The 268,621-nt window shown below is 57.0% G+C and overlaps 15 protein-coding genes across 20 annotated transcripts; 9 read left to right on the forward strand and 6 right to left on the reverse strand.

The window, feature by feature from the left end:
• Positions 1-448: 448 nt before the first annotated feature.
• RPS10 (ribosomal protein S10) lies at positions 449-4,885 on the reverse strand. Its single transcript, XM_088534517.1, has 6 exons — positions 4,875-4,885; positions 4,295-4,444; positions 3,855-4,026; positions 1,119-1,196; positions 697-752; positions 449-536 (listed from the first exon to the last, which is right to left on the reverse strand). Exons 2-6 carry the CDS (start codon positions 4,442-4,444, stop codon positions 495-497), a joined length of 498 nt encoding a protein of 165 aa, XP_088390643.1. The 5' UTR covers positions 4,875-4,885; the 3' UTR covers positions 449-494.
• A 5,902-nt stretch (positions 4,886-10,787) lies between these two features.
• PACSIN1 (protein kinase C and casein kinase substrate in neurons 1) lies at positions 10,788-13,975 on the forward strand. The gene is made up of 9 exons (XM_088534519.1): positions 10,788-10,921; positions 11,071-11,227; positions 11,349-11,584; positions 11,752-11,907; positions 12,017-12,192; positions 12,479-12,599; positions 12,701-12,825; positions 12,989-13,182; positions 13,377-13,975. The coding sequence occupies exons 1-9, from the start codon at positions 10,859-10,861 to the stop codon at positions 13,484-13,486; spliced, it is 1,338 nt and encodes a 445-aa protein (XP_088390645.1). The 5' UTR covers positions 10,788-10,858; the 3' UTR covers positions 13,487-13,975.
• A 2,523-nt stretch (positions 13,976-16,498) lies between these two features.
• On the reverse strand, positions 16,499-17,908 carry SPDEF (SAM pointed domain containing ETS transcription factor). Its single transcript, XM_088534445.1, has 5 exons — positions 17,497-17,908; positions 17,213-17,410; positions 17,096-17,143; positions 16,755-16,895; positions 16,499-16,677 (listed from the first exon to the last, which is right to left on the reverse strand). The coding sequence occupies exons 1-5, from the start codon at positions 17,906-17,908 to the stop codon at positions 16,499-16,501; spliced, it is 978 nt and encodes a 325-aa protein (XP_088390571.1).
• Positions 17,909-31,087: 13,179 nt separating this feature from the next.
• On the reverse strand, positions 31,088-58,914 carry ILRUN (inflammation and lipid regulator with UBA-like and NBR1-like domains). The gene is made up of 5 exons (XM_088534514.1): positions 58,694-58,914; positions 45,940-46,094; positions 42,939-43,136; positions 39,913-40,241; positions 31,088-31,392 (listed from the first exon to the last, which is right to left on the reverse strand). The coding sequence occupies exons 1-5, from the start codon at positions 58,849-58,851 to the stop codon at positions 31,357-31,359; spliced, it is 876 nt and encodes a 291-aa protein (XP_088390640.1). The 5' UTR covers positions 58,852-58,914; the 3' UTR covers positions 31,088-31,356.
• Positions 58,915-60,668: 1,754 nt separating this feature from the next.
• Positions 60,669-64,615, forward strand: SNRPC (small nuclear ribonucleoprotein polypeptide C). The gene is made up of 6 exons (XM_088534539.1): positions 60,669-60,704; positions 60,927-60,969; positions 61,214-61,322; positions 62,339-62,428; positions 62,994-63,098; positions 64,349-64,615. Exons 1-6 carry the CDS (start codon positions 60,697-60,699, stop codon positions 64,471-64,473), a joined length of 480 nt encoding a protein of 159 aa, XP_088390665.1. The 5' UTR covers positions 60,669-60,696; the 3' UTR covers positions 64,474-64,615.
• Positions 64,616-65,514: 899 nt separating this feature from the next.
• Positions 65,515-90,863, forward strand: BLTP3A (bridge-like lipid transfer protein family member 3A). The gene is made up of 21 exons (XM_088534518.1): positions 65,515-65,564; positions 75,190-75,352; positions 76,337-76,375; positions 76,838-76,929; positions 77,072-77,261; positions 77,695-77,835; positions 78,401-78,571; positions 79,293-79,470; positions 80,459-80,545; positions 81,113-81,277; positions 81,607-81,746; positions 82,525-82,666; positions 83,170-83,363; positions 84,099-85,645; positions 86,355-86,551; positions 87,029-87,183; positions 87,273-87,420; positions 88,034-88,299; positions 89,105-89,213; positions 89,459-89,565; positions 90,703-90,863. Exons 1-21 carry the CDS (start codon positions 65,521-65,523, stop codon positions 90,826-90,828), a joined length of 4,401 nt encoding a protein of 1,466 aa, XP_088390644.1. The 5' UTR covers positions 65,515-65,520; the 3' UTR covers positions 90,829-90,863.
• Positions 90,864-94,600: 3,737 nt separating this feature from the next.
• TAF11 (TATA-box binding protein associated factor 11) lies at positions 94,601-96,498 on the reverse strand. Its single transcript, XM_088534441.1, has 5 exons — positions 96,301-96,498; positions 96,079-96,215; positions 95,849-95,936; positions 95,473-95,569; positions 94,601-94,750 (listed from the first exon to the last, which is right to left on the reverse strand). The coding sequence occupies exons 1-5, from the start codon at positions 96,496-96,498 to the stop codon at positions 94,620-94,622; spliced, it is 651 nt and encodes a 216-aa protein (XP_088390567.1). The 3' UTR covers positions 94,601-94,619.
• A 996-nt stretch (positions 96,499-97,494) lies between these two features.
• On the forward strand, positions 97,495-167,047 carry ANKS1A (ankyrin repeat and sterile alpha motif domain containing 1A). Of its 5 annotated transcripts, XM_088534459.1 has the most exons (26): positions 97,495-97,694; positions 115,687-115,767; positions 116,556-116,712; positions 118,498-118,560; positions 123,481-123,777; positions 124,674-124,749; positions 124,940-125,041; positions 126,323-126,418; positions 126,530-126,726; positions 128,213-128,305; positions 132,279-132,396; positions 137,639-138,195; positions 147,867-147,933; positions 152,024-152,130; positions 160,439-160,537; positions 160,840-160,992; positions 161,156-161,263; positions 163,119-163,283; positions 163,621-163,746; positions 163,872-163,943; positions 164,051-164,137; positions 164,457-164,594; positions 165,560-165,730; positions 165,851-165,856; positions 166,001-166,090; positions 166,683-167,047. In XM_088534459.1, exons 1-26 carry the CDS (start codon positions 97,495-97,497, stop codon positions 166,800-166,802), a joined length of 3,546 nt encoding a protein of 1,181 aa, XP_088390585.1. In that variant the 3' UTR covers positions 166,803-167,047. The 5 variants fall into 5 exon arrangements, with proteins under 5 accessions (XP_088390585.1, XP_088390586.1, XP_088390582.1 ...); XM_088534460.1 differs by lacking the exon at positions 118,498-118,560; XM_088534456.1 differs by lacking the exons at positions 165,851-165,856; positions 166,001-166,090.
• Positions 167,048-173,352: 6,305 nt separating this feature from the next.
• On the reverse strand, positions 173,353-179,076 carry TCP11 (t-complex 11). Its single transcript, XM_088534532.1, has 9 exons — positions 178,964-179,076; positions 178,375-178,507; positions 178,117-178,237; positions 177,194-177,414; positions 176,784-176,920; positions 175,925-176,091; positions 175,611-175,795; positions 175,041-175,204; positions 173,353-173,579 (listed from the first exon to the last, which is right to left on the reverse strand). Exons 1-9 carry the CDS (start codon positions 179,061-179,063, stop codon positions 173,353-173,355), a joined length of 1,455 nt encoding a protein of 484 aa, XP_088390658.1. The 5' UTR covers positions 179,064-179,076.
• Positions 179,077-189,299: 10,223 nt separating this feature from the next.
• SCUBE3 (signal peptide, CUB domain and EGF like domain containing 3) lies at positions 189,300-206,728 on the forward strand. The gene is made up of 23 exons (XM_088534496.1): positions 189,300-189,393; positions 193,490-193,612; positions 193,822-193,947; positions 195,075-195,209; positions 195,404-195,529; positions 195,895-196,011; positions 198,069-198,116; positions 200,264-200,380; positions 201,298-201,420; positions 202,077-202,193; positions 202,704-202,822; positions 203,094-203,226; positions 203,306-203,401; positions 203,483-203,608; positions 203,678-203,836; positions 203,921-204,124; positions 204,202-204,363; positions 204,611-204,778; positions 204,863-205,024; positions 205,143-205,340; positions 205,792-205,944; positions 206,157-206,236; positions 206,507-206,728. Exons 1-23 carry the CDS (start codon positions 189,300-189,302, stop codon positions 206,654-206,656), a joined length of 3,036 nt encoding a protein of 1,011 aa, XP_088390622.1. The 3' UTR covers positions 206,657-206,728.
• Positions 206,729-210,689: 3,961 nt separating this feature from the next.
• RPL10A (ribosomal protein L10a) lies at positions 210,690-214,247 on the reverse strand. The gene is made up of 6 exons (XM_088534437.1): positions 214,184-214,247; positions 213,916-213,990; positions 213,730-213,810; positions 213,283-213,431; positions 212,249-212,421; positions 210,690-210,892 (listed from the first exon to the last, which is right to left on the reverse strand). The coding sequence occupies exons 1-6, from the start codon at positions 214,186-214,188 to the stop codon at positions 210,722-210,724; spliced, it is 654 nt and encodes a 217-aa protein (XP_088390563.1). The 5' UTR covers positions 214,189-214,247; the 3' UTR covers positions 210,690-210,721.
• Positions 214,248-217,251: 3,004 nt separating this feature from the next.
• On the forward strand, positions 217,252-225,655 carry DEF6 (DEF6 guanine nucleotide exchange factor). The gene is made up of 11 exons (XM_088534497.1): positions 217,252-217,485; positions 219,651-219,791; positions 220,940-221,125; positions 222,254-222,481; positions 222,685-222,831; positions 222,988-223,096; positions 223,172-223,470; positions 223,644-223,810; positions 223,997-224,195; positions 224,985-225,105; positions 225,489-225,655. Exons 1-11 carry the CDS (start codon positions 217,390-217,392, stop codon positions 225,653-225,655), a joined length of 1,860 nt encoding a protein of 619 aa, XP_088390623.1. The 5' UTR covers positions 217,252-217,389.
• Positions 225,656-231,850: 6,195 nt separating this feature from the next.
• On the forward strand, positions 231,851-245,087 carry PPARD (peroxisome proliferator activated receptor delta). 2 transcript variants are annotated; one of them, XM_088534529.1, is made up of 7 exons: positions 231,851-232,058; positions 241,356-241,590; positions 242,114-242,262; positions 242,795-242,933; positions 243,529-243,731; positions 244,074-244,527; positions 244,758-245,087. In XM_088534529.1, the coding sequence occupies exons 2-7, from the start codon at positions 241,455-241,457 to the stop codon at positions 245,003-245,005; spliced, it is 1,329 nt and encodes a 442-aa protein (XP_088390655.1). In that variant the 5' UTR covers positions 231,851-232,058; positions 241,356-241,454; the 3' UTR covers positions 245,006-245,087. The 2 variants fall into 2 exon arrangements, with proteins under 2 accessions (XP_088390655.1, XP_088390656.1); XM_088534530.1 differs by having other exon boundaries at positions 244,077-244,527.
• A 2,309-nt stretch (positions 245,088-247,396) lies between these two features.
• On the forward strand, positions 247,397-249,364 carry LOC104579055 (uncharacterized). The gene is made up of 8 exons (XM_088534498.1): positions 247,397-247,528; positions 247,667-247,786; positions 247,865-248,118; positions 248,266-248,351; positions 248,424-248,611; positions 248,785-248,895; positions 248,979-249,114; positions 249,184-249,364. The coding sequence occupies exons 1-8, from the start codon at positions 247,494-247,496 to the stop codon at positions 249,334-249,336; spliced, it is 1,083 nt and encodes a 360-aa protein (XP_088390624.1). The 5' UTR covers positions 247,397-247,493; the 3' UTR covers positions 249,337-249,364.
• Positions 249,365-250,098: 734 nt separating this feature from the next.
• On the forward strand, positions 250,099-258,192 carry FANCE (FA complementation group E). Its single transcript, XM_088534499.1, has 11 exons — positions 250,099-250,307; positions 250,805-251,402; positions 251,733-251,777; positions 252,022-252,081; positions 252,150-252,293; positions 252,372-252,495; positions 253,065-253,140; positions 253,233-253,299; positions 253,375-253,500; positions 253,666-253,763; positions 257,952-258,192. The coding sequence occupies exons 1-11, from the start codon at positions 250,099-250,101 to the stop codon at positions 258,190-258,192; spliced, it is 1,788 nt and encodes a 595-aa protein (XP_088390625.1).
• Positions 258,193-268,621: the final 10,429 nt, after the last annotated feature.

Here is a 268,621-nt window from a genome sequence, read left to right on the forward strand (position 1 = left end):
AATTATCACAGTGACTTCAGATGGGGATAAAAGAAATGCTGCCCTGTACACATTGTTTGTGTCTGAATCACTGAGGGCCTCAGGCCAACACAGCTGCTTTTGTTGAATTTTCTGTCTCCAGTATGGAACAGTCTCAGCTCAGGGTTACTGTATTACTAGAAATCACTAGAAATCAGGGTGTTCCTAGAAAGACTTGGAAAAACTGCCTTGCAGCACCTGAATGCTGCCATGAACCCAGGCCCCTCATTCCCCCATAAATCACATCTACTCACCAGCAAAACCCTGCATCAAACATCAGCAAACCTAGGGAACTGTTAACCTGTTTTCTAATCAGAAGTTATTACACAACTGTTGTTACACAGGCCAATCACTTAGTAATCTGAGTCACCTCTGTAGCTACATGAGCATTAGATCTGTGTTTAAATAACACACACTGATGCAGCTCAGGTGACATTTTCACCTATTTTATTATACACAAAACATAAGCAGAAGTTCTACTGAGGAGGCTGACCACGTCCACGACCAAATCCGCCTCTCTGCAACAGAAGAGAAAGAGCATTAGAAGTCATTGCACGCAGCCTGTGCTCCATGGAATAACCGGTCAGCACCCAGCGAAGAGCATGCACGGATCACCCACACACTGCCCCTTATCCAGGGCCGTAGCACAAGTAGTAAATCCAGAATGCAAATACTTACGAACTGGAATTCAGTAGCTGCTCCAGCACCAGCTTCAGCCTTCTTGTCAGCACCAGCTGGAGAGAAAGAGATGAACGAGTTACAAAGAATCCGCTCCTCAAGCACAGACCTCTTGCTTCCAATCAATGGAGACTTCAAAAATTCTTTTCTAATATAAAGAATTAAAATAGCCCTTGAGACAAGGACAACTACTAAACGAACCCAAGAAGAAATCCACAGTTCAGCTTTACAAACAAAAAGCCACATGCATGAGCAGATATGGATCGATCCTGTTGTGCAAACACCTAATCTATGCCAGAAGCTCAACTTCTCTCATTTCCTTCTTGAAAGGGGGCCAATACTGAAGACACAACCCCTTCAGGTAAGCTGCAAAACAGCAAGCTCAGCCTGATATTCATACAGCAGCATGGTAAGACACTCACGTGGGACGGCGCTGCGTCTGTAAGTGTCCCTGTCAGCTTCTCCCCGAGTCAGACGAGCAGGACGTTCACCTTCCAGACCTGTAAGTAAAACCAGCAACATCAAATGCACTGTTTTATACAAAGCAACTCATTTTGTGCGCAACCCCGCATCTGAAATAAACCTGCACTGAAGCATCACCTTAGAGAGCTGCACCTCAGACAGCTTTGTATATACAAGGGTAAATACAGAAGTGATATTGTAAGGAAAACTTCAGGAGTGACATCTGTTAAACTGTGTAAGCTTGTACTTGGGTTGAGTTATAAATAATGCAAAAATTAGATTTACAGTGTCATCTAAGTGACAGCCTACTGACAAACACAGCTACAGCACTTGATTCAATAAGAACCAAAAATGAAGAAAAACAAAATCCCAGAAGTAGGGCCATTTGTCATGTCTGACAGCTCCTTTTTCTCTAAGCCACAAAACATGTGACATTCTCATCCCAATTTAAAAACACAGCTATATTATCGGTATCACAAATCCTCCAAAATGGAATAGATCCATACAACTAGGAGCACAGATGTGTCAAGATATTTAACTAACTCGGATCTGCTTCTACATCCTTCTTTTCTGCTAGGGTTAAACTGGCTTTTTGTTTTTTCTTTTTTTTACTTCAGATCTGCACATCCTTTATTTCTCACAGCAAAGTTACATGTGTAGCAGACAGCTTGCACATACCAAATGCAGAGGTCTGAAATCTGCTTTATGCTAAATGTTTCAACCTTTGCACCAAGCCTCACTCGAGAAAGTTGGTAGTACTGCATGGAAGTACCAGAAAAGGACAAAAAACCCCACAAAAGTTCAAGCAAAACTTGCACGTTTGGATTCTGCAGCACCTCCCATACACACATCCCTTTGATCCCCGCTCTATCGTCATCTAAAGCAGCTGGTGCCCAGGGAAACCACGGTGACACCAAAATTCCTGCAGCAGGACCAGCTAATCCTGGTGAGATGTAGGCTGAACGGGGTCACTGGCCATGACCAACATGGCCTGCGATGCTGTAAATGAAGCTCCTCACAAGAAACTCTGGGTATTTTAGCAGGGAACCAAGCGCCACCCTCACATTATATATGCAGTTTCTCCAGCTCACTGATGGAGATAAACACAGCTTCCAACGACTGCACGGGATGACTTCCAGCGCTCCTCAGAGATCAAATGAACTATTTCAACGCAGTTCTGGCTTTTGAAGCACATGATGCTACAGTTTTGTTTGGCTGACAAAGCACTTGAAGGATTTGCAGGCAAAACTCCCCCACTGAACTCAGACTGACACAGATTTTGAGGGGAATACGAGCAAATGCAAAGTTGCCCAGAGGTGTGAAGAACAGAGGCCTTGAGCTTTGTCATGAAGGGTGCCCCTTCACAGAATGTGAAAAAGTTCAGGTCACAAGGACCTTCTGGACAACTCAATGTTTTACAGTTTGTGCTCTACACAGTTGCGTTTCTTTCCTGCTACTGGACAAAAAAAGCCCCACCAAACAAAAGGAAAAACAGGAAAACCAAACATAAGGGATCTCACATGTCATTTCCAAATGCACACAAGCCAAGTGACCATCTCTCCCACTCTAATTACTACCTTAGAACGGCACGATGTTTTCAGAACTGAACAACATGGTAGTTTGATGGCATTCATCTAAAAATTATTTACACTGTACTACTATGTAATGCTGCCCCTCATGAAGGAATCTAAGTGATTCCTAAACCATTCCTAGGCCATCAAATGAGTACTCCAAAAGGGGACATTCTACTTAGGCTGCCAAACATGGAGATCTGCAACTCCTACTGGATTTTTTGATGTTGCTATTTGCAACCCCAAAACCTTCCTCTCAGCAAGGCACTGCAGGTGCTTGCAGGAAACACTGCAGCATTTTGCAAGGAGACACCTGGGAGAGAGCAATTGCTGAGAGATCCACACTAGCAGATGCGTTTACAGGACCAGCATCTCCATTTCTCTGGGGAATTGAAAACCCCATGAAAAAAAACAGAACTACAACCAAAAATTGCTACCTGCATTTACTGAAAGCTTTTAAAACTGAAGGCAGCTTTAAGGACTTGACTTGCCTGACAGCACGTTAAAATCCACGGCAAGGCCAACACCGTGGGCACCTAAGCAGTCCTAAATGCCACAGACACAGCCCCACTTGAAGCACGTGCAGCACGTGTGTTTTTCTGCCATTAAATCTTTTACCACCCTATGCTATATTAAGAAGAAAGTTTGTTCCTTGTATGAGCAATGCCAGGAAAGGCTTCCCAACGCGGAACTCGAGCAAAGTTCCCTGTATCCACTGGCCTCCCGCTGGAGAACTGCAGCAATGTGGAGCAGGGTTCTTCCCAAAACACCCTAAAAGCCCTTCTGGGTGCCAAGGGACAGGCTCAGCCAGGGACCTCCACAGGGTCTGGGCACCCGCTACCATCTAGTTCCACAGTGGCAGGTTTCAGCAGGCCTGCTCTGACACTCAGGCCACAGAAACATTGTGTCCTGCTCTCTTCCCAGGCTTTTACTCCACTCCACGTCTTTCTCCAGCGCTCTCCAGCTCCTCAGTAGCCCAACAGCCATCTCACTAGCCCCACATACAAAGCAGCAGCTCTATTTGCTCTACTCACATTAACGTCCCCAAGAATCACTCGCACCGGCGTGGCCGACTACCCAAAAGGGCACAGTCCGACAGGACACGCGTCGCCCGGCGCCGTTTACCTTTGGGCCGCGGCCGGCCGGTCTCGGGGCGGCTGCGGCGCAGGGTGGCGGGCACGATCTCGGGCGGCAGGTGCAGGTAGTCGCGCAGGTACTGGATGCCCTCGTTGGTCAGGTACCAGTAGAAATGCCTCCACGCGAACTGCTCCTTCACGTAACCGCGGGACTTGAGCGACTGGGGAGAGAAGCCGCGGTTGTTCTTTAGTGCATGATCTTTATCACCATCCAGCACCTCCAAGCAACACCGTTAACAAGGGTTTTTACTCTGCTAGCAGAGGATCTTATCAGCAACAAGAAGCGAATAACAGAGCAGGAACAAGCACAACAGGAAACAAACAAACAGAACACACACCAATAAGTAGGAAAATGGCAAAAAAAAGTTGGAAAAAAGACAAAAAAGAACAAACGCAGCGCCTGGCTTGCGAAGCCAGGCCCGGCCCTACCTGCATGGCCTTCATGACGTGCAGGTTGGGCACGTTCTTGTCGAGCAGCTCGGGGTGCTTGGGCATGTGCACGTCCTTCTTGGCCACCATGACGCCCTCCTTGAAGAGCAGCTCATAGATGGCGATGCGGTTCTTCTTGGGCATCAACATCTGCGCGAGAGACGGGCGGGGACGGTGGGTTGTGAGTGACGGGACCCGGGAATTTGGGGGTCACCGGGAAGGCGGCGCCACGGGGGGAACGGAGAGCTACAGAGGCCCGAACTGAACAAGCCCGCGAATTCGGGGTCCCGGGGAAGGGGGGAAACGGCGCCACCGGTAATTGGTGCGAGAAGCCGAATACCAAAAGGAGGCAACGCGCGGAACCGCCGCCCGGGGGGTGTCCGGGCGGGATTCATCCCGGGGAAGCGGCGCGGGCGCCCCCGCCGCCCCGGGCGCTCCCCGTGCCGAAATGCGGGCGCGGGGGTGCCCCCCCGGCGGCGGCGGCGCGGATGGCGGCGGATAGGACCGAACGGAGGCGGATGGGGGCGGATGGGAGCGAACGGGGGCGGATGGCGGCGGAGGGCGCCGGGCGCGGCCTCACCGTGGCGGCGGCGGCGGGAAAGGGAGGCGCGTGCGCGGCGCCGCCGCTTCCGGCCTCCGCGAGGACCCCTCCGCCGGCTCTGAGGGCGGCCGCGGCGCTGCCTGAGCGAGGCGCCTTAAGGCCCCCCACCCCCGCCACCGCTGGGTGTTCGCGGCGCTGCCTGATTGAAACCCGTGTAGCCGGCGCGGGGGGTCGGGAACGCGGTGAATCCCTTCCCGAACAGCCCCGATCCCCGTTCCCTGCCGAGACCGGGATTGGGGCTGTCGGAGCCGCCCGGCCCTCTTGCTGGGGTGCAGGGAAAGGGTCCCCCCACCCCCAGGCCAAGCCAGGCCACGTTTGGCAGAACAATAAACATTCCAATAAATATTTCAGTAAAAAATCAATAATTTTTTCAATAAATGTTTAATTAAATATTACAATTCATATTTCAATAAATATTTCAATATCTGTTTCATCAGGCAGGAAAGGAAGCACAGCCTGGGACGTTGTGGCAGGCTTCAGATTCCAGCCCCTTGGAGCACCCTGTTCCCGGGATTTCGCCAGCCTGGGTGTTTGAGGGGAAACACCCCCATGTGCCTCTGGCTTGTGGGATCGTGGCCCTGTCCCCACGGTGTGTCGGGATCATCCCGCGCATCCCGGCCCGGCCAGGGGATTAGTGGCCCAGGGTGGGGGACGTTGCCCTGTCCCTGTCCCCGCGGCTCCCGGCTCTTCCCGGGTGGTGGGACAGGCAGCCGGCACCATCCCAGGAAGCATCACGGCTGCGGGAAGGCCGGGAACCTTGTGCTTTTCCATGGAAAAAGAGCCAGGGAGGTGGCGATGCCCTTTGGAACGGGCTGTAAAGCGCCGGCTGCCCTCATGGGGAAAACCTCCCGTCTCCTCCCTGGATGGGTCTGCAGGGACGCGGTGCTGTGACACCGGCCGTGGCGCCACGATCCAACATCCCGGGCCTGCTGCCAGCAGCGGGAGAGCCCGGCCCTGCCACCCCACCTGGACATGAGGGGCTTTTCCAGGCCCCGAATGAGCCCCGCGGGCAAACGCGGAAGGAGGCTGCAAAAAAACGTCAGGAAGGGTCCGGAGCCGGGGGGCTGCGTGCGGGGTCCGCACTGGGAGCCCCCCTTATTCCCTGCCTTTCCTGCGGCGCCGCCGTCACCTTGCGCGGCGCCGGAGCGGCCGCGCGGGAACGTGCCGGCGATTGGCTGGCTAAAAATGCCTCCCTAATCCCCGCGCTGATCTTTACCCCCCTCCTCCCCATCTGCTCCGACCTTCCTGCCGATGCCGGCGGAGCCGCCGCGCCAGCTCGCCGGGCGCCCGGGCCGCCGCTCGCCCCGCCGCCCGCCCGCGGCGCCCGCAGCGTCGCCACGCAGGTACCGGCCGCGCCGGCGCGGGGACGGGCCGGCGGCGGCGGCGCCGGGAGCGCTCCGGAGGCCGGGAAGGGCTTCCCGGGCCCGCACCGGGGCAGAGCGGGATGCGCGGGCGGGATGTCCTTCCGCGGCGGCGGCTCCCGGCCCCCGCGCCTGCCCCTTGCTCCGAGCAAATTCCAAGCGCGGCCGGCTGCGTGGCCGCGCTCGGCACGGGTACAACGCCATGACGGCGGCGGCACCCGGATCTAGCGCCGCGCACCCCGGCGCCCATCCAGGGTGGGAGCTTCCCGCAGGTGTACGGGATGCGCAGGCGGGAGGAGCGCTCCGGCAGGGCGCAGCTGTTGGGATGCGGGATTCCCCCCGGGAAGCACCCGGCTCCGCACTCGCTGCACACGGATCTGGATACTCGGCACTGTCCGACCCCCCGGCTTGTATCCGCCGGAGCATCCTGCCCGCCCCGTTCCCATCCATCCCTCCAGGCCGATTAAGCGCCCGCGCCCTGACGGAGCTGCCGGGGGAGGCGGGATGGATTTAGCCGTAACAGGATTGCGGAGCGCGAGCCTGGGGGCGGCCGGGCGCTGCTTAGCACCGTGTTCGCCACTGGGAAAAAGGAGAGGGAAAAGGAGAGGGAAAATAACGCGTGTCCCCCAGTATCCCATGACGGCTCCGCGGGCGGGAGCAGCGGGAGGCCGGGGGGCCGCGCGGCGGCGCTCGGCCGTGCCGCAGTCCCCTCGCCGTCGAGGCCGCCGCGCTCACGTGCCGCAGCGCCCGCGGCCGAGACCGGCCACCGCGGCCGTGCCGGGAGCGCGGCGCTCTACCCCCCATTCCCCGCTCCTGCTTCTCGCCAGAGCATCTGGCACGAAGGGTCTGGAGCGCGCCGGGATCGCCCGCGCCGCTCGCTTCCCTGCCGCCTGCGGCCGCGATCCGCTCCAGGTCTGTCCTCCCCATGGGCCTTTCCATGGGAGCTGGGGAAGGGCCTGGAGAAAACCCCCTCCTGCCAATTCTCTGGGAGGTTTTGCTGCTTTTGCAAATATTAAATGAAAACAGGGCAGGTTGCAGAGACCGTGCGGGCGCAGAGGAGCCGGGCGCAGCGTCACCCGAGCTCCCCGGGGCAACCCGATCCGGGCGCCGCGGCAGCTGCCCGCGAGCGGCTTCGGTTACGCGGCTCCGCGCTCCGGCTTCCCCCGGTGCCGCCCGGATCCGGGGGGACGCGGGGAGGGCGCGAGGAGGGGGCTGCCGCCCGCAGCCCCGTGCGGAGCCGGGGTCCCGGTGCCGGGCAGGGCCCGGGGACGCGCGGACGAGTCCCCCCCGCCGCGGCGCGGGGCCGGCGCGGGCAGCGGCTCCGTCGCCGTTGCCACGACAACGCGCGGTGCGCGCGGATGCTGCCGGGCGGCACCGGCCCTCCCGTTGCCCCGGGCCCAGGTAAGCGCCCCGGGCCGTGCCGGGATGGGGACGCAGCGGGGTCTGGCCCTGGTGCACGCCGGAGCCGCTTCCCTGCTCCGCGCGCGGACGCGGACGGGCTGCGGGCTGCCCTGCGCCACCAAGACCCCCGCAGCAACCGCCTCCCGCTGCGGTTTCAGCCCCAGATCCACCCCCCCCCCGGCGCCCTCGGAGCCTTTCCGCACATCCCGGCGCTTCCCCCCGCGCGGAGCCGACCTCCTTCACCCAACCCATGGAAACGCAGCCGCCCCGCTCCGTCCCGCCGCCGCAGCGCCCCTCGGCTCCCGCCCGCGCCCACGTCCGTGATGTCCCAGCGCGGGGACAGGACCCCCGGGCACAAGCACAGGACACCCCAGGCCCCCCAGGCCCAACGTGGAGATGGGGGGGAGGGCAGCACCGCCGCATCCTCCAGCACCGGCTCTCGCTGTAATTGCGGCCTCGTGTTTGGAATTATTCCCAAATCCGCTGCCGGCACAGCAGCCCCCTGCACTCAGGGCTGTCTCCCTCGCCCCCGCGGCAGCCCCCGCGGCCGCCTGCATCCCGCCTCCCTGCGGAGCCTCTCCGGCAAATCCTGCGGAGAAGCCCCTGGCGCTCGGGTGTGTTTGGCATCTGCAGGAGCCTCCTCTGTCCGGGAAGTCAGGACCAAGGGGAAGGGCTGCTCCCTCCGACGGCTCCCAGCTCCCTCCAGTTCTGCCTGGAATCCCTGGATCCCCCTCCCTGCTCCTGCCTGCTGTGGAGCCATCGGTGCCTCCGAGCTGTGTCCCAGCCCTCCATCCTTCCCTGTATCCCACTCTCCCTCCCAGCAGCTCAGCCCCGGGACCACTGCCTGTTTCGGGGGGATGAACCTCCCCGTAGGGCAGGTGCTGACAGGCGCTTTGTCCCAAGGAGGCTTCTCCGGTCGCACCAGGTTGCGCACGGGAAGTGCGGGGCAGTCACGTTGCTGCGGGCCGAGCGAGGCGCCGGCGAGGCCGGGCCTCCTGCCCGGGGGCTTTGTGGCCTCCGTGCTGCCGCTTCCCGGGAGCGGCTGGGCCGTGCGGCCCCTGCGGAGCAAGGAGCAGCGACGGGAACATCTCCGTGCGTGGGCAGGCAAGTGGAGGAGCCGGGAGGGAGGACGGCAGCAGCCAGCGCCGCTGCCCGCTCCTTCCCGAATCCCTGCAAGGCCCCCGGCTGCTTCCCGCAGCCCATCCCGGCGCGTGGCGGCATGAGCTGTGTCAGTGCTCAGCCCGGAGCGGGGAGGATGCAGAGGGCCCCGGCGGGGCTGCGGTGCCTCAGGGAGGGCCCCGGGGACAGCGGTGGCGGCGCAGGGCCCGGCGGGCGCCACGGCCGCTCGCTGCGCGTCACGGGCACCGGGCATCGCTGCCAGCCGCCCCGACGCGGAGCGACGGGCTGCGCAGGGCGCACGGTGCGCACGCGTGTCCTCCCACGCACACATGCGTGCACATGCGGGTGCATCTGTGCGTGGAGGGAGAGAGGCAGCCACCGTAAAATCACGCAGAGCCAAAATCAGCCCCCGGGGCCACAGCTCGCGCTGCGGGGAGCAGAGTGGCCAGTGCAGCCGTGCCCAGCGCAGCCCTCTTGGTTCGCGATGTCCATGAGGCCACGGGCACAGGGATGCCACAGGCACACGGATGCTGTGGGCACATGGATGCTTTGGACACCCAGATGCCGTGGGCACACGGATGCCGCGGGCACATGGACATGTTTCTTCGCAGCTTCCCGCATCCCTGCACCACCACAGTCGGCTCCCTCCGTTCCGCCCCAAAACGAAGCCCCGCGGCGCCGCGCACGCACGCGTGGGCTCCGCGCGCCGCGAGCAGCGCGGGGCCGTCTGGCGTCGCCTCGCCGCGGTCCCACATCCATCTGCGCCTCGGAGGGCCGGAGTCACGCGGTTATTTTTAACCAGGCGGCCGCCGATTGGAGCGTTTCGCGGTTATATCACTAAATCCCCGCCGGGCTCGCTTACTTCCAGCCCAGCGAGCCTGGAGCCGCCGCGCGCCCGTAACCGTTTCGGCGCCCCGTCCCCCCCTGCGCCCCGGCGCCAGCAGCTCCCCCTTCCCTCACTCAGCCCCAGCTGCTGTTTGGGGCCAGCCCCCAAATCCACACTTTTCCCTATGGCTTCCAAGCTTTTTTTTTGGCCCCAAAGAAGAAACCAAGTCCCCATGAGCCCAGTAAATGAGGAGGGAATCAATAAGGACAAAGCGTGCAGAGATGCAGCGCAGCTCGCGGCTACGGCCGCTTTGGCCGCATCCCTCCGGGAGATGCTGGGAGCCGCGCGGTTCCGCAGGGAGCGCAGCCGGAGCAGGATGCTCGCGGGATGCTCGCGGCCACGGCGGGATGCTCGCGGCCATCCCCATCCTCACGCCGCTTCCCTCGGCTCCGATGCAGCCGGAGCGGCAAAGGGTTAAGGCGCGCGGAGGTCCCACGTGACGCTCCGGGGATGCCGTTTTGCCGAAGATCGGCGCGGATTAGGGCGCAGTAGCGGGAGGAGAATCTCCGCGCGCCCCCGCGGCCGCCCCCGGCCCCTCGCGGCTGCCCCGGGGGCTGCGCCGGTGCCAGGACCCCCCCCGGGTAAGGGCCCCGCGGAGCCGCCGGGGCTCTCGCTGCGGCGCATCGGGCTCCACGCAGTTACATAAGGAGCCCACGGGCGCCGCGGATGCCGCAGCGGAGCCGGGGTCAGCGCCGGGATGCAGCGGGATGCGGGGGGGGGCTGCAGGCTGCTCAGCCGCGCTGGATGCTCTGCCGATCCCGCATCGCTCCGGCAGCCGGACGCGGTGCCAGCGGCGGCAGGTGGGAGGCACCGGCCAGGCTGGGTGCGGATCCAGGTGGCCGCGCGCCCAGCAGGGCGACAGCTCCCATTTTCTGTTCCGCCTGTGCGGATAACGCCGCGGAGCGGCTCACGTGACGGCAGCCGCATGGAGCCGCCGGCCCAGGCTGCTCCCCGCCGGGCTCTGCGCCGCGTCCCGCTGCCCCAGCGCGGGGATGCGGCTGCAGGGGCATCCCGGCTAAGCGCCCTGCTCCTGCTCCTGCGGATCCCGGCTGCTCCCGGCCCGCGGCCGCTCCGCGCGGCGGCTGCGCGACCTTGACGGCCGGCGGCGCCCGCGCTCACCCGGCCCCTCTGCCCGCAGTGCATGAGGCTGCGGCGTCGCCGAGAGCCCCCGAGCGCCCCAGGCAGCAGCCGGAGCCATGTCGGGTTCCTACGAGGAGCCGGCGGCGGCCGCGGAGGAGACGACCGACAGCTTCTGGGAGGTGAGCGCGGCCGCCCCGCGCGCGCCGGGCGCCGGAGGGGGTGCAGGAGCTGGGCCAACCTGCAGCAGAAGCTCCTCCATCCCGTCCCGATCCCCCACCCAAATCTCCGTCGCCGACACCCCGGCCACGCTTGTCTGTCCCCGTCCCAGGTGGGCAACTACAAGCGCACGGTGAAGCGCATCGACGACGGGCACCGGCTCTGCAATGACCTCATGAACTGCGTGCACGAGAGGGCCAAGATCGAGAAGTCCTACGCGCAGCAGCTCACCGACTGGTCCAAGAGGTGGAGGCAGCTCATCGAGAAAGGTACCGCGGCCCCTCTGCGTGCCAGGGGTCACCTGGGTCCCAATCCCTGTCTTGATGTCCCCAGGGGAGGGCACCGCAGAGCCCATGGCTTGGGTCGGGCTCATCCCCTCCATCCTTGCAGGCCCCCAGTACGGCAGCATGGAGAAGGCGTGGGTGGCCATCATGACGGAGGCGGACAAGGTGAGCGAGCTGCACCAGGAGGTGAAGAACAGCCTGCTGAACGACGACTTCGAGAAGGTCAAGAACTGGCAGAAGGACGCCTACCACAAGCAGATCATGGGAGGCTTCAAGGAGGCCAAGGAGGCAGAGGACGGCTTCCGGAAAGCGCAGAAACCCTGGGCCAAGAAGCTCAAGGAGGTGAGGAGGGGATGCAGAGCATGGCCATACCCAAGCAGAGGCCACCTCCTTGCCCCAGGCTCTGGGAAGGTCCAAGCCACGGGGTGCCCTGGGGAGGGAGGGCGCAGGTACGGGATGTGTGGCTGTGCCCTCTGCTCCGACGCCCACGCTCTGCCCTCCTTCACCAGCTGGAGACGGCCAAGAAGGCCTACCACCTGGCCTGCAAGGAGGAGAAGCTGGCCGTGACCCGGGAGGCCAACAGCAAGGCAGAGCAGTCCAACACCCCCGAGCAGCAGAAGAAACTCCAGGACAAGGTGGAGAAGTGCAAGCAGGACGTGCAGAAGGTGCGAGTCAGCGTCCAGGCGCAGCGGGGAGTCGCAGCAGCGACGCAGCTCAGGGACAGGGGCTCTGAGCAGCTCGAGCTGCAGCTGAGACACCCCGTTGTGCTTGCAGGCTCAGGAGAAGTACGAGAAGGTTCTGGATGAGCTGAACAAGTGCACCCCGCAGTACATCGAGAGCATGGAGCAGGTCTTCGAGCAGTGCCAGCAGTTTGAGGAGAAGAGGCTCAACTTCCTCAAGGAGGTGCTGCTGGACATCAAGAGGCACCTGAACCTGGCAGAGAGCAGCAGGTAGGTGCCCGTGGTGTGGTGACACGGTGCTGCCGTGCTCAGGAGCACGAAGGAGCACAGCCAGGACCAGCTGAAGGGCCCACAGCCACCAGCAAACCAACCTCTGGAGATCCCCATGCTCCCAGGGCCTGGTGCCCTCCAATGGCTCCTAGGATAAAACACAAGCTTGGCCTCTTGCCACCGCCCCATGGTGGCCTCTTGTCACCGCCCTATCCCTGGCCAAGGGCCCTGCGCTCCCGCAGGGTCCATCCCTGCTCCCAGCACCCCATCCCGCCCCTCTCCGCAGCTACGCCAGCGTGTACCGGGAGCTGGAGCAGACCGTGCGCCTCGCGGACGCGCAGGACGATCTCCGGTGGTTCCGCAGCACCAGCGGCCCAGGGATGCCCATGAACTGGCCCCAGTTTGAGGTGAGGCTCTGCCCCGCGGCCGTGGGGCAGTGCGGGGGCTCGGGGCCTGCCCGCGTGGCCCGTGGGCCCGTGCTCAGGGGCCGCGTGGTTTGTGCTTCCAGGAGTGGAACCCGGACCTGACGCACACGATAATGCGGAAAGAGAAGCAGAAGAAGGGCGAGGGGGTGACCCTGACCAATGCCAGCGGCGGGGGCGAGACAGGGGCGCAGGGAGGGGAGCGCGGGAGGTGAGTGCACCGGGTGGCTTCCCACGGCCACGAGGGGTGGCCGGGCACCGCGGGGAGATGCAGCCCAAGTGGGCACCTGCCATGGGGAGATGCAGCCCAAGTGGGCGCCCACAATGTGGGTATGAGCCGTGTTTGCCCATCCCTCCTTCTTTCCCTCTGGCAGTGTGAGCAGCCATGACCGTGGCCAGACCTACAGCGCGGAGTGGTCCGATGACGAAGGCAGCAACTCCTTCAATGCCAGCGAGGCCAACGGGGGCACCAACCCCTTCGACGAGGAGTCGTCGGCGAAGGGCGTGCGGGTGCGGGCCCTGTATGACTACGACGGGCAGGAGCAGGACGAGCTCAGCTTCAAAGCAGGTAGGTCCCTTGGGGTGCTGGGTCCCCAGAACATCTCTGCCAGAGCAGGTCTCCTGGGGGGCCACCCTTGCTTTTCTGCCCTACGATCCCGAGTGCCAAGGGTCAATCCTACAAGTCCTCAGGGCAGAATAGGAGGCATCAGGAGAGGCTTCATGTGCTCCACAACAATCTTCCCTTTCTACCTTTGGCTTCAGGTGATGAACTAACCAAACTAGGTGAAGAAGATGAGCAGGGATGGTGCAAAGGGCGCTTGGACAACGGGCAGCTAGGTCTCTACCCAGCCAACTACGTGGAGGCTATCTAAGTCTTGTGGTGTTCTCCTCGTTGCCGTCAGCAGATAAATCCACCCTCCGTTGTCTCCATCTTTCCACCAGCCAACCAGCCATTTCGCCGTCTGGTCGTTCACTCCTCACAGTTAGAGAGTCAGACATATTTTCCGATCAAGCTTTTATTTTTTTAAGAGTTGTCTCTGAAGAGTATTTTGCATAGTTGCTTTTTTTCTTCTTCTAAGATAATGTGAAGCAAAAGATGACGTCATCCGTCTTCTACTTTAGTTGGTTTTCCAAGGGAAATCCACCACCTCAAGATCTTAAAGCCCAACCAGTGAGAGCTTCTGACTGGTTGGTTTTTAAAGATACTGAAATCAAGAGCCACCTTCTGATTGACTTGAACTGATCTGAAACACACAGCGCTCCTGGGACCAATCAAATTCGCACCCCAAAAACGAGAGGAAATGGAGTTTTACTCCATTTATTTATTGACGTTCTCAAATTCTTCTCCCCAGTTCATCCCTCCTCAACAGAAGGGATGAACATCCTCCTCCTTCTGCAGCGTCATCCATCCCCGTGCGGGAGCTCCTCCCTTCCCGCCTCGCAGTGATCCCCGAGCAGGGCCAGGAGTCGATGTCCAGACAGGGTTGGGGCTTCCCAGCTGTGTAGTTTGGTGACATCTCTTCAACCTCCCCTTCTGGGCCAGGCCAGGCCCCTTCTCTGCCCGGAGATGCCAACCTCTTGCTGGAAATGTGGTCCCTGGAAGGGGCAGCCGGTGCCCTGGGGCAGGAGCCGCAGGGGAGTTGATCCGGAGAGCCGGAGCGAGGCTCAGTTGGCCGCTCTCGGAGAGGCCTCACCTTGGCCTGATGCTGCTGGAAGCCCCTTCGTGAGCAACGCGGTGAAGTGAGTCCGGCCTGGAGGCTCCCAGGGACGGTCCCTGTGGGACTCCCTTTCGCACAAGTGACAGAAGGAGACTTGGTGTCCCCAGGCCTTGTGTTGGCAGGAGGGGACGGGGGACGGGCCCCTCCTTGGGGCTGTCTGCTCCCCACCCGGGGCAAGGAGCCGCATCCAGCCAGGAGCCCGGGCGGGAAGAGCTCGGAAGGATCCATGAGAACAAAGAAGCACGAAGCAGATCCCAACCCAGCGGTGGGAATAGCAGAGAAGCTGCCAGGCAAAGACAACCCCGATCATCCCTGGTCTCTGTCACCTGCTAACGGAGCCGCTCTGCCTTGGGCAGCCTGAGCACAGAGCCGGGTGCCCATCGCACGGCCCAGCCCCGAGAGCATCCGCCCGGCTGCATCCCCTGCTCCATCCCGCATCCCGTGCCCGGGGGCGAATCCCTTGGAGCGGGTGCTCCCCCAGGCAAGGCGAGTCACACTGATGGAGAAGGGGGGGACAGAAAAAAAGAAGTCAAAAAAAACCCACCCAACCAACCACCTGTCTCAGCAATGCACCCCGTTTTTTTTGTACATTGATTGTGTAATTTAAGAAGTATATATATAATATATATATATATTGTGATTGTATTACCGTGGATACAACAAGAAAAAAAAACAGCAAGTGAAAATGAGTGAGTTCTGTGAGTGTCCTGCTGCCTCGGGGGCTCGTCTGCCCCACGCGCACCCGTCTCATTGCATCCCAAAAACCTGCTGCCGGGCAAAACCTCGGGATCAAGCCCTGAGCTGCAGGATGCTCTGGGATCCCTCCCATTCACCCCAGCGGGGGCATCTCTGGGGCTGTTGGGGCAGGACGGAGGGACCTGGGGCACTTTTGGCACCAGGTCGAGGTCTGCAAACCTGCAGCAGGGAATTGGCGGCGGGAGCGACGATCCGCTCGCTGGGATCACAGGGCAGCGGTGCCAGGGCATCCCGGGATGTGGGAACGCCAGGGACCCCCTCAGGACACCTGGGCGAGGGGCAATGTTGGGGGCTGGTGAGTCCCGCATCGTCGGAGACCCCTGGGCACCCTGACCCTCCTTGGGAGGGATCAGGGAGAAACCGGCCGGCTCGGCACCAAACAAAGGGGAATTTCACCCAAGCAGCGCGCGGGTGACTGGGGACACAGGGATCCCGCTCCAGGCTCCACTCGGCTCCAAACCACAAGTGCCCACGAGGAAATCACCAGAGACACCTTCCACGTTTATTTTTCCTGTGTTATTTTTTTCCTCCCCTTTTTGCTGGATCAAGGGCCGCTTTCCTCCCCCCGGCTCCTCCCCGTGCTCCGGAGGCGCCAGCCCGGCCGTGGCGCTCGGCCGAAGCGGAGCGGCTCCTCTGCCACCTGCACGGGACAGACCGGGCAGCAAGATGGGAAAGAGGCAGCGGCCGCCACAGGCAGCGCTTTTAAGTTAAAAAAAAAAAATCCACCCAGGTCTATTATTTTCCCCCCGCCTTAGACTCTCACTAAGCGTTTCACGGGCATCCGGGGCTCCCTTCTTTACTGCTCCTGTGAACCTAAACCACATCTCAGCGGCAGCCAAAACCAAAAGGAAAACAAATAATAAAAAAAAAAAACCCTATAATATTAAAGATCAACAAGGCAGGGTAACTTAGACTCTTGTGAAATGCGCAGGATAAACAGCCCCAGGTCTCTGTCCAGGTTTTGCTGCGGCTCTTTGGGTTTCAGATTTATCTTCCAGAGGGAAATGGCAGAAAGTACATTTCTGTTTCGTGTTTTTTTCCTCTCCCGCTTCCCTGGGAGCAGGGATTGGGCAGTGGAAGCCAAAGCTCGGCCAGGGGATGTGAGTGGCCGCAGGGAGGGACCGGGGCCACTGTTTGCTGTCACCCCTGGGGCAAAAATCCCTCCTTGGAGGGGCCGCGTCCCTGCAGCGGGGACGCCCCGGTGGCTTCGTCCCGGTGTGAGGACGGGCTCGGGGGGACATGGGTGGCTCGGTGCTCCGTTGCCGGCAGCTTGGAGCAGCTCTGTGCCCCAGCCGTGGTCCGTGGCATCCGCGTCACCCGCGGTCCATGGCACCCGTGACACGTGGCCCCCGTGACAGCACGTGGCACCCGTGACACACGGCCCCCCTCGGCCTGTCCCTCCTCGGCCGCTCACAGCGGGTGCACGAACTGGTAGACGAGGCGCTGGGAGATGTCGGGCTTCCGGATGATGCCCTTCTTGTAATACTGCCGGATGGAGCGGCTCAGCTTGTCGTAGTTCATGGCCGGGCGGTTCTTGCGGATGCCCCAGAGCCGGGCCACCTGCGCCGAGTCCTCGATCTTGAAGATGCCTGCGGGGAGCCCGGGGCTGTGGGCCACGGCACGCGGCGGCGGGGCCACGCGCAGAGCGCGCGGCCGCGGGACCCACCTTTCTCCTTGTTGAGCCAGCGGATGAAGCGCCCGTAGTTGTGGGGTTTCAGCAGCAGCTCCTTGAGGAACTGCCAGAGGTGGATGGGCTGCCCGGTGCAGGACGAGTCCACCTCGCTGTCCGCCCAGGCGCCGTCACCCGCTGCGCCGGGAACGCGGAGGGGCTGAGCGCGGCGCCGCGGGCACCCGCGCGCTCCTCAGCCCGAGGATCCCCCGCGGTGAAGGGGATGGGGATGAGGGTGCCCCAGCGCTTTCCCCTCCAAAGCGTTTGCATTTGGGACGGAGGGAGTGCAAACGAACTGCCACGGAGGGAGCAGGAGGCCGAGCCCACACCAAACTCACCGCAGTATCGCCCGGCGCCCGGCGCAGCTTTCTCCTTCATCCAGGCGGCTGCAAGGGCAAAGCCGCGGGTGAGGGGCGGCCGCTGCAGCGGGGGCCGCCACCGGTGCCGGCACCTACCGGATTTCCAGATGTCGAGATGCGCGTGCAGGACGTCGCCGCAGGCCGGCGAGCGCTCGCAGAACTGCTGCTCCGACATGGCGCACAGCTCCCTGCCCGACAGCTCCTGGAAGGACTTGCCGAGCTGCGGCAGCCGGTACTGGTGCTCCGTCCACAGGATCCACTTCTGCACGTTGCCGGGGCTCCAGTCGGCCGGGTCTGCGCGGGGGCAGCGGCGGGGGCGCTCAGCCGACGCGCGGAGCGCGCGGGGCGCCGTGCGCGCGGGCGCTCGCGCGGGCACCCACCTGCGGCGATGTTGAGCAGCTTGCAGGCCGTCTCGATGTCCTTGAGCACCTCGCCCAGCACGAGGCTCTGCACCTGCTCCAGCGAGCGCTCCTCCACGGGCAGCCCGCCCGCCAGGTCCAGCGCGCCGGCGCCCTGGCTGTCGATGACGGGGCACTGCTCGGGCTCCTTGGGCGCCTCGGCGCGGCCGCCCGCCGCGGGGCCCTTGGGCGCCCAGCCGGCGTGCTCGGTGTGCGGCGCGTCGCAGTAGTGCAGGCAGAAGGCGGGCAGGCTGCTCGGCGCCGCGGGGCCGGCGCTGCCGGCGGCTCCCCACGCGCGCGCGCCGGGATGCCGGCCCGGCGGCAGCAGAGCGGGTTCCAGCAGGGCGCCGCGGGCGGCCGGCGCCGCGGGCATCCCGGGGCCCGCGCTGCCCATGCTGCTGCTCAGCGCTGCCTGCTCCGAGCCTGCGGGACGGGAGAGAGAGCGGGAAGCTGGCGGCAGGCTCAAAGGCGGCGGCTAAGCCTGTTAGAGGGGGAACGGCCCTGCAAAGGGAGCCGGGCACCGCGCGGGGCGGCTTCTGGGTCAGCGGGCAGCGCGCGGGGACGGCCGGCGCGCTGCAAATGCACTTGTGGTGCCAGCTGGCACGGGGGACATCGCGAGGTCCCCACAGAGCCCGGGCCAGGCTGGCACATGGGTGGGAAGCGGCGCGGGGCATCCGAGCCATAGGGACACAGTTCTGCCCGTGGAAAGCGGCACCCGCTGGCTTGAGTCCCGCTCCATGGACCAGGGTTCGGGCTGGGCACCGGGCACCTTGCAGCACCCACCACGGGCCCCACGCAGGGCAGCTCCACCTTGGGCACACAGGGAATGAGGCTGCGGGAAGAGGATGATCCTGCTGGATTGCCATGGCAACCCCGGGAAACGGCTCCGTCACTGCAGGAAGCTCCCCAAGAGCACAGTGGCATCCCGAGGACCAGGGAGAAGAGGAGCCCACAGGCAGGGAGACACCTGAGGGCCAACATTTATTTATTTATCTACATTAAAATTACGTGTAAGAGCCCAGGAAAATCACTTGCGCTGGAGAAGCCAGTGAGGATCTCGCCTCCACCTGAGCTTCACAGATGGGGGTCCAGGAGAGGGATCCCTCATTTTGGAGCTGGAAATCGTGATCCCAGGTGCCAACCACCAAGCTAACGGGGTGTTTTTGGTGGCCTCGTGAAGGCCAGAGTGAGGAGGAGGAGGGAGGATGGGATCACCTCCTGGCCCCGCACCTGCCCTCCAGCCCGTTTCCCCTAGAGATGCCGCCCGCTCCCAAACCTCTGCTTCATTTGCTCCGGATTAAGTGCAGAGCTTTAGCTGATCAGCCCTAAATCCAACCTCATGCTGCTCCTGGTACAAAAGGGAAGTGGCAACAGCTTGTGCAGAGCCGCCCCTCGCAACCTGCCTGGGAAGCGCTGAGCCCCCGGGATGCTCCGGAGCTGCGGGTACCGCTCTGGGCTCTCTGGGACGCTCTGGGAATGCGGTACCACCCTGGAGCCCCTGGGATGCCCTGGGGATGCGGGTACCACACCTGAGCCTCTGGGATGCTCCAGGCCTGCGGGCACCTTTCCTGAGGCTCCGGGATGCGGCAGGGGCCGCTCTCCCCTCCGGCAGCGGCCGTATGGAGCCAGCAGGGCTCACCGGGCCATTCCCGGGGGAACAGGGTCCGGCAGCCGCGGGAGCTGTGGGAGAGCGCGGCCGGAGCGGCCGCGGGCAAACCCGGCTGTACTCCCAGGGCGGGGGCCCTGTTTGCCTTTCCGCGGCGCTGGCACGGAGCGGCCCCGGCCCCGCGCTGGGTGGGGACGTGTTTGCTCGCCCAGGGCGCTGCGGGACACGGGTCGGAGCCGCCGGGGCGGCGCGGGAGCCCCCGGCGCCCGTCCCGCCGCCGCCGCCGCTCCGAGCGGGGCGACGCCGAGTCCTCCGCTCGCTCCGGCCGACCCTTGCGCACGTGGGGAATCGCGACGGCGGAGCCGGGAGCTCGGCCACGGCAAAATGGCACCGGGCAGGAAAGGAAGCGATTAGGGAATTAGCTCTTGCAACACTTTAAACAAACAACTGCCACCGAATTGGACGAGCCGCCGGGCCCCGGGCGGTTTTCCGAGGTTTTCCCTTTCCTCCAGAGCCGCGCGAATGCCAAGGGCGCAGCGAGGCCCCGGCGCCGCTCTCCCTGCTCCAGCGGGTCCGGCCACGGTGCCGCGGAGCCCGGCCGGGTCAGCGCCCGGCACGGCCTGTCCCAGCGCCCAGCACAGCCCGCACCAGCGGCTCCGGAGAAAGCGAAGCCAGGGGGAGAAAGGGGAGCTGCAGCCCAGCCCTGCGAACAATGGGCCCGTTAATTAAAATTAAATCTGCCGTTAAACAGGTTGTGCCGCAGCGCAGCTCAGGGAGACAGCCCGGGACAGCTCCCAAATCCCAGGGTGCTTCCAGGAGCCCTTTCCCAGCCCCACATCCCATTTTAGGCGCAAGGTGGGATGGTTTCCCCTTTTTCCTGGGGTTTGGCAGCAGGTACTCCAGGATTCCAGCACTTGGCCGTTGGGAAGGCAATGTCCCCTCTGTGACTGTCTCCCGTCGGGATCCTGAAACTACGAGTGGCTTTAGTGGCACCTGGATGGAGCCATCGGAGGCAGCTGGAGCTTCCCGCCGCAGGGGAGCAGGAGCCACGGGGATGCTCCGAGATGAGGGAATTGCGTGGGCAGAGGTGTCCCTATGGCCGGAGCAGGGAGCTGGGGCTCTGAGATGCAGCATGGACAGAGAGGGGGGTCTCGCTATAGGGCCCAGAGCCCCCCGGCAGGGCAGATTCCTGGGATACCTGCACTGGGGGATCCCAGTGAGAATGTGGCTCCAAATGAAGCTCTGGCTCCTGCTGCAAACCCCTCTCCTTGTAGCCTCTGAGGGCTGTGGCCACCTGGGCACCTCGGTGGCCGCTGCCACCTGCCCGGGGCCGGGTGTCCCCCGGGCAGCGGTCGGGCCGCCCCGGGCAGGGCGCAGCAGAGCTTGCAGCCCCGCGCCGGCCCGGCCGCCCGCGCCGGCAGGGCCCAACGGAGCGGCCTTGGCAGCGCCGCCGCGTTTGTGTTTCGCTAGCCGAGCAGAACCACCAAAACCCGACCTGCAGCCAACCCGCTTTGGCACCGGCGCGGCGGGAAGCGAAGCCGGCGGCTCGGGGAGGCCGCGGGGACGCGGAGAGGGTGGAAGCAGGTGGCAGAGATGCCCCCCACCCGGTGCCTCCAAAGCTGGATAGACCCGCTGCGCCCACCGGCACCGGCTCCATTGGGCTCCCATTGCCGCGGGGCTGGGGGCAGCGGGACGGTGCCAGCGGCGGCGGCAGCACCGGGATATCCCGGCGGCCGCCCTGGTGCAAGGGGGGGACGCGCGAAGCTGCGAGCGCAGCAGGGGCTGCAGGTCCCGCAGCCGCCCGGGCATCCCCGCGGCTCCTACCTGGCGCTCAGGGCCGGGCCGGGGGCGCGCGGGCGGGCAGGGGGGTGCGCGGGGCGCGCGGCACCGAGCACATGGCCCCGGTGTCCCCGGTGCTGCTCCGGCCCGCGCGGACGCCACGGGGCAGCGGGGAGCCGAGCGCTCCGCAGCCGCCGCCTCGGCCCATTATATCCCGCTCCTTCCTTATTTACCTGAACAAACAAGCGGGCGCTTACCTCAGCTGGAGGTGTTTGAATATCCCCGAGCGGGGTTAACCCTTGAGGGGGGCGTCGAGCGCCACGGCCCTGCGGCGCCGCGGCGGAGTCGGGCGCCGTTAACCCCTTCCCACTCCCTGTCCGTCCCGGAGGCTCCTCCGCTCTTGCCCTGCCCCGGAGCCTGCGGAACAGGGACCGGCTCCGGCACTGCCGGCGGCTCGGCCGGCCCCACGTGCGCCAAGCAACGCGCGGCAGCCGGGACAGGAGCAAATCAGCGGCACGAGGGCGGTGGGGCAGGACCGCGGCGGAGGCGGCGAGCGCCAAGGCGGGAGCGCTCCGACCTGCCAAGGTTGCTCCAACCTGCCGAGGATGCTCCAGCCCACTGAGGATAATCCAACTCCTGAGGAGGATCCAACCTGCCAAGGATGCTCCAACCTGCCAAGGATACTCCAGCCCACCAAGGAGGCTCCAACCCAGCTAAGGATACTCCATCCTACTGAGGATGCTCCATCCTGCCAAGGATGCTCCAACCTGGCTGAGGATGCTCCAGCCCAGCTAAGGATGCTCCAACCTACTGAGGATGCTCCAACATTGGGGTTGCTCCAGTTCCCCAAGGACGCTCCAACCCCTGAGGATGCTTGAACCCCCCAAGGATGCCCCAAGCTGCCTGCTCTGTGCCAGGAGCCCCTGGCGCCCCTCTCCAGCCGTGCCGTGCCGGGGGCACGAGGCACCCTGCTCGCCGGCATTGCGGGAATCGCTGCCGTGCTCGGGAACGCGGCGGCGCAGGGCACCCAGGGCCTTGTGTGCCTGCACTAGCACGAGCTGGAAAAAGCTGCTTCAAGTGAGACAGACACCGAGCTGGAATTTACTGTCTTTCAGCCCGGAAAGGCGGTGTTGCAGGTCACCGGGTTCTGCCATGGGGAAAAACGAGCTCTCCCACGGCCTCAAAACCTGCATTTTTGCAAAGGCGTCAGCACAGCCCAGCCCAGCCCGGCCGTGAACCGCAGGTCTCACCCGGAGCGGCTCTGGCGGAAACCCAGTGCCCGGAGGAGAGGGAAAAGACAGGGGAGGTTCCCCCAGAAAGCGCCCTGGGTATCGGGGTGTCCCCAGCAAAGGGCACCGTGGGCTTCGCCGCGATCGCCAGCGCCGCGCGCTCCCGCCTCCCTTCCAAGCACCTCCGCGTTATCTTATCGGAGGGGGAAAACGCTCCCCCCAGATTACGGCTCTCGCTGTTTAAGAGCAGCTTCGCTCCGTCTGGTTTGGGAAATGCAGCTGGGTCCGGGACACGTGGCAGGGCCGGCGGCTTGGCAGGACGCGAGGGCTGCCCTTATCCCGATCGGAGTGCACGGAGCTCCCAGGGTGCCAAATCCCCGGGATCACGCGCAGGCGAGGGGTCTGTGCGGCTCGAGCACGCTGAGTGTGCGGGAAAGCAGCAAAGGGCAGCGGGGAGGAGAGCTGGGATCAGCTGGCGAACGGATCGGATGGATCCGCTGGAGCACCTGGTCCCGCATCCCGGTCCAAGAGCATCCCGTGGCCCAGCCAGCCCAGCCCGCCTGCGCCCAGGGACCACGGCTGGCTCCGAAAGTGTTTTCCCCGCTCCGTTATCAGCAGGATTTCGATAAGGGATACCTGGATGGCGGGAGCATTCACTCGGCTTCCCAGGGTGTTTGCTGTGCCGATCTGGGGCAGAGCAGGGCGGCTGGGCAGCATGGAGCGAGGAAAACACGGAAAATCCTCCACGTCAGCCACGGGGATGCCCATTTGCCAGGGGGTTGGCGCACGGCCTGGGCTGGGGTGCACACTGGGGCTTCCACGGAGCCCTCGGGATGCAACCAAGGTGCCAAGGGCATCGCAGGATCCGTGTGCCCCAGGCAAAGGCCTGGGCAGAGCATCACGGCAGCCGGCACCTGGGTAAGGCAAATCCCGGAGCTTGCCAAGGGAAGCCCAAATTCCGGCACCGCGATTCCCGCCCCGGCGGCGGCTCCGGCTGCCTCCCGCCTTTCGCAATCCCGCCGGGGTCAGCGCGCTGCTCCGGGCGGCTCCGGTTACGTATGCAAAGCAGCGAGGGACAACGTTGCGACACCCGAGGGACGAGCGTGGGGGGGACCCCGAGGCCGGCGCGGGCGCCGCGTGCGGCTCGTGGGCCGGGAGCCTCTCCTGGCCCCCGGTCCCCAGCACTCGCCCGCGATGCCGCTGCCTTTGGGCCGGAGCGGAAAGCTGGGAAAGGGGCTGGGAATGAGGCTGGAGGCCTCTCCCCTCCTGCCCCCTGCGGCAAATCGCTGGCTCTGGCACAAGAATAACAGAGAAGGAGCCCAGGGACATGGGGACATAATGAAGCCATTGAAGGGGCTTGATGTCACTGCAGGAAGCGCAGGGCCCGGGCGTTTGTCACCGTGGCCGCGTGCGTTTCCTGGTGTCCCGCAGGGGCGGGGGTTTGGAGCGGGTGCCGCAGGGTGTCCCCGCGCGTGGCCGCGGCGCAAGGCCGGGACGGTGACCCCGTTCGTGGGCTGCAGGTGGGATTTATCCCGTAGGAGCCGCAGAAAAGGGAGAAGGGCTTGAAATCCACCAGGAAGCAAAGCGGGAGAGTGGTCTGGGAAGAGGCAGAGCCCGAGGATCCCAGGAATCCCGAAGGGCAGCAGCAGCCCCGCCGGGAGCCGCCTGCCGCTCGCTCCCCTCCTGCCACCCGTAATCTTAATTGCTCCAGGCTGGATGTTTGCTCAGGCCGGCGCTTCCTCCCTCCCTCCCTTCCGAGGAGCCGCGAGGGCAAACGCGGCCGGCGGGTGCAGGGACCCGGTGCAGGACGGAGCTGCGGGGGGATCCCGCTCCCGCTCCCCGTCGGTCGGCACACGTGTTTAACAGCCCCCACGTGTGTTATTCCCACGACACGGATCGGGGGGGAGCATTAGTGTAAATGCAAATCTCAAACCAGCCCCATTTGTCCGGAGTCTCAAATCCCAAATTGGCTCATCCAGAAAGAGTCGCTCCCAGGGGAGCAGTGGAGCGAGGGGACCCCAATGGCAGCCCCTCCGTTTGGGAACAGCCCCGGAGCGGAGCCACCTCGGCCGCGGAGCCACCGCCGTGTTTGCTGTTCCCTCGCTAATGCTCTGCTCTTGGCTTCCTCCACTGCCGTCAGCCCCGCTTTTGTCCCGGGATTAAGCTGGAAAGTCACCGCGGGCCGGTGCCAGGATGCAGCGGCTCAGGGATGCAGGGAGCTCCCGGCTCCGCTCCGACGCTCGGCCCCACGCGGGGATGATCCCAGCTCCGGGAGCGGCTCCCTGTGGGAGCCCGGCCGCGCTCGGCCGCGTTCCCGGTGCCTCTCGCAGCGCCCGGCTCCGAGCCCAGCGGCGCTCGTTTCCCACAGCGGCTGCCACGAGAAATGCAAATCCAGGCGCATTCCCCCGCACGGAAACGACTCCGGAGCATGGGAGCCGTACACAGCCCGGCCGGGATCCCTGACACCCAACCCTTTCTGAGCCCAAAGGCGGGATGGGGGGCAGGAGGGGCCCCGGCCTGGCCAGGGAAGGGGAAAAGCCCTGGGGAGAAGGTGCCCAAGGAGCTCTGGCTCCCGGCTCTGACTCAGCCGTGAGTCACCGGCTCCCTGGGACACGTGGCCTCCCGGGACGCAGCGCTCGGCTCTGGGGGCTCATCCCGGCCCTGGGGGCTCATCCTGGTCCTGGGGGCTCATCCTGGCCCTGGGGCCTCATCCCGGCCCGGCTGCAGCCCCTCGGCCGGCCGGGGAGCAGGAGGGGCTGGGAAAGGGCAGAGACTGGGAAAGCCAGCGGTGGATTCCGCATCTTCATCCTCCCTGGAGCCTTTTTCTGGGAGGATGAGGGGAAACCTCGAGCCCTCCGGCAGCCGCTTCCCCACGGGGCTGCCCCCTCGCACATGGGCTCTGCTGGGATCCACTCCCACCGGCAGCACCGCCGCCCTGCACCAAAAGAAAAGGGAAAGACCCGAGTGTGTTTAGCAGTTCCCAGTTGTTTGCTCTTTAAATAATTGCTTTATCGCTATTTATCCAGATCGCTGGAGAACTCGGACAAACCGGCTGCTCCGGCAGCGGCACCCGCAGCCCTGGCCCCGAGCGGAGCCGCCGGGGGGTCCAGCGCATCCCGGCGCATCCCGAGGAGGGTCCGCGGGGATCCCGGCGTCCCGGGGGCCACGGCCACGGGCGGTTTCTGGGTGACGTCAGGGCGCAGCCGGCAGCCGGCGGCCGTAATTGAGGAAACGCGGCCGGGCAAACAGGGCCATGAGATAAGGAGCTGGCGGGGGGGCTGCCTCGGGCGGCCTCCCCCTCATCCCGGCGCTCCGCAGCGCTTCCCGGGATGCGCAGCCCGCTCGGCTCCCTCAGCCCGCGCCGGCTCCGGCCCTTCCCTGGCCCAGACCGGCATCAATAACTCCCTTGGGAGCAGCTTCCCGCAGCGAGCGCCGCTCCCGCGGGATACGAGGATGCGCTGGCGTTCCCGGAATAGCAGCTGGGAAGCGGCCCCTGACTTTTAAAGACACAGGCAGGGCAGGAACACCCTGTTCTCCTGTTTTCCCCCAAAATACAGGCTGCTTCCCGGCAGCGGGAGCTTGGGAAGAGCAGGGATCGCTCTGCTCTTAGAGCGGAGCTGAGGGAGCTTCTTCCGTGGAAGCACCTCAGGCTACTGCAGCACCGGAGCAGGCCAAGGTGCGGACAAAAACAAGGGAGCAGGGACAAAGCATCGGAGCCAGCGCGGCTCCGCACCGGGAACGGGGCAGCACCAAGGGCTGCGCCCTGCGCCTGCCAGCTGCTCCCGCGCCGCTTCCAGCGGGAAGCACGGGCGGGAGATGAGGTTTCCTTGGACTAATTCTGTGTAACTGGGTATTTTCCAATGAATTCACTGGCTGAACACAGGAGGGAGAGACGGGTTGGAAAAGTCAAGCCCTCAGCACCAGCAGTTATTCCTGACTCCGTGCGTGGAAGCAGATGCACGGATGCTTTTCCCCACGGACTCCCTTTCGGAGCACAAAATTCTCCTTACTCAGCACAGTCCATTTTCCCATTGGGCTTCTCGCCTGCTTTATAGCAGATCCCGAGGGATTTGGTGAAGCGGATTCAGCTGCCGCCCTCAGCATCTTGCAGCCCTTTGTGGGATGGGGAAACCACCACAACTGGCCCCCCTCGGCCCGCGCCGTGCCCGGCTCTATTCCGGGCAAGTCATTCCCGTTCCGAGGGGACTGTGGGCTCGAGCACCACCAAAGAGGTGACAGGAGCAGCTCCAGGAGGCTTCAACGTAGTGACAACCCCCCAAGCGCAGCAGCCACCGCGTCCTGAACCCAAAGCAGCAGGCTCAAAACGAGGTTTTTATAACCTTCAATGGACAAAGAGCCGCCCTCCTTAAGGAAAAAAGATTGGGAAAGAGGAAAGGCAGCCCCAAACGGCGCAGCCTGCAGCCGCTGTTTGCCTTGGCCGCCTGCCTCGCCGCCCTGCACCGCACCCCGCGCTGCGAACGGCCGCGCGGCACCGGGGACGTAAGACGACCTCCACTATAGCAATAGCTCCTGGTATTTGCCTGCTCCTCGGATAGTGTTTGGAGGAAGGTGTGATCATATTGTCCCGCTTTGATGAGCTCCTGACAGGTTGCAACCCTAAAGGCAAACAGATCCTTTCAAGCAAATACCGAGTAAATGAAAAGGGAGGAAGAGGGTGGGAGGGAGGAAGGGGGGCGATGGGAACCTACCCAAACAGTGAACGGTCTCAGCGACACCTGCGAGCGCCGCGCTCAAGGGCCGCATTCATTGCGAGGCCGAGAACAAACAGCAGCCGGCGCGGGCGGCAGGACGGCTGTTCCCAGCGAGCGTCCGCACAGGCTCAAACGGCGCACGAAGAGCCGCGGGCGCTCGTTCAAACGGCGAGACGCGGCCCTGGCGCTCGCACGGGAGGAGCGCGGCCCGCGGGCAGCGCGGACACCCGCGGCCGCCCCGCGCGGGCGCACGGGGATGCGTGGGGGACGCCTCGGCGCGGAGCACGATGACCCCACGGAGCCGCTGGGGGCTTGGGGCGCTCCCGAGACGGGTGCCGTGGCGGGGACCGCGCTGGCCCATGGCCTCACGGGGACCGCGCTGGCCCATGGCCCCATGGGCACCGCGTTGCCTCCTCACCCCACAGGGACCACGTTGGCTCCTCGCCCCACAGGGACCGCGCTGGCCCGTGGCCCCACAGGGACCGCGTTGGCTCCTCACCCCACAGGGACCGCGCTGGTCCGTGGCCCCACGGGCACCGCGTTGGCTCCTCGCCCCCCGGGCACCGCGGTGTCCCGTGGCCGCTCGCTGGCTCCTCGCAGGTCCCCTCGGCCGCCCAGCGCGAGGCCGCAGCGTCACGCGTGTCCCCGACAGCCTCTCCTCGCCCCAACCCTCGCGGCGCAGACGGAAGGAGCCGGTGCCGGCTGCTTCCCGTTCTTCCTGCTCGGGAAGCGGCTGGCCTGGCTCTAACCTCTCACCTTGCAGCAGCTCCCAGGCCCAGGGCTCCCTTCCCAGACGGATCCGCACGGTCTCTCTGCCACTCTTGGGATGCGACTGCCTGGACCGGACCATTGGTTTGACAAACTCAAGACACACTGAGGTTCTTTTTAAACCTTTAAACCTTTTAAACATGCTGGGTAATTGCACGCATTGCCCATAGAGGCATCTTAGCATCCACAAACACCTTGGAAATGCAAGCAGAAAGGGTATGTTTAGTTAAGATTGGAGGTTTGGAAGCTTTTGGTGCATCAATAAAACTCTCCACAGCTACAGAACATTTTTTTTTCTGTGTTAATTTAATCATACAAATATTCATTTATACATTAAGGAAGAAGCTTCCTTTTCATTCTTTACCCCCCGTGCGCTACCCGCAGGGCTTCCCCGGCCGCGGCAGCAGAGCGCCCTGCTCCGCGCAGGCCGGGCCGCACAACCACCCACTCACTCACACAAGGAAGGAGAACGGAACCGCGGAGCCCAGGGCAGCAGCGGGACCGCGCGCCCCTCGCATCCCGCATCCCGGCCCTCCGGGGGCTCCCGTCCCGCCAGGCTGCTCCGTCCCGGCACGCGGTGCTCCGACCCGTCCGGCCCGGACAGGGCGGCCGGGCGCCACGGGGGACATCGGCTCCACCAGGCTCCGAGGCCCAAAGGGCTCCTGCTTGACGCGCGGATCCGCTTTGGAGACGACGGCGAGCGGAGGATGTGGCTTTTCTGCCCCTTCTGCAGAGCTCTGGGCATACACGTGTCCTCTGCCGCTGCTTCACCAGCCCCAAGGCAGTTGTTTCCCTCCGCTTCCAGCAGGCCGAGGACTCCAACGCGCTCAGCCGAGCTCCCCGATCCGCTCCCCGCACACGGAGCCATTCAGTGCCCTGAAGAACCAGCTCCTGTCCCCGAGCCCGCGGGCATCGAGCGGCCCGTGCAACCGCAGTGCCCTGAAGTCACCCGCAAAAAGCTTTTCTGAGGGCAGCTCGATGCCTCTTCTGGAAAGGTGGGAACCTGACAGCGACAGCAACCTGGGGCCGGCTGCACCACAAGAAACTAGAGGAGACGAAACTACCTTTGGCCTCTGCGAAACGGCTCTGCCTAGAGGAAGGGCCCAGACAGCGAGCGGAGCCACCGGTTGGAGCCTTCTCCCCGCGGGATGCACAACCCTCAGCTCCACGGGTCACCTGCAGCGACGGCTCCCATGGCCACGCAGCCACCCGGGAGCACCACGCGAGCAGCAAGCGGCTGCGGACGACCCGCGCGGCCCCGACACGAGGACATCCCGGGCTGCCAACACGGGGGAGCGACTTCACGCCCCGCGGCAGGAGCCGGCCCGCCGAGCGGGAACGCGCGCGTGGACGGGGGGCACACGCGGCTTCTTCCGAGGACAGGATTGGGTTTGAGCAGGAGGCGGGAGCGCAAGCGCAGAGCCATTCCCGAGGGAGGAGCGCGTGCGGGGAGCACAAAGCTGGCACGGGGGGATCCCAGGGTCTCCGGGTCGCTGACCGGCGCAGCGCACCCAGACTGCCTCTTCCCCCTTTTTTCCCTTAGCAGCTGCTGAAAGGAGCCAAGGAGGACAAGGAAGGGCCCTGTCGCTCGGATGAACAGCAGCCTCCGCGGGTGTGAGCGCTTCCAGCCGGGAAGCAGCCGTGTTCGAGGAGGTCGGCTGTGTTTTCACGCTGTAGAGCTGGTCACCGCAGCCGGCTGCCCACGGAGGGAGCAGAGAAAGAATCCGCTTGCCCGTGCAAGGAGAGTGCAAACCATTCCTGGACTCGGTTACTGAGAGAAAACAGCTTTTCTGGGGCAAAAGGACGTTCCCAGGACAGGAGCCAAGCAGTACAGCTGCACTAGCCAGTGCAGCACCACCTTCCACACTTACATTTCGGAGCAGCTCCCTCGGCTCCAGCAAACTGCCCTGCTTGCCAAACCACGTGCGGAGCGGGCCAGGCCGCCCTCCTGGAGGTAACGTCTTGCATTGAACCTGGTGCTCCCTGCAGAAAAATCCGCAGGGAGACTGCCGATAACACGGTGACCTTCAGCGACCAAACCTCCAAATGCAAACAGCGTCTATCAGCTCTTTCCATGAACTACCAGCAAGCAGCTCCCCTGCCCGGAGCTACAAACTCTAAGTGTTTTCCCCAAGGTCCAGTCTCTCCCTCTGCTCGATATGAAGGAACTCCCCCTGCCTGCTTCAAGATCCACCTGTGTGCACTAGTAGGAAACACAGTCCTCAAAAATGAATCCCTGCTTCAAATCATCCAAGAAAAAACAATCCATTGGGAATGAGCAGCCTGAGGCCATGCAGCATGGCCGCGCTCTGCTCCCAGGAAGGAGACCGCGCTGGAAGCCTTTGGAAGAAGGTGTCTTCGGGGGGCTTTGCATATTGCTGATCTTTGGCAGTTGGCTGTTCTGGCCTTGTTCAAGCGTCCAAAAGAGCCAGGGCCCCGTCCCCTCCTCACGCAGGGGTCACTTGCTGCAGGAGCAGCCCGTGGCCGAGCACCGACTCCTCCGAACGCAGCCCTGGGGAGCCCGCGGGGAAGGCGGGAGCCTCGCGAAAGCTGCGAGCCGCGGCGATAAAGGCAAATGAAGACAAGGCGACGCAGAATCCAGCGGCTGACACTAACTCCTGCTCTACATTCAAAAATGCAATGAATTAGCCTCCGTTTGCTAAGCTAATACTTTATCACCGGAGAAATGAATTGAAACTTATTCCGCGTGAGAGAGGCAGGGATGGCAGATCCAAAACTAAAGGGACGGGACTTAGGGAAAGCTGCACAACTACTGTCAAGTGAATTATGCCTACAGAAAGAGAGTTTCCTCTTGGCACGAGACTGATACGCTTGCTTGGTTGTTCTAGGCACAGCTACTGTACAGCGTTAACAAAAAAGTTCTTGTAAAATGCTAACCACAGAGGACAGCTCGGGAGCTTTAATAAATCTCTCCTGCTAATACAGGTGCCTATTTATGAGCACTTCATGTACACGGGGAGGGAAAGGAGCTCTCCATGTTACCTCCAGGCAGCCCAGAGTTCTCTAGCTGTGACACGGAGCCCCTGCTTCAGCACCGTTCCCAGGGACGAGCGGGACAACCAACAGCAACACCCAAACCAAAAGGAAAAAAAAGAATTAACACAAGATTAAAAAGGTGGAACTAAAACCAGCAGGTGCCATTAAAAGGAGGAGCTGGGCGAAGACCCACTCTCACTAAAAATGTCCAACAGAAACAAGTCACTGCACAAACCCCAGAAGAGGCTGAACAAACTCCCACTCGGTAGCAAGCAAAACATGACAGTTCCATAAAAATGCACGCTGTCCCTTATTTAAAAAAAATACGAACAGGAAACAAACAAAAATGAAACATTTGCTCAAACTACAACCGCTCTGTAGGCAAAATACTCTTTTTCTCAAAGATGGCTTTTTCATTTTAATTTTTAAAAATTTAAGCTACCTAATTATGTGAGAATGACTTCTAAAATAAAAAAACAAAACAAGGTGTTGGTGTATTTTCTTTCTCATAGCATTAAACAACACTCCTGAAACTCAGCATTCACACATGCATACTTAGATTTTGCATTTTCCTCTGGAAAGAGCTAGTCTTAAGTTACTGGGTTTTGTTTTGTTTTCTTCTTTATCCAGGATGCGGAGGCAGAGGAGGGGGCTCCACGTTGTCTGTGTGCCACGTGAATCCCCCTCCCTTCCCCATTAGTCAGTTCTTTGTTAAATTCTCCTCTTGTCGATACCCGTTTTTTTGTGTGTTTTAAGACTGTCCGAAGGGATAAGGACCGTGGAAACCCTGAAAGAAAGTTGGAGACATAATCAATGTCAATAGGCAGGCAATAAAACCAATCAGTGTATGCCCCACAACAGTGTCTGCCCACAAATCCTGACCACCCTCCCAGTGCTTCCAAATGAAACCCTCTCCCCACCACGGGGGTCACCTCTGCGGTCCAGCCATAGGAAACACCCTTGAGACACAGGGCCCAGAGCCCACGGCTGGTCTCCTTGGAGAACCACTTACCTCTTATGGCTGTTCTTTAGGCCAGACAACAGCCAGAAAAAAACTGTTTATTGGGACTGTTACACAGGGCTGTTTGGGAGGTCTTCCACAGCAGAGGAGCAACCCCCTATAGATGCTACGGGACTTGTGAGGCCGAGCAGGGAGTTTCCCCAGTCTATACCATGCAGGAAGCATGAGTGAAAGGATGGAAACACTGCGGGAGTCTATTTTAAAAAGAGTGGTTTGAAATCCTTGTTCCCACTTGCCACTTCATCAAGGCAAGGATATGCTTTTTCTTCTAGCAAAAACCAACCACACTCAATCAGAAACATTAAAATACTTAACTACGACTACACAATCCTTCCCCTCTACCTTGTCAGGTGAAGGACCTCAATGTCAGATGTAGTGACAGGTCCCAGATCAACAGGAACACCCTTCTGTAAGTCCTTACGTTCGATTGACCCATCGAGTATTTCATCAAGGAGCAAAAGAAAGAGCGAAAGGAAGGCGAGAGATGCAAGTCACAGAGATACAAAGTTTGACACAACAGATGAAGACACCACACAAAACGCTCCAAGATCCAGCTCAAAGCAAGAGGAGGGAAGAGCTCATTAGCTTTCTTTAGCAAAGCTGCAAGAAAACCTGCCAACTGCTTTTCTGAGCAGCCCCAACCCTGTGCAAAACCCACATTCAAGTGTTCTATGAACGTTGTAGGATCAGTAAGTGCTAGAGGAGCTGACGGTGCTGCTGCAGCTCGTGAGAAAAGGCTGCACGCCCGGGGATTTGTTGTACAACAGCACGGGGCAACAGGGAGACTGAGCACCTCCAGAATCACTCAAAACCCAGCACGGGGCAAGGACTAACAGACTATTAAGCAAGACATCTGCAAACGGAGTGCAAAATATAGAAAAAAAAAAAGTGTTTCTACTTTAGGAAGCAGATCCAGCAGATCCCAGCAGGAGAGTTTGGCTCCGAAAGCAGCCAGTTCCCCCTAAAAGGGAGAACATTTCTGAAAAAGCCATTGGAACGGCAAGAGCAGCAGAGACAGCGCACTTAAACAATGCACACGGGCAAGCGGGATCACCAACGAAAACCACGGGACACACATGGAGAACAGCGTTCAAAAACGTCGGAAACAAGATCCCAAGCGGCTTCGTCTCCCCGCGCTGGGGCTGCTGCAGCTCCGCACGGGAGAACCGGGATTTGTTGCCGATGCTGCAGGGCCGGTGGCCAGGATTCGCTCCATGTTTGAGCCGCGGCGAGGGCAGCGCCATCAGCTTCCTCGCGCCCGGTGTCACCGCACGTCACCGTGGCCCAGGGCTGCCCATGGGGGTCCTCGCCCCGTCGCACGCACCGGGACACCCTCCGAGGGCCGCGTTGCCAGTGAGAAAACCTTCCCCCAGGTCTTCCCGGATCATTTGCTGCCGAATCGAATCCAAAGCTTCCCCGCTACTGCTACGTTAATTAAAGGCAGCTTTGAGCTCCCCTTTGGTGTCGGCTTAGGTTTGTAGCACGTGGCACCTGCAGCTGAGCTGCTCCCACCGCAGCAACCCAGGACAACCGGGATGTGGCTCAAGGGAGCTTCTCTTGACACGGTGAATTCCCCCAAAAAGCAGCTGGGGATTATCATATGCAACGCAGGACACCCAGGAACTCTGCTTTGCATCTCGTTTACCCATGAGATTTATTACTGTACATAGGAACTTACGGAATTTTTAGAAATTCATTTCCTTTAAGATCAAGAGCAGATTTGGTTTTACATAATATTCAACCTGTCTAAAAAGGCACCGATCTGCATAGGGGGGAAATAAAATGTTTAAACTAACATTTCATTTCAGGTGTTTGTATTGACCTGCCCTTCCTGCAACAGCCCTGAGTAAGAAACCCTCAACCACCTCTGTAAACTGAGAACACTTTTTCGTGCTCTTCTGCACCTGACCCAGCTCAGACTGCAGCTCCTGCAGCAGGAATTGTTCCCGACACGTTTGCACAGTGTAACAGTGTCTTGATACCCGACAGCTTTTGCTATTTGTGCTGCAGCAGTAGATCTCCACCATGGGGCATTGCCAAGAATCATCATCCCAGTATGCAGCTCTTTACACCATAAATGTGAGAAAAACCTACATACAAGTGTAGTTTTTCTGAACTATTTCAGCTGAAGAATCTCACTACTTTTGGCAATTTCCCTTCTATTCTCCAAGCAAGATCACTGTTTTCAAGACAAGCTCAGCTGCAGCTTTGCAAATTTACTTTTAGTTCTTCCATTACCTTCCACAGCAGTGATTGCTACCTTGCTACTGAAAACACACTGGATATTCAGACACATAAATGCATGAGAAGAGAGGATCACGTTCTTCAAGAGCAGACTCCACATGAGAATTATTGATATCATCATTTGACTGCAGTGTCCAAAAGGAACTGGAGAGCTTCTGGAAAGTTCAAGGCCTTTGCAAATGCCGGGCTCTTTCCACACCTTCAGAGCAGGCACCGGGGTCAGGAGGAAGGAGCAACCCGCAGAGCAAAACCACTCTGTGCTCACCACACACGGAATATATATATATATATATATATATATATGTGTGTGTGTGTGTGTGTATATATATATATATTCCATTTCTGCAGACGAGGGCCTGCAGATCAAACCAGCATCCCCCCTTGCTGTCCCAACAGCGTGGTTGTCACACAGACCCTTTTGAGCCGCCACTGGAATAGAAGCAAGCTGAGGTGACCCTGTACAAAGCAGCACAACGCAGGCTTTCCACGAGCTCCTTTATTTCACGCGGCGCCGAGGCGAGCTCGGCGCGAGGTACAGGGCAGGGGCAGGAGGCCGGCGCGCGGCGGCAGCCCCGGAGCGCGCGGAGCAGCTTCCCGGCCGGGCTTCTCCCGGCCACACAGCGGCCCCTCCGCTAACTCTCATCTCAGCTGAACACAGACAGAACCACAGATCCAGCGGGTTATTTTTTTGGTTAATTCCACGCATGCCGGGCAAACATGGGGTGGCAACGAAGGGCACCGCCTCAGCAAGCAGCCGCTCTGGCAGCTGGTTGAGACGCAAGAACCGATGAGATACGGGAGGGTTCACGGTTACGTTACCATGCAGCAACCTGGCTCTTGTAACTTAATCAACCATTTAGTGTGCGGGGATACAGGAGGAGGGAAACTGTCGGGCTACGGTGGAGCAAAGTTAAGCTAAAAATCACATTATCGCACATTTCCCGCAGTCCAGGAGCACGTGGACTACTGGTTTTCAAGGCTGAGCTAACATGCAGCATCCAAGCACATTAGTCTTTTGCCAAAAAAGCAGAGCAGCTCATGCAGCACCAGCTCAGGCTGCAGCACCCATGCGGCAGGGCGGCTGTCAAAGAGCAGCTACGGCAGCTTTGAGTCCTGACTTGCTCCCACTTTGCTCGAAACGAGTTTAACCACGTGGTAACTAGCCCAGCTTAAAGCCCAGATACTGGGATAGGAGGGCCTCTTCTACAGGGAAGCTATGGGAAAAGAAAAAAGAGTGATTAAAAACATATTTCTGAGGCATCATCCTTACTCCGAATGTGTTTTGGTACCTAAACAGTCACTGGTGGAGAAACAACCTGTCTCAGCTCTGCAGAGGTACTCCCAAAATCCACAAATCCAGTGCCCTCATTTGGAAGAAGCATCTCAGAGCAGCAGCAACTTTTAAAGTCAGCTGAGAGGCCAGTTAAAGGCTTAAAAGACAGAGGGATTTTCCCTTAAAGAAAACTGTCAAGTAGTAGGAAACAGAATTCAGCTGCACACAGCATGAAATAAGGTAGGGAGCATAAATGCAGCAGGCAAGGATGCTAAGAACTTTGCGAACTCCATACAGGTTTATTTTTCAAGGGGCTTTTAAGAATATTATGAGCAATGAATATTAATAGGTTAATATCTACCAAACCCTGGCATGTCCTTTATGGCAGTGACTATTTTGTATAGGTAAATCCTTGCAAAATCAGAGCTTCCACAAACAGCTTTCTATAGGCACCAGAAAGCAGCATTTCCTCAGTGCAGATGGGAGGACAACTACATTCCCCAATAGATTTAAATCGTTTCTTTTAATGCAGGTGACGAGTACACGCTGGATGTCCACGCACGGCAATCTGCTTCAGCCCTTCTTAGAGGCACCAAAACCTGAAGATTTCGTTTCTTAGTTGAGAAATGTAACTCCCCAGACACCAGGCGACTGCATCTTGTGCTTTTAATGTAAGAGACAGTCACAGGAGAGCAGCAGGGACCTCGCCAATGTCACTATGAGACAGCAGCAAGTCAATAGAAGGAAGCTGTATTAGCCACGTGTCTCTTGAGAATACAGAGAGAAGGCGGTTGCCAAACAGGAGAATAAAACACCCATGCGTGGCTGTGTGTGAGCTCTAATGCAGCTCGTCCCTGTCCCGAGACAAGCACTATGCCGCACTTAAGTGTACGTTCAATTCTAAGAACATGCAAAAAACTGTCCTGGGAATGAACATGCTTAAACGATGCCTTGAACACAGACCCTGATCTGTGGTTCTCCAGAACGTTACTGATAAGGGGTGGGCCCAGGGAACCACACGCTGGAGCAGGAATAAAAGTCCCTTCCAACTTGCTTTGACTAGGTCACAGGTTTAATCTTATCTCTTTGCAGGGAATGCAGTGCTGTTTTCTCATTCTTTTTAAGAATGCTTATTTCACTGAGCACAGCATCCACATCACATTCTCTACTTCTGTAGAAAAGCCTTCTGAATGTTTCACACGCAAAACACTAATATCCCTGTCTAATTCAGCAGCAGATGGCACGTCGGTGTCAGAAATGCAGATGCCACTGGGGAATTTCAGAGGACAAGTCACACCTGCTCAGCTGAACCAGAGGGAGAACTAACACACACGGTTTGGCAGCTTCTGCCCTGTTTTACAGCTGCAATTTACCACTGGCTCCTATGGTGCCAGAAACCACTAGTTTTGTCTCAAAAATGCTATGGTCTCGTGCAACTGCATGACTGGGTTTCTCTGAGATCTCTTGGCAGAAAGGAAACCCCAGCAATGATGTGAGGAACATTTAAGGGCTCGTTTTACTTCTAAATATGACATGTTGGCTCCTCTGAACATCTTAACTAAACCTTACTGCTTTGCTGTGAAACACGGCTGGGTATTCACTCCATTCCCTGGGGACACGAGGACAGACATGAGTCCTATGGCCTCTGCCTGCAGGAAATGAAAATCCCGGTATCCTGGTATCCTCAGCGCCCACGGCTCTGCTCCTGGACTGAGGGAAAACCTCCCGTGCCAGCGCCGGAGGCAGCAGCTAAGGAAGGGGCTTCCCCTCAGCCCCAAGCAGCGGAGCCGCTTCCAGCCCCCGGGAAGAGGGGCGGACGGAGCAGCCCGAGCGGATGGGGAGAGGCAGCTGCTACAAGGGGGAGCCGAACGGCAGCTGCTGCCCTGGTGGGTTAGGACTCCTAAGGCCACCCCAGGAAGCCCTTCTCTGGTTAACCCGAGACATCCATCTGGGGATATTGGTTACACACCTTCCCTTTGCAGCAGAAAAAAAAAGGAAAACTTCTTTCCCAGCAAGACTTCCAGCTTGCAGGAAGAAGGCATGCAGCAGGGCTAGATCTGAGCAACCGGAGGTGAGCGTGTTCAGCCGGCCACATGGGAGAGCAAGTGTGCAGGAGATCAAGGCCACCCCAACCTTTCACTCCCAAGAAACCAGCCACGAGTGTCAACGTGGGCAGCAGGGGCACGGCCGGACTCATCCTGCCCTGGATGGGCCGGGCAAGGCAGACCGGCCGGGCAAAGCACCTTGACCTCCAGAACTACCTTAGTCACGGCCCCTACAGCAAAAACTGCTCCTCTTTTGTCACCAATAGGAACCCTGCGGTAGAGACAGAAATCTCAACAAATGGAGCAGCCTCTACCACCTCCACCTCCTCTCCAAAAACGACTGAATTACCCCTTCTGAAGAAAGAGAACAACATTTCAGCTTGTCTCAGAAAATCTACTCAAAACCATCCTCAAATGCTCGGCAAATACAAAAAGGAACAAGGAGCAAGAGAAAGGAGGTCACCTACCCTACACCTCAGGCTAGTTTACAGTGACTCACAGCATAACAGCACTGAGTGAGAACTTGGAGTTATTACAGCCTGCATAAACATCGTGAAATTATCTTCTCTTGGTGCTTCACTCTCCTCTGGGCTTTCCTTCTCTATGGCACAGCTGACATTTGCTCTGCACCTCCAGCAGGTACAGGTTGCTTACACCTGTGTTCCCTGAAAAAAAATTTCTTAAGTTCCTGTGGAACTTTTGGTGCTTCAGTGTGTGGCCATCTCCTCTAGTTCTGTCAGTGGCCACCAGTGAAAAGAGACCAGCCCCATCCTCCTCACTGCCTCCCTTGAGGTACTTCTAGACACTGCTCAGGTCCCCTCTCAGCCTTCTCTTCTCCAGGCTGAACAGGCCCAGCTCCCTCAGCCTCTCCTCATAGGGCAGATGTTCCAGGCCCCTGATCATCCTTGTGGCCCTGCGCTGGACTCTCTCCAGCAGCTCCACATCCCTCTTGTCCTGTGGAGCCCAGAACTGGACACAATACACAATACTCCAGAAATACAGTGCCCTAATCCCCCTTGGCAGCTCTGCCGACGCGCCTGACCCTCGAGCACACGCAGCGCTCAGTGCACTAGGAAGGGCACTGGAATCCACTGCAAGGGGAGAGCCAGTGGAAACCGAAGGCCCTGCTGTGCCCAAACCCACCCCCAGCATTTCTGGACAAGCCCCTCTGCGGGCAGCGCGTGTGTCCATCCACCTGCAAACACAAACGCGCTACGGAGCAACTGCTGGGAGCGGCGCCCACGGCAAACGGGAGAGTGGGGAAAAAAGGCAAATTCAGCCCAGAGCTTTACATCCACACCGGCCTGAATACTCCTACCTAAATCACACCCAGCACTTGAGCTGTGAGAGGCTGTATTTCAGCAGTGAAAGGCTACTTAATCCACTAGCTCATCAAAACGACTCGATTTTGTCCCGCAGGTTTCTCACGGCCTGCCGCACCAAGAGGGCTGTTCCCAGCCTCGCTGGGCTGCCCGGCACGCGGGAGCACAGCAGCTCTCCCCACACGAAGCACCTGAGATCCTTTTTACCGGAGAGGAGCCGCATCAACAAACACCCTGCTGCCCACAGGCGCCGGCTGAACGGCAGCGCTCCCGGGCGCTGCGGATTCAGCGGGCCGGGCGGGCAGGGGGGCTCTGTTTCCACCCATTTCCCAAGCCGTTCAGCTGATCTTCAGGAACTGAGAACCTCGGAGCGGGAGCCTTACAGGAGTTGATGTCTGAAGTGCAAAACATGAACGGGGTGATTGGTAGTCTGCCAAACAAGTCATTCCCACGCATGCCATCAGGAAAAACCTTAAAATGCAGAGCCCTGGTGCAAAGTAGGACACTAAAATATGATCCACTGGTACAGGACAGGCAGGTTATCCAGTTAGGAACTATAGTGCTGTAGGTGAACTAATATTAGGGCTTTATTAAGTCATTCAGCAACCAAGTGTTATTGTCCTACACAGCCTGCTTAAAGTACAGTAAAGCGTTTTTAAAGGATTTAAAATCAAACTAGTTTGACATATGACAGTACACACCTACACATACCGGTTGCATTAACAGGTGGATTCTGAATTGTAAATAATCCTGCAATTCAATTTTCACACACAAGCAAATAAAAACAGTCAAAATATCACTCAGACTCATATAGCATCCATCAAGCAAGCTTTTTGAGAGAGATTTAAAGTAAGGATAATTTAAAAGCCACCTACAATTATAAACAAGACAAGGACACAGACAGGAACAATCCTTTGATTGACTGTTCCTGACGGATAGATTTTGGGAGCAAAATGTCAAGCTCTGTAGTCTCCCCAGACCACTTAAAAAGAAGTTATCTGATTCATCTTCAGTTTTGGGAGGGGTGGTCTTTTTTTTTAAAGCCTTTTTAAATGTTAAATTTGGAGCACAGCTAGAGAGATATTTTGACTTATTTGCAGATGTAACTGGAGTAGGCTCCAGCCACTAAGAGTTACAGCACCCAGACAAGATTATATAAACTTTAAGGATTTGAAGCAAAAACAAAAAAAAAAAAAGGTGAATCTGGTAGAGTCTATCAGAGGCAAAGGTATTTTAATGTAACATGAGGAGTTGGCAGAGTCAGACAGTCAAATTCGAAACCTTCCTTAGCAGGTCTGGCAGAAGCAGAAGGGAAGGGCTTTGCAGTTTGTAACGAAGAACTATTACACACAGAGCACAGTCTCATCACCTACCCATTCTCCTGTTCTCCCAGGGCACCTACCTTACTGTACGTCACTACCGACAAGTTGTTCGAGTGACTGCTGGGGGAGAGATTTACAGAGTTTTGTGACAGTCCATTCTGATCTTGTTCAATTTGGTCAGGAGCAGGCCCCCATGTGTTTTTGCTGATTGTGCCTAGCTCGGAACCCCCAGGGTCTTTTAGGTTGTTTTCATCTGGTTGCCTGTTCTTCTGTGGAGAGGCGAATGGGTTAAAGTTTCCTTCTACCTTGCGATGCGGTTGTGTGTTGAACTCTGTCTCAAAGGATGACAGCTGCTGTGTTACTCCTAGAAGTCCTCCAACCTCCACGCTGAGGATCACCCAGATGACATCTAGGGAAAGGGAAGGACATTCAGGTCATCACTGGATGGAGCTTATGGAGAAGGGGAGAGAAGGGGAAAAACCGAACAGGGATTCCATCCTTTACAATGGCAGGACAAAGAGGAAAATGAGAGAAAAAAACGTTTAGAGAAACTAATTAAAAACATGAAAAAAAAAAAACAACAACAAATTGCCATGATAATGTGCAACTCCGTACTTCAGATTGTCAATGTTTTCTTGTAAAAGAAAACTTTAAGCAACTTTATGCAAGGAAGCACTGTAAAACTGAGAGCCCAATAAATACCACTCACAAATGTCTGCTCTAGGGGTAAAAGCCAGAGTTTTTTGTTCAGCTTTGTTGTTTTTCAGTAGCCAAACCTTTTAAAAGAGTCACTTAAAAGGCAGTTAGTCTATGACAATTCACTCTGAAAGAACATTTTGATTCCAGTTCCATAAAAAACATTTTAGGTGGACTAAACTACCTTTGGGATATTACTGTATGAACTTTCAACCTACTGGATAGAATAACAACTATACGAACAGAGAAAATATTTACAGCTCTTACCTATGCTTATCTGTTCCCTGTACATAAATACAATTATTTTAGTTACCGTTTCATTTACACCACATGCAAAAAGTGTGGCTTATTTACATAAATGCTTGACTTGTATCCAAATTCAGTTTTACTGCCCTTTTTCCCCCTCCATTAAATGCACTTATGTTTTGTTTTGCTGCATGGAGAGGAAGAATTCCGAACTGCAATACCTCTTCTCATCTCAGCAGATGTAGTAACGGCGCCTTGCGTCACACGGAATTGAGTTTCCAGTTTTTCTGCAGGTAATGTTCTCCAACAAGGAGCTGCTTTGTGCTGCTGATGCCGCTGGCCCAAGGAAAGGAGATGGCCGGGTGTTTGGCCATTTTTTTTTTTGATTTATCTTTTTTATCTCTATTACTTTTATTGCTGGGGGAGCAGACTTAATTCCCAAAGCCCCCCTTCCCTTGTCAGGTTAACAAGGCTGCCCTCATCCGTTTTCACTTTGCCAGGCAATTCAAGACAGGAGGATACAGCCTTGAAAAAACAATCGCAGTGGCTGAGGACCCCCCAAACGCTGGCGAGGTTGGAATCCCTCGGGAAAGGCCCGCGGCTCCCAAATGCGCAGGGAGGCAGCGGCGCGGCCAGGCAGCGCTGCGGCGCCCCCTGCCGCCCGCCCGCGGCGCCGCCGGGAGCGCGCGAGACCCCGAAACGGAACCCGGCAGCGCCGAGCCCACCGGGAACGGGCGAAACCCCCAAACCGGAGCACGGCGGCCCCGGGCCCACCGGGAACGCGTGAAACCCCCGAACGGGAGCCCGGCAGCCCCGAGCCTGCGGGCAACACGTGAAACCCCCAAACTGGAGCCTGGCAGCCCCGAGCCCCCCGGGAACGCGCAAAACCCCTGAACCGGAGCCCAGCAGCCCTGAGCCCCCTGGAAGCGCGTGAAACCCCCGAACCGGAGCCCGGCAGCCCCAAACCTGTGGGGAACACGCGAAACCCCCGAACCGGAGCCCGGCGGCCCCGAGCCCCCCGGGAGTGCTCGAAACCCCCGAACCGGAGCCCAGCCGCGGCCCCGAGCCCCCCGGGAACGCGCTCGAAACCCCCGACCCGGAGCTCGGCGGCCCCGAGCCCACAGAGAACACACGAAACCCCCGAACCGGAGCCTGGCAGCCCCGAGGCCGCTGGGAACGCGCGAAACCCCCGAACCGGAGCCCGGCAGCCCTGAGCCCACGGGGAACACACGAAACCCCTGAAACAGGGCCCAGCGGCCCTGAGCCCCCCAGGAGCACGCGAAACCCCTGAACCGGAGTCCAGCGGCCTAGAGCCCACGGGGAAGGCGCCGGTTCGGATGCGCGGTTGTTTTCTCTCAAAATGTGCAATGTGGGGTTACTGATTTTAAACAGTTTTCTTACAGCTCTGTCAAAGAAAGAGGCACTTTGAGCAAAGAGCTGCTTCCGACTTGGGGCGTTACTATTTCCCATTTAAGCCCATGCTCCCAACTGCCAAAACCGACACAAAGATGCTCTTGCTAGAAAATAAACCTGGCTAAAAATGCCTGCAAAACTCCAAATGAATTAATATTTAAGGTGGGTTCAGGCTGAGGAACTACACAAAATATCATGCACTGATTTCCTTTAAAACGTTATAGATTAAAAAAAAAAAAAAAAAAAAAACCTCTTTCTATGGTAAACGCAGCAGGTTACCCAGCTGACTGGGTAAGAGTCTCAAGGAGACCCACACAAGTCCATTCCTCCTCCAGCACTCTGTGTAATCTGCAGTTTGTCCCAGAGTTTAGAAGACAAACCTGTGCTGACCAATGAAACGGAGCTCACTTAGTGTCTTCTCTATTTTCTATATTTAAATTCGAGCTGGCAGACTTCTGCCTTCTGCACGTGGTCAGAGGTTACTAACACCCAGCTCGTGTCCTTCAGTATTAAACACAGTGGGCACTGGCCATTAGATTTCTAGAGCACTTCCAGACTGGAAACCGAGGACCTCCCCGGAGAGCTGCAAAGTCACAGAGGGCAACAACGTGCCAAGAGCCATGACACTAAGTCACACGAGGAAGGAGTACAGCTAAAATACTGCGGAGACAGCAGGAGAGCGCCCGCAAGGGGCCAGCAGGAACAGCTCTTCTGCCTGGAACGGGAGTGCTGCGAAGAGGGAAGCTCTCACCTCCGTAGTAGAGTCCGGTGGCAGTGCACATGCGCCACTGTCCCTGGTACATCCCTGCCGTGCTGGGGCTGCACATCTGCACGCTGACGTCCGCCATCTCCTGCGGCTCCAGGGACCTGACCATCACCATGTTGACGTGGCCAAACTGGTCGCCCCCAACGTACTTGAGGCAAACCCCTGGGGGCCAGGCCTCCGTCCCTAGGGGTAAGCAGAAGGAAGGATTAATGACAGCACACCAGGAAAAGCTTTCGGGATGCACAAAAAGGGATAAAACATGCTTACTAGGGCAGTTGTGCAACTGCCAAACAGGTGAAGGGCTCACAAGATGCGCGCAGCCCGCGAGGGACGTGGAAGAGCGCGTTGCTCAGACAAGACCGGGCCACCGTGCAACCAGCACAGGAATTCCCATTTCCTCTTTAAATAACCTCTAGCTCTTCTTTACACAGGAGAAACCTCAAAGTCCTGGCAGTTACTCTGTGTAGCAACTGCAAAAAAATCTGTGTAACTGATATTGGCATTAACTTGGGAATATTGCTGCTTGCTTAAGGTTGGTGGAAACAGTTAAGGAAAGCCTGACCCATCAGGAAGCTTGGAACAACCCTAGGTCTTTTCCGAGGCAAGGACAGTGGATACTGATCTGACCTAAGGCTGCCTTGAAGAGCAGCCTTTGCAAAAGCTTCCTTGATAATTTAATCCCAGTAGATAGTTCAGGGAAGACATGGCAGGGATTGGTTTTCTTGTCGAGTCCTGCTGTGTGAAATTTACAGTCCAGCAGCGACAGCGTGATACGAATAAACAACGCAGGATATTTGGCACCGGGGGTATCGCTACAGTTGGGAACAGCGCTGAGATAGGGAGGTTTCTGAAAGAGGAGCCGAGTGATTAACTGACCTCACGCTATAGTGTGTGGGAGTTGAATATGAAGTCTCCTCTGAAAGGGTTGGCAGCCCAGCAACACGGTTTAGCTTAAATTATTTATGTGATTTTTATCGGTTTTAATGGCTTTAGGCTTGCAAGGTGCCTAGAGTGCTGCAACTGATAAGGCCCGTAAAATGAAATGATGATTATGTCATTCTATTTCAGTACATGCATCTCTCAGGAGATGATAAACTGTAGTAACTGTCCTGCAAAGCCAGCAGCAGCTGAGGGTAGAGAGGGAAGAGGAAATAAGTCTGTTAAATCCTGCTGTTCTTTCAGCAATGGTTCTACTGTACAAACTGGTCTTTTGGCAGACAAACCAAGCAGAGTCCTGGAAGGTATTAGAGCAGGGTATTAGTTTTTAATAACACATACAAAAACCTGCCTGAAACTAGCGTATTGCTTGCATGCTTAAAAGCAACAATCTCTGCAAAGCTCTGCTCGCCGCACTCGTCACACGCTCAGTGCTCTGGTGACACAAGCCTCAGGTACTGCGTGTTGTGGAACTGAAGCCCTGTCATCAAGAGTGTCTGCAGAGCTGTTCAAAACCTTGGCTTTACTTCAGTTACCTACCTAACAAGCAGATATTATCTGGAAACACTGTAGCCCTTTGATATTATATCTCAATTAAACCTTAAGATGGTTGTAAAATAGTGTGGTCCTACCTAAACTGCACAGTCATGACACCATACAGCAATTTGGATTTAACTAAAACATGCCTCAACAGCAGACCTGGCCTCCAGCAGCAACGTTAGACTACCGATGCACCTCTTAAGAGGTTTAGATTTAACTCACATCAAAGCCAAAACAAATTCTGGCCTTGCCAGGAACTTTTAAGTCAAGATTAACTCCTTTTCCTCAATTTAGAAGATCCGTGGCTTGCAGGAGGTCAAAAGTTCCAGGAACACTGAAACGTTGCTAAGACTAGGATATAAAATTCAGGCTGGATGTCCATGCAGGAAAAAAAAAAAAAAAACAAAAAAAACACACAGGAGGACACAGGATAGGTCAGATTTGCTACATTTGTAAGACTTGTATTTGAGGGACGATTCTAAAATATTTGCTGGCCAATTTTGCACACGATAGGAGCTTGAGTAAGCGATACCTATCAGCTTTGCATTTCACCGAGTCAACTAAATGAAAAAGCGAAAAGAAATAATTATGCCTCCCATCTTGAATATAGTCTTTATAAATTAAGGCTCATACTGGGTGGAAGCAGGAAACAGGAAGTCATCTCTCCTCACCTGTGATGTCCTCATGAAATATCCTTAGCTTTTTAGCGTGGTTTTAGTGTCGCTACACTATAATATTTAGCATAGCCCTGTACAGTACTCAAGCACTGCAATTATTTACAAGCAACGATATTAACACACCTGCAGTTTGCTCAGGATGATTCATGATATTAGACCTCGTTGGGCTATCATTCTTCTTTATAAAAGTGCCAGCAGGTCAATTAAATTCAGACACATGGGTTAAACACTCAGGCTACATCCTGTCATTGCAACACTTGAGGACAAGGTATTTTGCTTTACATCCATGGATTTTTTTTCCCCTCTGAGTACATCCCAACAGACTAAATACTGAGAATGTCTTTAGCCTCGTCTCACTTCCTGGATTCCAGCTGCTGTTTTGGCTTATCACATACTGGAATGTGGTCTCTCCAGCCTCGCATCCTCCCAAAACATGAACAAGCACTTCTGTTTTAAGTGTACTTAAAAGTAAAGGGTACTTGCCACGTTACCCTGCACAGTCATCCCTCCTCAGCTGGATCACTGCATCGCTGCCTCTGCCAAAGAACGCAGCTCTAGAGAGAGCACAGCTATCAAATGACGGGGACACTCGGAAAAACCGCGTGACTAAGAGCGGCTGTAACACACAGGCTGCTCATGAGTTAAAACATGTTGAGATTAAAAGGGATCTCTCCACCGACTTCCATTATCTCATTTGTGGCAAGTGATCAGAAACATGGCTAGTTTAATCTGCTCTCCAACTGACCCGTTTCCACAGAAGCTCTTCCCCTGCATGTGCCACCCTCACCACGGAACGCACCGGCCCGGGCACAGCTCCAGCCTGCAGGATTTACCTGTGTTTTGTATCCTCCATGTTTTTGTAAACTGGGTGTCGGGAGGGATGGACTCTCCTTCTCCTATGGTGACATCTTCAACAAAGGACATGGAGGGTACATTGATATTTGGGCTCTCAAAATCATAGTAGGCTCCAATGGCGGCTTGTAGATTCCTATAAAAAAAAAGGCAAATAAATAAATAATGCAACCTTAAGGACAACTGGGTCAAGGTCCTTTGCACGGCTTTATGTATTTTGCCCAAAACAGGTAAGAAAAAAATGTTATTCATACTACATTAGACCTGCTGCTCACATTTTCCTGAAATCTTTGTCTCTATCACATGTGACTCCTCCAAAATTACTGAGCTCAGACCTGTCGTTTGCTTCATAGGAACAGTATTTTGGACCACTTTCCTACTCAGCTTATTTTCACTGAAAATCTTGTAATTCCGTTTTTGGAGGTTCTAACCCACCAGCTCTTTTTGAAGTTTGCCAAGAAGTCGAAGAGCCGCCGCGGGCCCGGCCACGCAGCAGCACGTAAACAGCAGCGCTGGGTCTTCAGACAGGCCTTGTTCCTTAGAGATAACTTCAGCAACCTGAATCTTTTTGTTTTATTTTGGCACAAAGGGCCCGAAGGAACATAGGCTGGACACAACACAGAGAATACACTTACGATAACTCTCGAGGCCAAAGGTGCATCAGGCGCTATGGATAAGAACTCCAGCACTGCTGCTTCGGAACCGTATGGCCACGTATGAGCTACGGGCTCTCTAGGACTGTTTATTAACCAGCAAGAGTCTGCTCAGCTCTTGGAAAAAAGTCACAGCTTGAAACCATCTCAGCCAAAATTTCCTATTGACCAAAGACAAACGATGCTGGAAACCTGTAATATACTAAGTTATTCAGAGAGCTACAAGTGCTATTGATTCCTGAGACGTTGGGCAGCTGAAACTCGGGAGAATTAATTTGAAGTGCAGTCAAATAGGCAGCAGGTTCCTGACTCCGAGCTGCTCCGCCACGATATACTATTAAGTGATTATATAAGTGCTTGGCAAGTCCTGCACTTCCTCTGTTCACGCCTGGCTGCGAGTTGTGGCCCTAAATTTACATGTGAGTAGGTGCTGTGAGGAGACACAATCAAATCATCCTCACCAGAAGCAATAGGTTTAACTGCCGGGGCTTACTCTTGACTGCAAATAGTTATGCTCCCCTTTGGGGCAAAACGGGGAAGAAAAAAAGGACAAGAAAACCCACAGGACAAAGGAAGCCATGTAAAAGATCAGTCAGAAGCTGCAGATGGGGTAAGAGGATTCATTGAGGGTTGCTATTGTTTGGTGAAGTGTCCTGTATCTAAACTGAAGCCAAAAAAGCCAAGGTGAAGCAAGAGAAACATTTGCAGCATGACCCTGAGAAAGAACAAACATAGGGCTTTCTGGATAGCTTGCCAGCTGGAAAGGGGCTTGGAACAGAGAGCAAACCAACTGCCTCCTGCTCAATTCCTACAGTGTTTGGGGAAAACAAACAAATCAGATGCATCCTGCATAAAAACAGAACTCCCTCGGAGAAATACCATGGATTTCTCCTCGTAGGAAACACAGGAGATGCAAGGAGTAAGGAGCAGGCTGGGTGCTCGGGTTGGGGGGTGATGGCACCCCGGGCAGACCCGGGGGCAGGACGAGCCCTGCACAGCGGGATCGGCTGGGCCGTCCGGCAGGAGGTAACGGTGCTGCGGTACCGGCGGGAGGTAACGGTGCTGCGGTACCGGCAGGAGGTAACGGTGCTGCGGTACCGGCAGGAGATAACGGTGCTGCGGTACCGGCAGGAGATAACGGTGCTGCGGTACCGGCGGGAGGCCCCGACGTCCTGGTGAGGGTCCCCACAGCGACCGCGCACGAGGAGGCACCGGCGGAGCGTGCGGCTCGCGCGGCGGCTGGGCCAGCAGGCCGGCACGCACACGAGCCCTTCCGCCACGGAACGGACTTTGAGCCTAGGGTGAAACCCCAGAGCCACCACGTGAGATTTTTACCTTTAGAACAATAAATTCCAGCTGAGAAGGCATTATTCACCTCTGGGCATTTTCGAGGAGTGTCAGGGCTATATTTAATACAGCCAGCTCAGGCAAACGCTCCGGGAAGGGTGCGTGTCACATTAGCCAATAAATAGAGACAAATGCTCAGCTTTACGTCACCGGCCGCCTGTTGCTTATACACGGCACAAGATTTACATAACTCACGGAGGGGCCGTGCCAGGAGGCTCCCGGCCACTCAACCAGTTTCACTACGCTCCGCACGTCAAGTTTGCACTAAAATTTCGTGCCTCCATTGCAGCAATCCAGCAACAAAAGCCCGCAGCCCTGCGCTCTCCTCATTCCCCGCCTCACAAATCCGCACGTTGTCCCGTGTGCCATGATTCCAGGATCAGCTGCAACAATATTTTGTGTACACCATGCAGAAAGGAAACATTAAATTGCAAGGGGAAGATTTGCGCGGTGATTCCTTGCAAGGCTGCCCGGCTGTTTTTTTGTTTGCTTGCCTGCAAAGATGCTTCCAAAGGTAGTGGGCTATTTGTGCACACAGGCCTGCTGCCAACTGCCTTCCCCTCCCTGGGTCATGTTTCACTGCTTGCTTCGCCATTGGGAAACAGCTCCAGGCTGTGGCAGCATTTAGTTAAAAACTAACTACAGGAGAGGACCTGCTGCCAGGCACATTTGCACCTTTATGGGACCAGGCATGGGGAACCCTCCTGCTCGCACCCTTTGGGTGAACATCAGGTTTTGCTGGGGCGGGGGGAGCCCCTGTTGTTTGTTTGGGCCCATCTCAGCCTCCCTGCTAGCGATCAAGGAAGCTTCCAGAAACTAAAAGGAAATTGAAAGCAGCGAGGCCGGAGTCAGGATGACAAAGCAGATCCGAAGTTCAGGTTCCGCGGAGATAGCGGCGGGCGGCCCCGCGCGCGGCAGAGCAGCCCATCCCCGCGGCGCCAGGCGCTCTGCCCGACAGACGCTGCTCTTATCCCCCCAAACCCCAGGCAGTAGCTCGAAGGCAGCACCTCCCTTTGGAAAAGGGAGCAGCGTTTTCCGAGGGTTCCTCGAGCAAGTCCTCTGCACCCCGAGTATTTGCAGCTGCTGGCGGCAGGTGGCCTTAAACGCATCCACAGTCTCAGTAATTCAGGAGTTTACAAGTGAACGCAAGCCTTGGTAACAAGGAAGGTCTTTTCAGGGTCAAAAACACTCAAGTCATTAAAATTTGCTTTTATTTTAAGGTCTTTCTGTCATGCCCCACTTACAACTGCCTGGCACCAGCTGCCTGTGCTTTGGGGACAGGTATGAGAAGTTTAACCTCACGAGAAGGGCTTATCATCCAAAAGCTTCTGCTGCCCCATCCGTGCCCCGCAGGCAGGACTCGTGCAGTAACGCAGCCCCATCGGATCCGCTCGGCTCCACCGGGACGGCCGTGACCCGCTCTGGGGCCACGTGTGCTCCGCCGCATACGGCAAGTCGCTCTTCGGAGCGCGCGGCCGAGGATGCGCGCGCCAAACGCAGCCGCGCTCCTCTGCGTGACTGATCCATCCTAATTACAGGGACGGCCACGGCTCTGTCCCAACGGAGCCCTTCGGGTGGCAGGCCCTGCTTAGCCTTCCCAAATGAAGCAACGCGGTTCCGTTTGCGCGGCAGAGCCGGCCCGCGATGCTCCGCGGCTCAGCCCTGCTCACGGAGCCGGTCTGACGGGGTTCGCCCTCGGCTGCTGCAGTCGCCGTGCGACCAGGTAGGCCTGCTGAAATCAAAACAGCAGCCAGCACAGCCACGAGCAGCGCTTCAGGAACGGGGCTGGGGAGACGGCAGATAAACACTGCGGCTCCACAGTATCGACCACATCCCTCCTATCCAACAGCTATCACCTTTCCAAGGGCTGCACAACTTATCACCAAGTGATTCTCCAACAAACTGATACCCACAGACCCAGCAATTTTTTTTTCAATCTATTCTTTTTGCACTGCTGCTCGGTTCCAATTCCCAGGAGCTAAATTACAACAGTGAAGTTCAACTTCTCTGCTAATAGCTCTGGAGATGTCCCTTAACAACTCTTAAGTGTTTGCAAAGAGGTGGTTTATCTTGAGCCATTCTTTCCCTCCCAGTTTATTTTCCAGACAGCCTCTTGTTATGTTAAACTAATATATTTAGACGGTAATTACTCCCAATTAAGTAGGTCACCATGCAGTATTGAGAAGTGAAAGAAACTCTCCCAAATTGATTCCGAACCTAGAACCCACTTTCTTCAACCTAACAGTTGCACAAGAAAAGTCATCCTACCAGTGGGATCTGCAAGCCCGGGGTGATTGCAAACATTTTTGGTATTAACTGAATCTGATTCCTTGTTATGAGAGTGAGGAAACTGAGGCAGAGCTCGGGCTTGCTGCGCCCTTACGCAAAGCAGGGCGCACACACAGCGCCTCATCCTGCCGGAGCCGACAAAACACGCGGCTCTTCCAGCCTCTCCACCGCTGCTCCGTGCGCGCCGCGAAGGAGCGCGGCGGAAACGGCGCGCAGGGGATACCAGGGTCCCGTCAAACAAACATCTTCCAGCCAGAAGTTAACCAGGAGAACCGCGCGCTGTCCGGCACCGCAGCCTTCCCACGGCCGCTCCCACGCGCCGCGCAGCCCCGTGCTTGGCTTTGCTCCGCACTCCGGCCGCTTCAGGATCTGAGCCGCGGAAAGGAAAAAAAAAATCCCTTATGTCAAGGCCAATTTGAAAAGATAGTTCTCTAGCGCATTTTTGTGGAATGTAAGAATTCTCAAAAACAACAACATTTACTGTGTAAAATAATGATTGCAAATTTCATTATAAATGTTGTCGGAAGCTTGTAATTTTTCATTTGTTGACAAATTCTTTGCTAATCTCTGATGAAGAGAACCTCTAAAAATCCAAACCGAAAGGGCTGTTTGTCTCATTAGCTCCTCCCTGTCCCTACAGGCACTATCACCCATCGCTGGCTCAAGTGGGTGAGAGTTTGTACTGATCTTCTCTTCCTATCAGGAAAGGAAAACAGGCTCCACTTCCCCCTGAAATACCCATCTAGCCACAGTTCATCAGCATTTTACACAGGGTTTAGCCTTTAAGCCGTACGCAGCAGTAAGCTGGGGATGTTTAAGTCAAGTAGAAAACACTGACAAATTAATAAAGCAAACGCTGAGTTCCATTCTCTCCTTCTGTGGCTTTCCACAGCTCTCACTTTAAAGACAGGGAAGGGTCCAACGCGCAACGAGTATTGTGTGTTCTTGATCCTCGCACATGGCAGAATATTTGTCATGAAAATAACCACTCAGGTGTTACCTGCAACGATGCAACACACGAAACAAGCAGTAACAGCAGAGAACAGCAACGTCTCACTAATATTTTATGTTGAATGGTCTATTTATATAGAATGTAAGAATATAAATTACGTGCAACATTCACATTTTCTGTCACTCAATCCTCAGTCCCCACAATTTGCTGCCTGGCCCCATTCTCCAAATCCAGAATGTAACCAGGCTCCTTAATATTCCATAAAGTGGCCTCTGCTAAGAACAGAGAAAAATACATAAGAGGAGGAAGTGCAGCAGATGGATGAATTCTCACTCCTAAAAAGAAAAAATGGAACATCACTACATGATACAGGTGGGAATGGCTAAAACTGTATATGGAGCATCTCCAAATGAGTCAGTCCTCAGCACACTCCTCCACTCTGCCCCGACACGCTCAGTGTCCAGTGTCACCTGCAGGTTTGATTTGCCTCAGCTTTAGGGACCTCGAATGACAATAGTTTGAGCCAGGAGATCCTGAACAGGCATCGTGTTGTTTCTCAAGCAGGAGACACCTCTGCCTTGGAGAATCATAGAATCATAAAGGTTGGAAGGAAGGCTGAAGATTAGCAACAGGGGAAGGAAGAGCATGTAGGAAATGTGCTCCTTGCTCCACAGGGAAGCACTCTCACCTGGAGTTTTCAATGCAAACATTTTCAGTAGTGACAATTAAATGGGAAGTCTCGAGATGATTTGAAGGACTGGAAATTTTAATCAGCTAATAGCTTTCATCAGACACCCTTTCTGAAAGGCAAAGTCACACATCAGGTATCTTCATTCTTGACCTCTCTTACATAAAACCATGAGTTTCAGTAACTACCTTTACCAAAGGGCCACTGAGGGAAGTCGGGGGCTGTAAGCTAAACGACACCGCTGAAGGCGAAAAGGGAAACACCTGGCTAATTTGAAGCCCACACATTCTCTTACACTAAGCCACAAAAAAATATTTCAACGGCCGTGTTGCAAACAGCCGGGTCCAAAATCCAAAGGGGGTGCTCCAGGACAAACAGAAAAGCCCGCAGTGACGAGCAGCAGCATCACACTCTGCACAGTGGCACCACCGGGGACGAGTCAGAAATTGCACAGGAGGGGTGCCCCGTTATCACAGAGCTGCAGCCCGGACACCACAGAGCCTCCCTGTCCTCGGAGGGGGACAGTGGCAACGTAAGTGGGCACCACGTCGGGTCTGGGGGGCAGCATCAGCGCCAGGAGCCGCCCGCGCAGCCGAGTGTCCCCAAAGCAGGGGCCGAGCAGGGTGCAGCGTCCCAAGAAGGTCCCCGGGAGCCACACGGGGCTGTCCCGACGGGCAGCGAGCTCTTCACCACGCGCTGCCCGGCCGCAAAGGCTTCCAGCAACTACCCCTTCTTCAGCACAAACTAGGGCACCAACCTGTGCCTGCACTGAAGGGGCATCACACCGCGGAAACCGTCTGAGAACAAGTTCAGGCATGTGAGGCTGTCCTGCCGGACTAAAATTATATTGTACCCAATTCCTCCCGTTACAGTTGTCTGCCTACACTTCCATGTCACGTGCCCCCAACTTTTAGAAGTTCTGCGACTCAGGAGTATGGCACAACTTAATTATAGCATAATTTGTAGTTAAAAATACAATTAACGCAAGTCTGCTTTTTCTTTGGAATGATCAGGCCAAATATTTGCCATGTTGCTTATTCTGGAGACAGGATTTATGCTTTTCTTTTAATACACCGAATAAAAGCTGCCCAAGAAAATAGCTTTCGATTGGTTAACCAATACTGTGGTTTCATCATTTTAGTAGCATTGAGGGACAGTTGTGGCCACCACAGATGTAATTTTATAATAGTTAACATGTACTAAAAAGATATCCCCTATGCTTTCAGTTAGCCACAACGGGTTACAGATTTCAAACCTATTTTCTGCTCCCCAGACACACAGTATGAATGACCCTACTCCGAGAGGCTGCTGCTCCCCTGACATTTTGGCAACTCTGGGAGCCATCAGGCCCTTCTCTATAGGTAGAGACGTTACTTTTTTGTGTCCCTTAGCATGGCAGCTCATCACTAGGTTAAGAATATCTTCTTATTTAAATCATTGCCTTCCTCATTCCCTACTGCCTGCTTAACTTTTCCAAAACCCTGAAGGATTTCTTAAAGCCAGTGTTCAACTGGGCAGCATCTGCAAATATTAATCTGCCTAGGGGCAGATTAAGAGATATGCTACTTAAAACACTTGTTATTTACTGAGGTGCATAAACAGCACCAGACTTTCATATATAGGAGGAGAAGAAAATAATATGACCTCCCTCTCACCACTATCATCTCCTTCCTGGATGAGCACTTAATTAACCCAAAAAAGTTTGCAAGAGAGAAGAAGGATTTACTTAAAAGCTCTTTGTTTCCACTCAGGTTTCCTGCCTCCTCCATGATAAGAGGAGATCTCCCCACAAGCCCCTTCGAAGGAAAACGGTCACGAGATTAAGCTCGAGAGTTATACAGGGCACGGGGGAAGTTTCCCTCAGATTAATCAGAACATGGATTAGTCAAAGGGAAGTGACGGGAATCCCACGGAGCGTGACAGAGAGCAGACAAAGCACGGACAACAGGGATCCTCGAGCTCTGCTCAGGTAAAGCACACTGCACAACCCCCTGCTTGCGAGGGCAGAAACCCTCGGAGCAAATCCAACCACGCTCACACACACTTAACAGCTTTATATTTATTATGGATGTTGTAATCAATAAACCTGGCCTCTGATAAAACCACATGATAAAAGGTTTGATGGTGCAGAGGCAGATGCAGCTAAGACAACACATTCGCACCTCAGTATTTATGTCCTGTCGGGAAACGCCTAAAACTTCATGGCTGCAGCGTCTGTCCTTACGGCTGCCTTCTGCATGCGCTGTGATCCACGGCTAGCTGGAGGAAAGGAAAAAACTTACTGGAGGATGGTTTGGTGTGCGGAGGAGTCAACTAACTGCAGTAAACGGCAGTTTATGTTGAGAGAAAAAGCTCGTTATGTTGAGGAAGACGACGGAGCTGCCTGCGCACGAGCAGTAGTGTCCTAAAGACCCCACACAGTCACCAGTTTGCGCTTGAGCTCTGCATTTCAAATCCCCTAAATAAAGATGCATTCCTCCCCAGAGCAGAGAATTACTGACACTATCATCATGTCTTCTATGCCAAAACCCGAAATTAAGTATTTAGCAAAAGCAATAAAGAAAAGCTATTAGCTAAAACACTTCTCAGACTCCCGATCAAGTGCATCCACTTCTAGGCAATAGAGGGGGTTCATCCCACCCGAAGAACTAAGCAGCACACCTATGGGGATCAAAATGTATTTTCAAGGCAGGAGCTTTTCTCCAGGACTAATAAGCAATTGCACAAATAATAATTTGTCATTACAGAAATGCTCTATACCTTAGCCAATTTGGTGAGGGAAGAGGTTTTATAGCAGTTTTCTGCAGTATTTTCAGAGATAAAATATAAAGGTAATTCATAAATATTTGTATGCAGATCCTCCTCCTTTGAGTACTAGTTAAACCATGTTGCAGCTACAAATTCTTTTAAGTAAAAATAATGGTTCTTCCCGAACAAATCAATCTCATGAAAAGACTGCCGCACGAGATAGGCTCTGTAGTCTGATTTCTCATTCAAAAAACCTTATTTGCTGGAATATTTTTAAATGCACAATGGAAATCATTATTTGATAAAATTCAATCATATTTCACACCTACAAAAAAAAGCTCTCTGAACAGAAACAAAAAAGAATGTAAACAAACATTATATAATGTATGTATAATTGCTGAATTATACATACATTAAAGTGAGTCTCCCAAGTCAGGAACACCTTCACAGCCAACTGTGTTGAAATATGAATTTCAAATCCAGCATTATTAGCTACTTCAACATGAATTAATCCACTTTTTCCTAGAATTAAAGCAGCTCCAAGTCTTCTTTTGTAGCCTCTTACCCTCACCACGGCTGGTATACTCTCCAATTAAGAAAAAAATCCTCTTCCTTGCTGCAGCACAGTTTCCATATCAACTTAGTAAGAATTCAGTGAGTTTTAGAATACAGGCTATAACTAGATATTTAAAAAAAAAAAACTGAATCAAGTTTCCTCTGCTCTTACCCTTACTCTAGCCCACACTGCTGACGACCAGGCAGTCACTGAAAAACTTGTGCTTTGCTGCTGCCTTCCGAAGCTGCGGATGCTCTGGCTCCATCTGCCCGCGGATCCGAAGGGCTCCTGCGCTGCAGTCTGCTCGCAGGGCTCCCCGCATCGACCGCCTGCCCTAAACGCTCCGAGATTTTAAAACCTCGACTCAAAACGCTTTTCAAGAAGAATTTCTTGGGCAGATCGGATGAGCCATCCCTGGCTCCGGACGTGTTCAGACACGTTTCTCGCCCCGCCACTGCTAACGCTGCGGAGCTGGTGCCGACACCTGGAACTCGGCTTCACCACAAAAATCCCCGCTAAGAGCCCCCGGAGCCCCCTCCCTGGACCAAGGGGGCTGGATGCGCTTCCGAGCGTGCCGGGATTACGTAACATGTGGAGGGGGAAGGGAGCAGAGGGACAGCTAAGCGGGCCATTGAGCCAGGGGGATCGGAGCCTGGAAGCAACGGCAGCGAAACGTCCTCCGAACACCCTGCCCGGGGCTGCTCCTCCAGGAGAGGCTCCGCGGCGCCCAGGCCTCCCCTCCAGCAGTTTCACCTTCGGCGCTGGGAGAAAGTCCAAAGGGCAAAAGCGAAAGCTCAAGATCTCACTTTAATATCCCAGAAGGCCTAACAAAAAAACAAACAAAAAAAAAAAGGAAAAAGGAACAACAGGACAATGTCTGCTGCCTTTAAAGAATATATAGCCCAGACACCGAGAGGACAAAGTTGGATTCATGCTCCACAGCAGAGCCCTAAGAAATTTAAGCTGCCCGAACACAGAATTCAATGTGTTATTAAAAAGAGGCCTAGGAAACTGTTTAATAAATAACAGAAAAAGACAACATGCTGAAGGGTTTAACCTGTATTTCTTGAATATCAAGGAACAGTCTCAGAAACTTAGGATGTGTATGTTCTACCTAAAGCAGTTTTTCAATATTGCTAATAAAACCAGCTGGCAGGTTCTTAATATTGCCCTAAGTCTGCCAAATACTTAGAAAGTGCATTGAGCAATTGTAGGTGAAGTGCAGAAGGGGACAGACTTTTAAAGGGTACTACGATTAAGTCTCTTTTTTTGCACAGATGAGCACTAGTTCTTTTCCCCAAACTATCCCCCCAAAAAAGCTATTTTAAAACAATCCACCTCTCCCAGTAGATCTGCAAATTCATCTTAAGTATGTTAAATACAATTACTAACAACACTATTGGAAATACTCTTTCAAAACACATTACAGCTCAGATTACTTACCTCACAATATTTCAAAGATGCACAAGGAAGTAGCACGAGGTCTGGTTACTATATAATTATCCTCAAAGAGCAGCTTGCCACTCTTGTGAGAAGAGCTATAGTGAAATCATCACGTGTGTATACGTACATATGTATTTAATCAACACATAGACCGAGTATGGCATAGATGAAGTTGAAATGAGGAATCTGGTCTACCAAATAAGCACATTTCTCTTGCCCCTGCTGTGAAGTCCCTCTCTGTTTCCTGCAGATGAACATAAGTCCTGATACACACAGAGCAAAAGGATCACTGCTGAACATAAGTGTCTTCAGCAAAAGAAAAAGCAAGTTGATGGTCTCCTCAAGACAAACTATTTGCAGGCAGCTTGGCCCAGGAGCAAAGGTGCAAAATGTGCAGTAAGAGGCCCAAGAGAGAGCCCCGCAGGCCGGGGAGGAAGCAGAGGGCAGCGGAGGGAAACGCTCAGCACCTGCCCGCGCCGCAACGCGGGGCCGCGTCGCGAACGGCCCCTCAAGCCGCTCGCTGGGCCACCGCGCTACAGCCCGAGAGGGGTTTTCATATACGCTTGTATATGTGACACCAACGTAACAGATTTCCTATTTACACTCTCCCATCCATCTGCAAGGCCTATCAGCTAACACTTAAAAAGAGCTGAAACCTTTCATTATGTTTTTCGAAACAGAGCTCAGCCACTGAAGTTTGGAAATTAATTTTAGGCTGTTACGAGCAATTTTTTGAGGTTTTCTTCATCTGTAGGTAAAAGATACAATGTTTAAGAACTCTCCGTGAGTTATCAGATTGTACTTAATACAAAAAAAATACTACTGAAATAGTGTTTAGTTAAACACAAAGGAATACTAGGGTTACACATACTATCTTTGCTAGTAACATTCATATTGTCCCTGTTAGGCTTTCAGGTCTCTCAAGGAACATCGCATAAAAGCTGGATTTATGTTACAAGGCAATGTAGTTCAGACAGGTTTATTAGTATTAATCATACAACATAAATAAAGTATAAAAGCACCTTCTGCTGTAAAACACTTATCCAAAGCAAACTCCTCTAGCCAGACCTACCTTCGTATTACACCAATTTGCAAATTACCCAGTATGTGATAGTCCTTTGCTCCCTCTGCAGAAGCAAATTTGCCAATATAATGTAATATAGGAGTGCCAAAGGAGGAGGGAAACAGCGGAAAAAGATAACAAAGTTGCCTTGTAACTCTTTCATTAGCTCAGTGATTCCACCAAAGCTTCTCCAACTGTTGATATCAAGACCTTCACTTGGAAACCCCAAACTCAAACCAGGGATTTTTGGAGTCGATTTTACGGCATTAAGGAAAAACCAGCAACTAAAGTTAGCTACGTAATCCCTGTAGGTGACATGTGTAACAGAAACAAGCGCCTCGCTCCCTGCGTCCTGCACAGAGCGGGACACGAGCGTGTCGGGGCGATGCCCCTGCTCGGACAGCGGCGGCTCCAGCGCGGGGCCCCAACCCGCCCGGATCCTCCTTCCCGCCGTCCAAGGGCCCCTTTTCCACACCTTCCCCTCGAGTTTTTTTTTTTTTTTTTCTTCCAGCGCAGCAGTAAACAGCCTCGGAGGGGGGTGAAAGGAAGCCCCAATCCCCCCGAGCGCCGGGAAGTTTCACCAAACAGCCGGGAGCTCCGGCAGGGAGACGCGGCAGCTCCCGGGCCGCCCGCCCGCCTCTCCCCGCGGCTCTTCCCGCCCTCCCCGGGCTGCTTTGGGGGGAGCAGCCCCCGGGCTCCCCCCTCCCCCCGGACCTCACCGGCCATTAGCGACTTTTTAACCGCCCGCGGCCCTTGGCCCCGGGAGGGTCAAACCGCCGCCTGCCGCTGCCCTCCCCGGCTCGGCCATGTTAGAGACCCCCCCGGCCCGCGCCCTCCGCCGTTTCGCTCGGTACAACCGCCCCCCCCACCCGGCCCGGGCCTGCGGCCTCCGTGAGGGGAGCGCGGCGGGCGGGCCCGGCCTCCCCGCGGGGCCTCCCCCCGGGCCTGCGGCGGCGCCGGGGCCCCCCGCCGCGGCGGCCCCGCGGCCGCGCTCACCAGTTGGTCATGTCGAGGAAGAAGGCGCAGCCCGCGGGGCTGAGCTGGAAGCCGAGGAGCCGCTGGAACTCGCCGATGAGCACGTCCTTGTCGGTGGTGCCCAGGCAGCTGAACTTCTGCATCAGCTCCGCGTCCAGGTCCACGTCCATGCCCTCCATGGCGGCGCCGCCGCCGCCGCCGCCCCGGGGCCGCCGCCGCCGCCTCAGCGCCGCATGGGGGCGAGGGGGGAGCGCGGGCCGCGCGCGGGGGGGGGCCGGGGGGGAGGGCGCGCGGGCGACGCGAGCCGCGGGCCGCGCTGCGCACGCGCCGCCCCGCCCATGCGCGCGCGCGCGGGGGGCCGCGGCGCCGCCTGTGACGTCAGCGCGGACGCCCCGGCGCGGCAGGAGAGGCGCAAGGGCGAGGGCCCGCCGTATGCAAACGAGAGATTCGCATATGCAAAATAACACCGGAGGCGGCCCCCTCCGATTGGCCGCGGCGCGGCAGGCGGCTGCGTCACGCGAGGCGGGTCCACGCCCCGCCGCGGCCGTGCGCAGCCGCGCGCGTCCTCGCTTCCAAATATGGCATCGGGCGCGGGCGGCGAGGGCGCGTGTTTATGTATGCAAATGAGCCGCGTGCGGCGTCACAAGCGGCTATGCTAATGAGGGCGCGCGGGGGCTGCCGGGAGGAGGCGGCGGGGGATGGCGGAGCCTCGCTCGGAGCCTCCCGCCGCCTCCAGCCGCCGCGTCAGCACGGCGCCGTGTCCCACACCTCCGTCCCTCTGAGAAATAAACACGGGAAATTCAGCCCCTTCTCCTCCCCCGGCAGCGTGCGCCGAGGCTGGGCCCGAGCCGGCCACCGTGCGCCTGCGCTGTCGGCCAAACAAAGTCCCTGCGTTATCCTGTCACATACTGCCCAGGGAGGAGGCTCCCCGCTGCCGTGTTTGCTCGGTAAACATTACGACACAGCTGCGAGGGAAACGGGAGCCATTCGGAAGGAAAACAAGCCCCTGGCAGAACAAACAGTGGGGGGGAAAGGGCCTTGGGGGCAGCCCTGCGGAGCCGGCGGTCCCGATGAGGCTGAGATTTCTTGAGGCTTGCAAGTGGAAAACGTGTTTGTGACGTAATGGAAAAAGAGGTGACCTAGAACCCAACTTAAAGAAAAAAAAAAAGTTTCAAAGCCAAAACAGGGAACGCACAGCAAAATACAGAATAGAACGTCTGGAAAAGCAAACACAGCACATTGTAGAATGGTATTTATTGTATAGTGTAATAGATGCCTCATTTGACGAGTAATGGACCTAAAAGATGATTCAGAGGCGCCCAAACTCTCGTGGCTCCTCTACCAGCCTTTCCCATGGACCTTGCCGTGCAGTCTGGCTCACGATGTGATTCCTGAGTGCCCGAGTCATGCGCTCGGGGCAGCCCCTGACGCTGTCTCGTGGATAAGCCTCAGAACGTCCCGAATGTCCCTGGTCCTCGTGAATCCCGTGTCACCCCTTGTGAAGCACACGCGGCTCCCACGCTGTCTTTGCGTCATTAAGTTTTACTTCCTGGTTCCCAGAAAACGTCTTAGACTTCCACTCTCTGAACTGTGTTGAACTTGGGGCTTTGTTCCAGGAAGCCCGGGAGACAGATCGGCCGGGAAGAGGCTGTCCTTGTCCTCCCGATGTAAACCCGTAACTCGGGAAGGACAGCAAACCAGCAACTCGTCTCACAGTGAAGGCCGCTGTGGGATGGAGTCTGTGTCTGTCGCCAGCCTGAATCATCTTTGGAACAACCCTCATCCCCGACCCCCTCTCAGGACAACCCGTTTTGCGCGTCACCGCGCAGCACCGGCACCGGCCGCCCCCGCGAAGCCGCCGCCGCGTCTCTTTTGGCCCTCGCAGGCCACCGTGGGCGGCTGGAGGTGCGCCAGGGCGGCGGGCGCCCTCCTACGGCAGCCGCGTACGGTCAAAGCGCGCTCTGGCGGCGGTGCGGCGCTCTGTGAGGGCGTCACTTCCGGCGGCGCTGGTGGCGGGGAGCACCATGCCCAAGTGAGCGGGTCCCGGTGACCCGGGGGGGGGAGGGGGTGTATTGCGGTCATTGGGGGGAGGGAGGATGGGCCACGGTCACCGCGCGTGGGGGGCGGGAGGGGGATAGCAGTGACGGCGCGGGGTGGGAGGGGGTCGCGATCACGACGAGCCCCGGGCGCTGCCGCCTCCCCGGGGCCGGGCGCCCCTCGGGACGTGCCGGCCGTAACGGGCTCTTCCCCACAGGTTTTACTGCGACTACTGCGACACCTACCTGACCCATGACTCGGTGAGTGCCGCTTCCACGCTGCATCGGATGGGCTGGAACGGCGCGCGGGGAGGCTGCAGACCCCCGCGGTCCCGGCACTCGGTGCTCTGTGACCGGGATGGCCGGGAGCAGCGGAGTAACGTGCCCCGCTCAGCAGCATCTTCTGCTGCGGCCCTGAAGCCAGCTGCCCTTAGCTGTTTAAGCTGTATGCCTTAACTGTGAGGAAGGTTTCAGCGGTTTCTGAGTTTGTGTGACTTTTTTTCAGCCCTCCGTGAGAAAAACCCACTGCAGCGGCAGGAAGCACAAAGAGAACGTGAAAGATTACTACCAGAAATGGATGGAGGAGCAAGCCCAGAGCCTCATTGACAAGACGAGTAAGACTAATGCTGTGTCCGAGAGTGGCATTGCCATCGCTCCCATCTCTTCCCTGTGGGCTTGTCCTCCTCCTCTTCCCGCTGATTTTGCCTCACTCCACAGAGATTTTTTTTGCTGTGAGGCCTGTGAGCAGGGATGTCATTTAGATGCTTGAACTTCTCGGGGTGAAGGTTTCCGCTGAAGAGACCAAGAGCCCTGCGTTAGGGGTCCCTGCAGGCAGGCATTGCTCTACTGGGGCTCACGGATCCTCTTGGACAGCTCAACTTTATGCAAACTCTGCTCACTTTTAGAAGAATTTCTTTGGAATTTAAAAGGTGTCTGAAGCCTTTATGAGAAGCTTGCAAAACAAATTTGTTTCTGTTTATCCACAAAACAGCTGAGAACAGAGGTTTTTAGTGCTGTCTCTTGAAGGAGAAATGAGATATTTCTCTAGTGCCAAGCTTTGTTTTTGCTTTTGTTAGTAGTGACACATTTGTGTGAACAGCCTGAATAAAAAAAAGATATCCAAGAAGTAGGAAAGCAGGCAGTGGATAGTCTTTTGGCCTCAGCTCACTAGTGGTATTGATTTTTCCATTCTTAGTGTTAATGGACTGAATAAAATGAGAACATTTACTCTTTCATTTTGAATGGCTCTTCCCCCCTCCCCTTTTTTCTTTTTCCCCATGGACAGCCGTTCTTTTCTCTGTAGACAGGATAATTGCAAATGCTCCGTTAGCTTTCTGTCAGCTTCCCTTCTCTAATCGTTTCCATCTTCCCTACCTTTTGCCTTCCTCCTGATTAATTCCAGTCTTCTGCTCTCTGTCATTTAAGATGATTTTCATGATTCTGGTCACCTACCTAGGTCATTGGTTTTCAACATTTTTCAGCTAGGATGGCTCAATTTAATAATCCTAGGTGTGACACTAGCTCTGAGTACCTGACATAGGAAGGAAGATGGACACAGGTGCTTTGGCAGCCTCTCAGCTGTTTTTTTTCTCCTGTTTGTGTTTTTTGTGTGTTTTTATTGTCCCTGCAGCGGCTGCGTTTCAGCAAGGGAAGATCCCGCCGTCGCCGTTCTCGGCGCCGCCTCCCGGGGGAGCCATGATTCCGCCCCCTCCCAGCATCCGTAAGTCCCTCTGCAGCCGTGCAGAGCCCTCCCTAGCACCTCTGAACGTCAGGGCCTTGTCAATAAAAGAAAGCTGAGAAATTTTGACTCCTGAACATCAAATAGGAGAGGGCACTCTGCAAGAGTGTTTCAGGGGCTGTGGTGAGCTTTACCTTGCTGTGTTTTAGCCATGCAGAGCACGTTAATAATGTGTGCTCCTTTGCTTGCTTGGTAGCTGCCGTGGGAGATGGTGAGGGTGACAGAGCCCTGGAACAGGCTGCCCAGAGAGGTTGTGGAGTCTCCTTCTCTGGGGATCTTCAGACCTGCTTGGACGCAGTCCTGCGCCACGTGCTCTAGGTGACCCTGCGTGTGCAGGGGATGGACTAGGTGACCTCTAGAGGTCCCTTCCAACCTTAAGGATTCTATGATTCTATGATGGTGTCGTGAAATCCTCCAGCCAACAGCTTGTTGTTTACTACACTTTACTCAGCATTCCTGTAAGGGTCAATAATAATGATTTCACGCTGTGAGTGGCTGGTGAGTGTGGCAGCAATGGGATACGTGACCAGTCTGTGTTTGTGTTCAGCTGGCCCGCCACGGCCTGGGATGATGCCAGCCCCTCACATGGGTGGACCTCCGATGATGCCAATGATGGGTCCTCCCCCGCCAGGAATGATGCCAGTAGGGCCGGGTAAGTCTGGAAATAAACAGTTCTCTGTAATGGCACTGCTGCTGCTCTGGTTTGCAGGGCGTTTGGGGGGCATTTTCCCTTGAGCTGCTGTGGGACTGTTGGTAGCTGTAAAAGGAGCTCCTTGGAGAACGTGAAGCAGCTGCAGCAGCTGGGGGCCAGCTGTAGTGATGGGCTGTAAGTGTTGCAGGCAGCCTCAGGTGGGGTTTTTAAGTGTGCAGATATCACACACGTGTTGATCCGTTACCTCTGCAAGGTGAGACACAAAACAGCTTGACAGTGTCTACAAAGTCGCTGTTGAGACGCACTTATGAGCCTTGCTGTACAGTTGAAATTCTGTGTTCTGTAGTGGGCTTTTTTCTATCTTTCTGTCTTTTTTTTCTAGTGTCTTGGCACTCTCATCTTTAAGGAATTATATTTTTATTGTTTTCATTCTTTTTCACAAGGGATAAATTTCAGCAATAGATGAAGCTTATCTTAGAATGTCTCAAAGTAATGTATCCCAGAAAAGTGCCATGCATTAGAAAGGTTTTTTCAGAACAGCAAAGACAAACTAAAATGTCCTGATTATCTGTTCTGCTCTTGAGCTTGTTGGCGTTTGAAGAATTCTCAGGGGGAACTTCTGGAGTAGTTACTGGAACAAATCTGAATACATCTCTGCACAGTAAATGTATTGAAATATCTTTGCAATTACTGTGTTTTCAGTAGAAAGTGTTCCTTAAGTGTTTTCTAAAGGCACAAAATATGGGCATAATCAGAGGTAGTAGGCACTTTAATGGTTGTACTTTAATGGTTGTCTGAGATAAATGGAGAATTTGGATGGAAGTCATTATTTTGGTGCTTTCTGATAAAGCTCCTGCTTTTCTGGTAATGCTGTTGCTCTGCTGTAAGCAGTACACTAGACTATTTTTGAACACACTTAATTTGAGGATCCTGCAGCACTTTCCAAGCAAACTTTCCAATTCAATTGAGCTAGTGTTTCTCTTGAGTGGTTGACGTAGCTTATCAGTGAATACTGTCAAAGCTGGGCATATAACCTGGGAATTTGGTTCTTCCTCTCTTAACTGCTAATACCCATTAGAGAAATGTAGTCCCTCAGCCAGCTTCCAGACCGGGAGATTCCTTCATTCACTTGCAACACGAGGGCTCCCGTGGGGTGGGGGGATCTGCAGCCTGTGCCCATGCGTCTCTGCAGCTGCTGTTCCCAAGAGCTTTTTCCGAGTGTCTCGAGTGTCCTGTTTTTCCTGCCGCAGCTCCAGGGATGAGGCCGCCCATGGGAGGACACATGCCAATGATGCCGGGGCCTCCGATGATGAGACCACCATCCAGGCCCATGATGGTGCCAACCAGGCCAGGAATGACCCGTCCGGACAGATAAAGGTGGAAAGGGAGCTACGCTTCTCTCTTTGCATTCTGATCTACCGTACGATAAAAAGGCGTAGACCTAGATCCCTAGGATTTGTATTAAAACAGTGTGCAGAGGAGATCTGCTGCTGCCTCGCATTGCAGAAGATCTGACCTATGTGCACGCTGGACCTACAAACGCGTTTGTAACTGTTCTTCCCCCAGCTGAATTCTATAACACCAATAAATGTTGGTGCTGGTTTGTGTATGGAGCGTCTGAGCCCTGTTCTGTGCGCGGTGTTCGGTCTGACACAGCGACCTGTTGGTCTGTGCTGTTTCCTCGCGTCCCATGTGCTGCACTAAACTGTATTGTCCTTCTCCTTGCTTCTTCAGCAGTTTCTCTTACACACTGGAGAGCTGTCAGTGTCTGTGTTATGGAGTAGTCTTCAAAACATGAAATATGTTTGTTTTTAATAATAAAAAAGACCTCAGGAAAACACAGGGCTGTCTCTAAGGAGGGAGACCCTAACCCGCAGGCAGGATGTTGCTGCCCCCGTGTAAAGCCCCGTGCATGTGCCCGGCTCCCAGAGGGGTGCAGCCACAGAAGCAGGTGCAAAAAAACCCCGAAACCTCCGTTTTTCCCCTCCTGCTCTCCCGGGGTGCAGAGCATGTGCAGGGGCTCACTTAGTGCCACCCAGCGCCCAGTTGCGCCACGAGCATGAACTGAGAAGCTGCGGTGAGAGATTCTGGGGTGAAAAACGGGATGTTTGGGGCCGAGCGAGTTCCTTCTACTGCGGGGTTTTGGCGCCCGTTCGCGCTCCCCGCGGGCGGCTGCGGCGCCGCCGGGGGCCGCCAGGGGGCGGTGCCGCGCGGGGGGCGGGGCGAGGCCGCGCGGGGCGGGGTTAGGGGCGGTGCCGCGTGCGGGGGGCGGGGCGAGGCAGCGGGGGGCGGGGTTAGGGGCGGTGCCGCGTGCGGGGGGCGGTGGCGCTGGGGGCGGGGCGAGGGGCGGGGCGGGCGGCGGCGGCGGCGGCGGCGCTGGGGGCGGCGGGCGCGCGCTGGGCGCCGCCGGCCGCGCCGCGGCATGGCCGCCATCATCAAGAAGCAGATCCTGAAGCACCTCTCGCGGTGAGAGCCGCCGCCTGCAGGGCCGCGCGGGGAGCGCCGGGGCCCCGGGCGCGGGTTAAGGATGCGCGGAGGGGCCGCGGCACCGGGGGGGAGTTGGGACATGGCGGAGAATTGAGGGCCGAGGGTTCGGGACGTGGTGGGGGGAGAGGTGGGTTGTGGGGCCGGGAGTCCCGGGGAGCCTGTGGAGCCCCTGGAGCCGGGCTGTGGGGGGGCCTCCGGGCCGGGGGCCGCGGCCGGGAGCTGCGGGGTCCTCGGGGCTGGGGTTTGCGGGTGCGGGGGGCAGGCTGGGGCTGCAGGGCCCGAGCGGGGGCTGAGGAGCCCCGGGGGTCCCGCCGAGCTCCCCGTGGGGCCGAGCCCTGCCCAGCGCCCCCCTCTCCGGCACCCGACAGGGCCCTGGGGGGCCGCAGGCCCGGGCTGGGCGGCAGCAGCGCCCTGAGCGCGAGCGTGGGTAAAACCGGAGGAAAGGAGGTGAAAACGTACCGAGGTGACGGGGCACGCGGACCAGACGGACCCCGGCGCGAGGTGACGGGCGCGCGCGGGCTTGGCCAGGTCCCGTGCGGTTATTTTCAATGATGTTTTGCCCTTTTCCATGAAGTTTGTTCGTGCTAATCCTCGTGTTGCGGAAGAGCATCTCGTGCGTAAGGTGCCAGACCCCGGGGTTTGATAAAAGCAGGTTCAGCTGTGGCTGTTGCTGGTTGACCTTGGGCAACTTGGGGCGTTGCAGTTTGAGGCTGGCTGCGCAAGAGCCGGTGGTTCTTGGCTACCTCTGGCCACGGGCAAGTCGTCCCCCTGCGTTGCTGGAAGATGAGAACAGCGTGACGAAACAGGAGGGCGGCACGTCTCCGAGGACACCGAGGCCCCGCTGCCCTCCTGAGCGCTCCGTGAGCCGCGGAGCATCGAGGGCTTCCCATTTTCACTGGAGGGGAAGCCCAGACGCGGAGCAAGTCGCTTGAAGCGCCTTCAGAAGGGTTAAAATAACCTGGTGCCCGCGGCGGAGCAAGGGATTGGAGGCTGGGAATCCTGCCTCTCCGTGGCCGGGTTGCACCAGCTGCTCCAAGGCTGGTGATAGATCTCGAGAGTTTCTGGAGTCGTGGAAGGACCTTTGCAAACTTTAAATGAGCAGCCTGCTCCGTGCGAGGCGGTTCCGAGTCGCCGGTTGCTCTCCAGGTGCTGGACCAAGGCAGCAGCGCGGCAGAGCCCGCTGCTAGATCCGCGCAGCGCTTTGATTAAAGCGCGTTTCTGCGGGACCGGACCCGGCAAAGCTCCGAGCGTTCCGGCCGTTCCCCCTCGGATCAGCGTGTCGTGGTCGGCATGGGCCGGCCTCTTTTCCGGAGGCGCCGGAGCGTTCCTAGCAGGCAGGGGGAGATGGCAGCAGCTGTTAGTGGAGGGAGCCCAGGTGTATTCCTGGGTACCGGAGCTCAGGTGTATCCTTGGGTACCGCTCCTCCCGGGATTAAATGATGCAAATGCCCTTCTGTGTGTAATTCCCATTCAGATAACCTGCTCTTTTCATGTTTTGGGGCTTCCTGATCCTTTTGCTTAATGTCGCCATCACTCCTGCGCCCTTGCAGCACTTCCCTGCTCGAAGTGCCCTTGTTCTTGCTGACCTGGCTGTTTCCTGGTGCTCTCGGTGTCTTTGGGCAGTTGCGGTGAGGACGGGGAGTCACAGCAGGCTCTGGAGCTTCTCCCGTTTTCCCACCAGGCCAACGGGTGCTCCGTGTTTTGGGCTGGTGGGGCAGATCCATAAGTGCTATGAGCACTTTGCACTGGGGTATTTTGAACATGAAGAAAAGGACAATGTTTTTTACATTGCAGCTTTGTTTCCTTTCCCTCCAATTCATAGTCCCTTTGGGTTTCTCTTTTCAGCTATGCTCATTTGCCTGGAAGAATGTTGCTACTGAATCATTAATCCGCCTTTATTTTCTGCTTTCCATTTGCATATGAATTAATTCCTTGTTCTTTTTGTTATGCCTTCATTCGAAGCTGTTTCTGCATGGGGTGTTTTTGTTCCTGCTGTGTCTGGGCATTTGCAAGGAAGGGATGAGAGAGACGGCAGGATCAGGACAAGGGGAAGGAGTTGTTTTATAGGACAAGGGGAGGGAGTTGTTTCATCCCGAGAGCTCGAAACCTGTTGTTCAGGCTCAATGAATTGCACAGGTCCTGCAGACGGACAGTCACCGTGTTTGAAGCTGCGTTTTGCTGTAGGTGTCAGAGCTGACCTCCGAGTGCCTTTCGTAAAGCTCAGCTGTGTTATGCTTAAAAGCTTCATTTCCTAGAACAGCAGAATCGAAGAACTGAAATTGCTTTCGCCAGCTGCGCTTTCCCCTCTTTTGCCCTATTTTTAGTTTGGAAAACAGATTAGTTGGTTTTACTATTTTTCTCTCTCTTTTTTATTTTTTTTCTGCACTGGCACACGACTGCAATATTTGGATTGCAGATTCTGCAGGAGACTGTTTATAGCGAAGCATGAAACTGTTACATCTGGAGCAAAGGGCCTTCCATAGGGGCTGTCTGAGGCTCTGGCGCTCGTGTGTTTGGACTCGAATCTGTTTTGACCTCCAGAGAGGCGACAGTGACAGCAGCACTTGGGTTGTGTTCGTTAGTAATGACGGCTTGTCCATTGGTTTAAAATAAAACAGAAATATTAAAAAAAAATCAGTGTCCATATTGCAATTATGCAGTGATTTGCCTTTACCTCTTTCTGCTTTTTCTGTTTTTCTTGCTTGAAAGTAGCCCCCTTTTATTAATACACTCAGTACAGCCATAGGAGATACTTAATCTGGGTGCATTACGAAGGTGGCCAAACTGCCCGGATTCACTTAGCGCTTCGGAGCTGGAGCTCTCAGCAATGCCATGGAAATCATTATGGAAAATAATGATTCTTCTTTAATTTCATTAAGAAGCTTTTATCCCCTGCTAGATCTGACAAATGATCTGTGAAATCTCCTTTTATTGCACACATTAGGATGGGTGAGTTTGCAAAGCGTCCTTATAATCCCACCCTAACAGGCCTTCTAAGTGTGCGCTTTACGTGGTTCCTAGAGGAAAAGCACTAGGCATTCCTTGCGTTGGGAAGTACGGAATGAAATCCGGGTGGGGAGAGTACTCGGGATAATGGTGGGTTTGACAGGAGCCTTGGAGAAACGGGCTGAGGAGGAGCAGCAGGTGGCTGTGAGCGGTGACGATCGCTGGGTTAAAAAAGGCAGGAGAAGGACAAAAGGGGAATCGGTGTTTGCAAGGGGACCGGCGCTGCGGTGAGGAGCGATCCAGGCAGCCGGCCCGGCCCGCAGCACGTGTGCGAGACGGAAATAGAGCGGATCCGGAGCTGATGGCTCTGTCCGTGCCGGAGCCGTGTGTGGAAAACAGGCTCCGATGCTCTCGGGGCCGCTTTTCCCCAAATGGGCCCAAGTTGGGCCTTTTCCCAACGCACACAGCGGGGTCGTGGCTGCTGCTTGTGCCCGGCGCGTGGGCCGTGATCCGCAAGGTGAGGCGGGAACACGGCGCTCGCGGCAGCGGTTCCTGTGGGGCGGCGTCGTTCGCTTCCCCCTTCCCTGCCGTCGGAGGGTGCCAGGGGGAGCGCGGCGGTTCCACGGAGCATGAGGCAGTTCCGGAGAGGAGCATGAGGCGCTTCCACAGAGTGTGGCGGTTCCGTGGAGCGCGGCGGTTCCGAGGAGCCGCCGTGCCTTGTCCGGTGCATCCCCCGGGCAGGCAGCGTGAGGAGGAAGACGAGGCCGTTCCGAGGGGAACGGGCAGAGCTGCCGTTCACAGCACCGCGCTGGAGCCGCCTTTGGGGATGGGTACGATGGGGCTTAGAAAACTGTCTTTTTTAGAAGAAGGAAAAAAAAAAAGTAGAAAATAATCGTTGAGTAGCACATGTGGGATTTACATTTACAAGCATGAAGATATGTCAAATGCACAGGCAAAAGAAGCAGCATTTCCTTCATGTGACACTCACCAACTCCACGGAAAGACAGTAGAGTCTTTTTCCTTGCAATTGGCCCTTGTTTGAGCTGTATAGTCCTTTTTCCAGGCAAGGTTGCACGGACTCTTTCCATGTTTCCTTTGTAATTGCCTGTCATCCTTGTGGCAAATCCCACGGCAGCTAGCATGGAAGGGAGAATATCAGGCAAGCCTGTAATTTATCTTTAGTTTCTTGTAGATCCGTTTGGCATTTACCCGTGTGTGGGTGTCGGCAGCGGGTGACTAGCCAGGAATGTTCTGTGGGGGCTGCTGTTTCGTAGCTGTGATCTAAGAATCTCCAAAGCCTTTCCCGGCCCTGCCAAGGCACCTGATGCTCGTGCTGCTGTTCTGGCTTCTCCGAGAGGCCGGGATGGCGGCAGCGCCAGCAAGGTGCGTTATCCCAAGGGACATTCCCTTCTCCTCAGAAAATACAGGGAAAGGGGCAGAGCAGTTCTTCGGGCGAGGGAACGCCGTCTGATCTCCACCATTTGGGAGTTACTAGGTAGTTTTGTGCCTTGCATTTACCTTTGAGTGTATGTGTATATATCTTTATTTCAGTAATACACATATTTATTTCACTGTAGAGGAGTCCTTTGTGGATAGACAGGTTCCCAGAGCTCGGCAGGGTGAAGTAACGGGCAGTCGCCACCTCTATGTCGCAGCCGGCGCGGGGCCAACGCACGGCGGCCGTGGCCTTCCCTTCCACACAGTGAATCCCTAACGCCAGCGTTGCTGCGGCGTTCCCAAGCCCCGCGCCGTCGGCTGCTGCGCGGAGCTGTTCCCAACCGCTTCCGCTCGCGGGAGCAGCGGGCACCGTTTCTGGAATGCTAAATAGCTCCTTGTTGCAGCAAAAATCAGTCCCGTTCAGGAGCTCCAGAGGCTCCGGAATGTGCCCGTGGATGGATGTATCTTCATGGCAGCTGTTGAGGTTCTCCAGGGCCTTGCACCAAACCTCAGTTACCCTTCAGTCCAGGAGGAAAGTGCCAGAGAAACGGGGCTGTTTGGCCTGAGTCGTCTTTGCTGGTGCTGTTTCTCCCAGATCTCTTCAGTTCTTACCTCCTCCGCAGCCGCTCAGCTGTGTCTGAGCTCTGGAACAACCTTTTATTTTCTACATGTTGGAAATAAAATTGCAGATCAGACTGCAAGACAGATAATGGCTTAAAAAGCGAAGGAGGGGGCTTGCAGAAAGGCGTTAGTGCTGTACTGAGATGTTTCTCTCTAGTTTCCTTTCTTGTGTGTTACTGTTTGCTTGAGGTTTAGCTGGGGAAATTCCCTGGCAGCCGGAGAGGCTCCGCGTTCCAGCTCTCGGAGCACGGGGAGCTGGCATTTCAACTTCCCTGGGCTTCCAGCTGCTGGGCTACAAATAGCAGAGCAGTTACTCGGCGCGGCGGGGTTTTGCTCCTGCCAAAAACCCGGTGTGCCTCCGTGCAGATGGACTTGTGGTCTGCTCCGCAGCTGCCCTCGTGCGGAAGGAGCCGTGGGTACGGCGGGAGAAACGGAACTCACCTGGAGCCTCCGTAATTTTCCACTTAGGGCAAAAAAATATATATATGTGTAGGCATAGCAGCGCACTTAAATACTAGGCCTAACTTGCTAATTCAGTTTTAAAGGCTGGTTCTGTAAACCAAGTAGGGCGAGGTCAGCTGGTTTATCGCCCTGGGACCTCCGTGTCCACCCTAAGAAAATACTGTTATGTGTGAGTGTGTGGGTGCGGAGATAATTCCCGTTGGTAGAATGCAACGCTGTCTGTCTTTGGAGGAACCGATCAGTTTGGGAGTAGCTGAATTGCCTTTTTAACTGGGGAATGGCTTTATTCTGATTAGGCCAATATGAAACCAGCTAGATGAATGCAAAGTATTAGATGGTCTTGATTAGTGTAACCGACTGCTAATTCCATGTATTCCTCTTCCGCGTCCCCAGATCTCACTCTTGGTTGAGCAGTGCCATATATCCCTACCAGAGAGGTTATTCCACGGGTGTACAAAACCCTGAATTAGCAAAGTGGCTTTTCTTCCCTAAAAGGGCTTCTACTTCTCCTTTCTATATGTCTTTAAGGCAGCTAATTTTTCCCTTTTTACAGAAGTTCGGTCACTTGCCCAGTTTTATTTCCTCCACAATTATTTTTAAGTTCATTCTCAGACACTTGCCCGGGTTCATCATATATTTAGTATTTCAGCTTCTGTTGCTGTCTTCTTGAAAGCCTCTCTGTGTTGGAGGTCACTGATCTTTTCTTTTACCACCCACGCAGCCCTTTTTTCCCAAGTGAGCACAGTCTTTGGCACCTGAGCTAAGGATTTTTAATATGAAGGGAAATGTCCTGTAACGGAGATTGCAGAAGCACATCCCAAAGGAAACGATGGAGCTCGTGTTGCATGGCCTGCGCTGACCCAAACTGAGAAAGACTTTGGGAAAGATGTTGAGTGAAGAACAGATCTGCAGTGACCAGGATATAGTCCTTGTCCACGTCCAGTTTCTGTCAGTCTGCCATAGCTACTTAAATTACCTGTTTGTGCTCCAAATTAAAGCAAATTCTTGATCTCCTCCTCGCTCTTCCCCTTGTTAAGGCAACAACCCTGTCTGCAGAGGGGAGCTCTTAATGTTGCTTGTCTCTCTGCAGGTTGCAGCTGACAATTTACCCTCTTCCTGGCTTAATTGTATTTGGAGTGTTTTTTCCATCTGCTGCCTGCGACTGTGGCGAGCGCTGCAAGTCAGGCAGTTATTTGCTTGTGCCAATAGATTAGTCTTGTCACTAAGTAAAATCAAGGTCACTGGTGTGCTGCTCATCAGTTTGTGCTCATAATAAGCGTAGTAACAAACAGACTGATGGCAATAAATGTCCCCAGCTGCAGGTGCTGGCTGTGTACAGTTGACTGAGATTGCTGATTAGCTGCAGGCAAAGAAGTGGAGGCAGCAGATCTGGTCCGAATGGGCGAACCTGCTGAGGACGAAGTGCCTGCACCACATGGCTGCAAGGGATGGAGCTGAGGAGTTTTATGATTTCAGATGTTTCTCCTGACGTTATCTGTCTAGGTACTTGCTTGGCTGCAGACAGTGCCGCCAGACAGCTACAAATGTGAGCGTAACTTTATTATTTATGATTATAGGTTGGCTTCAGGCTAGCAATGAGGTTTGGCTAAGCTCCCTCCTGCAATCAGTGGGTTTGTGGCCTCTGGATGCACAAACTGATGATTTGGGCAGCAGCTGGGAAATCGTTTGATATTTTTTTCAAGTTGATGACTGAGCAAATAGGTTGATGTTTGTGCATCTTCCCCAGCTAAAAAGTAAAATGAGGCTTTAAAACAGATCAAATCATGATTGCAGAAACTGCTTAAGAAATCTAATGGCTTCTATAAAGAACCTGCTTCTTTTAGGCCAAATCCAAAGGAAGCCCCTGAGGTATAAATCATCCGAGTGTTGTTAGCTTCTTAGGAAAGAAAGAGAAATTCTGCTGAGAAATTAGAATAGTGCTGTTAATGAGTGTGTCTGTCTGGTTTTTGTGAGAGCTCATGGAAATCCTTAATGCCATTGGGCATGGAAAGAAGTGGTGGAGAACGGACCATAGGGAAAACTCATCTCCATAGACCTTGGAGTTAGGGAAAATACTCGACTGAGCAGCTCTTTCCTAGCTGCAGCCATTACCAGCATCTGCCTCGTGCTTCCCATTGCCTTTGCTGTGAGTAGAGCTGCGGAGTTTGGGCTACCTAGGGACATTTGTGGGTGCCTTGGAGGTTACTGGCTTAATGGTACCTGTCTTCTCTAAGAGGGTTTTGAGAGGGGGGGAAAAAAAATGCTAATATCCCACACAGCCGTTTTTCCTAATAGCTAGCAAGTATTTTCATTCACTCTTCTCCAAGCCAGCAATTCGTGCTGCCAAAAATGTGGCTGTTGATGAGTATGAATGGAGCGCGACTGCCAAGAAACGTTAAAAATTGCGTCCGCTCTCGCTGCTTTTTGCCTTCCCCGAGAGATCAAAGCAGCTTCTTTCAAGATGTGAAGATAACAATTTGCTATCTGTGAGCTTCCTGATATCGCAAACACGTTTCCTCCGTTCCCCTGTTGTAAGTCCCCGCTAACTGTGTTGCTGCCCTGTCAAAATGTCTTGGCTTTCATGGTGCCTCCGTCTGAAGGTCTCAGCTCCCTTCACAGAGGGAACAGAGAGCATTGGAGCTGGTAATAGGATTAGGCTGAGGAATGCTGAGTGTGTGGATTGAAGGGGAGAGTGTATTTCAGTTTTATATATCTAATTTTCTCGTTGTGTTCAAAGCTTCTGTTGCTCCGTCGCCCCTGGGCTCTGCAGTCCTCCCGTCAGGGCTCAGTGTCTCGGTTGGGACTAAAATGCCCCGTGCGGAGGGTTCTTCGGTAGAACCTGCTACTTGCAGCGGGTCTCGTATCCGCCCAGCAGGATTTCTGCAGCCCTGGACGCCAGTACAAACAGTTATTTGTTGTAGCCAGCTCGGCTTTCGTATCGCTCCCTCCGCCAGTGTCTGGTTGCGCAGCTCTGGCTCCCGTTGCGCCGCTCCGTTCTCGTGTGCGCACGCGCTGCGGAGTCACACAGAACAGAGTCACAGAACGGCCGAGGTTGGCAGGGACCTCTAGGGATCATCTAGTCCAACCCCTGCCACAGCAGGGACATCCAGAGCATGTGGCACAGGGTGGCATCCAGGTGCGTTGGAAGATCTCCAGAGAAGGAGCCTCCACAGCCTCTCTGGGCAGCCTGTGGCACCCTCACAGGAAAGACGCCTTTCCCCACATGGAGGTGGAACTTCCTGTGCTTTAATTTACACTCATTGCCCCTTGTCCTGTCACTGACCAGCACTAAGAAGAGTTTGACCCCATCCTTTTTACTTTCTCCCCTCAGCTGCGTCCGGGCCGATGCGCTGCCCTCGGCCTGCACCGAGACGCGGCGTCAGCCTCGGCCTCTCCCTCCTCCCTGCTCCCGCTCCAATCTCCATATCCAGCCCCAATGGCTGCGACGAGGGCAGCCGGTCAGGCCGCTCCTGCGTCCCCCCCTGCTCCGGGAGCCCGAGTGCCCCTGGCACCGCTTCGTTCCTTGCGTTTAAGCCTCGAGCACCCAAGGGATCCGCAGGTGCCAGGGCAAGGGAAACGACCAGGAGCAGAGAGAGGAGCAGCCGCTGGTGGCCGGGAGGAGGACGGGAAGTAGCTTGATGGCTACGGAGGGCGTTCGCGTGTGCGCCCGGGTGTGCTCAGCCCGGGTGTAAGTGATTCATTAACAATCCTTTACTTTCCTATGGCAACAAGCTGGAAGAGAATTGAGAAAATTGGACATCTACCACTGATCTGGCACCTGGCAGTGGATGGAACCGTTTGTTCTTGTGCATGTGGCTTTTTCTGTTTTTCTTGCTTTGCGTTTGTCCTGGGGCAGTTCTGCCAGTTCAGGTTTCTGGTGCTTTAGAAGGAGTTTACCATTTTTTTTTGTCAGGAACATGGTTATGAATATTAAAAAGACTTCCCAGAGTCAGGGTGGACAAGGCATTTTTTTTTTTTCCTGGGGAGACTAAGATGCTCTGGGTTCAAATATGTCAGGAAGGATTACACCGAGCAGCACAAACCCGCCAGGTTCCTATACTTAAAATAACCCCCTAAAGGTTCCTTTGGTCCCAGCAGCTTCATTGGGGGTTGCTGTTAGACTCTTCCTTCTCTTGCAGGTTTACTAAGAACCTCTCACCAGACAAGATCAACCTGAGCACGCTGAAAGGGCAGGGGCAGCTGACGAACCTGGAGCTGGACGAAGAGGTGCTACAGAACGTGCTGGAGCTGCCCACCTGGCTTGCCATCACTCGGGTCTACTGCAACAAGGCGTCCATCAGGGTGAGGGGGATCAACCGCGTCCCCGCTGCCTTTGCTGCGGGTGCTGGAGTCGCACAGACCTCCCACAGCAACAGGGAGCACAAAGAAATCCAGTGCAGCTTGCACACCCAAATGTGCTGTGAGATACTGTAAAATGCCTTGAACTTAAGGGTCACGTTTTCAACAAGAAACGTGTGAATGTTGCCCATGAAAACCTGCACTCCCTGCCACCAGTGAGCCTTCATGGTCACCATTTCCCAGTTTGCGAGTGTAATTGCTGACATTGTGCATACAGTTATGCTTTTGCACACTGAACCCTCTTACAATTTTTCCTCCTTGTGCTTTTTAGAGCAAGAAATTGATTTTTTTTCAGTTGATATGAAGTGCCAGATTGTTTGATCTCAGTTGACGCTAACTGTAGATGCATTGCATTAAGGGTGTAGTGTATGGAAGAGACTTGCTATGAAAGAAGTATGGTTCTGCTCTGCCAAGTGACATGAAAAATGAGCCTTACTCATCTGATCTGCTCTGAGTGTTTTTTAGTTAGATCTGCTTAATTTAGTAACAAACATTTGTTCTTCCTCCCACGGGAACTGTAGAGTAAGTGTTGCTGTGAGAGAGTAAAATGTGTCTTTAGGTTTGTGCACAATCTTAAAAAGAGTTACCTGACTTCCAGTATCAATAGGATACTCCTGTAACTCCTGTAAACTGTAAACTCCTTCAGAACAAGAAAGTTCCCCATACAGGAATATGAAAAATCAGAATTTGATCTGCAGAACATCTACTGCTGGTGATGGCATGTGAGATCTGGAAACTAAGCTGGATTTTTATAGGGCTAGCAGCTGGAATATCTTTTCAGTTGTCAGTGTGAGCCTGTTTGACCTATATTCAGCAAGACATGATGAATTGTTACACTGATTATTTCTTGGAGCAGAATTCCCATAACTGTTTTGAAAACTGTGTAATGTAAAGATAACTCTTGTAACTTCAGCTTTGTTGTTTCAGATCCAGTGGACAAAACTGAAAACACACCCAATCTGCCTGGTAATGTTGCCTCTCTTTATTCCTTTTCTTTCTCCCTCTTGTTAGTCTCTCATATGCGAGAGAATTCTGCAAAGGGAAACCGTGAAGTACATGCCTGAATCTTCATTTGACCTAAAGCCTCTGGGCACTTAATGCAGCAGAGGGGGAGTTCTCAGGATAGTCTTGTGGGGAGATGAGTGATGTCCCAGGAGATCCACATTTCACTGCAGGATGGCCCTGAGCCCTTAGCAGAGTCCAGGGCAGCCTCGTGCCTGGTTTTTGTTGTTTCTCCCCCACTTCTGGGCATTCAGGTTACCCAACGATCCCCTCAGTGATCATGCAAGAGCTTTGACACAGGCCTCTCAGAATCTCATGAGGCTCCCGAGCTTGCTTATTCCTGCCCTGTTGTCCCAGACCTAAGGCTTTTAGGCTGAGCTTGAGGCCTAGCCTTACCGTTAGCGCCCGCGTGTTCTTCCTTGACAGTACCTGGATAAAGTGGAGGTGGAGATGCGGACGTGCGAAGAGCCTCGGCCGCCCAACGGACAGTCTCCCATTGCCCTTGCTGCAGGTCAAAGGTCAGATTCCCAAGCCCTGGGATTTCTTCCCGACGCGGTCCTGGGGCACGGGGGCTGCTCTCACCAGTTAAGCTCTTGCTTCTCTGGATTCAGCCCCAGGTGGTTCTGATATTGATGCTTTTGAGGATTCTTCTCTTTGCAGTGAATACGGCTTCGCTGAGAAGGTCGTGGAGGGGATGTTTATCGTGGTCAATTCCATCACCATCAAGATTCACTCCAAGGCCTTTCATGCTTCTTTCGAGCTGTGGCAGCTCCAGGGCTACAGCGTCAACCCAAACTGGCAACAGAGCGACCTGCGGCTCACGCGCATCACGGACCCGCAGAGAGGAGAGGTAAAAAAACCCCTTTTGTGTCGTCTCACTGTGCCCAGAGAAGAGCCCTGGGCTTCGCCAGGGGTCGGCTGGAGTGGGGACTCACCCAGGTCTCACGCCGTGTCTGCAGGGAGCTGCAGTGAAGCCACCTCCCGCTTCCTGGTGCCCAGTGGTTGAGAGCCAGTTTGTGGCCAGAGCTTTCTCTGGGCACCTCTAGTCCGAGAGAATGAAGCCCTGGATGCCCGAGTGGTTTCGTTGTTTTTAAACTCTTCAATATGAGAGAGAGAGACTGAGATGTTGCTTGGAGAATGACTTCTCTTTTGTACTAGGATCATAGAAAAGTGTTAAAAGATTCTCCATGGTCCTGCTTAATTCCTCATCTTCTAGAGTTGCAGTTTAATCCTTGACATTGATGAAAATCTCAGCATTTTCCTATTTTTCTCTGCCCGAGTAGGTTTTGACATTCAAAGAGCTCACCTGGCAGACACTTCGGATAGAGGCAGATGCCACTGACAATGGGGATCAGGATCCTGTTACGACTCCTCTGAGACTCATTACCAACCAAGGGAGGATCCAGATCTCTCTCAAGAGAAGGGTGAGTGTTTCCCTCATCCTTCACAGGATGCAGTCTTGTGTGGTGCAGCGATGATGCACATTTCCTCCCATGGTCCTCAGCAATGGCTCTTTTCCTTTACAAAAGCTGAGCCCAGGCTGCTCTAAATCTCTGTGTTTTCTGCTGGAAACAGCTGTATACTTATCAAATGTCAAAGCAGTTTATCCCTCAGGGAGGATAGCATGTATGGAGCAAGTTTTAAAATCCGTTGTTACATCCCAAGGAGATATGTCATTTAATTTTTGTATTTAGAACTTGAAGCCTGGTAACCACATTTCCACTAGCAGCTAGAAATAAGATGAAGAGCAGATGCAAAAAAATCAACCATCTCATGTCTTTGCTTTCTTTAAGCAGTGAGCAGCTTGCCTCCTAAAGAGGAGGTAACTTTAGCTAGCTTGTTTCTCAGAGCTGTGGACATCCACCGTATGAACAAACTTCTCAGATGAGTTTCAGAGCAGCAGCTTGTTTCTGCTAAGCTTATGTGATGAGGAGTATATTTAAGCAATTGCAATTTCTTAAAGTCCCTGTGTCTCCCTTGCTGTTTCAGACCAAAGATTGTAATGTGGTGGCATCTAAGCTGATGTTTCTCCTTGATGACCTGCTCTGGGTGTTGACAGACTCTCAGCTGAAAGCAATGATGAAGTATGCAGAGTCTCTGAGTGAAGCCATGGAGAAGTCTGCTCAGCAGAGGAAAAGCCTGGCACCAGAGTCTGTGCAGGTCAGTGAACCCAGATTCAGATGTGAGCCTGCCCAAAAAGAAAAAAAGGAAAGGACAAAGTGGAAGAGCGGGGCAGTATTTGTGTGTCATCTGGCCCTTGTGCACAGAGCTTCTCCCTGATGGAAAATGGTGGACTCACCTGGTGCCGGGGCTGGGGACGACCATGGGAGTTGGATGCGTTTCCAAGGAGAATGTTCTTAAATAGCACAGAATAGGTTCTGTCAAGGGGGAGGAAAAACCATGCTGAGTTGTGTGGCTCTCCAGATGGGGCTGTGTGGCGTATTGAGAGCAGGGCCTCCAGTATAATGAACCAAAGACATTTTATTGAGCATCAGATAAAGCTTATATACCGTACTGTCCTGGCTACAATACCTTATTTGCCTCCAAGCATGCAAAGCACAGTTACTAAACAAGCCAGTAATCTAAGGGAGAGCATCAAGACTCTCTTGGTCCCACAGCAGCCGTACAGTTGCTCTTGCTCCTTGTTTGCTGGTAGAACATCTGCACTGCTGTCCTTGAGGTTGGTTGTCTACTAATGAGGCATCCCATACTACTGTCCTTGAAGCAGGCCTCCACAGGGCTGTCGTGGAAATTTGCAGCTTTTTTTAGACTGATCTCTTCCAGTCTGGAGAATTACAAGGGTTATTTTTAAATGCATCATAATCACTTTGTTTATTTTTGCTTTTTATTAGTATTTACCCAGTTCGATTCTCTCTAACAGATAACACCACCTGCTCCAAGTGCTCAGCAGTCCTGGTCTCAGTCATTTGGAGTCAGCCCAAGTGCAAGCAGCATTGGCCAATACTTTGATAAACATGATATGAAGGAGTCGTCGTACCACCTCCTCATCTCGCGCCTGGACCTGCACCTCTGTGATGACAGCCACACTCGGGAGTCAGGTACCTTCCTGAGAGCAGGATCAGGATGGCACGAGGAAGAAATTAATCCAGTTATCAGTTTTTCCCTCTTGAGGGAGGTTTTTCTTGTTGAAAGCAAACATCTTCCATGTTACTGATTCCAGGGAGGTAACGGAAGCCTTATAAAGCTGATTAGTTCTATGTGTAGAGTTAGGAATTGGAAAGTGTTTCTTGGCTCCCTGGAACAAATGCGGGTTAGTCCATCAGTAGAAATAATATCTGTGCCTGCGACGAGGCGCTGAAGGATGTGCTCTAGGAACAATCTGGGTTTGAGCAAAGGTGATGAGACGTGATCAAAGAGATCACTTCCCTCGGTGAGAAAACAGCACTTGGCAGCGTAACCGTGTAGTTACGTTCCTTGCTTAGGAATGTCCTGAACAAGGATTTTTGATGCCTGTGACACACCATTTTCCTGCCTGCTTGGTTGTGTCTGTATAATTAAGTAATTGTATTACACATAGTCCCTCCCCCCACCCAGGTGTGCTTTAATTACTTTTTCTCTCTTTTGGGATAAAGGTACCTTTCTTCCTTTCTCTGTCTCACTCCCTCAGTTCACAGCAATCTCTAGTGTTTGTTCCTACAATCTGCCTTAAAAAAAGACCTTAATTCCCCTGCCCACACCCATCACTATTACAGGCTTTTCTTTGTGTGCTGCCTGCTCCTCCTCCTGAGCTGTTGTTTCTAGCATCTCCACACAGTTTTGCTGTCTTTATTTCACCAGTCCTGTTTATTGTAGTGAAAAGCGTCATTGATAGGGGCCTGGGAAGCGATGGGATATTACAGTTGCTATTTGAGATTCTCATTCTTTAGTATGAACAGCTTGTTCTGTTGTCTTTCTTTGTCTAGTCAAGGTTCTGGTACTGCTTTTAAAAAGAAAATACGTATTGTTGGCCATGGTAGCAGTCAGTTGGCAGATGGGGATTCTCCTGGCTCGGGATGTTCATGCTTCCCTCCTTTCTGCTTGTCCCAGGTGCTCAGAAGCACGGGATGCTGGGCGGTGCCATACAGCTGACCTTCAGGAGAATGGCCTTTGACTACTATCCTTTCCACAGGGCAGGTAAGGGGGTGTCTCCCCGCTTGGGAAGAGAGATTAGAAGAGAATTTAGGGAACAATGATGCTATGTGCCTGCGAGCAGCATTGGAAGAAAGGCTGCACAAAGGATTTGTGACTTAATTCCTCACGGGCAGAGTTAATCTAATTTACCTCTTTGTAGATGAAGTGGATTTAACCGGGTTTAACCTTCTGGCAGAATAAAGTGCAAAGCAAGGAGTAAACTGCTATCTGTTATAAAGCCGTAAAGTTGAATTTTTGGATCTGTTTTCAGTTGTGTAAGTTCTGGATCTGGCTCTCACATGTGCCTAATCATTTTGAGAAGGTTATAGGGTGTATCCCGGGAGAAAATCTGTTTGATGTTAACTGAAGAATAAAGAAAAGCTGTTGGGGCAGCTGTTATGTGGAAGCTCTTGTTTCAAGAGCACTTAGTGTGCTGCATATTGCATGTTCCAGAATTAGGGAGTCAATGAAAGGGATTGCTCTACAGGTTTACATGTGTTTGAGGGAAGCAGCAGGATTACATACATCCAGGAACCTCATTCGGAAGCCACAATGCTTGTTTTCATGCAGGAGATGCCTGCAAGCACTGGGTGAGGTACAGCGAGGCCATGGAAACCCGGGGGCAGTGGGCAAAGAAGTTGGTTGGTGAATTTCAAAGCAAGATTGAGAAGCACTATGAAGAAATGGACCCTTCCTTTACCAAGACTCCACCTTCTCCCTTCAAAAAGAAACCAGGTAACTATGTTTGATAAAATTCCTGGTAAAGTAGAAGATGGTAGCAGCTTTTTTCCATCTGTCAGTGTCTCTAGTTCCATTTCACCAGCTTAGCAGGTTCATTTGTTGGTGTGGAAATCCCTAGCACGCTAAACATTGTGAATTTAATGACAGTGTAAAACACATATTATACCAGAATGACAGTGCAGGGCGAATGGGCAGATTGCAGGCGTCGCTTTCCTAGCCTTTTTACTGAATTTTTCTACAAGCAAGTATGTAATGAGTAATGAAATGCCTGAAGATACCAAAAGCCTGGCCGAGAACTTGTTCTCTTGCCTTCTTCCCCACAGATGCTTCGAGTCCTCATAAAAGTCCCCCGGAGAAAGGCCGGGTCCCTCCCTCCAGCTTGCCGCAACTGCGGCACCCTGCCTGGAACCGCCTTCGCTCCAGCTGTGTGCTGCTCCGCGTGGATGACCTAGACATCCACCAGGTAGGAGCTTGACCAGTGCTTGGAAATGAGCTCAAGTCCAGTGCTTGTGTCTTTTTTTTTTTTTTTTTTTTTTTTAAGTAATCGTTTATTCTGGTACAATGGAAATCAATCATGCCAACCTCATGTTGTCCAAGGCAAACAAAATTTTGCAACCAGAGCCAGAATTTTGTTGCATTTATAACTTTTAAACCAAAAATGAAATGCAGATAGCTTTTATGTTCAGTGGAAACTGCATGTGTAACCACAGAGTTTCCGTAGAATCCCAAGCTCTGTGCCTGTCTGTTCACATCTAAACTTTCATCAAGCATAAGGCAAGCTCAGAACAAGACTTGCTCATTTGAAAAATTACTTGGGTGAGTAAGTCTTCCTTTATGCTTTTTGACACAGGAGAGAAAGGATCACTGGAATGGATCATACCCTGTGTTAATATAGCCTCTATTACTCATAAGAGGATAACTGTACCAGGCACTATAATGGATTTAGCAACACGTTGTTAATCCAGAAGAATGCTAAAATAGATTTCAGTTCTGTTTATTCACATCACCTAATTCTGATTGTCATGGCTTTAACTAGTAGCTATGGGAGATATAAAGAACCAAATTCCCTCCGAAGGAAGGAGATGAAGATATCAACATGTAGGAAATTTTTTGTTTTCACTTGTAAACAGAACATGTTTGTGTCAATGAGATAGGTTGAATGTGGGAGACTGCAGGGTCCCTGGAACACTTTATTTTGCCAAATCTGAATTTAGCACAGCTGCTTCCTGTTGTGTTTGCAGGTTTCTACAGCTGGTCAACACAGTAAGAAACCCTCCACGTTGCTTTCATGTAGCAGAAAATTCCTCAACCTTCCAGATCAGGTGTCTGCAATCCATATTGAGTTCACAGAGTATTACTTCCCAGACAATCAGGACTTTCCAGGTAATATACCAAGGTTAGCACTTTATTTCACAAGCTTCTTAAAGAATCAGTCTACTCTTAATTCTTTAGGCATGTTAACCCTCTTACAGTTTCTCCACAGGAGGTATTCTTTACCATGTTCCTGATGTTTGTGTTTCTGATATTTAAAAAATATTTATTTTTTTCCTTTGAGAAACTGGGATAGATCCTTGGTGCAATACGTGTGGGCAGAGTTGTGCTTAAAAATAACTTGCCCGGGATCATATTGGAAAATCTCTTATGTTTGCACAAGTCTTGGGGTTCTGCCTAACCCACTGACTGGGTGCTCTGCAGCTGATGTGGTGGGAGAACTGGGATGTCAGGTCACTGCTGCACCTCGGCTTCTCCCTGTGATCCAGAGGTTTGTCTTGTGAGTGCAGAAGCCTCCGCTTTGGTGTTGGCCACACAGGTTACACACTGACCTCCAGAGCATCCGAAGTGTCTTTGCTGCTCTTCATAATCTGTTCTGATCCTGTTTGTTCTAGTTCCGTGCCCAAACCTGTACGCACAGCTGAACGGCCTGACACTCACCCTGGATACAGCGAGTGTGCTCTGGATAAACCTCTTCTGCCTGGATCTTTATCGCAGCTTGGAGCAGTTCAAAGCCATCTACAAGCTGGAGGACTCGGGCGAGCACGATGAGCACGTGGACGTTCGCCTGGATGGCTTCCGGCTGAAGGTGCAGGTCGTTTCTCTCCTTTCTCAATCCTCAGTGTTTTCTGCCTCCCTTTCATGGAAGGAACATGAGACCAGGATGCAGCTGGAGTCCAGAATGAGAAACAGAAACTTAACCTTTCTAGGCCGTCTGCTTCTCAGGTTATTTTTACTTTGATCTGTGGGCAGTAAAAAATGTGCTCGAGTTCTAGCCCAGAATAGATGGGAAAGTCTGCATTTATGAAAAGCTGGAAGGAGAACTTGATGGTTCAGCTGTGTAAAAACAATCATCTGCTGCAGGCTGCATTTGCACGGCTAACAAAAAGATTGTATTAGCCAAAAGTTGTTTTCTGGCCTTTGAGAACCACTTGACAACTCTCGTTCCATTCCCAGTTGCCTTCTTAGCAGTTTTGTGAGGAGACCTGAAGGCCGGAGGGGATAGTGAGCCCTTGTGAAGAACGGTCCAAGGGTACAGTTTTACGTCTGACCTGCTGCATAAGCTATGGGTGTAAAGGAACCTGAAATGAATCTTAGTTTAAATCCCACCCCCGTCTCACTCCCCTTCTTGATTTTTACATTTTATTTATTTTTTAAGATAGGGATAACTTGAGAGCCTAATCTACTGGGACTGTAGCAGAATTCCTAGTCTCTCATTGATTATATTCCACAATTGCCCTTCTGTGTAAACAGCTAGGATGGGCCTCTCTAATTTCCTTTCTAACCCATTTACTTGTAATTCTTCTTTCTGTCCTCCTTGTAGCTCAACATCCCTGTGGAGAAGAAGGTTGCCGACCATCGCGATCGCCCGCGGGCGCTGTGCGTGCGCGCGGCGCAGGTGACTGCCACCAACACCCGCCACGCTCCCCTCTGCAGCTGCCAGGACCTCCAGAGCCTCTTCCGTAAATTTGCCAATTCCGAATTTTTCCACTCTACCTATTCGCAGTTCCCAAGGTCTCAGGACAATTTCAGCCTTCTCCACACCCTTTTCCTGCGCCATGCGTATCAAGTGGATGACAGACCTCGGAAGCAGACAGGCTTTTCCCAGACGTTTCCCAAGGCCTCTGCCTCTGAAGACCTGTGGTCTGTGAATTTCACAGAGCTTTCCCTGGACTTTGAGGGGGCAGAGAGCTCAAAGGGCAGAGCCATTAATTTTATTTCCTCTTTTCCCCTTTCCATTTGGGCCTGCCTTCCCAAGAGATGGGCAGAAGCTCAGGTGTCTAAACGACAGGCATTAGCTGCCTCTGAATTGAAAATCAAGCCTTCTGCCAGCTTTAGCAATCACTCCATGAATGAGAATCTTTCCAAGGAGCATGGGATTTGCCAGAGATCAAAGACCGACCAAGATCTGAAGAACATCTACAAGGTCCCAGAGACGATGGGCGTCTTGGCAGAACATGACTATGAAAATGATGCTGGAGTAGCTGATAAAGAGCTGGAGTCCTCTGCTGATATCCATGTGCTTTTGTCCTCATCTGTTCCTGTCAAAATTCGACTCAACCACTACCAGTATTTGGTGCTGCTCAGGATGAAGGAGGTTTTGCAAACACTACAGGAGCAGCTGGCTCAAGATACACAGGAAGTGACAGGGTCTCCTTTAGATCCCATCTCTGCTTGTGTCGGAGTTATGTTCCATAGTGCCGAATTGGCCCTAATCATGAACCCTGTGCCAGGCTCCGGCTTGGAACCTCGATCCCTCGACTCGGACACGACCAGCCTGATAGAATCGGAGCTCTCGCCCTCAGACAGCAAGGAGGGGCTGGCGGCTGAGGAGAAGGAGCTGAAATCAGAGAGCAGCTCAGAGAAGGGAGCAATCAGCAGCTCCAGGGCCCCAGAAGACAGCGGGGCTGAAGATGCAGACCCGGCTGTGACCGCGGCGCTGCCCGAGAGCCTCCCGCGATCCGCGAGCGACGGAGCCCTGGGCACGAGTCCGTGCGACGGGAGCGCGGAGGAGAAGGGCCCGGTGGAGGAGGCCCACGAAGCGGTGGAAGCGCTGGGTGCCGAAGGAGCAGCGGAGCCCAACCGGCCTCGGAGCCCTCCCGCCCTCCCGTCCGGCCCGACCTCGGATGTGCAGCCCTTGAGGAGAGGGAGCGTCACTCTCAATGGCCAGGCAGAGCTCATCCCGTTAAAAAACCTGGAGGTGGAGCTGTCTAGCGCGCTGCATATCACAAAGGATGCCACTAAGGAAGCTCTGCACGTGACGATGGACCTCACCAAAGAAGCCATGTCTATAACGAAAGACGCTTTGAGCCTGAGCCGGGAGAAGGTGACCTCCACCATGCAGAAAATGCTCTCTCTCCCACCAATCAAGTGAGTGCATCATCCTCCTGGGCTTCAAAATAGTGGGATAAAGTGTCTGGAAAGGGGGCAAAACGTGGGCCGGCTGCTCCCTTTCTCTCCCTGTCACTTGGGTCACAGATCCTGCATGCCCCAAGACTGTCACCTTTTACTGCTAAAACAAAACCTCGGGTTGCTGTGAGACACCAAGTTTGCTTTATACCAGCAGTGGAGGATTTTGGCCCTGACAGCCTGGGAAAATTCCTGTTATTTCAAAGTTTTTAGTTCAAATGCCGGCCAGGTTGCCGGTAACCTGATGTTACAGCCAATCACGCTTGTGTGGCAGCTTTTTTGGTAATTTGCATTTCAGTTCTTGGTGTGTGGGTATGTTCTGCTGAGCCCCTCGCAGCGCTGGGGTGCGGGGAGCGGTGCAGCCGTTTCGGGTACGCGGCAGCGCGGCGCAGAGCGCTCTGCGTGATGAGGTTAGGGCAAGCCCGGGCTGGCCGGTGCTGGTGCTCCCACTTTTTGTGAAACAGTTAGGAGCTTTGGAGTCTTCTCCAGAAGAAACTGAAGCGAGCAGCCTTGAGAGGCTCTGGAATCTCGCTTTGGAGAGGATCTTAAACACAGGTTAGACTTTGATCTGAGGGGTAATTTAACTGCACTGCAGGGTGTCTCGCGCGAGGGCAGAGTAGCTGGGGTGTAATTTGGAGGCTGAGCCGGTTTCCCTGCGGGTTCTTGGCAGGGATGCTGCGCCGAAGGCAGAAGAGGGAGTGGTGACTCCCGGCGGGAGCGGCGGCAGCCGCATGCGGTTCTTCTCCATGAAGAGGACGACGTCCCAGCACTCGTTTGACACCACGTCCGTGGACGGCAGCGGCCCCGAGGACGGGCTCTCCGTGGACAGCGACGGCAGCGACGGCTTCGTGATGCTCACAGACTCGGGTAACCAGCGCTCGGGGCTACCAGGGCTACCATCTCATGTCGTTTTCACATCCCCGTCGCGCCGTGCTCACCTGGAAGTCGCCTGCACTGCTCCTTTTCGGATGTGGTGTCACTCCCGGGGTGCTCTCTGGCTCTTGAGATGCCTTTTTTGATGTGGGGGAGTGGGGTCGCCCTGTTCTTGACGGCGTTCTCGAGCGAGGGCTGCAGACACGTGCAGGTAGGTGGATGGTCCAAAGCATTTGAGAAAGATGCAGTAAGAGGTGGGTTGAGGTGAGGTACATTGAGCACTGCAGGCACCATCATTCACTTCAGGTCTGTGCGGCTTAAATCCATCTGAGGAGCTGGAGGGAGTTTCCAGGAGGTTGGTATAGGGTGATTAGGCCATGAGATTCAGGCAAATATCGGGACTTCTTAAAACAAGAAAAAGAAACATAACGGAGGATTCTTTTTTAATTTAATTTTTCACTGTCACTTCAGAACCCAGCCTGGATCCTCTTTCCTCAGTACATCTCCCTCAGGTGCACAATGACACGGGCAGCAGAGGAAGCCCGATGGCAGCAGATGACAGCAGAGCATCTCCTGAAATAAATAGCTCCACTTCACAGAGCGTAGAAGACCCCAGCCTTCAACTGGTCAGTTTTGTTCCTTTTCCCTGTAATTTTGTCTCCGAGTGAATCTTGAAGCACATCTTGTGGTGCTGTTTTGTCACTGGCTGTTTCAGGTGTCCGTCCTTGTGCTGAAGATGAATGAGGTGAACTGTGGGATAGAGGCAAGAGCGGATGATTTGTCTGTGGCTTTACAAGTCATGGAGGTGGTTCCAGAGCAGCTCAGCAATGTTGGGATGTGGCAGTATCTGTGTGGCTACCTGGGTAAGACGTTCGCTCCGGGAGCCTGCTGGCACTTACAACTGCTCTTGGTCCTGGCCCTCTTTAGGGAATCTTTCATTTTAACTGGTATTTTGGTGTTCACATCTAGTGCAAATATTTAGAATTTAATTGGGATTAAATAGATGCCAAAAGCAACTACAATCCAAAACTTCATATGGAAGCATAAGCAGGAGTTCCTGAACTGTTGGTACTTCTCTTTAACAATGCTCCCTGCAGCCACGAGGGGGCAAAGTCAAATTACAAAATTAGATAGGGTTGAGGTGGCAGCAGAGAGACCTGTGGGATCTTTGGAGACCAGAGTGGTGTGTTTCTGATCAACTCGTGTAAATGCAGAATTAGGGTAAGTTTTGAGATGTGCTGAGATGGTAAGAGAGAAGGGGATAGATCTGGGGACCTAAACCGTTTATTTCTAGTTCCTGGGATGTGGACTCAGTCTTTTGAATCCTGGGCTCATTCCATGTGAAGAGCAGCCTCAGGCTGCTGCAGGGTCAACCTGGCTCCATTGTGCAGCTGGACAGTAAAGGGCTTTACAACACACAGATCTCGTTGATGTCTTCAGTCCTGATGCCAGCAGATCTCTCTGCTCTGACCGTAGGGGCTGCAGGTGCAGAGGAGCCTTCGGTGCCCGCGGCTGGCAAGACCCAGGCCGAGGTGTGCGTGCGCCTCGAGGTGGGGCCCGGCGCCGCGCGGCGCTCGCCGCTCGCCGTCCAGAACGGCTTCCTGCACATGCTGGTCCACAGCTACACAGCAGAGCTCTTCATGTCCTTCCTTACTAACCTCGGGCCCTTTCTGGAGGATGAAATCATCCCAGAGGTGATGCCCATGGAGATAGAAATTGTGAACACCAAAATCACGTTGAAGGTGAGTGTTTGGGGAACCGATGCGATACCCCAGGCAGAGCTCCCAGGCAGGATCTTCCTTGGGAAAGGATACAGTTGGGTTGCTCAGGGTCTTTGCAGGTAACCTGTTTTCCTGATTGCATTTTATTTTGTTTTTAAAAAGTACCTTATGGATGAAAAAGCAGCACAGGAGAATTGTTGAGTGCTGATATTGTTGGGTCTGAGTTTGCCTAGTTTTGTGGATGGCCCACTTAGCAGACTTGAGGAGAAAAGAATTAAATATGTTTTGCCCTATATGTTTGTGTGAAATGGGAAGTACTTGACCCTCTCTATAAGTGTTTTAAGCACTACAAATGAAAAGTGTGTGAGAGTTGGTTGGTATTTAGGAGAGGGTCACTGGCAATCCTTGACAAACCGTTTTGAAAGCAACGTGTTGTCTCTCCTGACAAACAGGAGCCAGTGTTGCTGCAGAGCAGCATGAAAATCTTCAAGCTAGGGGGTAGTGGATTTATTTTGTTGGGAATTTGAACCAGGAAATTTGCAGGAGGGTAACTGTGAGAGGCTGTCTTCAGGGAGATGGTAGGAACCTGCCCAGCCTTTTTTAGGAATGCCCCAGAACTCTGTTGTGATCAGGGAGAGGACTTTGTGCAGGAATGAAGACCCCCGTGGAGCCCGGTGAAGCCAGGTTTTCCACGTGCTGGGTGACTTTGGCAGTGCTGGCCATGGTAACGTTGCTCCTGCGACGGCCAAGGGCAAGGGGAATCTTTTGCAGAATCGCCAGGGCTGTCACAATGATTCATCTGTTTTTCTGCTTTATCTTTTCGCAGGATGACAGCCCGCAGGTGTACCCCACCTCGCCTGGCCCCGTGCCCATCACCCTGGCAGTCGGTCACGTCACTGTGAAGCGCGGAGACGATGGCGTTTTCTGTCTAACAGGTCAGCAGCGCCAGGACGTTGTGAGATGTGATGGGCGCCACTGGCAAGGACAGGCTCCCTGCCTCCTTCCTTGCCTTTTCCCTGCTTCTCATCCCTTTAAAATGGAGTATAGATTTTTTTCCTGTTAAAGAAAAAAAAAAAAGTGGGGGGGGGCAAAAATAGAGATAATTGTTTACTATTTTTTGTCCTAAGCTCCCTGGTGTTTAAATATCCACAGCTGAATATTTTCTATGCTTTTTTTCAAGCACCACAAGGGGAAGGCTCACCGAAACAGGAAAAACCTGTGTCAGCTTTTAAGGAACAGACAGTCCCAGCAGAGTGTGTCCCAGCAGGAGGGATCTGTGGATTGCAGGTGAGTCACAGCTGCCTGTTGCTGTCTAGACACCTAGGGAGCTGGCAGGAGCCTGGAAAATTGTTTCTTGTCTCCGTGTGTTTGTGGTTATGGATAGGTGTGGTGGGCTGCGGATAGGGAGCAGCCACGGAAGCAGCCTGTACCTCCTTTTCCAGGGATTCCACAAAGTAAGGCCAACTCATGCCTTGCCCAGCACAGTCTCTTGTTCCCTTTCAGAAATATGTTGTTTTTCTGACAGGCTCCCTTATCCCCACTCTGTCCAATTCCTTTTTAGAAAAACAGGAGTGAGATGATTCCCACAAAAAGAGGGCACTTTAGGCAGAGCAAAGGAAGTCTGACAGCCAGAAAGAGTTCCAGGTCTCATACAGCTCCTGCTGTTCACTGTGAACTTTCTTTTCATTTTGATCGCTCTACCTGGAACTCTGATCCCTTGCTATGGAAAATTACAGATTAGGGAAGCAATGGGACAGACCAGAGAAACTGAACTGGGACTTGGATTCTATTCATGAGTTGGTGACCTTGGACTCATGGCATTTTCTCTCTCTTTTCCACTTAGACTGAAGACAAAGTCTTTGCAGTATTTTTAGCATCTCATGTACCAAGGCCTTAATTAGAACAGGAACACACAAGTATTACAGTGTCTTGGCATCAGTTTAATTTCTGCTGGAAATTTTGTAGGAACATGTGAAAAGGCTAAATTATTGAGTGAAGAGATTCCAGAGAGCCCAAGGAAAATGCCCTCCTGTGCTGTGAAGCCACAGTGCAATCCTATTGACAGTGTTTGAGAACAAAATTAGCTTTGATCATGGAGAAGAGAAATAAGAGTGCCAAGTACCTGCTTGCTCCAGCAGTCAGGTTAATTTTAAATCTGAACAGGTGTATCTCGACCCTATAAATAAGGAGGAATGCAGAGCAGAGCCAGTTTTTATCCTGCTCTCAGTGTGTGGGTATATTTACCTTCCCTCAAATCAAATTGGGTCATCTTGGCAGTGAGTTTTGTGTGGTCATGGCACATGGTGTAATTCATTTCAAAAGCTCCTCCTCTGGTTTTCTTGGAGCAGATCAGTGCAGTCAGATCTGCTTTGCAAGAACCTTTGGGGACTCATGGTTTGTTTTTCCCTGTTTGGTCTCTTGTAGCTAAAGGAAGTGCCAGAGCTGCAAAGGGAGCTGCAAACCGTGAAAACAGCCCTTGCAGAAGCCAACAGGGACAGGGCCCGGCTGCTGCAGGAAATTAGGAAATACAATCCCCTCTTCCAGCTCTGACAGTGGAGGCCCAGGCCGCAGCAGCTCAGGAGGAGTGGAGACCACCAGCAGCACCAAGGCGGCTCGTTTGACTACACTGCTGCTAAATGGGGCAACCCACTAGGGTCCGATCACCTCAAAGGATGGAAAGCAACTGCCTTGGTAAAATAAACTCCGGAGAGGGAGCAGGAGGGAAGGCCTGGCTGGACAGGGCCACAGGGGAAAGGAGTGAGAAGGAGCTACCAACTTGCAGCCGCTTTACTCTGTCCTGGCAATATGGTGCTACCGGCTGCCGCGGAAGCAGCGCTCAGTCTTCAACGAGAAGGTCAGGAGCTGTGGGGGGACCAGTGTTTCTTCATCTGCAGAGTCACGTTGCCAGCCTGCAGCACCTCTGCTTCGCTTTTGCCTAGAGGTGCTTCATGGGGGACAGTTCTGCTTCTTTTATCCTTCCTTTTGGTGTTCTTGCCCATCACACATGCCAAAGAACATGGCAAAAGGAATGTGGCTAGCTTACCACATGGAGGAGTGATAGATATGGCAGAAATTGTTGCTCAGAACTCTGCTGTGAAAATGTGTGTGTTGCTGCACGAAATGGAAACTTGGGGGGTCAGCGAGTGTGGGAGACGAGGAAGGGATTTCTGCCTTGTGGAAGGGGCTAGGACTGATTACTTCCTCCTTAGTAGGGCCAGGATAGTAAAAGAGATTCCTTCAGATTTCTTTCCCTACCAGTATTTGTCTGTCAGGACAGAATCAGTAGTATATTAGCCTTAGTCGGGTTCATTCTCAATCCCATAAAATTTGGCTTTGTTGCTGGTAAAGCATAACAGGAATTCATTACTTCATTACAAAGGACTATTCAATCTTTCTTAAATTTTGCTGTCCCAGAACAGGAGACAAAGAGGTTGGTTAAGTACAGGGGTAGGATGGAATCACCTGTAGTGCAAGGATTGAACCCGCTCCTGAAGGCAACGGGCACGTGATTTCTTTGTTCTACTAGTCCAGGGATACCCGGTCCAGGCCCAGGACAAGGACACCGGAGTGTTGGCCCTGCAGTGAGGGGCAGCTGCGAAGGGAGAAGCTGTTACAGAAGAGAATTGCTTTGAGTTCGTAGCGAAGGGCGCGCGCTTGGGCCCCTCTGTGTCACGGCTAAAAGCCTCTTCCTTCCCCATCGCACAGCGTCTCTCCCGTGTGGGGAGTTCGGGGGTTTTAAGGTATTTCAGACTTTGATTGGGATTTTTTCCACATGTGTTTTGTGTTTGTTTGAATGTAGCATTTCTGATGCACATGCTTTTTAGCGCATGTAAAACACAATAGTGATTGCCACACACCGAGTGCTAGCAGAAAGCTTATATGCAATTTTTTTTTGTATTTATTAGTTGAAAACTCCACCTCTAGGAGTTAAGCAATGCCTATTTTTCTTAGCTGAGCGCACTACCCAAACCCTTAAGCTGATGGGTTTTTCCCATTTTTTTCTACTTAAGCATTAGTCCTCTGAAATAAGTTTAGCTGAGTAACACAAGCTTTGAGTCCTGCTGGCTCTGTAAGGAGCAGCCTCTGGTTTACAGCTGCGATGAGCTGCGGTCTGGGGCTAACAACACAAAGCATCCAGCTGGAGCTCGGCTTTCCTGCTGTGCTCCCGTCCCTCATCCCTCTGGCCGGCGCTGGAGCTGCTGAGCACTTCCCGTAACGGAGCCTCCTGGGATCGGTTTAGCTCCTCAGCCCGGGGGGAGCAGGAACAGATTTGCAGCTAGGTTGGAGTTGGAGACGCTGGTGATCTGTGGCTTATGGAGAGCCAAAAATGAGTTTCTGGCAGAAGGGGGCAGGGGAGAGGACAGGAGAGAGACAAAGGGTGATAAAACCGTCACTGTCCATCTCGACTCGGTGTTTGAATGCGTTAGACCCGGGCCTGGAACGGAGCCCGGCCTCGCTCTGCTGGGGCTGCTGCTCTCCCTGCCGTGGCCGTGGGAGCCTCCTCTCCCCTGCAGCAGAGGATCGGGATCCCTCCGTGTTTCCTCTGGAGCATCCCCTAGGACTCACCCCCTGCAACCTCTGCCAGGACAGATTTCTGTTACTGCCTGCGATGGAAAATGCACTAGAGCAGCTTGTCAGGGCTGCTCGCGCGAGGAAAATGCACTTTAACGTCGAAGCATCAGCGGGCATTTCCTTCACGATTGCCTCATGCATAGGAGAATTCCCAAGTAAAAGCTGGGGTTGGAGTTGCCTTGGTGGTGAAGATGACGCTATTGCTGTGAAGTTTTCATAGGAGGAAAGGAGGTAACAAGGGCCCTACGCACACGTGTGCTTTGAAGCAAAGCCGGGTGCAAACATCTCACTGTAACTAACACCCTGGGGACCTGCAGCAGCCCCCAAGCAGAACCGCAGACCTCTGCGTCCCAGAACGCTGCCCTAGGGGCACTGAGGGGGGATCCTTGCTCTGCTCACTCACTGCTTGAAAATGGGGGAAATGTCCTCACTTGGTGTCTAAGCTTGGTGTAGAGCCAGCCGGGAAGGCAGGGGGGTGAAAAGGGTTTTAGTGGCCTGGCGTGCAGAACTCCTCACCTCTCCCTTCCTCCGCGGAGCCTGGACAGAGCTGGGCACACTTATTTACAGCAACTTTCTTGCTCTGGCAACTTAAGTCAACCCGATCTCTTTAAAGAAAAATTAAACTACTTTTTTTTTCCCCTAAATAACTAGTAAGAACTGGAAAAAGAAAAATCCCCTTCTTTTCTACAGGGTGTATGTGTGTGGAAGAGGGCGCACAAAAACTCCAGGGTCTTGACTGAATAGCAAAGTTTACTTTTTAAAGCCTTTTATTTAAGGACTCTTTTTGTGTTGTGATGAGAGGCCAACTCCATCCTTGGTGGAGCTCTAAGGCAGCTGCCCCAGGAGAGCCGAGGGGCTCAGGGGGGTGCACTGCAACGGGGCAGGGGATGAACCTGCACCCGAGCCTTAGGCAGTATTGGAACGTTGTTACAGTCTGGCATTTCCACTCATGCATTTACTGGTTCTATGAACCACGGAGAATTAAACTTGCTAACCTCCCTCCTGGTGCCTGCCTCTTTCCTTTCCCTCGGCGGTTCCCGTGTTCCTGCTCCCCGCCTCCTCACGCTGTTTTCCAGGCTGCTCCACGCAGGCGGCTGCAGGAAGGTGGCCCAGGGAAGTGGCAGGAACGCGCTGGGGCTGGGGGGGACAGAGCAGCACCGGGTCCCGGCCCTCCCTGCACTCACACACACCCCATTGCACTAATTGTGCAATCAGCACCACTCTCTCCTGCAAGAAAGGAGCTGTTCAGAGCTCAGCCAGGCTATGGAAACAGCAACAGGTTTAATGTACCAAAAGACACTGGTGTACGTAGAAGCCCTTGCGCCCAAGGGAGCAGGAGGTGGCGTCCTGGGGGGAAACAACACGCTGGAGCCCTCGGCAGGACACGCTGGAGCCCTCGGCGGCTCCGTCCCCGCTCTGCTGCGGAGCGGGACGTCGGGCGCCGCGCCGCGGGCCTGGCCGCTCCCCGGGGGAGCGCTGACAGCCTCCGTGCAGCCACCCCTGCGGAGAGACCCCGGGCTGCAGCCGCGGCCCTCCCACCCCATCACGGTTTGTAAACCCAAAACGGGTCCCGTCTTTAGAACGGAGCTGAACTGAGGCTGGTTCAGCATCGAGGTTGGTTTTCCTATAGGTCCTTGGAGAACGACATGGGCAGGCAACAAGAGAGGCCGGGAGGGCCCAAGCCCCAGAGCTGCTGCAGCTCTGGAGGTTACGCAGCACCCAGCCGGCAGCTCATCGTGTCTCCTGCCTTCCGCTGCCTTTGAGATCCTTCAGTGGAAGATGATTTTCTTGTATTTGGAATTGGGTATCTGTCCCCGTGACTTGAGCCTCCGGACGGCCTCGCGCATGTGCTTGGGCTGCAGAGGTGGCAGCTCTCCCCACTTCTCACATACGTCCAGTGCTAAACAAAAAACAGGAGTTTGCATGAGCAGGAGAGCGAAGCTGAGCCAGCCTCAACAGGCAGTGCTGGTCTGAGCTTGTCTGGGGGTCGTTATGTGCAGCAGCAACAGGAGGGTCCAATCTGCAACGAGGCTGCAGGCCAATTCCTTCCCGGTCACGCAGGAGAGGTGTCGTCTCCACCTCCTGCCAGGGCACGAGGCAGCTCTTCAGAGCGGTGAACCCGCTCGTGCAACCTGCCCGGGGGGACGCTCCCCGCTGCAGCGGCCACGGGTCGTGCATGACAGATCTGCCCTGCTCGTGGGCGGGACAGGATAGACCCAGAGAAGTCTCAGCTTATCCCTTAGAGCATAAACCTTACAGGTGAGAGGCCGAAACAACCCTCCCAGGCTGAATTTGTTCTCCACAGCAGCATTAGGAAAAGATCTCGCCTGTCCTGCGGGGATCTGTGCAGCAGGAATGTCAAGGTTATCTTCATTGGAGGAGATGAAAGGCGGGAGCTGGTCCCCAGCCTCTCCTTGTACTGGCACACAGACAATATTAATATGATAATAATGTGGTTCAAGTCTGAGAGGCTTTTGCAGCACAGGCTGTTAGGCAGAAGTCCTGGATTGGGAACCCCTGCAATTCTCAGTCTTGTTTCACAACCTTCTGTTCTATTTTAAGCTATAATTTGCTGTCTGATTTCTGACCTTTTACACCTCCCCAGCACCTTCCTCCCCTTACCTTCCTCCACCACCTCTCCAACGAAGACCTTGGAAATGCCGGACATGGCAATGACCACGTTCTGGGACACCGAGGTGCCAGTGATCGACTGGATGAGCTGGACAAGCAGAGAGGAGACAGTCAACACCCAGCACGAGCAATGTCACCTCGACCCGTCACCCCGCGTCCCCGGAATGCAGAGCTCTCTCTCCAAACCCCACACATGGGGCTACTTCAGCGGCCAAGGACTGGGGCAGACGAGCTGATCCGAGGACAACGGCCCTGCCCAGGACGAGCAGGAACCTGCGGCCTCGGCCCGGCCTGCTGAGCCGCTACGTCTGCCCTGGCCCCCTCTGCTCACCGGTCTCGCCGGCACCAACGCGTTTTTAAGCCCTACCCGCTTGATGGCGGCCTTGGGGAAGGCGGAGCGGCGGTACATCTCGTAGCGATTCAGCTGCTCTTCAGAGAAGGACGACACCAGTATCCTGGGGCAGGGAAAGGGGAGGAAACGGCGAGAAAAAAAAAAAAAAAGGCATGAGGTTTCTCTACCTCCTGTACAGGGCAGAGCCCGAAAGGGACAAGCTGCCCAAGGCACGGGACGGCGGGAGCTGCGGCCCCGGCACTCACTGCATCTTCTGGATCTCGTCCTCGTCCACCTTGGGCTTCTTCTCCTTCCGCTCCTTCAGCTCCAGCTTCGCCTTCTTGGCCGCGGGCGGCAGGTTCGGGTCCTCGGCGTCGCCCGCCTCGCCCTCGGCGCCGCGCGCCTGCGGGACAGCGCAGGGCTCGCTCCGCCCCGGCCCCGCCACGGCCCCACCGCCCGCCCCGGGCCCGCCCCGGGCCCGGCCTCACCTCCCCTGCCGGTGCCTCCGCCCGGGACTCGGCGCCCGCGCCAGCCTCCCCCGCCTCGGCCTCCGCCGCCGCCGCACCCGGCAGCTCCTCCGCGCCCGCCGCTCCGGGCCCCGCGGGGGACGCGGCGGCGGCGCCCGGCGGCGGCTCCGGCCCGGCGGCCCCGAGCTCCTCCCGCGCGGGCGGCTCGGGCTCCGCCATGGCGGCAGCGGCGCCTCCCGCTGACGTCACGGCTACGGCTGCCGCGGAGGGCCGCGCCTGGGCGGCGGTGGGGCGGGGCCTGTCGCCAGGGCAACGAGGCCTGGCCGGGGCGGAGGGGAATGGGAGCACTGGGGACACTGGGAATACCAAGGAACACTCGAGGGTGCTGGGAGCACTGGGGATACTGGGAATACCAAGGAACACTCGAGGGTGCTGGGAGCACTGGGGACACTGGGAATACCAAGGAACACTCGAGGGTGCTGGGAGCACTGGGGACACTGGGAATACCAAGGAACACTCGAGGGTGCTGGGAGCACTGGGGATACTGGGGGTACTGGAGGATGCAGCAGGAGGGACCAACCTGCCGCCTGGAGGTGGCTCGTGGGCCCCGGCACAGACAGACGGGGCACCCGCGTCCTCCCGCCGCTGTGGTGAAGGGAGGGCCCTCACCCCGCTTTGTTACCCCAGGCCGTGGGTCTCAACTTGGGGTTTTGGCATGAGAATAGGGAAAAAAGATCAATGTTAACAAGAAAGGTGGAGTCCCATGAATACGCGCTGTGTCAGAGCTGCTCCAGCTCTCCGCTCCCCTTCTGCCCTGCTCAGACACAGCGGCTCCCTCAGACCTGAGGCGGTAGGCGCTAGGCCGGGGTGCCCCCTTCCCTGGCTGCAGCTTTAATGAATAAAATCAAGCGGATTTAATTTGAAACTGCCGGAAATGCAGCGCGGCCGGAGCCGCGGGGGGTTACCGGGGTGGCGAGGCCGGGCACAGGCGGCCCCGGGGCCTCCGCGCGTGGCGACTTCGGGGCCCCCCGCCCCGCGCGTGGGGGTCTCAAGGCCCCGCCCATCAGCGGCCCGAGTGCCACGCCCACAAGGGGGGCGGGGTTGCAAGGACACGCCCCCTCGTGTGGGCGGGGTCTTCCGCTCGCCCCGCCCCCGCGGGGCCCCGCCCCGGAAGGACGCGCCGGGGGCGGGCGGCGGCGGCGGCCGGGCCGGGCCATGGGGAAGGAGCAGGAGCTGCTGGAGGCCGCGCGCACCGGGAACCTGCCCGCCGTGGAGCGGCTGCTCTCGGGAAAGCGCCTCAGCTCCGGCTTCGGCGCCGGCGGCGGCTCCGCGGGCAGCGGCGGCGGCTCCGGGGGCGGCGGCGGCTCCGGCGGCGGGAGCGGCGTTGTGGGGCACCCGCTCTCCAGCCTGCTCAGGTGAGCGCGGCCCGCGGGGCGGCGGGCGCGGGGCCGGCCCTGCGCGAGGCGCGCGCGGGGGGCGGCTCGGGGCAGGGGCGCTGCGCGGCGGCCGCGGGGCTGTCGCGGGGCAGGACCTGGAGCCCGCGGCACCGGCGGGGCCCCGGCGCGGCAGCCGGGCTGGCGCCTGGGGGCTCTAGGGAAGGAGGGGCCCGGCTGGGGCGCGGTGCTGCCGAGAGGCCGGGCCGGGGGCTCCCGCAGCGCTGCCCGCTCGCGGGGTCCCGGCGGAGCCGCAGGGTCCCGGGGCCGCCCGTGGCCGCAGGGTCCCGGGGCCGGGCGGGGAGCCGGGCTCCGCTCCGGGCGCAGCAGCCCCGGAGGCAGCAGCGCGGGTGTCCCCGGGCCCGCGGGGCAGGTGCGGAGCCGCCTGCTCGGCCTCCCCGCCCGGGCTCTCCTTGCGCTCCACTCGAGCGAGCTCTCCCTTTTCCCGCCGTTTTCCCGGGGAGCGGAGGGGCTGTCCGGGCTCTGGGCAGGCCGGGCCGTGCCGGGCGCTGTCCCCGGCTCCGCCACCCCGAGCTCCGCTCCCCGCAGCCCGCTCCGTTTTGCAGCTCCCGGATCTTTGTTAGTTTTTCCTCCTCCCCTTTTCCCGACGCCTCGCCAGGGAACCGCTTGCTGGTGCGTTTCTCAAGTTGCAGCTTTTTGCCGTTTCAGCTCCTCTGCGGGAAATGCTGCCGTTCTCCTTGCCGGAGCGCCGGGTTTGCCGCGGTGGCGGTCGAGCCCCTCGGTGCCGCTTGTCCCTTTGGAAAGACGCGCCTTGCTCGTTTGTAGCTAAACTCGATCCGCTTTTCCCTTTCCAAACCCTGCTTGGATTCGTGGTGTTGCACATTGAACTGCATGGCACAGACACGCCAGCACACGTGGTCTCCTCCTTCCTGGTGTGTATTTGTTGGTGTCTCAAATGTAAACATGCTCTTGGGCTGGACTTTATAATTGTCACGTATTAAACACGCCGAGCCCTTGTTGTAAGTGGGGAAGTGGCTCCGAGCACTTGAGGCTCCTCCGTGTTAGAAGGTGGATGTGCTTGAAGGCTGTTTAGATAACGAGGAGAGGTTCGGCGGGGTTAAGCACACACCTCGAGTGCCGGCAAGCGCTTGTGCTGGCCGTGGGGCGGCGCGTGGCCGTGGGGCGGCGCGTGGCCGTGGGGCGGCCGCCGCCTCCCGCCGTGGGCACCGGGCGCTTCCCTGCTCCCGCGGAGCCCGCTCGGCCTCTCGTCCCGGAGGATTTTCCTCAGGTAAACGGTGGCACGGACAGGCTGCAGGGATGGCAAGCGGGAGTTGTCATCCGTAGCCTGTGCTCATTTGCTCACCTGCCTTAAAAGCATCTTTATTGACTCTTTAAAGATCTCTTTCTCCCATCAAACTTTTCAATTTCTGAATCTTTTTCTCCATGCCGCCTGGCAGCCAGATTTTGATGCTGGGATTTGGACAATTTAGGGGAGGATTTCCTGTCAACTTGTTATGCTTGGGATTCAGTGACTCCGAGTGAGAAACCCCCCTTGTGCTTGTTTAATCAACACGAGGTTTTTGTGAGGAACAGCCACTGAATTAACCTGCCGCGAGAAGCCTGGCAATTGTTTGGGGAGCACCCGGGCCAAGCCGGGCAGGGTTCAAAACTGGTGTTTTCTGTAGCTGAACCCGAGCCCTGCTGAGCTGCAGTAACCCCAGGGAGCCCTGGTGGGAGCAGGGGATGGCTCCAAGTCCCAGCGCTCCTTAGGGATTGTCCGAGCAGCAACGGGTCCTTCGTGTCCCCTTGGTAGGGCAGCACCAAACTGGACTTTGATCATTGCAGTGCGGGTCGAGTTTCCCCCTGAAATAGAGTAACCAGATTAAGTTTCCAAGTGGCCTCAATGTATCCGAGAAGAAATTCGGACGCTCCTCTCGTGGGTGTCATCCTGTTGTGGCCTGGCTTTACTCTGCAGCGTGTGAGATTAGCTCTTGCCCCTGGTGCCCAGGCCTCGTTACCGCCTGCTCTGCAGTCTCCGGAGGCCGAGATTCCGCGGAGCATCCTTGGCCCCCTGCGTCCTGGGGGCAGGGAGCGCTCCGCAGCCGCCTCCGTGTTTAATTACAGCTGCCTCTGCCTTTCCGCGCTCCCTTAAAATCACTCCAAGGGCTCGGAAGCAGGAAATGGGAAACTTGGTCTGCCTTGCACTTAGTGGAAAGGCGAAGGGGGCAAATTAAAGGGAACTGGTGGCGTGGGAGGGTGAACAGGAAGGTGGCAGAAATTGATCCGGGCAGTGCGGACGGGCCAGCCCTGCACCACCTGCAGCAGGGCAAGAATAGCTGTAAAGCTGAAATCTGTGTCTTGATATATATTTTTTTCCTAGCGATAATTAGGTGCATTTTAAAAACAATAAATACGGACTGGAAAGGTGCCCAGTGGGTGTCAGAGGGACGATTAATTGGGAGTGTTAATGGAAGAAATAAATGGGTGGAGAAGGTGCTGGTGGCTGCCGCTGTCCGGGCTCCGCAGTGAAGACGAGCTGGCCCAGCGGGATCCACGTTCAGTGTGAGCGGATAAAGAAATCCCCAAGGAGGCGACGGGCCGGGCCAGGGTGCTGATCTGGATCAGCCCCCTCAAAAAGAGCCCTCCTGCTTATGGCGCTGCTCCGCTCTCCTCGGCTGCCGCGACGCTCGTGCCAAGAACAGGGTCACGAATGCTCTGCTGGGCTGACAGAGCCACCTTGTTCCTTCTCCTGTCTGATTTCAGGTCTTTTTGGGGTCAGGGAAGTATTTCGGTTTCTATTTTTTAGCTGTCTCTCTGTTTGGAGTACCTGTTCTCCAAAGAACACGGCGCTTTCCTGCGCGCGGGGCCCGGTTTCTTCTGAGCTGTTCCTCAGCATTTGAGATGGTCACAAAAAGAGTTTGCGTTAAACACACTGCACTTAAAAACAGGGGGCAGTTAGGCTTATTGCAACTTAAATGTGAACTTTGGCCTTGGGGATTTCTTATTTCCCCTCTGGGTGTGGAAGATGTGTATAAACTCCAAAAGAAATTGCAACGTTCTGCAAGCAGGGAGAAAGATGTGTTGGGCTGCGAGTCCAAGGAGAAGGAAGCACAAAAGGTAGAATGGAAGATATAGGGGCAAATGTGCCATCCTGAAACACGAAAAAATACATGGAAAAATCAGCCCCGGTGGAAAACTAGTGTGGATAAGGGAGTACAAGTGGTAGGTTGTGCTCTTAAGAGGGGTGTAGAGCGGATAAGGAGCTAGAGAGGAGAGGGGCGTCTGGCTTTGACGAGGCGGATGGAGGGTCCCATGGAGTGACGGGGCCTGCGCGGGGCCTGGGGGTCCCCAGCCCTGCCGGGTTCACGGGAGCTGCCCGGGATCTGCCCGCGGGACGAGGCCGTTGGGATCCGTTTGTGACCGGGGCCGCCGCAGCCCTCCCGTCTCCGCAGCGCTGCAGTCAGCCCGTTCCTTGGAACGTGGTTCACAGCAGCGGCAAACACCCTTCGTGCGGATCAGCGAGCGCTTCCAAGTAAGAAGTCCAAGAATTACAAACGCTTTGGGAATCCATCGATGGAGATATGATGGGGCCGCTCTGCACAGGAGCTGTAGAATCGACTCGGCTGCTCTTTGGGCTGCTGCCCCTCAGTGCATCAAGGAGAAACTTCTGCTGCGAATTAGGACCTTTCTCGTGTACATCTGCCGTGCGAAGGGGTTTGGTGGTTGCTTCACCGAAGCCAAAGCAAGTGTTGCAGTCAGTTTGCAGCAGCATCGCTGCTGGGGATTTTCTTTGGTTTAGGAAATGACATGGTATAACGGTTAAACACTTAAGCGTAGTCCAAAAGTGGTCAGAGTCAGGAGGGTGATTTGTGTAGGGTGAGGAGAGGAGGGGGGAAATAAATAGTGGGGCTTCATATTTGTTCCTGTGCAGCGTGGTGGTTTCAAGAAATGATTCGGCAAGTGCCACAAGTTCTGCCTGTGCTCTGGAAACCCAGCTGTGCCCTGCGGGGCTTCATCCAGCGCGGAGCTGCCGCGCGATCCCTCCTGGATCCGCGGGGATGAGGAGAGCGGCTCCGCTCCGGCAGGATTCCCGGCTCCCGTGGGAGCAGCGGGATGGGAGCGGGTCCTTGGGGGAGAAGGGGCTTTGGGAGCAGCTGCCCGCGCAGGGCCGGCCCCAGGGAGGCTCCGAGGTCCGGGGCGCTGGTCCCGGCTCCGCGCTCCTTATCTCGCCCTTCCCCTCCAGGAGGAAGCTGCTCCCAGCGCGTTGCTGCTGCCTCGTAAAACAGGGCTGGAACAGGGATGTGAGCGAGGCCGGGACTTTTCTGGCTGCTGTGATTAATAATATCTGGGCAAGCTTGAAACTGGCTTCTGTTCCCCACCCTGCCCTGCAAACAGCTAAGCAGGACGGATCTCTCTTTAATTAGATACCTGAGCACTATATTGCCAAGAGCATTAGTGCCACAGGCATGAGGTGTGCACCCGCTCTTTCCTTGGGAATTGTTTCCTAAGCACTTCTGCAATAATTCAGGATTGCAATTATTGGCGGTGTTTTTTTTTTTTTTTTTTTTGAGTTCAGTATCTGTGTGATCTCCCAGTCCAGCTTTGGAAGATTCTTTGCCTGTTTGGTCAGCAGGTTTTTGCGATTAGGCCAGGTTTTCCGTCTTGCTGGAAAAGTCGCTCCGTGCCCTCGGGCGAGCGGGTCGGGTGCTGTTTCCCCCTTCAGGGCAGGGGCTTTGGGCAGCTCCAGAGCCTCCTTGGTGGGGATGTGGGCTGGGATTCCCTGGATATTGGCCCCTCGTCTCCACCGTGCGCCGAGACCCCGCAGGGATGCGGGATTTGTCCCCTCGAAGGTGCTCGCGGTTTGTTTCAGGTGGAGCAGAGGAGGCTGCTTGTGGCTGCTCCGTAACTGGAGAGTGTCCAGAGTGTCCCCAAGTACCGAAGGGGTTTGGGAATGGCCGTGTGGTAACACCCTAATGCTCTGCCGGGGGTTGTCGTGGGCTCGGTGGGACAGGAGGAGCATCAGGTTGAACAGAAGATCCCAGGAGCTCCACATCCTCCGTGCCCTGAGCCAGACTGCCCAGAAACTCCAAAATAGCTGCAAGAAACTGGGAACTGAGGAGGCAGTTTGTGTTCAGGAGCGGTTTGAGTCAGGTGCTCTCATGGTTTGGTTAAAATCCCAGGCGGCTCCTTGAAATTTGCATTTTGAGGACTTGAGGATTTGTCTTATTTGTGCTGGAGTAAGGAGCTGCATTGAGCAGCTCACAGAGAAGGGCTGCTCCTGTTGGTCAGGGATGTTCGTGGGGCTTCAGTGTTCTGGATGGAAGTCAGGGTGGACAGGAGACCTCCCGAACTTGGTATCCTGCCACTGAGTTGTGTGTAGGAATTTCGGGAGCAAAACCACCGGTATGTGTGTAAACAAGTAGGAGGTACTGCAGCAGTGAGATGCTTTCACTTCCAAAGACGTGTTCCCTTCTGCAGACCTGAATCCAAAGAAATGTCCTGTAGATGCAGCTGCATCTCGAGGGCAGGAGCTCTGCCGAGTTCAGCTGGACACCGAGTGCGTAGGGAAAAGCTTTGGGGATTTAACAGTGATATTGGAATGTTGCAACTACTCTCTTGCCACTGGGCAAGTGGTTTGGCAGAGAGCAGCTTTCTAAAGATGAATGTGTGCAGCTCTCTGTGATATATTAGCAGCAATGGAGCCAAGGAACAGTGTTCATGTGATGGACTTGGTTTTTTTAATGCAGTGTGTTACTGCGGTGCGATTGAAGGGCGAGCAAGCAGGAAAGAAAAAGGAGTGAAAGACGCGATCCAGAAGAGAGGCGCTACGTGCAGATTCCTGCCTTCATCCCAGACCAAGAAGAAGAGGAAAACTCCCCTCGCAGCGCGGCCGGACAGGGATGGGACAAGTCCCGGGCTCCTTCCGTGACGGTGCCCGCGGGCGGCTCTGCCGGATAGAGGAGGTGCTGGACGTGGCCCTGGGCCGGTCCTGAGCAGCTCGCCCTGGAGCAGGGCTTAGTCCTGGAAATGAGATAAATCCGATTGCACAGAAACTGGTAAAAATAAAACTGTTGAGGATTGATTTGTTTCTATAGCAACGGACTCCTAATACAGTTTCTCTCTGCAGAAGGGCAAAAAAACATAAAATGAAATGCGAGTCCACCCGGGAGTGTAGCTGTCACCAAAGAGAACTCTTCAGTGGATGAACGAAGGGGCAAAATGCTTAATTAACATCAAGAAGGGCCAAAAGGTGTCAGTTTTCCTGGGGAAGAAGCTGGTGCTCGGCGCGTGCGCGCGGCCTGGCTGTGCCGGAGCCGCAGTCGGCAGCGCGGCCTCCTGGAGCCGGTGTCTGCCCCTTCCCGTGGGCAGCGGGAACGTCCCGCCTGGAGACGGGCAGCGTCCGACGGATCCGTCGCCTGGACGTTCATCGTGTCAAGCCTCGATTTTAGCTGAATTCAATAAATGACTCTGTGTTGTCATCTCGGGACGGCCGTGACTTGCTTAAGAGATGTCCAGGGTTTATCAGGGGATTCCTTCGTTGAGTGAGTTGCAGCAAGGCAGCCTTGGAGGAGCACAGAGGAGTTTCACAGTTATATTTTCTGGATCTTCCCTTCTAACTGGAGCTGGATGTGGGGCTAGTCCAGCTCTGGTGTGTGCAGAGCTTCTGTAGGGATCTGGGTCCTGGAAGAAACTCCTGTAGAGCATCGGGGCTGCTGCACGCAAGCTTGAATCCAAAGCTCTTGTTTTTGTCTTGCACACCATGCACATTTGGATAAAGCACATCTTTACCATCACCCCCTTAACCAGGAGCATTACCAGGCTGGAGTTCAGCCCGTGCATTACCCCTTTTCTCATGTATTTAGTGATTTTTTTTCCCCACGGTTCCTAAAAGCAGACTTAAATACCGGGCAGGCCCCGCGGTGCCCAGCGCCGAACCCACGCGGACGCACGGGGCACTTGGCAGAGACCGGCTGACGTGACCCCCCTCGCACCGCGCTAAGGGTTAACGAATAAAACCAGTGCTTAGGGCTGAAACTGGCTGTGTGTGAGCAAAACAACACAAGAAGCAGTTGTTAAACCTGCGGTGTGCAGGCCAGGCTCCTTCCAAGCTCTGCAAGAGAGTCCGTGCTATGGAGTTGAAGCTGGAGCTGAATTCATGTGTTTTGGGCTTGGGAAACTTATGTTACATGAGCAGTGTAGCTTGTTGTTTAAGCACCTGATTTCTTTTAAAAGGAAGGTAAATTTAAGCATAAACCCTGAGCTTTTTTCAGGTAAAAGGAAGTATCTGCAGTGTTGCATGCTAAGGATACAATACACAACCTAGCCTAAAAGTGAGTGCCATAAATATTATGTAAATACATTATCTCATTAGATTTATGTCTAATCCTATTGCCTGCTGTTTTTCAGACTCACAAGCCAGAAAATGTCACTGGTGGTCTTGCAAATCTAATATTGAAGTGGGTTGGAAATTAGGTGGAATGACTTTTGCCTCATCCGAATTAGGACACTAGGAGAAATCCTTTCAAGTTTAGCATCACAGAGTAAAATGTCTGGTTTTAAGTGTAATCCGATTAAAGAAGCCTAGTGCTGGGTAAGGCTTGAAGACCTTCTGTGCATAGATACATGTGGCCTTCCCAGGCCCTTCCATACTACTCTTAATTTCAGAAATTGCTTTTTTTAAGGAAGCAGGAACAGGGTTATGATAAAGCTGTGACCTCTGGGGACTTGGAAGCTTTTTGCATTCTAGTCCTGGCTCTGTTACAAGGCTGTGAAGTCCCTCAGATGACCGAAATAGAGGACTGCAAGTCCCACGACTTGGCTTCTGTTAGTTCTTCTTTCCAGTGTTTTTCCGGCTGCGGTTTCTCGCTGTGCGGTGTTAAATCTGATGGAGCGTTGGCTGCCAGGTGAAAGACTTTGAACGGGCCTTGATTCACGCTGTGATCCCCTCGGGTGACCTTTGGTTGTCCTGGTGTGTCTTTAGTAACTACCTTTATGTGTCTGAAAATTACTTGCATTCCTCCTGTGGCATCCGATGCTTTTTAGAGCCTCGTTTCAGCCTGGTGCAGACTGAAGGAGCTTGTCTGAGCTCCCATAGCTCATCTCTGCCTTAGAAACAGCTGAAAATGCATAGAGCTTGGAGAGTGTATGTGATACATGCTGGATTTGGTAATTCCAATCGAGGCTAAAGGAAATGCTTGACAAAGAATGAAACAGGATGTCCTTGACATTCCTTTTCGCTCAACAAAAAGAGTGAAAGATGAATCTTCTACATGAGAATCATTTAGAAAGATGAGAATTGGGTCCGCTGGTCCTGCGGCTCGGAGGAGGCGACGCCAACGTGCTCCTTGGTGCTGGATATTCCCCGGAACGGCTCGGCTCAAGGAGAGCTGCTCCCGGGAACCCCCGTTGTCTGGTCAAGCCCGGAAACAAGATCCTTCCACTTGGAAATGTGCCCGGGTTTTCCCCCTTGCAAACGAGCTATTCTGTTCCCTGTCAGTGATTCCCGTGCTGGGAAGCGCCGGCTCTGCCGTGTGCCGGCTGGTTTGCATCGTCTGCAATGACTTTCTCAGATGCAAAAATAACCAGGGCGACTGTCTGTTGTTGAGGTTAAGGAGAAGTTTGAAGTCAACCGGACTTGGAAGTCGACTTCTGAAGGGTAAATGTTGCATTTAAATTGTGCGTGCAGAAGCGTAGCGCCGGCTGTTGTTCCTGCGTGTTTACCATAACTGCTTCACAGGGTTTTAGTCTTGGATATTATAGGAGTCCTTGTGGTAGTTAAAGATTCGGGTGTTATCCCACAGCTCGTGCACGCTTGGCTTGTTGTTCTTATTTGAAATTCCTCGGGAAAGTTGGGAACGAGGCAGCTGTGCAGAGCTACCGTGCAAGGAAAGGAGTTCCTGCCCTCCATCCCTGGAACAGCCCGTGCTGGGTAAGGTGTAAAGCAGTGACATCCCCACAGCTACACGGGGGTGATCGGTCACGATTGAGGTGCTATTACTTATGGGCAGAGAGCTTGAGGGACTGGAGAGTTTTGTTCCTAACCGAGTGCTCTGCCCTGTGGATGTGACCGTCCCGCACCACAGGACGTTCCGGTGGGAAAGGCTCTGCCACCAGGACAGCTCCTGGCTGCAAGACCTGTATCTAACACAGGAAACACCTCAAGGCTGTTTGTGTTTTCCAAGGAGCAGGCAGAAATATTTTAAGGATTTTGAAATAATATTATCTAAAACCTGTCCTGTACGAGCGTGGTGTGGAGCACGTGCTGTTTGGCTGCTGCTGACTTGGGTTTTTGCACCTCGCTGCTTGTCACTGTGGTACTGATAGCAGAGACAAGTAATGACAACCTTTACAGGAGCTATCTGGAGATTCAGAAATAATCCACTGCCTCAGTCGGGCGCGCTCGTGCCCGCCTGTTAACAGGCCACATCTTGAGATGCTTCTTGCTACCTTGTAAAAGGTTGTTCCTTTGCGTTTCAGCCCCACTTAGTGCTTAACACTTGCTTAAAAACTGTTGTCTGGCGAGTGTTAAGTTGATACTTTCCCAGTGCGTGGAAGAACAGTGGGGTTTCCCAACAGCATTTGAGACCGGATCGGGTTTGTCCTAAATATTCCCTTGAACGCCATCAGAAACTCACTTTTCTGCCCTCCCCCTTAGAGCCGCTGCCTCTGCTGAGTCTCGGTTCAAAAGCTCATCCGGGAGGACTCGCTGGGGGTCAGGGCCGTGCTCCGGAGCCGCCGCGTTTGCATCTTGCTGCCAGTTAATTCCCTGCTCGGCCGGGGCTCCCTTTTGCCTTCCAGGGCTTCTGCGTAAGCCACGGCCCTGGGGTTTGATATGTACCGAAATGGAGCTTTGTGGGTGACACCCCCTGATGGCTGATGTGACTAGGGAGCCGTGGGCTATGTTGAAGGGCAGCGTGTGCTCCACATACTTAAGTGGAAGCTTTTGAGCCTCTTAATTCGGCAGTCCTGGGCATCTTTCCTTGAGGGCCTCTTCTGCCAGCCCGCTGCGTTCAGTCTTTAATATTGCAGTGAATAATGCGCTTTTCACCCGCGCGTCGCGTTGCTCCCGCCCGTCCTCGTGCGCTGCGGGGCTCTCGGTGCCTGCCCGGCGCCCGCTCCCTGCTCCGTCTGGAAAACGCAGCTCTCCGATGCGCGAGGAGCCGCGACCGGCCGATGCCCCCGATCTCGACAGCGTCACGGGGGATACGAGCTGCTATGTGAGCCCCCATCTAATCTTTCCCAGTCTCCCTAAGGCAAAAGTGTGCTCTAGATGGAGTTGCTGGTATGAAATAATTGCGTTTGCTGTTTAATTGACACTGGGGAGGGGATAATTCGGTCTCTGAGTCTTGGTTTCTCCGTGTCTGCTTTACTCAGCCCGTTCTCCTGTTTCTCCCCCGGGTCAGGACCCAGCAGCGCTGTTTAGCGCTCGGTGCCTCGGTGCGGGCCCTGGCGCCCTCTGAGCGCTCCGGGGCCTGGAGCCGGCATCGCTGAGGCACAACAGGGCTGCCCCGGCCACCCGCGTCCCGAGGACGCAGCGGATCTCCTTAGGAGTCTCTTTTCCCATGGAAAGATGGGGGGGATACGGAGGTGGATCTAACTTCTCCATGTAACGCTTCTCTAAGACCCAGCAAGGAGGAGGGCGTCCGTGTCCGAATGGAGCGTTGCCTTTCCAGAGCTCCTAGATGCTAGAAATCCCCCCGAGAGGCAGATCGGATCAGATTGGGGTGGGTGCTGACAAAAATGGTAACTTTGATTTGTTCTAATCCTGATCACGGCAGTGAACGTGGAGCTATTCTGCAGACCAGGCAGCCAGGAGGGTGTTTTATGCCATCCCCAGGCATTTAACCAGTGCATCAATTCTCTGTGAAAGAGGGGAGTGATGGGCAGCGGGAATGACATACTCAGATTTGTTTGCTGTAAAACTCGGGTACTTTGCTCTTTTCTTTTGATATTGTATTTTCTTCTCCGTAAATAGAGCTTCTCCAGCACTATGGAAACAGTAAAACTTTAATTTCAAATAAAGAGCGAGGAAAACTTACGGTAGCAATGCCACTAGTTCCAGTTCACAATTTTATGGTATTTTCAGCTCCAGGCTGTTTTATATGACTTCCATAATGCTGTGGAATTTATTGAATTTCTGCAGGAATGTCTTCCTTTTGCTCGTACTCCTCAAACTCATCTAGTCAGGAGGATTCACTGCAAAAGTGACATTTAGTAAAACTCATTAGAAGCTTTGTAATTGTTTTGCAAGTATTGCCAAATTTCTGCCTTCTCTTAGGGATCAGTTTCCCTGTCTAGCAAAAGAAAGACAACGTTTTCAACCGTTGTTCTTCAGGTTGAATTCCTACAGCGGCGAGTGCCGGGCAGTGAGGATTTGGATCTGGAAAAATTCAAACAGGCCGGGTTGAAAATGCTGTTAAGCCCTGAGCAGAGGCTGCGTCGGAGCTTAGTTACGTGCCTCAGAAGCCAGCTGGAAACTTCTTCTAAAATGATGCCAGTTGTCCCTTCCCTCCTGGAATCGCCTCGATCATCCTCCCCTCTGTGTTTTCCAAGTTCTTTGGCTTCAGCCAGTTCCAGCGCTGCCGTCTCCGGGCACGGACGTCTCCGGGCACGGTGCTGCCCGTGGGCTGCAGGTGAGGAGGCTCCAGGACCTGTGGGCGATGCCCGTTTGCTCTCGGCTTCCCTGTGGCTTCTCCCTGGCCCTGCCAACCTGCTGCCCTGGGCAGTGCACGGAGAGGGAGCTGCCGCCGGCGCCGCAGGGAAGAGCCAAAGCTCCTGGTGATGCTTCCCTGGCTTTTCGCAGGGAAGAGCTGTGGTTATTTGCAATCCTTTCAGAAAAGCTTTGTTCAGCTCTGGCCTTCCGTTGCCAGCACGTACAGCCCGTGCTGGATGTGAACTCCGCTCGGCTGCATGAAATCCGCTGGAAGCGGGAGCGGGTTGCGAGTCTCTGTATGAGCCCTAGGAATAAAGGGCAGTGCCTGCACTCAAACCAGGCCTCATCTTCCACCCCCCGCAGCTCTTTATTTTGCATCCTGCTCCGAGCTCTTCTTTAATGTAGCACAACACGCACAAGTGACCCGTCCTCTGCCATGTCATAACGCTCCAAGTGGCAGCGTCCCCTGTCATCCCCACCATACATTAAGTTCAAAGAAATGCATTTTTCTTGCCAGGAGCCATCTGTAAGAGTCTAGAGCTGCCCTCTTCCTATCCAAAGAAGTCAATTAAAGGAAAAGATAGGGATAAACATGAGCCTTAAAAGTGGTAGCTGTAACAGTAAGCTCTTCCTTTGCTTTTCCAACCGTTCAGTGCAGCATTTCCACATCTCCATCAAATGTGAGAGGAGGTAAATTGAAAGCCAGATTGTTCCTGGGAGTCAAATGCATCTTCATCCTTCTGGTGCATTGAAGGGAACGTCTGACCCACTGCAGGAAACCCACTGGGAGGTGTGTTGTGGGGCGGGCAATACGCTGGATTTCTGTGTGCGGAGAGGCACTGAGGAGCCGCTCGTTTATTGGCTTGGAGTGATAAAGGCAGAGAAGGAGCATTTTGAAATAAATGCTTTTAAGCCTGTCCTCCCAAAGCTTCAGTGTCGATGTCCTCTGCAGGAACTGCAGATACCACTTAAACAGCAGCAGAACTGATTTCTTTCTTGCACTGACTAAAGCGATCCCTGGAGAGCAATGGGAAAGGAACCAAGCGGGCAGGGGGCCAGGATCCCATAAAGGTCCTGGCGCAAATGGATGCAGCCATCGGTGCTCGGAGACAGCGCTGGTTCCTTGACGGTTCCTCCAGTGATTGCCCCCATCCCTTCGTTCTTGGTCTGGTTCCTCCTGGAGGAGACTTGGTTCCTCTGCTTCGTTTTCCAAAGCCTCTGTTCCCAGCGCAGCCCCTTCCCAGCGCGCGGATTCCCCTCTCTTGGGAAGCTTCAGCTTTACATCCCGCTGCTGGAAACTGGGCTACGTGACAGCTTCGCTCAGAGGGAAGTTATGTTTTTCTCATGCGCCAAACCTCCTCCTCTGGCTCAAATTTCTAAAGGAAAGAGGTTCAGATGTGTAAGAGATCAAACAAGTCATTCTGCAGCATTCCACAAGCTCACCCGTAAGTTTTCTTGGTTTTGGGACAGTTCAGGGCTGTGCTGAGGTTTCTGCTGCCATCCGCCGCCTTCTTCCTACTGGACAACTAGTTGTCTTGCTTGGGGCCCCCGTGGCTTTATTTAAATATCCTTTATTTATCCTTTATTTAAACGTCCGTGGGCTTTGCTGCTGCACGTGGTGACGGAGCTGGAGCCTCAGAGCTTCCCCCAAATGTCTCTCTTCCAAACGTGGGTGCCTGCAGACCTTGGCTTGGTGTTTACATTCAAAGCTGCTGATGTGAACTGAAGATTTGCTGATGTTGAGTGCATCTTCATTAAGATCCTGATCTAAGCTAACCTAAATGTGGAAAGTGTTGAAGGAGAAAGTCCCCCGAGGAGAACAGGTTGGTACTAGATGGGACGCGTGTGCACCCCTGCCTAGAGCTGTTTGTCGCAAGCAAGAGCCCTATCTGGGAAAGCTGAGTTTTGTGGGTGCATTTCCTAGCTTCCAGAAGAGTTGCTACACAAATGCAACTGCAAAATAAGCAAATTCTCCCTATAAATATGTCCATAAATCAGGAAGTTGCCTCTAGGTGAGGGCATTACCTGTTGGAGGAGCTCTTGCACTTGGAGGCAGCTCAGCAGCTTCTGCTGCGTCTGCTTCTCCAGCCTCGCTGGGTGTTCATGCAAAGCAACGCGTGCAGTAGTTGATTGTATTTCTTTTCGTGTGTTTGAAAGGATTTATTTTAAAATAGCTGCATGCAATTAGGGGAAAAGCACCTCCAGCAGGCACCAAATTCTCTCTTTTCTCCTTTTGCAGTGTAGACTGCATGTCTTCACCTGCTCCCCCTAATTGGAAACACAGTTGTCCTTGCTTGTCCTTGCCCCGCAAGGAAAGCGGGAATGTCCCGCCAACGCGGAGAGACGGAGCGAGCGAGGGGCCCCGTCGCTGCTGCACAAACCTCTGCCAGGGGCTCCGGTGCCTCCGCGTCCGCATCCCGCGCGGACGCGTTAATCCCACCGAGGTGCCCACGGCCTTTCCATGGAGAGGCCGGTGTCCTCCTGCCTCGGCTGGAGCGAAGGGGCTTCCTCTGCTCGAGGGGACTGATGCTCTCGGGTCTCTGCACGTTTAATGCACGTTCCCCTTCGCTCTGCCTTTAACCTATGCACCACATTCTGAAGTACCCGGATTTCCTGGAATAGCACATTCGAATCCCAGTGGGATGAATTTGTGTGCTCTGGCAGTTTCATTCTTTTAATGTTTGCAAACTAGATGCTTTACCCAGATGTTTGAGCACAACGTTCTTTCCTTACAGGTGTTGCTCTCCCATCCTGTACATTAATTGCCATTAATTGCAGCCTTGAACTAGCTGCGTTTCACTAGTGATTGCACATATCTTAGTTGGAATTTATGTGGTATTAGTTCAGTGTTTCCCCCTTTTCCCTTTGCCTGTTCTATACTCTTACTCATCTCGTCCACTGAAGTGGATGAAGTTGTGTTTTTAGCTTTGTGTTTCACTTGCCCAGAAGAAAACTTCATTGGGAATCATTGCAAAAACCAGAGAGACGCCATCGTCCCCTCTCCCCTCCAAGCCCTTGCACTTGGAGAGCTCTTTGCTTTGGGTCCCTTGGTTGTTAGCAGGTAATTACCAAACTTAGTTGCAAACAGCTCAGCAACATCCTCATATTTGGAGCACTAAATCAATGTGAGTTACTGCATGTTTCTGATAGAAAAATGGAGGCAGTAATTTTAGTGGGAGAGTGTTATATCCACCAAATGCTTCCTGTGCTGGACTGGAATGTTAAGTGAGACTTCTGCATGCATTTAAAATACTGGGTTTCTCTGCAATGCATTATATAATTATGCTGTGTGTTAAATGGCCACCCACATTTTCTATACTGAGTCTGAATTGTTTTTGTAATTCGTAAGATGCCGCAGCTGGAAAATGACAATGCCAGGCACTTAAATACTGTGCTTTTAGTGCTAACTCTGCTGCAGTTAATGGAAAATATTAATGAAGGCAAAAAGCACGTTTCCGTCAAGTGCTTTACAATAAGCCAAGAGTGACAGGCAAAATTAAGCTCCCGTTGGGCCGTGGGCTCTACAAACCTTTGGGACCTGGGCGCTGTAGATGGACACATGGGTGGGTTGGGAACAAACCTCATATTTCTCAGCTTCCTGGGAGAGAGTGCTGCAGTCATGGAGGGAAAAATGGGTTTGCAAAAGGAGTAGGAGGGTGGCAGTGCCACCCCGAGCGCCGGGGCCATTTGTCACCCCCGGCCGTGGGAGCAGGACACACAAGGGAGGGTCCTGCTGGTGACTTTCTTGCTGAGGGGCCGTTGACTTCAACCTCCAAATTTGCTGTTTTGACCCCAAAGACCTGACTTGCTCTTAACTTCAGAAGTGAAATCCGGCCACTGCAAATAGTTCTCCGGAGGAATCGCGGTGTCTTTCAAAATGAACATTCCCAGGCTCGTGTTTTTGCAGCTCCGCGTTTCTGCGGACTGTGGTAGAGGGATTTTCCTGTGTTTAGAGCTGAAATGAGAAGCTGGGGACCTTATCGCAGTCTGTCACTGCAATGCTATGCACTGCATAAATAAAACTGGGGTGAAGGATTTGGCTTCTGTTAAGTCCAAAGAACTTTATGGCCTTCTTAACCCCAAGGAATGGGGAGGAAGAGGAGGGAAGAGATTGATGTACTTCCACTGCAGCAAAATAGAAATAGATTCTTGGATCCTTTGGTTCCTTCAGTCTGAACTTCGGGGGGATATGACCTTTCTTTGATAAAAGCTGCCTCTGTTTGGGGAAAAAAAGGAGTGTCAGTGACACCACAATCTTCTTTTTAATGTTTTTTAAATCCCTGCAGTTACAGAAGACTTTTGCAGTAGCAGAAGGTCCCTCTTAGACTGCAGCTTTTCTCCTCTCCTGAGCCCTATGGAGTGAGCTCTGTATTTTGCTCTAAAGCCTCAACCAGGAGGGTCTCGTGCTACTGTCCCCACTTTTGCTGCCAACCAGTTGGGTCCCTTGGAGCAAGTGACCTGGTTTATGCCGGTACGCCGTTAATCTCTGTTTTCCTTATTTCATAAATGCATCTTTCAGCTGAAATTCTATTGAATGGTGCTGTTCTTCATATGCGTGCAAGGGGAGCTGCAGATGCAGCGCTTCAATTGATCAAGACTGCAGACAAGTCTTTCTGGCACTGCTTTTAACCATTAATAGCCACATTAAATAAGCGGTAAATTATTTGGGCAACCACAGTGGCTGAACCTGCTGCCAAAAATGAACCGGAGCCTCCGAATTGCTCAGGTCCCTTTCGTGCTTCAGACCTGTTGCAGCTGGGTGCTTTTTGCTCGATAAGTTTTTTGCTTGTATTTGGTGACTTGCCCATCCTGGGGACAGGGCTTTGGCCATCGTCCTGCAAGTGATGCCGGTGGCTCTGGCAAGGCCTGCTGCGCTGGCAGTGCAGGAATGCCTCTGGTTAAACCTCCTGATCCTTTGCGGGTTGGGTTTTGTGGCTTTCTTCCCTGTCTTCTTGGCTGCATTTCCCCCTAACTGTCTCCTGCCGTGCAGTTTGCATCTGTTTTTGGGCTCCAGAGCTTTTTGTAAAGGTCTGGAGCGGGAATGTCTTGGAGGAAAGAGGCTCTGCTGCGTTCCCAAGGAGGGCTCCGGAGGTGTGTTCTGGAGGCAGGGGCATTGCTCGGCTTATCCCTGAGCTGGCGCTTGGTCCAGGATTCCTGCTGCTTCCGTGCCTCTCCCGCTGCTTCCATGCCCGGCGGTGGAGTGTGTTTCTGGCTGGCAGTCCTCGAGTAATCACTGGTATTTTAGAAAACCCAATAACTGCCCAGGCTGCGTGGGGGCTGTGTGCTGGGGAGGGAACGAAGCGATCGGGAAAGGGCTAGCCCATAAAAACCAGCAGTTGGCTTTATTCCAGGGGGCTTTATTCCAGTTAAACTGGGGGCCAGAGGGGACTGTGACGTTGGACCCCTTGTTTAGAAACGAAACAAAGCAGGAAAATGTGCCCTGTTAGGAGACACGTGGTCCAAGGGATCTGCTGGTTCTTCAAAGTGTCGAGTTTAAAGCAGCCTGCGAGGACTGACGGGTTGCAATAGAGGGCTGTGGAAGGTGAAAGGCTTTGGGTTTCCTTGGAAGAACGCATGAATTCCAATTCCTGTGCCCGTTCTGGAAGGCGGTGGTGGCGCTGGCCACCAGGTCCCTCAGCAGCAGTCGAGAGCCCTGCTGGCCCTGCCGGTCTCTGCTGTTTTAAGTGGGACGCCGTGAAGCAGTTAGAGGGGACATTAATCCTCTGCAGCCTCCTTAAATCCTTGGTGTTGGACTTTGGAGCAAGGGAGGGATTTTAACAGCATCCTCGAAAGTGCTCCGAGACCACCTACTTTTTCATATAGAGCACTAATAACTGTCAGATGGAAATGGTTTTTGGACAACATAAAGTCACTGTGTCTTCACACTGGTGACCGAGAGAGGAGGCTCTGGAAACCACAGCTTCCTGCTCGCGTCCCTGGAGACTCTTGGTGTGGAGGAAAAGGGTTTCCCAGACCCAACGAGTCCTGCAGAGCTGTGAGCGAGCGCTGGGTTGATGCTTTCCCAGCTCCCGCTTTCATGGGCGATGTTGGTAGCGCTTGTTCTTCCGAAGACGCTCTTTGGTGAGTGCACGTGTATTGAAACCTGCCTGGGAGCAGGACAACGTGCAAGACCCTGGGTGCTCCGACCAGGCGTGGGGTAGTTAATCCCTTCGGTGGCTCTGTGCTTCCGCACTGACCTCTCCGTGCGCAGGACAACCCGTCTGCGTCGCTGCTGCCGCCGCCACCGGGGTTTGCTCACAGACAGCCAGCTCGGCACGAGAACCTGCCGCGATTTTCCTGCCGATTCCCTGGATACTGGATGCACGTTTAAGTGTTCCCTGTGCGTTTTCTGTCTTGCAGCATCTGGAGAGGGCCAAATGTGAACTGCGTGGACAGCACCGGCTACACTCCGCTGCACCACGCTGCTCTGAATGGTCATAAGTGAGTTGTCTTTTAATGCCTTTTGTCACGCAGAAAGCTGCGTGCTTTGCAAACTGGTTTCTGTAGGAATCTCTCCAATGTGGAGCTGTTTCCTACTAAAGGAAAAGGTGGCAGTGGTGCAGAACTACACCATCTTCAGGCCAAGAAGTGAACATACAGAGGCAACAGTTGCAGAATAGAGTTTTTTATATTTATATATATATATATATATATATATATATATAATATGGTATTTTTTAATTTGACAGAATATTGAGCCTTTCATCCACCTCTTTATTTGCAAATGGTTTGGGTAATATATAAAAAGGTCTTAAAGATGGGTTCCTCAGTAACAGTCTTCTGCAGCCTGGTTTCTAAAGTATTGCTGTACATGCACCACTTAAATTTGCTTTTGCACATTATATATACATTTCTAAATTTATAGTCTTCAGTATGGTAGATATTGTGTTTTTCACTGCTGCCTAAACCACTGGGAGATTGAATAAAGCTAAAAATCTTTATTCAGCTTCACTGTGCTGATGCAATTCACTTTTCACCAGAGTGGCTAGTGGATGACTTCTGTTTTCAGCTGCATTAGTACAAAAATAACATAGGCTGTTTCTAAGCTCCTCTCAACAGTCTTTCACTCTTTCTTCTTTGGCAGCATTTAATAGGAGCACATTAAAATCTTATTTCAAGATAATCCCTGAAATATTTCTCTTCAGGTGATTAAAAAAGGGTGGGGGGATAAAATCCTATGTGACCAGGGATAGGATCCCTCCTGGACTCACGTTTCGCTTCTCTTGCAGGGACGTGGTGGAAGTTCTGCTGAGGAACGACGCTCTAACCAACGTAGCGGACTGCAAAGGCTGTTACCCCCTGCACCTGGCAGCGTGGAAAGGAGATGCAGACATAGTGAAACTCCTCATCCACCAAGGGCCTTCGCACACCAAAGTGAATGAGCAGGTCTGCGTGTTGCTCTGTAGTGCCACATGTCATTGAGTCACCTCGCTAGGATGTAGAAAGACCATTTCAGCTGCCTCCTGACCTGCCCAATCTGCTAGCAAGTGCTGTAGAGTCCTGCTTGCTAATAGGATAAGGAGGGGGCTGTCTAAAGCAAAACCTCCAGTCTGAGTTAGTGCTTGAGTATATATATGCTTATCTAAATAAAAATATATGCTATGAGAACCACTGAGCACGTAGGAAGTGGTCTCCTGCTTTCATACTGGGCTTCTAAAACTAACACGAATGGTTTTTCCTTCAGTTGCTGAATAACCGAGAAGATTTCTAGTACTGTCAAAGGATCCACTGGCTCCCTTCTTTGGGGAACTAATCAAAGCAGCTTTGTTTAGTCTTTGTTTGGCCCCGCTCTCTTAGCTCCTCTCCTGGCTTGTCTCTAGCACTTGCTCCAGTTAACTAATTTGTAAGTTGTAAGATAATTTTAGCTGTACTTGGCCCCAGATAAATCTCTAACTTAATAAGATATTTTCTCAATCAAGCAAGGAAAAAGTCATGCAGATTTCTTCCATTTGTCAACCTGATTGCTTTGGGGCTAAGATACAGATGGATTGGTTTATATAAAGGGCTGTTCTGCACAGCAAGGCCAGCTGAGCTCTGTTGCTGAGCTGCTTGTGACCGAGTGAGCTTGGGCAGACCCAGTAATGTGTTCAAATCGGGTGCTGTGAGCTGCAACAGACCCTTGGCTGCCCTGTCCTGGAGGCAGGAATATCTGTTGTCCTTGTGACTCCACTGCTAAACCACTCAGGTTATCAGCCAGGTAGGAGGGAGGGAATCAAAGCAAGTTTGGCTGCCTTCATACCATAGGGCTGAAAATGTGTATTTGTTCAGAAGTTAATTCACAAGTAACATAGATATTTCTGGCTCAAGCTTAACAAAACTGGTCAGAGAAGGTCCAGCTGAATGATATGGGGGCTTTTAGCTTTTGCTGTATACAGGGCAGATCAAAATTAAACTTTTTCAGAAGCTGAGCAGCCAGCTCCCTGGAGGAGTCAAGTTTAGGAGCATTATTCCTGCTTCCACCCATGCTTTGGGGGCACCAAGTGCCCTACCTAAGCTTTTTGATCCTCAATGTAAAATAGTTAACTTGCCTCCCAGGGTTGTTCTAAGGCTCAATGATGGCTTCTAAAGCATCATAAAATGAAAAATACTGTGGTAGTGCTTAGCAGTACCACCCCTCTGTTCATCAGGACTAATTAGCAGCATGTGTGTTAATGCCTTTGTTGATGGCTTTCCAGTTTGGGGCTGTGCTTAATAACAGTAACAACCCCAGGCACAGCTGCAGGCTTTCAGTCTGCTTAAATAGGTTCAGGCAGGGTAGGAAACTGTTTATAATCAATCTGATAAGAATGGACTGAGGGGCCTGAGGGTAAACTGTGCTGCTGTGAGGAGGACAGGTAGAGGAGAAGCCTTTGCATAGGATTAACAGCTCAGGGCAGTCCCTCCAGGTAATGTTTCCTTAATATCCCTTTAGTGGAATCCTTTTTATGTGGGAGGAGTGAGCTGAACACCCTGTGCTGCTGGTGTTTGGAGTCCTGCAAATGAAGTGCCCAGTGGTTCAAGTTACAGGAACGGGCAGCTGGAATGGCTTCTGCTGCCAATAGCTCTTGACTGGAACAAGATGCTGTGTGTTCTGTCACTTCCACCCCTTGGGAGTCACCCATTGCTTTGTTGCTATATCTCACCCATTTCATTATCACATTTTTTTTTCTTTTCTCCTCTTCCTTTTTGTAGAATGCTCTTGAGATCAAAGAACTCAAAAAGTACGGCCCCTTTGACCCATATATCAATGCCAAGGTGTGTACTTTGCTGTCAGCATTTCACTGCATCATTACTTCAAGCTGCACTCGCGTGCTTCCAGGTGCAATGTCATCCAGTTGCAGTAATACCTGTTCAGTTCACAGCTGCTTGGGGAAAAGTAAAATTGCAACCATTTATTTACTGTGGGTTTCTTTCTTCAAAGCAGTTATAGAAACATAATTTAAGGGAAGCTTTTCCTTACTTTCCTGGGGGCTCCTTCATTGCTTAGCCTTGTAGGACTCACGGTGATGGTCAGTTTGCTTGATTTGGCTGGATGACTTCCAAAAGGTAATGTTACTTCAATTAAAATGCTCTAGGTATTGTTTCATGTGCTAATGTTGCTGATAAATGCAAAGAGAAGGAAATTTATTTTCCTGCTTAAACATGGATGCGTTTTCTCTGTGGGCTGTTTGGAGTGAATTTTCATGCCTTTTCTCCTATAAAATGCATAATCCTGTATTTGTTGGAATGGACAGCTAATTCTTTTGGTGATGGCGGGGAGAAGGGAAGGTACTAACGTTTACACCTCCCTTCCCAAGTCCTTCATGTCCTGCTTATTGCATCAGTCTCTATTTTTTGGTGTTAAGTCTGCTGTGTGTCTGACCCTTCAGCCTTAGTCTTCTGTTCTCATTTTCTTGCCTGTTTTGCTCCTCTCTGCTTTTAGCTGTTCTTGAGCTACCAAAAGACACAACACAAGTACTTACGATGCGCTGAGACTGAGCAGTTGCAGGAGCAGATGAAGTTCCTAGGTCACTTGTTGGTGTGAACACATGGTGGGATTTTCTCAGAAACTCCCCACTTTTCGTTTTTACTCAAACTGAAGCTCCAGGCCTGTGGTGGTGTAAGAATTTGTTGTTTTCTCGTGAGATACTTCTGCTTTCGGCTGCCACGCCACAGTTGCTTCCAGGCCGTTGTTTTGGATGCAGCCACCCATGGCAGATCTGTGTGTCAGAGTTTAGTCAAAACCTCTGCTCTGCTTCCTCTGCAGTGCCTTAAAAACACATTCAAAATTCCTGAGCTTACCAGCCACTGGGAATTAAGTTCATTGCTTTTGCAGACTGCTATTTCAGGTAGTGTTCTAGTGGAAACCTCTTTAAGCATAAATATATTTACATGAAACTCATCCTTAGCTGTGATTTTGATAAAAAATGCAGCTTGGAATTTTACAGTAACACATGTCCTGCGTGGAAACGTGTTACAGCTGAGCAATTGAACCATCTGAAAGAAGCTATCTAAAGTATTGATGGTGGAGTGAATCTTGCAGTATTCTAGTATTAAAATGTTGAATGGGAAAGCTGTATAAGGATGAAGCTGAGCTAGCTTTCTTGAGGAGTTTCTTTAGTAGGTGTTTAGTTTGGGACTTTGGCAATGCGACTTGGGTTCTGCAGGCTCTTGGGAATAAGGCTAGTGCTTTTGAATGCCCTGCCTTGGTTTTAGGGAGATGGACAAACCCGGCTTATTTCACGGATAGGGTCATGAGAAGTTGTGACCATCTTTTTGCCAGTTTTTGACCAGGTTTGATGAGGAGCGTGCGGAATGGTCCCTTTCCTGTAAACCTTGGGTGTTTGATAGGCTTGATGCAGGCTGCAGAGCAAAAGCTCAGGTGCAAAGCGTAAGGGCCCTTGCTTGGTTGGTGCTTCCAACTTCTCAGCTCCCATGCAGAGTGCAGTTCAATTGTGAAGTGATCAGAACAAGCTGTTCCATCCTTCCAAACATTTGCAGAAATTTAGAAGAGGGAAAAGCATTTTATATATGCCTGGCTACAAATCAGGTTGGTATCCTGCTTAGGAAAAGCTAAGAAAGCCAGAAGCTTCTTACCCTCCTAAAAGCAGGAGAAATAGTTAACTTTCTGGCATACCCTTCAATACCTTTTGTTAAATATCTGGTCCCTACAAAATGTATTGAAGGACTTCTGAAAAGCAAGAAGTTTAGGCAAAGAGATGGAGAAGTAGCTTTTTTGCGCTCATTCTGCTGCCTTGGGTTTGGCTGTTTAATCCATACGAAGGAGCTGAGCAAACACGAAACGGAGGAGGCTGCCACATAGCTCAAGGAGAAACAAACTGCGCTTCACAACCTACCGTTGGCTTTTTTAATTAGAAGCAAATGAATAATGCAGATTGGGTTGAAAGTGCTCGAAATCTAGATGGGCCGCGGAGGAGAGTGGAAGCCGACCATCTGGAGTCTGCAAATGGGCCTGGGCAGCAAACCCACCTGCAGGGCTCCCGAAAGCTTTCTGGACATATGGGGATCGTTTTCCTTTCCTGAAATGTATTAGTGCGTTTGGCTCCGGGCGCCTGGAGGAAGGCAGGGGGTCTGTTGATCCCTATTCTTGCTAATAAGGCACTACTGGCACTCGTGTGTGCCCCGAGAGGAGGAGGAGGAGGAGGGAAGGAGATGGTGACAGGGCTGCTCGTGCACACTCTTCTGGCCTGTTTTGGGCCTGAAGCTTGTGACATGCCTTAGGTGTCACCTTAGGTGTCACCTTCTGCACAAGTTTGGGTTTTTACTTCATCTTTTAACTGTGAAACAACAGTGGATGCAAGAGGGACATCCGTGCTCAGGGCTTCAGTATCAGACGTGTCACTAGACCGGTAAAACAGGCAATTTCCATTGCTTGTGGAGGGTTTTTTTTTGGTTTGGGAAGAAAACTTACAAAGTCTAGGGCTTCCTTTCTTGGAGCGAAGCCCTGTGAGGAAGAGGAGCGCAGCTGCTGTCAGAGCTGCCGTAAGGAGCTCCCTTGTAGTGTGTGATGAGCATCTGCAAGGGTTGTAACGTGGGGTATCCACTGACCAGGGCTTGAGGACTCGGATGGCGCTCGCGTGGAGGAGAGGCACTCACACTGTCCCTGTTCCATCCTTTTTGCATCTCCTGTAAATACGAAGCTTGGAGCTCCTGTGCTCACAGCTGAGGCTCCCCTCTGCTCTGTGCTTGGCTATGGGGAAGGGAGGCCATGTGCCTTCCCCGGAAGAGCTCCAGGATCTTTGACTGCTCAAAGCTCTCCCAAAACGGAGACAAGGAGGACTCATGCAAGAGCAGGAATTGCAGGGCCCAGTCTGCCATGGGGGAAGCCCCTGCTAGAAGGTTCAAGGCACTTTATCACCTGGTGACCAGTCCCCAGTTGCTTTCCCTGGCAAATAAGACTATGCTACATATGGCCCTGCTAAATACCTCGAGAGCAGCAGGATAAGCAGAACCATAGGTGTGATGATCTCTGTAGTTCTCCGTTCTCTCCCCTTTTCCACTCCCTGTGTGTATTTTATGTGCCAACTTTTATTCTGCAGTAACTTCTGTCCACTTGTATGTCCCTTCCTTCACCGTGGCTGCCTCGGCCGCTCCACGTGTGGCGCCTGCTGCTTCCCTGTGACTTCTCTGCTAACGTGACGCCGTGTTTTCCGTGCCTCCTCCGAGCCCCCGGCGCTGCACGCGGCTGCTCCCGGCCTCCGGAGCGCTGGCTTTTATCCCAGCCGTGTTTGGGGAGCCTCTCCAGAGCCTCCCACTTCCCTGGCTCTTTTCACGTGGCTGAAAAAGGATGCAGTCAAATCCCCGAGAACCCGAGGGGAGTTTGCATGCACGACCCTTGTAATCCCTGGCAGGACTTAACACAGTAACAGGATTTAAGTCCTCTCAGAACACAAATTCTGTAGCTTGTTTGTGAAATGGTGCAAAATATTGACCTGTCCTGCAAAGTGCAATCCAAAGAAGTGTGCACAGTCACAGAGCTCCTAGAGCAATGCTTCTTACCTGTCAAAATAAGTACATTTCCCTTTTAATGGGATCTGTCCTTAGAATGACCAACTGTGCTGTGAATCTCTCGAAAAAAAAGTTTAAGTGTGTAAAGTCTGTAAGGACCTATTAAATCCCTAGATAAGTGTTTCCCAAGTCCTTGCACAGCAGTTCCTCCTTGTATAGTTCACAGTAGTGAAACTAGAAGCTTGAGGTGAACTGGAGTTGAAAGGGGGGAGAAAAAAAAAAAAAGGCAAATGTGTTTGGAATCTGGCAGCATTCATATTTTGCACCTGGAAATGAAATGCTTAGGTTGTTTGTCCCTAAATACTTTGCATTGCTGATTTTAAGCTGAGAGATGCTGCATGCGTTAACTGGATGGGGCTTTTGCTGTGGAGGCTTTCACTTGTAGCTTGGGTATTATCATTATTAGTGGATATTTTTTCCTTGCTGGTTGACCCGAGGCCTTGACGATGAAAGGCTTGTTGGAGTGATCTATCTGCCTTGCTCAATAACCTCTTAATTCACAAACTGCATGCGACTTATTGCACCCTCTTTCTACTCTGACCAGCTTGCAAGCTGCAGCGCTGCCAAGGTGGAATGACTGTTATAATCAGGATAAGTAGGATTCTGAACAATTGAAGTTTAAATCTGAAACGATGACAATTAAGCTACAGCAGGGAGAATTAATGCTGCAGTTTGCCTATTGCCTACTGCAGTCCTTGATTTGATGCCCCAAATTGCGGGTTGCTGCCAACAGATAAAGCAGGTGGCTTTCCCTGAGAGCTAGCAGAACTAATGGGAATCCAAATACGGCTCAAAAGTCCCTTAAATGTCAGTATGGTCTCTTGCTTCTGACCTTAACGCTTTGAAAGCTACCCAAATACAGCAGCTATTTCCCACAGAATAGATTTCCCATGTATGAGCAAAGCTCATTGCTCTGAATGTTTGTGAAGCTCCTCCAGGCTTTTCCTGGGTGGGTTGGTTGATGAATCCGTAAGGGGATATCTGTGCCTGGTGAATGGCATGATGAAATGACAGGATGAAAACCCGGGCTCCGGTTCGAGCCCGGGCTCTCCGCTTCCCGTCTGCTTGTTTGTCTTGTTTTTGCATTTAAACTTCAACGGTCGGAGCGGGACGCGGAGCGGCCCCGGGCTCCCCCGCTCTGACGCGCGGGCGGTTGTGACCCTGCAGAACAACGACAACGAGACGGCGCTGCACTGCGCGGCCCAGTACGGCCACACCGAGGTGGTGAAGGTGCTGCTGGAGGAGCTCACGGACCCCACCATGCGCAACAACAAGTTCGAGACTCCCCTGGATCTGGCCGCGCTCTACGGGAGGCTGGAAGTTGTGAAGATGCTCTTGAACGCCCACCCCAACCTCTTAAGCTGCAACACCAAGAAACACACTCCGCTGCACCTGGCAGCTAGGAATGGTCACAAGGCTGTAGTGCACGTCCTCCTGGATGCTGGCATGGATAGCAACTATCAGGTATCGTCTAGTGTATCCACGTGGGTCAAGGGCTGCACAGCTTGCTGGGAGCTGAGGACCTGTGTACCAGTGTCAGGGAAAAGTAGAGATCCTTCCTCCTGGAGGGGTCCTTGCTAAAGCCACTTGTCACTAGGGTGCTCCCACATCACTGACTTGTGTGTGGTGGGGTCTCGTGTCTTTGTCAGGTCCACAGGACAAGAGGGATGTGGAGCTGCTGGAGAGAGTCCAGCGCAGGGCCACAAGGATGATCAGGGGCCTGGAACATCTGCCCTGTGAGGAGAGGCTGAGGGAGCTGGGCCTGTTCAGCTGGAGAAGAGAAGGCTGAGAGGGGATCAGTGTATATAAATCAGTGTATATAAATACCTCAAGGAAGGGAGCACAGAAGATGGTGCTGGTCTCTTTTCAGTGGTGGCCACTGATAGGACTAGGGGAAATGGCCGGAAACTGAAGCACCAAAAATTCCACAGGAACTTAAGGAAAAATTTCTTAACAGTGAGGGTGCCAGAGCACTGGAACAGGCTGCCCAGAGAGGTTGTGGAGTCTCCTTCTCTGGAGATCTTCAAACCCGCTTGGACGCAGTCCTGTGCCACGTGCTCTAGGTGACCCTGTGTGTGCAGGGGGTTGGACTAGATGATCTCTAGAGGTCCCTTCCAACCCTAAGCATTCTATGATTCTATGATCCCTCCTGAAGCCTTAGAAAGGTCCATCTTGGCTTTTAGTCTGAGCCTGCACCTCACTTCCAAACTAGTGTAGTGGTGTGGGTGGTTTCACTGTAGATATTGTTGCCTTTTTTATATACGATGCAAAATATTTATCACTTCTGTAACCTTCTACAATGCTCCTCCATCCCCATTCCCCACTGTCTACATTCATGCTATTTTCCATTTGATTTGCAGACTGAAAAGGGCAGTGCTTTGCACGAAGCTGCTTTGTTTGGCAAGACAGATGTGGTACAAATCTTGCTGGCTGCAGGTGAGAGATTGATCCCCCTCCGAAGCAATAATACAGTGATGCCTTCTCACAGCACTCGAGGAAACCACTTTTTTTTTTAACTCCTTCCTGGTGATGATGGCAAATGTAAGCTGTGATTGATTAAAGAGGTAAATTTGCATGTAATTAGAAAATGTTCTTGCTTTTGCCATTTCTACACCTATTGCTATAGGTATTGATGTGAACATAAAGGATAACAGAGGCCTGACAGCTCTAGAAATTGTGAGGGAACTTCCTTCTCAGAAGAGCCAACATATAGCAGCTCTCATTGAAGGTAAGTGCCGTAGCATCGGTGAGCAGGAAGGGAAGGTTTAGGCAAAAACTGTGCTCGTGCAAGTACAGGATTTCCCTTTTTATTGTGGTCCTGGAAAGCACTGAAAGCAAAGCAGCCTCACACTGGGTCACTTGGTGGGATCCTTAGAAGGGTGTTGGAAGAAACGGTGCTTAAATTCCTAGTGGTGGACTGTCTCCAGAGCACATGTTTGTGGGAGGGCTTCCAGGAATGGACTTAAGGGGGATTAGTTTGCTTGCTTACAGTGTGTGGCATCGCTTTTACAATTTAAATGGGCTTAATTGAGTTTTGCTTAAGTTAATTTATAAGTTAATTAAAATTAAGGGTAGCCCAAAATCTGTTTGTGGAAAGTACAGGAATATAGAAAGTACAGCAATTTGGATTAACTCTAATATGTCTATATAGGCAAATAGTCATCCACTGATCCTATGTCCTACTTACCACTTCATTGGAAAGCCTGGACATGGATTTTGCAATGAGATTTGCAGAAAAGGCCTTGATTATTTCAGACTTATAAAACAGCTTGGCTCTTTTTTCTGCCCAAGCTAGGGAATGACAAGTGGCATCTTAGTTGCATTCGTACCTTGTAATTACCCTGTCTCAGTTTCCTCTTGGCTGTGGGGAGAAAGATCAGAAGCGTCCTCGACTGGTGTGTTTTATTCATGCTTAACATTTGAGAGCTTCGCAGGTTCAAAGCACCTTGCAGACTTTTAATTGAGCTTTGCCTCTGAGGCTGGTAGGTATTCCCTCAATTCTGAAACTGAAGACAGAGACTGACCTAAACTCAGGTCCTGGCAGGTGAACGCTGGTAGTTTGCTCCTGTGGAGTGAGCTTTGCTGGTGTCTGTCTTGATTCACATAAGTTTAATGTTTCTGGCCTTTTAAAATTTGTGGTTAGGTGACCAAAACTAGATTTTTTTTTTCTGCCTTATACATCTCTGCATAGCAGTGTAGCTTGTATCTTTGACATCTGAGGTAATCTGTTCCCTGATGTTGCATCTATCCAAGAATTTGGCAGCTTCCTTATTAAAGGCTCTGTAAAGGTTCAGAAAGCTCTTGTGACTTTGAGCGAGTGATTAAAGAGGCTGCCTGCTTCTATTTTGGGAATTGAGCTGAAAGACTCAGTAATGTACCTCATTTACTTTTTGGAAACTTAATCAGCTGACACTTTGGGCTTCCATTCGCAAGGGAGGAAAACACCATGTGCTAAAGCAGACCTAAAACTCAAGTGCCCTCACGTGTGTGTCACCCCACTTCACTGCAGATTACACGATCGGGAAGAAGAGTGCTAAATCTTCAGAGAAGATTGTCCAGGTACCACTTGTTGCTGCCACTGACCCCGTGTGCCGGGTGTCTCAGGGTAGGTGTCCGCGCAAGGCGGCAGTGGCCGACGCTCCTTCCCACAAGGGCTGGGCTGCAGAGGGTGGAAGCCCCGAGCGATGCAGTCCTGTGTCCCGTCCTGTCCTCGCAGGTGACGTGGAGAAGGCGGTCACGGAACTGATCATCGATTTCGATGTGAACCCAGAAGAGGAGAGCCCGTATGAAGCTTTATACAACGCGACGTCCTGCCACTCCCTGGACAGTCTTGCCAGCGGGAGATCTTCCGACCGGGAGTCCGTGAATAAAGAAGTGGAGACAAGCGGTGTTAAAGCAGCAGGAGTCAGGCCGGTACGTAGCTCTGCTCTGTAGCTCTTGCTTCATCTCTCACTCTGCCTTGCCCAAGAGAAGGCTCCAAAGAAAATACCTTTAAGAAGATCCTGTGGTAAAGCAGCTGGCAGCTGAAGCCGTCTGTGTGTTACTGCTGGAGATCTGTAGAGGGTACTCGAGGCTTTACGAGGCAACATGTAGCTACCAAAACTGTCTCCAAAGTCTTTCTCACTTTCTGCTAGGTGCATCTGCCACCTCCTTAGCCTTCGGTGGCAGTGCTGCAGATGGGCTGCTGGCCCTGCAGCATGTGCTGGGTGAGCTGCAGGGCTGCTCTGCGGCGTGTTTTTAGAAAGCCTTTTCCTCTGATTTTTCTTTTTTTTTTTTCTTTTGAGTGGGCAGAAAGCAAAGCAGCAATGAACGGTAAAACTGCTGGTGATGCTCTAAGCCTGGTTCCTCCAGGTCTAGCGAGGTGCATCTTTCTTCCTGTACTACACTGGCAGCTGTAACAGAAATGGGACACAAAAGCTTTAGCACACAGGCATTTCAGGCAAACTTCTGGGCACACAGTACAAATGCATTATCCTGGCATTACCTACATCCTGCTGACTTAAATCCAGCCACGTACTGTCCTGCTAGATGGTGTCTGACATGGAATAAGCTCATCTGTACCCTAAGAAACAAAGGATGAGAGAGTGAGCTGCAGTGAAAAGGGAGAAAGAGGGAGCTGCTCCAGGACCTTGCTGGAATTTGTCCCAGAATTTGGGTGAGCTGCTTGGAATGAGCAATTCGGCTCAGCTGTCATTAGATGGAGCTATTGTAGGGTGAGTGATTGCTTAGGGATGTGTTTAGATCTGCAGCTAGGCAAGATAGTTCAGCCCTAACTGCCTGTGGACGGGCTTGGGGTATTGGAGGAGCGCAGTGCACTACTGTCTCGTGATTCCGTAGCATTTTTCACTACAAAATGTGCCTCTGGAATTACTTATTCCTCTTACTGTTTCACTAAGACACAAGCGATGAGTGGTCCCATTCTCCGCATTGGCATGAGTTACTGTGTAGTGCTGTGTCCCAGAGATCCTAGTCTGGGTCTGAATGAAGTGCCTTAAGGAACGAGGCCATAAAGCTCTGTAAATGGCACCTTCCACCTGAGCTGCTCTGTTCTGCCGAAAATTTAGCTGGTGCCCACATGGGTCTGAGCTGCCTCTTTGCAGTGTTACCGCTGTGGTCAGAGGTGGGTGATCTGTATTATTATTATTATTTATTATTGCCGTGCTGTACCATGAATCTGCAGGGAAGGTCATGGGCTTTGTTGTGCATCATCCTGGCGAGGAAGAGGAAGGATAGCAGCTATTACCAAGCTCTCCAAACCCTTTTGCTGTTAAGACTAAGCTGCTCTCTTACCCAGATTAATTTGGGGTGGTCTCTGCCACACTGCGTTCACAGCAAAGTGGCTCTAGAGTCAGTGGGAGTTGTAAAACCAGGTAATTAATGGTGGTTTTCTGATCTGCAGAGAGAGCGTCCACCACCGCCGGCCAAGCCACCCCCTGATGAAGAGGAGGAGCAGCATGCGGAGAGGAAGACGGGCCATGGCGTTTCCTGCGAGGTACGTGGGATTGATCTGGGATGGCTGATAGGAGCAGGAGTGGTTTAAACAGGAGTTTTAATCATCTGGGAGGAGCTGAAAGTGTTCTTGCCTCCCTTGCAAATCCGGCTGGGAATGTGGAGCGTTCTCACTTCGGCACCGCTGCTGTCACTCGCCATGGGAACTTCCTTTATGCGGTTCTTCCAGGGCACCTCCGCGTTGACCTTCAGCCTTACTTTCCCATTCGAGGCTGGAAATTCCCTTAGGAAGAGATTTTCTGAATCAGGGCTACCGCCCACTTGTAACGATCCCACCAAGTGCGTTTTCACTTAAGACCGAAGCCCGGGGGACTGTTCATGTTTCCTCTTGGCTTCCAGTCGGAGCAGATCCACGGGCTTGTGGATTCCACGGAGTTGAACGGGGCTCGGCCACTAAACTCCTGAGATTCTTCCTTTAGAAAAGACATCTTTTGCAGAGGTCAGTGTGTGCGTGCACTGCTGCTTGGTGAAGCTAAAGCTCTCCTGTGCTGCACTGCTGCTCCTAGGCTTCCTACTGCTCATTTTTATTCACCTGCCATGAACCTCCCATGTAAAGGCTCTCTGAGAGGCCCTTATCCTGGCGGGATGGGGAAACCACAAATGTGTCTTGGAGACTTCTCCTGACACCCAGTAAAATTTTCAAAGCAAAATATGATCTTGTGGTTTTTCCTTGCTCTTTCAAAAATCTAATGTCTTGGAGTAAGATGCATGTAAAAAGTGAGGTGTCTCTTGCCTCTAGCTGTCAGAGCAAACTTTAGTTCACCAGATGCTTGGCTTTGAATGTGCTGATTTGCTCAAGTTCCTCCAAAGTGCAAATGTGATCTGTTTGCTGAAGGATGGCAACAGATACAAGGAAACAGAGCTGCTTTAATAAAGCAGCTGTATATAAAGAGCTCTGATCAAAACAAGCAGTAAAATCCAAAACGTGGAATTGTGGACTGCTCTCTTCCTGCTGTTAAACTGCTTTTTTGCAGTGTCTGGGGACCAGGCACACAGCTGGCTCTGAGCGGAGGAGTGTTGGGTACTGGGTCACCACATAATTGGAAAGTGGAGCCTTTTTATAAAGATAAACACGAGGGAGGGAAACGCGCATTGACTGCTCCTGCTGACTTATCTTGCCATATTTAATTATAGGGCACCTGCTGTGTTGTCTTGCCATTAGAGGCTTTGGAAACATGATCCGTTAAAGTAAATCTTGCTGGCAAAGAGGCTTGTGCGCGGAGTGGTTGGGGACATCTTGATTTGCAACCGATTTCATCGACATGAATTATACGCAGGGAGCGTCGCTGCCTGGAACCGGCCTCCTGGACGTGTCGATGCGGCTGTTTGGGGCTGGTTGGAGGGTTTTGCTGCTGCTCTGGGGCTGCTCTGCCTGCACCAGGGCTCATTGGCTTTAGGTGATGCCAGCCGGGATGGGAGGAAGGCTGGAAAAGCATGGGAAGAAAAATCCTTCTTCTGGCTCGAATTGCATTATTTTCTTTCCCATGGATGTTAATAAGAGCTTTGAATCTTCCTCCTTTATCAGCTCTCAGTGCCCATAAGAAACTTCGGACAAAATGTTAAGAAAAATGCAGGAGGGGAGAAGCCATTTAGCTTTTTATTTGATAGCCCAAAGGATTTTTTTTCCTTTTTGTAGCGCTGCAACTTGCCCATTATGTCTCACCATGGTACATGTTGCTGCTGGGCTGGGCACGAAGAAGCAGGATTCTGCTTGGGGAACGCTGCAGACATCCCGGAGCAGCACCCTGATCCGCCTGCCTCGGGACCCGGGCTCACGTTAGGGCCAGGACACTTAGTCATTGAATGTTCTGGGTTGGGCCAAACTAATTATAAAAGTAATCTTTTTATTCTCTTGCCAAGATAGAGCTATCAGTCTAAGCAGATGTGCATAAACAAAATTTAAACTTTTCATCATGGAAAAACGTTAGCACAAAAAATGCCAAAGAGCCGATTGTCTGCAGGGTCCTTGAGCGCCTTCTTTCCCTATCAGCAGAAACCTTCTGGATTTGACTATGAGTCTGTGTCGTCAAACTGAACTTCAATTTCATTTGTTTACTGCTCATCTCCAGAAGGGAAGTGCAGACAAAAGGAAGGCACCATGATTATTCTAGCAGATTTGCCTACAGCTCTGGCAGGGTGAGGAGAAAGGAACCCCATGCATTACCTTTTAAAATAGCATATTTCAAAGCAGTGTCCAGCGTTTGGGTTTAAGTCCACTTTGCAGAACACGCTCATTAGGGAGTCTCTTTTTAGGCTTTGGTCGTAGTGGAGGATGGTACAAACCAAGAGGTATAAACGATTAGAAGATAAATCAGAAGTTTTACATGATCTTATTACACCTGCTTGCAGAACTTGCAAAGCGAACGCAGCTCTTCAGCAAACAGCAGGTTTAATGTTGATGTTTTGAGTGAATTCAAACCTGAAACTGAGTAAGCTTTGGAAGGTTGAGAGATGGGGAAAAGAAGGCATAATCCAGCCTCGGGATAGGTGCTCAGAGGTTTGCAGAGTGAAGGCTGAGGCTTGCATGTGTTTGGGGAGCTGCAGTCCCTGCATGTGGGCAGTGCATCTGCAAGAGGACAGCATGCTAACCCTCCTGTGCAGGAGTCCTAGGACTGCACTAATGCCTGGCGTGAGGTCCAAGCTCCTGCTGTCAGGACAGGCTGCTGTGGTGCAGTATTTTTCCAAGAAGTCTGGCAGGAGCCTGTGACCCACTGTTACCGTCTTTGCTTTTGTGGCGCCATCTGCTCAGGAGCTTTTCCTTAATTTGCTCATTATGATCCCCGTCACCTGCAAAGGAGCCGACCTGCTTGGCAGCTCCTACTTGGAGCAGGCAGGATAAATGCTTTCTTTGCTGGGCATGGCCCATTTCCTCCCGTTGCAAAGCTGATAGAAAAGCCAGCTGGGCCCGTGCCGACGCAGTGCACGGATGTAGGACGTTCGTGCTGCTGACTCCTCTGTGTCCTTCCAAGATGGTTTAAGCAGCTCCTAGGGCTCCTGGCTGGATTGCAGGTAGGTAGGTGCAGCCCTGGCCTGGAAGCAGCTCTGATGCTCCTGCTCTGGGGAGAGGCTGGTGGAGCCCAGGGCAGTGTCTGGAAGCAGCAGCCCCAGGAGCACGTGTGGGAAACCAGCCCTGCCCCGGCTCTGCGGCATTCCCACCGGCTCCTCCCTGTCCTTACACGGGCAGGATCACTTCCCAGCCTGGACCTGACCCCACACTGGCCAGGTTGTGCTTGGGCACACGGGGCCGTTCGCCTGCCCAGCTCCAGCCAGGAGATGGTGCTGGAAGGCAGCGAGCCCCGTGCAGCCCCGTGGCTGCATCCCCAGCTCCGGGATGGAGGGCTTGGCTCCCTGCGCATGTTGGGTGCCTGTGAGCTTCCCTGACAACTGCCTGGCCACAGGTAGCCCATGTTTGGGTCATCTGCAGCAAGTTCGTTTGGATCCAACACCCCTGCCTGCGTGGGAACGACGGTTTTCCAGAGCTTTGCCTGAGGTCTCTCTAGCTCTAAACACACCCTGCATCCCAAGCTTAAAAGTGCCGGGCCTGACATGGGAAGGTGGGAGGGATTCTGGGGATTCTTTTTTTTGCAGCCGTGTCCTAATAGGTCCAGCACTAAATAATGAATGACAAAGCAAATTCCAATAGCAACAGTAAGTCTGAGTTGGGATGAACAGGAATAATGCGCTCAGCTCTTTTTGCCCCAGGCTGTCTGCAGACCCTGCACAGTTAATCAGCTGGGCGCTGCTAGAAAGCTGTGGGCAGCCCTAAATACTGGAATATCAAGGGCTTTTTTCCGTTTGTTTGCTTTGAAAAAAGGAGTATTACATTTTGGACTGCAGTGAAGGTGTCGCCTCTGCCAATTCCGTGTCTGAACCATGGCATAAAGAGGCCTTGTGCTTTACAGCAGGGATAAATAGCGTCGCTCTGTGGGGCACTACATTATGCTGTATTTCTTTAGGGCTCTGTTGCACGAAGGAAGAGCAGGGGAAGTGGAACTGAGGAAGAGGAGCATCCGTATGAGCTGTTGCTTACGGCAGAAACTAAAAAGCCAGTTGCATTGGACAGAAAAACGAAAGGTAAGTGACCATCTAAAATGTAGAGGGGTTTGTTTAGATGTGTTTTAATGAAAATGTAGAGGGCAAAGAGGAGCTGAAGTTCTGCGTGGGGTGGGACAGCTGGATTTGTGCTGCAGTTGTTTTGTTTCCTGGTTATCTTCCCCTTGAAGAAGAACGGAAGAATAAAAGGACTAAATGTGCCCATACAAAATGTACGCAGAGGAAGAGAAACTGCCCTCCTCACAGCTGAGATCGCAGAGACCCGGGATGTTAATTGGGAAAATCAACAGGTCTCGTGCGCAGTCAAAATAAAGGCGGTGAGAGGGGGAGGGCTGCGGTGCCGCTGCAACAGGCGGAGGAGCCGGCGCGCGGCCGCCTGTGTCTCCGGCCGCCGGATCCGCGGAGCTGCTGGCGCTGCATGTTTGCATCCGCCGGTGATTGGCCCTTCTCTTGCAATCCCCAAATCAGCACATGCTGCCTCGTGGAGCTAATCTGAGATGTAAAGGAACAAAAGAGGAAAATAAGCACACAGAGAGCCAGCCGCTTTCTGCAACTGCCGGAAAATTCACTCTATGGCCGGGTTAGCACTTGTGCTCAGCCCTCTGCTCCCACAGGGACCTCTGTGCTTTACAGAGGATCTGGGAACACCTTGTCTGTCACGTCTGGCTGTCACTGGGCTTTCTGGCTTTCCGTCAACAGCAGCAACAAAAGGTTTGTTTAGAGGAGAAACCACCGTTTGCTTTATTCAAATGTCCTGAGCAGGGATTTGGAAGGATTTGGTTAGGACTCTAAACCTGGAAACCGTTTCATCTCGAGGATGACCAGAGTATAGGGAGGCCTCGGTGTGATGCCTCATTGACTCGCCTGTAAGACCTGCAGGTTTCGTTTCTTTTTCTTTTCTCCCTTTTTTTTGCAGTGTGCTCGCTTTCATTCCGTGGGTCCTGCTGTACTCCCAGCCGGTCTAGGAGGGCACAGGAGGTCGCTGCGTTCCCACCAGCCTTTGCCAAAGCCCCTTGGTGCCCGAGGCAAAGCCGCGATGCTGCCCAGCTCGGTGCTTTGCAGCCCTGACTAGGAATAGTCCTGGAGCCGCTGGATCAACAGCCTCCAGGCTCAATCCTCCTGCAGCTCTTGCTGGTTGTTCAGTGCAATTCCTGACTGCGCTGCTTTCTCTTGCCGTGGTGCCCAGGTTTGTTTAGTGTGAGGGAAGGTGCATTATAGCTACAGCTGTGATAAAATATAATAGCAAGGTATTGGATCTGCTTGTTCTTGGTGCACATCTCCCCCCCAAACTCCAGAAGATCCAAGTGCTGCAGGCACCGCAAGCCGCATTGCATGGAGAAGTTGAAGGAAGCCTCTTTGGCCACATAGGGAGCCTGAGACAAATCTTGTCCAATCTACAGCAAGAAAGAACTGCAGCCAGGGCTTGGGTTGGAGAGGTTGTCCCAGAGGAGCCTTTGGTGGGAGGGACACACGAGTGCCATGGGCTCCTGAGAAGGGCTCAGCGGGCAGCCCGGGGCAGAGCTCCCGGTGCTGTTTGTAGCGGTGCCTTCCCTGCGTGCCCGCTGCCTGCGTCCGTCCTGCTCCGAGTTGTCTCGTATCCAGCGGCTGGATGAATGTGACATTATCCGCCGGGCTTTGGTTGCCCTTTGTGTACGTCGCCGTCACGTGCTGGAGCGCAGGGAGCAGTTGGCCTCGTGCTTTGGGCAGAGCAGCAGATGTGGTTGGAGCCAAATTCTTTTCCATCTCCTTTGGTAAAGGAAACCAGGCGCAATCTCGAGCGGGACGTCAGGGCTTTCAGAGCCTGTAACGTGACTTGTGAAGAGGCCAAGAGGGGCAGTGTGAGCGCTGGTTGGGAGCAGGCTGCAACTCCGGCTGCATTTAGGGAAAAACGGATGGAGGGTGAATGGAAAAAGAACCTCTGAGCTCTGATGTCCACAAATGCTATGAGCAGTAACCAGCCTCAGGTAGGATCGACTTGGTTCCTTCTGATACATATTAGAAACCAACACTTGTTGTGGTTCTGTCGTGCTGCTTTCACACCAAGTCCGATGTGAATTTCCTACCCTTCCCTTCCTCCTGCTGGAGTTTTCCTCTGTGGTTGTCCTGATTCAACCAGCTCTGTGACTGTGCTCTAAACCATATATCTGAAATGGCCCAATGATAAAACAAGCATGTGCTATGGAGAGGTTAGGAAAGTAGATGTGTTTATGGAGCCAGAGTTTGGCCGTGGAACCGCAGAGTGGTTATCCCTGGATATCCATGGGGAGACTTGGGTGCAACCAAAGCGTGCAGTGCTTAGAAACCTCTTGATTTGCCATCAAATAGTAATGCAGAACCACAGCCTACCTGCCTTCTCCTAGGCTGTGCCATCGTTGGAGAATGGGTCCTTTTAATCCAACTTCAGTGGTGATGTCGCTTTATCTCTCCTAAAGGGAGAGGAAGGGGGTAGTACCAATGATCACAAGTTCAGGTAGCTTTTGATGGATAAACTCTGCCCAAAACAAATGAGATGATGAGACTAAAACATGTGCACGCTGCAATTTGCTGGATTTGGCACACAGTACCTCGCTCTAAATGAGCCTTTGTGCTTCTGCTTTGTGCAATTGAAGGTTATTTTGGTGCTTCCAAGTTAACACTCTGCAGGCTAGCATCCCTCTCGCTCCTGGCCTTTTGTGCCACCGGACATAGATTTTCATGCTCCTATTTTCACAAATTTTGGCATCATGTAGCATGGGAAACATTTTGTAGGCAAAAAGTGAGGCCAACATATGCCCTCACTGGTTGGGGAAATTCAGCAGAAAGCAGCTGCAATAGCAGCTTGATTCTCCTAATCCAGGGGCATGAAACAAAATCCTGGTGCTACACAGGGATACCAAACTGCCCGAGGCAGCATCCCTGAGTTAGTGTTACCCTTTTGGGGAAGTGTTTTGTACCTGGAATCACCAGACTGCTGTTGGGGAGCTCTGAATCAGCAGGGAAGCAGACGGTCTGTACCTGGAAGTGTACAGGGTGTAGCTGGAATGTACAGGTACGGTCTGTACCTGGAGATGGGGAAGAGGTGCAGCCTGAGGAGGCCTTCCCAGCTGCAGGGGTGATGGGCACCAAACCTTCTGCATTCCTGCCCTGTCGGTAAAGGAACAAGATTGCTCTTCGACTCCTACATACGCTCCCCTATCTACACTTTGCAGGACAGCCTGTGTCGCGTGCTCGGGAGCATCTCCCTGGGGCTGGTCCTTGCATCCCATGCTCGCATCTTCCATGCAGGCGTTGTCACCCTTGCTTCAGCCGTTCCTCCGGCCTTGTGCTTCCCAGTGCCTCTGCACTGGCTCGAGAGGATGAATCGGGTGCCTGATTTCTGCACAACAGGAGCCCTTTTGTGAGAGTTTGGAGCGCTTTGGCCGGGCCCAGGCGTTCCAGCACGCGGCGTGAGCTCCTACCAGCCGCCCTTCCGCCTCCAGCAGAAATGTCACTAGATGTTAATCTGGGGCATGGAAGAAATGCTCTTTAAAGAAAGAAAGGGGTTGAGGAGAAGGGCTGTGGAAGCTGCCAAAGTCTTGAGCTTGATGTGACTGTCCGGTCAATGCGGGCAGTGTCCCCATGGAACCTCTCCTTCGTGCGGGTGCGTCCTGCAAGCGCAGCAGGGCTGAGCAGCAGTGAGGTTTCCACCTGGTGTTACAGCAGGAGCAAAAGAGCTGAACGGAGACCCATGCTGAGGCTGCCCGAGAAGGTGCTGCCCCCTGAGACCTGCTGGAGGTGACACGGATCCAAGAGGCATCTCCTGCCGTGGAGGCCGGGCCTCCCCACCGGCCCTGACCAGAGCCGGTGCTGCGCGCGCTCCGACACGGCGGAAAAACGCCCCAAAACCGTCTCCTTGTGCTGGAATCTCTTAACCCGTAAGCTGCAGAACAAGAGCCGGGATCACCGGGCACCCTCGCGGCGCTGCCCTCTCTTAACCCCGGTGGCGGTGAGGCCGCCAAGCGAGCGCAGAGCCGTGGCCGTGAGCAACGTCCGAGCGCCCGGCCCGAGCGGCCTCCCGGGGAGGAATGAGTAACGCGGAGCCGCGGCGGGAGGACACGCTGCGTGCACACGTGCTGGGCCTGACCTGGCGAGGGCTCGCGCGAGAGGAGGCCTGGGACGCATGAGTTCATTGTGCTGCTCTTGCCAATAAGCTGCTTGCGGCTCGAGATAGCTAAAATTCATTACTGTGCTCTGCCCCGCTGAAACGAAGAGGCCTTCGAGCTCCTGCTGCGTCAGAAACCCACCAAATGCCTCTTTGCAGTTGAACCTCCTCTTGCATTTCTGGATAACCCCACTGTTACTGGGGGGCTTTGCTTTATTGCTCCTTTGCAGGATGTGTTTTTGTCCCTGGCCTGGAACATGGTTCTGTGCCACTACGCTTGCAAGCAGGTACAGTCCGGCATAGGAAGCCTTGATAAACAAAAGTTGTATTTCCCAGCTGCCCGGAGTCTTGCTTTTGCAATTAGAAAGCACGCACGGTGTGTGCCCAGGGTGAGGATGCACGTGCTTGGCAGCTGCGATCAGGCAGTTACCATGGTTTATCCAGGGAATTATTTATCAGGTACCTGATATTGAAGACATTAGTGCGATGGTAGCGGCGAAACGGCGTCGTATTTCTGGGGCAGCCGGCAGCGCTCGCAGCTCCCACCGTGGTGCGTTTGGTGCAGAGCTCCTAGGAGAAAAGCTTTTCAATCCAGACTTTTTTTTTATGGCATAAACTGTTTATTCCTCTCCCCTGAGGAAGGAGGAGAGGTTTAAAACTGTGAGGGAGGAAAGTTGTGTTTCTCTGGGGGAGGGAGAGGATTTTGGACCTTGCAGGTTGATTGCAGGCCAGGAGTTTTCCCACCCCGCAGCTGGTGCCAAAAGGCGGGAGCTCTAAATAACACTCTGGCCTTCATGGAAAAGTATCAAATGTTCCAGGAGCCTCCGGCCGCGCGGCTCCTACCTCGCTTGCTCTCTCGGCAGGATATAGTTAGCACTTCTCTTAGCCTTATATAGCAAGGCCTGATAGTTAGTGTTAACAGGAATAAAACAACAAGGAGAGCTGCCAGATTGCATAAATCAGGCCAGTGTTTGGAATTTCATAAATGCCACGACTTTGGGTACAAGTTGAGCTCTAGGAACAATGCTGAACTGTTCTCGCTTTATCTCTCCCTCCCTCGCCGAGGGGGGGCAGGGGAAGAGCTGGGATTTTGCTGCCGCTTCCCTGTTTTTAATATTTTTTCCTGTTTTCCTCCCCTCCAAGAGCACAGGCGGAGCAGCGGCGGCCGCAGCCAGGACTCAGCCGACGGGCCGGACATCGCGGTTCCCGAGCAGTTCTCCGGGTTGCTCCACGGCTCTTCCCCCATCTGCGAGATAAGCGAGGACCCTTTCCGGCTCGTCCCTTCCGCGGAGCGAGGAGGGGACGAGGGGCCCGGCCGCCCACCCGCGATGCCGCTGGAGGACGCGGCCGCGGCGCCGCCGCCGCGGAGCCGCTCTCCGGAGCCCGGCGCCCAGGCGCTCTACGCGACGGTGCAGCACGTCGGGCGCGCGGCTCCCGCGGCGCCGGGCACGGCCCACGCGCCGCAGCGCCCCGAGGCCGAGGGGGACAGGGGCGGCGCCGTGGGCCGAGCCCACGCGGGCAGCAAGCCCAAAGCCGAGCTCAAGCTCAGCCGCAGCTTGTCCAAGTCGGACTCCGATCTGCTGACCTGCTCCCCCACGGAGGACGATGCCATGGGCAGCCGGAGCGAATCGCTCTCCAACTGCAGCACCGGGAAGAAGAGGCTGGAGAAGTCGCCGTCCTTCGCTTCCGAGTGGGATGAGGTAAGGCTGCCCTTGCTTAAGAGCTTCAGTGTCGGGCAGGAACCTGAGCAGCAGGAGCTGCTCGGCCTCCAGAGGGGCTCCTACATGGTCTTCATTACTTCTCTTAACTCGCATCTCACATGCAGGCAGGTGCTGAGTTTAAAGTGTTAAATGAGGCCGACTTGGAGTGGGGGAGAAGCAGAACTGCAAGAAGTGAGGGACCTCTCCAAGTGGGTTTTTTTTTTTTTTCCAGTTTGTTTATTTTTATAATCCGCACATGGCAAACGAGGTTTCTGCTTCCAGTCCCTGCTGCTGGGGCAGGAGCAGCGCCCTGGCCTAGGGGTGGCAAGAGCAGAGCAATTGGGCTTTGCTTTGTGTCATTAACAGCTCCCCATTTCTCTCTCCGCGTATTCCTACCTGAGGCTCGTTAGGAGTCCGTTGGTCGCCGTACGGGGAGGCTCATGGATAGTTCAATATTTCCTGCTCACAGTTGGCCCCAGCGATGCGCCCTGGCGGGATGAAGCGTCCCTCTGAAGCTCCGTTAGTTTTTGCAGTGCTTTTCCATACCAAAATGTTTACAGCAAACGTGGAAAAGGAAGGAGCCTTTGGCCTCGCAGTGATTTTACTAGTAGCAGAGGTCGAGTCTCGGCACGTCCGGGCTTCCTCTGCTCGCAGCGGCGACCCTGCGGATCCGCTTCCCTGCGCGTAAACAGCAGCATCGCTTCCCGCAGCGTCAGGCTAACCCGCCGCGAGAGGAAAAGCAGCTTTTCCTGCATGCCGGGTTAAGGTGAGGAAGTCGGAAGAAGAATGTGAAACATTCACATCTGTCCACGCTCGAGCAGGGCTCCCGTACAAAACGGAGCTGTGGAAACCCGATGGTTTGGGCCGTGCGGTTGCTTGTGTGGTTTAAACACCTTGTGGTGGAGGTGGTGTTAATTTGAAGGTGGCACCCTGTGGTTAGAGCATGGTTTGGCCTGGGCTCTCCTGTTGTCCTGGCAGCTCTGGTGACTTTGGACAAGTGAGACTCCCTTCTGCCTTCGTGTCCCCAGCTGCAAGGTGGTGACGGCCTCTTTTTTCACAGCACATTTTGTCTTGCTATGGAACAGCTCGATACAAAGTTAGACATAAAGGGAGCAAGCTGCCAGCTGCCGCCTCCCTGGCTTGGGCTTGATTTGATTTCCAAAGCCTTTGTATGGAAATATTCCGGGTCTCATTCCACCTCCCGGAGCGCATGCGGCCGTTGCACCTGTATGAAAGGGAGCTGCTGCAAGTTATGTGGCCACGTCAGTCTGTGTGATTAAAATATCCTACAGCAGGATATCCTGCTGGGATGCCTGGTGAGCAAGGGTAAAAATGCACCTGCAGGGGCATTTTTAAATTTTTCTCTGTGATCTGTATGTACAGGACAGGGCTCCTGCCTGGCCAGAATGGCAACGACGGGGTTTAGACAGAACCACAGCGCTGCTCCTCAGGCTTTAGTTCCCTAAAGGGACTAATGCAGCTGCTCTGGATTAAACGCAACGTGCAGCCTCTGTGTTTATCGCTGGGGTGGGGAATGATGATGATTCACTTGGCGAAGCTTTTCCCACTTCCCAGCTCCGAGGGCTGCTCCGTGCAAGCTCCTGGTGCCGGGGCTTGTTCCTGTGAGTGTCCCCTTTGGATATAAACCTGTTGCAAGCAGGGCAGAGACGTTACTGAAACGTGCAGCAGTGGAGGGGATCGCTGGTCTGGAGCGGATGCTGTTAAATATTCCTCTAGAAACTGCAGGGTGAGAGGGGAAAAATAGGACTGTTGCAAACACTTTATGCTGCAGATGTGCTGTCAGGTTTGTAAACTAAAAATACACCTCTTTGAAAGCTGTATTTGGTGCACCCGTTCCCTCCCCAGCGAGGAGAGAGGTGGTGATGCGAAACCTGCTGAATGCAAACCCCAGATAAAAGGGGATCTGCTTGTGTGCAGACTTTCTCGGTGCTAAAAGCAGAGATTTTCTCCACCCCGACGTTAGGATGTCGGCGGCGGGCGCGTATTGCGGTGGGAAGTTTCCTCCGTGCTGCTGCATTAGCTCCCTGGGGTGGGTTTGTACCCCGAGGTTCTGCTTGTGGCAGCGCGGAGGCGGCGGCTCTTCCGGAACGTTCCGGCCAGGATTCCTTGTGCTGGGACCGGGCGCTCCGTGCGCTCTGCAGCCCCTGGCGAAGCCCCGAGCCCCTCCAGCAACTCCTGCCTTGATGCAGGAGGCGACGGCCTCTCTGGCCGAGCAGAAAATAGCCAAATTCATGGAAATCTTACAGGTTTGCGTCAAGCTTGTCCCAAATGGCTCTGAGGCCAACGTCACTTAACACCTGGAATGCTGTGAGACAAGTTCCTTTATGCCTGCATGCAAATATATATTTTCTTCTTTGCTTTTTAGTGGAAACCTGTTTTTAGTGGGAAGGTTGGGTGCCTTATGGAGCCCTTGCTGGGAGGGAATCCAGGGGAATCCAAGGGAATCCAGCCCTCGGTGAAGTGCAGGCTTGGCCATTTGGGAATACAGAGTTATCCCATGCTGGGCTTAAATGGCTTGTGGTGGTTTGGAGGGTCCCTGTGCCATTGGGCCCTCAATATCCATGGGATCCTGGGCTGCAGCTGTGGGGTTGATGTCTCCCATGCGACCGTGTTGATGTCGGCCGCTCTTCTGGGTTGTCGGTGAGAAAAATGTCTTGGGGGCCAAAAAAGCACCACGCTGCTGAGAATTGGCCTCGGAGCCAGCTTAATCCTCCAATTCCGGCTGTCTGCTCTCCAGTAAGTGGCTCCAGTGCTGAATTTGTAATGAATTTGGTGCTGAGAGGGTCCTGCATCCAGATCGTAAAATGAGGTGGCCGCTTTGTGCTCCGTCTACAGCTCTTTTAGAAAGAGATTAAACCCGCTTCAAAAGAAACTTTGCAAACTGAATAAAACATGCACTTTATTTTAGGTTTCCTTGGAAAAAGGAAAGGCACACGCTATCACTTTGATGCTTTTTTTTTTTTTTCCCTGAGTGAATTAGTTAGCTGGTGAATTAATGAATATTTTTGTATCTAATTATGGCACTGGACAACCATCATCTTGCCTCTTTTATTAAAAAAGAGTGATAAAGCAGGTCTGTCTTTCCCTCCTGTTGGAGGAGATGGTTCCTGCTGGCAGATCCATGGTGTGGTACCGCACGGGCTGTTGATCCATCTCGGAGCCACCACCATCAACCTTGAGGAACCGGGGACCGGGTTGTTGGGGGTTGTGGTGTCTAGTGAGGTACTTTAATGCTTGGGCTCCATTAACCTTGTCAGGGCTGCGCGGCCGCTTAGGCACCTTGTGGAATTAATGCCTTAATTACCTTCATAGAGCTGAGGATTAAGAACATTCACGTCCAAATGTGAAGCGGCCGTGAAAGCTCTTCCTGCACAAGCTGCTGCTTGCATGAAGAGGCACCTGGAAGGTATAATCCTGGGCTGCAAGTCCAAAGAAAATGCAAATATTTCCCTTGCTCTTTGGGGAAAGAGCTGCTATTTTTGTGCTCGGTGGAGCTGTGTTGTGTGAAGCTCGGGGTGGATTTTGTCCTTGCACAGCTCACCTGCTGGGCAGCTGCTCCGCATGGCCCCAGCCCTAGATTAAAATCATTGAATTGCAAGGGAAAAATTTGTCCTAGGGGGTGCTGTGTTGAGCCTGTCCGTATCAACCCCCCATCGAGCATGAAAGTGTCACCCTGTGTGTTGTCGCTCTCGTGTCTCACCTTCTCTCCTGTCCCCGTGTCCATAAACCTCCCTTTCTTGCAGGTCACAGGACTCCCTTTGCCTGCAGCCCAAGCCACCTAAAAACAGGAATTTCTTCTAGTTTTTTATTTAGGGAGGAGGAAGCAACCAAATGTGATCGGTGTCCTTATTCCAATTTCCATTATTCTAAACAAGCGTGTCCTGCAGGATCTTAATTTGCTTCATTATAGGGCCGAGTACTCCGTTATCTCCAGGTCACAAGACTTCCTCCTGTTTTTCCTGTACTAAGGTCAGGAATTCTTGCATCGTTCTCAATGTCAAATCTCTTTCTTTTCCCTTTGCCTCCAATGGCAAGATTTCCTCTGGCCTGATTAACATTTCTTTTGGCGTGGAGGTTTTCCCCTGTTTCATTTCCACGAAACAGCTTTGCTGTTTTAGATGAGACATCCAGGGCAGACGGCTGCTCTATTAATTGCACAGTGATAATGAAGCAGCCACCCAAGCCAAACCGAGGTGACTTGTCCATTGGTAGAAACCATTGGTGTGCTGGTCTGAAAGGCAAATAAATATACCTTAAACCTTGCTGCTGGTTGCAGGAATAGACATAACGGGAGCTCTGTTTGCCAGCTCTTTGGGTTGTATCAGCTCTTCAGGAGCTAGACCAGGATCTGGGGTACTTCCCTAGAACGGATTTTAAAAAACATAGGAAGATGTTGCAGAGGATGGGCTACCCTCTGCATGGAGGGGCTCCTCCATCCAGGCTCTCAGAAGGATTTGCCATCCCGTCCCAAATACAGATCTAAATGCACTTTTCTAGATGAACTTTTCTCCTCTTACCTATAGGTTGCCAATTACAGGCTGAATGTGTCTCTGAATTAGTAAGGTAACAGTTTTGGTCCACTATTGCTGTGCATTTCTTCGAACTTAACCGTGTGTTAATGCTGCGTTGCTGCAGTATTGCCTTCAGTTCATCAAAATGTTAATTATTTTGGCTCTGACAGTCCCTTTAGTTATGTAACCACCCCATGATCATTAGTGTTTGAAGGGCTCTCTTCAAGAACAGAAATGTCCAGCTTTGATGTCCTTACTAAATGGTCTTTCATTATGCTCCCTTCTTGGCATCTTCAAACACTTTAGAAGTTAATATATTTATTAGATAAATAGTGTTTCTTTAGCTGTATCCGCAGGCTCCAAAGCAGGCGTAGCCGTGTTGCAGGCTGGAGGCGGCTTTGCTGCGAGAATCTCATAAATCATTCTTGGCTTTAAGTGTTTTTAGATGAGACAAGTATCAAAATCCAGGTGGAAACCACAAGTTGCTCTGGTATTTTTAAGCTTTCACCCTGTTTTTCTTCTCCTTTTTTATTACGAGTTCACAATAAGCAGGATCCAGCCATTCCGGTGTTTGCAGTCTTGCATAAGCCGAAGCATCGTAAACTAAGTCAGGAGAGAGGTTTGTATTTTCTGCTGCCTCTCTGGAAGTGAGATTCATAGCACAGACCCTGATTTCCCAGCAATTAAAAGGGAAATCCTAAGTCCTGATTATACGGCTCTGCTCTCCTTCCCAGCAGCACCCAAATTGTCCCATTTCCTGGAAGACCCATAAAATGACTGGAAATGCCTTGGTACAGTGTCATGTCCAACTGCAGGAGCCTCCTGAAAGTCTGGAGCAAACTCCAGCTGGGTTGTGAAGCTGGCAGGTGAAGGAATCACCTTTCTTAGGGAGGCCCATGGCTCCTCTTTGAGCTGAATTTCACCGGATTTGGGGTTTGATGCTCTGACATAGAAACAAAGAGGAGGCATCTGAGGGCTTCTGTGCTGCCCTGCTGTTATTTATCCATTGACCTAATGCACTCTTATTTTCCTCCCTGCTCTTTACAGCAAGCCCATTAGGCTAATGAGACTGATCACTTTGTAATTGGTGGGGTGGGCTTTGTGCTTAGATGGTTTTTTAAACCACAAAAGCAGGTTGAGTCTCTCCTCTCTTTTAATTTAAATGAAATCTGGCCCATCACTCAGTTGTAGAAGCTTAGGAATAACAAAGTGAACCCCTGTCACTTGTGTGGAATTGCAGAAATTTAAAACGCCGATAACCTTTTAAACCCGACTTTGGAAGTAGCTTTTGAGAAGAAAATGTGCTGCTGGAGCTGCCTCCTTGCCTGGTGGGTTTTAGCCCGAGGCGGGTTTGTACAATAGATTATGAACCCCTTAATAATAAGGATTTATAGTGTGAATCCTGATATATTCTTAATTATGCATATGCCACAGGGTATCATGATGCTCTAATGCCATACATGTAGCAGACAGCGGGCTGCTTGTTTCTGTGCATTTTTGTTTAATTACAGAATTTGATCTGAGCAGCGTTTCTGCTCCCTGTGACCGAGCCCGGCGTGCAGGTGAGCGCTCCTATTGCCATTTTTATGGGACGGCAGCATCAGAGGGGATTTCCTCTGTTTTTCAGGGCGTATTGGGGTTTTGATGTAAAACAGCCTCTCTCCTGGTCTCCCAGGGGTTGGAGAAACTCTGTTTTATAAACCCTTGGGGACAGGGTAGCTGTAGTTTTCAGCACTAACTGGCCAGGCGATGCAGGTACCATGCACATATATATATTTTGTCCTCCTAGGACAACCTTGATATGTCCTTGGGAATTACTGATGCTGCCTGCAGAGCCGGAGCACAAAACTTGTGCGTTTGCTGGTAAACCTAAGGGCTTTTGAGCCGTAATTTAGGTTTTACCCAGGCCTCTGTGGGACGTGGAGCGTGTGTCCGGGCTCCACGTCTGCCTCCCCAGGAGAAGCATCCCCAGAGGGGCCGCTGGAAGACGCTGTCGGAAGCAAAGCAGCGTTTCAGCCTCGGCGTTTGCACCCCGCGCACGTAGGAAGATGTTGGATGCTCCTGCCACGCGCTCCGGAGCGGGGAATCACTCTGCCGGAATCGAAACGTCCTCTGGGTTGCAGAGGAGAAAAAGCCTTTGGCCTCGAGCGTGTCCTGGGCCGCCTCGGCCTCCTCCTGGGCTCCTGCAAACAAATAACGATTCTCCCCGTTGACCAGGACCGGGGCGAGTTTGTTTTGAGACCCGCTTGTGTTGTGGAGATGCGTTGCCGGTTGCTATGTTGTCGTGGCTGCCTGCCCGCCCGCAGCGCCGGACCGAGCGCTTCCCCAGCCCGGGACGGCTCCGCCGCCGCACCCAGCTCCCTTTTTTGGGGCTATTCTCATTATTTCATCAGCAAAACTGGGCAAATACTCCTTTAAATCAGTGCACATCAGTTGCCATAGCCACTTCTTCCCACCACAGCCCTTGCTCCGGGGGTTGCTGACTTCTTGCAGCCTTTCCTCGGTTGTTCCCAAAGGATTTTGGCTTTGTGACTTTGTCCCTGTTCCCTCTTGGCTCCTTGTCGGACTTGATTCCTTTTGGCAGTGCAGAGCTGGCTGCCCTGCTAGATGGGGAATAACTGGTGAGGTTGTTTTACTGTAGGATATAAAAGGTTTTCAGGGGCTATTTGGACCCATATCAGGGGAAAAAGAACCCTACTCCCCCACAACCTGTTTGGAGGCAGCTGTGTGAAGCTTCCGAGGGGAAGAACAGGTTAAGCCCAAACCAAAGCGGAACCGAGCGTTCCGGCTGCGCCAGCGTCTGAGCTGCAGCGCTATATTTAAACACGGTATTTTTGTATTTTAATAATTAACTACTGGGAAAGAACAACCTAAAAAACCATAGCGTGTGCTGTGCTCAAGAAAACCTGCTCTCCCGTCCCGCTGGAGCGCTGTGCAGTGCAGCTGAGGACTGGTTGGAGGGGACCGGGCTGCTTTAAAGTGTTTGTTCTCCCTAGATTTATCTCCCCTCTCCTTCTCTCTTGCCCCCTGAATTCCTATTTTTGCAGCTCAATCAACACGCTCTGCAATGACCACGTTTGCGTTGGCGTGTGTCTCGGAGAGCAAGAGCACGCGGGGACCGGGCGTCCTCCGCGCCGGATCGCGATGCCGTGGAGCCTCGCGCGGCTCCGGGGCCTCCAGCGCATCCCGGGGAGGAGCGGGTGCCGGGGGATGAACCTGCCGCTCCGACGGGTTCTTGTGCTCTCTGCCATCCCCAGCTGCTTCCCGTTCCCGGAGCTGAGCCCTCGCCCAGAGCGAGATCCGCCGGGAAGGCGGCCGAGGGAGCGGGATCGCTCTGCTCGCGCACGCTCTCCCCTCGCTCCCCGGCTGTATTTAGACCCTCCTTGATGACCGGTTCCAAGACCTGCTGGGCTGGACCCGGGCGGTTCTTGCTCCACATGAGCACGTGTGGCCCAAGGCTTCACAGGCCTCCGGGGATGCTGCAGGGAGCACCCCTGGCTAAGGAACACTGGGGGCCAGGACCGCATCTTGCCATGGACTGAAATGGCCGGAGCTCCACGGCCTCCTATGCTCGGAGGCCTCCACGGCCTCCGGCCATGTGGCCGAGCTCCTGCTTCGGCCTGGACATGCGGTTCGTGTCACCCCATCCCCTGCTTCCCTCCGGAATTGCACCGTCCCCATGGCCTCTACATCCCGGCGTTGCGGAAAGGTGCCCGGGGGCTCCAGGCGTCGCTGGGGGCAGCGCTGGCTGCTTCACAGAGGCCAAAGCAGGTGCTGCTTGCTGGAACAGAGGCAAAAAAAGAGCGTTTTGGGGACGCTTCCTTCAGGCCCCCTCACAATTCCTGCAAAGGAGGAGGATTCCTGAAAGCAGGACCGCATGTGGAGGGAATCACAGGTGCCTCGAACCCAGACAGGTGATGAAGGATGTATTTGCTGGGGGCAAAAACTTGGCTTTAGTTTCCCTCCTCTGCCACTGCTGCCAGGTATGGGCTTCGCATTGGGAATCTCCGGGATGTTTCCTTGAGCGGCTCCTATTTGGGAGTCTCCCGGAGGCTTATTTTATTTCATTTCCTCCTTTAGTTGTGGGCTAATCCTGGGATAAGCCGATGGATCTGCGCCTCTCCGGTGTCTCCTTGCTCTTGGAGACATCGCAGGCTTCGTTTGCTCAATGCTGCAGGTGGTTCAGACTCTGAACTGCGAGTTAGCAGCTCTTTCCCTAGAACAAAGTCAGTCTAGCAGATGTCACTGTGAGTTTTCCCTCTGCAGTGTTGTATTAAAATAGTCACATTTGCAAACTGTGCTCTAGGATTGGTTTGGAAAACTTTTTATTGATCTTTATGACAATATATAGTATATATATCAGTATTATATATATCATTCTATACTATATAATATAGTATAAAACTTCTCTTGGGTTGTATGAAAATTGCAAATAATTTAAAAATAAAACCATGGCAAATGCAATCCCAAATGCAAGCTCTTAGGCAGACTTGCAAAGATACCGTCTGGGCAGCGGTTTTGACCTTTTTTCTGTTTGCATGAGAATTGTCTTGAGCTGCTGCCTTTGAATCGCTGGAATCGGGGGATGAAATTGTCTTCAGCTCCCTCTCCTGGCTCCTCTGGGCATTTGCCCCGGGTCGTTGCTCCTTTACATCCTGTTGTCAAACTCTTTCTAGGCATCTCTGCGCTCGGTGGTAGCGGAGAGGAGCAGGAGGTACCTGCGCAGGATTGGGGAACGTCATTAAAAATAAATAGGTGAATAAATAAGGCAAACCCAAGGCTTGCAGGCAGAGCTGCAGCCGAGGCTCCCGGCGCTACCGGGAGGCAGCCGGGCTCCGTCCGGGGCTTTGCTGGTGGCAGGGGCTGCGTGTCCACGCCGGGGGCTCCTTTTCACCCCAGGTTTCATCCTCTGCGCGCTGGGCGTCCCGGAGCCCTTTATTTTGGGGATCCAGGGGATCCCAGCTCCTCCGCGGCCCTTCGGAGCCGTCCGTCCCCGGGAGGCCGTTCCCAGGCGAGGTGTGCAGGGAATCCCTCCTGGCCCAGGGATTTCTTAACCTCCTCGCCTGGGTTTGGCGGGTGAGATCCCCGCGCGGCCTGTGACGAGTCCTGAGTAACCGCACGTGCTTTTCTTGCTTTCAGATCGAGAAGATCATGAGCTCCATCGGCGAAGGCATCGACTTTTCCCAGGAGCAGCAGCGGATCTCAGGTAGCGGCTCCCGCTCGCGCGCGGTCCGAGAGCGCCAGGGCCTGGGGAGGGGGTTTTGCTCGGACCTGGCTCCGAACCTGGTGCCTTCTTGCGTTTTGGGGCTCAGCATTGCTCTTTAGCGTGGATTTACAGGTGATTTTGCATCTTCAAATAACTTTAAACATGCGCTCACTGCTGGAAATTGTGAAATTTTAGTGGTGATACCTTAAGTGAACCTTTACAGTCCATCCCTCAAGGTATTTCCTCAACCTAGTATTTTGTGCCTAGGTCTACCTAGGCCTAATTTTAGGCCTACCTAGTTTTCTTCAAGGTTCAGAAAATCCTTTCTGCCCTGGAGCATTGGGTGGGAATTCTGTATTTCAGTGTCATACGTTGGAGTCAGGATTTTTCCATAGAGGCAGAAATATTTTTTTGTGTTTAAGCGTGTCTCAGATGTGCTGTACAGTTGCTTTTCATGCCCCTAACCCCCACAATGCTCCAACCTAGCAGACAAACCCTGCTTCACAGAGGGACTCACAGCAGCTCTTAGGAGGCCCCTCATGTTAACAGTTCCAGGGACGCTTTATTTTGGGTGTCAGATTAGGAAATCCAAAAAGAAAAGAAATCAGCCTGGTCACAACCTCTTGGATGCCACATGGTCTTAAGCCAGCACAGAGATAGGAAGAAAGTGGCCTCATAGTTAATGTTAACCTGGGCTTTGTAGACAGTGTTTAGCTCTGACCAGATTCCTCTTTGCAATTTCCTTTCTTTTATAGAAAAATAGCTTACCTGCATGCTTTTGTGGCCTTGAAGTGTGCAGTTTTATTAGTTTTTGCCTCTTATAAATGGTGTGTGTGATGATTTAGTGGTACATTTTTGTCTTCGCCCTCTCTAATTTCCATAAAGAGGTGAAGGAGGAATCTTGGTGTCATTGGGCGCATTGATTTTCCTCCAACAGCGCGAGTGTTAAGAGCCTCCACCAGCCACATTTGCAACTATTATAACTCTTATCTCCGCAATGCAGCATTGGAGCAACCGGAGAGGGTGCTGCGTTCGAACGCTCCCGTTTTCAGAAATGCCCTGGGAAATGCTCAGGAGGCCGGGGCTGGGGAAGGGACAGCTCTGCCCTGAGCCCGTGTTCAGGATCCAGGAGGGCAGCACCGGGACTAAGCGTTAGTTTAAAAATCTTCCCGAGTCCTGCGACCTCGTTGCACGCCTGAAGCTGCCCCTTGGATCCATCTTTTCTGCAATTTTACCACTTTGGGCAGGAATTTCCCCAAGTGCCACCGCACATTCCCCATCTGTATTTTCCTTTCTCCTCCTGCCTTTTTGGGCAGCGTGTGTGAAGGGCAGGTGAAACGGGGAGGTTTTGTGGCAGGGATGCTGCTTGCTCCTTCCCTCGGCTGCCTTGGCCGCTCTGTTATCCCATTTTCTTGGAAGCGAGCCGTGTTACCTCAGACGTCTTGCAAGAAGAATTGGTTTGTCTCTTTTTCAATTTCTTTTTGCTGCAACTTCAAAAACACTCAAATTCCTTCTAGCTTTGTTCTATCTAATGCTGTTTTTCCCCCTGCCATCACACTAAAGGTAGGATTCTTAAAATCTGGAGCATGAGAAAGGAGGATGGAGCTGCCTTGCCTGGGCATTAGGATTTGTTTTACCCTGAGCTTGCGGTCAAGCTCTTGCTGGGAAGGGGAGCACAACAGCCGGGCTCCATTTGCTCCTATGTTGCCTTTGCAGCCTCCAAGGGTACAAGGATTTGTATTTTGGGCTTCCCTCTTTGGCTTTTTCAAGCTAACCCGCTCTCCTTTCCCCCCTGCAGCCCCCCAGCCTCCTTTTCCCTTGATGCAAGTGCTTTTAAAACCGGGAAACCTGAACTCGGTGTCGCTGCAGATTTCCCCACAAAAGCAGAACCGTATTTGCAAGCGTACGAAAGGCGAGTAGGGAAAAGACCTTTTGTAAGTGCAGGTTCAGGAGCTCCGAGGAGGGGATTCCTGCGGTTTCCTTCCCCTTGCCAGTCCCCCGGCTGCTTCCAGAAACGCTGTAGTCGGCAGCGAGCAGCTTCCTCACCTCTCTCGGTAAATTAATTCTGAGCCAGCCACAAATCACTGGAGCTGTCAAAGGAGCCTGGAGCGTCGCTGCTTTTTGCAGCTCTGTGCAGTCCATCATGGAGCAATTGCTGAGAAGGGGGTGATTTCCACGGGCGCGTTGCAGAGCTGCCGCCTCCCTCCGTGCGCCGCAGCTTGTGCCGGGCGGCCGCGCGCGGCGGAGCGGGAAGCGGGAGGAGGGAGAGCTCGGAGAGAAGGGAGGGCCGGAGCGGGCGGCGAGCGCGGAGCTCGGAGAGAAGGGAGGGCCGGAGCGGGCGGCGAGCGCGGAGCCGGGAGAGAAGGGAGGGCCGGAGCGGGCGGCAAGCGCGGAGCTCGGAGAGAAGGGAGGGCTGGAGCGGGCGGCGAGCGCGGCGCTCCATGCCGTGCAGCACGGAAAGAGGGAAGGAAGGAGGCTGGAGATGCTGGGCAAGCAGCAGCCGGTGCCGAGCCCCCACGTGTAGCCCGGCCGTGTTAGGCACAGGAAGCCTCCGCGCGCTTGGAAGAGCGGCCGACGCCAGGACCCCGCGAGCGGCGCCGCCGCGGACCCGCGCGGCAGCATCCCGCATCCCGGCGCTTGGCGGACGGCGCCGTGAGCTCTGCGTCGTGGACGGGGGTGGGAAGGCTGGCTCGGGTGGGAGCAGACCTGAAGGCTCAAAGGAAGCAAACTTGATTTTCCCCGGCGCCTTTTTATTTGCATTTACCCTTGAAACACTGATGTGCTAAGAAGCCGGCAAAAATCCCACGTGTTTCGCATACCAAATTCTGCAAGCCCTGGTGAAAAGGCGATCTCTGAACTTTCCATATTGCATCTAAGGTCTCGAGCCCTCCCAGGGGAGAGTAACAAGTCCGTGGCCGCCCTGCCCGGGGTGCGAGCCTGCCCTGCTCAGCTTTGCAGGGCGCTGCGAGGAATCTCCTTGATCCGAGGCTGAAAGGAGGTGCCAGGGCACGTCTGGGACCGGAGCTGCCGCGGGAAGAGCCGGGCGCTTGCGTTCGGTCTCCTCTATTGTGCTGTGGTTTGCAAGGAAAACGCCTCCCCCTCCGGAGCCGCTCCCGGCGCTGGAGCAGGGGAAGGAAGGGCAAACGGGGAGCGAGCGGGACCGAATGCTCCGGGGGGCACACGCAGCTTTCCTGCCCGTCACCACAGCGCCGGCGTTGGCTTCACCGGCACGCGCCACGCGCTCGGATGCCGCCTTCCCGGAGAGGTGTAAAGGGCCGGTGCCCGCGGGCTGCTACTCGGTGTCGCTCGCACCGCTGCTCCTCGTGACCCGCTAACGAAGAGGACAAAACCCCTGCCATGGTCTGCCTCTTTCAGGACTGCTTGGGGAAAAAAAGTATAAGCCCTTCTCTCCTGGCGCCACCGTTCGTGTGCGTCCTTTGTCTTGCATGGCTTCCCCGACGGCTGCTCCGGGCGCCGGCGCCTCCGTTTGTCTGCGCTGCATGAAGAGGCCGCTGCTCTCGAGCCGCTCGGTGCTCCCGGCGTTCCCGCCGCGCCGGGCAGCGCATCCCGACCTGCATGGACCGGAGGAGCTGCCGGGCTCGGCGCGCCTGTGAGCGGCTCCGCCGCCTTCGCCCGCGCCTCCCGCCGGGCCCGCGGCGGGGGGGAGCTGCCCTCCTCCCGCCCCTCCATGAGGCACCGAGCGCGTCCGCAGCCCCGCGGGGTTGGGCTGCCGTGTTTGCCTGGCAAGAAACTGGCCCCGAGAGCCCTGCCCGCGGTGCCCAGGGCCCGTGGGTGCTTCGCAGCAGCTCCCTCGGGCACCGGGCTTTGCTTTTCTGAGCGCTAACCGGGGTCCAAACCAAACCCGGAGCCGGGAAGGCGCTGGAAGCTCCCGCTCCCCGCTCAGTGCACACGAGGAATTGTCTGCCCGCTGGTTTGTTGTACTCTGAGCGTAATTTTTTTTTTTTGTTGCTGAGTTTCTTTGCAGTAATGACTATGATGTGGCAATGCCATCTGTCTTCCTCCGAGTGCCGCTGCTACCGCCTTAACGGGTTTTCCCTTTTCAAGCGTCTGCCGATTCCTCTCTCGTCAGGTTCGCGGATGCTGGAGCAGAGCGTCGGCGAGTGGCTGGAGTCCATCGGCCTGCAGCAGTACGAGAGTAAGCTGCTGTTGAACGGCTTTGATGATGTCCGCTTCCTGGTGAGTCGGCGGCCGGGCCCCGCGCGCTCCGACAAACGCGGTGGCCGAACCTCGAGGCCGTCCCGGCACCCTGGTTCAGCCGCAGGGCACGTCTGGGCTCTGCAGCCCGGCAGGGCAGTCTCGGGGTGCAGGAGAGGAGGAAACGGGGGTTGCATTGGGCTGCTCACCCTCACGTTTCATTCAGCTGTTAACTTTTTATGACAAAATTGCATCGGAAAGCTATTTACTTTGCCCCCTCTATCTTTAAGATCCATTTTATTCCTGAAATGGGAACCCAAATTCCTTACTGTTTTGAGGAAGTCGCTGTGCTGCCTGTTTGCTGGGCTGAGCTGCTCTTGCTAGCTCGAGAAGCGCTGAAAGTTGCTGGCTGAATGTTAATGATCTGTAGCTAATTGTTTTGACACTATTGACTCTGAAACCTAATGATATCCGTGTCCGAATGTTTCCGCTCGGTTGAGAGTTTTTAGTAACCAGTGCCTATGAACTTAAAGCTGTGTGTTGTAAAAATCAGTTTTCGTAAGACAACGGACCACAAAGGCTAAAATGGTTGGTGGTGGGAGACGGGGCTTCCTGCGCCGGTTGGTGCGTGACCGCCTCGGAATTTGCCAAAGTGGAATTTGGAAGCAGCCCCCGAGCGCCCGGCGGGCACCCCGGGGCGCCGGGTCCGCGGCGCCGGCCGGGAGGAGCGTTGCTCCGGCTCCGGACCCGGCCGCGGTCACCTCCCGTTGCCCCAAGGAAGGCAGCGGGCTCGGAAGCAGCTTTCCTTAGCTGTGCCTATTGGCGCTAAAATAGCAGGACAGAGCTGCCAACTGCCTAACGCAGGATTTTCTAATCTATGAAACGAGAGGAAAGATATCTGCTTCCCCACGGGTACCTCGCTCGGTGCTTTGTGCTGCTGTGGCAAGAGCTGCTTCCCGGGGCTGCTCGCGGCTATTTTGTTCTCCCCATCCTACGCCAGCCGATTCCCAGTGTGGGAAATTGCCTTCTGCTGCTCACGGGGAATGGGATGCTCTTCCTCATAGTCTTAAAAGGTGGAATAAGTTAAAAAAGGATTTTCTGCAAGCTCTGGCTGCTTTCCTTTCTGCTGCTTATCTGTTTTGCTGGGGAGTTCATTCCAGCACCCGGCTCAAGACTGGCTTTAAATCCTGTCATTTGTGTCCTGGGCAATTCCAGCGTGGGGGTTAATGCTCAGAACTTCCCTCTGCACCGTTGCTTCCCGTCACCTTCCGACGCTGTGAAACCTCCAGGTGCCATACGGAAAGGAACAGGCAGTTCAGTTGTTTTTTAATGATGATTTTGATGCTTTCAGATGAATTATTAAATTTGGTGTAGACATTGGAGCTAGCTGGTGCAGGGAGATCTTAGAGGACCTGGGTGCCCCTCCTGGCTCGGGTTGTCCAAGCCTCCTCTCTTAGAGGTAATAATTTCTTTATTAACTGTTACTTTTAACTGCTAATAAAGACCATTTCAGGCTAAAAGACATTGTTTTTGTAGGCTTAAATAGTTCTTATAGAAGGTTTAGTCCCTGTTAGGACCTCATTATGTTGATATCAGAACTTTGGGGAAATCTTGGGAACGATTTGCGAGTCGGCAGATGGGCTAGGAGGCCAGTTAAGCTGGAGCAGCAAAAATGAAGCAGTTGGACTCGTTTGATGCAGAAACGTCCCGGTTTCCTGCATAAGACTCAGCACTGGGTGACTGCTGCACACGGGTGTTTTGGGGATGTTCCCTCTGCGGCTTCAAATTCCAGGTGGGCATTTGAGCGGGCACGAAGGTTGGTGGAAAAAGAAGAAAAGGGGGGAAAAAAAAAAAAAAAGGCAGGAAAGCCGTGCAGGAGCAGGCTGAGATGTACCGCCGTGGTCCGTGTGCGGAACGGCACCCGAGAGGAGCTCCGTAACCTCATATCCCTCCCAGGATATCAGTCTGTCATAGCGAGTAATGTAATGTACGGTTAAAAAGACAGAGTATCCTATATCCTGTATCCTATATCCTCTATCCTGGATCCTCTATCCGCTCCGAGCCCGGGGGATCAGCCCTGGGCAGGACCGTGCCCCGTGTGCCCATCCCTCTGCCTGGGCAGTCCTTTCCTGGGAACATCGGCGCAGGAAGCAGCAGCATCCCTGTCGGAAGCTAAAGCGGCGCTGATGCTGGATGCGGTTTTAGCAGCTCTGCCGAGAGCGGGAGGCCTCGCTCCCGAGCTGCTCAGCGCTTCCACCCTCAGGAAACTGCCACTTTCTGCTGAACTCCATGTCTCCTTGGTACAGCAGCCGAATACGGGCACTGCACAGTGCTGAGAACTGCCCCTGCTTGTGCGGGCAGAGTTTTTGCCGGTGCCGTTTCTCTTTGCGGGGAGTTCGGGACAAAGACTAGTGCTGCTTTTCATACCCGTTGGTTTTGAGGCTGTGCCTGCTGGAAATCTTCTTGTTTTCAGGACTCACAGCGACTTCTGTTGCTTGTAAGCAGGTTACTGTGGGGAGGAAGCCAAAAAAAAGCACAGGGAGGAGAAGGGAAGCGCACGAGCTAATGCAGCCAAACGTCACCCTGCCCAGACACACAGGGCATTGGGGAGCTCGGGCAGGGACGGGACTGAGTTTGCAGCACTGCCCTCACTGTGTCCCTGCTTCCAGCACCTCAAATGGTCAGTGTTTGCCTTGGTCGGGGTGTCCGTGGTATATATTTCTTGTTTAAATGCTTTCAGTGCAATGAGAAGGCTGCAGCGGTGGGTGCAGCACACGAGAGCATCTCGTGGCACTGAGCGGTTTCACGGTAAAACGCAGAGAGTTTGTGACTAGCTCAAAGTCAACAGCCTTGCTCGAGTACTGCCCTCAGTACTCAAAGCTATCGCTTACACAAGCAGCAGGGTTATTTAAACGTCATCTGATGTGATGTTAGAGCCTGTGCGTGTTCCTGGGAAGGGACTGGAAGTCAACATTTATTTCAGGTTGTGTCTAGTCGCCTGTCCTGGCTGCTTGGGGGAACGCAAGGCAGACTCAAATGGTGCAGTTTCCCAAAGGGATGATTTCTCTTTCCACATCTGCGCAGCATCCCGGGGCTGTGCCGGTGCAGGAATTCCGGCGTTCCCTCTGGGCTCCCGCGGGAGCTCCATGGTAGTGTGTCTGGGCAGCGCTAGGAAGGAGCACTTCCCTGGTTTTCCTGCCGTTCCCCTCTGGCATGAGCCACGCGCTCCAAGGCAGCAGCTGCTGTCCCTTGTCCTCACCATTGCCACCGAGTGACCTTCCCTGCTGGCACTGCTGGCTTGGGGCAGTCCAGCTGGGACAGGGAGCTGGAATGTGGCTTTAATTGGAAGAGCAGCATCCTCAGCCAGGTGGGGCTTGAAAAAGGAAGAAAATGGGGATGGTGCTTCAAATCGGGCACTGATCTGCAGAGGTTTTATCTGTGCAGCGGGTAAACACAACTAATGACCCGAGAGGATCTCGCCAGTTGCAAAACCTGGGCCTGATTTCAGAAAAAAATAAATAGGCTATATATATAAAAATAGCCTTAATCATTCTTGACCAGTAGCTGAAGGAGCTGGAAGAGTAGGAAAAATGAGTATAGAGTATTCATTACAAAGACATTTTGCTTTGCAAATAAGCAGGTGAAAGAGAACAACATAAACCAGTTCTTTATGGCTTCTTTACTTTTTGAGACCAGCTTCCCATGGAGTGTGCAGAAAGCAACTAATGCTGATTTGATAAGACAGCGTCAGAAATGGAAATCTGTTATCCTCGTGTGGTGCCAGGGGCTCCTCTGACTTCTTTTTTTATAATTGGAGAGAAGCGGTAAGAAGAAGAGGGCACTGAAAGAACGGGGTGTCCACGAGTACTTGAAGCGTGCTGACATGAGCTGGCCCGAGTGCAGTTTAATGCCGTGCTAGGTCAGCCTGCCGTGCTCTTTGTTATGGAAGATCCTTCCTCTTTCCTCCTTTGCGAGCAGCAGAGCTGTTGGCCCGACGTCCTCGCTGGCTTCACGTCCCCCTGGTGTCTGCATCACTCCGGGCCCTCGCGGCACCCTCGGCCAGCGAGCGGGAGCTGCGCCGTGCGCGGTCGGCTCTGCTTCCCTATAACAGACCTATAAACGCTTTCCTGCTTGGCGTTTTGCAGTAGTTACAGGGGGAGAAGCTCGTCTCGACGGGCGTCTTGCAGGGTGCATTGCACACAGTGGTGATCTGCAAAGGAGAGGGATCTCCCTCACTGCATGGGGTGGAGAGGAGGCTTGGCCTGCTTGCACCACGTCCTGGTCCGGGTCAGTCACCACGTGTGAGCGATGCCGGGCAAGGTGCTGTGGTCTCGTGACAAGAAGAGCTTCAGCTGCCCAGGGAGCAGCCCGGCTGGAAGGGCTGTCTCCTGTGGATGCTCCTGGCCCTGGTTCATAGAATCATGGAATCACAGAATGCTGAAGGTTGGAAGGGACCTCTAGAGATCATCTAGTCCAACCCCCTGCACACGCAGGGTCACCTAGAGCACGTGGCACAGGGCTGCGTCCAAGCGGGTTTGAAGATCTCCAGAGAAGGAGACTCCACAACCTCTCTGGGCAGCCTGTTCCAGTGCTCTGGCACCCTCACTGTTAAGAAATTTTTCCTTAAGTTCCTGTGGAACTTTTGGTGCTTCAGTTTGTGGCCATTTCCCCTAGTTCTGTCGGTGGCCACCACTGAAAAGAGGCCAGCACCATCCTCCTCACTGCCTCCCTTGAGGTACTTCTAGACACTGCTCAGGTCCCCTCTCAGCCTTCTCTTCTCCAGCTGAACAGGCCCAGCTCCCTCAGCCTCTCCTCATAGGGCAGATGTTCCAGGCCCCTGATCATCCTTGTAGCCCTGCGCTGGACTCTCTCCAGCAGCTCCACATCCCTCTTGTACTGTGGGGCCCAGAACTGGACACAATACTCCAGATGTGGCCTCACCAGGGCTGAGTAGAGGGGCAGGATCCCCTCCCTTGACCTGCTGGAGACGCTCTTAACGCACCCGAGGATCCCATTGGCCTTCTTGGCCACGAGGACACACTGCTGCCCTGATGTTCCGTGTCCAGGGTCGGCAGCCGCGACGTTCTCCGCGTTGTCGCGGGCCTACCCTGTGACAACCTCTAATCAGGTTTCAGCATCTCTTCAGCCTGATCCGTGCTGCCCGGCAGATTTATGACTCGAAGTGGCTTTCATTTATTTTTACGACTTAGGTAGGGAGTTCATAAGCCACATTACATGGTATTGTCTACTGTTTTATCACTGCTGCCAATGCACTGGGAATGTATTTCCTCCTTGGAGTCGCTTGGCCCCCAGGCTGATTTTGATGCCTTGGATGAACACCCTGTAATTGAAGCCTTGTGCAAGGGCTCCCGCCAAGCGGCTGCGCGGGAATCGAGTCCTGCAACGAAACCCTCTCTTGGCCGGCTCTGCGGTGGCCTTCAAACGCTACGTGGGTGGTTGGCCAGCACCACACTTTGTCTGCGACCGTCAGGCCTGGCCATGGCAGGAGCAGATTCAGCCTGCGACTGTGGGACTCGACATCTGAGCCCTGCAATAATTCGGGATTTGGGAGGCATTTCAGCCCCTGGCCTGCAGCTCCCACCAGGGAGACGCGACAGAGCTGCAGCAAAGCTACTCAAAGGATGAAAAGGAGCTTCACAGAGAGCAGCAAGTTTGCAGTGGGTTTTGAGGAGCAAAGTGGGTGGACCGGAGCTGGCAGTTTAGAGAATACTTGCATTTGATTCATTAGTAGCTCCGGGCCCAATAAACATTAAGAAAAAGCCATTAAAGTAGCAATTAATTTTTTTCTTTCTCTCAATAAAATGGCCCGAATTTGACAACCGTGACCAATTCCCTCCGTTGCCGCTGTCACACAGCCAGGGCCCACAGAGCAGGGGGAAATCAAGCCAAGCTGAAGTGGCTGCGTGTCGGGGGGGATTTGCTGTCGGGTTTCGCGTGCGAGCCCCTTCCCTTCCTCTCCTCCCGCAGCCTCCGGAGCCGTCGCAAACTGTAGCTGCCCTTAAGGGAAGGTGCAGAGCCCCGGCATCCCAAGGCCAGTTGCAAATGCATCTCTTTGCACATGCATCTCCTTGCACGTGCATCTCCATGGGCTCCAGGTATTCAATTCTGCCTCCATTCAAGGCCATATTTTCTCCATGCTGCTTTAGTTCCCTTTTCCCCATAAAGGGGCTGATCCTTGGCCTGCTCCGTGCTGTGGCTTCTGTGCTGGGCCGAAGGCGGCCAAGGGCGGCTCGCGGAGCCGCGTGAGCAGAGGCCAAACTTGTTCCTAGGACAAGCTGATAAATTAGTCCCTTAAAAAGGCAGTAGCTGCTCCTGTCCTCTCGAGCAGGATGTGTTAGCAGAGCTTTTCACTCCACGCACAGGTCCGTGGAGCTCCGTGGGCAGCAAGCGCACGTCATCATTCCCATGGCCACTGGCTTGCTTTGTGATATATAAATATATATATATATATTTACCCGCCAAGAAGTTTGGTAAGTGGCATTGAGGCTAAGGAAAGCGCGGCATCTCCGTTGTCGGGTGTCACTCCGTGCTATTCCCATTCGAGCAGGGCCTGCCAGGAGGGGGATGCGTCTCCAATGTGCAGCCTTTTCATTGCCAAGAGTAAATCAATAGCAGCGGCAGCAGAATTCTTGACGAGATGCAAATCGCCTTGAATGCACTAATAAGTGGAGGGGAGAAGAAAAAGAGCTTTGTGCAAATTAATGAGAAAAACAACAGGCTGCCGGGGCTCCTGCAGCTGACGGGAATCTGCTCCAGGTGTTCGCGGAGGCCTTTGTAGTCCAGAAACGATGGTTGGGGGTTGTTTTTATTAGCAAATGTGTCCTGGTCCCCGTCACCCCTCCAGCCCGTGGCCTGTCCTTAACCCAGCACTTGTGGCCTGGGCTAAACTTCCCTTCTCCTCGGGCCCTCCCTGGGCTGGGGAGGCCGCGCTCCGCGGAAGGAGCGGCGGCTCCGGCTGGAGCGGGGACAGCGCTCCGGCCTTGGGGTCACCGCAGCGGGACCCTGTCTGGGTGACCTTGCGTGTCCTTAACGAGCAACCTGGCGCCCGGATGGGGGTTTCCTTACAGGGCAGCGTATGGAGCCTTTCCCGAAAAGCGTCGGCTCTGCCGAGGGCGCAGTCCGGATGAGCCCGCGCGTCCTGACATCCTCTGCCCTTCTGGCTTGGGTTCAGTCTTGGCTTCCCGGTGCGTTTCAAGCACTGCCACAGCTTTTCTGGCAATAGGAAGTTTCCAAGGATTTCCTGCCAGGAAGCGGGCCCGTTCAGCACGCGCTACGGTAACATTTGGATGGATGGGAGCTGCTGCCGGGCGGGAAGCGGAGCGCGCTCCTTCCCAGCGGGATCAAGGAGCAGCTGCCCCTTGGGAAGGGCACGGTGCTGGGACCAGCGGGGCTCTTGGGGACGTCCCCTCCTGCCCTGGCTCCGACGCAGGCGCTAGCGCCGCAGCCGACCTGCGTGGGCTCCACGCGGCCTGGAGCGATGCGTGAGGTGAAGCCGCTTGTCACGGTGCATGGAGGCAGGGCCGCGTCCTCGGAGGGTCCGTTGTGCTGCTTTTGGGGCCGTAATTGGCATTTCTGAATCTGCCGCTGGAGGCACTTGGCTCATGGAGGCCCTGGGCTACCAGCAGGGCCAGAGCTTTCCTGTCCCCAGCCCGTCCTTACGTGACCCTGGGGACGAGTCCTGCGCGGTGGCATCTCCTCCTCTGCTTGCTGATCTCTGGCAGGGCTGAAGGGGAGGACCTTGGGCTGTAAAATATAACTAAATAATAGTGAATTCTGCATGGGATGTTGCTAACAAAGAACACCTGAACAGCAGTTTCTCTGAAATTTTGCAGCCCTGCTTCAAAGCTTCTCTTAGAAGAGCCCCTTGGTAGCAAAGGGGCTTCTTTTTGTCATAGCAACAAATGCTTTTTCCGTGTTTTCCTGGGTGCTGCTGGAGGTGGCCATGGGCGATGGCTCTGGGGCAGGGCCGGGTCGAAGCCCCTCAGCCCCTCGCTGCAGCGTTGGCGACGGTTCGAAGGTCTCCGAGGTGGTTGGGGTTCATCAGCTCCGTTCGGAGCGGGTTGTTTTTCTCGTGTGAGATGAAACCCGGGTTTCAGGGAGCCCTCTTGAAGCAGAGGCTCCTGCGCAGCAGAGCAGGGTGGTTTATTCTGCACCGCGTTGTCTATCCTTGTTATGTGCCCTGGGAGGACGGACTGGCACCGAGGGAATTTAATGTGACACGTCCCAATAAGGAGCGCTAGAGACTCCCGGGGCCGAGGAAGCGGTGGCAGCGCTGGCCCCAACCCCTGTCCCCCCTGTCCCCCCGCTCTCATGTCCTTCGCCCCCGCAGGGCTGCAACGTCATGGAAGAGCAGGACCTGCGGGACATCGGCATCGGGGACCCGCAGCACCGCCGCAAGCTCCTGCAGGCCGCCCGCTCCCTCCCGAAGGTCAGCGCCGGCGGCGGGTGCCATCCCGGGGCCGGGGGGGTTGCAGGGGCCGAATGAGGGTTTTAGGAAGGTTTTTAGGAGCCCGTCTTGCTCGTGCAGGGCAGACACTGTAGCCAAGTGGCTCCTCTCAAAGGCAGCGCTGGCGGGGAGCTGATGACGATGTGGCAGGGCTGCTGCGGCTCCTGCCCCTTCGTGCAGCAATTTCTGCATTAAATGAGCTTTAACTGCAGCCACCTTTGGGGTGTTTTGGGTTCCCTGTTCCCATGGGCTTTTAACCCCTTCCTGGCTTGTGCTTTTTGCAGTTGAAACCGCTGGGCTGCGACGGGAACAGCCAGCCGTCGGTGCCCGCGTGGCTGGACTCCCTGGGGCTGCAGGACTACGTCCAGTCCTTCCTCTCGAGCGGCTACAGCTCGATCGACACTGTGAAAAACCTCTGGGAGCTTGAAATAGTGAATGTGAGTATGGGGCAGTGAAAACAGCGAACAGGGATGGAGTGAATGTGAGGATTGCCCAGCAAACGAGGCCCTGGCTGTCCCTTGTGTGCTAAATCTGAATGGATTGGGAGTTAGGCAGGCGCGGACCCCCCCTTCCCACTCGGACTGTTTGCTGTCCCTGCAGGTACTCAAAGTGAACCTGCTGGGCCATCGGAAGAGGATCATCGCGTCCCTGGCGGACAGGCCCTACGAGGAGCCCCCGGCCAAGCCGCCGCGCTTCTCGCAGCTGCGGGTGAGTCCCAGCCCGCGATTCCCGGCCGGAGCTGCCCGGGAACTGGGGGAGCCGGGCCCTGGAGGGATACCCAGGCTCGGAGCGGGGAGCGCGCTCAGCCTTTGCTGCTGCTTTCACACACAGCAAATTCTGCCCAGCAGAATCGATAAAGAAAGGGGGAGAATAAAACCCACAAAGTCAATGTTTAAGTTAAAACTCCTTTGAAAGAGAGTTTTCAGAGTAAGAAAGGCAGAGAGCAGTCTTTGAAATTTGCGTTGCCTTTTTTAAAAAAGGCTGAAACTGAAATGACTCATTTCTACAGACAAATCGATTTGAAGCTCAGGTTGCTCCTGGCTCTCGGCTGTTTGGAGGTTTGGGAGCAGCGTGTGAAGCATCGAGACGGCTGCACATGGAGGTGGGAGCGTTGGGCGCTCAGCGGCTCCCACGGACACACGTGGTGCCAAGCCAAATACTCCCGCTCTGGACACGGCCAGGCAGAACTCAGAATTGTAGCAGCCTAGGCCTGGCTTGGGTGGGTTTTGGGAACGAACACCCACATCAGAAAAGCCTCACGGTGCCGGGAAAAATCCCTTCATTTCATAGCAGTGCCCTTGGGCAGGGTAAGGACGAGCAGCAGGTTTCACATCACGACGTACAAGCTTTGCTCCAGCCCATGCAACCGCGGACACACAAAGTGATGGGGGAGTTTTCCAGCTTTCTCCCGTGTGGGTCAGACCCCGTGGTTGTGTTCGCTGTGCTGAGCAGAGAGCCGAAGCGCACGGACGCATCCAGGCTGGCGGGATGCGACTCCCCGCGCCGCAGGGAAAAGCGGAGCCGGTTCTCTCCCACTGTGCTTCTTGGCCAGATATAACGCGATTTTCCCCCAAGCCGGAGTGTGACACTGCTCAGCTGGTGCCATCGGATGCAGCTGGGGCCTCCTGTCTTGGTTGCGCAGTTTGGGAGTCTGAAATCCGGCTCCTTGGCCTGGCTCCGGTTTTCCCGAGCTGCTGCTCTCCAAGCCAAAGAACCCTGGGAGGGATTTGCGAATGTTGATTTTTGTTGCAGGAGGGGGAACCTTTGCACATTAGGCCCTTTGGTATCGGGGTTGGCTGAGAGGGGAGCTGTTGCCTTTGTCACTCTTCCCAAATACCTGCATTTGAGAGCCGAGTTTAGCAAAACCTGCTGCGTTTGCAGCTCAGCTGTGAGCTCAACAGGGCGCATGCGACGGAGGGGGATGTATCCAGGTGCCCCGTCTTTGGTGTTTGCACATCGGCTTCCTGGAACGGGAATTAGGGGGGATCGGAGTTTCTCTGTCCCAAACCACGCTCTGCCCTTTTGCCTTGGATCCCAAGGGCTTTTAAAGCAGAACAGCTGGAGCTGGAGCTGGTTGGGCTGCCCTGTCCTGCTTGTTTGCATGGGATATTCAAGGAATCGAGGTCCCACCAGTGCAAAGTTGGTTTGTCCCGGTGTACCCGGCACGTGGGTGCAGGAGCCCACAGGGAGCCCTGTCCAAACCCAGGCACCCTGGAGCACCCGTGCCCTTCGTGTGGGTGCCACGGCGGGAGCGGGGGGTCCCATCCGGATAGATGCCGGGGAAGCGATCGCCTCGATCCCAGATGGATGTTTTGGAGCTCGGGGCCGGTCTGTCCCCTTCCTCGCGCTCTGGGCAGCTGTGGGGCAGCGGCTGCTGTTCGAGCATTAGCCCGGTGGCCGTGGGATGTGCCCAGGTCATGGAGTTAAGGAGCCGTGTCGGAGCTCAGTGCCACAGCTCCCAGGGGGACACAGGGAGCGCGAGGAGGAGCGCGGTGAGAGGAAGCAGCAGGCAGGGCCGCGGCACGTGCTGACCAGGCCGGTTCTTGGGGTCTGCCCCTTGCAGTGCCAGGATCTGGTGTCCCAGACGTCGTCACCTCTGAGCCAGAACGACTCGTGCACGGGCCGATCCGCTGACCTCCTGCTGCCATCTGGGGACAGCGCCAAGAGGCACCATGACCGGGGCACCGATGGCACCGCCTACCCCCGCGCCGAGCGCTACAAACCGCAGGTCAGCGGGGGCCGAAAACGCTGCGTCCCGCGGGCGACTGCCCGGGTCACTGCAGGATCCTCCTCTCCGGAGTCCGGGTGCTGCCTGGGGGGACGGGAGGCCTTTCGGGCCCCATTCCCGGCGCTGTCCCTGGCTTGAACAGCACATTTGTGCCTCGATGAAAACAGGCCGGTCGCAGCTCCGTTAGCACTGGCACCGTCACCCTTGGGGTGCTGCCTCCTCTGAGCCCCTGGGTGTTTGGCCACTGCAAACATCAGCTGTGTTGACCCGAGGAGCTCTCCCGAGCTCCGTGCTCCTCCCCTGCTGCGGTTTCACGGCCGCGCTTCGTCCCTCGCAGGAGGATCGCCGCGAGCCCAAGCTGACGCTGCGCCCGCCCAGCCTGGCTGCCCCCTACGCCCCCGTGCAGAGCTGGCAGCACCAGCCCGAGAAGCTCATCTTCGAGTCCTGCGGGTACGAGGCCAACGTAAGTGGCTTTCGGAGAGGCCTGGGGGGCGTCACGCTGCTTCCCTCGTGGGCTGGGTTCCCTGCGTTGCTTTGGGATTGGGCGGATTTTGGGCACACATCAACATGTCCCCCTCTTCCAAACAGTACTTGGGCTCCATGTTGATCAAGGATCTCCGAGGGACGGAGTCGACGCAGGACGCCTGTGCCAAGATGAGGGTACTGCCGTGGGGACGGGGGCTTCACTCACAGCTGTGATGGGTGATGTGGGGGGGATCCTGGGGTGGCTGCAGTTTCACAAACCCTGAATGTTCTTGTTTCCACAGAAATCCACAGAGCATATGAAGAAGATCCCAACCATAATACTGTCCATCACATACAAGGGGGTGAAGTTCATTGACGCCTCTAACAAGGTGAGCTTGAAATGCCTCCAAGCCCTGCCCTACCTGCAGGACACATCTGCTCCCGAGGAGCTGCCCAGGCCATGGGAGAGCACCAGGGTGGGATGGTTGCCCGTGTGCCAAAGGTTGGGCCAGCCGGCTCCTTTTGTGGGCCATGTTGCTGTTCCCTCCTGCCATGGGAGAGGGCTGGGCCTGGTCTGGCTGAGAGCCCCCATCCCTGGCAGGAGCCGTTCTCCTCCCCGCCACCACGCGCGCTCGCTGCAGCTCCCGATGGCCGCGTGTCCTTGACATCCCCTGAAGGGTGATGGGTGCTTGTGGTTGACCCCGGCAGAACGTCATCGCTGAGCACGAGATCCGCAACATCTCCTGCGCCGCTCAGGACCCCGAGGATCTCTGCACCTTCGCCTACATCACCAAGGACCTGCAGACCAGCCACCACTACTGCCATGTCTTCAGCACCGTGGACGTGGTGAGTGGGCCAGAACATACACGGAGGTAGAGCACGAGGGGGCCTGTCCTGCTCGGTTCAGCTCGCGCTGCTCGTTGCCTGGCCTGGCATATAAATCATGGAGATGTTGCCCAGAGACACGGAGAGGGCCAAGAGGGTGTTAGCAGGACACGTTCACCCCTGTTCCCCGGGGTTTGGAGCTTGAACATCTCACTCCAGGCCATCCCCAGCACGCTGCAGGAAGAGGGGCTGCTGTGCAAGTTGTGCAGAGACCCTCGTGAGTGTGAAAGCTCGAGCCCATCAGCTGGAAAACGCCTGTTACTCATGAATTTGCTGTGTGCAATCAGGCACTGGTGATAGCTGGTGATGCCAAGTAATCTTGGCACATCTCTTCCCCCTTTGTCACTCAGCCTTAGTGGGGTGAGTCATAAAAACATGCATGCTCTGTTCTAGGACTCTTTCACCTATTTATGCTCTAAAATATTCCTCTCAAAGGCCTGGCTTAAAACACTTTTCATTTTGCAGCTCTGTCGACAGAGAATATTTGTCTGCCTTCATTAGTGCAGCTTCCAGGACTGAACAAAGCAGGACGGGAGTTTTTCCCTCTCGGGGAATAAGCCGTGAACAAAACCCTAACACGCTCTCAATTATGCGCAGTGTAATAGGCCGATTTAACAGCCTTTTAATTCGCCGGCCGTGTGGAAGCGGAACTGCCTCTCGTTGTGGGGCCGCAACAGCTGTGCAAAACATTTGGCCTCTTTCTCTTTGCTGTGCAAAGCGCTGCTGAACGGCAGCAGCGAGAGGAGGCGCCGGGCCCTGCCCTGCCGTGGGGCTGGGGCTCAGCACTGCCCACGGGACCCGCTGCCGCGGGATGCGACCGGTTTGGGATCTGCTGGGGATCCCAAACAAGCCTCTCCCGTGGCGGCGGAGCTGCCGTGCAGCTTGACGTGCAGCTCACGGCTCCGTTTTCTGTGGTCTCTCCGAAGAACCTGACGTACGAGATCATCCTGACGTTGGGGCAGGCGTTCGAGGTCGCCTACCAGCTGGCCCTGCAAGCCCAGCGAGCGAAGCCTCCCGGGGCTGCGGCGGGAGAAACGATTGAAACGAAATCTTCCAAACCGGTGCCTAAACCGCGAGCCGGCGCGAGGAAATCCGCAGTACGTACGCGCGGGGCCCGCGCGCTGCGGGGCTGGTTGTTGCACGCTCTGGGCTGGGATTTGGCTCCGCTTCGTGGCGCAAGATGCTTCAATTCCCCCTTGGTGCCAGGGGCGGACGAGCTGCCCGTAGCTCCGGGGCTGCTGCGGGTGGGATCCGGGTGGGATCCGGGTGAGCGGAGGCGGCGGGTGGGGGTTCAGCGGGGCGCGCGGAGCCGCTGCCCTCCGTTAATGCCGCCGTGTGTCTGTGCTGTGCTTGCTCCCCCCGCTCAGGTGCCTCCCGACGCGCGCTGTCACTGTCACACGTGCACCACTCACCGCCCCTCCTACCTGCCGCTGCAGTCGCTCTGCCCCGGAGCCAAGGTCTTCACCCTCCTCGTCTCGCCTGGCCCCCCTGCTCCGCTCCCTGTCCCGCTGTGTGTCCCCTCCCCGCTCGGTGCAGGGCTTAGGCCGGCCTGAGGACTCGGAGCGGCCCCGGCTAACGCGGAGCGGCAGCTCGGCTACCTGCCCTAGGGAACCTCCCTGCAGGATCCTGATTTAGGAGGACAAGAGGAGCGAAGCTCACGTGGTCAGGAGCGTAATCCCAAGGGATCTCACCTGCCAGGAGCTGTCTCCTCTCTCCCTCTGCCTTTTTTCATGGTGTCATCTCTGTAGCGCCGAATCTTTCATGCTTGCTTGTGTAATGAAGTGGAGCTGTCGCTCATGGTGATTCAGAGGCCTTAGGGACGTCATGGGTTGAGACCTGCCCGGCTGGAAGCGTTTGAGCTGTGCAGGGCTCCAACTGCTCCCAGGCCAGAGCTGCTCCAGCCCCAGCGTGTCCCTTTGGGGACGGGCGTCAGGCAGACGAGCAGCCTCTCCGCCCCGTGCCGAGCGCTTTAATACCCGCTCTGCTGTGTCCTGGTGATGAAGGATCTTGCACATGGTCTAACGTGTGTTTTCCCTTCTTCCTTTCTAGCTGGAGCCCCCTGAAGTGGACCAAGACTCCCAGTCTCATGCCAGCGTCTCCTGGGTTGTGGACCCCAAACAGGACTCCAAGCGGACCCTCAGCACTAAGTATGAGACCACTATCTTCTAAAGCAAACAAAACCCTGTGTCCACCTAGTCTAACCGTGCCTTTGCGATCTGATCTGTCTGCTGTTCTAAACTCCCTCTTCCTCCAGCTGCTCGCACTGAGCCCACGTAGGCACTGCGGCCAAGGCAGCAGCACTTAGGAGACTGTAGACTTAAAACGGCTTTTTGTACCTGATCACTGCTGAACACTGTGAATTCTCCTTACTCGGAAACAAGGGTAACGCTGTTAGATCCCTGCGAGGCGGGAGGTGCAGAGGGATGCAGGCTGCGGGAGTCAGACGTGGACCCAGGAAGCCGCCTGCCGTTTCCACGGCTTTCCCCTCGCTCTGGCACTGTGAATCCCTGGGGCAATGTGATGCTCCCCAGGCCCTTTTTTTTTTTTTTCTCCTCTATTTCACACTCTTGTCCTCGGACTGATGGAGACCTCTTGTCTCTGCGGTGCACGCGCTCCCTCAGAGATGCTCTGCTCCCCAACCGAGCCACGGCTGCGCACTGTTCCAGTGAACTCACCCTCTCTACCTGTCACTCGAGTCGACACTAACCACTGTGATACTGCCTGCAAATAACGCGCTCGCTAGATTCCCGGAGGGGACGCGGCCCGCAGCCTCCCTCCTGGAAGCGGGAGAGCTGGCTCTGCGCTCCCGTGGGAGCGCGGGGCCGGGCCGGGAGCGCTCGGAGCCTTCCCGGAGAGCAGGATCTTGGGGCAGCGGCCTGCGGGGGCGGTTCGGCTGCCTGCGTCGCAGTCCCGCGTAGGATTTGCCTCCTAGACTTTCTGTTTACACCCCCAGGCTCCTCGGGAGCTGTGGGCACCGTTCTCCTTTTCCAGCCTGCCACGGGGTTCAGCTTTTAAGGGCACATGTTGTTAGCGCCGGGTGCGGAAGGAGAGGGGCTGCCGGAGGGCCGGATGCCGCGTGCTGGGGCTCTGGTTCAGCGGGTTCACCACGGTCTTACTTTTTTGCCCAAGGGAGAAACGGGATTGAAATCGGTCTGCTGCTGATGCCAAGGCTGGCGTTGTCTACAAACCATTGCACGATGAAGGCTATAGGGATCTTGAAACATCTGCCACCTTCCGTCCCAGAAAGCGGGGCCTTCTCCTGGAGGTGGCCTTGTGCCAGCGGGCGCCTCCGCCTTTGCACCCTGTTTGGAAGTGCAGGGCTGAGAGCGGAGCTGGGACGGGGCCGTTCAGAGCAGCCCCCCGAATCCCCGGGCTGAGCCCTGCTCCTCCGCTCGCGCTCGCAGAGCCCACTGAGATGAACCTGAGGCAGGAGAACCACCCGCTGGGTAACTCACCGCCCTGCAGGGGTGACCTGGCCTCTCTTTACCTCGGTTTCCCCATTTGTAGGATGGGGACAAAACTAAAACTTGACCTACCTCACAGGGAGGTGTGAGGCTGTCTTGGCACGTGGAGCTCTTTGAAGACCCTCCAGCAAGGTGGTGGCACCTGATGTTTCAAGATCTTTGTTTAGCCCTTGGGAAGGAGCTTGGCCTCCACAGTCAGAGCAAACCGGCTTCAAGCCAGGAGCCAGGCTAGGAGGAAGCAAATGAAAGGGCTCTCTTAAAGCACAAAGAGGAAAGCAGTTTTGTACATATATTTCACGTGCAACGAGCCCTTTAACGGGCGCAACGGTGCCATCTCGTGCTGGAGCACTGTAGGTTTGAGGTGCTCCAGGAGATGGGGCCTCTTTGACAGACCAACTTAGCATCTTTCCAAGCAGAAGGTGTCTCCCGAGGGGCCGTACACCCTTCAGAGGGAGCCTGTGTCACTAACAGTGATGGAGCAGCCTGGTTTCCACATACAGGCGTTAACCGAGCAGCTGCCCACGCGTCTCCCTGCGCTAGCGGGTCTCGGATCTTGCAGCTTCTCCTGCTTCCAGCGGGAACAGCAAGTTCCTGGGCACCTCCTAGAAGCAGCTCCCCAAGCACGTGCCTTCCTCAGGGCGGCCGTCCCCGCGGCGCTGGGATCACGGGCATTCCCGCCTCCGCTGCAGAGCTCCCGCTGCATCCCGAGCGCTCACGGCTTCGTCTCCTCCCCGGCCCGCCTGTCCCCGCGCTTGTTTTCGTGCGGCTGCTAAATCATTCACTCCGTTATCTTCCTTTCTGTTTGCCTCTGAAAAGCTGATCTCCAGGCAGCTGGCTCCTACCACGGAAATGTAGTAACGCGGGGCAGAGACCTAAGAAGCAGCGGCCTGCGGACACGAAGAGCGTCTCCACCCGGCCCTGGTGTCTGCACGGCTGCTCAGTGAGGGCTTCCAAAGCGCAGGGGGGACGGGATCCCGGCCGGCAGCCGAGCAAAGCGGCTCTCCATTCCTAGGGAAGGAAAGCTGAGTCTTCCGAGGCTGGGAGCCATTGGCACCTTCTCTAGTTTGAGACAAACTTCTCGCAAACCGGTTATTTTTATGATTATTATTTTTAACCTGCAAAATGATACAGAGCAAAACACATTCACAGTTAAAATGTAGCATTGGGGTGAGGGAAAATCCTTCTTTCCGGAGAAGTCACGCAGCGCTGTCGGTCCGGCCAGGAGCTGGTAGGAGGGCTGGGCAGCGACGTGCGCATCTCTAACGGTACTTAAATTGCTTCGATTCTGGGTGAACAGCAGAGAACACCAAATTCTTGGCAATAACTTCCTGCAGGGTGAGGAGTTTTGCGAGGGGGAGGCTGCATCCTGGGTTTTTTTCAAAGCCGCTCCGAGCTTCTGTAGCCTATGGAAATAACTTAGGGAAAACAGTCTGCAAAGGCTCTTCCACCGCCGCGTGGTTATGGCCAGGCGTTCCTGATGGTACAAAGTTGGCTTTCCCTGCAGAGAGCTGCTGCATTGCAATACTTGACATTTCTATGGCAAGGACACAATTTTTTCTCCCACTTCTGCACTGAAGCCCTGGAGAGGACTCAGTTCTCCAGCCTCTTGTGCACGTGTCATATTTTTAAATGCAGTTATGCCCTGAAGAGGTATGTGGGGGGGGGGGTTACGTTTATTCATTTGTGATTTAGCACTTTTTTGATACTAGCTCATTATTTAATTAGTGCAACAGTTTGGGAAGATGAACAAATAAGGAGTGAAATTGTGGGCTTTACAGTGAAACAGGCCATTGCTGTGGATAAATCCAATCAACCAAAGGATGGCTTGGCCGCAGTCAAAGTCCTCTATCCCCAAATGCCACCGTCGTGAAGGTGCTGTGTACTTATTTCTTTTGAATTTGAATATTTAACAATAGTTTGAGCTGATGAACTGATGTTTTTCCGCAGTAGTGTTTCCCTTGAGGGAGAGATGCTAAAATGGGCAGGATTTTTAGTTCTTGGGATGCGCAAACGTAGCATGGCACGATGGCTGGGATCGCGACGGGCATCGAAATGGCTGGGGATGCGGTACCCGGCTGCTGCAGTACGATGAGATGCCCTAATAATTTCTGTTTAACTCCATTTGCTGCTGTATTTCAGGATTTCATTTAGTCTCTCTAGCCTGTAAGACTGAGAGCAGTGAACCATGATCCCAAGGGCATAGATCTGTACATGATTAAGAGGGGGAAGTGGAGATATTTTTTTTTAATTTGATGAATTTAAGAAACCTAACATTCCTTGTTATGCATATGTTGCAATTCATACTGGTGTAAGTGTAAATATTTGGTGTGTTGGCAACGAGCCTTTATGGAGAGATTGCAAATTGAACCTCTGCTTGGGAGGAGGGACGCCTTGCTTTTTCTGATGCCTCTTGATGCTTCTGAAGGTTGGCTTGGAGGCGACGTGGTGATGAAGACTCCAATCTTCAAGGGACTGCACGTGGTGACCCTGGTGGTCCTTTCCAGTCCTGTGTATAAATCTTATGGTTGTCTTTAGTGATCCAGCAGTTCTTTAGCCAAATATTCTCCTTCTCACTTCATAGGCAACTCAATTATTTTGGCAGTGGGTTTTTGTCAAGGTACTTGTGTGCTGGAGACTGATCCTGGACCATGCCCGTTCCTGACTTGCAGGAATTTGATACCTGTCCATTACACAGTGTTCAGGCCCTTCCTCCTTACAGGGTTTCATGGTATCTGGAGGAAAGTGCCCTAAATTTCTGGTGCTGAATATGACTTTGAATCAAAATACATTTGCGTTACTACCTGCTGTGAAAAGGTGGCACTCTCCTGGGTTTCGTTCCCCTTTTCGAGAACAGATTGTGTTTTAGCAACTTCTATTTGTATGTGGCATGAGTCCAGGCTGGGATCTCAAGACAGATAAACTAAGATGCACAGTTGCTTGTCTTTTTTAAATACAGGGGGGGGATTTTTTTTTTTCTTTTTCTTTCAAATGAAAGCTGCTTTATACTTTTTGTATTTACAAAAAAAAATGTTGTTCTTAGCTGTTCAGCTGTCTTTGAACTTGCTTTGGGCTTTTTTTTGTCTTTCTTTTTAGAAAAAAAAAAGGATGTAACTTGTGGGAGCAGGATAGGGCACCTTCTGCGAGGTGCCTCTCCTGAAAAGTCCAGACCTTCCTAGGGCTGCTGTGAGACACAGAGCAGATGCCAAATAGTTCCTGCAGTTCTGTGTAGAGCTGAAGTGGATTCAGTTGCTTTAATGCTCCTTGCATCCCACTTCGGAAATTCCTAGCAGCAGAATTCCTCCCCGGCTTGCTTGTGCTCGCATCATTTCCATGCAGATCTTTATTTTAGAGCAAGCACAGTGTTTGCAATGCTGTAGCGTTGCAAAAATAACCCTCCCTTTTAGACCTCCCTTTGGCATTATTTACTGCATTTTTCAAAAGGAAGTAAACATGCTGCTTTTTTGAAATGTAGATCTAGTGTGAACATTTTTCATACCCTTGGAAGAAAAACCTGAGATTCCCTATCAGGGCAGAGAACAGTCCAGTTCAGTTTGCAATGTTGACATTTTTGCTAATTGTGATGTATGGCAGTGGGACTGATTTGTAATACAAATGTTATTTAATTTGTCTGTATTTTGATACTTGAATTTTCTTTTATTTCCTGTATATACAATTGTTAATCTGTTCAAAATTGTCTGAATTTTAAACATCTTGTGGTACCAAACGTAACCAATCTGTGCAAGAACATAGACTGACCTCACTACAACAAGGCGAGATTGTAAATATTCCTGGGCTTCCAGCAGTCGTTTTGTTGTTTCCATAATTGTACAACTTAGAACAGACTGAATTAATAAACAACCTTAGACACGTCTCGCCCCGCTGTCACTGCGAGCGCCGCGCCGACGTCTCCGGCTCCTCCGCTCCACTTGGAGGCTCCTCTCGCTCTCCCGTCGCAGACGTGGCCGCCACAGCGGGCGCAGGTAAGAGACGGGGGGGACAGCGGCTTCCCGGTGTCTCATTCGCCCCGTCCAGCCCCTTTGGCACTTTCCTCCTCGTTGTTGATCTGAGGAACAAGCAAACGTCAGTTCCTGCATGGCTTGTACAGAAAGGACCCGCTGCTCTGGCAGCAGCAAACTGGAAAACGCTGCTTCGCTGGGAGCAGTTTCTTTGGGAGCAGGATAAGGGGCTCACGTTGTTCCCAAGTCCCCAGGGGCAGGACGTGTGGGTAGAGCTGCCAAGTAGTTTGGGGGAAAAAGTTGTTTTTGCAGCAAATCCTGTTAACCCTAGATACTGAATATGACACTTTTGAGATGTTGAAATTATTAATGAAATAAAATGCATCCAAGTATTCTGCTAAAGGTAAGTTTACTTGTAACATGACAGTCTGGAACTGCTTTGTACATATTTTCTAGGTGGTGGTGAGAAAAACCAGCTTTCACCCTCGCTAACTGCCTTCTGCAGAGATTGTACCCTTGAAGTGAAGTGTTTACTAGTGCTGCTCACTAAAAACACTTTTCTGCAGTAGGACAGCAACTAAATAATGTAACAGCTGTAAACTGGGGCAGACATTATAGAATATTTGCAGAGATTTTTGGCATACCAGAAAATGGGACTTGTTCCTTATGTAAAATAAGGCTAAGAAAGACAGATATTTAAATACAGGTTAAAGTTCAGATTTGTGTGTCAAGTAAAAGCAGGCTGATACAAAATACTAAATGCATCAAGGATTGCTAGATTTATACCATATGTGCCATTTCTGATAATTCAGTTAGCTTAAAAACAGCCTAATGTTGAAATATATTGCGTAATTTTAATGATCTTAAATACCATCTGGCTTTATCAAATCCAAACAGGGTTCCCGGGCTGTGACTAACAGCGTTCAGCAAAGTAGGGTAAAGGCCCCCAATAGAATTAACACTTTAGATTAAAAAAAAAAAAAAAAGGCAAGGGGGAGCCAAAACCTGCCTAAGCTGCAGCACAGTTTTATGAGCTTAATATCCCTCTGCCCTCCTTGCCAGTGAGATGAGTGGCATCAAAGAGCAGGTTTTGTGGTTACACAAAAGCCACCAGCTTTTTGCAGTTGAAAGGTTTATTCAGATATGTAAGTGCCAAGTGACGAGAGTCATTTCCTCGCAGCTCCGCCAGCCCAGCTGTGTTTACTTCCAGTTGCTTTTCACAAGCTAAAGCATGATTTGAGAAACTGCTGGAAAGGCTGTTCCGCTCCTGCCCTCCCAGGCGACACCGAGTGAAGATGATCACAGAGAGTCTGCTCCTGCGTCTGGCTCCGGCTCAAGCACTTTCCGGAGAATTTCCGAGTAGTAGGGTGCAAACACCTGCCTGTTGTGGTGGATCACACTGCCAAACCTGTGCCCAAGGGCCAGCAACTCCTCTTGAACGGCATCGAGGCCCTTTGGGAGGTCCTTGGGGGAGCTCTGTCCGTTAGGGGAAACGAAGAGGCTGAGGAATGAATGAATCCGCTGCTCTGGAGAGAGGAAGAGCAGAAAAACAAACACTCAGCCTTGGCGAGGGCAGAGCGTGGTGAGACGAGGGCTCCCGTCACAGGCTGTCGGAGACAGGAACACCGTGAAGGCCCAGGGACCTGCTATTGGGGAAAGGAACTTCCAGATCCTTCCACTAAGTAGATTTAACAGCATCCAGGAACCAGGGTGAAATTCCGGGATGCTAGGAGAGTACTCGAGCAGAGTATCATGTTTTGTTGTCTTGTTGCTACTTTTCTCAGGGTAGCTGCTGACAGCAAGGGCTGAGATTGGACTTTGGGTTTGATGGGTGCGTGGCCTTTCGTACGTTACAATGCAGCAATTCGGATTTTTCACTAATTCTGAAGAGTTTTGATACTGTGTTCAAGCATTGGACCTCCTTAAAAGCATAATGGAATATGGAATTTCAGAGCCTAGGATTTATTTAGGCTGCTACAGCAGCATTTTTTAATTGGAAGTGTTCAGGAAGGAACACGTAGCAGCGATACAGCAACATTTGAAGCAGCTGGTAGTTGAATTTGAAGTATCTATATGAAAATGCTGAGGGTGACCAGCAGTGCAGCCAAGGTGCTGTGGTATTCTCAGATGCAGGGCAGGGAGACTATCTAGTCCCAGCACTTCTTTTTGAAGCCACATCACCTAGTGCCCAACCTGCCCTATCTCAGGGTTTAGTTTAGGTTGTAACTTCAGCTTTATAAATTCCATCAAAACAAAAATAGCCTGTTCTGACATTAAAAGAATAAACCCAACTAAACAAGGCCATGGAGTCCACGCTGCTGGGAAGGACACTTAACTAAATGAAATATTGAGCAGGTAGGGCCTCACCCTAATTTTATAGCTGCTAAAAGCAAGTCTTCCATGTGGAAATAATCCTGCCAGTAGCTGCCTGTGGCACAGCAATCTACGTGGAGTTAATGTGCAGAGTACTAATAAAAGGTCAAAATAATCAGCTCTTATCCAAACCATTTGAATAAATATTTTGATGGAGCAGCACTATAGGGCAGCTGCTTAGCTGAATACCAGGCAGTGCACTCCCTAGGGATAAATATTATTTGGAGTTCTTAGCATGGTACCTTACTAGGCCTAGTGATTAATCTCAGTCTACAGCCTAGCCTGAAGATTGCAACACTGCCTAATAACCAGCCTTGCACTGGGGCTTGTTTAGCTTTTAGCAAAGATGAGAGGATTTAAGAGACTTTCAAAGCAATTACTGCTGGGAAGCGTTTGGAGGAGTGGGGAAACGTGGGCAGTTTCTGCACCCGGTGTCATTGCCCTCCTCTCCTGTGCAGACTGGGTGGAGAGGCCAGTTTTGCTCAAGACGGGGAGTCTGCGATGCCAGGACCTGGCCTGGCTGCTCCAGAGGCTAAACCCAAGTCAGGGCCTGAGAGTGCAAATATTGACCTTGAAGGAAGCCCAGGCGAGCAGACAGGGGCTCGCAGACTCACCGACGACTCTCCGCACCGCGTTGTCCTTGTCCGCAAGGCTCCTTATCTGGCCCTTCAGGGAAGCGCATTTGTCTTTGCTGAAAGGGGGATAACCCAGCTGGGACAGGGTCCTGCCGACCTCCTGGAGCACCTGATCGCCGACGTCTTGCAAAGCCTCTTCACACCTGCGTCAGGCAAAGGTACAACGTGCTCCGGGCACCGCGCGCCGCGGGGAAGGGGCTTGCAGGGCCCCAGCAAGGAGGGAGGTTGATGGGAGCACCCTGGAGCCAGGCAGCGCAGGAACCAAGTGAACCAAGTTTCCCTCCCCCTGCTCAAGAAGCTGCCTGGGGCTGTGAAACAGGAACCAGCACCACCAATTCCCCCTTTAGTCAGGAAGGGACTGTTGCTAGAAGGCTGGCTCCCTGCCTTGCCTGCTCCTGGCAGTAAACCTGGTTGCTATTTGGGTCTTGGATCCTTTTCCACTCCCTCCCCCTCCTTCCAGGGGAGGATTCCTGCTGCTCATCCCACAACCAGCCAGTGCCTGCATACTCACTCATCTCCCTCTGGAAAAGAAAACTTAAAATAACGCACCTGGTACAAGAGAGCCCTTCCAAGAGGACCTTTGTTACCCGTTTCAGCCTAGCTACAAACCCAGGTGAGCCAAACAAGGTGCTTCCACACATGCCACTGGTCACTAGCAGGACTGCAGCTATGAGGACAAGCTGATTCACCTGCGACCGGACTTGCTGCAGTCGGGCCTGGTCCATAAAGAGTGTCTGTGAACAGAAACCAAAGCAGCCGTTGCGGGTGCAGCCAGCAGCAGCTCACAAGCCAGCGAGTGGGAGGAGAACGCCGGCCAACAGGTAGGGTTAGTTTTGGGAGAAGTCCCGAGTTGTTTCTCCCACCTCAGGATATTCCTTGTGGGCAGGCTCCCAGCGGAGCAGGTTCACGTAGGCTCGGCTGAGCACGGCCGCGGGGCTCGGCGCGGTGCCGGCCGCGGGGCGCGCAGGGGGACGCGCAGCCACGTCCGCCGCGGCCTCGCGCAGCCACGCCGCTGTGACATCCAGGCTACCTGCAACACAAGGGGATGCCTGGAAGCGACGCTTAGCGGGCACGACGTGGCTATGGATCCTGCGGGCAGCGTGTTCTGGAGGCCAAGGCATCGCGCTGGCTCCTGCAACGGCAGGGAGTAGCTTACAAGATCCCCAAAGTACAAAACAAACATGTAGCTGCCAAAGCACAGGGCTGGGCTAGTGGAATCAGCCTCCGGAGAGCTTTATGTTGAGCAAAGCGTTTCAGTCTCCAACAGGCACCTTTAATGAAGTCCTGGGAGGGAGAAAGGCAGCCAGAGAGAAATATTCTAGAGCCTAGTGAGGGAGAGATGTCTACATCAAATGCAAACTTTCCTCTTTAAACATGTCTGCTAATAACATTTTCCTCATTCCTCTAAGGATCTCAAAACACTTTAAACTTACAAGATCTTACAACTCCTTGTGGGATGGCTATTAGCTCTGCCTTATGCAGGGCGAAACTGAAGCACAATAAACAATTTCTTTTCTGCAAGGTATGTTAGCGAAGAGGCTGAGAAAGTGACCCAGGAGCCCTTTAATTTTCTGAGGTAATTCTCTCATCTATTATTACAAATAGGCATGGGAGAAAGTATCAGCTTTGAAATATTTGAGTCCCTTTCCAGTGTTTTTAGCAGCTCCTGTAAGAGTACAAAGTGTTGAACCAGCAACTTCTCTCACGTCCCTGCAGACTTACTAGGCAGCTTATCTAAGAGCTCCTGGAATTTCTTCCGCTCGTACTGGACGGAGTGCTCCTGCAAGTGGGGACGGAGGCTTTGGATGGTAAAATTCAACATATCCATCTTCATGAGGTCCAACACCCGGAAAATCTCCCTGGGATGAAACACAGTGAACTGAAACTTTATCTAGTAGTAAATGCTATGACTAGGGTAAATTTAAAACGTTGGGAAAGGGGAATTCAGAAAGAAGTTGGATTTTATTCTGTTTTCTGACAAAAGGTTGTTAGGTGTAGCTGGAGTATGCAGTCTCGAAAAACTACTAGAAAATCATGTTCATAAAAGGGGCCTCGGGCAGTAATGGCAGGGCAGAGTTTTCTCAAGGCCCAACGTGTTGTTGCTGGTTTACACAGTCAGGGTCCTCGCCCACCTCAGCAGCTGCACGGGATCCGCGAGGCTCCGCAGCGCCCGCACGTCCTCGTCGCGCGCGGGCGCGCACAGCGCGGCCATGGTGTCCAGCACGCGCGCGGCGACGCTGCCCACGTCCAGGGCGCCGTGCTCGGCCTCCTGCCGGAGCAGCTCCAGGTCCAGAGCTTCCTCAATCTGCCTGCGCAGGCGGTCGTGCCGGGGCAGCAGCAGCGACAGCAGAGCCTGCCAAAAGAGAAGCAGCCTGATGGCGTTCAAGGGACTCTGCGGTTTTCCAGAGTTGCTCAAGAGGCATCAAACCTACTGCTCTGTTGAGCATAAGGTAACTACTGAGTACTCGAACTCTGGGGCATGCGAAGGGTTTAAGTGGGTGCTTGTCTGCAGTGACTCATGTCAGGACGTCTGGCTCCTGCTTCACATATTGCAAAACCTCTTCTATCGTCACGCAAGAAAGGAGGGAACTGTCTGGAGTCCAAAGGGCAAGTGTGGACTGAAAAAGCAAACCCTACGCAGCTCCATGCTTTGCTAGGAATATGGATGTATTTTAGGGCCTGACAATTTTGTTCACTGTATTGTATGCTCGTTTATTAGAGTCAGCTCCTCATATACCCAAAAGTGGTGTCCTATATAGACGAAGTGTATTTTCTGTTTGGCAGACATGATGTCTGGAGTGGTTACCATAAATGACACTTTAAACAAAGTTTTTCCACTGTTTTGGAGAATATGTGTTTGAAAGACCTAGGGGCAGGGAATGAGTTTCCTTCTCAGACAGGTTTTAGAGGTGCAGTTTTGTATCTCCCTATAAAACAAAGGGCTCCCATTTTCTCGTCCCTCCTAACACATGTTCACAAGGGAATACTTGGATGCAAGAGGTGAAGGCACCATTGGCAGGAAGGCAACCTCTCTCCTGGCTTGGGAAGGGCTCACCTCCTTTATCTCCTGCAGCAGCTGGATTGCCTGGGTGTAGTCCGGGGGGCTAGCAGAGAGCTGCTCCTTCAGCCTGTCCCAGAAGGCTCTGTGCAGTGCTTCCTTTACTCTGTTTTCCAGGCTAAAAAGAGAGTATTTTTCAAGCAAACTCCTATTTCCTTGTCACTTCAGCAGCCAGACCCAAGCCCCGCTCCTCTCCCCATCCCAACCTGCTCGCTGCACGGTGACAGAAAGGAGCCAGCCCCAAAAAGCAGGTACCTGTTTGGGGCGAAGGTGACGGCTTGCAGTTTGAAGTCCTGGTTGAGCACCATTTCATGGGCGATGGTCAGCTTGGAAATCTCGTGAGCTGTTTCCAGGACTTCACTCACGGACAGCATTTGTGGAGGGCTGGCTGCAAAAACAAGCAGTAAATAAGTAAACGAACAACCAAACATCAAAACAATGTAAAAGCAACGCTAAACCAAGCCGAAGGCTCAACGTTTCCTTTAAAGGGACTGAGAGGATTTGAGGTACTGAAAAGTGCAAAATAAACTGCAGAGGGTTTAAAACTCAAGGAAAATATATATATATGTATACACACACACACACACTCTTCTGTTGTTTTTACTATTCCCGTGCAGCGGAGCCGCTGCCTTTACCGGGCCGAACGGAGGAGGACGGGGGGATCCTCCTCCTCGGCGGAGCCCCGCGCCCGCCGTCCCCGAGGCAGGACTGACCCCTAGCGCCGGCGGGAAGCAGCTCCCGCCGGGCCCGGCCGCGGGCGCCCCTCGGGGGCCGCCTCCCGCCCCAGCCCAGCGCCGGGGGCCGCTCGGGGCCCTCGGCTCCCCCGCGCCGCCGCTGCCGGTACCGGGCGGGCGCAGGGCAGGCGGCTCCTCCTCGCGGCGCTCCCGGGAGGGCCCGGCCTCCTCCCCGGGCGCGGGGGGCTCCTGCTCGCCGGCCCTGCGCATGGCGGCGGCTCCGCGCCGGGCAGCGCCGCCCGCCCCGGCCGCGGCGCCCTTGGCTCTGCGGGCCGCGGCCGCCTCGAACGGGACGGCCCCAACGCAGCGCGGGGGGAGGCCGGCCACCCGCGCCATCGCCCTCCCGGGCCCCCGCTCCCCAGCGCCCTCCCGGGCCTCCCGCCAGCCCCGCGGCGCCCGGGAGGTCCGCGAGGAGCCTCCGCCTGCAGCGCGGGGCCCCCGGGGCCGAGCGCCACGGGGCGGCCCCCCCTCCGCGCTCGGCGCCCATGGGCCGCTCCGCAACTCGAACCATAACGGCGGCGCCGGGCGACCCGCCGTTAGCCGCCCCCTTCTCCCCCCCCCCTACTTTGGGGAATGGGCTGCTCCAAGGAGCGCCCGGGGCGGCGCGGGGGGACCGTCCCATTGGAAACGCGGGGGGGGACGTGCTCGTGAGGGAACGAAATGGCCACCAAGGGCATCTGCTGAGCGCGCCTGGCCGGGGGCTGCGACCGCGCGGCCTCGAGCGCGGGGTCTTCCCCTGCGGCCCCTCCGCCACGTGCGGTGACGGCGGCCGCTCGGCCGGGCCGTTGCGGCTGGCGAGGACGAGCGTGTCCCCGCTCAGGCATCGCAGGAGAGCTCGGGTGCCGGGAGGTCCCGGGGGGATCCAGTAAGAACATCCGTTCTGCACGCTGGGCTTGGGAATACCGAGCCCCTTCCTAAACGTTCGGGCACCCGGACGGGGTACCCTGAGCGGAGCCAAGCACAGGGCGCTGCTCCCTGCCCATCTATGGGACACAGTTTCCCTTAACGAAGGCGCTGGTGGCCGCAGGGACGGTCCCAGGCGGCTCCCAGGTGGCAGCCGCACATCCCTGGTGAGGCTGGGGCTGGACAAAGGCAGCCTCCGGCTCCGGCTCCCCTTACCCGCTGTGGAATGGCAGGAATTCCGGCGCTCCCGAGGCTGGGGGAGTCACGGCACCAGCGACGGGCTGCTTGTTTTTATATCTAAAGCCCGTGCAAGGCTGTGGCTTAGTGCCTGTCAGCTGCAGGGGTATTAACCTTAGACCTGTCAGCAGAAATAAAATAAGAAATTACAAAAAACGAAAGCCGGTGTTGCAGCACCGGGAGGCTCCGAGAGCACTGCTGGCTGCGGCCAGGTTCGTACCAGCGTCCTGCCCTGAAGCTTTTCTCATTGATTTGTGTCCGTTGTCTTCACGGTAGGTGCAGAAGGCAGTGGACGAAGCTCCGGCCATGTGCACATTTGTTACAACCCTCCCGTCGACTTGGCCAGGACCAGGATTTAATCCATGAGGGAAAGCGCCCACCCTGGGACAAGGATCCGTGCGCTCCCGTGCCACATTTGCTGCCTTCTCCCTGCGGGCAGCTGCCGCAGTGTGGGCTCCGGCTGCGTCCCGGCCTTGGGAACGCTCGGGGCTGCCGTGAGAAAGGGCCCGCGCGGGAGCCGGGGCCTTGATCCGCCCGCTGCCAAGCGGTGCTGGATCCGCTGCCGCCTTCAAAGCCCCCGGAACGCTCGGAGGTGGTTGGGCGCTCGGGCCGGAGCGAGGCAGAGGATTAAAGGCGGAGCGCCGGCGAGCTCTGCGGGGACACAACCCAATTACCACCCCGTAATTAGTTACAGCTTTGCAGCTGGGCTGCACAAATGACTCCGTGGCTCTCCCAGCCTATTGCTGAAAAGGGGAATTTGCCGCTGCTGTTGCAAAGGGGAATATCCCAGGTAGGATTTAGAGGCGGCTGGAGCTCCTGCTCTTGCTCTGGGCTTGCGGCAGGCCAAGAGGGCAGGCAATGGGCAGAGCCCGGAGCGCTGCTCTTCCCGCTGCTTCCCAGCACGCGGAGCCGTGTGCTGCCCTCGTGTCTGCAGGACGAGGCCGTGGCAGAGCAATCTCCTTCCATCGCTGCTGACTTCCTTAGGCCGCTGGGGAGTTGTAAAAAATCATCTCATCAAAAAGCAATAAGGGAAAACTGCTTGGCTTGGGCAGAGCTGCAATTACATCATGCAGCCAGCGGCCCTGGGCTTGGGGGTGGACGCCGCTGAGAAACGAGCTGGGAAAACCGTCCTCCCAGACGTGCGGACAGCTCTTTCCTCCCTCTGGACGAGCCCCGGGAGCTCGTCCTGCGTGCGGAGGCTGCCAGGGCGGCGCGGCCCTGGGACAGGCCCTGCCCGGCCACCGGCGAAGGGAATTTCCTTGGCTTTGCAAGGAGGCCTCGGAGCTGGGAGCTGTGATCTCTGCATCAGAAAGAATTCACCTCCTCCCCGAGCGAGGGCCTGGGCATTAGCAATGATTTCCATGCACTTCTGCAGCCAGATGCAAGATCTTTAATTACTTTTGTTTTCCGTTTCCCTATGGATTGGGTCAGTGCAGAGAACAGTTCCCTCAGCCGCAGTGGCCCGACCTCAGGCAGAGCCGGGCTGCAGACAGGGCTGTCTGCTCGCTCTGTAATCCCATTATTCCCTAGGACTATCCCAAAATACCCGGTGCCAGGCCTTGGAGAGGGAACCGGAGCAGCTCTCGGTGGTTCCAGCACCAAAAGGTGGGAAGAGCGGGACGACGCAAGGGGAGCAGAGGCCCAGAGCGACAGGGCCGGTGTCTCAAGGCAGGGGAGGCCCTTCGCTTGCTCTCATCTCCCCTGGTTTCAGAGCTCAGCTCTCCCAGCTGATAAATCCCGCTCCCCAAGGAAGCAACTGTGTGTCTTGCAATATATACGTGCTCGCCCCGCATTAATTTGCTTCCCCTGTGACAGGCGACTTGCAGATTTGTAATAGCAGGATGTATTTTTAATGCATTTCCTGCAGATTCCTGCAAGGGAATCTAATTCCTATGTGACTTTAACGTGCTGCAAAGGCACAGGACGTTGGGAGCACCGTTATTAAGCAGAGTAGGGTTTTTTTAATTTACTGTTTTAATGAGCTCCATCCATCTCGCTGATAAGATTAATTTATTTTATCCAAGCCATCTAGCTGAAATCCCAACAGGGGAAACTGGGATTTTTCGGGGTACATATTGACTGTGACAGTAGCGGACTCCGCAGGGATATTCCCCAATTGTCCTTTTGTATCCTTGGAAGTCTGTAAATCCCGTGGTCACCCGGGCAGGGGCCTCCCGAGCCGCAGCGCTGCGGCCCCCGTTGGCATCGGCCCGCGGCAGGTTCGGAGCCGCGCGGCCTCGCGCTGCGGACTCGGCCTCCTAACGCGTCCTGCTGCCGCTGCCGCTTCCCATCGGGATGCGCTCGGGCCCGGGGGAGCATCCTGGGAACACGGATCCGGAGGAAGCAGGGGGAGCGCGCCGCTCCGGCCACCCCCGAGCATCCGGAGCGTCCCGGGCGCGCGGGGCGCGCGCTGGGGCCGGCCCAACGACGCGGCTGCGGCGGCCGCGCGAGGCGGCGGCGGCTGGGAAGGGCCCGCTTGTTCAAACAGAGCGGCCCTCGCAGCGAGGGAAGGGGGAAATGGGCTTTTTGTTTAAAAGCCGGTGTTGTTTTTTCAAGTCTGGCTAATGTGAAAGTCCCCATTTAAAGGAGTCGGCCCTGCAGGGAAATTGGTCACTGTTTACACGCCCACGTGTTGACTGAGGCCGCCGAAAGCAAACTTCCCGGTGCGGCCCGCTCCAAGGGCCCGGCCCGCACAGTGCCCGGGGCTGTGCGAGCGTCCCTGCAGGAAAAGCGCGGCCGGCACGGCAGGAAAAGAGGGAACGGGGAGGCCGCGAGCGGCCGCGTCGGCTCGTGAGCGTCGCCTCGTCCCGCCGCGAGGAGCAGGGCACGGAGGAGGCGGGTGGGAGCAGGCCCGGCCTGGCGGGTTTTTCCTTTCCCTGCTTTGGGAAGGCCGGATCCCCCGCTCCCATTCTCGGCATCGGCTCCGGGCCGGGAGCCGCTGGGATGAGCTCGGGCCGCCGGCTGCCGCGAGGGCCTTGGCACGGGCGCCCTCCCCGTGCGCTTCCCCGCTGACTAACGCTCCCCCGCGAGGCCGGAGCGCCGCTGTTTTCCTGGGAACGCGGCCCGGCCGGAGCGGCCGCGGCGCACGTCGGAGCCGAGCAAAGCGTGGCCTGGCCGGAGCGCTGCGGCCGGGCCCTGATGCCGGGGAACCGCGGCCTGCTCCCGTCACCCACGTATTTAAGGGATGGCGTTGGGAAAACTGAGGCTTAGAGGCGTTTGGCCTGCGGTCGGGGCTGGAGCGCAGCCAGGAGTCCTGGCCGGGGGACGTGCGCCGAGACGGGAGCTCCCCAGCGAATGTCCCCGGGGAAATGATGATTTTGGTCGCGGTGTGCAAATTTATATTATAAATAATTATCGCAGGGCGCTGGGAAGCTCTCGGCGCTGCGGGAAGGCTGCTCTGGTGAGGCCCAAACCACACACAGCGTTCGGGGAGGGATTGCAATCCAGAAAAGAAGAAGAAAAAAAAAGTTCAAAGGTGTTCCGCTTTAATGCGGTTTATCTAAATTGCTTTATGTTCATTAATCGGGATTAGTGCAAATGCGCTTGAAATTTCGGGCTGGGGAAGGGTTTGCTGAGCTCTCCCAATGAGGCTTTTCCAAAAACAGCAAGTTAGAGTTGGAAAACCCAAACTAAGTGAGATCCCGTCGGGCTGTTCCCGTCGTCGCCGGGTCCACGGGTGCTGCAGGAGCCGCCGTGGGCCCCCGCACGCGCCCATCGCCCGTGGCGTCTGGCCCCGGTGCCCAAGGCCGCGTCCCGCCGCGCTCCCCTCGTCGGCCGCTCGGCGCCGTCGCTTCGGCATCTCCAAGGTAACTCGGAGGTCAAGCCCAGATTTGATCCGAGCGAGCCATGTGATGCGGGCAACATTTAGGAGAATCAGGTGATTTTTATTTTTCCTTTCTCACCCCCTTTTTGGGGGATTACGCGGGAGGTTTTGCAGCTGGGTGGCCAGCCTCGCATTCAGGTCCAGTTTGTGCCATCTCGGGCCCAACAGGGACCAACGCGGTCTCGTACGGACGGTCTGGCCGGCAGCGGCTCCGTGCCCAGGATGCATCCCTGGAAGGGGTGGCCTGTGGGGATAACCGGGCTCACGGAGCGCACGGAGCTGCCCTTGCAAATCCCTCCGGCAGCTCCTCGCCCTGCACGGCCTTGTGCAGCGCTGGGCAAGTCCTTGCGTCTCCGGAGCCCGCGCGAGGCCGATCCAGCCCTTTCCGTGGGGAGCTGAGCCGGGATCCGCAGGGATCCCCGCGCACGGGGCCTGGGATGGAGGCTGCGACGCGGAGCCGGCGCTGCCCGGGCTCGGGACTCCCTCCGCCCCGGCGCAGGCCGCACATCAGCAGTTTGTTTGACGTGTTGTGGCTGGTCGGTCTCTTTGCCCGCTCCCCTGATCAGAGGGAATAAGCGCTGCAGTGTGCAGTAATGTTCGCTTTAGGTGAGGGTAAATATAGAAAGGAAAACCTGCTGAGAGCGAGCCATTTATTGCTGCGCTTGGAGCCCTCTGCTCATAAACAGTCAGTCATTCCCATTTGGAAAATCCCCGCGTGGTTTTCTTGGCCAGCCGAGAAGAACGTTTACTTTCCTGTAGGTTAAGAAGTACATTTTAAATTAAAAAATGATGATAATGGCATCTCGCTTCCAGCTGCCCTCGGGCGTTTGGGGCTTGGTGACCGCTCTGCTCTCCTGCAGAACCAGCCTGACGCGGGAGCATCCTGCAGGGCTTCCCCCACCAGCCTCCGCGGGTGAGGGTTATCCCTGATTTTTCCTTGTCCCCTGGCTCATCCTGAGTGGGGTCAGTGATCCCAGGGCAGGGTTTTGCCGCGGCTCTTGCTTTGGGGTCCCAAACGCTGGTGGCCCGGGGGTGTTTGGCACATTTGGGGCCACTCTGCGTTGGTGAGCGGGAGGGATGAGCTGTGCCGAGCTCCGCGGTGCCAAAGTCACCAGGGAGCTCCCTGGGCCGCACGGAGCAGCCAAGCAGCCCATCGGCTGCGGGAAGCCCTTGTCCCTGTGCTCGGGTACTGCCAGAGAGGAAAAAATCCCCAAAATCCTACCAGGGGAGAGGGGCAGGAGGGGACCCCCGCATGCACCGGAATTGCAGCGGGATCAGCGGTCCCGCTTCTTGCTCCCTGCAGCCGAGAAGGGTCTCTCCGTGTTTTCCAACAGCCTTCGGATTTGGCTCGGCTTGGCCTCGGTTTCCGCCGGCAAGAGGCAGTTAAGTCTCCTGGAAGCAAGAATTAATTAGCGGATGCCTTTGGTCAGGTCAGTGCCCTGCAGTCGTGTTCGGCGCCCGTTAAAGCAGGGCCTGTGCGCCCAGGTAAGCCTGGCTCAAAGGCTGCGTCGCTGTTATTAATTTAAGGGCTATACATACATCATCTCGGAGGAACCGTGTGTTTTTATTTATTTATTTTAAAAAAACTCCCCTCAAATGCAGTATTGACTCTAGCGGTGGCATTTGTGTAAGCAGCAAAATATTGACGCAGTTGGCTCGGGTCTGCCTGGGGCTCCTGGAAATAAACTACTGCCTTGTTAAATGGCACATGGAAACGCAAGTGGGAAAATGACGGACACCTTCGGCAGCGCGTGCAAATAAAATCACCGCTTTGCTCCGCCGCGAGAAAACGCGGGGGATTAATAGGGCTCCTTCTGCTCCGGGGTGTTGGATTTATCCCGGACTCGGCTTCATAAACTATTTTAAGGAGCGAGAGGGCCGGCGCGTGCGGGCGCGCAGGGAACGCGGCGCCGCGTTGGCCCTCGGCCGCCCCGCGTCGCTCCGGGCTGGCTGCTCCTCGCTGCATCCACACCTGTGCCCACCTGGAATCAAATTCCTTGATATCCGACGGGTACCACACATGCGATGGCAAGGCATCCTCCTGCCTTCATTAGTGCTAAGATCCTCTTTCGGTGGCTTCTACAGGCAACGTTATTGCCTGAGCTTCCAGGAGTGATGAATTGCTTTCCTGGCCACCCAAAGCCCCTTCCTGCTGCATCCACATCCCGGTGATTCCGCAGCCGGCCGCGTGGCGCGCGCACCGATGGAACGGTGCTCCGGCTTCCCGGCCCTTATCCCGGCATAAAGGAGCGCCTATTTCTGGAAGCGCTTATGTCACTTTGAGCGCCGTATGAATCCACCTGGAAAAAGGGACCCTTATTCTGGGAGCGCTGTGGTTAGTGGTTGGCTGCGAACGGGACTCGCCTTCTATTCCTGGCGCTGCCATAGACCTTCCTGGGCCAGTCACCTCATCCCGGCGCGTCGGCTTCTCATCCCATCAAACGGGGCCTTGGCAGCACAGGGAAGCACCACCAGCACCAGGAAAAACAGCAGAGTTTGGTGGCACCCGATGGCTTTTATCCCCCTTGGAGGCATCGTGACGGGAGCAGCGCTCAGTGCCGGCCCGGAGAGCTTGCGCTCCGGCATCGCTCGAGCCCAGGCTGCTGGCGGATTCCCGGGAATTGCAGTGTTTTCCTGCTGCTTCTTCCAAGCCCTTCGCCCTGCCCCTCGCTCGGGCATTGACCCTTCCCTGCAGCCGCTCGGATCAGCTCCGCGGAGCCCCGGGATGCTCCTCGCCTGGAGGAACCGGGATGCCCAACGCCGGAGCTCCATCCCTATCCCGCCATGGGCTGCGCGGAGCCTTTGCTCCTGCCGACCCCAGTTCCCAGGATTGTGGCCTGGCCTCCTCTTCCTCCCCGATCGCCCTCCCGTTCGGCAGATGCTCCATACGCAGAGCCCCTTGCCAGGGATTTGGGCCGCTTGGAAGCAGCAGCCGCTGCCTCCGGAGCAGATGGAGCGCAGGGAGCGGGCGCTGCCGGGCCGATTGGGCTGGAGCCAGCGAGACGGAGCGGGAAGGACTTTTATAGCCCATTAGCGATGGCTGGAGCGGGCCGGAGCGCGTAGGAAGACACGGAAGCACCGGGGCCGCCGCGCGGGGTGATGCCAACGGGCACCTTGGAGCCTCCTGCTCCTTCCCGGTGGCCTGGGCCATCCCGGAGCCGCTGATCCGCCTCGGCCCGGGCGGGATGCGCATGGGAAGCTTCCAAAGCGCAAATGTGGGTTTGCTAATGGGAACTGAATTGCCTCCTGCCCCGGAGGCTTGCGGATGGGAGCGCAGGGGCTGCGCTGACCTCACGTCGCCTCCCGGGAATGTTTGGCCAGATGAAGGGGGGGACGGCATCGGGACAGCACAACGTTTGCATCTCCCTCCCTGTGTAAACATCTCTGGAGCTGCAGAAGCCTCTTAAAACCCAGAGCGAGTGCAGAGCAGCTGCTTTGATCTGTGGATGTGGTTGTTGTTTTCTGAGCGCGGATCCTTTCTTTCTTCTTTTTTTTTTTTTTTATTTTGCTTCAAATTAAAAAAATGCCTGTTGTGATCTCTGCTTTTATTTCTTGGCTGCAGCTCGGAGCCGGGCGCAGTAAATCCTCATTACTCCCCGTGTAACCGTTTCAACATGGTCGGCAGCCCCGCGCGGAGCACAATGGAGCGCCCGGCGCGGCCGCGCGGGCGGCCCTGCCCCGCGGCGCCCGGCGGGGACCCCCCGGCCACCCCGGGCACAAAGTGCCACCAACCCCCCCCCCCCCCGGCCCATTCGCCAGCCCGGGATGCTCCGAGGGCTCCCGCGGCTGCAGGACGGAGCTGGCGGAGCGGCGCCGTCCCCCGGGACGCGGCCTCGCGCCCGGCGCTGCGGGCTGCAGCCTGGTTTACGGGTGTTTATACTCACGCGTAACCCTGTAATTTGGAGGCGCGGTTGTAAAGCGGCGTAGCTGCTCGCGCCTCGAGTGCCGGCTCCCGGGCTACAAGGCAGGATTTTCAAAGAAAAGTCAGGTTTTTTCCCTCACTTGTGAGCAGAGGCCGTGGGATGGGGCCCGGGCGCCCTGCGCGCGGCAGGAGGATTCGGGAGCGTTTCCGCCCTGTCCCGGGGCGGGAGGACACGGAGCCCGTGGGCAGAAGCGGGGCCGCTGCTTTGAGCAGCCCCTCGGGGTCCGGGTGGGATCGGGGTTGGGGAAGGGCCATTCCCATGGGCGCCTCGGGCGCATGCGGGGCTGTAGCGCTGGTCGGGATAACGGGATGGTGGGAATGACATGGCGGGAATGGGATAGTGGGCTCATGCTGCGCTCCCCGCTGCCTCTGCCTGGCACGAGGTCACGTTTCCAAGTTCGAGGACCTGAGTTTTCGCAGAAACAGGGCCAGCCAGGTAGACCCGAGCCCTTTCCCCCTCGATCCTCTGTCTAAATAACTTGCATCAGATGAGTTACCCCTTCTGGAAGAGGTTTCCAGCCGCGCTGGGCCAGCCGTGGCCGCATCTCCTGCTCTCCGCCTTGGCGTGAGCGCAGCGCAGGGGCCACCAGAGTGTCACACGTGTCCCTAGGCCAAGAGCAAAGCGCCCGGGACCTGCTGCCGCCGCCAGCACAGCCCCGTCACCGCCTCTCCCTGCGCACACGGGGCTTATCCGGATGCATTTGACGTTTCCCAGGCCCCTCGCTGGTGTTTTGAGCTTCTTTAGAGGCATTTCAGTGACCCTGGGGGGCAACCGGCCTTGTGTGGAGCTCTGGGAGACGGTGACGGTGACAGTGACGGTGACAGACTCGCCGGAGGCGCCCGCTGCTCCCGGGCAGGTGGAAGCCCCGGCCCCCGCTCCCGGCATCTCCCGCTTCCACACGGGCGCCGACCGCGGTGACGCGGGGCGCAGGCCCAACGGGAGCCCCCAGCAGGTCCCTTGCCCTTGTTGCTCTTCATAATTTCTTTGTTTTCGCTGCGCCGGGGGCTGGTGCGGCCGCGGTGGCCGCTGACCCCGCTGCTCCCGGCGCAGCAGTCGCCATGGCTACTGGCCCGGCGGCCCCGGCGCACACTGTAAATTCCTGCCAGGCCGAGAGCCCCAGGCCCGGGGGGAGAGGAGCCGGCGGCGGCGGCGAGGGGGAAAGAAAGGAAGAAAGGAAGGAAGGACGAAAGGGCGTTGCTTGGATGGAGCTCTCCTTTCCACTCCCCTTTCGCAGGTCCCCAGCACCAGGGCAAGGCGCCTGCTTCCCCCCCGCCGCCGCCGCGGCTCCCTTGCAAAACTGGAATTGGCTGGGATTATGTAGGAAGGAGAAGAAGGAGAAGGGATCAGAGCAGCCGCCAGAGAGAGGGCGATAGAGGCCACTTTCCTCCAACTGCCCGGGGTCTCCGTGCCTCGCTCCGTGCCTCCCGAGCGGCTTTTTCCATCCTTTCGGGTGCCTTTTCCCGCCGCCCGCTCGGCAGCCCCCCGCTCCGCCCGGGAAGTCCCCCGGCCGCTTGGCGAGCGCCCGCGGCCCCCGTTGCCCCCCGCGCGCAGCCCGTGGCGATGGCCCCGCGCGCGCTGCGGCTCGCCGGAGCCTGCGCGCTCCTCCTGCTCCTGCGCCCGGGCGCCGCGCGGGCGAATAAAGGCAGCAGCCAAGGTAAGGCAGCGCCGCGGCCGCGGGCGAGCGCGGGGCGGCCACGCAGATTTGGAGCTCGCGGATCCTCGCCCTGCTCCTTTTGATCTTTCTTTCTTCTCTCCTTTTCCCTTTAACTCCTTAAGCAGTTGCGTTTCTTAACAGTCTTTTTTTTATTTATTTGGCCAGGCTCTTTATCGCAGAGGAAAGAGGCAGAAAATCAGGGGATGCAAAAAAACAAACCAAAAAGACCCTCTATCACAGAAAGGGCAGATGCTGCTGTTGGGAGGGGGCTCCGGGGCTTTTCCTCGGGTTTCGCAGGGAAGGGGTAACGCTGCCGCTCCCGGTGTGGCCGAGGAGGAGGAGGGCGAGCGCCTGGATGGGTTGGAGCGAGCGCTGGAGCTGCTGTCCCCAAGGCAGGACGATGCTGGGAGACGCGAAGTTGTGTCCGGGTGCGCGTGGTTTCCACACGAGTGTTTTCCACACGGGTGTTTTCCACACGGGTGTTTTCCACACGGGTGTTTCCCAGGCTCGCGGGGAGCTCACGCGGAGACGTGCCGAGAGCCGGAACGCGACGACCCCGGCAGCGTCCCCGTCCCCATCCCTCGGCAAGAGAGGTCTCATCTCACCCCGCTGCAGCTTTTCCTTCTTCATCGCTCCTCTCTTTAGCTTTGCTTCCCAAACCCACCCGTGTAGCTTCCCGTACGGGCTCTCCCCATCCTCGCTTGTCCTGGGGCACCTCTGGATTCAGCTCACATTATTTCTATATCCCCGTGACTTGGGGTATCGGGACCGCGAAGTGCCGGGTCCTCAGGCTGCTCTCAGCCCCCCTTTGCCCTGTTCCCCACCACCCGCATCATCTGCTGGGCAGTTTTTTTCCCTTTTTCCCGCTTTCCATAGGTTTAAAGCATACGGAAGATTTATGTTTGGCTCTTGTGGTGGCTGCATGTTGATGCCAGCCAAGATGAACCAGGGTGCCAGGGCAGGACAGGGGTGGAGGCGCTCGGAGCCTGGTCCCCTATGGATTTGGGGGCTTGGGGGGGGCTTCAAGGCTGCTGCTTTATCGGTTTTAGAGCGTCCTTAGAGCCGTCGCGGGCTCTGCAGGAGGGCAGCTCTGTCAGGGCAAAGGTTTGGGCAGAGGGAGCCCGGCCCCGTGTAAAACTCCATGATTTAGCCCCAGACAGGAATGCTTCGGGTTTTTCTCCCCCCTACCCCCAAATTATCTATAGCGTACGCACTGCTTTCATTTCTTATCATAATATTTATTTGTTAAGGCCCTCTCGGTTTCCAGTTCCATTTAAGCCGGAGCCAGAATTGCATTAAAATAGCAAAGTAAAATTCCATCGTGCAGAGACTTGACAGATCCCTGCGGGGAACGCAGGGGTGGGGTGAGGGGGGAGGCAGCGCGGGCGCCCTGGCACCCCCGGGCCCTGCGGCCGGGCACGACTCGTCTCCCGGAGGACGGGCTGGTTTTGCTGGGCGAGCGGCGTCGCGGGCCCGTGGCCCCCGGGGAAAGGAGGGATTTGGTCCCGGATCGCCGCATCCCCGGGGTGGCCCCTGTCTCCAAAGCCACCCGCTGTCCGGGATGCACCTGCGGCACCGGAGGGACGCGGGGACCCTCGGAGCCGCCTCTGCTTTGCTCCCATGGCAGCCCCGGGACGGGGCTCCAGGGCACCCGCTCAAAGGGGACTAGGACGGGGGGCACCCGACGTGCCCGTGGCCGGATGCAAACGGAGAGAAACCCCTTTTTATCACTTCCAATGGGAGTATAAATATCCCGACACCTCGAGTCTTCCGCTGTGGAGATGCATTGCACACAGCACAGGACCCTTTTTTTCTATTTATTTTTTTTTTCTATAATTTTTCCCCTTGCAGACTGTCGCGGCCAAGTTATCCGTGTAGGAAAAAATAGGCAGGACTAACCTTAACCTTCACTTTGAAAATTATAAGTCCCCGGAGAGAGGCCCTAGGAGAGGCCGGCGGTGGCAAATAACGTCGGCTCTGTCTGGCCGGGCCGGCGGGGGCTTCGCCGGGCGCTCCCGTATCCTGCTCCCAGATCCCGCGTTTGTTCCTCCCCAAACAGAAACCAAACCTGTGCGTTTTGAACCCAAACCTGCGCTTTGGATAAAGCACAACACCGACAGCAGCAAAAAGCCCCCGGCAAACTAACACGGAGCATCTGACTCCCCGCCAAAAAGCAGCATCCAATGGGTTTAAAGCACAGACGGGGGGAAAAATCTTGCGGAAGCCCCTTGGGGCACTGCAATATTGGGAAAAACCCCCCAAAAAACAGGGAAACAGCAAATGGGGCTGCAATGAGATGGTGGGAATGGGGCGCTCGGCTCCCAATGCCGGCACCTCCATCGACATCCTGGTGCCGGAGCCCATCCCGGTGCCAGCGGGATTTTCCCGGCCGGCGCAGGGTGGGGGGATCGTTAATCCCCCGCTTCCAAAGCGCTACTGAAGTTGTAGAGCTTTAATTTGGCGCTAAGGCCGGGTGGAAACTCGGCAGCGCTGCCAGGAGCTGCGCGCGCCGCCCGCCTCGGAACGGCTGCTCCTATTCGGACCGATATAAAAATAAAGAGTCAAATCGATTTGAGACGAAAAGCCAACATTCCTGGCAAAGAGGGGGAAAAATTACGGCATTTTGCTTATTTAGGGGTTTCCGGGCTTTGGGCTTTTTTTTTTTTTTGCCTCCTTACCTCATCTCCCTCAAATTTGCCTGCCCTTCCAGCCTCCGAAGAGGAGCGGCGTTAAAAAGAGGGGGGAAAAAAATAGAAGTGAGGAAAGAGCCTCAATCCAGGTTCTAAAAATAGACGGTGGCTGCGGTATTCCTGGTGTATCCCGCTGGGAGCCTGTCGCACCCGGAGCTGCTCCGCTGCTGGAAAATCCAGCCGGCATCAAAAGCGGGATCCGGGCAAGGGTAAAGTCTCCAGATCCAAACTCGGAGACTCCTCCGGCTCCTACCAGGATGGGCATTTTCCTCTCGAAGTGTCATCAGGGACTGGGTTTGGACTCGGTACCTGCTGCAAGCACCTGCCTCCATCTGCTGCGATTTTGCTCCGGAGCATTTTTTTTTTTTTTTCCCATGGGAAAACGCTGCTTGCACTGAGAAAAAAACTTCCATTTTTTACCTTTTTCAGACTTTTTTGTCCCTAAACTACTCAGTTTGGAAGTCATCTTTTAAGACAGGTTTCTCTCACCATCCCCAAGTGCGCCAAAATTGGGATTTTTGCCAACCCAGGAATGGTTCCTTGGGTGTTTGGGTGGGTATTTATTGACTCTTCCCACACACGTGCTTTTTTTTCCCCCCCTTTCCCTGCTCCCGTAACCTTTCCAAATGTCTCCCACTTTGGAAAAATTACAGAGCAGTGAATTTGGGCTGTTTCCTTTTGCCCTTTAGCTGCCATGTAACCTTTCCAAAGTTAGAGGAGTTGCAGAATGGAAAGAAAAAGGGGGAAAAAAGAAAAAAAGGGCAGAAAAGCCCCCCCATGCAGCATTGTTTGAGGCCTCGCGCAGCCGCTGCTCATTGTGTTGCTTTGAGGGCAGAGAAGGAAAAAGAGCGTCAAAGAGAAGCAAAAGAAAAAGCACTTAAAAAAAAAAAAAAGAGAGATTTCTGGCAAAACACTGGGAAAATTCCAAGTGGGAGCGGGTGCGCTCGCAGCCTCCCTGAAAAGCGGAGGCTCCTGGACAGGTCGGTGTGAGGAGCGTGCGGGTCCCGGCGGGCGGCGGTGGCCGCGGGCCAGGGCTCGTGGCGAGCGCAGGGCCGCGCGCGCGGTCAATATTTACCCAGCGCGCGGGCACGTGCGGCTGCCTCCGCCCCGGCCGTCCCTCGGGATGCGGCTCCGGAGCCCCCGCGGATCCGCTGGGAAGCCCCGAGGCCGTCCCCGGCTGCTGGGATGTTTCCAGCGCGGTCCCTCTTGGATCGTCTCCTGTGCCGAGGAATGGGAAGCGGTGCCGCTGGTTTGGGCAGTGGGAAGCTGCTCGGCGGAGCCGGAGGTTTTGGCTCTGCCGGGATTGGAGGTGTCGGAGCGGCGCAGGGCCCATCGCCCCTGGTGTCGGGGCTGGGAGCCTCCCCCCGCGCTGGCTCCCGGCTTCCCTATGGATTTTCCCCCCGCAGATGTGGACGAGTGTGTGGAGGGCACCGACAGCTGCCACATCGACGCCATCTGCCAGAACACCCCCCGCTCCTACAAGTGCATCTGCAAGTCCGGCTACACCGGCGACGGCAAGCACTGCAAAGGTAAGGAAAAGCCGGAAAAGCCGGGAAGGCCAGCAGGAATCTCGACGTTTCCCCCCATGCCCGCGTGCTTGCACCCTGGCGCTCCCTTTGGCATCGCCGCGCTCCAGGCTTTGCTTCCTTGCGCTCGCTTTGGTGCTGTCCTCGTCCCCGAGCCCGCGGGTGCACCGAGTGCACGGGCCTGAGCGCAGGCACCGCTGCCCTCTCCGCAGACGTGGACGAGTGCGAGCGCGAGGACAACGCCGGCTGCGTGCACGAGTGCGTCAACATCCCCGGCAACTACCGCTGTACCTGCTACGACGGCTTCCGCCTGGCCCACGACGGCCACAACTGCCTAGGTACGAGCGGGACGGCGCGAGGGGACGCGCCGGGCGCCCCGCGGCACCAGGGGACACCCCGGCGCTGGGGACAGCGAGCGCTGCTGGCAGGTGGCGAGTCCCCGTGCACCGAGGGCCGGACGGGGATACTCAGAGCGTTCCCGGCGCGCTCGTCCCGGCCTTGCAGCGCCTGGGGCCCGGAGCGCGCGGCCGCCCTCCCCTTCGTTATCCCGGGTCATTAATGAGCTCATGGCCGGGAGGAAGCGGGCGGGGGCAGGGATTAGGGGCGCATACGCTTCGCATTAGCCGCCGCCGCGGGGGCCCCCCGGGCGCGGGGGGGTTTACACAGCTGGACGGCGCTCCGGGCGGGCGGCCCTGCCCTCCGCTCCCGCGGGAGGATGAGCCCACGGAGAAGAAAGGGAAGCCGGGCTCGGAGCGCGGCCGACGTAATGTGTTTACGGAGTTGCGGCCGCGAAGGCCGCGCGAGGAGGAGGAGGAGGAGGAGGAGGAGGGGGCGCAGGGCACCGCACGGCGGCTCCCGCTTCCCGGGCGTTTGCTCGGCTCATCCCAGCCGGCCCTCAGTGCCGCATCCGGATCGGAGAGTATCATGGCCAGGGAGCGTAGCCAGAGCCCCGGTGACTTTTCCGTATCCTTCTGGTGCCCCCATCCCCGCGGATGCATCCTGGAGCACCCGGACTCAACACGCTGGAGCCGGAGCACAAGCAGGGCTGGATCCGGAGCGGAGCAGCCCTTCCCAGGCGACCTTTTGAACCGGGGCAGGAATCCGAGCGCCGGCCCCACCGCCGAGGCCCGGCGGCTCCCGGCCGCCTCCGGCGCTCCATAAAACCGGCATTAGGGCCGCGGCGCCTCGGCCGCGCGGCGGCTTCAGAGCGGGGAGGAGAAGCGGCGACGCGCTAAAGCCCTCGTTATGAGCGAGGGATTCCGGGAGCGCGTTCTTGGCATGCGCGGGATGGAGCCCGGCGTTCCAGCCACGCGCTGCTTTCCGCATCCCGCCGCAAGGTCGCGGCTCTCGCGGCTCCCGACGGAGGATGCTGAGCATCCCATGGCGCCCGGGACGGGGGGTTTCCGGGGAATCCCCCTTCCCGGCACCCCGGCGCTCCGGTGCTCGCTGCTCCCTTCGCCCGCAGATCTGGACGAGTGCGCCGAGGGCAACGGCGGCTGCCAGCAGACCTGCGTCAACATGATGGGCAGCTACGAGTGCTTCTGCCGCGAGGGCTTCTTCCTCAGCGACAACCAGCACACGTGCATCCAGCGCCCCGAAGGTGCGCGCGCCTCCGCTCGCTCCACGCTGCCCGCTCCGCGCCGGCCCCTGGGTTACGGTGACAGCGGGTGGCCCGGGCGGGTTTTGCCTCCCGCACGGTGATGAGCAGCGGGGCTGAGCGCGGCGAGGTCACCGCGGCGAGCGCGCGGGCTGGGCCGCTCCGCCGCCTCCATGCGCCGCCTTCTCTCCCTTCAGAGGGCATGAACTGCATGAACAAGAACCACGGCTGCGCCCACATCTGCCGCGAGACGCCCAAGGGCGGCATCGCCTGCGAGTGCCGCCCGGGCTTCGAGCTCACCAAGAACCAGCGGGACTGCAAACGTAAGGCACGGGACGGGGGGCATCTTCCCGGCTCGCTCCGGTCCTACATTCCTGCCACATCCCAAAGCTCTGGCCGGGCTCAAGAGCAGCGCTGGAGCCAGCTCTCCTAGGGGAAAATGGGGCTTCTGGCCCATCTGCTCTGGCACCAGCGACTTGCTGGCGCTGCCAGGGCGATTAAGCGCGCGGTTCGAGCGCCGTCGCCTTGTTTTCACCTTGCTCTTTATTCGAGCCTGTAAAACTGCCGATGAAATGGGGTGTTAATCCCACCTGCCCCTTCCCCTCCCAAAGCATCGCCCGCTCCCGGGGGCCGCAGCGGCGCTCGGGTCCCCCCGGCCGTGGTGACCGCCCGGTGCTTTGCTCCGCAGTGACCTGCAACTACGGGAACGGCGGCTGCCAGCACACGTGTGACGACACCGAGCAGGGCCCCAAGTGCGGCTGCCACGTGAAGTTCCTGCTGCACGCGGACGGCGTCACCTGCATAGGTAGGTCCACGTTCCCGGCCGGAGCCTCCGGCATTCCGGCCTCCCGCGCCGCTAACCGAACCACATGGTTGCTCACCGGGCCGCAGGGATGCGGCGTTTCCATCCACGGGAAGGACAAGAGGGATTTCGGGGTGGGAAAGGCAAGGTTTTGGTCTGGCCATAGGCACTGGCACCCCGGGGCTGCTGCACCCCTGCAGGCAGCAATGTCTTGTCTCCAAAGCAGTTGTCTTGCAAAGAAAAAAAGAAAAAAAGAAGGAAAAACACACAAAAAAATCCACCGCACCAGCCTAGCCACCCCCAAAATTGTCCTTTTCCTGTGAGTGTTTTCAAATTGTAAAACATCAAACAGAGATAGAAGTTTTTACTGGTTTCAGCTGCTCGGGCCGCCGAGCAGCTGATTTGATTTAAAAAAATGTTACGTTTGGGGAGTGATTAAGTCCACAAATTGTTCGAGATGTTTTAGTCTTTATTGCAAAATTTAAAAAAAAAAAAAAAAAAAAAGGAGGAAAAGGGGATTGAAAGCGACTGAGAAGCAGCCGAGAAGTTTTGGGCTCCTCATGCCCCTGCTGCGCCTGAGCAGCAAATGGTCCGCGTTTCCCGAAGAGGGTTTCATCCTCCCCTGGAAAAGGGGCTGGAAAAGCACCTGGAAAAGCGCCTGGAAAAGCCCCTGCAAGCCTTCTCTGTGGGGATGCTCTGAGGTTTTGGCTGCCCTGAGCCGGGGGCTCTGGTCCCAGTCCCAGTCTCTGTTCCCAGGAAAGCTCTCCCGCTCCCAGCGCTGCTTTTTGCTACCTTAACGCCAGGGCCGCTCCTGCTCCGTGACTAATCCCATTCCCTGTTTGCCGATGCTCGCGGCCTCCGCTCGCTCCGGGGCGGCTCCGCTTCCGCGGCCTCCTCTCCTCCGGGGACCCCCACGCCCTTCGGCACCGTCCGCCCCGCGGCCTCCCTGCTCGCGTCGCGCCGGGCAAATAGCGCGCGGGCCGGGAAACGGCGCCGGAGCTTCCCAAAGCCGCAGGGAGCCGCTTTCCGGAGCGTCGCGGTGCTCTGGGTTCCGAAGGAGACGTTTTGGCTCGCGGAGCGCCGCGTCCCCAGCCCACGGCCGCTCCACATCCCCGTCCCGGCCGGGGCTCCGGGCTCGCTCCCGGCACAGCCGGGGGCTCCGGCGCGGTGGGAACAGGGCAGGATTGTGCCGGCGGCCGCGCTCCATCCTGCAGGGATACCCGGCCGGCAGATTTACAGCCGAGCGGGAGGAACCTGGTCGGGTTTCTATGACCGCCCTTTTTCTCCTAATTAATTCTTGTATACACTTATATATATTTTATATACACGGATATATAATCACTCTTGGGTTTTACAGCGGGGGTTCCGCCAGCCTCTCGTTCTCCCTGGAACGTTTCAAGGTTGGGGGGGGCACTGTTAAATTTCCAGCCGGGGGCCGGACGCCCGGGCGGGATCCTCCTGCGGCAGCGGGTCGCCCGGATCGCGGCGCGCGGCGGGAAGCGCCCTCAGCCCCTCGGAGCCGCCGTTTCATTAGGCCGCGGCCGGGGCTTTTCTTTTTGTTTTGTTGTTTTTTGGGGTTTTTTGCTTCATTTTTCCGCTTTTTATTGCCGCTTTTAAAGAGGCAGCTAATGAGTCCCATGCCTGCGCGCGGCGCGGGGCCAGCGCCGATGGCTCCCGCCAGCCCCCGGGAGCGAGCAGGAGGGGGAGCCGCCGGGGAGGCCCATGACCCCGCGTATTTATATTTATGCGCTAAAAGCAGCCTTTTTAAGGGGAAAAAAAACAAAAGACGAGGGAAAAAAAGCCTTCTGCAGCAGAGCCATCCGCAAGGCCCCCACGGCTCCAAACTTTCCCGCCTGGCTCCATCCACGGAGCGCAACGGAGCGAGCGCCAGGTGCTGTCCTGCTTCCCTCTGCCCTGGCATTCCCAATCCCACTGGGATTTGCACCCTGGATGGAGCAGGATGCAGCCGGGGGTGGGCAGCAGCCGGCTCGGCGGGAGCCTCCGGCTTTCCCGGGGCCGCGCGCCCGTTCTAAATGCCATTTTTTTGTAATGTCAAACAGGGGAGCGACACTTCCAGCAACACGTTCTCCTTGAGACGTTTTCTAACGGTAAATATTCCCGTTCCCGTACCTCTCCAGATGGCTCCTAACCCGCAGGCTCCCGCGCCGTGGCGGGCCGAGCGCCCCACTAACCGCATGCCTCGCTCCGCGCGCTGCCGCCCGCTCCCGCGCCGCGGGTCGGAGCAGGGATGCTCGCACGGCGCCGCTCCGGCCGCTCCGGCATCTGCTTCCCTTCCCCTGGACGCGGTGCCCAACTCCTGCCGGAGGACCATGGTCCTCACAAGCAAGGGCGAGTGTCTGCAGCAGAGCGGACGCCGGTCCGTGCCGAGGTGCCATCCGGGGGGTAGCTCGCTCCGGTTCATTCCCCGGCCAGCGGGAATGGGGGGATTTCCCAGGATGCAGCCCCTTTGCCCCCATTCTGGGGGCTGCAGGTGCCGCGTTGCAAGCAGGGAAGCTCTCGGGTCACACCAGGGTTGTGCGCCCTCATAGCACCAGCGGGATGAGCCGGGATGAGCCAGGAGCGCTCCGCACCACGGGACCCCCTGGCCCCAGCGGCTCCGGGAGCGCTGCCAGCGGCCCTGCTCGTCCTCAGGGATGGGCGGGCGGCTTTGCTGGGAGAGGCAGGATTTAGGCCGGTTGCTCCGGGTGAGCTGGGGTGGGAGCTGCGGCAGCTCAGGCCCCCAACCGCGCACGGAGCGCCGGGGCCGCCGAAGCCGCTCTGGGAACCCCGGTGCGCAGCAGGCGCAGGGATTCCCGGGAGCGAGCTGGGAGCGAGCAGGAGCGTGCGCGTGTGCATGCGTGCCGGGGGGCATCCCGGCAGATCCGCTTGCAAACCGCGGCGCTTTGCACCGGAGATGGCATTTGCTGCACCGGGGCAGCCCCCCATGCGGCCCCAAGTGCAGCTGCGCTTTAAACCTCGGCCAAAATCCACGGAGGCGCTCGGCATGGCCGGGCCCGCGCGCCCGGCTCCGTGCGCGTCCCCGTCACGGCTGCCCCTAGGCGGGACACTTTGCAACGGGGCCAGCGCTGAGATCCCGGGGAAAGAAATTAAAACCCGGGCCCCTTTGTTCTCCCTTGACGGGACATCGTAAAAATAGCAGCCGCGAGCCGAGCACAGGACGATCCCGGCTCCGGCGGCGCGTGCTTGGAGGCTGCAGTCACTGGTGCCCCACGCGGCTCCCGCGAAGAGCGCGAGAACCTGGGATTTGCTCTTTCCAAGGAATTTTCTTCCAGGCATTTCCCCGGCGGGCTCCTTGAAGCGCCGGCCTCGCTCCGCCAAGCGAGCGGCGACGCTTTATGGCCCTTTGTGAACAAGTCGCGGCTCCCCGGGCCATTGTTCTGCGCGCGGGGCCAGCGCCGCGCAGGGATCTCCCAGGGCAGCCGTCAAGCCCAAAATGCCTCATTTAATGGAGCGGCCCTTCCCGGCCTGCCAGCCACAGCTGACTTTGATAATGCTCAAATAATTAGCTTTTTTTTTTTTTTTTCCCTTAATTGGCTTTTTTTCTTTTTCCACTGGCGCTGCCTCCATGTGTGCGCGTGTCCGCGTGTTGCAAAGCGCCTCCCAAATAACCGGCCCTCCTCCGAGCGGGTCCCGCGGGCGGGTGACGCGGGGTGGCAGCGCGGGGTGACAAGGGCCGGATCCGCTCCCGCTCCCAAACGGAGCTCGGGAACCTGCTTCCCCTGCACGAGCCTCTCCCCAGTCTTGGGTTTAGGTCCCCAAATCCCAAAGCATTTTTTGGTCCCTTTTTTTTTATTTTCCATGGTGTTTCTCCCTGCACATTTGGAAATGCCACTTTCTTTCCCAGCGTGCTGCCTGCAATTCCCTCATGACGGCTGGGGGGGGGCCGCATCCCAAATCCTCCCCTGGGAGCTTCTCATCCCAGCATATATTTTTAGGAAGGGGTGGAAGAGCCGGGGCTCTTCCCGCTGCCCTTCCAGCCTGCCCGGCTTCCTCTGGGGACGTTGGCAGGGCAGGAAGGAGAGGCTGGTTTCAAGCAGGAGGGCAGCAAGTCGGGCCAGGATGGCAACATGGGCATTTTCCCAAGCAGTTTTTCCCTCCCAGTCCTGCAAACGCAAAGGAATCGGGTGCTCTCCAGGTCCAGCCAAGGGCTGCACCGGGAGCGCCGCGCCGGGGCCGCCGCGGGGCCGGGGCGGGTGCGCGGGGTCGCTCACGGCCGCTCTCCCTCTGCGCGCAGAGACGTGCGCCGTCAACAACGGCGGCTGCGACAGCAAGTGCCACGACGCGGCCGCCGGCGTCCACTGCAGCTGCCCCATGGGCTTCATGCTGCAGCCCGACCGCAAGACGTGCAAAGGTGAGCGGGAGCGCGGCCCCGGCCGCGGGCAGCGGGGCCTCCGGAAAACGCTTCGGAAAAGCTGGAGCTGTCGGCAGCATCGCCGAGCGGGATGCACGTGCTGGGCAATGCCGAGCGGGATGCCTGGGTGAATGCCAGGAGCGAAGCCTCCGGCCGTCCCGGCGCGGCCGGCGCCTGCATCCCGTCTTTCGGCAGCTCCGGGAACTTGACCCCGCTCGAAAGGCGAGCGCTGGAAGCGCCAGCGGCCTAGACTGATTCCCAAGCCCCCTGTCCCTTTGGAATGGGGGTTTAGAGCCTGTCGCTTCTGCCATTTCCAGGAAAGCGCCACAGCCCTGCGGCTGCTGCACTTTACCCCTGCGAGCTGTTTTTATGGCTCGTGAGCTCCCAAGAATAAGATGAAAATCCCAGTCCTGGCTGGAGACGGGGGCAGCTCAGAAACAGCTCCTCTTCCCGGGCTCCATCCACCGCACAGCTCATTTCCTAGCAGTAAATTTTCCCAATAGTAGGGAGAAAAATAGTGATAAAAGAAAAAAGAACCCCCCATGAGCGGCTTTGGAGGCTCCCAGGGCTCTTTGCAGATATTGGGGCATCGTTTTAACTGGTTTTATGGCAAGAAAATAAGGACAAAGAGGTGAGGCTGGAAATCCTGTATCCCCTGGAGCTGCTGTGGGAGGTGGTTTCTGCTCCCCTTCACTCCCTTTTCCCTAGCACTCCGGGTCCTTGTGACTCCTCAAGGTCCCTCTTGCCTCCCGCGGAGGTGGCATGCGGTCCTGGAGGCTGGGCCCAGGAATTGCGGCATTCCCAGTGCCGGGGTGGCGCATCCCCCCGCGCTCCGGGCCCAGGCGGGGCCGTGGCATCGAGGGCCACGTCCTCCCGGGAGCTTCCCGGGTGCGTGACGGGCGTCCGCGTCCCCACAGACATCGACGAGTGCCGGCTCAACAACGGCGGCTGCGACCACATCTGCCGCAACACGGTGGGCAGCTTCGAGTGCAGCTGCAGGAAGGGCTACAAGCTGCTCATCAACGAGAGGAACTGCCAAGGTACCGCCGCGGCTTTCGGACCTCCCTGGTACCGGCTCCCCATCCCGGCGCGTTTTCCAGACCTCCCCGAGCGGCCCTTCGCGGGCGGAGGAATGCGAGGCTGCTTAGTCACCCTCTTCGCTTTCCTCGGAGGGGAAAAAAGGCTTCTTGGCAGATCTGCTGGGGGATTAATGCGGGATTTGGGTCCTGCTCCGGGGCTGATCGCTTTGATGTGCGGAGCCGGGCCCAGCCCTGCTGCCGCCGCGGCCGTGCCGGGATCTCCTCGCGGCAGCGTTAAGCCGTTGCTTATCCGCATGCCGGGATTGCCAGGTGGAATTGGCCTTTGCTGGCTCTTGGGTTATGGGAATGTGGCCCCCGTGTGTTCCGGGAACCGGCTTGCTGCCTGCTTGGGAAGAGCAGTGGGACGTGTCCTGCCTTGTCCCTGCCCTTCCCGGGAAGCTTCCCGTCACCAGCCGCCCTGCGGCACGCACCAGCCACGGGAACGGGGCGCTTCCTCCGTGGGCCTGCTGCGTTGAGGGATTTTCCAAGGGTTTCTGCTCTTCCTCCTTCCCCTCCGTGCAGCTGAGTGGAGGGCAAGGAGGGGGCCGGCTCGGATGGCGAACCCGGGTGCCGGCGCTCGCTGCTCTTCCCAATTTGTCCCCATGTGCCCCCGGCAGACATCGACGAGTGCTCCTTCGACCGCACCTGCGACCACCTCTGCATCAACACGCCCGGCAGCTTCCAGTGCCTCTGCAACAAGGGCTACACGCTCTACGGCCTCACGCACTGCGGAGGTAGCGCCGGGGCGGCCCCGCTCCGGAGCAGGGGGATCCCGGCCCTGCCGCGGGGCTGGGAACGCGGGGGCGGGCGGAGGCCCCGGGAATGCCGCCCCGGGAACGCTGCAGCGACTCGTCTGCGGCTGGGGGCAGAGCGCGAGGAATCCCCGGGGCTTTGGCAGGGCACTGGGAGGGACGGGGAACATCCAAAGGGGCCGATTGAAGCTTTCCAAGGCGGGGAGCACCCCGGGATGCGGGTGGATGGATGAAACACGCCCGGGGAGGCCGCCGGGAGCCGTAGCGGGACCTCCTCGTGATTGCACAAAACACACGGCCGTGCCCCAAGCCGGAGCGCTCCGATACCGCAGGGCTCCCGGGGCCTTGCGAGGGGCAGGGAGCTCCCCGGGCTTCCCAGCTCTGCAGAGAGGCTCCCTGGCCTCCCTGCCGCTGCCCCGCTCCACGTTGGCTTCCCGGGGGGGTTCCGGGGCCCGCGGCGCCCCTCGCCCACCGCCCGCCCTCGCCCCGCAGACGTGGACGAGTGCAGCGTCAACCGCGGCGGCTGCAAGTTCGGCTGCGTCAACGCGCCCGGCAGCTACCACTGCACCTGCCCCGCCGGCTGCAAGCTGCACTGGAACAAGAAGGACTGCGTGGGTACGTGGGGACGGCGGCCGCGCTCCCGGGAGGCGCGGGCAGGGCCTGCTGGTGGAGCAGGGCGCTCCGGGGCATCCCCGGGCCTCTGGGGCTGCTTTATCCCTTGGGATCCCCTGCCACTTGCTCGCGGATCCAGATGGGATGTGCGATGCTCAGCCCCGGCACTCATCCTCGCTGGGGGCTGACCCGCTTGGGCAGAGCCAAATCTGGCCCTTTTTACCCCAATGAATCCCAGCGGTGGCATCTCCGAGGGTGGGGGGAAGGCAGCCGGGGGGTCCCTCAGCGCTCGCCGCCCGCCCGCCAGGTTCGGTGCCGCCACGGGCCACGCTCACGTGCAACAAGGCGGGCAAGAAGGACACGTGCGCCCTCACCTGCGCCTCCAGGGCCCGCTTCTCGCCAGGTAGGGACCGCGCGGGCTCCCCCGGCCTCCCCGCGGCGCCGGGGGCCCTGCTGAGCCCCGTGCGTGCCCGTCCCCGCAGAGTCGGAGAGCAGCTACACGGTGAGCTGCGGCACGCCGGTGCCCCGCGCCGCCGGCCCCGCGCCGCGCGCCGCCAACGGCAGCCAGCACTGCGCCGGTAAGTGCGCCCGCGCGCGCGGCGGGTCGGCGGGGACGCCGGGGCCCCGCGGCGCTCAGCCCCGCGCGCCCCGTCCCGCAGAGACGGCGGCCGGCGCGCCGCCCGTCAAGCAGAAGGCCTCGTTCAAGATCAAGGACGCCAAGTGCCACCTGCACCCGCGGGCCAGGGGCAAGCAGGACGAGGCCGGCAGGGCGGCGCCGGCGGCAGGTGAGGCCGGCGGGGGCGGGCGCGCGGGCGCCGCGGTGCCGGCGCTGACACCGCCTCGGCGTGTTGCAGGCGCGGCGCCCTGCTCCGACTGCCACGTGGCCTTCGTGCACCTCAAGTGCGACTCCTCCAAGAAGGGCAAGGGCCGCCGCGCGCGCAACTCGGCCGCCAAGGAGGTGACCCGCATCACGCTCGAGTTCGAGGCCGAGGTCAAGGCGGAGGAGGCCACAGGTGGGCACGGGGCCTCCCTCCGTTCCTGCCGCGGTGCCGCCCGTTCCCTCCGTTAACGTTCCCGTGTCCCTCCCGCACCCGCAGCCGGCTGCAACCTCCACTGCCTGCGGCAGAAGGTGGAGAAGAAGCTCAAGGCGGCCATCAAGGCGCTCAAGAAGTCCATCAACCAGGAGCGCTTCCTGCTGCGCGTCGCGGGCATGGAGTACGAGGTGGCCCGCAAGCTGAGCGGGGCGCCCGAGCGGCACGAGGGCTGCGGGCCCGGCCAGCAGCGCCTGGGCACCAAGTGTGGTAAGGGAGGGTGTCCGCCCGGCGCCCGGCCGCCCCGCGTCCCCGCGCCCGCGCCGACGCCGACGCCTCTCTCTCAGTTAGCTGCTCGCAGGGCACCTACTACCACGGGCAGACGGAGCAGTGCGTGCCCTGCCCGCCCGGCACCTACCAGGAGAAGGAGGGGCAGCTCTCGTGCGACCTGTGTCCCCGCGGAGACGCCTTTGGCCCCGCCGGAGCCACCAACGTCACGGGCTGCACCGGTACCGGGGCGAGGACGGGCCTGGGAGGGCGCGCGGGAGGGACGCGCGGACGGATGCCCTGGCTCCGCGTCGGCTCCCGTGTCACGCGGATGCCGCTGAGGCCACCCCTGGCAGCCGGAGCAGGACGTGGGACACGGGACGTGGATTTCCCAGCTGAGCCTGCGGGCAGGGAATGGCTCCAGGGAAAGCAGCAACCCGTGCGGGCGCCCGTCCCGCGCGCGCTGAGGTCAGTGCCCGCCGCCCGCAGGTCAGTGTCCCCCGGGGCAGCACTCGGCCGACGGCTTCAGGCCCTGCCAGCTGTGCCCGCGCGGCTCCTACCAGCCCGAGGGCGGCCGGGCGCTCTGCTTCCCCTGCGGCGGGGGGCTCAGCACCAGGCACGAGGGAGCCCTCTCCTTCCAGGACTGCGACACCAAAGGTAGGTGCCGCGCGGCCGCCGCGCCGGCGCGGGCCCGGGGCAGCGCCGGGCGCTCACGGCGCCCTTGGCTCTGCGCGCCCGCAGTGCAGTGCTCGCCCGGGCACTACTACAACACCAGCGTGCACCGCTGCATCCGCTGCGCCCTGGGCACCTACCAGCCCGACTTCCGCCAGAACTACTGCATCGCCTGCCCCGGCAACACCACCACCGACTTCGACGGCTCCACCTCCGTGTCCCAGTGCAAAAGTACGGAAAGGGGCTCCCCGAGTGGCCTTTTGGGGGGGCTTCGCTGCTTTGGGGCGGGCGCTGGGGGTGGCATCGTGACACAGTGCCCATGTCCCCTGATGTTGCTCCTGCTTTGCAGACCGCCAGTGCGGAGGGGAGCTGGGCGAGTACACGGGCTACATCGAGTCGCCCAACTACCCGGGCAACTACCCGGCCAACGTGGAATGCACCTGGAACATCAACCCGCCGCCCAAGCGCAAGATCCTCATCGTGGTCCCGGAGATCTTCCTGCCATCCGAGGACGAGTGCGGGGACGTCTTGGTCATGCGGAAAAACTGTAGGTAACGGAGCGCTCGCGGGAGAAGACGGGGGGGAAAAAGCCACGGGGTGATGGGAAACAGAGCCCTGTCCCTGGGTGCTCTGCACGTGGTTGGATGCGATGGGCTGGCGGGGAGGTGACCGGCATTGTCGTCCTTGTGCTGATGTCAGTGTCACCTTCTGTTCCTGGTACCCACTGAACCTGGAGGGGCGGGTGAGCTGCCTTGAGCTTGTGCTGCTGCGTTCTTGGGGGTTTCAGGACTCCTTGTTTGGGCTTAAAAGCCCAATTTGGAGCAACGGAGCAGCAGCCGAATCGCAAAGCCCTAGGATCTAACAGGAGGGCTAGAAAAGCTCAGCCGCCCTGACCAGCAGCTCTCCAGGCCCCTGGTGTTCCTCTTGCCCCCTGCTCTGAACATTTAAACACAGAGGCGGAGGCTCCCGCGTCACGGGGTCCCGCGTTGCCCTTGCAGCCTCCCCCTCCTCCATCACCACGTACGAGACGTGCCAGACGTACGAGAGGCCCATCGCCTTCACGGCCCGCTCGCGCAAGCTGTGGATCAACTTCAAAACCAGCGAAGCCAACAGCGCCCGGGGCTTCCAGATCCCCTATGTCACCTACGACGGTGAGCAGGAGCCGTGGGGTGGCCGCGCCGGAGCCTCCGTTTGGGCTCTGGGGAGGGTGATCCGAGCGAGGCTTTGCCTCCTCCCCTGTCTTGGGAGCCCAGCTTGTCCCAGCTCAGGTCTCCCGGCGGGGGCGAATGGCCACCCGAGAAGGCCGAGAAAGTGTCCCCAGGGCCAGCAGCTCGTGCCCTGAGTGAGTTTCTCTTCGTTGCAGAGGACTACGAGCAGCTGGTGGAGGACATCGTGCGGGACGGCAGGCTGTACGCCTCCGAGAACCACCAGGAGATACTCAAGGTGAGAGTGTCCCCACGAGGCCCTGCGCTCTCCTGGCTGAGGATCTTTGGGTCTTTGCACGGTCCAGGATCCCCATCCCACTGCCAGCTTCGCTCTGGGCTTGTCCCAGGGATCTTGCATGGATTCATTGCGGGGGTTTGGGACCATCTGCTGTGACAACTGGAATGGGAGCAGGGGAGATTGGGGCAGCTGGTTTTGGGTGCTGAGGGAAGGCCCGTCCGTGGAGCGCGCTGCTGCTCACAGTGACCATTCTGCTCTGGTGCCCTGCAGGACAAGAAGCTCATCAAAGCGTTCTTCGACGTGCTGGCGCACCCCCAGAACTACTTCAAGTACACGGAGAAACACAAGGAGATGCTGCCGCGCTCCTTCATCAAACTCCTCCGCTCCAAAGTCTCCAGCTTCCTCAGGCCTTACAAATAGCCCCCTGCACCCCGCCGCCTCCCGGGCCACCCTCCGTCCAAGGAAACTTTCTTCTCCTTTCCTACTTATTTCATTTTTTCTCTTTCCTCCTCCTCGGCTTTGGAAACCAACAGGATCGCCAAGTCTCGCTCCGCAGATGCCTCAACACGATTTCTCCTCCGCCCGCTCCGGCCCTGCCTCGGCAGAGCCGTGTCTGCTCCGGGGCCGGAGACGCACCGGCCTCCACGGGCCGAGCGTCCAGCGCGGGGACAGCCGCTGCTCCAGGGAATCCCGTCCTCTCTTGGGAAGCAGCTTCGTCATTTTCGCAAAGCAAAGCGCAGCCGCTTGCGCCGGGTGCCAGCCCAGCCTTTTTGTTGGCCTCTGCATTATCTGCCATTTCCTCCACGCGTCCGCACCACATCTGTCTCCGTTCCTAGATGCCAGCAGCACATCCACAGCCACCCGTCCCCATGGGACGCGGCCGGGGCTCGTGTGTCTTCCTGCAAACGGGGCTGGCAGCGGCGGCAGCTGCTCCTCGGCGGCGGGCGAGGGACGTCCTGGCACCAGAAGGTGCCGCCGCCTCCGCGTAGCCCGCGGGGCTCCAGCAGCGACGCAGCTCTGCAGAGATGGGGCAAATAAAACGCATACTTTGTCAAAAAGAAAAGGAAAATAAAGAAGACAAAGGATATTTTTTAAAAAAGAGATAAAGGACAGAATGCACGACAGCAACCAAGTGGCGGTTGCGGCGGTGGCTCTGGTGGCCGTCCCTCCGGAGAGCCGGGCTGGCGCTCGGCGTCGGGAGCGAGCGCGGCCAAGCCACGTTCTCGGAGAACAATGTCTGGCTACACGGGAGAAAAAATGGAATGAGCGAGAGAGACTTTCAGCCGGGCTCATTTTTGTCCCCTCACAAACACGTGTGCCAAAAAAACTAAGACTTTCTTACAAGCTCTGCCAAAGAGTAACTCGTTGACAGGAAAGCAAGCTTTGAGAAGAGCAGGAGTAAATGTTTGTGCACTAGGATATTCTCCTTTCTACCTTTTTCATATGTATTAAGTGCAATCATTTGAGTCTTCTTTATATTATTTAGAGGGAAGTTTTTTTCTACTAGAAACTACAATATTTATACCTGCCTGAGAAATGAGAATGTGTGTTTGTAACAAAAAAAACCCACCAAACCAAAAATTCTGGATCGACGGTGACCAGCGTGATGGTGTTTTCAGACCTTGGAATCTTTTCTGCTGATGTTTGTCCCTGGTGAAACATCCTTTAGGTGGAAGACAAAGGGGAGCCGCTCCGGGCCACGCGGTTTTGCGCCCGTCGCCCCGGGCGGGCGCTTTTGACCCCAGCTGCGAGGTACAGCCCGGGTTTGGGAAGAGCCCCCAGCCGAATGCAGCCCTGTTTCCTGCTTCATGCAACCTGGGTTTTTAATAACGTGTTGGAAAACCGACCGCGTCCGTCCCCGAGAAGCGGAAGATCCAGTGAGACCGAGCGCGGTGCCGCGGCAGAAATCCCAGCGCCGGGGCCGGCACAGGAAGGAGCCGGGAGCTGCTCCGGGCAGCCGGCCACGACCGCGGCCGAAGAGGCCCCCGGCCACTACCCGGCTCCCGCCGCTGCAGCCGGGACCCTGGAAATCCCGGATTTTCCTGGCTATGGCACCTCGGCCCCCGGCGCCCAGCGGGGCTCCCGCCGCCCTGCCCGCTTCCCTTTCGTTCCCGCCTGCCTTTCCCGAGCGCTGCGGACGGGAGCCGAGCGCCCGCTGGGGACGGCGGGTGGGCGAGCGCTGCAGACGGGCTTGTCCCCCGGCATCGTCCCCTGGCCGACAGCCACGGCCACACAGGGCACCTGGGGACAGGGCCCAAAGCCGCTGCCTTCATCCCACTGCTCCTCCTCCTCGGGCTCCCCAGGCCTCACCTCCCTTTCCAGCCCTCCCATCGGCTCTTGGCCGTCATCTTCCCTCGCGGCGTTTGCGACTTCGTCCCCATCTTGATCCTCTAAAAGACCTGGAGCTGCCAGGAGTAAATGTGGTCGACTCGTCTAGAGCTTTTCTGCTTGCGGTTCCCCTCCCTCCCTCCTTTCCATCCCTGTCCCCGCTCGGCTCTGGCTGTCCTTTGCGCACATCTGGGACGAGCGCAGCCCTCGGGAGCCCGTAACGAATGATTATTTATTGCTCTGCCCATTCCCCCCAGCATCCCGCTCTTTTGGGGCCCCAGGTCGCTCCTTGCTGACACGGGGCAGCCCCTCGGCCGCGTTTTCCCTCCTCCAGCTGCCCGCGCTGCCGCCGGGCTCTGCTCGGAGCTCGGGCTGGATCCGCGCGGGCAGGACGGAGCTCAGGGTCATCCCCAAGACGCGTTCGCTGGAAAAGTCTGCGCTGAGTCGGAGCAGCCGCGGATTTCCCCCTCCTGCGCCCGGCTCCAGGCCCGCTTGGAAGTTTTTGAAATCCGGGGGCCGAGATGTTTGTCGCTCGGTTGGTCTGGAAGCAGCTGCTTTGATGCACAAAAGCTGCTGCAGGGATCGGGGAGGGACTTTGATTGCTCTGGGGCAGCTGCAGCAGAGCAGCGAGTGCTGAGAGGCTCCTTCGTAGTCAGAAACAACGGAGCAGCAGTGAGTAACGCGGCTGCACGCGGCGGCGGCCCCGGCGCGACGCGCTCCGCGCACGGGGAGCCGTTTCTCCGTTCTTCCCGGTTGATATCGGCGCTCCCGCTGCTGCCGGGCCCCGCGCAGCTCGGCCGTGCGCCAGCGCGGTGGCACCGGGTGTCACTGCGGGCGGCTTGTCCTCTAGCTGTGCCATTCAAGGGCTCTTTCCTACAAGCTCTGTTCCCGAAAATGCTTTTTGCAGCCACGCGGCCTCCTTTTCGCAGCTGGAGGTGCAGGAGCGGTTACAGCCACAGGGAGCTGCTGCTCGACGCGAGCGCTCGGATCCCTGCGGTTGTCCAGGGCTCCCATCGCCTGCGGTCGGGAGGCAGCAAAACCTCCCTCCAGCCGCCTGGTACAAACAGCCCCATCTGGGAACAGCCTTTTCCCTCCTTTCACTGCCAGTCTCAAAGAAAATAATAAAAAAATAAGTCATGGGGCCTTTGGAAAGAGCCACTGCAATTAAATCCTTCTTCATTCCCGCCCCGCTAGACTTGGAAAAGGTTTGAAAGGCTGAAAGCAGCACCAGGCACCTCTCTGATGTATTGAATTGTTTCAGCGTAGTAAACAGAACTGAGGGTTGCTGCTTTTTTCATGTTGGAATATTTATATCTGCCTTTTGCAGCGGGCCACCACTTACCATCTTCGGCAAAACGATTCAAGTAATGGGAAAGATGTAGTTCATGGAGTTATTTGCACTTGATTAAAAAAAAATGTATCTGAACTTTGTAAAAAGAAATGTTTGCATTTTGTATTGTCTTTTTTTAATTATTAAATGGAATTTCTTGGTGTTGTGTTGATCTTTCAGAAACTGGCTCTGGCACTTACGTTTAAGGTTCCTAACAGCGGGATCCACAGCTGCTTTCGTTGTTTATCCCCTCAGAGGCCGGGGCCAGCGTCTTGCAAGGGCGCAGGTCTCGCAGGAGCTTGAACCCTATGGCCTTTCGTGAGCTCACCAGGCATTGCATGGTGTGGTTTTTTCCACATTTACAGGATGCTACAAAACTCATTTTTAACCCCAAAACAAGCGGGGATTGAGCTGTGCCTGATGAGAACGTTATGAAGCCCCTGCTCAGCTCCCTGCGCCCTCCTTCCACCCTCATCCCCGTATCCCTGCACCAGCTGTCATCCCCGTCCCCCACTTTTGTGAACGTCACGGCCCTTCTGCCTCCTCCCAAACCCCCGTGGCCGCACAGGGCTCCTCAGCCTCCCTCGTGGTGACGGGGCCCAGCTGGGCAGGGAGTCACCCCAAAGGAACCGGCCACTCAAAAAAAGCCAATTCCGATCAAGCCTGGAGTTTCAGCCACGCTTGTCCCTCCATCCCCTCAACACTCGAGGTCTTTCCTGCTGTACGGAACCGCGGGGCTCTGGAGCGGCCCTCCCTTCCCCGGCAGCCCGCGGGAAGCACAAGCGGACGCACGGCTGTAGGTAGCCTAAAAGTTTATTGTCGCCCGGTTAATACAGGCGCTGGGGCTTCCCCATGGTGCTCTTGATGTAGAGCGCACGCACGTTCTGCCAGTTCTTCTTCAGCAGGGACACCAGGAAGTTGATGGCCAAGTGGATGTTGTAGACGAGCTCATCCTCGGTCATCTTCACGTGGCCCACGGCCACGGCCAGGCAGAGCACCTGGGGACAAGGACACCAGTGTCACTCACGGGCAGAGGGGCTGCAGGGGACGCAAAGCCAAGCGACCGACGAGACCGGGGCAGCAGATGCACGACTGAGCTGAAGGCAAACCACTGTGCACAGGTACCCGGGCGCTCAGTGTGCAAGGTCAGCACTGTGGAACTTCTCTTTGGACTAAAACCCCTAAAACTTAAGAAATACAACCCTTGCAGCTTTGAATCCCCATTAAGAGCTGGTACCATTGAACTTTTTAAATGTCACAGCTCTCCTACTAGGAGCCCATTCCAGATCACAACCTCCTGCTCTGTCAGCCTCACGCGCCTTCTCAGCGGATCCGCGTTTCCAGAGCGCTCCCACGTGGCCCCCACGATCGCGCGGGAGCATCCGGACGCAATCCCCGAGCAGCAGCTCGCGCAGGTCCCGCTTCCCCCGCGTACGGAGGGGACCTGAAGGCAGGAAGCGTCGCTGCTTCCAGCCAAGAGAACGGAGCTGCAGGAGGGATGGGTAAACCCGCGGAACAGAGCTCTGGTTTCACTCCGCTCCCGTGTCCCACTCATGAGGCAGCCCTGGCACGCGCCCTGCAGAGCACTAACCAGCTCATTGCAAACCAGCAGCTCCACACTGCTAAGAGCAGCGCCAGCTCCGCTCGCTTTGGCACCAGCCCCTTCCCTCTGGGCACAGGGCAGGGGCCACGCGGCTGCCGGACGGAGCCGCGCGTCGCCCGCAGAGCACCGAGGATTCACGGGGTGGAAGGGCAGCGCCAGCCCCTCACCAGCTGCTGCGTAAACCGCTGCAGCGACTGCAAACTGCCTCGGCCAGCAGAGCTGTTAAACAACTGTGATCAGCTGTTAACGCTGGACAACAACCGCGAGCCAGACACCCACACGGGTTACTTTGGTTTCAGGCAGTCGGCTCTGACGTCCCCCCCAGCGAGGGCAGCCACTTCCAGAGCCGCTGCGGACGTCACCGCAGGGACGAGTCCCAAACCCTGATCTGCCCAAGTGCTGCTGTGTGCACAACGCCATGGCCCACCCTGCAAGTGTCACCCGCGCACTGCGACAAGTGCCAATTATGAGCCATTGTGCTCAGCACGGGGACATCCCGACACACTCATTACTTGCTCCAAGATCTTTCAGCTACTGATAAATTATTTCTCTTTTCCAACCAGCAGCTGAACGCTGGTTACTGTGTCCCGTTGCGGCACAGAAGAGACCAGGGACTTATCCCCGTTTTTTGAAGAACCTACAGGGACACCTATAGTTCAGACCAGAGAATGCAGCCACATGGAAGAGACCCTCTGCCACTGCAGCGAAAGGGGAACGGGGCTCTGGAAGCCAAAGCCCTGTGTTCTTTTACCTTCTTCATCTGAAACTTGATGGTGGATTTGACCTCATCAACCTTGGCCACCAGGTTCTCGTTGTGCGTGAGGAGAGAAGGGAACTTCCCCGCCTTGTTCAGACCCGGGCCCAGGATGCGAGGGATCTGCTTGATGAGGGACTCCGAGGCCAGGAAGGCGTCGTACTTCTTGGCTGCAAGGGGACAGCGAACGCGGCTCAGGGAGCGCTCAGGCCCTGCACCGAGCTGCAGCTCTCGGCTCAAACCAAACTCTGCTGCTCTCCCCCACGCACCTTAACACGTCTTGGAACTCACTGTCACACCAGGCACCTCTGCCGGCCGTCCCACGCGCTTACTGCACGCCCTTTATTGCTCTTTAATGTTTCCTGAATCCCAAGCACTTACTGAAAGTCCTTGATTTCTCTTTAATAATTTGCTGAGCTACAGTTAAAGCTCAATCCTTAAATCCACCAGGAGCCTTTTGGCCTATTCTGTGCATGTGCACACAGGCAACCCCGTTATATTGACGTACTTCATCTCTTACAACTCCATAATTAATCCCAATTCAGTGGGAAGCTCTCCTTGTCTGCAAGAGGCTGAATTTGCAGGACAGAAATGACTTTTTTTTTTCTGTTACCAAGTGCAAATAAGCAAATTCCATTTGGTTTAAGTTCTGCACAACTGAGTCACAATGAATTTTTGCTTCTACTTCTACCTGGCTTTTACTGCACTCTCTCACTTTGGGCAGGATTAATAGCATATCCCACAGGTGAAACTTTGAACAAAAAAGAGAAATTTTCCTTTACCCCTCATTCCTGGAAAGGGCAATCAGGATTTCCTGACTCCCTTTAGTGTTGAGCTGACAGCTCTGTCAGAGGCTGTTCTCTGAGCACTTTCTATGCAGATTCTGATAAACTTAAGACCAAATTTTGGATGGTTTTTTCTTGCAGTTAACCATAATGTGGAAACTTGAATATGGGAAACAACTGTGCTGAATACTCAGTCCTTTTTCTCAAGCCACCAGCGTTCATACTCCAGGAACCCACTCCACTCACCCAGCTTCTTCACTAGCTTCTTGTTCTTGTTGAGCTTCTTCAGAGCCTCTATGTCCATGTGAGGAATGTCAACCGCTTTGGCCTCATCGCAGTGCTGCTGGTCGCCCAGCAGGCACACCGAGAACTTGGGCCGCGGAGTCGACTTCAGCCTGCGGAAGGGGAGAAGACGCCGGTTACTGCCGGCTGCCGGCGCCGCGCGGTCGACGGGAGCCGTCGCAGAGCCGCCTTACCGCAGAGCCTGGCCATCCTCCTGCAGCTCCAACCTGCCTCCCCAGCAGGCCGGCGGGGTTGGCCCTGCGGCCGCCCCACACCTCCCCTCATGTTTTAAGACCCAGGGTAGGGGTCCGTCCGGAGGCGCCCGCGCGCTCCGAACTACCCGTGCTCAGCGCCGCGCCCGCCATGGGGATGCGCTGCGCCCCGGCCGGGTGCACCTAGCGGAGGGCCAACCTGACGGTGCCGGAGAAGCGCTTGTCTTTCTGCGGGTCGTAGTTCTTCAGGCTGATCTGCAGCTCCACGGTCTCCACAAACCTGAGGGGAGAGGAGAGCCGCTCGCGCGAGGCCCCGGCCGGGCTGGGCGCGCGAGCCGGGCCGAGGGGCCGCTCGAGGCGCCGGGACCCTCCGCAGGGCTCTTACTTGCGCCGCTTGGTCTTGCTCCCTTGCAGCACCTCCTTGACCGCCTCGTACAGGGTGTCGCGGGACACTTTGCTGCTGCGGGGCGCAAAGACAAGGCGGGCTCAGGCGCCGCGGGTGGCGGAAGCGCCACCTCACGGCTTCCCCGGCCCATCTGCCGCCAGCGCGGGGGAACAAGGCCCCGCAGCGGCTGCCCCCGCGGCCGGGCCCCGCCGATGGGCGCGGAGGGCGGCGGATGGCGGCGGATGGCGCCGCGCGGCCGCGCACCCACCTCATGGCGGCGGCTCAGCCGAGGCCGAAAGGGGCGGGAAGGGCCGCGCGAGCTATAAATAGCCACGGGTATCTCGCGAGATGTTGGCGCCATGCTGGGTGTGGCGGAGCGTGGAAAGGACTGGCGGTAGCGCCATGTTGGTGTGGCGCGGACCTCTCCATCGGGGGCAACCTTGAAAGACTTATGGAGGTGATGGCGATGTGGCACCGTGTGCCACTTTTCTGCAAGCAGGCGCCATTCTAACCCAAGCGCGAAGCCGTCTCGCAGACACCGCTCCGTGCGCTTTCCTCGAGCGGGGTAAGGGCAAGGCTTGTGAGGGCAAGCTCAGTCTGGCGGCCTCATTGCTCGCCAGGCGCATGCGCGGAGGGTCGCTCCGCCGCCTGCACAGGAGCAGCCTGCGCGCCCGTGGGGCGGGGCCTCGGGAGCCCCGGAACCTGGATACGAGAGGGGCGGCGGCCGGAGCGCCCCGGGCCGCGCGGCCGCTATGCAGGTTCCGGGGTGGCGGGCGCGGGGCCGCGGCGGCCGAGGCGCCGGGGCTGCCGCTCCGCCCCGTCCGGTCCCCCCGGTTCGATCCCCCGGGCGCCCCGCGGAGCCCGGTCGCTGCCCTCGGTGCCCGCCGGCCCCCGGGGCCCAGCGCCGCCGTGTCGTGAGGCAGCGAGCGCAGCCCGGGGCTACGGGCAAGTTTCTGGGAATAAAACGAGTAAACGCGCTTTTTGGATACACTTTCTTCTCCACTTGTCTGCAGAGAGAATCGTTAGCCTCAGCCGCGTTAAAAACCCGTTAAAAATCGTGCCAGCGGCAGGGCAAGGGGCACATCTTTCGCCCAGGCCATGGTCTCCAAAGCAGTTTACCCTTCGAGCCTTTCTTAGTATGCAAAACCCGGGATACGTGGGAGAAATGTGATCTGCAATTTTTCCTCTTGTTCAAGGCTTAAACCCTAGGCCCCTCGCCCGGGCTCCCGTGGTGCTCTTGGAGCACCCCGAACGGAGCAAACGCCCCGTCTGAGGAGCGAAGGGCCCAGCGGGACAGAGGGCCCGGGGCTGCGGGCGACGGCACCATGGCCTGCGCCCCGCAGGCTGCCAGGGGTGGCGGCTCGGGGGACCCACCACATCCACGAGTGTCTTGGATTAACCTGCAAAACTGGATTTGCTGAAACCGTCCCCCCAACTCGCCAGCGGTCCCGTTCCTTGCGCAGGGAACGTGCGGTTACCTGTTGAATGCACGCAGCAGAGTGATGCAGCAAGAAGCAAGCCCAGCTTTGGCATGGAAACGAAGCTTTGGAGATGGAGCCGTTGCATCGCCACGCACCGTGGCACACGAGGGCCTCCCCTCTCCCGTGCACAGAAAGCTGCTGCCCAAAGGGAGTCTGCATTTTCTTTTACAACCTGATTATTTTCATTTTAACTCTTCGCAGGTTGCAGTAGTTGCTTCAGGGGCAGCTGTGCCTGAGGAATCGGCTGTCACCTCCCCCTGTCATCAGCAGGTGGCACTGGTGGCTGCTGCCACCGGTCCCCGCATCGCGGGGCAGGTACCGAGCAGCACCCCAGGCCTCGCTCCCCTCCGTCCCCTCTCGGGATCCCCAGCCACCCCCTGCCTTCAGCACCTATCTCCTCCTTTGCACTAATTGCTCTGTCCTGGGATATTTCTCCTTAATTCCCAGATGTCCTGTGCCTTGAGAAGAGCAGGGCCACGTAGGGATAAGACTGTGGAGCAGGGAGCTTGGGGAGGGCTCCTAGGGCACCTCTGTCCCGCTGGGGCTGCCCTGGAGCCACCCGGGGTGGCCTCCGTGTTTCCCCCTGTAGCTGAAGAGCAGCAGAGCCCGGAGGCAGCCGCGGTGACGCGGCACGAGCCCATCGTGCCCGCTGCGGTGAGAGCGGCCTCCGAGACCGTGCGGAGCCCCCAGCCTGTTTTCCACCCGGTGCGGGGATCCGTGGGGAGCAGGAGCCGTGCGGGAAGGAGTCGGACCGCAGCCGCCCGCGTCGCGCGGGAGCACGCGCAGCCCGACCCGAGGGACGGCCCTTCTCCCCGTCACAGGGACCACGGCTGCTCCCGGGACGGCCCTTCTCCCCGTCGCAGGGACCACGGCTGCTCCCCTCTGCGTTCCGGGCCTCAGAGCAGCGGTTTCCCTGCTCCTCGCCTTGGAGGTGACTCCTGCCAGGGCAGGATGTGTCGTCGCTTGCTCCGTCGTGGCTGAGGCTTCCGCGACCTCCCAGGGTCGGCCCGGCAGCGCTGGCGGCAGTCACCGAGTGCCAAGTCCCTTTTGGGGAGCTGTTTGCAAGGGGCACGTGGGCAGCTTGTGCACAGAAGTGATAAAACTTCAAAAAGGGCAGCAGCAGCTGCAGGCTCCTGGATTTTCCTGGGCTCCCGGATTTTCCCCGGCTCCCAGATTTTCCCCAGCTCCCACACTGCGAGCGCCCGGCCGGCCCCGCGTGCGCTGGGGTCCAGCAGCAATTCTGTCCCTTCACCCCCATATCCTTGGTGGCCTCAGTGCTGTGGAACAGGGGGAAATGCTAACGTGGATGTAAAGATTGAGCTGAAATAAAAACAAGAGATCTCTAAAGAAAGAAGAAGAAGAAAAAAAAAACACCTCTCTCCATCAATCTTGGGGGCAGGGGACTGTTTTGCAGAGGCAGAGGTCACGCAAAGTGAAGGAGCAAATTAAAAACAATCCCAAATCCTCTTGGTTTGCTGAGGCAGGAGCCCCAGGTTGCTGCTTCATGCCCCCAGCTGTAACGTTGGCTCTTCTGCCCTTCCTTTTGAGCTCTGGCCCTTCTGTGGCTGCAGCGAGCGCGAGCAGGGCAGCGCCGGCTCCGGGGGCCGGGTATTTACCCCTCTATCCCCACGGAGGGTCGATGCAGAAAATCGCAGAAGAGGAAGCGGCCGCTTCGTATCGGGAGCGGGTTTCTCTCTGCAGAGCAAGTGCCAGGAAAGGTTTGCTCTCCAGGCGGAGCCTGCGAGGGATTGGGAGCCCCTGCCTGGTTCGTGCCTGGATTCACGCTGTCCTTTTCCAAGCGAGCCCAGAAGAGCCTCTCGCGCCTTCCCTCGGCCCCGGGATCCGCCGCGGGTGCCGGGTCCCTCCGCGGCGGGTCCAAGCAGATGGCGCTCCTGCCCCGCGCGAGCCCCGGCTGCCGCGGGCTGCCCGGCCGCTCCGTTTCCTGAAACCGGATTCGCGGCGTTTGACAGAGCCGCCTCTCGGCGCCGGAGCCATGGAGCTGCGCGCGGAGCTCCTCAAATCCATCTGGTACGCGTTCACCGCCCTGGACGTGGAGAAGAGCGGCAAGGTGTCCAAGTCGCAGCTCAAAGTGAGTAGCGCGGGCGGCCCGGCCTCGCGGCGCTCCCGAGCGGCTCCCGCGGCTGCTTCGCCGCTCCCGGCCTTCCCAGAGGGATCACTCAAACGAAGCAGAGCCGGCGCCTGCCGTCCCCGGCACACACGCACTAAGAGCGCTTTTTGGGTCTGTTTAGTTCTGCCTCTGATTCACCTGCCTTAAATAAAAAGGGGAAGGGGGAAGCAGCAGGGAGTTCATGCTCAAATGCAGCTCATCGGTGCAAATCCTTGGGGAGAAAGTGAGTTTTCTGAAGTGCTTTTACGTCCTTATGCCCAAGCAGCAGCCTTATCTCGCTCGTATTTTCTTGCTTGTCGGGGCGCCCGCGTCCCTCCTTCCTGCTCGCGCGGCAGGGTGGTAGGTAGAGGAAGACCGCTCGCAAAAATAAAACTCGGCGGCGGTCGGGCCAGAAATAACATCTCGCTTTTTAAAAGACTCTGATTGCTGCTTTTCCCTCCCCTTTGGAATCTGGCAGGGGGATCCCGCACTCAGCACTTCTTCAAACCCTTCGTGGCTTTTTAAGCCTTTCATCTGGGTCTTGTTGAATCCGACGGGATTCCCCTCTGCTTTTACCATAGTTACTTTTCCCCTTTGAAAATGTTGTGGCTTTGTTTTATTCCTGATAAAATTGGCGTTCTTGTTGCTACGACCCATTAGCAAAGAGCTGCTTTTACTGAAACCGGGAGAAATAGCTGAAGGAATTAGAGCAAATCGCTAAACCAGAGGCCAGAGCCTAATTCCCTTGGTAATTCCCAGCTGCCGGGCTCTCCTGCTCTCCCTCCACGTCCCGGGGACAGGGGCACGGTCCTAACCCCGGGCCCACGTTTGCTGCTGGCCGCAATGTGCGATCGCGCGTCGAGGCCGCGGGTTGCGCGGGCGGCGCTTCCCGTGCGCGATCTGAGACCCTCGTCGTAGCTGCAGGTTCCTCGAGAGCGGGCGCAGGAGGGAAGGGGGCTGCGGACCCACCTCGTGCGCATGGAGACGCTCTCCCCAGCCATGTTTTTTTGCGGAGTGACGTTTCGGAGCTGAAATTCCAGAGTTTTGCCCCTGGCTTTCTTCCCACGCTTTTGGCATTGAAGTGGGAATAGCTGCTCAGAGCCGGGGAGAGGCTTTCAGGCCTCCTGCATGCACTGGGTTGGAAACACAGGAGAAATTCAGGGTTTGCAGGCTGTTAGCATGAGCAAGGGAGGAATTAAAGCAGCTACCAGACGTGTTGCTACAAGGAGGAGAGTGGGAGAGCTGCCGCAGGGCCCAGCGCGCGCCCCGACGCAACCACGGCGCGCTCGGCCCCACCGGCCGCTCGCTGGCTATTTCCAAGAGAGCCGTGGGGCTGCTCGGTGGCTCTGAGCCCTTTGCTGGTCACAGAAGTAAATTTGGGAGCTTTTCAAAGCTCGGTTTCATGGTGGCACGTGGGCCTGGGTTCCGTTTAGCTCTGTGTACGTGTGCGTATGTGCAAGTGTCCACTACGTCTGCGCGCACGTAGGGGAGCAGTGGCACAGGAAGGAAGGACGGGCTCGTGGTTACGTGCTGGGAGCTGAGACCTGGGTGCTCCTCTGCCCGGGGGGGCGCAGGCCGGGCCTGGGGCCGGGAGCTCTTTGGGCACCTCGTCCCGCTCAGGGCTTTGGGGTGGCCAGAGGGAAGGGTCAGAGCTGGGAACAGTCCTGGAATGGGAGCAGGGGGTCTCGGGACGGCCCCAGCGTGCTGCCACCACTGCTGGAAATGCTGAGCCACAAACCGCTCTTGCTGGGGGTGACTGCAGCAAAAATGGCAAAAATCTGGGATGCAAAAAAAGTCACAACCTCAGGGCAGGCAACGGCTCGAGCCAAGAGGGGAGCAAGAGGCCGGACTACATCTCCCATGAAGCACCGCGCCGGCTCCCGGGCAGGCAGACGGGCTGCTCCGCCCTGTGCATCATGGGAGTTGTAGTCCAGGTCCGTCCCCGGGGCGCCGGGTGCGTCGCGCTGGCACCGTCAGCCCCGAGGGCCCAGAAGCGGGTGAAAACCTGCCCGGGCGGGTGGGGGCTGCTTTGGGGGCTGCTTTTGTCCGGAACGGCCCGTGGTCTTTGCTACATCCCGGCGCGTCCCAACTGCTCTGGAACGTTTGCACCAGTCCCTTAACGACATCCCCCCGTGCGGCTCCGCCAGGTGCTGTCCCACAACCTGTACACGGTGCTGCGCATCCCCCACGACCCCGTGGCGCTGGAGGAGCATTTTCGGGATGACGACGATGGGCCCGTGTCCAGCCAGGGCTACATGCCCTATCTCAACAAGTACATCCTGGATAAGGTGAGTCCCGGTGCCCCTGCACCCGCACTGCTGGTGATCCCATGCCCTGGGGCGACCACGGGGCTCAGAAAGCGGGGAAATGCTCAGCTGGAGGCCGGACTCGGCAAGGGCAAAGCAGCCTGACTGCGGCATCTGGGCTCTGCTTGGAGCGCATCCGCGACAGCATTTCCCAACGCTGGGAATTGCCCAGCAGAGAAGACCCCGCAGCCCATCCCAGCCCCTTGTTTTTCCTCCTCATCCCTGTGCAAATCCGAGAGGCAACCCTGGGGCAGCAGCAGCATCGTTGCCGGGTGCCGAGGGCTGGCGAGTGGGTGGGTTTTTCTCTTTTCTCTCTTTTTTTCCATGGCTCAAAGGCACCTTTGTTGCACGCAGTGAGCTCTGCGGCGTGCGCTTCCTCCGGGCACGCGGGCAGAGGAAAAAGGGCTGCAAAGCGGCTGACAATTTTCTTCCACTGCGCACGTCAAAGCCGCGGGCCAGAGCCGGGCACCGTAACCCTTCCCGTGCCCGACACGTTCCCGAGGTCGCGTGGATCGGACCGGGCCGGCCCATTCGGTGCCCAGCTCGGTGGGTGCCAGGCGGGAGATGCCACCAGGAGCCCCGTGTGCTCAAGGAGGGCGGTTTGGAGAGGCTGCACCCGCCGCGCTCAGCCCGGCCCCATCTTCATCCTGCTGCCAAGCGGCCCCGGGCCCTGCGGTTCCTCACGTGGGTTTTTCGGCGATGACCTTTAAGGCTCCCTTGGCGCTGTCTTCGCCAGGGCTATTACAATCCCGAGGTTCTCCGAGAAGGGGAAGTGGGTTTTCCTGGTAAGCGGGGCCAGGCATGGCCTGGGGCGGTCGGTCCCTGTCGCAGTTCCCCTGCGTTTCATGGAGCCCGACGTGCTGGTCCCCAACGTCACCCGCATCCCTGGTGGCCCTAGACAGCCAACACTGGGGATGGCTACTGGCCTCGGTGACCACACAGCCAGGACGGTGGCCACAACTCCTAGATTTGGGGCCCCAATCCCCTTCTCTCCTTCTGTAGGAGTCTCTGCTCCTCCCTGGTAGGAGCAGGGTTCCCAAGTAGGAGTTTTTGCCCTTTCTCCTGCGTTTTCCCCCACGAGCTTTGCAGCCAGCTCACCCTTCGCTCTCCGCTCTGGCTCTTGGCTGCAGGTGGAGGAAGGGGCTTTCGTCAAAGAAACCTTTGACGAGCTCTGCTGGACCCTGACGGCCAAGAAGAATTACAAACCCGACCGCAACGGGAACAGCGTCGTGTCCCACCAAGACGCCTTCAAGCTCTGGTGTCTCTTCAACTTCCTTTCTGAAGACAAATACCCCCTGGTCATGGTGCCGGATGAGGTAGGAGCCACCTTCTCCAGCTGCCCAACTCCCTTGCAGCTCCCTTACCAGCTTCCCAGCGCTCCGAAAGCCGGCACTGGGGCTGGAATGTCCCGTTATCCTGGGCCTCTTCCCTACGGTTGTTTCGACACGTCCTGGGTGTGGAGGAGAAAGCAAACCATGAGCTGGGGAGGAAAGGAGGTCCCAGCCAGGACCGGTACCGGGGAAGGGGGGTGACCTGGCGGCGGCTCCCAGGACCCCTTGGAAAAGCCCAAGGGCCTCAGGCAGCGGCACCTTGGAGGAGGGAGCAGGGCTGGTGCCGCCGAGCCCTTCCTTGGCTCCACGGCAAGGGCAGCCACGGGGCTCTTTGCCAGCGGTGCAACGAATGTGCCCGTTCTCAGATCCCTAACAAGGAGCATCGACTCCCTTCTCCCTGCTGTGCAACGTCCCTGCAGCTCACCCAGGGGCTAAGCAGAGCAGCTAAACCCTAAGGTGCTGGCAGCATCTTCCCAAATTTAATGGGGGAGAAGGAGAAGGCCCCCGGGAAGAGGGGCAGAGCCGGGAGCGGGGATGGCAGCAGAGCAGCCCCCAGGCCTTGCTGCGCTGCCAGGGGCTGCGCTCAGCCGGGCTGGCAGCTGCCACCCGCCTCTGCGCCATCTCCCGCAGAGATCAGCAAAAAAAGCAAAAGAAAAGGGCAAAAAAGCCCAAGCAAAGCAGCGCTGCGCAGATGCGCGAGGGCAACCGCACTTCCTGCTCCGCGGGAGAGGTGTTTCCTGTTCCCCAGACCGAGACGAACTGAATCATCTTTGTGCTTTACTGGGCTGGGCGAGAGGAGAAAGACCTCGACCCAAAAACCCAAGCGAGCCCATGAGGACGGGGAAGGTCCGTGCAGGGCCGGGGGCTCCAGGTGCTTCACCCTTCCCTGTGGGTCCCCGCAGTCACCCCCCCGTCTTTCTGCCAGACCTGAGCCAAGTCTTGGTGGCATCGAGTTATTTGCAGCAATTGCAGCTCTTGTTAAAAGCAGCTTGTCAAGGTGGTTCCCTGAGGAGGTTCAGCTCCTTCCTCCGCAGGGACCTGCCCCAAGTTGCCACCATCTCCCCAGTGCCACCAAAGCGGCTCCTGGCCACGGCTGAGCCCCTGTGCCCGCAGGTGGAGTATCTGCTGAAGAAGATCTGCACGGCCATGAACGTGGAGCTGCACTCGTGCGAGCTGGACGAGTGCCTCGCGCAGGAGCCGCCGGGCCCGGGCGGCCTCACGGTCTGGCAGTTCCTGGACGTGGTGAACTCGGGGCGCGTCCTGCGGGGCCTCGAGCGGGAGGCCGTCAGCATGGCCGTGGAGGAGGTCTACCAGGAGATCATCGAGGACGTGCTCAAGCAGGCAAGAGCGGGACGGGCCCCGGGGCGCAGCCGCTTTGCCAGGAGCTGCTCCCAGGTTTGCGGCTGAGGCAGATGCGCTTCTGCCTCCTCCGGTGCCCTGCAGGACTCCAGACCCTTATCCAGCGGGATTTTGCTCCTGGCATCATGTCATTATGTGAGACCCCTCCGAGTGCCTTTGGTGACCTCCGTCTCTCTTGGACACAGGGCTACCTGTGGAAGAAGGGCCAGCTGAGGAGGACCTGGTCAGAGCGGTGGTTCACGCTGAAGCCCAGCGCCCTGTCCTACTACATGAGCGAGGAGCGGAAGGAGAAGAAGGGCAGCATCCCCCTGGACAAGCACTGCTGCGTGGAGGTAAAGCCCGGGGCTCCCGCTCGCCTCCTGTGCCACGAAACCCGCTGTGGGACAGGGGGGGACACGACAGGGCACTGCGGTGGCTTCGTGTCCTTGAGCAGGGGAGAGTCCTGCAGCCACATGCGGGCTCCTCCCGCGCTCTCTGCCGTCCCGCAGGTGCTGCCGGACCGGGACGGGAAGAGGTGCATGTTCTGCGTGAAGACCTCGTCCCGCACGTACGAGATGAGCGCCTCCGACACGCGCCAGCGCCAGGAGTGGACGCTAGGTCCGTGCCCCCCGCCGTGCGCCGGGCCCGGGGAGGGTGGGCAGCCCGTGCCACCGTCCCCGCTTCCCTCCGCAGCCATCCAGACGGCCATCCGGCTGCAGGCCGAGGGCAAGAAGTCCCTGCACAAGGACCTGAAGCAGAAGCGCCGGGAGCAGCGGGAGCAGCGGGAGCAGCGCAAGGCGGCCAAGGAGGAGGAGACGCAGCGGCTCAAGCAGCTCCAGGAGGAGAAGGAGCGGAAGCTGCAGGAGCTGGAGCTGCTCAAGGAGGCGCAGCGGCAGGCGGAGCTGCTCCTGCACGAGGAGGAGGAGCGGCGCCGGCAGCAGCACGAGCACATGCAGAGGACGCTGGAGGTCCAGCTGCGGGAGGCCGAGCAGGTGGGGACTGGACCCTGGGGACAGCGCGACGCGGCTCCTCGCTCCAGAGCCACCTTCACAGGCTCTGTGGAGATGCCCCATGGCACCCGCAGGGGCTCCCATCCCGTCCTCCCGCCCAGGAGGGCAGGGACAAGGGGTGGCCGCACGCGATGACGGCCGCTGTCCCCCCGCAGGCCCGCGCCTCCATGCAGGCCGAGATGGTGCTGAAGGAGGCCGAGGCGGAGCGGCAGCGCCAGCGCATCGCGGAGCTGGAGGAGATGCAGGGGCGGCTGCAGGAGGCCCTGCAGCAGGAGGTGAAAGCGCGGCAGGACGAGGAGGCCGTGAGATACGCGCAGGCCAGGTAGGACCTGCGTGTCCTGAGCCCTCCTCCATCCGCGCAGCGGGGCTGCCCTCCGCCCTGCTCCATCACAGCAGCCCATGGGAAGCTCCCGGTGCAGGCGCTGCCGGGGACACGGTGTTTTGCAAGCGGGGCAGCGGGTGACGAGCTCCGAGGAGGATGTAATGGTTCCTGGCGCTCTCGCAACAGGCTGCTAGCTGAGGAAGAGGAGAAGCTGAAGCAGCTGATGAAGCTGAAGGAGGAGCAGGAGGAATACATCATCAAAACCCAAATGGAGAAGCAAGTCCTCAAGCAGGAGATGGAGAACAAGAACAAGTGCCTGGAGGAGGCCCAGAAGCAGCTGGAAGAAGTGAGAGTGAACAGGCAGCGGGTGGACCAGGACGTCATGGTGAGCAGTGTCATCCGTGCCGGGAGCCCCCGGGGGACTTCCCAGCTGTCCCCAGAGTCACCTCCACGTCAGGGGAAGTGCTGGGGCTCTGGCATCATCCTCGTGCCACACAGAGCCCGTTCAGAGACACCCGGGTGCAGCCGGGAGGGTTTAGTGCCGCAGAGAGGGCAGCGCAGAGGGTGGCTGGGGAGAGCGCTGAGCCGCAGAGCCGTGTCCTGGCTCAGCGCCCACCCGGGCGGCTCCACGGGGGAGGTCGGGTGCCCACACTGCCCGCTCTGCCCCTGCGACCGCCGGCTCTGCCCTGCGCTGAGCTGAGGGACACGCGCGGCGCCCGCTCTGCCCTGCGCTGAGCTGAGGGACGCGCGCGGCGCCCGCTCTGCCCTGTGCTGAGCCGAGGAACGCGTGTGGTGCCCGCTCAGCCCCGTGAGCGCTGAGTTGAGGGACGCGCGCGGCGCCCGCTCCCGCGGCCGTGGGGAAGCCGCCGGGCTGGTGCTCCCTCGTCATGCAGCTCCCGGTTTCCATGAGTTGTGCCCTGCGTGCGCAGTTGCACAAGGCGATTCCGCAGCTGAAGGGAGACAAGGGCGTCCTGCCCTGGGGTCACGGTGCTGGGGTCTTTGTGCAGGGCCCCAACAGCAACGCTAGGAGCGTGCAGGGACGGGGGCAGCTGAGCAGGAAAAGCAGGAGGAGCGGGTGGCCGAAGGCGCCTCGGGTTGCCGTGCTCCTGTCCCGGGGCCATCCCTGCCCATGGCTGCAGGGGGGTGGCTCACCCCCTCCCCGCTCCCGTTGCAGGCGGCCCAGCACAAGCTGCGACAAGCGAGCACCAACGTGAAGCACTGGAACGTGCAGATGAACCGGCTGATGCACCCCATCGAGCCGGGAGGTGAGGGCCGCGCGCCCGCGGCTTCCCCGCGTCCCGGCTGCTGCCCAGGCTCCCGGCCACATTCGCGTCCCCATGGGGTGCCCAGGGGGCTGGATGGACCCGTCCTTCAGATGGACCCCAATATCTCTAGTTATGAGGCTCCTCCTTGTGCCATTTCCTTAGCTGGAGGGTCTCAAATGCAGCTCCAAATCTCAAGCAGTGTGACATTGCTTGTCCTCGCTCGATGCCACGCGCTGCCACCACTGCTCGTGTGCCTGTGGCAGCGCTCGCAGTCACCCAGCTCCCCTCCCTAACCACCAAACACCCCCTCCTGCCTGCAGAGCGCTGGCAAGGACGCAGAACGCCCGGGAAGCTCCTGGACACACCGTCTTTCCACCCTAGGAAAATAATATTCCATTTGTGTTTGTCCCCAGACAAGCGTGTGAACGCGAGCGGCGGCGGCTTCGCTGGCTACCAACCGCTGCTGTCGCGCAGAGATTCCTCCCTCAGACTCAAGCAGAAAGCGGAGGACAAAGGCAGCGCCGCGGGGGACGAGGGCAGCGAGCCCGGGAGCGGCGGCACGGCGCAGCCCGACAACTAGCCCCGCGCGGGGCCGCGAGCCGGGACGCTCCCTGCGGCCGCTCCGCGTGGGACAAGGGCCGCGCGGCATCGCCTGCCCCCGGGCCGGCACCGAGGCACCTGCGTTGGAGGGATTGGGCAGAGATGCTTCGATTTTCACCAGCCGCGGCTGCAGCCCCAGCTGGCCAAGACGGTCGGAGCCTCAGCCCCTGCGGGACGGCGGCAGCGCGGCCTCCCGGGGGACACCCGGAGCCGAGTCCCCGCAGGCTGGACACTGGGTTTGGCCCCGGGCCTTTCCTTAGGAAGCTGCCGATGGCAGGGCTGCTCTTTCCCCTCCGTGGCTGCTGGCAGTGCCGCTTCCTCGGCCGTTGCGCCTGGGAGGACGGAGCCGGGGCAGCCTTTATGGCCGGGCGGTGCCTTCCAGGGCCTCGTGCGCGTTCGGGGCCGCGCAGGCTCCGACACACACGCGCCTTCCCTCACGGTGGTTGTTAGTCACTGGAATCAAGCAGATGTCAGCAGAAACCAACGCACAATAAAAGCTTCTAGAGCTGCCGGCCTGCAGCCCTCCTTCCTCGCAGGCCCATGGCCCTGCGGGCACCGACTTTCCGCCTCTGCAATCCAGGGTCTTGATTCCCGCTGTGGGGAAGAGCCTCTGAAAATAAAACAGAAACCCCCAGGGAAAGAGGCCCCAGGGGATTTTGATTTGGTCCCTGGAGGACCAAGAGGGCCACAGACACTGCTGGATTGGCCATGGATGCTGATTCCCCTCTGTGTCGGGGCAGGCACTGGGGATGTCTCTAGCCCGGGTAAGGAAGTGCTGAGCTGCACTTCACATTCCCTAGGAAGTTCAGGGCCCCTTGGATGCCGGGTACTTTTGTGGCCCAGGTGAACAGGTTATTTAGCCAAACCGGCTCGGTGGGTTTGGGCTGAAATCAAAGCCAATCCTGCTGGGGTTGTGTGGGCTTTAATGTCCCTGAACTGCCCTGGCACTGCCTTCCCCCACGGGCGCGTGGGGAGCGCGAGGCCGCCCAGCAGTTAGGCCTTGCAGAGGAAGGTAACGGTTGTCTGCACGTAGTTTAGTTCTTGCCCTTGGTGTCCAGGACTCTCTGTATCAGGATGGGGGCCCAAGTCCGCAGAAGGTGATAAGAGATTCCCAGAGCGGCCGTATCGGCTCCGTGCGAGCCCGGAGCAGGCGGCTGTGTCAGCTCTCTGCAGTAGCATTGGCCTGCCTGTCCCCTCCAGGTAATTTGCTCCCTGAAAGACCACGAACAAAAGCCAAGTCTTCCGGCGAAGCTCCCTGCACAAAAAGTGAGAGTTTTTCCTTCAAACACCTCTGTGTAAATACAGGCGCCGTCACCCGTGACTTTGGGCTCTTCACTGCACTAGGCACAGAGTCCCCGTTCATGCAAGGTCCCCTCTGACAGCAGGCGCTGGCAGCGAGCCCTGCACCACGCCTGGGCTCACAGTCACTCCCGCTCGTGCTCATTAACTCTGCAGCTCGTTAGGGAGATCCTAATCTGCTTCCTTCTCGTGCGGCTTTGAGCGTCGCCTGGCAGGGCTCGGCTCCCCCCGCCCGCGCACCCAGTTTTCACAGCGCTTCCTTTCAGGACGGCTCTTAATTGTGCCTGGTCGCGGCTCCGTGTGGCCGCGCGCGGACAAAGCGGCTCTGTGTGGCCGGGGGTGGCTGCGAGCGGCAGCGCCAACGCGCGGCGACGGCTCCGGTGCGTCCCGGCACGTCCTGGCACAGCCGGCCGCGCGGTGACACAGTCCCCGGGGCTGGGGAGGACTGTGCAGGAGCAGGACGTGTCCCCATGGCCCCACACAGCCCCGGGGTCTGGCCCTGTGGTGGGTGACGGGGCCCCATCCCCACTGCTCTCTGTGGACATGGGATGCCCCTGCTCCGGCCACGTTTTCCAGTGGAATGAGCCCCTCCAAGCCATGTTGCGCTAAATGCTGGGGTGTTTTCTGGTGTTGAGACCCTTGGGGGGGTCTTTGTAGCAACCTCTGCAGCCTCCTGGGTCACGCTGGCAAGGCAGCTCACCGACCCAGGAAAGCCTCGGCGGGGAGGATGGCGATAGCTGGGCTAACGCGGGGAGGAAACGGCTTCTTATGTAGCCAAACCCTCTCCCTTAACGGCTGCAAGCAAAGGCAGGTGCAGAGGCACCGCCGGCACCGCGTCAGCAGCCGCCTTTGCTCAGCAGCGCGTCGGGACGTGCCTGGGTCTGTCCCATCATCCCGGCGCGTCCGAGGAGCATCTGAGCTCATCCTCCTGGTGCCGGGCTGGATCCTGGCGGGAGGACCCGCGGGAGCGTGGCAGGGAGCGCGGCCCCGCTCGGCTCCCACGGTCCCGGGGCTGCTCCCGCGGGGCTGCTCCCGCGGGACGGGGGTCGCAGCATTGGGCACAGGCTGACCCGCGGGTCTGTGCGAACGATGCCCGGGCTCCACGCTCGGCCCCGGGCACCCACCCGTCCCGGTTCACAGTCTCCTGCCTGGGCACGGGGCTCTTTACCGCGCCGGGCGGGAAGGGGCTCCCGGGACCGGGTCCCGCGGGCGCGCGGCCCCCCCGCCACCTCGGCGACCCCGCGCCTACACTACCCAGCGCGCCCCGCGGGCAGCGCCTACAAGTCCCATGAGGCGCCGCGCCCGGCGGGACGGGCGGGGTCAGAGCCGGCGGCCGCCAGGGGGCGCCGGGAGGGGCGGGGCGGGGGGCGGGGCGGGGGGCGGGGCGGGCTTGGGCCGTTGCCGTGGCGACGCGGCGAGGCCGCCCCGGCGGCGGCGATTGTGGCTGCGGGCGCCGGGGCGTGCGGTGGCGTCAGGGCGGGCGCGGTGACGCGCGGGGCGGGGGGCGGCGAGGGGAGCGCGGACCGGGCCGGGGCCGGGGCCGGGGCCGCCGCGGCAGGTGAGAGCGGGGGCGCCGCGGGGGGCGCCGCGGGGGGCGGAGGGTCTCGGGTGTTGGGGGGCCCCCGGGGTGTGGGGCAGGGAATGGGGGGCACGCGGGGATGCGGGGTTGCGTGTACCGGGGACAGCGACGTGATGTGGGGCTGGGGAGGGGGTGCGTGGGGGTCGGGGCGCAGGGCTGTGGGGCTAGCGCGTGGGTGTGCGGGGGTCAGAGAACGGGGGTATAGGGGGGGACAGGGCCATGGGGGTGTGGGATGGGGAGCAGGCGTGTGGGGGTCGGGGGCACGGGGTATAAAGGGGTCAGTGACGTGGGGTATATGGGGGTCAGGGACAGGGGGTATAAGGGGATGAGGGACACGGGGTATAAGGGGATGATGGACACGGGGTATACGGAGGTTGGGGACACAGCGTATATGGGGATCGGGGACGTGGGGCATATGGGGCTCAGTGATGTGGGGTATATGGGGGTCAGGGACACGGGGTATAAGGGGGCGAGGACACAGGGCCGTGAGCCTGAGCGATCAGGTGTGTGGGACAGGACTGTCCCCCCTGCGTGCGGGACACTGCTGCGGAGGGGCAGGACGCCCTGGGGGCAGTTTGGAAGGGGACCCGGTGGCACAGAGGAAAGGAGAGCCGGGCTGCGAGGGCGGGCGACGCGGGCGCTCCGTGCGGCTCTCCGGTGCCCCGGTGCAGCGGGCTCGCTTCCCGTGCCGCGCTCTGCCGCTCCACCGCATCCCGACCCCGCGGGACCGGAGCGCTGGGCGCTGCTCCCCTGCGAGGCCCCGCTCCCGGGTGGGCTCCCGCGCGTCCCGGCGCCATCCCGCCGCTTGGGGCTGGCGCCGGCGCCGAACGCCCAAAGGTGCCGCCTGACCTGCTGGCTGGGTGGGTTGCTTAATAAGTGTATAAAGCGCTTGTAAAACTCTGAGTGAAAGGTAAAGGAGCGCACGGAACTAGGTGGAAGGACATTCAAACCTACTCTTCTTTCCCCACCTCTCTCCCCTCCTTTATTTTCTTCTCCCAGCCTGTTGTATTTGCTCCTTCCTTGCTCGCCAGCTCCAAGCTGTTATTACTGTCCACAAGGATCCCGTTGTTCCCCGCTGCTGGTTTTCCCCAGTGAGCTTTGACCTTGCCTCTTCATGGGGCTCCTGTCCTTGCTGCCCTCCTAAGAGCTTGTGTGGGCTGCCCCTGCCTCAGATGATGCTCCCTGCCTTGTTTGATGCCGTTTCCCTGCCTTGTTTGATGCCGTTTCCCTGCCTTGTTTGATGCCGTTTCCCTGCCTTGTTTGATGCCGTTTCCCTGCCTTCTCTGATGCTGTTTCCTGCCTCCTTTGCTTGTGATCAGAAAGTTTCACCGCTCTCCCCAGGAACCAGTGATTTAAGGCCCGAAACGCTGATGATCTGGGTGTGTTTTAGTGGATGGAAACCCGGGGCTGAAGATGCAGCTTGTCAGTGGAGCGGTAGATTATTAACCCTGCGTAACGATCCCCTTCTGCTCCCCCTACAGCATCGCTCTCTCGTTGATATTTTATCTATCGACTTCAGTGCCTCGAGCGGCCTCCCAGTGTCACTTATCTCCCCGCGCTGCCCTTGGGGACCTCTCCGTGCGGCAGCGTCCCGGTGAGCGCGGCCGTCCCGGGAGGGCAGCGCCGTGCGGAGCCGGAGCGCCGCGGAGCCAAGTCATAGAATCACAGAATCATAGAATGCTTAGGGTTGAAAGGGACCTCTAGAGTCATCTAGTCCAACCCCCTGCACACACAGGGTCACCTAGAGCACGTGGCACAGGGCTGCGTCCAAGCGGGTTTGAAGATCTCCAGAGAAGGAGACTCCACAACCTCTCTGGGCAGCCTGTTCCAGTGCTCTGGCACCCTCACTGTGAAGAAATTTTTCCTTAAGTTCCTATGGAATTTTTGGTGTTTCAGTTTCCGGCCATTTCCTCTAGTCCTATCAGTGGCCACCACTGAAAAGAGACCAGCACCATCCTCTGCGCTCCCTTCCTTGAGGTATTTAGTCCTGGATGGCCGCAGGGCCCCCGCCGCGGGTGGCAGCCGGGGCGCCCGTCCCGCTGGCAGGTGGCCCTGCCCGGGGTCACGTCCGGATGTTGAACCAGTGACCCCGCCGCGAAGCCGCCCGTGTCCCGTGTCAGCCTCCGAGCCGCCCGCCCTCCCGCGGAGCGCGTTTCCTCCCGGCCCCCTCTCCCTCCTGACACGAACGCGCTCCCGGCCGGGCTGAGCGCGAGTTTCCCCTGTGATTTCCGACGCGTCCGCTCGGGATAAGGGAGTTTTCCGGAGCGTCGCGCTGGCCGGCCCGCGGGCGCCGCGGTGGCGCGGGGACACGTCCTGGCAGAGAGCTCGGAGCCGGTAAGTTCGCCTCCCCTCCGGGAGCTCCTTATGGAGCCCGGGACGGGATTTGCTGCCGGTGGAGATGCAATGAGTTAATTACTGCTCTCTGCCAGGGAAGTTAATGGAAAAAGCTTTGTCTGAGGCATTAGAAAAACCCCTTTCCACGTGGGGAGCGGGGACGAGCTCCAGGATTGCCCCACGAGCGGCTTTGGGTGCGCGGTTGCATGGAGGGTTGGGGCGTGCGTGCTCGGGCCGGCCACCCCGCTTGCTCGGTGACCTTGGCGCGGTCCCCGCACACGGAGCCGCTCGTGCCGCTGCCTCCCGCCTCGGCGGCCGCGCGGCACCGCGGGACGGGGCTGTCCCGCCGGCCCGGGGAGCCCAAGGAGGGGACGCGGGTTCCAGCAGCATCACGTTCGCAGCATCGTTGTCTAATACGTTAGTCCAGTTAGGCTGCATAACTGCGTCTAAAAATAGAGCGTGTTTTCTGCGGGTCCTCTCGTTCAAGCCCTCGGGAGCTGTTTTCCTTCCCCGGCGCTGCTCTCTTACCGCTCTCCCGTGCTGGAAATCAGTGCGATGCCATTTACAGAGTTAGCAGGGAAAGCAGCGGGAATGAATTCCCTGCTGGACTGGGAAGTTTGAGGCATCTGAGAGGGAAGTTAAAGCTGCAGGAAGCTGCTTGCAGCCTCTTCAGGGTGAATTAAGTGTGTGAAACCAATAACCTTATGGCTGTAACAGAGCTTTTCCGTATGATCCGTGCCTCAGTGTCACGCGTTGTTGTGAAGTCCAGCGCAGTCAGCCTGTAAATGCTGCTGATATAAAGGGAATGTAACGAGGATCTGCAGCTTAGAGGCGGATCGGGGGTGCAGACATCCCCTCTGGGATGCCTGGAAGTGACTCCCGGTTTGTGCCAACTGGGAAAGGCTCCCGGACGCGTCCGGGATTGCGTGTGGGGAGCCGCCCCGACCAATGGTTTGGGCACGCGGTGGAGGGAGCTTGTGTTTAAATTTCAGAGCTGGAGCTGGATCCGTCCCAGGTCTCCAGCAGCATAAATATCTGGCCCTCAGCACCGCAGTGGGAATTCATGCCGTGTTCTCTTGCAGATTGCCTCGGTTTGCAGCTCTCCGTGCTGACATGGTGACGAAACGGTGGCTTTTACCAGCGGGCAGATGGGCACAGCTGCTCCAGAGAGGTAACCCTTCCCCTCCGCGTGCATGCCGACTCGCAAACACTCCCCTGCTTATGTTTTTAAACATTTGGGGCGGGGAAAGCAAGTTTCACTCCTGTGCGCACACTTAGACTTTCTTAAATTTCCTGAATTAAATTTGATCCCTTGTTTTTGTTCAGCTTCTAAATATAGTCTTTGCAGTGCTGCTTAGGGATATGCTCTGAGTATCACAGTCTCGTCGTTTCTCCGTGCAGACCTTTAGAAGTATACCAAAATTGTGATTATTTCGCTGTGAGTTTACAACTGAAATCGCTTCTTCTTCCAGCCTGGGGAGGGCGGCTGAGATAACGAACCGTGCTTAGGTAAATAATTGTCTAATGATCTGCGCACACGATCTGATAGCGATATCTGAATCATCTACCATTATGTAACTGCCTAACACAATAAAAACCACCCAGGTTGTTACAGAGCTGCACCGGGGTTTTGGAGGACGTGATAAATATGCTCAGAGCACGTTGTCCTCCGATAAACCTCGGGGGTGATGCTTCAAATTCATCACTGACAGTCGTACTGCACCCTAATGCTTCGTGTAGCTGTTGCTGCGGGTAGAGGGTTGATTTTCCTTTGCTGCAATGTCTGAGATACTTGGCCAAGCAGCGATGTGGTTTGCTGTATACAAGGGGAATCTCGAGTTTGTGCAGCCGTTCTGCTGTCGCTGGCACTGGAGACAAGAACTTCCAAGGATCCGCGCAATGAAAGGGATTTGTCGTGAGCCCCCGTGCTGATCCTCTACTCAGCCCTGGTGAGGCCGCATCTGGAGTATTGTGTCCAGTTCTGGGCTCCACAGGACAAGAGGGATGTGGAGCTGCTGGAGAGAGTCCAGCGCAGGGCCACAAGGATGATCAGGGGCCTGGAACATCTGCCCTATGAGGAGAGGCTGAGGGAGCTGGGCCTGTTCAGCTGGAGAAGAGAAGGCTGAGAGGGGACCTGAGCAGTGTCTAGAAGTACCTCAAGGGAGGGAGTGCAGAGGACGGGGATGGTCTCTTTTCAGTGGTGGCCACTGATAGGACTAGAGGAAATGGCCGGAAACTGAAGCACCAAAAATTCCATAGGAACTTAAGGAAAAATTTCTTAACAGTGAGGGTGCCAGAGCACTGGAACAGGCTGCCCAGAGAGGTTGTGGAGTCTCCTTCTCTGGAGATCTTCAAACCCGCTTGGACGCAGCCCTGTGCCACGTGCTCTAGGTGTCCCTGCGTATGCAGGGGTTGGACTGGATGATCTCTAGAGGTCCCTTCCAACCCTAAGCATTCTATGATTCTATGATTCTATGAAGGCTGATCTGTTGTCCCCTTTTCTCTAGCGTGTTGCCTGCTGGCAGATCAATGTTGTGCAGCACGTCTTGTGTTTTGGAGGACGTATCATCAAGTCCATCTTGAATTACGGACTGAAAACCCACAGGTGCTCTTAGAGGGACAAACATGACAACTGCTTCTTGGCTTCCCTTGTGCAGCGGGGCCTCGTGTGCCGTTTCGGTCGAGTGCAGCGATGCTGCAGGGCTGCAAGGTCGACTGCTGCCAGCATCCCTGCCCTGCTCCGTTCCTAGGAAGTTCTCGAGGGGTTTCTTTAGTGAGTGGTTTCTCCTGGTGCCCCTGCTCCGTAACAGGAGCAGCTGCAGTGGCTGGTGGCCACAGATGTGCCAAGCTGGCTCCTTGCAGGGGCTGCAGAGCAACCTGCTCTTCAAACAGCATCATCGTTCAGGCACGTGCTACTGGTTATAGTTGTGGTGTCCTCTCCAGCTCTGAGGAACAAGCAAAAGCAGCTTTCATAGTGAGTATTAGCAGGATTTTCCTGTAGAAGAATTCTTTTTTTCTATTCTATAGCATGAAATGCACTTGCATTAGCAGAGTGCTTTGCAAGCTTTGTTAAAGCAGCATTCGGGGTAGAATGGAGCCCTCGTGAAGCCTTTTGGTCAAGGGGATTGCAAAATGCCTCTTCCCCAAAATAAATGATTTTTAGATGTCATTTGGTGGAGTCCTGCTCAATTGTAGGAGGGATGCAGAGCAGAATGTTTCACGACACAGCATAGTGTCAGTATAACTTTTTCAAACGCTCTTAACTTCCCAGCTGTAATGATAGTATCTGGAAAACCCTCTCTCCTTTCAGATCTTGATGCTTCTTGAATAGTCTGAGGTCATTTGGGTCAGATTTTCCAACCTGGCTCTCTGGAGGGCTCCGAAATGCAGGTACATATTGGGGCGCTTCCTGCAGCGTGTGCGGCGGTGCCCGGGGTGCCCCTGCAGCCGTCCCGCTCGGAGGCGCGGGGTCCATGGTGTCCCTGGTTTGGAGAGAAACCCTGGAATTCTACACAGCGAAAACGACAACGTGCAGGTTGGGCCCCACCGTGGAGATGCGGGATGGAGACGGAAGCGGCCGCGGTGGGTTAAAAGGGCACGTGCAGCTTCCTGCTGGAGCTGAGAGGGACTGTTGTTTGGTGGCCTGTTAAGACAACCTTTATTCTGAAAAGAGCTGGAGGTGCTGAGGTTCCCACCGGGAAAAACTGTCAGGTCCCAGAGGGTCAGGTGAGGCACATCCAAAATAACCAGTGATCCCTGTGGTCACCTCAGTGTTGGAAACCTAAGTTCAAATCCTTATTCTGCCCGCTTTTTCAGATATATAGATTTTTTTTTCCAATAGGAGTCTCGATTTCATCTTAATGCAAATCTGGAATATTTCTGAAAATGCCCAGGTCCAATTTTCCCTTTTAAGTTGACCGTATGGATTTCACTGGAGCTGCTGGACCTTCATCGTGTCACCGACTCCTTTGCACCTCTGCTTCTCTTTCTGTAGGCCCGGACACGTGAGGGGGTTGTGAGCGGTGCCAGTGCTTTGCCCGGGTATTTTGGATTCCAGAGGCAGGAATCCAAGCGGTCAGGAGCTCCCTGAGATTCTCTCGCTGGCAGGATCATGCCAAGAGAGTCACTGTTTGTATCCCCGTTGAAATCATGGGGAAACGGCTCTTCCAGTCAGCTTTTCCTGTATGCACGTGGCCAAACATAGTAAGGAAACATCGTTCTCCAGTTCCCTAAGAGGATGTGGAACTTGTTTGGGTAACAGAGTTATTTTAATGCTCCCGTGAGTCTCCTATAAGGAGCCGGATGCAGCCGTGGGTTTGCTCTGCTGGGCTCTGTGGTTGAGGTGGAGCTGGAGTGAACGCGGGGATTTGCTCCAGCAGTTCCAGTGCGTTCCCAGGCCCTGCTGAATCATCCGGACTTGTGCCTGGGCGTAATCCCTCCGTGTGAGCCGTGTCCTGGGATCAGAGCTGGATGTGCAGCGTCCACGGCGTTCCTTAGGGGCTGCAGAAATAGTCGTGCTCTTCGAAGTCCGAGAGCGCCTGGGAAAACTTGCAGGCTCGTAGGCTTCTTTGGGGTCTAAAACGCGGGTGCTGCGACGGGGAGGACGTTACCCAGGTTTTGCAGAACCGGGAGCGTTGCAAGAAGTCCTGCTGTCCTGCTGGCTCGTTGCTCGCAGAGAGCGGCTCCGGGCTCGCGCTTGCGCCTTGGAGCTGGACGCGGACGCGCTGCCCTGGTGATAGACTGGCAAGGTTGGTCCTAGGAAACGTGTTTCCATCCAGCTCTTCTGGAACAGCCAGGATTCCTGTCTCCCATTTCCAACTTTTGCCTTCCCCTGTGGTTGGTGACACTGTGTGACGCTCGGTGACACCGGGACGTGGGAGGGCCTGAGACGCGTCGTGGTGTGTGCGGCAGGGCCGTGGCCCTCGCTGCTCCCCGCCGGCCGATGCTCCCGCTCTTCCGCGCGCTCCTCCCTCGGTCAGGCCTGTTCTATAATTACTGATGCTCCCGAAACCAGATCCTTCCACGTGGCTTCCTCAAGTCCGGGAGGACAAGGGGTCTGTCCAAAACAAGCGCCTCGGGATAACGCAGCTCCGGGAGCCTCCGGGAGCAGCGGGTTAAAGCAGGTTTCCCTGTCCTCGGAGCCACCCACCTGCCCTCCCTTCGGCACCGTCAAAGAAGGGCTGCCGGTTCCAGAGGCTTCTCCAGCATTTCCAGACACGGAGCAGGGAAGCAAAAAGCAGGGCTGGAGGAGCAGCAGGGAGGGCTGCCCGGCCCTGCCGGCGCCTGCAGCACCCATGTACAGCCCTGTGGTGGGGTCTGGGGACACGAGCGGGACGGGAGCCCCCGGAGCGGGTCCTGCGCCGCTCCAGCCTCTCCCGTGGCGCCGCTCGGGCGGGAAGCGGGGCCTCCCGCGGGCTCCGGAGCTTCGGAGGCGGCGAGAGGCCGCCCGGCTCCCGCTGCGCCGCGTGCGGTCCGGCGGGAAGCGGGAACGCGGGGAGGCCTGCGCGTCGCGGGGACGCTGCCCGCCCGGCCCCAAGCAGCTCCGTGACCCGCTGTGCGGCCGGGGGAGCCGCCGGCAGCGCCACGCGGACGGCAGGGAATGTTCCTCCGAACGTCATGAGACTGGTCAGGCTGCCCCTCCGCGTGCCCTGGCCCGGCGCGCGCGCGGCCCCGTCTCGCTGCTGGGATTAATGATCTTCTCGAATGGCAGCGCTGCTGTCCAGTTGCCAACACCAAGGCGTCCTGGCGGTGTCACCTGCCTGGTGCCAGCGTGTTTCTTGGCCTGGGTCCCCGTTCCAGTGAGTCAGAAACACCCTCGGCTCCTGCCCCGCCGCTGGGAGCTGCCCCGAGCTGGCAGCAGAGCGCAGATATCGGTCAGCAGCTCCCGGGTGGGACCGGCCCCGTTGTTTGCAGAAAGAAATCCCGGGAACGCGGCGCGCGGGAACGCGCAGCGGGACGAGCCCGGGCGAGCGCGCCGGCGTCGCGATCGGGAGCGCGGGGTGGACGAGCGCGTCGGGCGCCGATGCTTCCTCTGCGTTCCCGAAATGGGACGGCTCTGCGGGCTCGTGCGGCGAGGAGAGGATCAGGAAGGATGCGGCGTAAAACCTGTGTTTTTTTTCCGGATAAAAGAGGAAATGGAGGCAGGGGGATTGTCAGGAGTCACTGGAGGTCGTGAGCAGGAATCCGGATAACGTGGGGCTGCCGCCCGGGTGCGGGATGAAGAGCCCGGCTCCGTAGGGGCTGAGGAGGCCACGGAGCCCCGTGCCCAAAGGGGAGGCGTGGAGGGACGGTCGCGTTGAGGCCTTCACCTGCTCCGCGCTCGCAGCACCTCAAGGGCTTGTTCGGAGCCTCCGGAACATCCGTTGTGGCGCAAAAGGAGAAGAATCCCGTTGAAGTTGAATCCTAATGAAGTTTCGTAACTTTTAAACTTCTTTTCCCCTCTCTGCGTCCAGGAAGTGGGTGAGCTAAAACATATGCTGGAGTGTGATTCATTCTGGCAAGCCTGACCGCTCAGGGCAAGCGGAGGAATCTCCCGTGCCTCCCCATCACACGGTTCTGAGTAATTAGCAGCAACATGATAATCACCCAGGCAGCACCCTGCTCTGGGGCTCATCCTTTGTTTAAAATAAATAAATAAATAAAAATGCAGGGTTTAGCCTGCCCGGGAGCGGTGTCGGCGGGAAGGCCGAGGGACGCGAGTGCCCCGTGGCCGAGCGGAGCCTCCGCAGCCCCGGCGAGCCGGGAGCACCGGGAATCGCGCGCCGGGTTTGCAGCAGAGGAAGCCCCGGCGGTGTGTGGGATTCCGGGGATTCCGAGCGGCCCTCGGGAAGGGCCTGGGCTCCTCCCGCTTCACTGCCACGCAGGGTTTACCCCGCGTCCCCGTTAGGAATAGGCACCTGCAAGCAGCTAAGCTTCTACCGTGGCTAAACCGGGCGAGCAGACGAGGTACCCGCAGCCTCTCGGGGGTCTCTGCCTGGTTTTAATTCAAGCGGCTCCACGATGCGGAGGAATCTGGGTAACGAAGCCCCAGGCGTGGGCTGGCTTGGAGGGGTCACCATGCGATGGCTCAACAGGTCCTTTGAGGGGAGAAACGGGCCCCGAGCGTCGATGCCGGTGTCAAGAACAAACCCAAACGCGTCTTCAGCACTTGCCTATCCTGTGTTTTGCACTGAGTTACCTTTCCTGTATTGCAGCATCTGCTTAGCTCTTCTTTGGTGTTTTATTAGTAGTAGCTGACGTGTAGGAGGGGAAATTGAGACAGGTACTTGATCAACAGATACTGCCAAGAGTGACGTGACCCAAGGGACATCTGCAAACAGGGGGTAACAAGATGAGATTCCACTTTTTTTCTATGGATGGGGTTTTGTGCATTCCGTGTGTGCCGCAGGTCACGGAAGGCGCCGATGTGCAGACGGGTGAGTTCTCCTCTCCCTCCCCCCAGAAGGAATCGCTTTTCTTGACCTCAAATTTGGCCAACGCCTTTTTATTCATCTGGACACAATTAGCGGCGAAGTGCTCCCGGTAAACAGGATTCCTCGTGATTCCTGCTGCAGCGACCAGGGAACCAGAGCTTCGAGGGACGCAGCTCGGCGAGTCGCATCCCTGGGGAGCTTTGGGCATTTTGCTTGGAAATCTGCATTTCCCAAGGAGGAAACTTGTGTTGTGATGCTCAGAAGTGTGATGGGGACTTGGCTGGGAGCTGCTTCCAACTCCCATCCCTATAAATCTGTTAGAAACAAATAGGTGGAGGGAGCCGGAGGAGTCTTGGCCGCCCAGCGAGCACGCTGAAATTGCTTCTTGCCTGGCTCAGCACCAGCAAACCTACACCTGTTTTAAAGATGAGGACCTTCTAATTCCGAGCACTTCCTTGCTTTTATTTCCTAGCGTGTGGCTGCCAGCGCCCCGGTGTCCGTGCCGAAAGGCACGTCCCTGTCTCGGGACGCTTTGCTCCGCGTGCGGCGTGTTGATCCCCGCGGGAAACCCGTGCCCCGTCGCACCGCGGTGCCTCCCCGCCGGCTCCCTCGATGGCTCCTGCTGCCCCCGAACTTCCCTGCGGGATCTGCAGGCCGGGAAGGGCTTTGCTCCGTGGTGGGCGACATTCCTGCGCCGGGATGAGCCTTGGAGCTTGCTCGGCTCCGGAGCGATCTCGCCGGCCGTGCCAGCGGGTCCCCCTCGGACCTGAAGGTTTCTCTGACTTCAGTTTTGGTGCAAGCCCCAGCTCGCTGGCGCTCCGTGTGCTCCGCTCGTCCTCCTCCTTCATCCGTGTTCCCTTTTTTCCTGCTTTTCTCCTTCCCCCGTTGTGCCGTGTCCCTGCCCCTGTTTCAGCCCTCTGATTTTAGCCGATAAAACGACCCTCCGATGGTTGCGTGGGGGCCTGGTGTCGCATCCAGAGTTGTGGAAGCTCCTTTGAACAGGGATTGAGGCAAGGACAGAGGCAGTCACGGGGTGCCTGCCCTCCGGCTTGGTCCCATCCTGTGGGAAGAGGAAGGAAGTGGATTTTCCTGACTGCTTCGGGCTGCTCCGGAGGAATTCGCGGCCGCCGTCCTTGTTTCCGTGCTCTCTGTCCATCGCTGTGCGGTGACAGCTGCGGAGAGGAAGGGACCGGGGGCGCCGGGCGGGAATCTCTCCTCCTCCTCCGGCCCGGAGCGCTTGTGGCCCCGGAAGGACGTGGAGTCCTTATTGCTCTGCCCGCTCTGGAGCTGGACACAGAGATGCTCCGAGGGGGAAGGATTCTCTGGACCGGGCAGCTGCTCAGGCTCCCAAGTGCTTCCCTTTTCCACGTGCCACATGAATCCCGTGCTAAAAGAAACCAAACGAGCCCTTTTCACGTGTTTGAATCCACTCGGCGCTGACTTGTTCCTTACACTGAACTGGATTCCCTGAGCGTTGCCCCTGGTGCGGAAGCAGGACCCTGCGCCCGGGGCCGCCCGCCCCATCCCGCCTTTCCACCGCCAAAGGCTCCCTCGGAACTAATCCCTTCTCATCGGCCCCTTTCCCAACACCCCTGGAAAACAGGAGGAGCGGCTCAGGAAAAGGCAGGGGTGCAGAGAGCTGCGGGCTCCCCCTGGGCCAGCCCCCGCAATGACATTAAACCAAGAAATTGGGGGCTTTTTATCTCTGCGGCCCTCCAGCCGCTCCTGGAGGCTGGGATGTGGATCCCTGTTCCTCCCTGGTATTCCCGCAGCGGCCACGCGCTGCGGGGCCTCCGCACGGCCTTCAAACAAGTGGCGGAGGCCCCTTGATGCTGGAGGTGAAGGAGAGCAAAGAAGCAGCTGGATAAGGTGGTGCCGGGTGTATTTTCCAGCACAGAGGTTTCTCCTGCCACAACCTTTCCCCAGTAGCGTTTTCCGGATGCGTGCGCGTTCCCTTCCGCGCAGCCTTTGAAGGAAGGCCCCAGCTCGTTACTGCAGCGCGTCCTGTGCGCGAGGAGGCCAAGGATAACACAGCCCGTCAATGGGCCCTCAGTCTCCGGAGGAGGCACCGGAGGGGAGCGCGCGGCGCTTGCTGGAGCTGGCGCCTGCCATGAAGAAAAACGGAGCGGTTACATTTTCCATTTGCCTCGAACGTGCTTTTCCCGGCTCCTTGCACAAGGGCTGCCCAGGGGCTGTTCTGCAAATGGGACTTTTTGGTGTGGAAGGGAGCAGCAAAGCGCCCGTGCGAGCCGGGCCCCGGTGCGGCGGCACCTGGGACGCGGCCCAGGTTTGTCCCCGTGTTGGCTCCTGCCCGCTCGGCCCTGCAGGAACCGGCACCCGGCTCTGCCCGCTCCGGGAATCCAGAGGAGCTGCCTGCGGCCCGTGTCCCAAACGCGGGGAATGGGGATCTGCTGGGAGAGGGGAGATGAATCCCGGGAGTCACCGCAAAGCGCCCTGGAACGTGCAGGCAGCCCCCCGCTCCAGCGGGAGCTTGGGCACCAGCAGCAGGACAACGTTCAGTGCCAGCAACGTGCAGGTCCATGCCCGGCGCCGGGTGCCGGGGTTGAGCAAGGGAAGGGATGGCGCTTGATCCCACCCTGCCCTTCCCGGCAGCGCCTGTCGGTGTCCAGGCGCTCGTCGCTCCTGTCCTCGGCCCCGCTCGTGGTGCGGGCGACGCATCCACGGCGCTCACGGCGCGGCCTGGGCTCTTTGCAGCCCGTTTGGGCTGGACTAATGCAAACAAGGAGAGGAAGCGCAAGGCGAGCGGCCGGGGCCGGTCCTCCCACAGGAAACGCGGGATTAGGACCCGGGCTGGAGCGTGCGGCCCGTTGCGCCCGGGAGCAGCGCCGCGTTGTGCCCAAGGCAGGGCCCGGCGCCGCTCACAACGCGGTGAACAGAAACACTGGTGGGGATGGGGGCAGGTTGAGCCGTCCCAGGGGCAGATTGAGCCGTCCTAGAGCCAGGACGGGTCGTGCGCGGCCCTGCCCTCTTCCCCGTCTGGGCTTTTCCCTGCGGATTTAAAGCTGACCCCACCGTGTGTTTTGTCTTCCCCGCAGGCTAGTGGGAACAGCCTGGTAGGGTCCATCTCGGCTAGACGCGGATGATGCCAGAGCTATGACAGGGATTGCAGTGTTGGCACGGAGGGGTGATCAGCTATGGAACAACTACAGGAGGAAGTACCTGAGGTCAGGGAAGAGGAGGAGGAAGAGGAAGAGGCAGTGACGGCGGCGAGCGGCGCCTCGGAGCCAAGCGGAGGACGGGACAGCTCGCTGCCCTCGAGCAGCTACACAGGTGGGTGGCCCCGAGCCGGGGCCCGAGGTGCCGTGGGGGCAGCGGCGGAAGCTTCTGCAGTGAGAAGGTGGCAGGAAAAGGGCTGGGAGATGGAGGTGGAAAGGCCGGACGGGTGCTGTTCTGTGCCCGGGCTGCCCGGAGCGCTCCCCTGCGCTGGGCGTTGGGTGCAGGCAGATTGCAGGCACTGGGAGAGGGAGTTTGTTGCTGCTCAAGAGCCTTCTGCAGAGCCCTGGTGAGGCAGCTCGGCAGCTCCGTGCCACGGCTTTGCCAAGCAGGGATTATCAAATTAGCTGGTTGGGTTTCACTGCCAAAACAGGAATGCCAAAGGGAGGAAATGGCATCAGTGTGAGGACTGTGTAGCTGCTCGGAGCTCCTGGCTCCGTGCGCGGCCTCAGCCTGTAGCCAGGGCCTGATCCGAGGAGCCGGCGGTGCCGGGGACGGCGCTGCCCTTCCCGGAGGGGTCCCGGCCGCGCCGTGCCCGTGGCTGCTGCCCGCAGGGACCTCTCTGTGTCCGCGTCCGCAGAGCTGTCGCAGAGCTCCTCTCCCTCCCTGTCGGAGCAGCTGCAGCCGGGCTGCGAGGAGGCGGCGGGCGCGCTGAGCGTGGAGTGCAGGGTGTGCGGAGACCGGGCCTCGGGCTTCCACTACGGCGTGCACGCCTGCGAGGGCTGCAAGGTAGGTAGGCACCGAGCGCGGGCACGGCCCGGCCCGGCGGGGCACGCTCTGCCTGCAGGCAGGTCCTCGTATCCCCACGCGGATCCCGGCCTTGCTCTTCTGGCCGTTCCGCGCTGCGGATGAGCAGCGGGCCGTGGGCTTTCCCCCGGGACAGCTGCTGCCTCGGGAATTCTTTCCCGCACGGCAGATGCCGGCAGGAGCGCGTTAGCCGGCCCCGCTCCTGCCAGGCATTCCTGCAGGCCGGGAAAGGCTTCCTGCCTGCAGCTTGTTCCTCCATCCCTCCCTGCTGGATGCGAGCAGTATAACACACACGGGTCTCCGACGCCCCATGCAGGGGCTGCGATTCCTCCTGCTCATCCTCTTCCTCGCACCACCTGAGCGGGAGGACGGAGGGGTCCTGCCCCCCACCACTCTCCTCTCCCGACTGAACCTCCACGAGGCTCCCACAGGGAATGGGGCGGTGCGATCCCGACCCACGGCTGCTAACGCTGCTCTTCCCTTGTCTCCCCGCGCTGCGCCCGGCTCCCGGCAGGGCTTCTTCCGCCGCACGATCCGCATGAAGCTCAAGTACGATAAGTGTGAGCGGAGCTGCAAGATTCAGAAGAAGAACCGCAACAAATGCCAGTATTGCCGCTTCCAGAAGTGCCTCTCGCTGGGCATGTCGCATAACGGTGAGTGTCACCACGTGTCACCTACCCCCTACTCACACGGGGGCCGCTGAGTGCAGCTCACGTTGTCTCCTGGTCGTCTTCTTGCTGGAGAGCCCTGTTCCTCCCAGCCCAGCACGGGAGGCGTTGACTCTTCAGCCCTTTCTCCCATGCAGCGGGGCCTGCTCTCCCGCATGGACGTGTCCCACACGCTGGCTCTGCAGCCGGGTGTTTTTTGCCGCTGCTTCCTGCCTTGCAGGCTGGATCTGGGCCCGTGGCTTCAGCAGGAGTTAGACACCTAGATTGCTCTTCTGTCTTGCAATTTTTAAACTTTGTGCTTATACAACCACCTTGTTCCTGGCCTAGCCAGGATGTTTATCTGAGGAGCAGGGCTTGTGAGAGGACCCCCGTGAGCGGTAAGGAGAGCTTTAGTGTGAGCCTGGCGTGCTGAGCGCAGCAGTAGTGGCTGCTCTGTAACGGTGTCAGTGCTGGAGGAGCCCAGGAGGGGTGTTGGACACGGCAGCTCCGGCTGTTCCGCAGCAGACCCAGGTCTGTGGCACCCTGGAGCTGTCCCCGGGGCCCTTCCCGGTCCCCCTGACCTTGTGCCCGTCCCGCGCAGCGATCCGCTTTGGCCGCATGCCGGAAGCGGAGAAGAGGAAGCTGGTGGCGGGGCTGACGGCCAGTGACATCAGCTGCCAGAACCCGCACGTGGCCGACCTCAAGGCTTTCTCCAAGCACATCTGCAACGCCTACCTGAAAAACTTCAACATGACCAAAAAGAAGGCGAGAGCTATCTTGACCGGGAAGACCAGCAGCACCCCAGTAAGTTCCCTCCCCAGCGCAGGCAGGGCCGGCCGCGGCCGACACGGGGGCGATTCTCTGGGCGATGCTCAACGTCTCTGTCCTGCTCTGGCTATGTCGCATGCACCAGTTACCAGCTGCAGCCAGAAGGGCCGTATAAGCCCTGTCCCGTGCCGGGAAAATTCCCATTTCCCTGCTGAATTCCGCTGTTGTGGGGGGTGCAGATTGCTTGGGTCCCGGGAGCCCCGTGGGGAGCGGGCAGCCGAGGTACCCCAGGGACAGTCACAGGAATGCGAGTGTCCTGGAGCGAGCCGGTGGCTCGAGTCTCCCCGCTGGTTCCTAACCGCTTGCTTCTCTTTCAAGCAGCCTTTCGTGATCCACGACATGGACACCCTGTGGCGGGCGGAAAAGGGCCTGGTCTGGAAACAGCTGGTGGACGAGATCCCCCCCTACAAGGAGATCGGGGTCCACGTCTTCTACCGCTGCCAGTGCACCTCGGTGGAGACGGTGCGGGAGCTCACCGAGTTCGCCAAGAGCATCCCCAGCTTCGTGGGCCTTTACCTGAACGACCAAGTGACTCTGCTCAAGTACGGGGTGCACGAGGCCATCTTTGCCATGCTGGCCTCCATCATGAACAAGGACGGGCTGCTGGTGGCCGACGGCAACGCGTTCGTGACGCGCGAGTTCCTGCGCAGCCTGCGCAAGCCCTTCAACGAGATCATGGAGCCCAAGTTCGAGTTTGCCGTGAAGTTCAACGCGCTGGAGCTGGACGACAGTGACTTGTCGCTGTTCGTGGCCGCCATCATCCTGTGTGGAGGTGAGTGGCCCTTGCAGGGCTTGAGCAGCAGGAAAAGTCCTTCCTTCCCTGGGGGGAGCTGGGGCTGTGCTGGCCTGGGGTGGGAGGGTGTCTCCAAGGATCAACGTTGACCAGCTGGGAGCGCTGGCGGGCGGTTACATCCCTGTCCCCGTTTTCCCGGGCGCAGCGCGTGCTCACGTGCTTGGGAAGACGGTGCCACCCCCCGGCTCCCTTGTGTCCCCCTCCCGCAGACCGCCCCGGCCTGACGAACGTGAAGCAGGTGGAGGAGATCCAGGACAACATCCTGCGGGCGCTGGAGTTCCACCTGCAGAGCAACCACCCGGACGCGCAGTACCTCTTCCCCAAGCTGCTGCAGAAGATGGCCGACCTGCGGCAGCTGGTGACCGAGCACGCGCAGCTCATGCAGAAGATCAAGAAGACGGAGGCAGAGACGTCTCTGCACCCGCTGCTGCAGGAGATCTACAAGGACATGTACTAAGGGCCGCTTATTTATGAGAGATCGAAGCCATGGATTCCCAGCAAGACTCTTTGGACAAAAACAAAGAAAACCCTCCCCAGGTGCCCAGGTCTTCCGTTTCTTCTGCTGGAAACTTGTCTCTACACGTTGCTGACACGCGGTACATAGGGCAAGACGCCCGCAGGTTCTGCAGCCGGGAGGCCAGGGCTTCGTTAACACAAACTAACGAATTCCCAAAGGCAACCCAGGGGCTCCTGGTTCCGTTCCTGCGGCCCTGCTTCCCGCTGCCTCCGGAGCAGCCGGCTGGATTACGTGCCGTGGATGTGGGGCTCCCGGAGCTGGGACGCTGTGGGCAGGGGGGGACCCGTCACCCGGCAGGGCCAGCAGCAGCCCTTGGAGCGGGTCTTTATTTCCTCTTTGCATTGCACTCTGAAGTCACAGCCCTGAGCCGTGAAGTCTAGGACAGCGTAAGGAAAGGAAATTCCCCTCTTTTCCAGAGGGAAGGGGGAGAGTGTTTGGAGCCGGGTACAGCTGTTTTAGCAGAAGACACCCTCGGCTGCAGCCCTGCTCGCGTTCGTATCTCCAGCAAGGGCCGGGTGCTCCCGGCGTCCGCAGGCGACGTGCGGGGCCCTCAGCACTGGGTGGCCGTCGGCCCCGCTGCCCTTGGCGCCTCCCGCTGACAGGGACGGAGGAGGGACAGGGGAGCCCGTTTGGCTCCGCTCCGGGCCGTTCCGAGCAGACGCGAGGCTGCCCCAAGGCCTGAGCTCCGCACGGCCTGCGGTTCTGCCGCCCGCGCTGGGGACTGCGGGACCCTGCAGCGCGTCCCCTGCCGCCCAGCACCTGGTGGCCGGGGGCCACCCCATGGCTTTCCAGGCTGGCACGTGCCGGCAGAGCCGCCTCGAGCTCCTGGGCAGAGCAGGAGCCCCGGGGCACCCGGAGAGCCCCCATGTCCCCAGCTCCCCGCGTGGCCTTCGCCTTGTCCTCTACAGCCCGTGGGCCGGTGCAGCCGGGGGGCGGCTGCTGGAGACCTGCGGGATCCCGGAGACCTGCGGGATCCCAGAGACCTCCTGGAGACCTCCTGGAGACCTGCGGGATCCTGGAGACTTGTGGGATCCGGGAGACCTCCTGGAGACCTCCTGGACACCTGCGGGATCCTGGAGACTTGTGGGATCCGGGAGACCTCCTGGAGACCTGCAGGATCCCAGAGACCTGCAGGATCCCGGAGACCTCCTGGAGACCTGCGGGATCCCAGAGACCTCCTGGAGACCTGCGGGATCCCGGAAACGTGCAGGATCCCGGCGCTGGTGGTGCCTTCTCCTGGGGGAGCCGGGCCGAGGCCCTGGCCCCGGCGCCGTGTCCCGAGCAGCCTTATCACAGCGCGGCCCGACCCCGCGGCCTCGCGCCTCTCTCATCCTGATCTTTATTTCTCCCGCTCGTCAGGGCAGCGGACGCCCCCCCGGTGCAATAAATCCTCTAAAGCGCCGGGGGGAAGGGCCCTCCGCAGCCCCCGGGCCCGCGCGCGGCTGCTCCGGCCCCGCTCCGGGCCTCGGTTTCCCTGTCCCGAGCAGCCCCTTGTCCGGCCTCGGGGCTGTCGGCGGCGCTGAAGCACTTTGGAATCCTCTCCCACCGCGCGCGGGACTTGTGGCCCTCGTGGCCGGGCTGCGGGACTCGTGCGGCCGTCGCCTGAGGAACATTTTGCTCTTCCCTCCTCTCGACAGTGTAACAAGCCTCAACCTGAAATGTATATTTTTGCTAGAAGTACAAACCTCCAAGTGTTTTTAATAATATAAATAGCGTCCACAGACTGACTTGACTTTAAATAAACCTGAACTAAATATTTAAGGATCTTTCCAGCGCTCTCCTGGCCTTTCTTGGCGGGGTTTTGCCCCGCGGGTTTTCGCCCTGCGTTTGCCGTGGGGCAGCGAGAGCTGCTCGGAGCGCTCGGCCTCGGAGCCGCGTGCCCTGCCCGGACCTTTGTCCCGGCTCCTGCCTGGGGACGGAGCGGTGGCCCCCGTGTCCCCCGGCTCGCGCACGGACGGGCTCTGGGCATGGGATGGCGGAAGGGTAAATCCCCCAGCGCTGGGGTTGCGTTTCACCCGGAACCTTTCCCTGCAGGAAGCAATGGAAAACCCTGGGTTTTTTTTTTTATCGCTTTCCCTCCCTGCGTTTGCTTCGCTGCCCGCTGGGCGCCCCGTGGGCCGTTTCTCCCCCAGGTCCCCCCGTGCAGAGGGACCCGGGCCCTTCCCTTTGCGCCGCGGGGGCTGCAACACGGGCCCCCCCCGGGTAACGCTGCTAAGGGCGGGCGGAGGGAGGCGGGGGGGGGGGGGTAGAAGCCGCTTTTAGGTCCTTTCGCCCCCCCCCCCCGGCGCACGGGGCCGGCGGGGAAGGGGTTAACGGGTTAACGGCGGGGCGGGCGCGGGTACCTGGGAGGGCCCCGCCGCCCCCTCCCTGCAGGGCCATAAAGGGCCCCGGGGGGGCGCGCGGCCCCAGCGCCTGCGCCGCCTGCGCCATGGAGCGGGGGGGCCGCCCCGGGCCCCCGTGCAGGTGGGAGCGGGGGGGGCCCGAAACGCAGCCCCGGCCCCACGGGGCGCGGGGGGGAGCGGGGAGGGGGGCCCTGTGTTTTTTGGGGGGGGGTCGGGGGTGCCGCTCCCGCCGCCCACGGGTGTTTCTGCGGCCCCGCAGGAATTTCGCCCGCGGCTCCTGCCGCTGGGGCCAGCGCTGCCGCTTCGCGCACGACGGGAAGTCGGGACGGATCTGCCGCTACTTCCAGAGCGGCCTGTGCAGCTACGGGGAGCGCTGCGGGTGAGGCCGCGTGGCGCGGGGACCGGGCCGGGCCGCGGAGCCGCCTCGCGCCGCCCGCTGCATCCCGCCCTCCCGCAGCTACCGGCACGTCCGGGAGGAGCCCGCGGGCGGGGAGCCCGAGCCCGCCGAGCGCCGCGGCGCGGAGTCCCCCTGGCCGCCCCACGGCCGCCCGGCCGCCACGCGGGTGACCTTCAGGCTGCCGAGCGCGTGGGCCGGGGAGGAAGAGGAGGAGGAGGAGGAGCAGCACAAGGAGAGCAACGTCCCGGCGCCCGATCCTTCCCCCAGCCGCGGGGCCGCCGCTGGAGAGCTGCTTCCTGCTCGGGATGCACCAAGTACGTGCTGGGTATCCTGAGGGGCTGCATCCCATGCACGGGTCCGTCCTTGCTCCCTGCTGCATCTCCAAGGTGCTCCCGGCGCCTCCTTGGAGCAGGGATCCCTGTGCGCCGTGGTGATGGGCTGGGATGCTCATCTGCCCTCAGGCTCCGCAGCCGGGGTGCCGGGAATGCGCCCGGCTCCTTCCGGCACCAGAGAGGCGGAGGCGACACCGGGAGCCCGGCGCGTGGAGGTGGGTGCCGGGGACACGGAGGGGCCCGGAGCGCGGCCGCGCCGGACCCAAGCGCTGCGGCTGCGCTCGCAGGCCAGCGACACGGAGCGCAGGGCGCGGAGCGCGGCCGTCGCCTGCGGCATCTGCATGGAGCGCGTCTACGAGAAGGCGCTGCCCGAGGAGCGGCTCTTCGGCATCCTGCCCAACTGCGGCCACGCGTTCTGCCTGGGCTGCATCCGCCAGTGGCGCCGCAGCCGGGACTTCGAGGCCTCCATCATCAAGTGAGCCTTGGTCCCCTTCCCCAGGTCCTCCTTGCATGGGGACCGGGATGCTCCTGAGCATCTCGCCCTGTTGTGTCCGGCTGTGGGAAGAGGCCGCTGAGGCTGTGGGGTTTGTTCTCCTGCTTTGGGCACTCCTTGGAAACACCCCCTTTGCATGCGCTGCCTTTTCCCAGGGCCTGCCCGGAGTGCCGTGTCACATCTAGCTACTACATCCCGCACAAATATTGGGTCACGGAGGCAGATGAGAAGGAGAAGCTGATCGAGACCTTCAAGGCGCGGACGGGGTGAGCACCGGCGTCACGTCTCGGCGATGTCCGTGCTTTTTTCTCAGCTCACCAGCTTCTAATAGTGCTTCCACGCTTCCTAGGAAAATCCGGTGCAAGTTTTTTGTGCGGAACCGCGGGCGCTGCCCATTCAAGTCGGACTGCATCTACCTCCACGAGCTCCCAGCTGGCTGGAGCTCTCGGCGGCGCCGGCGGCGGCGACAGCAGTGGAGGGTCCCGGTAAGCGGCAGCTCCCCGGGATCTGGATCCGTCTGTCCCGCCGGGGCTCAGCCTTGTCCTGCGTTGCAGGAGTTTGACCCGTTCCTGCTGGAGAGCTCGGACGAGGAGGAGGAGGATGAGGAGCTCTGTGCCCTCGAGTGGGCTCTCACGTGGGCCCTCATGGATGCCGAGACCCGGGAATCCACATATCGACTCTTCATGGACCTCAGCGACTCTGACTAGGTCCCCTCCTGCCACCGGGGGGACCGACCGTGTCCCCCCGGCAGCCGAGGAGGCTGCAGTGGCCCCTTTGCAAGGGGGCCACCGTGTCCCCTTCGCTCTGGAGGGGTGTCGTGCTGGGGCCTGCAGGGTGCTGGGACAAGGGGGGCTGTTTTTAATGCATGTGCAGCTGTGCTGGGGGGGCAGCTGTGCTGTACAGTTTTAAACCGCTTTTTTTTTTAAGCCTAGAGTGGAAATGATGAAATAAAACGAGCTTTGCGTCACGCTGCTGTGTGGGACTCTCTCCTTCCGCGAGCGGCCGCGGGAGAGGGGAAGAGGTTCCTTTAAGGGGCGGGTCGCATGACGCACGTAAATTAGCATACGGCCTCATTTGCATAGAGCGATTTGCATGCGCGGCGCGGGAACGGCGCGGCGGGGCAGGAAGCGGCGCGGGAAGGCCCCGGTGCCCGCGGACCCGCTGCAGCGGGGGAGCCCCGCGTTGGCCACGGGGAAGCCGTGTGAGGCGGCATTTTGGGGTGTTTTGTTGGTATTTTGGGGTGTTTTCTTGTTTTGCTCTCAATTTTTGATCTCTTTGTAGAGGGCGCGGGGGTGCCCCCTCCTTGGCGCAGGTACAACCCTCACCCCGGTGTCGCTGCTGCATCCTCGGGTGACAAACTGACCACGTGCACCCAGGACAGTGCGAGCGCCTGTGGATCGCGCGTGTCCCAGCTGCCCCATCCTCCTCCTCGCGTCCCGGCTCGGCCTCTCCTGGATTCCTCCTTCCCCATGGAGCAGCCCTGGCTGAAGCGGCTCGACCAGCCGTCCCAGCTCCTGCTCCACGCGCTCGCCTCCGGCTCGGCCGGCGCTCTGGCCGCTCTCCGAGTGCTGCAGCGCGGCCGGCTCGCCGAGGCACCGGCGTTTTCCTGGCAGGCTTTCACGGAAGCCCTTTGCTCCGAGGAGCCCACGCTGGAAGGGCCGGAGAAGACGCTGGTTGTGTGAGTTGGGCACCGGGAGCTTCCCGGCGCGGTGTCCCAGGGCGGGTTGGTGCTGGGCGTCCCCTTCCACAACGTGCCTTCTCTTCCCTCTGGTGCAATGGTCCATGTGGGAAGCCGGGATCCTGGCAGGAGCTGAGCGATAGAATCATTATGGTTGGAAAAGCCCTTGGAGACCGAGTCGGCCCTAGGCCCCTCCACACCCCCCATTACACCCCGTCCCCCTGCACCTCCTCTGCGCATTGACCGACGTTGCCAGGGACGGGGCCTCCTCCGCCTCCCCGGCAGCCTGGTCCAAGGCTGGAGTGCTCTTTCCACGGAGAAATCCATCATAAAGTCCAAGCTGACTTAGCCTTGCAGATCACCTCTGCAGAAGGGTTTTGGGCTATTCCAGCCCGTCGGACGCGATCCCACAGAGCACACGGACACGCAGGGACTCGGCGCCTCGCTGGGCTCTGCTCCAACGCCTTTTCTCCCCTTTTTTTCCCCCCTTTCCACAGCAAACCGCTGCTGCTGCTGCTCCCCGCCGTGTGCCAGCGCAACCTCCTCTCCCTGCTGCACGTGGCGCAGGCGGCGGTGCCGCGCGGCTGCCTCTGCCGCCTGCGCCGGGCCCTGGCCGCGCACCCCGCGGCCGACCCGTGGGTGCGGGCGCTGGCGGAGCTGCTGCCGCCGGTGCCGGCGCCGCGGCCCGCGCTCCTCTCGGCCGCGGGGCAGCAGCAGCTCGGCCGCCTGCGCCGCCAACTCGCGGGCGATGCCCGGAGCCCCGCGCAGGGCCGAGGGGGGCTGCCCTGGCGCGTCGGCAGCCACGACGCGACCGGCGACGGGCTTCAAGGCGGGAAGCGCAAGAAAGCGTTGGAAGAGAGTCCGGAGCCCGAGGAAGAGCGGCAAGGGAAGAGGATGCTGCTGGAGGAGGCTGGACTGGGGCTGAACCTCCCTGGAGCGCCAGAGGAGCCTGGGGAGATGCCGGAGGATGGAGGCGCTCCGAGCCCGGCCGGCTCCGCTCCGTGCGGCTCCCAGCAGGATGCGGCCGTGGAGCCGCGCGGGGCCGGGCAGAGCTCGCAGGCAGAGCTGGCAGCCGAGATCCAGCCCTTTACCCAGGTACTGGGCGGCTCTCGGACCACTTGGGTTTCTGACCTTGTCCAGCCTCTTTATTATTATTATTATTTACTCACCTTCCCTTTTGGAAGTAGGAGATACAAGACCGGTGCTTGGCACCGTACAGCCACGTGAGATGAGAAATTGCTCTGCAAAGCAGAGATGTCGCTAACCAACCTTTTAATTGGCCTCCTACCATCCTTTTCCTGGAAATCGGGGAAGTGAATCGAGCTCGCAGTGTCCTGCCAGAGTGATTTGCTTTCGTCCTCCATCCCGAGTGCTGGAGAAAGTGCTTTTAAAATCTCCTTTAAAATCTATTTTTTTTTTCCCCAGCTGCATGGGCCAAGGTTGAAAAGGCTGCTGCAGATGGAGCCGCACGTAAGAGTTTGCTTCCACCTTTCCCCTGCAGCGGGTGGTCTAAGTTGGTCCTTCCCAGGGCCTTGGGAAGGACAGGAGGGACATCCCAGGACAGCCTGGGCTCGCTGAGTGTCACTGTGTGACGGGCGGCAGCGGTGACAGCGCTGGGGGTGGCCCAGGCTGGGGCAGGAAGGAGGACACAGCCTGGCTGTGCTTTGGTTGGTTTGGGGGAGATCTGTTACCCACTGGGCGCGTTTCCCCGCAGCCCGCGGAGCCGAGCGTCCTGCCGGAGTTGCGCGTCCTCCACGGCTGCTCTCCCGGCCAGGTGAGCCTCGGCACCCCTGCGGCCACCGCCGGGCGCTGCCGCGTGTCCTCACCGCCCTGTCCCGCCAGCTCCGGGCGCTCTGCGCCTTCCTGCAGCTCTCCAGCTGCCCCGAGCGGCTCCTGGTGCGTTTCTGCTCCTGGCTGCTGGCGCTCAGCCCTGATCTCAGCCACGCCAGCGCGGCCGTCCTGGCCGAGCAGCTCTTCCTCGCGCGGGTGAGTGCCCCGGCGCGGGTTTCGCGCGGCGACTCCTTCGCGCACGTCCTCATCTCCTGCTTCTCTTCCTCTCCCTAGGTCCTGGCGCTCGCCCAGCCGCCCTCCCGCCACCTCATGGCCGCCCTGGCTTCCTTCTGCTCCAAGTACGCGCGGCCGTTCTGCCGCGCGCTGGTGGCTCCGATCCTGCGGGAGCCCGCGGCAGGTCAGGATCCTTCCTGCCGCTCCCGGGGACACGCGGCCCCTCTGGGGACACCTCGAGGGGCCGGGGGCTCCGTCCAGCAGAAGGGGAGGCTCTGCCCTTTCTCTAGGGGTGCTCATCACCTAAAACGAGAGGGCCTGTTGAAGCTGAGAAGATGAACACTTGCATGTTAGGAGTCCCCCCCTGGATGTAGGACATGGGTTTACAGTTATCTGAGATGAGCAGGGATGGGAAGCATGGTTGGCTTTCCATGTTGTTTGTCCTGGAAGCTGCCATCCCTCCATAGTCCTGGGGCTTCCTGACAGTTGCTCATTTGAGGGCTAAAACTGCCCCAGGGGTGGCTCTGTATGAGAAGAGTCGCCCTGAGTCCTCCAAGGGCAGCATCTCCCTCTGACGGGGATGGCTTAATGATGGTAACTAAACCCTTGCAGGTGGGCAAAGGAAAGGGAATTCTCCCAAGTTGTTAGAAGGGCTCTGATTTATGGGCCACCTCACCCTGGGTGAGGGGATGGGCAAATCCCTTTGGATTTGGCAGCTGCCGGAGGCCCTGCTGCTCTGCTTTGCCCTTGCAGCGTCTGAGCAGACCAAGCTGGTGTGTGAGCTGGTGGAGGAGTGCCTGGAGCCCGAGTACGTGAGGCTGGTGTTGAGGTAAGAGGCCCTGGGAGCAGAACACGCCGCCTCGGATGCACCCGCTCGGGGAGGCAGCGCCGCATCCCACCCTTCTTCCCTGTCCGTTGCAGCCAGGTCCTGGAGATGCCCTTGTCGGAGCGGCTGCTGCCGGTGGTGCAGGCGGTGCTGGCGAGGCAGGTGAGGGCAGCACCGGCCCCACGGGCCCGGCCGCGCTCCGGGCACGCTCTCCTCCCGCTCCCACCTCTCTTCCAGGAGGCGCTGCCCCCCGAGCTCCTCGAGCTCCTGGTGCTCGCGCTGTGCCGGCAGGCGCCGGACTTCGCCGCGTCGCTGAATTACGCCAAGCTGGTGACGGCCGTGCTCACCTTGTACCAAAGCCACGTGAGTGTCACCAGTAGCTAAGACCAAGGGCTGGATTTTGGCCCACTTGGGGGTCTGCTGCCCTGCTCCTGTGAGCTGGGCGCAGGGTGTTGGACGGGCTCCCTGGAAGGCATCCCGGGGGTGCAAGGGCGGCTGGGCGCTGAGCAGCGGCTCCTCCGCCGCCAGGTCCCGGCCGCCCAGCGGAGCCGCCTCGTGGCTGCCCTGGCGCAGAGCCGCGCGGCGCTGAGGAAGCCGCTCCAGGCCCTGCTGGAGGAGGCGCCAAGGTGAACGCGTGAAGCGGCGCCGCCGTCTGCGGCGGGCACGGGGCCTCCGCGCGCCCGTTCAGCAGCCGCAAGGGGAAGTGGGTGAGAGGCTGGCGGAAAATCTGCGGAGGGAGCCCCAGCTCCTGGGAGACATCCGACTTATTTCCTTCCACGTGACAGCAGTGAAGGGGAGTAGCAAGGGAGAGGGGCTTGGAGGAATCTTTGAATTTGGATGATTTTGCTACGGGCTGTGGGCCTGGGAGATTGGTTGGCCTGGGAAGGGGTTGGAGCAAAGGCGAAGCCCTGACACAAGCACCCCTAATTGCGGTAACCTCTCCCGGGGCGGGTACAAGAGAAGAATCGAGAGGGGCCTCAGTGAAAACGTGCTCGAAGGGAGGCCTGTTCCCGCTGCCATGGGCACCAGCGCCGCGCTCAAGATGGCGCCTCCCTGCCGCCGCCTCCCTTCCCCCGCCGCGCTCAAGATGGCGCCTCCCTGCCGCCGCCTCCCTTCCCCCGCCGCGCTCAAGATGGCGCCTCCCTGCCGCCGCCTCCCTTCCCCCGCCGCGCTCAAGATGGCGCCTCCCTTCCCTGCCGCACTCAAGATGCCGCCTCCCTGCCGCCGGCTCCCTTCCGCGCCGCGCTCAACATGGCGCTCCGCTCTGCCGCTTCCCTTCCCCCCCACTCTCAACATGGCGCTGAACATGGCGCCTCCATTCCCCCGCCGCGCTCAACATGGCGCCAACTGTCGCCTCTCCCAAGATGGCGGCCGGAGGGAGCTGGTGGCAAAGGGCTGTCTGGCCCCAGATGTGCCAAAACTTTGGCAAACTTAGCGGTTACAACAGAAAAATCTCACTTGGATGGTGCTGGTCAGGACCTCCCCCTCATGCCCAGCCTCTCTGCTGCCCTCATAAAAGCAGCCATTGCTCAGTCATCCTGAGGGATCCTCTGTCCTTAATGTCCTCAGCACGTTTCTGCCTTGGAAGGGGAATCAGTGGGAGGCTGGTGGAGGGTGATAATTATTGATTGGGTTTAATTGAGCGCTGTGATTTATAGCAGCTGGGATGAAGTGCTACGAAGGTGTTGAAGTTGGGCCTGCTTAATAAAGCGTTTGCTTTAATCTGAACCCCAGGGCTTGCAAACCTCATCTCTTCCCACCTTGGGTTTTCATTTATTTCCATTTCTGGTGCTCCCAGACTTTTCCTGTCCTCATGGGAAACTTCAAGCAGAAGTGGGCAAAATTAGGTTGAATTTTCCAGGGGGGAAATGAGTGTCTGGTGGCAACAGGGAAAGGAGAACCTGCAGCATAAAGCAGGGAGCTGAGGTTGGGGGTAAACCTGACGTTTCCACCATGAGCCTCCCTCTTCTGCCCTGTGGCTGCAGCCAAAATCCCCCATGGATACCCCAGCTGGGCTTGGACGTGGTGCTGTACGATCCGCAAACATTGGCATCTGCAAAGGGAGATGTGTGGGTGTGATGTTTTTCTGCTTTTACAGCCGGAGCAGAGGTTTCTCTCCAGCGAGAGCCTCCAAAGCTATTTTAGGTGGCGGTGGATGGATGATACCTGAAAGCTTGCACTAGCTGGAGGAAAGAAATCCCACCCAAGAGAGCCAAACTCCTGATGGACCTGCGTGCCACCGCCTTTGCGGATGGGCCGGGGGAAGCTATTGTAGGGCTGCCCATAGTGTGACAATAAATAAACACGAGTCCCTGTCGGGACACGAGTTAAAGCCTGAGCCTTCTGCTCTGCTTTATTAGGCAGCAGGCTGCAGTCCCCGCAAAGTCTCTCCCAACGGGGTCTTGTCCCCGGGTGCTCTGCCTGCCGGGGGCTCGTGGTCACGTAAAGGTGACGGAGGATGGACATGTCTACAGTGTCCCCCTGAAGCTGCTGGGAGCAGTGTTTGGGGCCGGGTTGCTGGGTGCTGTAGGGTCCTCTGGTGTGGGGTGTCCGCAAGGTAACTGCTGGGATTCGAGAAGTGGAGTGAATCCCGAGGCTCCTGGGTGCTCTGGGAGGATGCACCGTATGTGGTGGCTTGCAACATGGTCACCAAATCTGTTAGACTCTGCTTGGGCTTCCTAAGAGTTTGAAAATCCAGCCTGGACACTGCCAAGAGGTAGAAGCATCATAAAACATCATTCAAGTTTTATAGTTAGCAGGGCGTTTTCAACAAGGGGAGAGCCGGAGCTGGGTGGTCCCCTGAGCAGGGTCTGGTTTATCAGAGGAGTTGGTGAAATGAGAGGTCTGAAGCTCTGGCTTGGAGAGGGCCCCTCTGGCTGTAAGCACAAAGCAGGGTATGTTTTCAACCTGGTTTATTTGGATACTTGTGAGCAGTTCCTTCTCTGCTTCCTCTTCTATATATAGAAGCTTATGTCTTTAGTGATGGGGAGGGGAACTCCCTTTTTTGACTAATAGTTTTCTTTTAAGGAAACAAATTTTATGCAATAGCATCCTCTTATGCAGTAGCAATCCTCTGTACTGTTTCCCCATCCTCCCGAAGTACCTTTTGGGCCTGTTTTGTGAAAAAACAGCTTCCCTCCGCCACCCTGGTCACCCGTTGGTGCCATTATCAGGTACCTGAGAGCCTCTCGCAGGTGGGGAGAGGGACGGGGACCATGAGGCAGCGACGCCTGCAGCACAGAGCCATGAGGAGCCACCTTGGGCCATGCAGCACCTCGGTGCAAAGACTAAAACTCAGCCAGGAACGATGCGAGTCCCCGTGAGGAGCTGCTCCAAAACGGAGCGGCCGGCTTGTCCAAGCCCTGGCGGTTGCTCTGGCCCTTCCTTTTGCAGCGGTGGGAGCTGGTCAATAGCTGCTGCACCCTGGAGGTGACCGAGTGTCCGTGATGAGCCCCCGGCTGGCGTGTGTAAGTCCCCAGCACGCCGAGGCCACCGCTTTGCATTGAAAACTGGTCCAGATGCAAGGCCAAACTGCTTAGGCGGGAGCTAGGTAGACGGCAGGGTCTTTTTTCAACCTGAAATGTAAAATTAAATAAAAGAAGCAAATATGCTTTGTTTGGTTGTTTTCTATTTGTTTTGCCAGTGATCTTTTAATCTCAATAACAGCATCCTGTTCCCCATGGCTGGGCAGCCACCAGGTACTTGTCATTTGGGGCCATCTGATGATGGCCTTGGCCACGGGTCAGGGTTTTGTGTCCCCTGCAGGACTGGGCCCCTGCAGCGACCTCGTAAATCGCGCTTGCCCCATCCGCCGTAGCAGCCAGCGGCGCCCTGGGCCAAGGAGCGACGCTGCTCCGAGAGGATAACCCGGATGACCGCAGCCTCCGCTGCCCGCGAGCAGCGAACCCCGGCACCGAGTCGCACCCCTGCGCCCCCTTGTCCAACCGCGATTTGGCTGGGCCATGGTGGATCCTGCAGGAACGCCCAGACCGGCGCTCAGGAGCTCGGTCTCCCTCCAGCCCCACTCCCATCTGCCACCTGTTTCCTGTGCGGGACCCGCCATCGCCCAGCGCATGACCCAGATGAGAACAACCCGCTCGTGACACAAGTGGCAGTGGGGTGGAGCCAGCGCCGAGGGGGCGGGGCCGGGGGGCAGGACAGAGTGGTTCTCTATGGTGATTGGCCAAGGCACAAACTGCTCAGTGACCTCATCGGGACGCAGCCAATGGCAAGGCAGGTGCAAAGCGCTTCCTGCCCCATGTGCCCAGTCCAGAGCAGGGCTGGCAGCAGGGGCACCCCGGGGAGAGCCCAACCTGGGACACAGCGGGACCCTGGAGGGAGCGGAGAGACCGAGGGGACGTGTGGGAGGCGGCCGGGGACACCGGGGAGCTGTTGGGACACTATGAGTTTGATAACCCTAAATATCAATGGAGGGGGTGACATACTGATGAGGGGGTGGGGCCCATTTAGAGGGCGTGGCCACGGTCGAGGGGTGTGACCGGGGGCGTGGCCAAATCGGGGGAGGAAAAGGGGACCCGGGGGGGTGCGACTTGGTGCTGCAGACAACACCCGCCCTGGGGTGACGAGGGCAGGACAACGTGCGAGAGGGGAAGGAGGAAGCAAAGGACAACCCTGGTGTTGGCCTGGGGGGAGCCCTAGAGCGCCTGGAACCGCCGGGAGCTGTAAACACTCGTTGTGTTGCATGAGTAATGAGATGCTAATGATATGCTGAGAAAGTACTCACGCTCCTCCTCTCATCTCTCTATGGTAATTAACCGAAGCGGCAACCTGGTGCGCGCTGTGGGCGTGGCCAGAGCCACGGGGGCGCGGTCAAGGGGCGAGGGCGTGGTCAAGGGCGTGGCCGGGCCAAGGGGCGTGGCGGAGCCGCTCGCCCAGCAGGAGCGCGAGGGGCGGGGGCGCGAGGGGGCGGGGCCGGACGGCCTCTTCCCGCGCCTGCGCGACGGTGCCACCTCCTTCAGTCGCGGGCAGGGGCGGTGCGCGGTGGGGAGGCTTCGGGGTGGCCGCGCTCCGGCCGGGCCGCCCGGGCCCAGGTGAGCGGCGGCGGCGGCCGGGCCGGGAGCTCTTCCACCCGCCGGGGCTGCCGCCGCGGGGAGCGGCGGGGTGCGGAGCGGCCGCCCTCGCCGGGCTCGGGGCTGCGGGGCGGCTGCTGCCACCGCCGGGAAATAAAGGCCGAAGGGCCGGAGCGCAGCGGCCGCCCGCCCGCCCCGGGACTGCCCCGCGCCGCGGGCTGGACCCGGCCGGCCCGGAGGGGGCCCCGAGCCGGGTCCCGAGCACGGCCCGCTCCGACCCCCTTCCCGCCCCCAACGCACACGGGGCTGTGGGGCTCTAGGGTGAGAACAGGGGTGAAGGGGCAGCCTGGGGGGCTGCAGCTCTGGGCTCCCCCACGGGCTCCAGGGCTGCTTTGGAACTCGGGAATGGAGGTTCCCTCCTGTGTTTCTGGGCCCCCATCCCAGCTCCCGGGGCTGGTTCGGGAGCTCAGGAAATGAGAGGGACTCGGTGCTGGGGTTCTGATGCTTGGGGACAGGCTCAGGAGAAGGGCCAGGCCTGGGGTTTAGAAAGGGCAGTAAAATCCTGCGGTCTGAGGGCTCAGGCTCCTTTCTGGGCTCCCGCCAGCCCCCTGAACTGCTTTGGAGCTGCCTTTTGGGGCTCCAAAAGAGCCCTGGGGTGGTGTCAGAGCAGGGAAAGGGAGGCTCAGCCCTGTGTTTTGGGGCTCTGAGACGGAGGGGGCAACTTCTGCCCTGGTGGAGCTGGAAAAGCCCTGAGGGTTTGGGGCTGCCTGGGGCCCAGCAAGGGCAGCTCCATCCTGCCCTTGGGAGCTCCAGGAGGGCTCCAGGGGCTGGCTCTCCTTCCCTGAGCTCCCAAGCAGATCCTGAGGCTGATCTGGAGGCCCTGAGCTGCAGGATGGAGCCTGTTCCCCAGTGCTGCCTTCCTGGGCCTTCCTCCCGCTGCCCAGGCTCAGGGGTGCTCTGGGGCTCCACAATGCAGACTAAGTGCTGTGGTTTTGGGGCTCCAAAGCAGCTCTGGGGGCTGGTTGGAGGGCTCAGGAATGGAGGCTGGGCCCTGCATTTCTGGGTTCACAATCAGCCTCCAGGAGCTGCTTGGAGGGCTCAAGAACAGAGGCCAGGTCTTGCATTTGGGGTGCTCCAAACCAGACTCTGCCCTGAGGCCTCTGCAGCAGAGACTAAGTGCTGCCTTTCTGGGTTCCAAACCAGGCTAAGTGCTGTGTTTTTGCTGCTCAGAACCAGAGACTAAGTCATGCGTTTTTGGGGCTCCAAAGCAGCTTTCTGGGTCTGGTGGGAGAGGTCAGAAATGGAGACTAAGTCATGCATTTTGGAGCTTGGAAACAGAGACCAAGTCGCCTGTTTTCAGCCCCAAACAGAGGCCTTGGGGCTGGGGAAGAGGGGGTCAGTGCCCTTAGAGTGGGTGGGGGGGAGGGCAGGGGTGGGTGGGTGGACCCTCACTGAGGTGGGGGTCCATTTGGGGTGTCCACAGCAGTAGGGAAGCCCCCATGCACCAGGCCAAACCTTCACACACGACTTAGAATATGGACGAAAGGCGCTTTGGGGACCCCCTTGTCCAGTGTTTGTGCAACTCCCAGACCCACCAGTGACTAGGGAGGGGCTGCTAACAAGCCAATCATTCAATTAACTAATTAAATGTTCAGGAGCTGATCATTCAGTGTGGATGAACTGTTCCAGGTGATGGCAGGAGGCAGGTTGGGACAGTGACTGATTTACAGGTTGGGCACATTGTGGGCACAACAGTGCAGTGGGAGAGACACAAGCGCAGCAGACACCATGGGGTCAGTCCAACATTTTATTCAAGGTTCAGCCAATACTTCAGCTCAGAGCAGTGAATCATTAGTCATGAGGGAGTCAACACACATTCAATATTCATAAGGGAACTGCTCCCTCAGGACAAGCCATGAGCAGGGAGGTGACACAGGGAAACCCAGCAGTCACCATCAGCCACCACTTCCCACCCCCCATAAACAAGTTCTTTATCCCATAGATCAGTTTAACAAGATAATGAGATAAATCAGATCTATCAGAAAAACAAGTTTATCACATCAACAAAATCAACAAGATAATTAGATAAATGAGACCAATCAGTTAAAGTCGTTTATCACAATCAAAATGAACAAGATGATCAGCTCAAGCAGCTAAACAAGTTTTGGTTATTTTTCCTTGCAGTTACACAGAGGTTATGGTGCAGTTACACAAGCGCTGGCAGCACCATGCGGTCCCTATGGATAGGGATGGTCCCTATGGATTCCATAGGCGCCGGGCTCGACGCGCACGAGCCCCGGGCACCCGCGCGCACCCCATCCCCTGCCCCGAGCCCCCCTGCTCGTTACTCACCGGCTCCAGCGCTCGGGGGGCTCCGCGACGGCCGCGGGGCCCGAGCGGGGCCAGGGCCGGGACCGCGCTCGGTGGTGCCGCCGCCCGGAGCCGCGAGCGCTGCCCGGCCGGGCCCGACACCCCCGGCCCGGCCCCAGCTCCGCCGCCCGTCCCAGCACTCGCCGTCCCCGCGGGACCCCGGGGGCACCGGCTGCTCCCGCTGTCGGGAAGGGGCCCCGCACCGGGGCGGCTCCGGCCCGGGGCCTCCGCCCGGGCAGCGGCTCCGGCGCCCACGCGGCTCCCGCTCCCGGCGGCTCCGGCGCTGCCTCCGGCTCCACTCGGTGCGTCCGTCCGTGCCGGTCCCGCGGCTCCCGGCTCTCCCGTCAGAACCGCAGCTCCGCGCACACCCGGGATCGGCTCCTGCTCTCACTGCTGCTGTGAGCCGTCTGCTCCCGGCTCCCTTTGTGGCTCCGGTTCCGGTACCGCCCCTCAGAGCCGCTCGCCCGCCCACGGCACCGGCCCTCAGCGCCGCTCCCGGTCCCGCCCGGCCCATCCCGGCGCTGGGACCGAGGGGACTCCCCGTCTTGTCACCTCCGCGGGCCCCGCTGGCGCGGCCGGTGTCCCCGGGCCGAGCGCGCCCCGCGCCGCCCGCTGCCCGCACGGGACGAGCGGGGACAGCCCCGAGGCGAGTGTCACCCGCGAGGGACCCGGGCGGGGCCCGGGCCCCTGTCCCTGCGCTGTGACACCCCCACCCCGAGGAGCAGCAGGGCCCGGGCTGCGGGAAAGGGCACCCAGGGCACGGGGACGTCGAGTGCTGGGCCGGGAACACCCCGGGGGGTGCAGGGGGACAGGACACCCCCCTCACGCTGCTCCCAGCGCTCCTGTGTGCCCTAACGGGGGACAGGGACTCCCACCCGCAGCGCCCCGCGTGCCCTGGCCCAAGGACCTGCAGCACAAGGGCGGCCGGGCCCTGGGGGGACCTGGGGTGCAGGGGGCGGCGCAGAGAGGGGCCCGGACACCAGTGAGGGGCCTGGACACCCCTTTGGGCCGAGCCCGCCCTGTCTGGCTCCAGTTTGGGGCAATGAGGGGGCTCAGGCGGGAGCAGAGGGGTGAGGCCAGGCACTTGTGGGTATCCCTCAAAGCAGGACACAACCATTTTCCCCAGACATGTATAAAAACGTCAGCACGCTTTTCCTCGTCTTTTCCTCTTTTTTTTTTTTTTTTTCATTTTGTGAAATGTATGAAAAGCTTTTACAAAACAGAAGTGCGTACCCTCACTAACCTTCTGTTCCATGGGCCACGTGACTGCTCTGCGACTTCCAGGTTCTCCTGCGTCCCCTTCCCGCCTCTCACCTGGGGCACCCCGCTTTCCCGCAGGATATTAATATCCCTCCAGGGCAGTCCTGGCTGCTCCCAGCCCTGGCTCCCTCGGGCAGCTCCGCTGGGGTGTCCAGGGGATGCTCCTCCGCGCTGGCTCCGGCAGCTCCTTCCTCTTCTGCAGCCTCCGGCACTTCCCGACGAGGAAGCGGCTCCCACAAGCAGCAGCAGCGGCAGCAGGACGGCAGCGAACGCGCTCCGAGGGAAGCGCCGGCTGCGACGAGGAGGCCGCAGCCACCGCTGCCTCCGTGTCCACGAGCAGCTCCCTCGTGTCGAGGCCCTTCCCGAGCTGCTCCCTTCGCTGCACAGACCAAGGAGCCGTCCAGCACCAGCCCCCGGCGCTGCCGCCGAGACCCTGCGGCCGCGTCCCCAGTGAGAGGCCGCTGAGCGCGAGGCCCCGCTGCGCCCTCGGGGCCACTACGGAGACCACGGGAAGGAGCCGCTGATACCCCCTTCCACCTGGAGGGAAGGGAACACACGGACAGGGGAAATGTTAACAACATCTTTTGGATAAAACTTTTTTTTTTTTTTTTGAGGTACGGTTAGATGGAGCTGGTCGCATTTTTTGGAGCAGCTTTTTGGCTTATCGACACAAATGCTCCCAACGCTTCTGCAACACTTGAAGTATTTATTGCCCAGCAGCTGCCCACCCTTCCCGACTGTCTTGGGCAGCTGTAACAAACCCTTCAGCAACAGCAAGGAGCTGTGTTCAAAGAGCTGCTTTTCGGCAGGCTTTGCAAAAGTCCATTTTCAAGCGAGCTTGAAAACAGGGCAATTCTTCCTTTCCATGTTCTCCACTGGAGCGTTTGCTGCTTACTCTCATTCCATTAAAATGTGTCTTTTCTAGGCAATGTCACATCCCAGAGCCTATGTAATTCCCAGACCATCTGGGGCACCGCAGGTTAATTTTCTGCTCCCTGCACCCCTGTACCTTGTGCAGAGTGTCCACATCGAGGGCGAATCCGCTGACTCCACTGCTGCTCGCTGACCGAAACACCATGAATTCAGCAGCAAAGCGGCCACCAAAAGGGGCATCGTGGAAGCGCTGAGCAGGGATTTCGGGTTGGTTTCAGGCCTGGAAGGCAGAGAGGCTTCAAGAGCAGGAACGCGCTCCCAGCAACACGTCCGCAGCGGGCAGAGCTGCAGGGGCAGCGACAGCGCCAGGACAGAGCAGAGCACCCCTCAAGCCAAAGACACCCTTCAAAGATGTTCCCTCCAGCCCAGAAACCCTCGCGGATGCTCATACAAATGGGGACAAAGCCTCCCTAGTCCTAAAATTGCTTCCTCTACTTCCCAGATGAACTTTAACCCTTTTCCAAGCTCACTCTGGCACAGCTTTCCCAAGGGGAGCCAGGAGCAGCTCTCCAAACTCTGCCTGGTCCTGCCCAAGCCGGTGCCAGGCTGCAGCCTCCGCAGTGATGGCACCAGGCGCTCTGCAAGGGCCTCCTTTACACCCCGTCTCCCTGTGCCCCTCGTGGACATGGACATTCCTGGGTTACAGCACAGGAATTATTTATACCCTGGAGGATTTGTAATCCCTTCAGAGGGATTTAGCATTTACCTCGTTTCAGTACGAGGCTTGTGGAAACAAAGCCTGGCTAAGCCTGGCTAAGGCTACATCTAACTTAGCCTGGGTAAGTCTGTCTAAGGCTACGCCTGCCTAAGTCTAAGTCTGTCTAAATCCAAGTCTAACTAAGGCTGTCTAAGCCTGTCTAAATGTAGGTGTAAATACTCATGTCCAAATGTAAGTCTAACTAATCCTGTCTAAGTCTCTCTAAGGCTGAGACTGTCTAAGCCTGTCTAAGGCTAAGGCTGTCTAAGTCTCAGTCTGTCTAAATCTAAGTCTAACTAGGCCTAAGTCTGCCCACAGACGTGTCCCAGCCTCCCGCTCCGCTCCCTTTAACCGTCTCCACGTGACAGGTCGCTCCGGGAACGGCACAAGGCCCTGCAGGGAGACGCGCTGGAGCCCGGCACGGGGCTCCCACCCCACTTTTGGGTCCCAGGTACCTTCCCGCTGTGGACGGGGGTCTCCAGCAGAGACTTGCTGGGATCCACGTCCAGCCTCTCCCGCAGCTCCCGATAATCCCTGCGCTGCCAAGACGGGCTCTGCGGGGGTTTTCTCTCTCCCAGTCCACTGTTGTGCTTGCCGTATTCCCCCTCGACAAGGTCGTAAAACAATCACCGTCACAACCTGCCTCTTGACATCGCATTTAACGGTGCCTCCACGTGAAACGAGTAGTTCATCCTCACTCCATCCACAGCAAACAGAGCCCAAGAGCTGGACCCGCCACGAGCAAAGGGGGCCTCAAAGGGGCCTCTGGCACCAGGAACTCGGTCAGACGCCGCGGCTGGGCCTGGGGCTGGGGCTGCCCCGTCCCCGCGGCGCCCGAACGGAGCCCCCGTCCGGGAGGGTCCCCGTGTCCCCCCCGCCACCCCCGAGGGCTCCCCCTCTGCTCCGGGCGCTGCAGAGCAGAGCACCCGCTCGCTGCTCCCGGCAGCACCAACGCGGGGCTGCGGCCCCAACCCCAGCCCTCGGCCTCTGCTTGGAGCCCCAAAACGCAGGACTTGGTGCCCGCTCCCGAGCTCTGCAGCCAGGCCCTGGGGGCTCTTGGGGAACCCCCCGAAACGCAGCACTTTTAGACTCAAGTTTGGAGCTCAGAACCGCAGGATTGAACCTCTGTTTCTGAACCTGCCCCACAGCCCCGGGAACACGTTCGCAGGGCCCCAAAACGCAGCACTCGGCCACCATTTCTGAGCCCCCAAAGTGCCCTCAGAGCAGGGTGGGAAAGGGCCAGAAACACCAGGCGTAGAAACAGGGGGGGAAGACCCTGCATTTGGGGTCTGAAATGAGAGAGCCGGGGGCTGTTCCAGGCCAGACTGACCCGCTGGCTTCCAACCCCAAACGCGGGGCTGAACCGGCCTCTCCTGAGCCCCAGAGCAGCCCCCAGCCCGCGGGGGAGCCCCGGGAACGCAGCGCTGGGGCAGGGAGCAGAGACCCCCAACCCGCCCCCAGCCCCTCTTCTCCCGGCCCGGAGGGGACCAACCCCATGTGCGCGGGGGGTGGGAAGGGCGTCGGGGCGGGTCGTGCTCGGGACCCGGCTCGGGGCCCCCTCCGGGCCGGCCGGGCCCAGCCCGCGGTGCGGGGCAGCCCCGGGGAGGGCGGCCGCTGCGCTCCGGCCCTTCGGCCTTTACTTCCCGGTGCCGGCAGTGGCCGCCCCGCAGCCCCGCGCCAGCCCCGGAGCCGCCGCTCCCGGGCGGGCAGGGCCCCCGCTCCGCTGCGCCCCGGCCGCCGCCGCCGCTCCCCGGGGCCGGGCGGAGCGGGCAGCGCGGCGGGACCCGCCGGCCCCGGCGCGAGGAGCTGCCGGACCGGCCAGCCCGGAACCCCCGCACCCCGCGCGCCCCGGCCGCGCTCGGGGGACGGGAGCGACTGCGCAGGCGCCGGGAAGAGGCCCCGCCCCCCAGGGCTCCGCCCCATGGCCGCGACCCGGAGGAGGCCCCGCCCCCTCCCTCGGTGCCCCCCGGCTTTTGCTCCGACCACGCCCCCTCCCTCGGTGACCACGCCCTCTTTTTTTCCTCCGGCCACGCCGCCTCTCGCTACAGACATGATCACTGGCCTCATTAGCATATCATTAGCATCTCATTAGCACACGGCTAGCATGCCATTACTCTGCGGTTGAAACTCGAATGCCTCCGCGGTCCCTGGACAACAAAACAACAGCCCCGCCCCGAGGCCGTTCCGCTGTCCCTGGCTCCGCCCCCACGGTCGGCCCCGTCCCTGCTCCCCGAAGCCCCGCCTCTCCACAGGGACCAGTTTTGCCCCTCATCGCTTACCATCGAGTTTGCATCTCATTAGCATCTCATTAGCATTGGACATTGAGTCTCAGCACCTCTTTCCCAACACCCTCCCGTTCCTTGGAACGTTGGCGCCCCGATGGGACCTGCATGATGAGGTCCTATGGGCTTTCATGCAGCCTCCGTGCTCACTGGGCTGGGGGGAGACCTTTCGTGTGGCCTCCCAGGGCCTCCATGCGCACAGTGTCCCCCCTTGTCCCCGCAGGCATCGGCGCGTTGCAGGATCAGCATCGCCATCATTCCCAAGCAGCTCTCGGTGAGGATGTGCATGGAGCTGGGATGGGATAAGGGCAGCGGGGACATGTGCCCTTGTCCTTGCTCATGCTCCCAAGCCGGTGCCCAGCCAGGTGACAACCTGGACGGCCGAGCGGAGCCGGCGTGCGAGCCCAGCGCCCCCCGGTAACAGCGACAGGGCAGAGGCTCAAGGAGGTTCCCGCTCGCCCTTGCAACGGCCCCATGTCCCATCGCCTCCCTCCCCAGGAGCGAGACGGGGCTGCGGAGACGGAGCACCGTGATGGGGGAGCCCGTGTCCGGGGTGGACCATGGGGACACGGAGCATGAGGAGCTGGAGCAGCCGGAGCTCACGTGAGCAGCGGTCAGCACAGAGGGGCCATCAGCCTCCCTGGCGTCCCCATCCTGCCCCCGTGGGGCCCAGCCCCATGGGCATCCCTGGTGGGATACAGGGAACAGGGATGCAGGGAGGGAGAGCAGGGGCTGGAGGTTTCCTGTCCCCTCTCGCTCACAGCGTTGCACATCCCCTGCGCTGTCGCAAGGGTTTGCGAAAGCGGCTGGTGACGTTTGGCTGAGTGTCCTCCAGGCCCTCTCCTTGGCCCTGACAGCCCCTGGCTGCTGCCCCTCTGGGTGACAACGGTGCCCGGTCCCAGGTGTCCCTGGAGGAGCTGGGGTGGCCGTGGCTCTTCCTCCTGCCCTGCTGCTCTGGCTGCTTCTCCTGGGCCTCATCTTCCTCTTCCTCATCCCTGTGCTGGAGCTGCAGGAGCTGCGCCCCACAGCAGCGCCCAAGGATGGGGACGCTCTGCAGAAACCCAACACCTCAAACTAATAAAATTGCAGGAAAAAAATGAGGGATTTTTGTTGCTGGCATTGGGGGATGCAGCTGGGGCTGGAGCCTCAGGACAGAGCTCATCAGCGCTCCGAGTTTTTCCCAGCACCTCAAACCATTCACAAACAGAGGGAGCTCTTTCCACCCGCTCCGGCGAGTCGGGAAATCGCCAGCTTCCTTGCGGACTTGCGGTGTCCACGTCCTCCACCGTCTGCCTGGCTCTTGCTCCGGGCGGACTCTGCACCCAGGAGTGTCTGGAGTGCGGGCTCCAAACAGCCGGAGCGGAGCCGTGGAGGGCCGGGCATGGCCGGAGCGGGTGCTGCAGGACGTGGATGGTTGCGGGCATCGTGTCCGGCGCTGCGGAGCCGTGGAGCCGGCCGCCTGCGGCACCGCGCGTGACTCACGTAACCCTCGCCCCGTGCCACGGCGTGCCCGTGAGTCACCGTCACTGCCGGCCTCCGGGCGCCTTGTCACCAGAGTCACCTCCCTGCGGGATCCTGGTGGCCCCGCAGGATCCTGGTGGCCTTGAAGCCGGGCAGCACGGGGACGATGCAGCCACCGGCAGCCCCCAGGCAGCATTTGGCTGAGAGCGACCTTGGCTGACCGAGCGGCTCCATCCTTTGCTCCCAGGTATCCCGGTGCCGCTGGGGGGGTCTCCCGTTGCAGTGTCATCCCTTGTCCTTGCAGCTCATGTTGCACTTGGGCTCTATGCACAGAGGGCCTGGGGATGGTGCTGAGCCCACCCGGAGCAGGATCCGGCTCCCGGTCTCTATTTCTGGTTGCGGGAGGAAGTGCAGCCAGGGAAGGAGGCGGCGGGACCGGAGCTGGAGGCGTGAGCGGCTCCTGCCTCTCCCTTGCCCCGGCACACGCAGGCACCGAGCGCTGCCGCCGCAGGGGACGGCTCTGCCACCACCCCGGCTGCCACCGCCGGCGGGCAGAGCTTGGGCTCCTGCAACGCCCCCGCCAGAGCCTCAGGGCCAAAAATGGGCTGAAAAAAGAGCAGGAAAAGAACAGCTTCTCTCAGACTGGGACGGAGGCGGCCGTGCCCTGCCCCCTCCGCGCGCAGCCCGGACGCCTGGGTCCCTCGGCAGCTGGAGGGGGAGGAGAGGGAGATCTGGCGGCCGCTTGCGGAAAGCGCGAGCCCGTTTCCTGTGCGCTCTCGCCCGCCCGTGACGAGCGACGGGCCCGGCACCAGCCCCGGGCTCTGCCTCAGTTTCCCCATCTGCAGGGCCCGGAGGTGAGTGGGGAGGACTGAGCGGAGCATCCCTGGGGAAGGGGGCAGGGGGCAATGTCTGCATCCCCTTTTCCCGGAGTCGCTGTGGTGGGAAGAGCATCCCAAGGGCATCCCTGGTCCCTCCCGCCCGCTGCCGAGCATTGCTCTGACCCTGGGCCCTTGGCAGGAAGGGGGGTGGTAGGGAAGTGATTTCAGGACCTCCATGTCCCAGCACCGATGCTGTCCCAGGGATCACGCTATCCCTCGGGATGCTCCGTGCGGCAGCTCTTTGTCTCCTGGCAGGTGCCCCCATCCGCGGAGCCGCTTGGCTAAGCGGAGTTCCCAGCTCATTCCCGTCACGCGGGAGCCGGCAGGGACAGATGCTCCTGCCTCCAACACCCTCTCCTAGGACCCAGCCCTGACTCGGGGGCTCTGCCCCATCCGCAGATGCTGGTTTCCCCCACTGGCTCCATGCCCAGAGCAGCATCCGTGGGGCCGGGCCGGGGCGTGTGGGTTGTGGCTGGCCCTGAGCGCGCGTCCCGGATGAGCCGCCTTGTGAAATGCACCTCAGCAAGGGGCCCGCCAGCCCCGGGGGTGACAAGAGGCCGGGGGGAGCCGGAG

The sequence above is a fragment of the Tinamus guttatus genome, unplaced genomic scaffold (assembly GCF_059628265.1).
Source record: "Tinamus guttatus ecotype Peru unplaced genomic scaffold, ASM5962826v1 Tinamus_guttatus_pri_ptg000563l, whole genome shotgun sequence".
Lineage (NCBI taxonomy): Eukaryota > Metazoa > Chordata > Aves > Tinamiformes > Tinamidae > Tinamus > Tinamus guttatus.

Coding starts and splice junctions, on each gene's coding strand:
- BLTP3A (XM_088534518.1), top strand. CDS start 65,521: ATGGCCGCCATCATCAAGAAGCAGATCCTGAAGCACCTCTCGCG. Junction 79,471..80,458: donor CAGCCACACTCGGGAGTCAG/GTACCTTCCTGA, acceptor TGCTTGTCCCAG/GTGCTCAGAAGCACGGGATG. Junction 85,646..86,354: donor CTCTCTCTCCCACCAATCAA/GTGAGTGCATCA, acceptor GGTTCTTGGCAG/GGATGCTGCGCCGAAGGCAG.
- TCP11 (XM_088534532.1), bottom strand. CDS start 179,063: ATGCGCAGGGCCGGCGAGCAGGAGCCCCCCGCGCCCGGGGAGGAGGCC. Junction 177,415..178,116: donor TGCTGCAGGAGATAAAGGAG/GTGAGCCCTTCC, acceptor CTCTTTTGGCAG/GCTCTGCTGTCGCTGCTGCT. Junction 176,921..177,193: donor GATCCCGTGCAGCTGCTGAG/GTGGGCGAGGAC, acceptor GTTTCATCCCAG/GGAGATTTTCCGGGTGTTGG.
- SPDEF (XM_088534445.1), bottom strand. CDS start 17,908: ATGGGCAGCGCGGGCCCCGGGATGCCCGCGGCGCCGGCCGCCCGCGGC. Junction 17,411..17,496: donor GCTGCTCAACATCGCCGCAG/GTGGGTGCCCGC, acceptor GCCCCCGCGCAG/ACCCGGCCGACTGGAGCCCC. Junction 16,678..16,754: donor CTGGCTCAACAAGGAGAAAG/GTGGGTCCCGCG, acceptor GGCTCCCCGCAG/GCATCTTCAAGATCGAGGAC.
- RPS10 (XM_088534517.1), bottom strand. CDS start 4,444: ATGTTGATGCCCAAGAAGAACCGCATCGCCATCTATGAGCTGCTCTTC. Junction 4,027..4,294: donor ACGTCATGAAGGCCATGCAG/GTAGGGCCGGGC, acceptor TTCTCTCCCCAG/TCGCTCAAGTCCCGCGGTTA. Junction 753..1,118: donor CAGACGCAGCGCCGTCCCAC/GTGAGTGTCTTA, acceptor CTTTCTCTCCAG/CTGGTGCTGACAAGAAGGCT.
- SCUBE3 (XM_088534496.1), top strand. CDS start 189,300: ATGGCCCCGCGCGCGCTGCGGCTCGCCGGAGCCTGCGCGCTCCTCCTG. Junction 195,530..195,894: donor GAACCAGCGGGACTGCAAAC/GTAAGGCACGGG, acceptor TTTGCTCCGCAG/TGACCTGCAACTACGGGAAC. Junction 204,364..204,610: donor CAACGTCACGGGCTGCACCG/GTACCGGGGCGA, acceptor CGCCGCCCGCAG/GTCAGTGTCCCCCGGGGCAG.
- DEF6 (XM_088534497.1), top strand. CDS start 217,390: ATGGAGCTGCGCGCGGAGCTCCTCAAATCCATCTGGTACGCGTTCACC. Junction 221,126..222,253: donor TGGTCATGGTGCCGGATGAG/GTAGGAGCCACC, acceptor CTGTGCCCGCAG/GTGGAGTATCTGCTGAAGAA. Junction 223,811..223,996: donor GTGAGATACGCGCAGGCCAG/GTAGGACCTGCG, acceptor CTCTCGCAACAG/GCTGCTAGCTGAGGAAGAGG.
- ILRUN (XM_088534514.1), bottom strand. CDS start 58,851: ATGGAGGGCATGGACGTGGACCTGGACGCGGAGCTGATGCAGAAGTTC. Junction 43,137..45,939: donor ATGGAGGATACAAAACACAG/GTAAATCCTGCA, acceptor GCTTACCCCTAG/GGACGGAGGCCTGGCCCCCA. Junction 31,393..39,912: donor CGGTAGTGACGTACAGTAAG/GTAGGTGCCCTG, acceptor ACTTTCTTTCAG/GGTTTCCACGGTCCTTATCC.
- RPL10A (XM_088534437.1), bottom strand. Junction 213,432..213,729: donor CGCTTCTCCGGCACCGTCAG/GTTGGCCCTCCG, acceptor CCCCTTCCGCAG/GCTGAAGTCGACTCCGCGGC. Junction 210,893..212,248: donor TCAAGTTTCAGATGAAGAAG/GTAAAAGAACAC, acceptor CCTTGTCCCCAG/GTGCTCTGCCTGGCCGTGGC.
- SNRPC (XM_088534539.1), top strand. Junction 60,970..61,213: donor CCTACCTGACCCATGACTCG/GTGAGTGCCGCT, acceptor ACTTTTTTTCAG/CCCTCCGTGAGAAAAACCCA. Junction 62,429..62,993: donor TCCGCCCCCTCCCAGCATCC/GTAAGTCCCTCT, acceptor GTTTGTGTTCAG/CTGGCCCGCCACGGCCTGGG.
- FANCE (XM_088534499.1), top strand. CDS start 250,099: ATGGAGCAGCCCTGGCTGAAGCGGCTCGACCAGCCGTCCCAGCTCCTG. Junction 251,403..251,732: donor AGATCCAGCCCTTTACCCAG/GTACTGGGCGGC, acceptor TTTTTTCCCCAG/CTGCATGGGCCAAGGTTGAA. Junction 252,496..253,064: donor CCTGCGGGAGCCCGCGGCAG/GTCAGGATCCTT, acceptor TTGCCCTTGCAG/CGTCTGAGCAGACCAAGCTG.
- ANKS1A (XM_088534459.1), top strand. CDS start 97,495: ATGGGGAAGGAGCAGGAGCTGCTGGAGGCCGCGCGCACCGGGAACCTG. Junction 160,993..161,155: donor GGGAGCTTGAAATAGTGAAT/GTGAGTATGGGG, acceptor CTGTCCCTGCAG/GTACTCAAAGTGAACCTGCT. Junction 164,595..165,559: donor TCTTCAGCACCGTGGACGTG/GTGAGTGGGCCA, acceptor GTCTCTCCGAAG/AACCTGACGTACGAGATCAT.
- TAF11 (XM_088534441.1), bottom strand. CDS start 96,498: ATGGCGGAGCCCGAGCCGCCCGCGCGGGAGGAGCTCGGGGCCGCCGGG. Junction 95,937..96,078: donor GACGAGATCCAGAAGATGCA/GTGAGTGCCGGG, acceptor TCCCTGCCCCAG/GATACTGGTGTCGTCCTTCT. Junction 95,570..95,848: donor CCAAGGCCGCCATCAAGCGG/GTAGGGCTTAAA, acceptor CTGCTTGTCCAG/CTCATCCAGTCGATCACTGG.
- PACSIN1 (XM_088534519.1), top strand. CDS start 10,859: ATGTCGGGTTCCTACGAGGAGCCGGCGGCGGCCGCGGAGGAGACGACC. Junction 10,922..11,070: donor CGACCGACAGCTTCTGGGAG/GTGAGCGCGGCC, acceptor TCCCCGTCCCAG/GTGGGCAACTACAAGCGCAC. Junction 12,193..12,478: donor AACCTGGCAGAGAGCAGCAG/GTAGGTGCCCGT, acceptor CCCTCTCCGCAG/CTACGCCAGCGTGTACCGGG.
- PPARD (XM_088534529.1), top strand. CDS start 241,455: ATGGAACAACTACAGGAGGAAGTACCTGAGGTCAGGGAAGAGGAGGAG. Junction 241,591..242,113: donor GCCCTCGAGCAGCTACACAG/GTGGGTGGCCCC, acceptor CCGCGTCCGCAG/AGCTGTCGCAGAGCTCCTCT. Junction 243,732..244,073: donor GGAAGACCAGCAGCACCCCA/GTAAGTTCCCTC, acceptor TTCTCTTTCAAG/CAGCCTTTCGTGATCCACGA.
- LOC104579055 (XM_088534498.1), top strand. CDS start 247,494: ATGGAGCGGGGGGGCCGCCCCGGGCCCCCGTGCAG. Junction 247,787..247,864: donor AGCTACGGGGAGCGCTGCGG/GTGAGGCCGCGT, acceptor GCCCTCCCGCAG/CTACCGGCACGTCCGGGAGG. Junction 249,115..249,183: donor GACAGCAGTGGAGGGTCCCG/GTAAGCGGCAGC, acceptor CCTGCGTTGCAG/GAGTTTGACCCGTTCCTGCT.